At 33.8% G+C, this 272,097-nt stretch overlaps 10 protein-coding genes and 1 long non-coding RNA gene across 13 annotated transcripts; 7 read left to right on the top strand and 4 right to left on the bottom strand.

The window, feature by feature from the left end:
• The first annotated feature begins 3,120 nt into the window (after positions 1–3,120).
• Positions 3,121–4,740, top strand: LOC132696699 (sex-determining region Y protein-like). Its single transcript, XM_060661682.1, has 2 exons — positions 3,121–3,951; positions 4,364–4,740. The coding sequence occupies exons 1-2, from the start codon at positions 3,146–3,148 to the stop codon at positions 4,650–4,652; spliced, it is 1,095 nt and encodes a 364-aa protein (XP_060517665.1). The 5' UTR covers positions 3,121–3,145; the 3' UTR covers positions 4,653–4,740.
• Positions 4,741–4,937: 197 nt separating this feature from the next.
• Positions 4,938–27,264, top strand: LOC132697250 (odorant receptor 30a-like). The gene is made up of 6 exons (XM_060662590.1): positions 4,938–4,964; positions 18,566–19,379; positions 23,338–23,437; positions 23,490–23,588; positions 26,803–26,958; positions 27,014–27,264. The coding sequence occupies exons 2-6, from the start codon at positions 18,568–18,570 to the stop codon at positions 27,059–27,061; spliced, it is 1,215 nt and encodes a 404-aa protein (XP_060518573.1). The 5' UTR covers positions 4,938–4,964; positions 18,566–18,567; the 3' UTR covers positions 27,062–27,264.
• LOC132697223 (uncharacterized) lies at positions 23,644–25,821 on the bottom strand. 2 transcript variants are annotated; one of them, XR_009618126.1, is made up of 4 exons: positions 25,727–25,799; positions 25,576–25,674; positions 24,509–24,664; positions 23,644–24,453 (listed from the first exon to the last, which is right to left on the bottom strand). It is a non-coding gene; the product is annotated as an uncharacterized LOC132697223 (long non-coding RNA). The 2 variants fall into 2 exon arrangements; XR_009618125.1 differs by having other exon boundaries at positions 25,576–25,821.
• A 3,267-nt stretch (positions 27,265–30,531) lies between the features above and the next one.
• On the top strand, positions 30,532–35,634 carry LOC132697115 (odorant receptor 63a-like). The gene is made up of 5 exons (XM_060662407.1): positions 30,532–30,670; positions 32,634–33,454; positions 34,575–34,800; positions 34,917–35,072; positions 35,130–35,634. The coding sequence occupies exons 2-5, from the start codon at positions 32,664–32,666 to the stop codon at positions 35,181–35,183; spliced, it is 1,227 nt and encodes a 408-aa protein (XP_060518390.1). The 5' UTR covers positions 30,532–30,670; positions 32,634–32,663; the 3' UTR covers positions 35,184–35,634.
• Positions 35,635–35,776: 142 nt separating this feature from the next.
• LOC132696286 (odorant receptor 30a-like) lies at positions 35,777–41,923 on the bottom strand. 2 transcript variants are annotated; one of them, XM_060661028.1, is made up of 6 exons: positions 41,788–41,923; positions 40,074–40,881; positions 38,494–38,593; positions 38,340–38,435; positions 36,574–36,729; positions 35,777–36,517 (listed from the first exon to the last, which is right to left on the bottom strand). In XM_060661028.1, exons 2-6 carry the CDS (start codon positions 40,868–40,870, stop codon positions 36,470–36,472), a joined length of 1,197 nt encoding a protein of 398 aa, XP_060517011.1. In that variant the 5' UTR covers positions 40,871–40,881; positions 41,788–41,923; the 3' UTR covers positions 35,777–36,469. The 2 variants fall into 2 exon arrangements, with proteins under 2 accessions (XP_060517011.1, XP_060517010.1); XM_060661027.1 differs by having other exon boundaries at positions 35,777–36,729.
• Positions 41,924–45,176: 3,253 nt separating this feature from the next.
• Positions 45,177–50,152, top strand: LOC132696284 (cilia- and flagella-associated protein 70-like). Its single transcript, XM_060661025.1, has one exon. The coding sequence runs from the start codon at positions 46,422–46,424 to the stop codon at positions 49,545–49,547; it is 3,126 nt and encodes a 1,041-aa protein (XP_060517008.1). The 5' UTR covers positions 45,177–46,421; the 3' UTR covers positions 49,548–50,152.
• A 2,122-nt stretch (positions 50,153–52,274) lies between these two features.
• Positions 52,275–70,013, top strand: LOC132696285 (transforming growth factor-beta-induced protein ig-h3). Its single transcript, XM_060661026.1, has 7 exons — positions 52,275–53,906; positions 60,222–60,480; positions 64,273–64,550; positions 64,611–64,820; positions 66,634–66,853; positions 67,551–67,816; positions 69,269–70,013. Exons 1-7 carry the CDS (start codon positions 53,711–53,713, stop codon positions 69,523–69,525), a joined length of 1,686 nt encoding a protein of 561 aa, XP_060517009.1. The 5' UTR covers positions 52,275–53,710; the 3' UTR covers positions 69,526–70,013.
• Positions 70,014–70,896: 883 nt separating this feature from the next.
• On the bottom strand, positions 70,897–78,607 carry LOC132697060 (SPRY domain-containing SOCS box protein 3). The gene is made up of 5 exons (XM_060662319.1): positions 78,466–78,607; positions 76,697–76,853; positions 76,437–76,599; positions 75,844–76,023; positions 70,897–72,644 (listed from the first exon to the last, which is right to left on the bottom strand). Exons 2-5 carry the CDS (start codon positions 76,835–76,837, stop codon positions 72,325–72,327), a joined length of 804 nt encoding a protein of 267 aa, XP_060518302.1. The 5' UTR covers positions 76,838–76,853; positions 78,466–78,607; the 3' UTR covers positions 70,897–72,324.
• A 1,637-nt stretch (positions 78,608–80,244) lies between these two features.
• LOC132696803 (PITH domain-containing protein GA19395) lies at positions 80,245–81,259 on the top strand. The gene is made up of 4 exons (XM_060661842.1): positions 80,245–80,490; positions 80,556–80,677; positions 80,733–80,837; positions 80,895–81,259. The coding sequence occupies exons 1-4, from the start codon at positions 80,308–80,310 to the stop codon at positions 81,103–81,105; spliced, it is 621 nt and encodes a 206-aa protein (XP_060517825.1). The 5' UTR covers positions 80,245–80,307; the 3' UTR covers positions 81,106–81,259.
• Positions 81,260–100,703: 19,444 nt separating this feature from the next.
• Positions 100,704–251,783, top strand: LOC132697114 (carboxypeptidase N subunit 2-like). Its single transcript, XM_060662406.1, has 4 exons — positions 100,704–100,785; positions 163,859–164,123; positions 240,751–241,119; positions 250,626–251,783. The coding sequence occupies exons 2-4, from the start codon at positions 163,860–163,862 to the stop codon at positions 251,781–251,783; spliced, it is 1,791 nt and encodes a 596-aa protein (XP_060518389.1). The 5' UTR covers positions 100,704–100,785; position 163,859.
• A 4,541-nt stretch (positions 251,784–256,324) lies between these two features.
• On the bottom strand, positions 256,325–258,625 carry LOC132697009 (uncharacterized). Its single transcript, XM_060662236.1, has 2 exons — positions 257,735–258,625; positions 256,325–256,668 (listed from the first exon to the last, which is right to left on the bottom strand). Exons 1-2 carry the CDS (start codon positions 258,548–258,550, stop codon positions 256,393–256,395), a joined length of 1,092 nt encoding a protein of 363 aa, XP_060518219.1. The 5' UTR covers positions 258,551–258,625; the 3' UTR covers positions 256,325–256,392.
• Between the last annotated feature and the right edge of the window lie 13,472 nt (positions 258,626–272,097).

Raw genomic sequence — 272,097 nt, 5'->3', positions numbered from 1 at the left:
TGCGTGTGTGTGTGTGTGGGTGTGTGTGTGTTAACGCCCAAGATTATCCGTTAAAACCCGCTTGCACAGCAGTTGTTATCTTAGACGGTTTAGCGACCTTTTTAAGTCATCACGGCCTACCTCAACAAATGACGTGTGATAATGGTACGGAATTTAAAACGTCTTTGCATTTGGATTTCTGTAAAATGCATAAAATTGCAATTAATTTTACAACTGCTGGCAATTCTAATAGTAATAGTCAAATAGAGAGGTTTCACTTTACTCTTGTTAAACTATATAGGGTACTAAGATTAAGAGAACCTAAAGAAGCCCCTAAAAATTTAATAAAGTACGCAATTATAGGTTACAAGTCATCAATGTATAGCGTAACGAAACAAACACCTTTTCATGTCATAAATAAAAGTAAACGGTTTAGATCCCTTTGATTTAACGGATGAAATCATTGTAATTATATTGCAGATAGATGCGAATGATTAAAAACTATCTCTCAACAAATTTACGAAACATCGTTAGAAACAAAAATACGTTTAAATGAAAAACAAAACGAAAAACTAGAAAACCTACCTGAAATGAAACAAACCTGACAAAACGGCAACGTAGTAACGATAAACCCCGAAGAAAAGCTCTTATTATAGATCAAGATATTTGGAATAAAATTCTCACAAAAAATAAAAAAATAATTCGCAAATCTCAGATCCAAAAACCTAAAGCTTTTTCTTTTTCGCATGTTAATGAATCGGACAATGCGGTTCCTTCGTGCATCTACGCTGTTATTAGTAATAGCGAATAACGACATTGAAGTTATCCCTATTACTAACTAACCAAAACACCACTTCTATCGTTCCACTTAGGAAATGCTCGAATTATTCAACATCAATATACATTTTTGCATTTTGTAGAAACATCTCCACTATTTAATCAATTAAAATCATTAAACTATGAAAATAAACATAATTAGCAAACTTACAAGTCAAATTTGCAAAAGATAAAATAATTTTTGCCGTCCCTATTCCGATTTTTCTTAAACAAATTTTCTAAATATTCCACCTATTCCCAGTACACGTAAATCACTCCTTAATTTACCTATCGCCCATCGGTGATTGTGTGACAACCCTCATTAAATATGCCGACAACAAAAATTGCCACGTAGTCAATGTAAATGTTTCAACGCATATAATTCGACCAATCACCAGTAGATTTGTTTTGATAATACCATCGGAACAGAAACTTAAATTACAAATGAATTGTCGAAATAAAGAAATAGCTACCAGTATCAGTACTCCAACTACAATCGGTTGATCTCAATACGATCAAAAAATTACGAGAAGCTGCGAAATCATCGATCACTAGGGTGCTATTTGAAAAAACTAGGTTATCCTAGATCCTAGTTTCACAAGATCAGGTGACCCGGAAAATACTATCTATGATGGTCACAGCCTCCTAGACACAATTTTAAAAAATTAAATAAAAATTAAAAACCGTCCTATCCTACATAGAATGAATGATTGAATCCAAAAATGCAAAAAAATATAGGGTGCGTCATTTAAAATTCGAAAGTTACTGTCGGTTCCGCTCAAACTGAAAGTGCAACCAGTGACTACATATTGCTAAAAATTTGAACATTTAGCCTATATTAACGCTATCAAATTTCAAATCGCTATCTGAAGCCGTTAAAAAGTTATATAGTATTCCCACTTTCTTGTGTCACCCGGTATAGATAGTCCAAGTCGAAAAATATTGTGCACAAAAGATTTTGTTGGCGAATTGTTTTTGCAGTTATTTTGCTTAGCAACCGGCAATCTAAAAATATTTTTATTATTTCCCTTTGGGTTCGTCAAATTCAGATAACCATGTAAAACGGACAGAAATTATCTTGGTTATTGTCTTCGAACTCACTGCTACAAAGTATGATCTAAATTACATCCACAATGCGTAACGCGGGAATTAGCGCTGTATAAAAAAATATGACCGTAGTAGAGAATTTAAACCACACAGCCGGTTTTAGCTACTTAATTTTATTTTACTACATAAACTTTGTGTTTCCATTGTTGATAAACTTGAAAAATAAAGTCAGTAACAATTTGCCACTGGGAAAAACATTATGATAAAAATACATACATCATTAGTAGATTAGATAGATTGAAGAAGGTAAGATTTTATGTACATAGAATAACAACAAAATATTTGTTATGAACTTTCCAATTTAGACATTTTACTTACCGAAGTCTCGTTGGACTGATTTAAACAGAAATGGAATCGAAATAATAAAATTAAATAAAATTTTAAAAATCAGCTTCAACTACTGATTCTGTGATCTACAGAGTGGTGTACGGAAATGTCAACAGCTGCAGTTTCCTTAATTTGATATTGAATACAATTTGAGAAGCAACAAGTTAATTTTCATATTGTGAAATCGTATATTTTCCGTTTTTTCTCGAAATACACTTTTTTTACTCAATATTTGCAAGGAAAGCAGTTTCAGAAAGTGAGAATCCTGTATTATGAGTGTGTTTAAGTCGTTACAATGGCCAATCATTTCAATAATTTCAATAAAATGGGTTGTTGTTATAAAAATATTAATTATTATTAATAATATTATTTATAAATATCTCGCGTTCTTAGCTCACTTTTCAAATTTCATAGGCGTTTGGTGTACACTTTTGCAAAACAGTGAACTGACGAACGTCAAAATACACGCATGATTTCTGCATAATTGCGCATTTTAGAGTAGTGGGTATAAAAAAATATATTAACAAAGTTAGTAGGAAAATTTGATGCTAATTGATTTTTACGTATAACCTTTAATGAAACAAATATTTTTGCTATGTTAATAAAACATTAGCCTTACCCAACCCAAGATACAGAAAGTAGGTAACAAACATGTGCTTTTCTCTGCTGTAAGTACATGGCTATGAAGGAGGTACTGCTTTTCAATAAAATAAATTAATGTCAATTTCAATTGGTAACGAATGCAAAACAAGATTAAAACGTCTCTTTGGTGATAAACCCTGCAAAATATATTTTTACAAAAATAATTTACGATAACATTCAATGCACCGGTATTTTGCAACAAATCGCCGATATGTGTTTTGTATATAAAGACCAACAGTGAGAAACAGCTGGCAAGTTTAATTGTCATTTCAAGATGAATTGCGGGGTTTTCCTACTTCTGTTGGCGCTCGTATCTGCCACACCTTTGCATAACAATCCGAAGGATATTCGCATAGATGATGAAGGTACCATAACTGTAAGCACTGAGAACGGACGTGTTTTGTTTTCTCAAGCTCATGAGAACCACGAGCACTTGGTGATCATAGCAAAAATCGCCCATGAGCCTAGTAGGAAGATCGAAATTAATAACGAGAACCAGGTGGTTAAGAATGTAACGCACTGGACAGACAACCAAACACACCACGCGAACAAAGACGAGCATTCGGGGACTACAAATTCCCAGTTGGCAGTACTGAAAAACATTTTCCGGCAACATCAGGGTGTTGTAGATGATGCCACTTTCGCGCAGGTAATGGCGGAAGTAAAACAAGCAGCCGAAAGAGGTCAAGTTCATATGGCCGTATATAACGTATTAAAACAATTAGCTCCACACCACTCATATATAAATGTCCCCTCATGGGAGAAGCAGAAAACTTTCCCCTTGGTATCTAAGGACACGTTTTCGCATCATCCTTACGAGCATCGGCATTATTCTCATTATGGATCAGAAAACGACTACACTTACGGAACTCATCATTACAGTTACCCTCAATCTTATTCCGACAATCAATATCATCATGGCCTCGAAACGGCAGTTGATCCATATCCTGCGTTGAATGCATTTTTCGGTGGATATGGATTCCTTGGAGATTCAAACGCGCAATTCTCTGCGAAGTTTCCGAAGTATGCAGGACACCAGCATCACAAATGGACAGCTGACCAAATTCACGAACTTGTCAGGTGAGAATTGATTTTTTATGCCTCTCAACAATTCTTCAACGACTTAATATTAGGAATGAGTTCTTTATTAGCATACAAAGAATTATATGGCAACACTGTTCTATGAAAACATATTTAATATAATATATAATATACATATAATATCAAGGCATATTTTTTAGAGTAATACCCCTTAATTACTTTTTTGGTTGGCTAATTTTCTCAATGTTTTATTTAAAAGTTATATTAAAAGCTAAGATTTCTATAACCAAAATCAAAATATTATATTCAAACATTTAATTTCGACGTAAAATGATACTTTGGAATTAATTGAGTTTATTCGTTTTTTCTTTTCGATATTCAACTACTTGGTTTTGTATTACGTACAATTTTTGTTTTTTTTTTAAACATTTTTGTTCGGTATTAATTTTAGTCAACTTCACCATGAAGAGCAAGAAGTCAGCCATTTCCTTCGTCGAGAACATCACATAAACCAACAACTGCAATATTTGCTGGCTCTGCAATCATCTAGTCACTATCACAGCATGTCACACGGACAGCAGGAAGGAATTCTGCATGAACAGAAATCGCTAGTCAGTGAACAGGAAGTGATGCTGCAGCAGCATCTTGTACATCAACAGCAGATTCAGCGCTTGCACAAAGAGATAGAAGCTCAATTAGATTACTTAAATCACAAAGATGTCGAATCTAATTATTATTAAAATGTTTGAGATATAGTAAACTACAAACCTGCTTTGTCAAATAAATAATCGCATTCATTTTAAACACAAATAAATTTTATTCCAAATAAAACGTTTATTTCAATAAGTTTCCTGTCGAATGCGTGGTGTCGCAAAACCTTTAATCAAATTGATTGCAACCCCTTCTGTTTTGTAATAATAGGGCAGCATATATGAGAAAGAATACACGTGCTTTAAACATATAATTTCAACATTTATATAAATTAGTCCAGGAATGAAGGAAAACGCACTTTTAAGTGAATTTGTGGGAGAGTAAGGTCGGTGTCAAATCGAGTGAGTGTGATGTTGTCAATATTTTTTTGTGAGAGGACGTTATTGATTCGTATTCTAAGTGAAGAACGATTTGGAAACTTACTTAAATGGAATGATGTTCTAATTGTTCTACTTTTTTTTTAAATTCCAATTCTTCGAGAAGTAGAGGTATTAAAGGTCTTCTGAATAACTTTTTGTCGTAAAATGAATAATAAACATTTTTTTTCTGTACTTCAACTGTTAGATTCAGTACAAAAATTCGGTGCGAGTCTCTAACGGAATCAATGCAGTAAACTAAAGAAAACCTTTTTTTTTTTTGAAATTATGCTTTTTGATGAATTATTATTTTAAAAGGTTAAGTAGAATTAATTCTTCGAATTAGATGTTTGTTAAATATCTTTTAAAAGATAAAGAATAAAAAATTGAACATATACGAATAGTGATTTTTGTAAATGAAAAAAAAAATTTTTATAAATTCGCCGGTTCTTCAAATGTTTATAATTTAGTTGTCAAATAACAGTACAACCCAGCATATTGTGCGTAATAAGAGAAAATCACAATAGGAAAAAAAAAGTAAACTGATATTAAAATAACATAAAAAAAAGGCCTTTTAAAGGACCATCTACAATGGATAAAGAACAGAAAACCTAGAAGAAAAATGATTTTTTTTTGGACAATGATCAAGTACCAAAATCATTATTCTCAATTTTTTCGACATTAAATTAAAAAAGAAATAACTGATATTTCCATTTTTTTATGAAATCCATAAAAAAATATATATGTATCATTCGGTTTTCATGTGGTATGTTTGGATAGATTCTTTTATTTTCTCGGTTGTCAACTGAAGATTACAATTTCAACTTGTCTTTACTTATATTCAATTGACACTATGTAAATCATCACTAATTTTAATTCTCTCTGAAAGTTGATCAGATTAACACCAAAATTATTTTATATTTTAAGTACATAGATAAATAAAGAGAATATATATATATATATATATATATATATATATATATATATATATATATATATATATATATATATATATATATATATATATATATATATATATATATATATATATATATATATATATATATATATATATATATATATATATATATATATATATATATATATATATATATATATATATATATATATATATATATATATATATATATATATATATATATATATATATATATATATATATATATATATATATATATATATATATATATATATATATATATATATATATATATATATATATATATATATATATATATATATATATGATGACACTATATTCCGGGATATCATCCGTTCGCTCGTTGAACTCCGACTGGAATCCTGCATCCGACTGGAATCCTGCAAATCTTGCATCCGACTGGAATCCTGCAGACGTTTCGCCAAAATCTCACTTGGCATCTTCAATGCTCGCGCTCCGAAAACACTTCGAACACTGGGAGGTTATCGGCGGTGCGTGCGGTATTTATACTCTGCGCCGGAGATGGTAACGGTGCTGCTTGTGCGTGGGGGGAGGTGGCTCCGCCCCCTGAATTGTCGCGTTGTTAATTTCGCCCGATCGTAGTTGCGATGTCCCCGTTGGCTGCTGCGCATCGCTCTGCTGTTTGATTATCGTTCTCCACGTGTTGGATAAATGCAGAGCGTCGTCTCTCGTATTGAGGTGTCCGGACTTTTCTATTTCGATGGCCTCTCGTATAATCCTAGTCCTAAAATCAGGAATATTAGCTATTTGTTTGCAAGTGCCGAAATCAATTTTATGGCCTGTCTGATGTTGGTGCTGAAACAAAGCAGATGTTGTTTGTTTGTTTCTTATGGCTAAACGATGTTCCTCGAGCCTGGCTGAAATCCTTCTGTTGGTCTGTCCCACATACGTCAGGCTGCACGATCCGCATGCTACACTGTATACTCCTTGGTTTTCCAGAGTAATTTTTTGTTTTGGGTTTCTTAGTATTGCTCCGATGGTATGATCAGGTTTGTATGCCGTTGATATGTCGTGTGTCCGTAATATTCGGCCGATTTTGTCAGTAACCCCCTTGATGTATGGCAGGACAGCGATCGATCTTCGTTGGGTCTCGTCCTGCACTCTCTGCTGCGGCTGTTGTTGTTTACTGATTGCCTTGCTGATGGTGCGCCTTTGGTATCCGTTTTGTTGAAGACAGGTACTAATTTTCTTCAGTTCTTTATCTCTGTTCCTCTCGTTTGTGAGCCTGAAGGACCGAGCAATTAATGTATTTGCCACTGCCTGTATCTGTGATGGATGGTGATGAGATTTAGCGTTCAGATATCTATTAGTGTGTGTTGGTTTTCTATAGACAGTGTGTTCCAAGTGTCCGTCTTCGGTCCTTGTGATGTGCACATCTAAAAAGGGCAGACTGTTATCCTCTTCAAGTTCTATTGTAAATTGAATCCTTGGGTGAATGGAATTCAGATGATCTAGGAATTTCAAAAGCTCCTCCTTGCCAAAAGGCCATACAACAAATACGTCATCAACGTATCTTGTCCATAGTTTTGGCTTCAGATTTGCCTTCTCTATTGCTTTCTTTTCGAAGTAAATCATGAAGAGGTTGGCAATCACAGGTGAGAGAGATGATCCCATTGCTGCTCCATCTATTTGTCTGTAAATTTTCCCGTTGTGCATAAAGTAAGCGTTTTTCAGGCAATGCCTTGACAGATCCATTATGTATGGCGGAAGATCTTCGTTTTCTTCTATAAGCAAGAGTGCCTCTTCTACTGGAATACTCGGGTAGAGGGATTTGACATCGAAACTTGCCATAATGTCGTCCTTGTCCATCCTGAGAGAATGAGTGAAATGTTCTGAGTTTTTAACGTAGGAATCTGCCTTTTCCACTATAGGCTGAAGTGCACTGGCCAGATGTTTTTCCAGCTTGCATAATGGTGAGTTAAAGGCGCTTACGATTGGACGCAGGGGAACCCCGTCCTTATGGATCTTTGGCAGCCCGTAGAATTTTGGGCAACGACTCGATTTTTCCCTCGGAATAAGTTTCTTCTTTGTATCCTCGTTTATTGATGAATCGAGAATTTTGGACTTAGTTGTTTTTTCCAAATATGTCGTGGGATCTCTGGTGACTAGTTTGTATATTGGGTCGTTCAAAATATCCTCCAATTTTGCATTATAATCCGACGTATTCATGACGACAGTGGCATTTCCTTTGTCTGCTGGCATTATTAGAATGTTTTCGTTTTTGTTTAGATTCCTTAAGGCTTGCATTTCTTCTCTGCTTAAGTTTGGTTGCGGTGGTTTTGACTGTCTTAAGACTCTGGCGACATCTTGCCTAATTAACTCCGCATCTTGTTCGTCTATGGTGGAAAGACTTGCTTCGACGTTGGAAACGATCTCTTCGACGGGTACTCTTTTTGGAGCTATTGCGTAGTTAAATCCTTTATTCAGTACGCTGACTTCTGTATCGGAAAGATGGTATGCTGAAATATTATGAACTGTACTGCTTCGGTTTGTATTTGGCACTTGTCCTGATTTTTTGGAATTTGACTGAAGGATTTCTAATTTCTTCCACAGTTTTTTTGACGTGATGTCCTTGTCTTTCTCAGTGCGCCATGATGTTAATAATTCTATGCGGTCCCACAGCAACTGATGGATCTTGTTGCTCAGTTTCAGGTGGAGTCTGAAAAGTTGTAGCTCAGTCTCACTAATTTCGTACCGGGTCCGCCTGATCTGGTCTTGGAGTAGGGCCTTGCTAGCTTTGTCCAGGATAGCTTGTGTCTTTCTGGTGCGTGTGTGATAAGACAACCTTGTAAATGTTGGCAGCAAGTTCTGGTTGCGGCAGCTTTTAAGAAAATTCAAGTTGCACAGCGAAATAACCCTCCTTTGTCTTAGTTTTTCATAACACTTGGTGGCTGTAAAGGTCTCCTTCCCGTAAAGGTGTATGATATTCTCACGTATTGATTCACGGATGGAAAAATGTGATGACACTATATTCCGGGATATCATCCGTTCGCTCGTTGAACTCCGACTGGAATCCTGCATCCGACTGGAATCCTGCAAATCTTGCATCCGACTGGAATCCTGCAGACGTTTCGCCAAAATCTCACTTGGCATCTTCAATGCTCGCGCTCCGAAAACACTTCGAACACTGGGAGGTTATCGGCGGTGCGTGCGGTATTTATACTCTGCGCCGGAGATGGTAACGGTGCTGCTTGTGCGTGGGGGGAGGTGGCTCCGCCCCATGAATTGTCGCGTTGTTAATTTCGCCCGATCGTAGTTGCGATGTCCCCGTTGGCTGCTGCGCATCGCTCTGCTGTTTGATTATCGTTCTCCACGTGTTGGATAAATGCAGAGCGTCGTCTCTCGTATTGAGGTGTCCGGACTTTTCTATTTCGATGGCCTCTCGTATAATCCTAGTCCTAAAATCAGGAATATTAGCTATTTGTTTGCAAGTGCCGAAATCAATTTTATGGCCTGTCTGATGTTGGTGCTGAAACAAAGCAGATGTTGTTTGTTTGTTTCTTATGGCTAAACGATGTTCCTCGAGCCTGGCTGAAATCCTTCTGTTGGTCTGTCCCACATACGTCAGGCTGCACGATCCGCATGCTACACTGTATACTCCTTGGTTTTCCAGAGTAATTTTTTGTTTTGGGTTTCTTAGTATTGCTCCGATGGTATGATCAGGTTTGTATGCCGTTGATATGTCGTGTGTCCGTAATATTCGGCCGATTTTGTCAGTAACCCCCTTGATGTATGGCAGGACAGCGATCGATCTTCGTTGGGTCTCGTCCTGCACTCTCTGCTGCGGCTGTTGTTGTTTACTGATTGCCTTGCTGATGGTGCGCCTTTGGTATCCGTTTTGTTGAAGACAGGTACTAATTTTCTTCAGTTCTTTATCTCTGTTCCTCTCGTTTGTGAGCCTGAAGGACCGAGCAATTAATGTATTTGCCACTGCCTGTATCTGTGATGGATGGTGATGAGATTTAGCGTTCAGATATCTATTAGTGTGTGTTGGTTTTCTATAGACAGTGTGTTCCAAGTGTCCGTCTTCGGTCCTTGTGATGTGCACATCTAAAAAGGGCAGACTGTTATCCTCTTCAAGTTCTATTGTAAATTGAATCCTTGGGTGAATGGAATTCAGATGATCTAGGAATTTCAAAAGCTCCTCCTTGCCAAAAGGCCATACAACAAATACGTCATCAACGTATCTTGTCCATAGTTTTGGCTTCAGATTTGCCTTCTCTATTGCTTTCTTTTCGAAGTAAATCATGAAGAGGTTGGCAATCACAGGTGAGAGAGATGATCCCATTGCTGCTCCATCTATTTGTCTGTAAATTTTCCCGTTGTGCATAAAGTAAGCGTTTTTCAGGCAATGCCTTGACAGATCCATTATGTATGGCGGAAGATCTTCGTTTTCTTCTATAAGCAAGAGTGCCTCTTCTACTGGAATACTCGGGTAGAGGGATTTGACATCGAAACTTGCCATAATGTCGTCCTTGTCCATCCTGAGAGAACCTAAAATCTGAGTGAAATGTTCTGAGTTTTTAACATAGGAATCTGCCTTTTCCACTATAGAATTATTAACATCATGGCGCACTGAGAAAGACAAGGACATCACGTCAAAAAAACTGTGGAAGAAATTAGAAATCCTTCAGTCAAATTCCAAAAAATCAGGACAAGTGCCAAATACAAACCGAAGCAGTACAGTTCATAATATTTCAGCATACCATCTTTCCGATACAGAAATCAGCGTACTGAATAAAGGATTTAACTACGCAATAGCTCCAAAAAGAGTACCCGTCGAAGAGATCGTTTCCAACGTCGAAGCAAGTCTTTCCACCATAGACGAACAAGATGCGGAGTTAATTAGGCAAGATGTCGCCAGAGTCTTAAGACAGTCAAAACCACCGCAACCAAACTTAAGCAGAGAAGAAATGCAAGCCTTAAGGAATCTAAACAAAAACGAAAACATTCTAATAATGCCAGCAGACAAAGGAAATGCCACTGTCGTCATGAATACGTCGGATTATAATGCAAAATTGGAGGATATTTTGAACGACCCAATATACAAACTAGTCACCAGAGATCCCACGACATATTTTGAAAAAACAACTAAGTCCAAAATTCTCGATTCATCAATAAACGAGGATACAAAGAAGAAACTTATTCCGAGGGAAAAATCGAGTCGTTGCCCAAAATTCTACGGGCTGCCAAAGATCCATAAGGACGGGGTTCCCCTGCGTCCAATCGTAAGCGCCTTTAACTCACCATTATGCAAGCTGGAAAAACATCTGGCCAGTGCACTTCAGCCTATAGTGGAAAAGGCAGATTCCTATGTTAAAAACTCAGAACATTTCACTCAGATTTTAGGTTCTCTCAGGATGGACAAGGACGACATTATGGCAAGTTTCGATGTCAAATCCCTCTACCCGAGTATTCCAGTAGAAGAGGCACTCTTGCTTATAGAAGAAAACGAAGATCTTCCGCCATACATAATGGATCTGTCAAGGCATTGCCTGAAAAACGCTTACTTTATGCACAACGGGAAAATTTACAGACAAATAGATGGAGCAGCAATGGGATCATCTCTCTCACCTGTGATTGCCAACCTCTTCATGATTTACTTCGAAAAGAAAGCAATAGAGAAGGCAAATCTGAAGCCAAAACTATGGACAAGATACGTTGATGACGTATTTGTTGTATGGCCTTTTGGCAAGGAGGAGCTTTTGAAATTCCTAGATCATCTGAATTCCATTCACCCAAGGATTCAATTTACAATAGAACTTGAAGAGGATAACAGTCTGCCCTTTTTAGATGTGCACATCACAAGGACCGAAGACGGACACTTGGAACACACTGTCTATAGAAAACCAACACACACTAATAGATATCTGAACGCTAAATCTCATCACCATCCATCACAGATACAGGCAGTGGCAAATACATTAATTGCTCGGTCCTTCAGGCTCACAAACGAGAGGAACAGAGATAAAGAACTGAAGAAAATTAGTACCTGTCTTCAACAAAACGGATACCAAAGGCGCACCATCAGCAAGGCAATCAGTAAACAACAACAGCCGCAGCAGAGAGTGCAGGACGAGACCCAACGAAGATCGATCGCTGTCCTGCCATACATCAAGGGGGTTACTGACAAAATCGGCCGAATATTACGGACACACGACATATCAACGGCATACAAACCTGATCATACCATCGGAGCAATACTAAGAAACCCAAAACAAAAAATTACTCTGGAAAACCAAGGAGTATACAGTGTAGCATGCGGATCGTGCAGCCTGACGTATGTGGGACAGACCAACAGAAGGATTTCAGCCAGGCTCGAGGAACATCGTTTAGCCATAAGAAACAAACAAACAACATCTGCTTTGTTTCAGCACCAACATCAGACAGGCCATAAAATTGATTTCGGCACTTGCAAACAAATAGCTAATATTCCTGATTTTAGGACTAGGATTATACGAGAGGCCATCGAAATAGAAAAGTCCGGACACCTCAATACGAGAGACGACGCTCTGCATTTATCCAACACGTGGAGAACGATAATCAAACAGCAGAGCGATGCGCAGCAGCCAACGGGGACATCGCAACTACGATCGGGCGAAATTAACAACGCGACAATTCAGGGGGCGGAGCCACCTCCCCCCACGCACAAGCAGCACCGTTACCATCTCCGGCGCAGAGTATAAATACCGCACGCACCGCCGATAACCTCCCAGTGTTCGAAGTGTTTTCGGAGCGCGAGCATTGAAGATGCCAAGTGAGATTTTGGCGAAACGTCTGCAGGATTCCAGTCGGATGCAAGATTTGCAGGATTCCAGTCGGATGCAGGATTCCAGTCGGAGTTCAACGAGCGAACGGATGATATCCCGGAATATAGTGTCATCACATTTTTCCATCCGTGAATCAATACGTGAGAATATCATACACCTTTACGGGAAGGAGACCTTTACAGCCACCAAGTGTTATGAAAAACTAAGACAAAGGAGGGTTATTTCGCTGTGCAACTTGAATTTTCTTAAAAGCTGCCGCAACCAGAACTTGCTGCCAACATTTACAAGGTTGTCTTATCACACACGCACCAGAAAGACACAAGCTATCCTGGACAAAGCTAGCAAGGCCCTACTCCAAGACCAGATCAGGCGGACCCGGTACGAAATTAGTGAGACTGAGCTACAACTTTTCAGACTCCACCTGAAACTGAGCAACAAGATCCATCAGTTGCTGTGGGACCGCATAGAATTATTAACATCATGGCGCACTGAGAAAGACAAGGACATCACGTCAAAAAAACTGTGGAAGAAATTAGAAATCCTTCAGTCAAATTCCAAAAAATCAGGACAAGTGCCAAATACAAACCGAAGCAGTACAGTTCATAATATTTCAGCATACCATCTTTCCGATACAGAAATCAGCGTACTGAATAAAGGATTTAACTACGCAATAGCTCCAAAAAGAGTACCCGTCGAAGAGATCGTTTCCAACGTCGAAGCAAGTCTTTCCACCATAGACGAACAAGATGCGGAGTTAATTAGGCAAGATGTCGCCAGAGTCTTAAGACAGTCAAAACCACCGCAACCAAACTTAAGCAGAGAAGAAATGCAAGCCTTAAGGAATCTAAACAAAAACGAAAACATTCTAATAATGCCAGCAGACAAAGGAAATGCCACTGTCGTCATGAATACGTCGGATTATAATGCAAAATTGGAGGATATTTTGAACGACCCAATATACAAACTAGTCACCAGAGATCCCACGACATATTTGGAAAAAACAACTAAGTCCAAAATTCTCGATTCATCAATAAACGAGGATACAAAGAAGAAACTTATTCCGAGGGAAAAATCGAGTCGTTGCCCAAAATTCTACGGGCTGCCAAAGATCCATAAGGACGGGGTTCCCCTGCGTCCAATCGTAAGCGCCTTTAACTCACCATTATGCAAGCTGGAAAAACATCTGGCCAGTGCACTTCAGCCTATAGTGGAAAAGGCAGATTCCTATGTTAAAAACTCAGAACATTTCACTCAGATTTTAGGTTCTCTCAGGATGGACAAGGACGACATTATGGCAAGTTTCGATGTCAAATCCCTCTACCCGAGTATTCCAGTAGAAGAGGCACTCTTGCTTATAGAAGAAAACGAAGATCTTCCGCCATACATAATGGATCTGTCAAGGCATTGCCTGAAAAACGCTTACTTTATGCACAACGGGAAAATTTACAGACAAATAGATGGAGCAGCAATGGGATCATCTCTCTCACCTGTGATTGCCAACCTCTTCATGATTTACTTCGAAAAGAAAGCAATAGAGAAGGCAAATCTGAAGCCAAAACTATGGACAAGATACGTTGATGACGTATTTGTTGTATGGCCTTTTGGCAAGGAGGAGCTTTTGAAATTCCTAGATCATCTGAATTCCATTCACCCAAGGATTCAATTTACAATAGAACTTGAAGAGGATAACAGTCTGCCCTTTTTAGATGTGCACATCACAAGGACCGAAGACGGACACTTGGAACACACTGTCTATAGAAAACCAACACACACTAATAGATATCTGAACGCTAAATCTCATCACCATCCATCACAGATACAGGCAGTGGCAAATACATTAATTGCTCGGTCCTTCAGGCTCACAAACGAGAGGAACAGAGATAAAGAACTGAAGAAAATTAGTACCTGTCTTCAACAAAACGGATACCAAAGGCGCACCATCAGCAAGGCAATCAGTAAACAACAACAGCCGCAGCAGAGAGTGCAGGACGAGACCCAACGAAGATCGATCGCTGTCCTGCCATACATCAAGGGGGTTACTGACAAAATCGGCCGAATATTACGGACACACGACATATCAACGGCATACAAACCTGATCATACCATCGGAGCAATACTAAGAAACCCAAAACAAAAAATTACTCTGGAAAACCAAGGAGTATACAGTGTAGCATGCGGATCGTGCAGCCTGACGTATGTGGGACAGACCAACAGAAGGATTTCAGCCAGGCTCGAGGAACATCGTTTAGCCATAAGAAACAAACAAACAACATCTGCTTTGTTTCAGCACCAACATCAGACAGGCCATAAAATTGATTTCGGCACTTGCAAACAAATAGCTAATATTCCTGATTTTAGGACTAGGATTATACGAGAGGCCATCGAAATAGAAAAGTCCGGACACCTCAATACGAGAGACGACGCTCTGCATTTATCCAACACGTGGAGAACGATAATCAAACAGCAGAGCGATGCGCAGCAGCCAACGGGGACATCGCAACTACGATCGGGCGAAATTAACAACGCGACAATTCAGGGGGCGGAGCCACCTCCCCCCACGCACAAGCAGCACCGTTACCATCTCCGGCGCAGAGTATAAATACCGCACGCACCGCCGATAACCTCCCAGTGTTCGAAGTGTTTTCGGAGCGCGAGCATTGAAGATGCCAAGTGAGATTTTGGCGAAACGTCTGCAGGATTCCAGTCGGATGCAAGATTTGCAGGATTCCAGTCGGATGCAGGATTCCAGTCGGAGTTCAACGAGCGAACGGATGATATCCCGGAATATAGTGTCATCACATTTTTCCATCCGTGAATCAATACGTGAGAATATCATACACCTTTACGGGAAGGAGACCTTTACAGCCACCAAGTGTTATGAAAAACTAAGACAAAGGAGGGTTATTTCGCTGTGCAACTTGAATTTTCTTAAAAGCTGCCGCAACCAGAACTTGCTGCCAACATTTACAAGGTTGTCTTATCACACACGCACCAGAAAGACACAAGCTATCCTGGACAAAGCTAGCAAGGCCCTACTCCAAGACCAGATCAGGCGGACCCGGTACGAAATTAGTGAGACTGAGCTACAACTTTTCAGACTCCACCTGAAACTGAGCAACAAGATCCATCAGTTGCTGTGGGACCGCATAGAATTATTAACATCATGGCGCACTGAGAAAGACAAGGACATCACGTCAAAAAAACTGTGGAAGAAATTAGAAATCCTTCAGTCAAATTCCAAAAAATCAGGACAAGTGCCAAATACAAACCGAAGCAGTACAGTTCATAATATTTCAGCATACCATCTTTCCGATACAGAAATCAGCGTACTGAATAAAGGATTTAACTACGCAATAGCTCCAAAAAGAGTACCCGTCGAAGATATCGTTTCCAACGTCGAAGCAAGTCTTTCCACCATAGACGAACAAGATGCGGAGTTAATTAGGCAAGATGTCGCCAGAGTCTTAAGACAGTCAAAACCACCGCAACCAAACTTAAGCAGAGAAGAAATGCAAGCCTTAAGGAATCTAAACAAAAACGAAAACATTCTAATAATGCCAGCAGACAAAGGAAATGCCACTGTCGTCATGAATACGTCGGATTATAATGCAAAATTGGAGGATATTTTGAACGACCCAATATACAAACTAGTCACCAGAGATCCCACGACATATTTGGAAAAAACAACTAAGTCCAAAATTCTCGATTCATCAATAAACGAGGATACAAAGAAGAAACTTATTCCGAGGGAAAAATCGAGTCGTTGCCCAAAATTCTACGGGCTGCCAAAGATCCATAAGGACGGGGTTCCCCTGCGTCCAATCGTAAGCGCCTTTAACTCACCATTATGCAAGCTGGAAAAACATCTGGCCAGTGCACTTCAGCCTATAGTGGAAAAGGCAGATTCCTATGTTAAAAACTCAGAACATTTCACTCAGATTTTAGGTTCTCTCAGGATGGACAAGGACGACATTATGGCAAGTTTCGATGTCAAATCCCTCTACCCGAGTATTCCAGTAGAAGAGGCACTCTTGCTTATAGAAGAAAACGAAGATCTTCCGCCATACATAATGGATCTGTCAAGGCATTGCCTGAAAAACGCTTACTTTATGCACAACGGGAAAATTTACAGACAAATAGATGGAGCAGCAATGGGATCATCTCTCTCACCTGTGATTGCCAACCTCTTCATGATTTACTTCGAAAAGAAAGCAATAGAGAAGGCAAATCTGAAGCCAAAACTATGGACAAGATACGTTGATGACGTATTTGTTGTATGGCCTTTTGGCAAGGAGGAGCTTTTGAAATTCCTAGATCATCTGAATTCCATTCACCCAAGGATTCAATTTACAATAGAACTTGAAGAGGATAACAGTCTGCCCTTTTTAGATGTGCACATCACAAGGACCGAAGACGGACACTTGGAACACACTGTCTATAGAAAACCAACACACACTAATAGATATCTGAACGCTAAATCTCATCACCATCCATCACAGATACAGGCAGTGGCAAATACATTAATTGCTCGGTCCTTCAGGCTCACAAACGAGAGGAACAGAGATAAAGAACTGAAGAAAATTAGTACCTGTCTTCAACAAAACGGATACCAAAGGCGCACCATCAGCAAGGCAATCAGTAAACAACAACAGCCGCAGCAGAGAGTGCAGGACGAGACCCAACGAAGATCGATCGCTGTCCTGCCATACATCAAGGGGGTTACTGACAAAATCGGCCGAATATTACGGACACACGACATATCAACGGCATACAAACCTGATCATACCATCGGAGCAATACTAAGAAACCCAAAACAAAAAATTACTCTGGAAAACCAAGGAGTATACAGTGTAGCATGCGGATCGTGCAGCCTGACGTATGTGGGACAGACCAACAGAAGGATTTCAGCCAGGCTCGAGGAACATCGTTTAGCCATAAGAAACAAACAAACAACATCTGCTTTGTTTCAGCACCAACATCAGACAGGCCATAAAATTGATTTCGGCACTTGCAAACAAATAGCTAATATTCCTGATTTTAGGACTAGGATTATACGAGAGGCCATCGAAATAGAAAAGTCCGGACACCTCAATACGAGAGACGACGCTCTGCATTTATCCAACACGTGGAGAACGATAATCAAACAGCAGAGCGATGCGCAGCAGCCAACGGGGACATCGCAACTACGATCGGGCGAAATTAACAACGCGACAATTCAGGGGGCGGAGCCACCTCCCCCCACGCACAAGCAGCACCGTTACCATCTCCGGCGCAGAGTATAAATACCGCACGCACCGCCGATAACCTCCCAGTGTTCGAAGTGTTTTCGGAGCGCGAGCATTGAAGATGCCAAGTGAGATTTTGGCGAAACGTCTGCAGGATTCCAGTCGGATGCAAGATTTGCAGGATTCCAGTCGGATGCAGGATTCCAGTCGGAGTTCAACGAGCGAACGGATGATATCCCGGAATATAGTGTCATCACATTTTTCCATCCGTGAATCAATACGTGAGAATATATATATATATATATATATATATATATATATATATATATATATATATATATATATATATATATATATATATATATATATATATATATATATATATATATATATATATATATATATATATATATATATATATATATATATATATATATATATATATATATATATATATATATATATATATATATATATATATATATATATATATATATATATATATATATATATATAAATACAAATTTTATAAATAGGTGTTTTTGTTTATTAGTTTCGAGTGCCCATATTTTCTTTTATTTTTGTTAATCTTAAATTACTTATTTTTAGTTATGAGCCGAAATAGAATTAGCAAAACAATGGATAATGATACGACTCACCGGTCAATATTGGACTTTTCCAAATACTGCATGATACTGTCGGGAATATGGCGATTACCTCTACCTACCAATAACAGAGCCCTTAAAAAACTTTACATGTTTTATTCATTAATCGTCCATATTTATCTCCCGATATTTCTAGTTTCTCTTTGCATCCAAGTCGCAAAATCTAGCACTTCTATTAACGATCAAAAAAGTTCGGTCAAAGTGTTTGAACAATTATCGTACATGATCGGTTTGGTGATGATAACTGCCACTGCGGTTCTCTATCAAACAAAAGCTGTTAAGGAAATAATATACTACATCATCAATGAAGATATAGCCTTATCTCAATCAAAAGACAACGAAGTGTTACAAAGTCATTCTACGCAAGTCAGGTTTTGTAAACAGTCCAACTTCGGCGTAGCCATTTTAATGACTTGGATGGGAATATCAATGATTTTTGTTAACTACTGGAGCCGCCTTCAAGCCGAAAAATACAATAGAGAACACAACGCGAGTATAGCGAAGCCGCTACCGTACGATTTGTATTATTACAAACTTGACAAAGCCGAACACGCGTCGATGTTGTTAGCCCTGAACGACATCACAGTGATTGTACTTGGTCTTCTGGCCGCATCGACGAAAATGTTTTTCTTCTCTTGCATAATTTTTCCGGCGTCCATTTTGAAACGATTGCAGATTCGACTCAGGAAAGTAACAATGTCGGAAGACGTTTTTTTCAGATTGAAGGAGTGTGTTTTGGAACACCAACGTGTCATGGGGTATATATTACCAAAAACAATCTACAAGAGTGGTCCAATATTACCAAAAATAATCAAGTACAATTCTGTAATTAAGAAAACTGTGATACCAGAAACACAATTGTTTTCATCTGTATCAGGCAAAAATTGCTTCACAGTTTTTTGTCGGTTCTCTTCCTGTGATGCCAATGCCATATCTAAAAGTTAAAACTGTTGTGCAAATGTTAAAAAACAAATACATATTTTAGAACTTGGTTTCTGTGTATTCAAACTATATAGCTATAAGACCCTACTAAAAATTGATTTTAATCCAGGTGGCACTGATATTTTCCGTTCATGCCTCTACATTTCACCCACTAACTTTGTGCCATTTTCTTACTAAACAACAATTTCCACACATTTAACTCTTTTTACCAGAACATTTAACAAAATTTAGGCACATTTTGAGAAAATTCTGACGTAAAAATGCTGCATCCCAACTTACTGACGATCTGTCAGCAGCCCTGTTGGTTGTTGAATGCTGGAAGATCATTGGTTAAAAACGAGATTTTTAAATCTCTCGCATGGGCATATTGAAAGGACCTTCTCAAATTTTGTTTTCGTAGTTGTTTCATAAGTTCTTGTATTTTCGGCGTATATCTCTAATGGTAATATATATATATATATATATATATATATATATATATATATATATATATATATATATATATATATATATATATATATATATATATATATATATATATATATATATATATATATATATATATATATATATATATATATATATATATATATATATATATATATATATATATATATATATATATATATATATATATATATATATATATATATATATATATATGATGACACTATACTCCGGGATATCATCCGTTCGCCCGCTGAACTCCGACTGGAATCCTGCATCCGACTGGAATCCTGCAAATCCTGCATCCGACTGGAATCCTGCAGACGTTTCGCCAAAATCTCACTTGGCATCTTCAATGCTCGCGCTCCGAAAACACTTCGAACACTGGGAGGTTATCGGCGGTGCGTGCGGTATTTATACTCTGCGCCGGAGATGGTAACGGTGCTGCTTGTGCGTGGGAGGAGGTGGCTCCGCCCCCTGAATTGTCGCGTTGTTAATTTCGCCCGATCGTAGTTGCGATGTCCCCGTTGGCTGCTGCGCATCGCTCTGCTGTTTGATTATCGTTCTCCACGTGTTGGATAAATGCAGAGCGTCGTCTCTCGTATTGAGGTGTCCGGACTTTTCTATTTCGATGGCCTCTCGTATAATCCTAGTCCTAAAATCAGGAATATTAGCTATTTGTTTGCAAGTGCCGAAATCAATTTTATGGCCTGTCTGATGTTGGTGCTGAAACAAAGCAGATGTTGTTTGTTTGTTTCTTATGGCTAAACGATGTTCCTCGAGCCTGGCTGAAATCCTTCTGTTGGTCTGTCCCACATACGTCAGGCTGCACGATCCGCATGCTACACTGTATACTCCTTGGTTTTCCAGAGTAATTTTTTGTTTTGGGTTTCTTAGTATTGCTCCGATGGTATGGTCAGGTTTGTATGCCGTTGATATGTCGTGTTTCCGTAATATTCGGCCGATTTTGTCAGTAACCCCCTTGATGTATGGCAGGACAGCGATCGATCTTCGTTGGGTCTCGTCCTGCACTCTCTGCTGCGGCTGTTGTTGTTTACTGATTGCCTTGCTGATGGTGCGCCTTTGGTATCCGTTTTGTCGAAGACAGGTACTAATTTTCTTCAGTTCTTTATCTCTGTTCCTCTCGTTTGTGAGCCTGAAGGACCGGGCAATTAATGTATTTGCCACTGCCTGTATCTGTGATGGGTGGTGATGAGATTTAGCGTTCAGATATCTATCAGTGTGGGTTGGTTTTCTATAGACAGTGTGTTCCAAGTGTCCATCTTCGGTCCTTGTGATGTGCACATCTAAAAAGGGCAGACTGTTATCCTCTTCAAGTTCTATTGTAAATTGAATCCTTGGGTGAATGGAATTCAGATGGTCTAGGAATTTCAAAAGCTCCTCCTTGCCAAAAGGCCATACAACAAATACGTCATCAACGTATCTTGTCCATAGTTTTGGCTTCAGATTTGCCTTCTCTATTGCTTTCTTTTCGAAGTAAATCATGAAGAGGTTGGCAATCACAGGTGAGAGAGATGATCCCATTGCTGCTCCATCTATTTGTCGGTAAATTTTCCCGTTGTGCATAAAGTAAGCGTTTTTCAGGCAATGTCTTGACAGATCCATTATGTATGGCGGAAGATCTTCGTTTTCTTCTATAAGCAAGAGTGCCTCTTCTACTGGAATACTCGGGTAGAGGGATTTGACATCGAAACTTGCCATAATGTCGTCCTTGTCCATCCTGAGAGAACCTAAAATCTGAGTGAAATGTTCTGAGTTTTCTTCATGATTTACTTCGAAAAGAAAGCAATAGAGAAGGCAAATCTGAAGCCAAAACTATGGACAAGATACGTTGATGACGTATTTGTTGTATGGCCTTTTGGCAAGGAGGAGCTTTTGAAATTCCTAGACCATCTGAATTCCATTCACCCAAGGATTCAATTTACAATAGAACTTGAAGAGGATAACAGTCTGCCCTTTTTAGATGTGCACATCACAAGGACCGAAGATGGACACTTGGAACACACTGTCTATAGAAAACCAACCCACACTGATAGATATCTGAACGCTAAATCTCATCACCACCCATCACAGATACAGGCAGTGGCAAATACATTAATTGCCCGGTCCTTCAGGCTCACAAACGAGAGGAACAGAGATAAAGAACTGAAGAAAATTAGTACCTGTCTTCGACAAAACGGATACCAAAGGCGCACCATCAGCAAGGCAATCAGTAAACAACAACAGCCGCAGCAGAGAGTGCAGGACGAGACCCAACGAAGATCGATCGCTGTCCTGCCATACATCAAGGGGGTTACTGACAAAATCGGCCGAATATTACGGAAACACGACATATCAACGGCATACAAACCTGACCATACCATCGGAGCAATACTAAGAAACCCAAAACAAAAAATTACTCTGGAAAACCAAGGAGTATACAGTGTAGCATGCGGATCGTGCAGCCTGACGTATGTGGGACAGACCAACAGAAGGATTTCAGCCAGGCTCGAGGAACATCGTTTAGCCATAAGAAACAAACAAACAACATCTGCTTTGTTTCAGCACCAACATCAGACAGGCCATAAAATTGATTTCGGCACTTGCAAACAAATAGCTAATATTCCTGATTTTAGGACTAGGATTATACGAGAGGCCATCGAAATAGAAAAGTCCGGACACCTCAATACGAGAGACGACGCTCTGCATTTATCCAACACGTGGAGAACGATAATCAAACAGCAGAGCGATGCGCAGCAGCCAACGGGGACATCGCAACTACGATCGGGCGAAATTAACAACGCGACAATTCAGGGGGCGGAGCCACCTCCTCCCACGCACAAGCAGCACCGTTACCATCTCCGGCGCAGAGTATAAATACCGCACGCACCGCCGATAACCTCCCAGTGTTCGAAGTGTTTTCGGAGCGCGAGCATTGAAGATGCCAAGTGAGATTTTGGCGAAACGTCTGCAGGATTCCAGTCGGATGCAGGATTTGCAGGATTCCAGTCGGATGCAGGATTCCAGTCGGAGTTCAGCGGGCGAACGGATGATATCCCGGAGTATAGTGTCATCATATTTTTCCATCCGTGAATCAATACGTGAGAATATATATATATATATATATATATATATATATATATATATATATATATATATATATATATATATATATATATATATATATATATATATATATATATATATATATATATATATATAGGTACTCGAGTTCAAAGTTCTTAAATATGTTAATTAGCTTAGAGCCGCGCTTCGGAATATTTTGAAGCATTTAAAACTATTATATGTTACTAATTATCCTTTCAGATTTATTGGCAAATTGAATGACTCCGTGAAGTATGTGATATTTTTGGAATATGTTGTAAATGCATTGACGATAGCCACAGTCTCAGTTCAACTAATAGCGGTACAGGTTAGTTCATGGAATGGATGAAAGTTTCAGTTTTTCAGATTTGTAGTTCGACCCAAAACAAATGACCTATTCGATTCCCTTCTTCGGAATTGTCTTCTCTCAAAGTTTCGTCGTTGGATGGAGCGCAAATGAGATAAAGATTCAAGTGAGTCTATTCAATGAAATGCTTTTTTCAAATTGCAGTCGTTATTTTCATTTGACATCCATAAATGCTTCCCACCAGAAGAGATTATCGTATATTTTTCAGAATGATGTCATGTTTGGAAAGACGTTTGTCATTTCTGAAGGTCACGTCACACATGACTCACTAAATACATATATTAGTGCTGTTTTGCAAAAATGCACCCGAAAACCAATAGTCGTAGAAAAATTAAGCAACACTTGATAAATGTATTCAATCACTCATATATTAACACTAGGGACTTTTGCCAAATCAAACTCGTGACTAAATAACGTTTATTAAACTTGTTATATAAAATATTGTTATATAAATAAATATAAAATAAAAAATAATAAAAAAAATAAAATATGTGAGTCTGCAAGACCTTGAGAGAAAAAGGTTTTTATACTTCGTCTCTCCCCCACTCTTCGACGAAATGTTTAGTCAAAAATACTTAAGAATTTATTAATTATTTAATATTTAAATTATTGAATTTGTATTAACTATTTTGCTCGAATCTTCGGTATTCGAAAAGATATTTTTTGTAGTTTTAATAATGAAATTTTCATATTACAAAAGAAAACCAAACTTTTCCTGCACCGAGAGTTTAATTTTGACATTTGCAAATTATTTACATTTCTCAGTATGCTGTAAGATCTATAAGCAAGTGCAATGTGCAACGAAGTGCCTTTTCGCACTTGAATGACTCTACTTGGTACCAAAACTAACTAACCAAAATTTAATAAAATCCAAAACACCTTTTTTCCTTAAACGATCCGGTTTGGCATGGAACACCACATATCTAATTTTTCATCATAACGGTGATGTATGAGTATGATCCTTTCACTATCTGAAACACCAGACAATCAATCAACGGAAAAATTAGCTACAATATTTTTTTATACAGCTACAGCAGACTGAGTAGTCATTGGGCCAAACGGGCCAATGGTCAGCACCAAAGGTCTATGAGCTTTCATCATCATAGTAAGTAACATCTTTTGAACCAGGACATTTTGTTCATACCACCCACTTTTATAGATTGCGTCCGCTAACGCTGAACTCTGCAATATAAATGAAAACTAGCTCAATCTACAGAGTGTGCGTGCCAATCGAATCCTAAATCTTCTTACAAAAATGATTACACGAGACGTTTTTTGTAATAGTTCAGATCACAATCTTAAGTATAGGGCTCTTCCCTTTAAAAAAGAATGAAAGCGTAATGAAACTTTTTTTTGACGGAATACTTATTTATGTTTGATAGCATATCATGGATTACCAAAAAAATGTTACAAAAGCAAACATCAATAGACAAAACAAAAACAATAAGAAAAAAGAAAGCTACGAAAAAATGCAGATTGCTGTTGCATTGTATGCTATCATTGTATCCAATGTATAACCTTTGGTATAATTGTGCCTCTGAATTATCGTAAGAATTCATTAGGGTCTAGTCTAGTGTAGCCAGAAGCTGAATAGTCATAGCATTTTCTATAACTTTGTTTTATTTTATTTAGTATTCGGAGGTTTGCTTTGCTAGTTAGTGTTATTAATTGTAAAATTATATAGAAGAAAAAATTGAACTGAGGTGACTTTTACTTGATGAAAATCCATTTATTAAAATAAATAAGAACTAAAAGTTCAGATTTTCACGAAATTATAAATTCTGAGATGACAATTGTTTCGACAACACAGTGTCCTTATCAAAATCAAAAACATTTCATAAAAACACGGTGTTGTCGAAACAATTGTCATGTTAAAATATATAATTTCATGAAAATCTGAACTGTTAGTTATTATTTATTTTGATTTTTTTAGAAGAAAAAATAATTAATCGCCAAAAACATAATTTGGTCTTTCCAAACATGACATCATTCTGAAAAATATACGATAATCTCTTCTGGTGGGAAGCATTTTTGGATGTCAAATGAAAATAACGACTGCAATTTGAAAAAAGCATTTCATTGAATAGACTCACTTGAATCTTTATCTCATTTGCGCTCCATCCAACGACGAAACTTTGAGAGAAGACAATTCCGAAGAAGGGAATCGAATAGGTCATTTGTTTTGGGTCGAACTACAAATCTGAAAAACTGAAACTTTCATCCATTCCATGAACTAACCTGTACCGCTATTAGTTGAACTGAGACTGTGGCTATCGTCAATGCATTTACAACATATTCCAAAAATATCACATACTTCAAGGAGTCATTCAATTTGCCAATAAATCTGAAAGGATAATTAGTAACATATAATAGTTTTAAATGCTTCAAAATATTCCGAAGCGCGGCTCTAAGCTAATTAACATATTTAAGAACTTTGAACTCGAGTACCTATATATATATATATATATATATATATATATATATATATATATATATATATATATATATATGAATGATGTCATGTTTGGAAAGACCAAATTATGTTTTTGGCGATTAATTATTTTTTCTTCTAAAAAAATCAAAATAAATAATAACTAACAGTTCAGATTTTCATGAAATTATATATTTTAACATGACAATTGTTTCGACAACACCGTGTTTTTATGAAATGTTTTTGATTTTGATAAGGACACTGTGTTGTCGAAACAATTGTCATCTCAGAATTTATAATTTCGTGAAAATCTGAACTTTTAGTTCTTATTTATTTTAATAAATGGATTTTCATCAAGTAAAAGTCACCTCAGTTCAATTTTTTCTTCTATATAATTTTACAATTAATAACACTAACTAGCAAAGCAAACCTCCGAATACTAAATAAAATAAAACAAAGTTATAGAATATGCTATGACTATTCAGCTTCTGGCTACACTAGACTAGACCCTAATGAATTCTTACGATAATTCAGAGGCACAATTATACCAAAGGTTATACATTGGATACAATGATAGCATACAATGCAACAGCAGTCTGCATTTTTTCGTAGCTTTCTTTTTTCTTATTGTTTTTGTTTTGTCTATTGATGTTTGCTTTTGTAACATTTTTTTGGTAATCCATGATATGCTATCAAACATAAATAAGTATTCCGTCAAAAAAAAGTTTCATTACGCTTTCATTCTTTTTTAAAGGGAAGAGCCCTATACTTAAGATTGTGATCTGAACTATTACAAAAAACGTCTCGTGTAATCATTTTTGTAAGAAGATTTAGGATTCGATTGGCACGCACACTCTGTAGATTGAGCTAGTTTTCATTTATATTGCAGAGTTCAGCGTTAGCGGACGCAATCTATAAAAGTGGGTGGTATGAACAAAATGTCCTGGTTCAAAAGATGTTACTTACTATGATGATGAAAGCTCATAGACCTTTGGTGCTGACCATTGGCCCGTTTGGCCCAATGACTACTCAGTCTGCTGTAGCTGTATAAAAAAATATTGTAGCTAATTTTTCCGTTGATTGATTGTCTGGTGTTTCAGATAGTGAAAGGATCATACTCATACATCACCGTTATGATGAAAAATTAGATATGTGGTGTTCCATGCCAAACCGGATCGTTTAAGGAAAAAAGGTGTTTTGGATTTTATTAAATTTTGGTTAGTTAGTTTTGGTACCAAGTAGAGTCATTCAAGTGCGAAAAGGCACTTCGTTGCACATTGCACTTGCTTATAGATCTTACAGCATACTGAGAAATGTAAATAATTTGCAAATGTCAAAATTAAACTCTCGGTGCAGGAAAAGTTTGGTTTTCTTTTGTAATATGAAAATTTCGTTATTAAAACTACAAAAAATATCTTTTCGAATACCGAAGATTCGAGCAAAATAGTTAATACAAATTCAATAATTTAAATATTAAATAATTAATAAATTCTTAAGTATTTTTGACTAAACATTTCGTCGAAGAGTGGGGGAGAGACGAAGTATAAAAACCTTTTTCTCTCAAGGTCTTGCAGACTCACATATTTTATTTTTTTTATTATTTTTTATTTTATATTTATTTATATAACAATATTTTATATAACAAGTTTAATAAACGTTATTTAGTCACGAGTTTGATTTGGCAAAAGTCCCTAGTGTTAATATATGAGTGATTGAATACATTTATCAAGTGTTGCTTAATTTTTCTACGACTATTGGTTTTCGGGTGCATTTTTGCAAAACAGCACTAATATATGTATTTAGTGAGTCATGTGTGACGTGACCTTCAGAAATGACAAACGTCAAAATAGCCAGACTAAAATCTACCGGAAACTGGAAACACACGATGTGACTCGCGACAGCCAATAATGAAGCCGACGTGTTAAAGTGACACTTTACACACGCTTGATCGATTGGGTATTTCAAAGTAGGGAGTTGAAAACCATGTTCAAAGATTATATTTCTCAAAGGCAACAATAATTCTAGCTTACTGAAACCAGCATTATGACAACCAGTGGGGCGTTTAAACGACTTTTCCTATCCTATAATAGAATTTCCCCAAAAAACACACTATGCCGTAAAGCTACGCTTTTGTTTATGAAAAATGTCTCTTGCTGAAATGTTTGCATTTTTCTCGATTATTGTTGTCCTGCTAAAAATATTTATCCAGAGGATTATTAGTCCTTGCTAACACTATTTCGCTAAGACTATTACGTATCATCATGTCATAGCCAGCATATTTTTAGAAGACTTTCTGGCTTTGGATTACATATGAGGCGGGCAATAAGGTTTCCACTGTTAAAATTGCAACACATACGTAGATGAATAGCTTAGAGAGCATCAGTACTCACTATTACATCAATGCGAATGCTTTCTTTTTAAAGATGACAATTTGATTAATGAGTGGCTAATATTGGCGGGGATTTTGGAGAGAACACTGAAGACAACATCGGGTTAATACAACTCTTGAAATAGTTCAATATTGTCGCATCCTACTGGTCAAGACCGGCTGCGTAGTTTCCAAAAGTAGAGTTCCCAAAGAGTACTAGCTTTAAAAACAAACACTAACTTTATTAGCTACCGGATGTCCACGGCACAAGCTGGCTCGGATCTTCTGGATTGCGGGAGGAAGAGTTTACACAGCCGGGAGTTCTAGGACAAGCCGTCAGCAAGAAGAATACGAGCGTACACGCTTCTTGAGATCGTTACCAAGGGAAAGTAGTGGAACCAATAGCTGCTTGCCTTTTTGATGCTGCGCCTTGAAACGCATAATCTATGTAATTAGTTAATTATAATTTATTGAATATTATATTATTATTATAATTGTTTGAATATATGTAGCCAATTGCACTTTTCGTTAATAATCCTTCTAAACAAAAAACTAAAATCGAACTTTACTGTTGGCTTGGTATTCACTGTTCAGGCCAATAAAGTAAAAAGTAATTAATAGTGACATTTTAAACTCTCAGAGTATAAAGTAAGATATTTTAACCATGTTTGGCATTGACAATATAGCATTAGCTTTAGCTGCACTGATATCAACTGTAACCGATACTTGTCGAGTAAGATATTGCCAACACCCAAATCGCTGCCGATTGTACAGTGACAAACCTTGATGCGCCATCCTATTGCTGTAAAGAACCTTTCCCAAAACTTTACAGTTCCGGTACGAGTGCGAATGAAAGCGTTTCCTCCTTTTTTCAATCAGCAAAATTACGTACTGGAGCTTGTTCCAATGGTGTTTGCAATCGAGCACAACTTAATTAAAAGATACACTGATACACTCAACTTTATTTACTTATTGCTTACCTTGTCTCGTTCAGATCAACCCACAATGAAAACATCCACATGGCTCAGATAGCCAGATAGCTCTTCAATATTCAAGCACTGATACCGGCTTTGAGACTGATTATTGCTTTGAATTTAGTCTGTTATAAAAAATTTAAATATTATATATAAATAATTAACATAGTTGCACTAATCGTCATGAAAACTTTGGTAACTACGAATAAGGAAGAGGAACTTTTTTGTATTTTGCATCACTGTAGTTCTCAATATTTCATTTTTTAATTATAAAAGGAAATAGATACAACTAAACTTTTTAATTTTAAAACACGTTGAGATGAAAATGTTAAAAATACTAACTTTTGCCCAAATGCATTTTATTTCTTCAAGGATTCAGAAAAAAAGGGCACGGTATGATGCGGAAATTTAATATTTGCAACATAATTTATGAATAACTCGTGCAGTTATTGAAGGCCGATCCGTACGTACGTACCATTTAACCCATATATACATTTGATTTTAATAAGTCTAAAAATCAAAAGTAACGTAAATTAAAACTCTTCATGATCCAAACGCAACGCTTTGAGTGGGAAATTAATAAGTTCCTGGTATAAGCACTGCTGGAAGTTCAAACGATACGAATTGGATAAAAATGTACCCCGTCGGTTCCGTAATTATAGACCGGCATGCACGTGAAGACAAAAAATGGCTGGAAAAACCTATAGGACAAAAATTTAAACGACTTTACTTTATAATAATGAAAAAATACCGTTTTACTGTATAAAACTGCAAATAGGTAAGATAAGCAGTTGCTTGGGTGGTGTATGACGATTCAAAAGTCCTGTCGTAGGAATTTTTGGGAATTCCAGAATAATAATAATCAAGAATCTTTAAAGTAGTGCGTGTTATTAATCCTTATATCAGTACTCGTTTCTGTTATTTATAAATGCTAACAGAAAAACGGGCACTGCATGGTATGGAACTTTAACACTCTCAACATAATTCATCCAGTCATCCAGTTAGTGAAGTGATGCGTAATTAAAGATACCGTAATACGTACCATTTAATACCTATAGGTATAAACAATTCTTGAATTAAAAGTCTTCATGCTTCAAACCCAACGCACTATGTGGGAAACTAAAAAATTCCTGGCACAACTGCTGCTGTAAGTTCTAATGATAGGGACTGGAAAAAGAAACACCCCGTGTCGTTTCCGTAATTATAGACCGGTATGCACGCGAAGATAAATAAAGGCTGGAAAAAGCCATAGGACAGTAATTCAAACGGGTTTACTTTTTAATAATGAAACGATTCCGCCTTTTTTGCTTGGGTAGGATAAGCAGTTGCTTAGATAATGTTTGATGGTTCAGAAATCGTTTCATAGGTATTTTTGGGAATTGCCAGAATAATAATAATTAACAAGGAACATTCAAGTAAGAGATTACCATAAGATTAATTCGGGAACTGATTCCACTGATGAATTACATCCGAATACAACACGACAGAGCAATTGAATCCTGATTATCGAAAATGACAAAATTTGTACAGACCCTGCTTAGTTAAGTTTAAGTTCTAAAACACCAAATGTCAAACTTGTTAAAAACAGAAAGGCATTTGTTTTTTGCTTTTGGTGTGTTAAGTGATTGTGTTAGAATATCTGCATACTATAAAAGGACACTTTTTTCAAATTTTTAAAATCTACCCGGTACGTATATAAAGGTGCGATCTAGAAATTGCAGCACTGAGTAAATATAAATATATTTTGTTAACATTTTGTCAAGTAGTTGGAATAAATAGGAATAAACATCGAAGTTAGTGTCAAACAAACTTTTGAAGAGAATTTAAAAAAATTCAATGTTGCATTATCTATGGTAGCTTCTCTCATAATAATACTGCATGACTTAAGACGTTGAACATTTAGTATAAGATGCGGGGCATTTTTTTCTGAATTCTTGAATAAATAAAATACAAAGTTGTCATTTTAAGTATTTTGTTTAATGGTAAGAGGGGTCATGTGATATATTTTTTAAGGGTCTTTTCACGTTCTACTCGCATTCCAATTTGATTCGTCAGTTTTTGGAAGACAATGCTTGCCAATGTTTTTTTATTTTTCTATGACTTAACTAAAGCTTAACTAAGCTTAAACTAAAAAAGTAAATAGTTTCATTTTGCCAATTATTTTATTAATTATTCGAAATTGGCACCTTGTGCACTTTTTACAATAAAGTTTTGTCTATTAGATTTTCAACTGAATTTGGTTTTGCAACAGGCAAGCGTTTATTAGACTCTCTTGCAAAAACCGACCAATCATATGTTTTCAAATTTGCCATGCGAATAGAACGTGAAAAGACTTTTAAAAAAGGTATCACATGACCCCTCTTATCATTTAAAAATTACATTAAACGGGGCCCTGCTGTTATTTTGACATTCTGAGATATGGTTCCTATGTCAAAAATTAGTCATTTTAATTATATACGTGCATGCCAAATTTCGCCGTGCACTATTCACGGGTACAAAAAATAAAAGGGGGTCCCATCATTTACACTGACAATGTACGATATTTGAATTCTGGTGGAAGAAGGATTATATTAGTTTGTCGGATGTTTCTAGTAACTACAACTAATGATGTCGGATATTGGGTTGCAGTTGTTGATGGTAGGTTGTAACATATTCTTAAGGTTCATGTTTCTGTAAAAAAAAACTAGATGTGACCTGCTTTCACTATGACACTCTAAACCACACAACAAATACAAAATTGTCTTTTTCGACCACTCCCGTGGACTCTTGTACAACCATCCTCCACAGACGCTGAAATACTGAAAATGACCCAACTGCAATCCAGATTGCAGTTAGCTCTGTGGCTAATGGTAAATAGGCCATAAGGTCTAATTTCTGAGGGTAGAAGCCGTTCTTAAAACCTCACGTCACAACGATGGATCACCAACATCGTATCACTGTTGCGATGGTCAGACATCCCAGTCTACTATCCTACTATGTTTAAATAAAATTGGAGTAAATTCTTAAAAATTTTATCATTTTCGATGGTTTGTATAACAAATTTAGAAAAGTTCCTATTAATTCTCAAAAACTTTCAACATGAATAAATAACCTTTTATCATCTGCAGTCTAGCAGGTATAAAACAACCACAACAAAAGTACCGAAGACCCTTACATGCATATTGTTCCACGGTGCTAGTTTGTTATTTTTATTTAATGAATAAATCGAGCTGATTTTTTTATCGAAAATCGTATGAAAAGGTGCAATAGATTTTAAATGTGGCAATATTGCTTGGATATAGTGTAATTGACAAATGTAATGACATACGACTGTGTGGCGTGTATAACAGAGTTAACAACGTTTATGTGCTTAGTAATTACATTTTTAACTATTTTCAGTAACAGCGTATTGATATTTGGGCAACTATAATGTCCAGCAACGGGAGTCAACCACTTCCAATATTGGATTTTGCTAAATATTGCATGATGCTCGCAGGAATATGGCGATTATCTCTACCCACAGAAAACCCCCTACTCCGAAGGCTCTACAGATTTTATTCGGCATTTATTCAAGTCTATTTTCCGATGTTTTTAATTTCTCTTTCCCTGCAATTAACAATATCGATCACCGACAATAATGCACAGCAAACTTTATCTAAGACGTTTGAGCAGTTATCCTACGTTATCGGTCTGTTGACGGTAGGCGTCGCAGCAGTGCTGTATCAAACCAACAGTGTTAAAGAAATCATAACCTACATCATCGCCGAGGATGCAGATATAGCACGATCTGCAGACAAGGAAGAGTTGCGAAGTCATTCCGAGCAGGTTCAGTTTTGTAGACGATCCAGTTTTGGGATAGCTATTTTGTCAGTTTGGATGGGTATATCAATGTGTTCAGTCAACTATTGGACTCGATTTCAAATCGATAAGTACAAGGGAGAACACAACGGGAGCGTTGAAATGCCGTTTGCCTATGATTTGTATTACTATAAACTAAACAAGGTTGAGCATGCTTCGATTCTGTTACTGATTAACGATGCTTCTGTCGTTGTTTGTGGTCTTCTAGCAGCGTCTACGAAAATATTCTTTTTTTCTTGTATTATCTTTCCATCGTCGATTTTAAAGCGTCTGCAGATTCGATTTAGGAGAATGGCTGTGTCTGAAGAAAGAGCATTGGTTGTAATGAAGGAATTTGTATTGCAACATCAGCGTGTTATCCGGTATGTATGAGATTGAGAAGAATTCTCTCCTTATACTCCTAAGAGTTATAGTTAAATTTATATAGCTACTGGATAATATAGGGACTGTAAATATTGTAAAATTTATGCATCTCAGTGTTACATTAGTGTTTTCGTTATAGTTGTTAGTTTTTGCTACAAATTTAGTTAGATCTGTATATATTTTGACAAACTACTGCCGAAAAAATGTCTCATCTTACCCCGGTCGAATTGACAACGGCCATGTTTATTGTTGAATGTTGTCAGGTCTTATTGGTTTGAATTTTGAATTTTGACTTTTCAATATTATTTCTCGTAGGCTATATATCTAGCATATATTCAGCAGACATATGGTTATATCACCAAAGTATATTGTTGCTTTGTTTTGAAAGAAGGATAAGTAGTTTCATTATATATTGTCCGTTTTATTCGCAATTCATGCCATAGTATTTCCTGTCAGACGTTGCGTAGTTCTGGCAGCATAGGTTTCAAATTTAAAGTTGTGCCTTTTTTACTATAGAATAGATTTTATTTGTATTTTAATTAAATAGAAAAAGAAAGTTGTCCTTTTTGAAAATGAGGTGCTGATGTGTCCAGAAGTGAATATGCTATAATACAGATCGCTCAATATAAAAGTATTATTTTTTTTTTTTATGGGTTATCCAAGTAATTTTCAAATAAACAGAACTCTTATTAGTTGGAAATAGTCATTTTAAAAGGAGTTAAAACTGCTTTGGTATTTAATTTATTCATTCTTGAAAAAATTACCTATTTGAACATTAACGGGGGTTTTCCTTAAACTACTGTTTTTAATTGACAGTTAAACTTATGGCTAAGACGCATGGTTACATTGCATATTGGCCCTATCCATGGATATCATTTTTTGTTATCGGTTTAAATACATAAATTCTGCCCAAACAATCAATCAAGTATGGACACGATAATAAATTCTGTCTTATAATTTACAAGCTGTTTTGAGATATTTTTCAAGTGTAATTAACAAATGGAAAAAAGTTATACTTGCTCAGGCTTATTCGAATAGATATATTTAAGCCAAATAATACGACAAATTACATAACTAAAATTATTTTAATACTAAACGATGTGGTTGGTTCTGTTTTAGTTTTATTGGGAAATTAAACGCATCAATGAAATACGTGATATTTCTCGAGTTCCTGTTAAATTCGCTGAATATAGCCACGGTCTCATTTCAGTTCATATCGGTAAGAACCAGCCTACTCTCAATTCGATTATCAATTTTACATTATTTTAAAATTATTTTGTTCTTTGCTTTTCTATTCACTCAGACATTTGTCCTCGGATGGAGCGCCAATGAGATAAAGATTCAAGTAAGCCATTTCCCAGAACACTTGTTGCTGGTTATTGAAAGTCTTAAAATTGTAACAAAGCTGTTAAATTATTCACGAATACGATCATTATTTGAAATGTATTTATTATATTGCAGAGTTTAGCTTTGGCAAACGCCGTATATAGTAGCCCATGGTATCAACAATGCAAGACGATCAAAGGAATGTTGCTCATTATGATGGTCAGAGCTCAGAGACCATTGGTGCTGACTATAGGTCCATTTGATGCCATGACTACCCAATCGGCTTTAGCGGTAGTATTTTAAATTTTTGACTCTAGTGTCCAATGAACTGTTACTGTTACGTTTCAGATAATGAAAGCATCCTATTCGTATATTAGTGTTATGATGAATAACTATAACTAAGGACCACAACTTTGAAGTAAATGTAATGAAGCATCCTGTCAAATATTTTGTGCACATTATCTTCGTAATTTGCGAGAAGAAATCGGCGCTTTCGAATTGGCAGTGTTTTAAAGAGCAAAATCTATCTTTGCTTTTCAGTAGAATCCGGCACGAATGCATAGTTAGCTACAATAGTGATATTTATATTCAATTCAGTTATTCAGAGTGTTATACCTATAACGACGGTATAGGCGACTCCTCAAATGTAGTAAAGATCCGACGTGATTTTTAAATCAAGGAAAAAGGCAATTAATGTAAATTGTTGTCAAATTGTCAAACGTCATGCGCAATGGGGTTAACCGCGTTCGCACAGATATTTTCTATTGGTTTTAAACCAAAAGGTACGCGGTTCATTCAGGATTTCTGAGTTTCCATTTGGTAGTCAGACCTATTCTGGAATCTATTTCAAGCGTACGGAGCATGCGCAATCATTCCCATTTACGAATCGACGTAATAAAACATAATGTTCGTTCGTTTTTGAAACTTTTGATTTTGAATCGGCGCAACACAATTGAAGTTCTTGACTCGGAAACGAATAGAAAATCAAAGATAAATAAATTATAAATAGTGCCTTTATTATCCTGAATAATATATTGTGAAGTAGCGATGTTGAACATAGTTTATCTCCTATCTCACCATTTCATTTATTAACAAAATTTAATAACATTTACATTTTAATAACAAAACCTAATTTGATCAGTATTAGATATTTTAAATAGATAGTTAAATAGTTTTGCACTTCAGTAAGGTATCAGACCGTTCTGTGCTTTGGTGTGACGTAATTGTGTGCACTGTGCCCCCGAGGACCCCATGGCTTCAAAAGCATTGGAAAATAATATGGTCTGAAGTTTTTTGAAATAATATAAATGTCTTTTAGGTAGTGAATACTACAAACACTTAAAAGGAGCCTATGGTAAATAAATATCATTTCTTGTGCAAAAACTAACGAAAACTACCTTTTGCTTCGGAATAATAATTATCATAGCTATATTTGATTTTAATTTTAAAAAAATTGCAAAGAAAATTATAATGCCAAACAACAATTTCTCAAATTTCGTTTAATATAAGAGTTATAAATAAAAGTGTATTTTCTATATCATTCTAGAAACCTTTGATTAAATACAAAGAAGTTTTTGTTTAAAAGTTTTATCTGTTCCGATATGGTTTGAAAAATGCGAATATAAACGCACCCCACGGTGGTTATTTCTGGAGGACGAATATTTCTCTGCTTGAAAGGAACTCTCTCGTCAATTTGTCTTCATTAAAGTTATGTACGAATAGGAGGCTTTGATGATCTGCATTGAAAACCATACATAGTTAACCACGAATATTTTGCATTTTTGAAACTTACCTTCAATGCTGACTCCATGGTCATGGCATCGAAGGGACCAATGGTCAGAAATAGGGGCCTCTGAGTTCGAGCTATCATTGTCAGCAACGCTTTCTTAGCCGTGTCATTTTGTTCATACCATGTGCTGTCATATAAAGCATCTGCCAGCGCCAAACTCTACAAACAAGTAAACTGTTAATTGAGACAATCTAAAACAAGATTGCTTTCGAAAAATCGTCACTGGGCGGGGCAAGTTCATAGTGCGTAGCGCGAAGCAGGAAAGATATAATTTAATTGTGCATGCATCCTGTATAAAATGTCCTTCACATCTCGTCGAACTTCAAAGTTACAGCAAACATCGGTAAATATTAAAATTTGCACAAATAATAGCGTTGTCGAATGACATTTTTTCAATTATCTCGGGCCCCGTATAATTGACGAAACCTGAAACTCTCTCATGACACGCTTTACGATACTGTTCAAATAAAATTATCCCATCTTTAACGGTTTTTCATTTATCGCCAATATTTGACCCACAAAAACGGAAATTTTTAGGATATTTTAGATTTTTTGTTCATAAACGACACACCCTGTATATGATACAATCATTGTTCGAAGTAGAGGTTATAGCCCTGGATTTTCCACGCGTCGTGGTTCAAGAATTTGTTGAAAATATTAAACGGTTTTCGAGAAAATAATTTTTTTCTGAAACCATGCAGTGCGCCGTAATAACCAGCGACGTTATCGCGTCTTGACAACCCCCGAAATAACGATTCCAATATGGTTTTTTTCAAATATTCCGAGCAGCGTATGTGATAGATGAAAACTGCAAATACAAAAATTGTAGGTCTTGATGTGGCCTATGACACCGTTTGAACCAATTAGCCATATTTTTTACGATTTTTGATTTGCGGGTAATAATTTACTCTGTAAAAAAACAATTTTCTAGGTACCTTTTAGATTTTTGCCTATAATTTGAAAAACTTGTATAATCGAAGAAATGCCCGAAATAAATGTTATTGCACTGGATCTTCTGCGTCTACCTGTTAAAGAATTTTGGCAATCGGATGAACGATTATGGAGGAAAACCTATTTTCTGGAAGCCAAAATTACCAAAAAAAAATTTCAAACATTTTTCAAACATACTTGGTAAAATTCGATTGCACCCAATTTCGACCGTTTAAATGTGGACACGGACTTTTACATCTGTGCTAAATTTGAAGTTGATATCTGCAAATTTAGGACACCTAACATATTTTTCATTTAGCATGAAAAATCTGTAACACCCTGTGCATATAGAGCCGTATCTTTTGCGTCTTCTGGTTCAAGAATTTTTTTGGTCTCGTAAACAGGTTTTGAAAAATGATGTTTTTTGTAGATCCTTGCACACGCGTTTTTTTATTTTTTTAGACTGCTTCCCGACCCCTCAGCCACCCCATTTTCAATAGGTTCCGTCACAAGGCAAAGCTGCATATATGTGCCAAATATCGTGCCTCATAGCAAAGTTCAAAAAACAGTCGAAAATCACTAAAAAAAGATGGAAACCGGCGTCGGATCAAAAGGAGGTATATTTCAATTTTGTAGCTCCAACGGTTCGAAAGTTATTCAGGAAAAACCAAAAGACGAGAACGAAGAACGGACAGACAAAAAAAACTTTTTTTGACGGTGATCATTTCTGTACCAACGGCTTAGGACTTACCGTTACCGAGACATAAAATTTTTATACGAGCGCAGATACTTTCGAAAAATTCGATTTCATCGATTCTCGAAGTAACAAGATTACCTACTTGAACTTTGATTTCATTTGCGCCCCATCCTAAGACGAATATCTGGATGAACAAGAAACTCAGGAAGAAAAGCGGAGATATTAATTTGGCTTCAAACTAAAAATGAAACCAAGCTTTTAATGTATCCAGCACGAGGTTACTAATATTTACTTACCGACATTAGCCGAATTGAGACGGTGGCTACATTCAGCGAGTTTAGAAAATAGTCTAATAGGATGACGTACTTCATGAGATCATTCAGATTTTTTACAAACCTTAAAGAAAAGCTGAATTTTTATATATGCAACAACAAAACACATGCACACTTTTTACAAGACAAAATGTGAAGAAAAAAGTAGAGAATACCAAAATATCACTATATCTTTCAATAATATTCACAATATACATTATCATGTCATATAAATGATAAAATCAAATGAACAAATTTCGTTATTTCGTTATTATATTTATTTATATAACCTTATTCATATATTTTCTTTACAAAATCCTAACTAAAAAATTAATTTTCTGTTTGCAGGAAATAATATAAAACAATCTCTAATTACACTTATCTGCCATTGGTATGACAAAGAAAAGAATACATATTTCTACTCGTCGCCCTCTAATTAAAATTTGCCTCATAAAATCTTTCCTGCCAGCTATTTATTCATGTCAACTGCATGGTGTCGCCAAGAGTTCTGATATGCAAGGTGACCACATTTTGAATGGTAATGTATAGGTAAATTTTAAACCATTAAAAAAAGGGGTCGATTAAATGGAATATAAAAGTTTTCAGCCTTGACGCTAAAAGAAATAAAATTGTTCGAGTTGGATAAACAAATATTTTCGATTTTAGTATTTCCTTCCTAGCACATTTATTTCCAATTTTGCAAAAAAAGTTTTAGGGTGCAAAATGAGATTCTATGTAATTCACTGGTTTTGCACACAGGACGTCCCAACTTTTGTACATTTTTAGATTCTCTATAAAAAATTGTCCGATTTTATAAATAATGCTTCATGTCTATTGTTACTCGTTTTTCGAACAATTGAAAATCGGATGTTGATTCGTATTGCATAATTTGCTTAGTACGCCAACTAGACCTGAATTACAAATAACAAAATTATCTGAGCTTTTATAAACAATCTAAAAACGCACAAATATACAGGGCCTTCCATTTAAAATTGTATTCGTTCACCTTCATTTTTGAATGAATTTTAAGATGCATTTTGCGATATGTATCGACCCTTTGTTTTTGGGAAGCAATTCCACCTAAACAATTATTTTCGAATATCCGAACGACGGGCAAAATTGCCTGAGTTATTTATGTTTTCAAAAAATATAATCCGAGAGTAATTATAAACACCTAATCATCGACGTAGTTATTTTTTAATTATGTTTAAAATTTGTTGTAATTCTGGTTTTAACCTGATAATTAATGTGGCTTCGAAAATTTGTAGGACATGCTTGAACCACTGTGAAGCCAGCGAAGCACTATATAGTCATTATAGCAACTAATTTTTATTTTCCTATTATGCAGTGGGTTAGGTGATATTTTTTATACCGTGTATATTCTGTGACTCCCATATTCAAACAATGAGCAAGCAACCCTTTAAGTGGTAGTAAAAGTAGAAAAAAAATGATAGTGAAGTTGAAATGAATTTGTAATATTTTGCTCAAACTCGTTAAGGTATGTAAAGCAATACAGACATAATAATTTATCAGAGAGCAAATAATAATCGTGTATGCTAACTCACCGTATTAGATCCTGATGTTCTAAAACCAGAAGGTGCAAAGTTGACGACGCATCATTTCCGTGGTTCGAGATCTTTCTAAATATAATTTGTAATCTTTTAATAGCGGACGAAACAAAAATTACACAGGAAAAACATATTAGCTTGGTGGAAGTGACCAACATGGCGCTTAGTGCACTCGATACGTGATTTATAACTAGCAAAGCAGTGGCATGTTTCTCTTTATCCAATTTGTAGTAGTAAAGTTCCATCGCGAATGGTTTCTCCACAGATGCGTTTTTTTCAGCGTTGTACCTCCTTATGTCTGCTCTGCGCCAGTAGTTTTCCAGCGTTATAGACGCTCCGATACCGGCAGCAAATATAATCAATACCAAATTCGATAGCTTACAAAACTGCACGTGATCGTAATGGCATTGCAAAATGGCAGGGTCGTTCGATTCCAGTATCGTTTTTTCTTGCTTAATTACATATGCGATCAACTTTCTTCCTTTGGATTGCTGCCAAAGAATTGAAGCAATTTCCGAGATTAATATTGCAATTACGAACGAAAAATTTTGAGATAACTCTTCCGAACTTTTGGTCGAATTGTCATTGGATGCCATTATGCCGCACTGAATACATATCGATATCCAAAATATGGGAAAATAGACCTGCAGCACCGCTGAGTAGACGACGTACAATCGTTTGAGGAACACGCATTTCGTGGGCAACTCTAGGCGCCACATTCCAGCGAAAATCATGCAGAATTTTGCGTAGTACAAAATACGTTGAGCAGGTCGATGGGAAATCATTTTTTTCATTATATCTCAATCTAAAAAAGCAATAATTTAAAACGCGATGCCAGATTATAATAGTTCATATTCCTCTTGCATCTCTACCATTCTTTTTACATTTGTGACTGTTTTGGTCCAGAATGTGTTAATAATAATAACAAGGTCTGGTACTATTTATTGGTAAAAGAAACCTTTTTATGTAGTGGAGTGACGAGTGCACCGCATCTAAGAGTCAGAATCATGTAAAAACCTTTTGTTTTATTCATTAGAATTATTTTAGAAAGAAGTGCGTTCGAAAATATTCCTCCAGGAACATTACTTTGCCTTTTTAAGTTGATCCAAAATGTTGTAAACTCAAGGTCGCGGTATAAATGAGAATCTGTTAAATTCTTAAAATTAAAATCCTAAATGGTCAGTGATATTACCATTAACCAATAGACATAGACACTTTCTTGACAAGTCAAGTTTTTGCTCATTCCTAAAAAAACCCATTACCCAACTTTCAGCAAATAAAAGCTCACTTTTTTTAAGCAAGACGACGATAGTGAGTAATAGACATAATAGACAGTTAATAGAATCTTCCTCCGACAAGCAAACCCTCAGCCCGTGGTAAGTAAGGTCTCCAGATTTAGATGGACATATAAACTGATGAATAACGTCCACGTCGCGTCATGAGTTAAGATTATACATGCATAACCTACCGCAGGCAGTTCATCTGATTTACAGCATTCTATGAAAATCTATAGAATGGTAAAATTTACGCGGAAGCGCAATACGGTACAACACAAATGGAAAATTGAAGTAAACTTTCTCTTTTCTGCGGCTTGCTGCTTATAAATGAATTGACTATAACAATTAACATTAATAATTAAAGTGTCAATACAATAAAATGGTGGATAATTAAAAATAACAACATATTTAATATACTTCTTTTTATATTTTACCTGGAATCGACACACTTCAAACAACTGGAGATTTTTACTCGTTCTGTACCTGGACACCCTTTTATGATATTAAAACCAGAAAAAGTTAAAACAACTTAGTCGTAACTTATCCAAAGCAAAATAGCAATTATATTACCCTGACAGTGTTCGGTATAAAGAAAATCTAATAAAATATTTGATTTTATGAAAGGAGGGTTACGCCCAGTGCACATGTAGATTATAGGTGGAAATTGTGGAAAACTAATGTTTATCCTTTGAAGTGGCATCCGTTCCCTCTTTGTAATTATTGAAACCTCAGGTTCCGCCCATTTCTTTCTGGTTTTAAGGTAAAACTAAACTTATTTTCTTAGACCGTGAATGTTATTCTAATATTTCTCCACTTTTAACAGATATTTGGAGTATATTAGTACTATTTCGTCATATAAAACGAAAGAGTAAGTAGAATTGTTTGAACACTATTTACAAATTGATAATGGGTAAGCAATGCAAAATCGTATTTTAGTTCATGGCGTTTGGATGTAAAATTTATATTTTATATACATACAGCTTTCTTTAATATTTCGGATTTTTGGTACTACGAAGGCAGCTTGTAATAATATTGTTAAGAAATTAATAATAGTAGTTAAAACTCCGAAAATATAATATACATTACACAAGCAAAGTTAATGTTACGATGCTCCACAAAAGATACAATTCAAAAAGTTTTTATATCTATATTTTAAAACAAACTGAGATAAAAATAAAATTCGAAAAACGAAAATGGCAGTTTTTCTGCTATATTTAACGACATGTCACTGCTTAAATTATTTAATGAAATATTATAGGACTATTGTATTGTTTTATTGTTTCGCAGATCTCGATATTAAGAGTTGAATTTGAATCTCCTGCTATAGGTATGGGGTGGTAGTTTAATATTTTGGTGTAGCATAGTGTGGTTTACTTTTATTTTAGGAATTAATGATCATACGATATGATTTAAATTTAGTTAGTCTTTATTATTGTTTTTTTTGTCATTTTTTTGTTTTCATTATTTTAAGTTTTACAACAATTTAATAATAAAATCTTTAAAAAATTGGTTTATTTCCTTTAGTTAACACTAAAGCAATTGAGTAAGATCACGTCAAGTGGACCCCCCCATTTGCCACTTGATCATAAAAATTTAAACTATATATATTTTTTATAAGTACTTATGATGGAAAATTGATCCCCCTAACGATTTTTTAAAATTTTGAATTTAACAAAATTTTTTTTATAATGAAAATTTGAAGCGCTTTTAATTAAAAAAATAAGTTAGAGATAAATTTATGAAATTTTCAGCATCCATGGTCAAATGTCTATACTTTTAGAATAAATTAACGACTTAACATTATTTGTTTATTTTCATATTATTAACTAACATTTAAGTTAACAAATGAAAATTTAACTGATTTCTTGGTTAAAAAAATCATGTTTTTTTTTTATCGGACACATGCTTTATCCATTTAATTTTAAGATTTTAACATAATAATACAAAATATTATTATAAAACAAATTTTATTATTATTTATGTTATTTTATTATAATCATTAATAAAATTTTATTTTTTTAACAATGTTATAAAGAATACATAATTTTTTTTTATTTTAGAATTTTGAAAAAAATAATCAACTTTAAGTTTTTACAGCTGTTATGGTCTATATTTCTTTTTTCTAGGAAATTTAGTAAATTATTATTTTTAAATTTACTAGTCAACACTCCATCTTTAGTTAACAAAAGACAAACCGCTCCGTTACGATTTTCATTTGTTTTTCGCGTATCCTAGTAAATAAGAAAATCATTTTAGAAGTCATTCCTGTTTATTCGTGACATAAGTTTATATGCAATAATTATTAAAAATAAAAGCTGAAGTGTTGTTGAGTTGTGCTTTTTTAGTTAATATTTTAGTTTTGTAATTTTTAATTGTAATAATAAGATTTTCTGTGATTTAAAATGGACCGAGTGAATCATGAAATTATGTGATTAAAAAATTAGTTTTAATTATTATTTAAATATAATTTTGCCAATTTAGTTAATCATAAAAATGATTTTGGTGTTGATGCTGATTGGACTTTTTTCTCGTGGCAAAGGAGCGTGTGATGGTTTAGCAAGGAGTATAAAAAGACAAGTTTATCGTACTAGTCTCGAACGTGATAAAAACAACCACATAACAACCCCCCTTTCCGCTTTTCAGTTGGCCCAAAGTTCTTTTAAAAAAAATACCAACCACGATTCGAACGCTTAACTACAATTAAAAATACTCATGAATTTCATTATTATAAACCATTGGAAAATTTTTCGCTAGAATGCAGGCTCGTTTCAGAAGATGAAAAAGTATTCATTCAAAAAAAAAAAGTTAAAAAAATAAATAACTGACGATAAATTTACAACTATATTTATTTAAGCTTGTTTGTTCTATTCGGTATGTTATGATTGTTAATTGTTAAAAAAAAATAAAATTTTATTAGTAATAATTATTATAAAATAATATAAATAATAATAAAATTTGTTTTATAATAATATTTTCTATTACTATTTTAAATTATCACTGATAAACAGTTAGACAGATAGACAGTTCGAGACGCTCGACAGCGCGGCGCTTCCACAGCGCTCGGCGCCCGGTGCGCTGTAATAAATAAATTCATTTTGTGGAGGAGTGAAATTTTCTTCCGGAATCTTAAACTTAAATGGATAAAACATGTGGCCGATAAAAAAAATATGATTTTTTTACCAAGAAATCAGTTAAATTTTCAATTGTTTATTTAAAAGTTAGTTAAAAATACTAAAATAAACACATAATTTTAAGTCGGTGATATATTCTTAAAGTAAAGACATTTGACCATGAATGCTGAAAATTTCATAAATTTATCTCCTACGGTTGATTTTTAATCCATGTTTTAATGAAAAGTGCTTAAAATTTTCATTATAAAAAAATTTTTGGTAAAATCAGAATTTTAAAAAATCGTTTGGATTATCCATTTTCCATCATAAGTACTTATACAAAATATGTATAGATTAAATTTTTATGATCAAGTGGTAAATGGGGGGTCCACTTGGCATGATCTTACTCAGTTTGGTATAGCATAGTGTAGTTTAGTTTTATTTTGGGAATTAATGATCATATGATATGATTTAAATTTAGTTAGTCTTTATTATTGTTGCTTTTTTTTGTTTCCATTATTTCAAGTTTTACAACAATTTAAAATCTTTGATAAATTGGTTTGTTGCCTTTAGTTAGTTAAAAATATTGACAATATTGCTATATCTATGTTCACTTTTATGAGTTCACCATTAAACTATTTTGAATTTGGTACATCTGTCGTTCGAACTATAATTAGAATTTATTTTAAAATTGAATATTAAAATTTGGATTTTTTATTCTGTTTACTTTCCCTCTTTCTTTGCCTAAAGACAAGATAAAAGTTTCCATAAACAATAGTCCCTAGACGCTGGTGACAAATTTTGTTTCTGTAATTTTTTTCTTAACAATTTCAAATTGCGAGGGTGAGGAAAGTATTTACGCATGAAATGAGTATTTAAGCATGAAACGAAAATGAAAATATTTGTAATTTCGGTGCTTTCACACACTTCGCTTGTTCCAGAATGTTAAAATTGAAGCAACTATTAAATTTAAAAAAAACTTATTTGTTAAATATAACAACATATAAAAAATGCCGCCACACCTTGATATTCTATTGCCAATCGACAAAAGATTCAAACTTTTGTCATTCTAATGCAATTTGAAATTTTATTGAAGACAGGTAATTTGTTTCAAAGAATAAAATAATTGACAAATATCAAAAACTTTATTTTGGTGGATTCGGCGGGATAAATGATTTTTATTTTAGCGTGGACCGGAAAATATCTAATGGAGAATAGAAAAAAAGGCACATACTTCAAATGAAATAAGTAATTTTATAAATTAGTGAATTAAAAAATATGCAGCGTGTGTCAATTTATCGTACCAACACTTAAAGCCGCCTATAACAACCTGAAAAGCACTGCGTTACGTTCATTAGATGTGGTTCAAATGTTTTCTTTGCGGAAAATTGATTTATGCACTATGTACGGGAGTATAAGAATGTAAAGTGATCTTTTTCGGAAACTGTTTGTCCTAACGACTCAAAGAAGTAAGCAATCTTGCTACTAAACTGCTCAAAAGAAAACCCTGGTTATCAAACCTTCAAGATGTTCGCTAATTGGTGTAACCACCATCTTAACCTTTTGGAGTTGATTTTTCCCTAAAGTTCACCTAGTAAAGGTATTAAATTTATTATATGAAACTAAGTTAAATTTGAGTGTTGAATTAGTTGATCACCAATACTCGACTTCCCTTAATATTTAACACGAATATGTATCAAGCGGGTTTGCTATCACATGCCGCATTCATTTTACTTTAATTTTGGCGCTATTCTTTATTATTTTTTTAAATTTTTTTCATTTCAATTTAATTTAATGTTGTCACTTAAAATTATTTTTAAGACAGATTGGATATAGGTATTTTGGTAACGTAGCAATATCGTAATGTTAAATTATATATCTGCTGTTACCATCGCTTCAAATGTCAATGTCAAATTAACTCATTGACAAAACTCATTTATAGTGACGCGATAGCCACAATGGAAAATCAAGGCGATCCTGGCAATAAATCCGGAGAAAACACGAAAGCAATCTTAATTAAACTAGAAACGTATAAATGTATAACTCCTTTATATCCAGTTACCAATGTAAAAACGACTCTAAAGTATTTAGATACCGTAATAGGTGAGACTCGCCCCGTTCTACTTACTGATGATGAAAACTGTTTGGTAGATGAAACATTTGAAATAGAATTCGACTCAAATTCAGTAAGAGAGCTAGATCTTCTAGCTTCTAATCCCATAATGTTAACGGTCATGCAGTCTATTGGGACCATGGAAGCCAGCGTGTTAGAACAACTTAAGGAAATGCCGGTTCGTGAAAAGCCAACCGACAGCTTGTTCAGCTTGTATGAGATGTTTACGGGGGTCAGAATAGATGCTGAAAACTGTTCGGATGAATCCATAGTATCTAAAAAATCAGGTAATAATGGAGAAAAAATGACATTAGGCAAGAACTCAAAGAAATCACCAAAACCGAAATTGTTGAATAATGATGTGAATAGTAACAAATCCACAAGTGTGAAGATAAGTGAATCCGAATTATATGGTGTGTGTGCTGTGGATTTAATACCCATCTTATATGGAGAAGTTAGTTTTACAGAAACTATTGCAATAAAGCCGATTAAGGATTGTTTTAGTATGATGAATACTTACATGAAGTATCCTCAGATAGCTGTCACTGTCTCTACAAAAGATAAGAAAAAAATAATCGAAATAGACAACTTACTTAGCTTCACGATTGAATCAATCTTCAACCCACCCTCTTCGATGTCAACTATGGACTGTGCAATATGCATATTGCTACCACTAGGTGATGACGGTTATCACCCATCGCTTTTTAAGAATTCAAAAGTGGCGAGAGAAAACATTTCTTCAGAAACTGAAAAACGATGGTTTTGGTCCTACGACGAGCCATTTGAAGATTCTGTAAAAATGAAATATTTTATCAATTATTCGGATATAGTGGAAATTAAGAGCAAGGAAGTTTTAGATTTAAACAAAGCAATTCATGGTAACCGGATAAGGTTGGAATTCAATGTTATGAAGAGAAACATTCTTTTTTCAAATGCGATACACGATTTTGCAATGCGTCTCAAAGCATACCGTAAGATATTGCTGGAAATAATGTTGACCTCGCAGGATGATAGATCAAAACGTCCACATCTGCACCTAATGGCAGTCGTTGATGTATCGTCGCTCTTATTACCGGGATCTTGCAGAGTTCGTTTGGCGACGCCCTTGACGACATTTAATTTAGAGCAAGCTTCTAAAATTGTTGGACTCGAAGATTCCTATTTTTTGCCCACATTAAAACCCCAGAGTTCCATGTCCAAGTTAAACTTAGAGACACTCAAAAAACGAAAGGGCGAAAAAATTTCGAAATCTTCCAAGAAAGGCAGGGATCTTATCCATCAATTACCAAATCTACCAGATAGTGAATATGAAAGAAACAGTTTAATAGTGCACGGAGATGACGAGAATCCTTGTTTCGTTGTGGTAGAAGTTGAACTTCTTTCACCCATCAATCCTAGAAGGAATATAGACGAGTTAGTAAGCGATTTGCAAGGGTTGCTCACTCGAGTGGCCTGCTCGTCGAAAAAATTTGTTAGCGTGGACGCAGCGAGTGAATTCTACAAGCAAACAATAACAGCTATTATCGAGGATTTAAACAAAAAGTATAGGGAGTTTTCCGAGAAATGCTTGTGGTCCCCTACGATTCGATATCAGGATTTCGTAAAATATCTTGAGAAGACTGGATCGTATTACTCCTACGTAACGTCCATTTCAACCGCTGTCGAACTTTTAGTGACAAATAAATATCACTACGACCAGGAAGATTTAAGCAATAGCGTAGCATATCAGAATTTAATATGTGAAGCCTTCAGCAGTCTTGTATCAGATGCGCACAAGGTATTGAACAGCTTCCTTTGCAGTAACGCGATATCTACTACTCAGCAGCACAAAGTAAAATCAGATGAGAGCCTTTTTTTCGCCAAAGAGGCAGCCGAAATAGGACGGCATGATCTATCTGATCGTTATTTTCTACAACGAATTCTCAGCGCCCCACAGCAAAGCGCTGAGGTGTGGTTTCAATACGCGATCTACAATTTGGAAATTAACAATCGCGACAAGGCGTTTGAATGCGTTAAGGAGGCCGTCGCTAGGCAGAGTTCTCATAGACACTCCTTGCTCCTATTTGGCATCCTTCTGGCAGACAAAGGGGACACGAGCGATGCTGAAACTTGTTTGTTAAACGTCACTATTCGGGAATCTAAATGGATTGAAGCGTGGGGTGTGTTATACGTCTTTTACCAAATCAATGGTAAGGAAGACGATATGGATGTGGCACACGATATGGCAGTAAAGTATATGGAAGAACCCAAGGAAGTGAATGATTTTAACATATTCGAAGATCTGGCTTGGTGCACTGTTAATATACCAGATACGCTGTTTTTTAAGACAGCCATTTTGCTGATAAAGATGAGAATTTATTCTTGGGCGGAATCTGCTTTGGCTCACGAAGTAGCAATTGATAAACATTATGGCAATGTTAATTATCTGCTGGCCGTAATAAGTTATTATCGAGGAAATTTCAGTCACGCGCTAGAATACTTAGAAGAGGCAAAAGAGGTTTTAGGTAGTGACTTTGCCATTTTAAGCCTTTTTGGTCATTGTTTATTGGCGTTAAAAAACTACGAACGGGCACAAGAAGAATATCACCATGTCATCGAATCTTATAATCGACCTGAGGTTATTCATTTAGTTTATGTGAATTGCTCAGTTGCCTTGAAACAACTTGGTGATCTTGAAAGGGCCCGTAAGCTGATACTAATCGCCTGCAAATACCACCAGACTCCTTATGTTTGGATGACTGCTGGAAAATTGTATTACGAACTAAACGATTTGGTTAGCGCGGAGGAATGCTTTTCTGAAGCAAATATTAAGGACAATATGCTACCAGAGGTTTGGGGCTTTCTAACACTAATCAATATTAAATTAGGAAGGATTATGGAAGCGAAACAGTGTTATCAACAGGCCGTGAAGTGTAGACTTGACGATGAAGCATTGCTGGCGGAAATTCAAAACGAATTTCGAAAATGTTAGACTTTTGGTTTACCAGTATTGTTAATAGATTTTAATAATAAACGGCGGTAGATTGGGGATTGGTGGCTGACGAGTTAATTGTTGCATAATCAAAGAAACAGCTTTCCTTTAAGGGACTAATACGTTGATGTGTTCTTTAGTCTAGTGCCTTGCTGTTGTATGCAGTAGAGAAAGTGAATACGTGAGAGATGGATCCTCTTATTCCTCGTCCAACTAGACGGGGTTTGCCGAACAATCACCCAGTAGGGTAGTGAAAGATGTCGCAATCAAACGATCAGCAATCATTGGCAAAATTTTCCTCAAGTTAACAACCTACGTTGGTGCGTACGCTATGGGTCAGATCTAGGATTCTCGTCTTTGAAAGCTGACTTTTCTTTGGGCTCCGAGTTCCAATCCTAAATGTTCGATTTACCTTAATTTTGTACAGAAGCGAATTTTAAAATTTTATTTTTAACGCAATATGCTTAATTCTCAACGAAATAAGCTGATTTAGTAAAAAATATCGTTTCAAAATCAAATTGTTTTAGAAATCTTGTCACTAAAGTGCTCTTTACTAATAACTTTTTTTTTAAATTTCCCTATATTTTATTTATTTATACTTATATGCACAATAGAACAGATTGCTTTAAGCAGAATCACAAATCCTCAAAAATTGTTGCTCTTGATTTAAGTCGATAAGTGTTATCCTTTAGTCGATAAGTGTTATCGATTTTTTATTGTCGGCTCGAAATTTACCTGTAATTGATCGTACCTAAGCGGACTTAAATCTGAAACAACACCAGGAATATTCAAAAACTGAATATCGTGATATGCATGTTTGCTACGGAAGAGCAAATGGAAATTCAGATCATGCACGACGGCTTTAAATCGAGGCTTATCCCAGTAGAAACGTTCCATCTGCTAAGACATTCATCAACATATACAAAAGACTTGGTGAAAGAGGATCCTTCAAATCTCATAATGTGAATATGAACCGCTGGAAGAGAAGAACGAATATTTCAAAATGTGGCGGCTGACCCGTCATCGAGTACGAGAAAACTTGCTGCTCAGGAAAGAATTGCTTACTCTATAGTTTGGAAATTTTGCATGAAAATGATCTTCAGCCCTTTCACGTTCAAAGGTTCACGCAGTATATGAGTGTGATGAGTAATTGAGAGTAATTTTATGCAATCCGATCTTAGTAAAAATTCAAAGTTATATGCAATTCTTAAATGTCATTTTGTTCACTGACGAGGCTGCATTCAGTCGTGATGGCATTGTAAATTTTCGAAATATGCGTCAGTGGAACATTGAAAACCTACATGAAAAAATTAAAGAAAAACATCAGCGCCGCTTTTCTTTAAATGTATGGGCTGGGATTATAGGAAATAATCTTATAGGACCTAATTTCTTTGGCGGATCGCTTAATGGAAAAATGTATTTGCAACTTCTCCAACTTCTACATTAGAAAAAATGCATAAGGCGATATTCAGTATTTGAATATCCCTGATGGGCCATCAGAGTAGAAGGTGACAATGAGTATTTCAAATTTCTTTAAGTCCTGTTAGGTACAATCAGAATTACAGGTAAAATTCGAGCCGAGAATAAAAAATCGATTTGTGGCTAAACGATAACACTTATTGACTTAAAACAAGTGTAACAGTTTTTGAGGACTTGTGATTCTGTTTAAGGCAATCTGTTCAACTTTGCAATATCAGTTTAAATAAATAAAATACAGGGAAAATTGTGACAGACTTCTGAAACACTTTTATTTTGTAACGATAACTTTTACTAAATCTGGGCTGTGTGTTAAATATCAGCTTATTTCAATGAGAATTAGGCCCACGGCCTTAAAAATAAAATTTAAAAAATTAATTTTGACAAGCTATAACTCGGAAAATATTGCGATTTCGGATTTTTATTACATGATTTACTACCAATATTTTACCACGTTGAATCTTTCCTCCAAGTTTCCGAACTCAATTTCCGACACACCCTGTATATCTGGTAGCAATATGGCAAGGGAAGTAAAAAAAGGAAAATTTCTGTTGTCCTATAGATCTGGACTTCCTACTCATAACTTATCTTGCTGCCCTATCCCCTCTTCTCGACAAGGAAATGAATGACAGTAAATTTTCTATTTAATGTTGAAAATTGTGATTACATCGTGAACCTGTTATACATTTACATTCCTTAAGTTGCTGATAAACTTATTATTAAGTTGAAAGTAATTTTGATCCATACATAAATAGGAATTTAATGCGAATGAGATATTATTTAATTTTTCAGAGAAGTTTCCAAAGGCTACTTAGTTACTTAGTACTTAATACTATTTACAAATTCTTTTTTTTAGATTCCTCAGCTTCAGTTTCAGCTTTGAACAAGTCAACAGGATGATTGGCGAAATGTAGCAAGTTCGATGCCTCAATAATCAAAACAAAAAGAATGCAGAACATTTGTAAACAGAGATATTTTTTAATATTGTTTTGGTTAACTCTATTGGTTACAAGTACTTCCTGCCGGTGAACTCAAATTTGAGGATATTCACACATTTCACTATTATCACTAGCAAGAATATGCTTTAGAGATTTCTGATTTTAGCTGTTATTTTGATCTGCGGAATTTTTGAAATTGTTATAATGTTAATATTTGCCGATGGACTATTGAGATTGTTATTCGATATTTTTTCCTTATGTCTCCAACTCTTGGTGAATTCGAGAGCCAATTCAAGAAAACTACTGAGGTAAAAAGATTTTTTACAGTGTTTACGACTTTTGCCCTGTTTTTCGCTGAACTCATTTTGTTCAACGTTTCTACATATAATGCAGTACAAACATTTTTCTTTGAAACTCTAACCATTATTCAATTTCTAAAGCTTCTTACACTACCCCTATGATTCTATTTTGGGCATACTTTGCTGTACTTATTGCTATGTCAAATTGAGTTAAGTATGAAGCGCTAGAGGAGGCAGCAGGAAAGTGGTTTTCGTTGAACAGCATTAAAAATACTTGGCAAAACTTACTAATGTGATACCCACTATTTATCACCCCTTAAAATGATATACTTGATACGTATGTACGCTCTTTAGTATTTCATCCTGTATCTTCTTCTTAAGGTACCAACTCCATTCAATGAAGATCGGCAACTATCTTGGCAAATTCGTTTCGATCTTGCGCACTCCTCAGCAATGTATGGGAGTCCAGTCCTGTCCAATCCCTCACGTTCTTTAACCATGAGCCTTGTCTCCGCCCCGGCCCTCGTCTACCCTCAATTTTGCCTTCTATTATAAATTTTAGAAATGCATACTTATTGCCTCTCATGATGTGTCCGAGGTAGGCCGTTTTCCTTTTCTTAATGATGTTTATGAGGTCCCGTTCTTTGTTCATTCTTAGTAATACCTCTTCGTTATTTACATGGTCAGTCCAGGGTATTCTCAGCATATGTCGATAAACCCACATTTCTAACTCCTCTAATTTGTTTAGCGTACTAGTCTTTAGCGTCCACGACTCGACCCCATACAATAGCACAGAAAACACATAGCATTTAACGAAATTATTCCGGATTTGGGTATTAAGGCTTTTGTCACTTAGCAAGTTTCGCACTTTCAAAAATGCTGCTCTGGCCATTTCTATTTTTGTTCTTATTTCCACATCAGGATTTAGATCTTCTCCAATCCAGCAACCCAGCAACCCAAATATCTATCTGTATGATGAAGACAGAAAAAAAAAGTTTTGAATAGCTTGAAACTTTAACTGATACCACGGTATTCCGCATATAAAGTCTAATATCGATTAACCAGTTTTAAGCAGCATGTATAAATAAAATATAAAATTCAAATCACATTGGACATTAAACACGAGCAGAATATGTGGAACCTTAAAAAATATAAAATAGAAATTTCGCAAAGAAGGGCATACTAAGTAATGTGGATAGATCGTTGAGTTGATTTTCGAAAAATAGCGAATAAACCCCGCGCGAAATTTCTGCCACGGTATGGAAGCGAGCAACGATCTCCTGCTGCCCTCTCTTCGATCGATTGTTTCACGTTTGTCTGCTAACGTCGAATCGGTCGGGCGCAACATTGTCTGCCGGCTGCACAGCAGGATTTATGAATTCCATTGATATGTTGACTGGCCGGCCAAGTCAGTTGCCTTCGCGCATTTGTAACACGTGCATAAATAGCAATGGACTCCGGTCATCGTTTGACCGGCTTGTTCCAGGGCCTTGTCGTTTTCCTCGTGTGTTTTATTAGGCTGCAAGCGTTAGCTCTCCAGTTACCCGATACGTCGGGAATTGACGGTCAGCTAACTGCCAACCACAATATCGACCATTTCTTCTCGCTGTGGCTGATTTTTAATAACGACGATGTCCAAATATCAGGTTAGTTTGATATAAACGAAAACAGATGAACTGTGTCGTTCGTTTATTGGTGGTTAAATTGTTAAGATTGATTAGCACTAACACTTAATATCAAATAATGTTGGCAAAATCACATTAAATGCATGATTTTATGTTACTTGTATTTAAATAATGCATATTTCTATATTAACTAATCGCAATTGCAATTGCTAAATATAGCCGATAATTATAAGTGTGTTATAAAATTCAGGGTGTTACAAGTATAAACATAACAAAATATTTCAGAGGATTCCAGACGACTTAAATTTCTAGCCGCTAGTGGTTCACATTGGTCTAGATCCCCAAAATCTTTTACAATAAAAAATTAAAAGATCTTAACTATAACACATATTTAGTTTGTTCATCAGTATAAGAAAGGGTATTACAAAAGTGTCCACCAAGAATGACATAAAAATTGCTTAGTTCAGTAAGATTTTGCTACATAGGACGAAATTTAAACTATGTTCACGATTCCCTTCGGACGTCACTTCCTACTTTCGCTATCGTAATTAAATTAAATTAAATTTTTAATTATTTATGAATTAAATTGAATTAAATTAATTTAAAAAAAAATGTTTTCAAAATAGATCTTCCATTAATAATTCGACATTATTTTGTTATTCTTGTTTGGGAAAATTTGGAGTAGATTTAGTTAAATGTTTTATTTAAATATTATAATTCAAGCTTATTGAATAGTGAAACCGATCACTAAAAAAGAAATACCGTAGGAGCTTTCTGCACTCTTATAATTCGGCACCAAAAAAAAAATTACGACGTCCCGGATAGCGGGCTGCATACAATGCACGGGTCTGTAGAGCGTTTTTTTTTACATTCCCCGTATATCAGAAACTCTTTCTCCATTTGTAAATTGATTATTGTTTTCCATGATAATCCAAATCGATAACACGACAAAATCGATAATCAGATAAAAAATGTACAAAAAATGTATTTATTTACGCATCTTTTTTTTCCTTCCTGTGAGCTTATTTCTTAACGGATTTTGAAAATTTTGGTGTTGCAAAAAAGTACCGGCTTTAAAGAGTTTCTGTTGCTACTTGAAAAAACTAGGTTATCTTAAAAAAATTATAGTTGATTACATTAAATGCTATTTGCCATTAGACATGTAAGGAAAAGTTTCATTTACAATTTTTCCAATGATCAGGTGACCCGGTAAATAGTATTCAGGTTCCTAGACACAATTTTGAAAAATTATATAAAATTTATTTATTTATTACTTATTTTATTTATTCTCGTTTCCGCTCAAACCGGAATTGACTACATATTGTCAAAAATATGGACCCTTTTAAATTTCAAATCACTATCTCAAGCCGTTTAAAAGTTATAATAGTGTTCCCACTTTATTTTGTCACTTGGTATACTTACTTAATGAAGTATTAGAGTTTGGTGTTTATGCGGATGCAAAATTATACCAGAAAAACGATTACCTTAAAATTTCTGAAAAATGGAATCAAAACATATCTAGTTAGCCACGAATTTGCAATGAATCGATAAATGACATTTTTCTACTCCCGTCTGTAAAATATTGGGTTTTTCGGAAAGTCATTTCGTTTTTTTTTTTGGGAACATGAAAGACAGTTTTCGTATAATGAATAAATATTTTATTAAATTATATATTGGCCATTCTGGTCTAACACCTTTTGCTATCTTTCTGGCAGTAACATAATTCCCCTCTCATAAAAGTTTTGGTCCTTGCTGGCAAAAAACTGGTTCAGGTGGTTTTTGACATCTTCATTTGAGGTAAAGGTTTTGCCATCCAAAAAATTTTGCAGGGACCGGAACAAATAGTAGTCGGAATGCGCCAGATCTGGAGAATATGGTGGATGTTGCAGTACGTCCCATTCAAGCTGTAAAAGTTTTTGGCGAGTGACCAAACTTGTGTGAGGTCTCGCATTATCCTGGTGGAACACTACACCCTTCCTGTTGATTAATTCGGGCCTCTTCTCTTTAAGTGAATCATTCAATTTGTCCAGTTGACTAGTAGACTTCTGAATTAATCGTTGTATTGTCCGACAAAAGCTAAAAAAAAAACGATTCCTTTGACATCCCACCAAACGGAGAGCATCACCTTTTTTTGGTGAATGTTGGCTTTTGACACGCTTTGAGCCGGTTCATCTTTTCTGCTCCATGACCTCTTGCGTTTAACATTGTTGTATATAACCTATTTTTCATCCCCAGTAATAGTCCGCTTCAAAAATGGATCATTGTATTGACGTTTGAGGAGCGAATCACACACGTCAACGCGACGACACAAATTTCGCTCTGTAAGGACATGGGGCACCCACACATCGAGCTTCGAGGTTAAGCCCATGCCTTTCAAATGGCCATAAACAGTCGAATTCGACAAATTTAATCTCTCACCGATCTCTCGTGTGGTTATTCGCCGATTTGCATCAACTAATGCCTTTATCGCATCTTTGTCAGCTTCGACCGGCCTTCCAGACCGTGGTGCATCTTCGACATCAAAATTGCCGGATCGAAATTTTGCAAACCAGTTCTGGCACTGGCGTACTGTTAACACGCCTTCTCCATACACATCCGTCAATTTTTTTCTCGCTTGGACAGCATTTTTACCTTTTCTGAAGTAAAAAAGTAAAATATGACGAAATTGCTGCTTATTGCTCTCCATATTTAAAAGGGCACCAACCAAAAACTACTGCGTAGAATTAATAGAACTTTTTCACACACAAGCCTTACAATATCAGCTCTCAAGACATATAATGGTTATGCGGCTTAAGTGTGAAGTTGGTTTCGAAAAAACGCAATTAAGTCCTCTGACGGGAAAAAACGAAATGACTTTCCGAACAACCTTATACCTAATTACTCACCTATGCGGGAAGCGTCACTTTACCACGTCAGTTTCGTTTCCCACGAGCATACATTTCCCGGATTTTACCGCACGGATTTAGAAGCAATCAGATGTTTTCGGAGATATTTCCCACGCTTTGAATTTTGACGTTTGTCAATTCTGACGGTCATGTCAGTGAATGTATTAGTGTTCTTTTGAGAAAATGTAACCAAAAAAATAACGGAACGTATTCAACACGTTCGGTAAACTCACTCTTTTATTAAAAATTCGCTCTGCTCGTGTCAAATAAACTCGTGAGTCAAATGGCGTTTACCGCACTTGTTGCATAATATACTATTTACTTTTTCTTATGATCAATTCAACAAATTATTTAGCTCAGAATAGAAAGAATGTCTAGGTGACGAAATTGATCACGCTGTATACCCCGTTCTCAGCACAAATCGATTCCTGGCCTTTATACTGACCTGGAGAAGCTTAAACGATAATGGAATGAAATCTCGTTCGTGGATTAAGACTCGGCAACCAATGACCGTCTATTTGAATACACATTTAATTAAAACGTGAAGTTTCATGTCGATTTCCCTTCAACGCCACATGGGGAAGAAATTTCTAGCAAAATAAGTTGTGCATTTGGCCTTTGAGGTTGCTGTTATAGTAGATTTAAAATTTAAAATCTAACGAAATCATGTGGCGTCATTTGATGTTATTCACATAAAAGTTTTACTGCATTTAGACTGTAGGTTTCGTCTGCTTTCGCCTGTTTATTTAATAGTGCGTAATTTTAGGATATTAGATACCGTTGTCATTGGTAGTTCGTGAAGTAATTTTGGATAGTAACCCGTCTTTAATTAACTTTAGTGCACATCCCTTCTATTAATCACTTTCTCCCTCCTCACCCTCCCCACATCATCCACCTAGAACTCCCGGGACCACACATGACAGGTAAGTTCACTGCTTTATTCTGTTATTCTATTACGCGCTTAGTTTCGGGAATACAAATGTTCAAAAATTTGACTATTTTGTAACAAGTTGTATTTTTAAAAATTCTTAATTTTTCTTGTGGTTACTGACAGAGCATTAATTTTTCTTTATAAATAAGCTTAGAAAAACTTGACGAAAGTGGTGTTAACATTCGTTACAAAATGAGAACAGAAAAAAAATGGGGGCAAATAGCTAAAATGTTTTTAGTGAGGAACAATATAAGAATAACAGGAAAAAATTGCTTAATGTAGTGAATGAGCTTTTGCTTTCCGAACTGTGCCGAGTCAATAAAATACTCTGTTGAAAACCCTTTCCTAAAAAAAAGATCTTGCATAAGATATCTTGTAATGACACTAATTGACTTTATTTTTGCTAGTTTAATTTTAGTTTTAGCAAGGTTAAACAAAACTTGTTTAACATTCGATCTGATTATCGGCCACGTGAGAGGGCAGCGTTCTAAAACGGGTTTGTAGAAGAAATTTTAAAGGTTAAGAAAATTCAGCGATACTGCTTGGTGCATAAAAAGGGAATTAGAGAACATGATAAATATGAAATTAGACAGTTCTCATCCGAGTTGGTAGCCAATGTCAACAAAATTTGTTCTTTTATTACTTTTGGAAGGAGTGTCTAGAGCCAAACAAACATGTTTCTTGTATCGTCTTGTATGTATTACATCGAAATCAAATTTGAGTATCGTATCACATTTAAACTGTATAGTTTTTGCAAAAAAATAGAGCGGAAAACAAACATAAACAAACTGCATTTAATATTTAGGAAATTCAAGAATTTTAGTAAAAAACTAAATAAATTCATGTCAATTTTATTTAAACATTTCAATAAATCACCTAAATATATTTGGTGTTATCTGTGTGATAATATTATTGTAAAATTGTAATTGTAATTGTAAATAAATAATTAAATAAAAATATGTAAATGTGTTTGATCGGATTTGCTTTTGCCCGTTTAATGGTATGAATGGTAAGGCAAAATAATACGAACTAAATAAGTTTTTTAATAACGGTCTTTTAAATTTGCTATTTGTATTCAGATCACTGTCTCGGTACTGGCCGCAGTATGTTATTTTATATTGGGTTTACCACAGGATGTACCATAGGATGTACAGAAATCACATTGTAAGCAATTTTACGTTGAGCATAACAAAGTCGTAAATTTTTAAAAAGCTGAACTAACGATTATATCTGTGAGTTGCAGTATAAATTTGGGCATTGGAAAGCAGGACAAAGCAGAAACCATTGTATTATTTTTGTTTACATTAGCTATCAATTTCTAGCAATTACGCAAGCATTTGTAATTTCCTGGTCACTCGTGAAAGTGAAAGCAGATACTTTTCTTTTGTACTTGGTTTAACATTTTGCAGATTTTTTAAGCCTCATCTTTCAATATCAAAGCTGGAAAATATGCTATAGGACTTTAAAAAGGAAACACAATTTGAAATAAAATTGACTCCCTGTTCATCGGAAACGAAAGGCCCTAAACTATTATAGAAGAAAAATGTTTTTTCCTTTTTCATATGGAATCAAATCTATATATTAAAATCTAGTCGTAGGATTACTGTAGACATATGAGAACTTTTATATAGTGAAAACTAAAGTCAAAAACTACAACATACTAAATTGACAAGAACCCATTCTGTGCGGGTTACTTATTGATATTGACAATTCGATATTTATAAAACTCGATAATCGTAATACCGATTATAAATCAATATTACTATCCAAACAGTCAACCAGTTGACTAGAAACAGCGTCGTCAGTACTTTCATTGAAGTAATAATAATAGATTCTCTTTACACTTATCACAAACACAATTTTCATATTTTCTTACCAAGAAAATATGAAAAAGAAAAGACCTTTGTTCAGATTTACTTTTTCTGGGATTAACATTAATTTCCTGTAAATAATTCTTAATACAATTAGGAGTTTGGCTAGAAACCCGGTCACTAGATTTTGAATAAAAGTTATATGTTGTTTTGTAGTGAAATTCACCAAACCTTTGCGAGTTATATTTAATAGCACCCTGTGAATATATATTTTCCAATTCAGTTAAAGAAATTACCCCAGTTTCCTGCTGCATGTTGGTAAGTTCCTTTTATAAATTGTTACTGTCTTGGCAATAATGAAAAATTGTCTGAAGAGAATGGGATAGATTGGTTGTTAATGATAAGTTTCGTTTTCATATTTCAGTATTATATCAATTTTGCACTTTGCACTGTTCACTACCACTTCCGGAAAACTAGGTCATTGAAACAGCAAGTTTAATGTCAAACCAGAATTGCCACTAGAGTTGCCTTGCCTGAGTTTGCCTTTCTAGTTGAAGAAATCCTTTTTAAATCGCTATTAATCAATTATTTGTTGATTAGTTTCTTATTCCAAAATTTTTACTCTTTTTAAACCTAGTTGACGTCCGTAATCTCGGTACTTATATTTTATTGCATCGCAGAGCATTAATTCGTTGGTCTTTTGTTTCAGACAAGCCATTTACGATATTCGCCCCCCAAAATTCACCCACCGTACAAGAAAAGCAACTCCTTCGACAACCGGAACTTGTTAAACGTCTTCTACTTGATCACGTAGTGCCTGACACTCGATTCGATATCGCTAACGTTACCGCCAACAGTTCGATCACGACACTAAGTGGAAAAACCGTTCAAATCTGGTTGGATAAAAACGGAAAACTTAAAGCTAATAACGCTTCCATTGTGGAAAACAAAATTGAGGTACCGAACGGGTGGGTATGATTCGTTTTGGCACTAATAAAAATGTACGATTAGAATTGATAATTAGATTGAAATTCTTGAATATTATATTCTATATATTATTAAGAAAATATTTCTAATAGGTTGTCGCGGGACATCCGCTTATTCATGTAATTTAATTCGATTTAACTAACCACAAATTGTTGGGAATTTTTTCTTGTTAACTCAGCGTGGCAAAATAATTTACTTTAATTGTGTCGAAAATATTATTTCGAGTGTGAAGGTAATTATAACTTGCCAATAGCGTACTACAACATATTTTGAATTTCTGGGCTCTCTAAAACTGTCAGAGACTCAGTTAAGTTGAACTTAGGTGACTTTTACTTGATGAAAATCCATTTATCAAAATAAATAAGTACTAAAAGTTCAGATTTTCACGAAATTATATATTTTTACATGACAATTATTTCGACAATGTAATCAGATGTAATATTTAGAAACTACGTGCTACTATATATACCGAAAAATGAGAATAAAAATTTTATTAATGTTGTTGAGAGAATTTAAGTTCAATAAATCTAATTGATCGTTAAGCAATACATTTGAATGTCTCATTTTGTTCATCTCCATGGCTTCCAATAAATTTAATTTTCTACTTTTTGTGGCTGTATGCAAAATATCAAATTTGTCGTCAAAAATGTGTTTTTCTATGTTTAAGTGTGTGGCATAATTAGAAACTAGACTATTGTTTTTAAACGCTCTTTTATGTTCGTTAATGCGTTTTTTGAAGGATCTACTTATGTGTCCAATATAAATTTTAGAACAAGATCCGCATTTCAATCTGTAGACATCTGATATTTGAAATTTTGAACATTTCGTTTTATTGTTTTTTAAAAATTTTCCTATTGTGTTGTTAGTTCTGAAAGCTATTTTTAAACCACATTTTGACAAATGTTTTGAAACTTTTTCACTTGAAAATGATACTGATTTGATATTTTACATACAGCCACAAAAAGTAGAAAATTAAATTTATTGGAAACCATGGAGATTAACAAAATGAGACATTCAAATGCTTAACGATCAATTAGATTTAAATACCTCTCCTTTATTGAACTTAAATTCTAACAACATTAATTAAGGTTTTATTTTCATTTTTCTGTATATATAGTTGCAGGTAGTTTACAAATATTACATTTGATTACATTGTCGAGAGAATTGTTATGTAAATATATATAACTTTTGAAAATCTGAACTTTTAGTTTTCATTTATTTTGGCTCAGTTAGGTCATTGAATGACAATGACTATTGCCATCCCCATATTTTATTTACAGTTAATTAGATCAAGTTTTGCCGAATAAACCCCTAGTCAGTCTATATCAAGAGCCAATGGCCAATGGCTGCTTCTGATTCACAACGTCAGAAGTCACCCATTCTGATCTTGGTATTCTTGTTTCGTAACAGTTGGATTGTCTTCACAGTTAATTCTGTAAAATGGAATTCATGAATTAAATGAATGTTTTGAAAAGTATTGGTGTCTGACCATTTTTTATCGATCTCGGTAACGGTTCGTTCTATAGAATCGACATGGGTGGCAGCAATGCTGGTAAGGTCCTGAGTGCCATTTTGGAAAACTATTAATTAAAAAACTCTCCTTTTACATGCGTTCTTTGCCAAGTAACACTAGACAATCATATGGTAAAGATTTTTTTTTCAGTTCAAGTCATTTTTTTAACTAACCATAACTAAACTCGTGACTAAAGTAACGTCCGAAATGTCTCGCAACCATGGCATAATAAATACATAATTTTAAAGTAGCGGGTATAAAAATAGGTTTTAGCGAATAATAATATTTTAAATATCAGTGTCGCCATTATAAAAAACAGTGTTACCCATACTTAAAAATAGATTGTTATTTTGTTGCCGTATTTTAGTTGCTATATTTGGGCATTTTATTATCATCATTTCTTCTTCATATTGCCCACTATAGTTTTCTGCCGCCGAAATGAATTTTTCCTGGTTTTCTAAGAATTATTTTTTGTTTAAATTTAGTTGTCAGCTAATTTGACTTGCCTGTTTATGCTGTAAATTTTATGCAAATGACTACATGTTCATTAATTAGCGTCTTCGATGACCTAACTCACGCTAAATTATTTAGTGATTCATCTTTCGTTTTGCGACCTTCACTTTTATAATAATTAATATTGTGTTTTGAGCGTGTGGTAATAAAATACCAACCAAAAGGAAAATGACCACGAAGGATGCCGGCGTTATCGAGATGTATACTCCGTAGCAGTGCATCTAGGATGTAATAAATAAAATGTCTACTGAGTAGTTACTTAATAATTGGATATCTGTGGTCGGAAAATTTGCAGTATTTTTCTGAATTAAAATGGATTTTACGGAAACACTGTAACTTAAAAACAGATTATCTTTGTCACCTATCCTATACATACTTGAACTTTTCTGTGGATGCTGTGTGACAAAAAATATCGGAATATCTCGGAGTCAGGTAGCTAGCGAAAAGTAAAAGAATCTATTTAATGTAAGTAGTAGGAAACCAAGTTACGAACACATCGAAAAAGCTAGGAATGGTCATCGCTCATCGGCATCAACCTGAAACTTAACTATCGTATTAGTAGCATTTAAGCCAGAACCATAGTTGGTGCTATTTTATTTGAATTATTTCCTATAATCTAATCTCTGCTAGAATATTAGCAATTATGCAATTAATAGCATAGTATTATTAAATAGTACTATAGCCGGAGAGCAATATTTTAAATACAAAATTAATAAATATGGTAACATGTATTTAAAAGTAATATTTCCTCTCCCTACACAGAAATCAATATAATTCTTCAGTTCACTCTCCTGTAATAGATTTGGTCCAATATACATTGTCATATCCCCTTTTTGAAATAAAAAATTTGTAAATTCGAGGGGACTATTTGATTATAAATAAGACAGAAAAAATATGTATATGTGCTACAGACACCTTTTTTAATCACGAGTTACTGAAGATGTCTTGAGTACATATTTACAAAACATTAAAAATACATTGCCTGAGTCACGTGAATCGTGACCTTGCAAACTGAAAAACGTCAAAATACGATAACTAAATTCTACCCAAAACTCCCGAGTCGCTCCTAAACCTGTGACCAAAGTACCGTAAACATCCGAAGTGAGTAGCGACCGTGAGTAACACAGCTGACGTCTTAAAGTGACCATTTCCTCACGCTTGATGTGGATTTTTAATTATTTTGTATTGCGTATTTTAGTATTTGAGTTAATTGTATTGTAATTATTAATTTATTTAATTAAATTCTTCAAAAAAACTTCCACAGGCTACTGTAATACTTTTACAAAATTTCTGCATTCCTCTTGCGTCGGTTTTTGCAGAGTGGAACTTACTGACGTTTCGTCAATCATTCTGTTGGCTTCTTCTTCATTTAATACCTTCGTAATGATAACGAAAAAGGGCATTTAATAAGATATATCTCAAAATTTAGAAAGTTATAATGCTATTTCAAGAAATTATTATATGGAGATTTAACAAAAAAAAAACGGGGCCCCAAAAAATAAGATGATTATCAATTATTGTAGAATAAAATTAAAATAAATATGATAAAGGTAATAATCAAGGAGTGCAAATTCTTATTTAATCTATCTATCTAACCCTTTTATGTCATATCGTATACAAAAATTTATTTGTTGCATCATTTAGGCTTACTTCGTCTTAGCAACTCATTCATTCGAAAATTATTATCCCTGTTCTCAAGTTGAACGTAACACATTTCGTTTTCACGCCAAGGCGTTATTAATTTCAGGAATCTGGTCATAATCGACAGCTATTTATTTCCGATCACGAACAGATTGGATTATAACGAGTCCGCCATATCTGCAGCAGGAGCGGAAACTAATATGAGATCAGCAGATGATGCAGTCACGTTTCCCATCGCGATGGAGATCACGAAGCGTGACAAACATGAACCGAACACCAAATTCGTAGAGAACGTGCTGGAAGTTTTGTCGTTTTTAAAGAGTCGGGTCAGAGTTTTTCAGCACTTTTTGTCCAGATCTAATGTTTCGCAGTCGCTCAACGAAGGTAAAAATGGGCTCGTGACCTTAATTATTTTTATCACTGGCATATATCGTTTAATTTCAGGTGAGGAATATACGGTGTTCGTTCCGACAGATCATGCTTTCCAGAGGTGGCATCCCATCGATTGGGGCTTTTATCCATTTAGTGTTCCCGAATTTACCGAAAGTATTATTATTAACCACTTCATTAAAGGTAGATTAAAGCAGAATTCGATACAGGATGGACAAGCAGTTAGAACACTGGGCGGAAGAGAGATCGTATTTAAGAAAATTCGTAAGTATTCCTCGCCACCAGAAAGATTGACCAGAACTAAATTTTTTAATGGCTTACGTCTCCTATAAGAAAGCTTTAAAATTTTATAGTTAGGTACCGTACGAATGCTTTATATTTGTTTCATTGCAATTGGCATGGGAGTTTTATTTTTCGGAAAAAGGTACTTCACTTAAGTATATAAAAAGGTTTAATAAGTTTTTAAGTAATTTAGTTGCTTAAAATTAGATTTGAAGAAAGTGGTGGTTTTATATTAGCACGGTGAGAAGCAACGAAACTTTAAAAACAGCTAGTGCTCATATCTATAAGGATCATGTGGATCTAAGTAGTTATCGCTATTTCAAAAATTTTATTGGAAAAATGATAGGAATCATCGACTTTAAAATCTTTAAATGAAAGGCCTGGCTATGAGGTCATACAGTTCCAAGATTCCACTGCTGTTTTTGTCTACTTAAATATGCAGTTGAAGTACCAGTTAACAGCGGTGTCTAACGTGGGATTTTTTTGAAATACAAAATCTTCGAGAAAAGTTAGTGCATGTTTGATACTTCGAAACATTTCAGGTTCAAAAAATAACGCACGGAGTCCTCAAAAGCGTGAAAAAAATTCTGAAAAAAATTCAAGTTTTTTCGTATCAATTCTAATTAATATTTCTTAATGTTATTAATGTTATTGATTAATATATATATATATATATATATATATATATATATATATATATATATATATATATATATATATATATATATATATATATATATATATATATATATATATATATATATATATATATATATTATTACTCTAAAATATATGTAACATATTTTGCTCCACCCTTGTGTTGAAACGTATCTAAGAGCAGGCAAAGTAGTTGCAGCATCAACATTTGGTAGCATTAATTTAATTTATTGGAAATATTACACAGTGTATAGTTCCGACCAATAGACCAATAGGTTGATAAAAAACTTTTAAAAGGGAAGTCAACAAAACAGCACGTCAAAAACAACCGATATATTTTATTTTATCATATTCGAGAAGAAATATATTTTTTATAAAAAGTAAAACTACTCATTTGAAATTAAAACCAAGTTTGAATTAACATATTCTAGAGATACTGCTCCCATTTATCGTTTTCTTTATTACCAAAAAACTTTTAAACTAAAAGTATAAACGTTTTTCAAAATAAATAAGAACTAAAAGTTTAGATTTTCACGAAATTATATATTTTGACATGACAATTGTTTCGACAACACACATTTGATAAAGACACGGTGTTGTCGAAACAATTGTCATGTCAAAATATATAATTTCGTTAAAATCTGAACTTTTAGTTCTTATTTATTTTGATAAACGGATTTTTATCATGTAAAAGCCTCCTCAGTTCAATAAACGTTTTTGGTCCTATGGGTGGTTAGATGAGCAGCTATCCTCTGAAATATTAATTAAAATATTTTCAATTGAATTGAACTGAATTAAAATTTCAATGCAAGTATATACTAATTTCAAAATTGCGCCAAGTAATTTTTTTTTGTTGCGATATATCAAAAGTTAAAGTGAAGAAATTAATTTAAGTTTATTGTTTTTTTGATTTGTTAATGAACCGCATTGGCATATTAAAGAGCAAGAATATGCTCAGGCTCGGAATATATTACAATACGTATAAAAAAGAGCAAATTAAAAAAGAAATAATTGTAAATAAATGGCGCAGTTTTTGTGCATATGATAAGCGTTTATTTTTTTTGTTTTGGCGAAACAATCATTTAATTTGTAAAGATTAGAATAGTCAACAATTAAGCAAACAAAAATTTGATTGCAGCGAATTTAATGGTTAATGGAGCTTCGATAGTGAAAGGAGATACCCCAGTAAAAAATGGAAACATCATGTTTATAGGCGAAGTGTTGTTTATAAATGAGTCGGTTGTATCGAAGTTGCATCAACAGAACCGAGATAAGGAAACTCCCCCGCTACTAGCATTCCCATGGTTCGGAGCTCAATTTTTGTCTCACGCATTTTTAGCCCTCGAACGAGACAAACGGTAAGGACAACTGGCCAATTTTTAACCGATTCGTTTAAATTTAACCTACGAAGTCTAAAAGAAAGTTGTAGCTCTAATTTAGGGGCAACAAAGTTATTGGCGGCGTGGTATCCATCAGCATTATTAATTAATCCATGAATACCTTTATACTTTGTTAAGAAAAATGGAAAACAAATAAAAGTGACTTGGTTGAAAATATTTAGAAAATAATAATTGATTTACACCTATAATTAATATTTTTGCCTGTGTTCACTGTTTACTAAAAAGTAATTTCTAAACAGACATATAAAATATTAAAATTTTTAGTAATCAAGTGAAACTAATTTGAATCCTATAGGCGAACAAAAAAATGTTCCATTGTAGTTGAAAATACATAATATTAATTTTTAATAAACTTAAAACTCGCGTATTTTTATCTCAGTTGCCACACAAATACTTATTTACACCTTAATCATTAAAACTAGTTATTTTCATCTACTTGTTTGTCTGTTTTTTTAATTTCTTAAAAAATGTTTTCTGGAAAGTTGTTTTTACGACTTCTTTAACTGTTAACAAACAAAACTTTATTTGAGGTTAATTTAATGAAGGCAAAAATAATCAGCAAAATGAGCTACACAAAATCGAAAAGAAAGTTGCCAGCACGAGGAACCGACAAACCGGAAAAAAAATTCTATGCATATCAGATTATACTTTGCAGATTTAAACATATTACAAGATTTTTAAATCTTGCGGATTTGGCTCCTCACGTGTCCGGAACCGGATATACTTTTTTCGTACCGGTAGATACCGCCTTTGAAGATCTCGGATTAAATAAGATGCCCGACAACTACCTGTCAAACGGCGAAGGTCTGCAAATACTGCTCAATCACTTTGTTAAAGGACGTTTATACGATCATGATCTGAAGAACAATACGAACCTGGTCACTTTAGGAAATCAAACTATAGCTGTGAATAGGACATTGGGTAAGTATTTTTGTATTTATAAGCCATCCGAATGTTTGTTTTGTCATATTTTTCACTAACGTTAGTATTAGATCCATAAAACACTCGAGCGCCATAGTTTAAAATGAAATGTATGACACATACTTAATCGTTTTAAATCTGGTTAACCTTTTAATAAATGCACATTTTTATAATGATCTTTAAGTAGGCATTAGCCATTAGGTTTTGAATTACGAGAAAATATACTGCCGGTGAGCTTCTAAATCGCTTTTTTTGATGAAATTAGAACGCTCCTAGCCCACTCAGAATTGTTTGTATTGTAAATGTATCTATTCCCTCTACGACTTGATCTTTTGCGGCACACTCCAAAGTATTCACTCCCCAGCCCAGTACTCGATTTAACTACGAGAAAATGTGCTGAAGCTTTTCTCCAACTATCCAAAATTAAAATTTTCTGGTAAAAGTTCAAAAAATCTTGGAATTGTGTAATAAAATTTAAGTAACTCCCTCCGCTTGTGTCAAATAAACTCGTGAGTCAAATGCCGTATACCGCACTTGTTGCATAATATACTATTTTGCTAACTACATAGGAGACAAGTGTATTAGTTTTATAATTTGATTTGGTAATAATGGAAATTTAATTTGTACTTTCATTTGATAATTCTAATGGTTCAGCAGAAGTTCTGCAAAATATAGTATTTACCACGTTTATAAATTATTTAAGATCCTCATTTCGCTTTGTTTCGCCTAAAAACTTGCAACTTCCACTATTTGAAAAGAAACAGGTTTACCAAACTAAATATTTTTGAAGGAAAATTTTCTCGGTTCTGTTGACAGATTTCAATTTTTGCTTGTTATGTGAGACCTAACTCTAAACATTCGGGATGAAATTTTCGGGGTTAGTAGAGGGGGCGGCTGCAACTTTCGTGTCAAAAGCAGAACTGTCCCCGAAAGATTTTTTTTTTGAAAATGGGGAACCTAATACCGGATATGAGTAAAGTAGGGTGGAAAGCAATCTCCTATCGGGCAAAAATTCGTTCGGTTTTTCGAAAAAATGAGCCGTTTTCGAGATATGGCGATTTCAAAATCGAAAAAATTTTTTGAAAAAACGACCATATCTCGAAAACGGTGCGTCGTAGGCGAAAAATAAACGAATTTTCGTACTGACTTTGGCGTGATTCATGTGCGGATCGGTGCACTTGGGTAGGGAATCAAAAAATTGTCCTCCCCAATTTAGGCATTTAAGGTGATTTTTCACTTTCTTTCGATACTTCGGTTTTGAGGTGATTAAGGAGATCAAGTAACCCATATTTTAAGTAAACCTTTCAAGTCTCATAAATTTATTTTGTACTGTAAGTACTGCAATTAAGAAGAAACTATGAATATAATATTGAAAAATAACTTTAATTTAGAGTTAACATTTTTTTTCTGTTTGACACCAGTACTAAATATACCATCAATATTTTCTTGCAGATCATGTATACGTTAACGATGCTAATATATTGGAAAGCGAAGTGTTCGTGTACAATCTAGGCACCATGTTCTATGTTGACAAAGTGCTATTTGCAAACGTTACTACTTTGCCATCTTACAACGCAGACGTACCACCGGGTACTGATAATCCGACAGAAGAAACCCTCGAAGATTTCACTCAGAAAAGCTTCGACAATGACGAAACCGAAATTATATCGAGCACTCGATCAGAAACAACAACCAATAGTTTTCCATAGAGGCGGAGTAAAATAATTGTAAAATGTTTCACAAACTATCTGTAAATAGAATCAGTTCGTTTGGGGGTGAATAATACAGGGTGGCTTAAAGTTGAAACGTTTGCGTTTAAGCGGGACTCATTGGAATCGCATGCTTGATTTCGACGTTTATTTTTAACTAGCCAATAAGGATAATGTGTGATAACTTAAAGATATCGATGACTGTCTATGTTCGTAGAAATTTCATAGTTACACAAAAAGGAAAAAAAATGTCGCGTCATTAATTGTTATATATATTTGTTTGTGTGTTTTAGATAGGGGACACATAAGTTATATTTTTAACAAGATAAAGTTTACTTATGGCAGAAAGCCAAGCTTTTGATATAAGTTATTTAGTTGGCAATTTTTTACTATTTAAAAATTTTAGATTTTAAAGTTATTCAATAATTTGTAGGAATTATTTGTCTAAGTTTTAGTGATAGTGATATCCAATAAATATCCTAAATATATCTACTGTCTAATTTCAAATACCGTACACTAAAAATGTAAGAAGACGATTTCAAGGACTTTTTTTTCAATTTTATTATACTGTCGGTAAAAAATAAATTAATAACAGCAAAATAATTTAATTATAGTCTTACAGCCGTTCTAAACGGACTGAATGCCTAAGAAAGTCGTCCATTATCCGAAGATAATAACGGATAAGTTACAAGGAACAATTTTTTTAAAAGTTTGCAAGTTTAAGGCACAATTTATATTCAGTAATTGTTGACTATAGATTTCTATGCATTTTATATCATATCCCAACTTAACTTACAGACGGCTTGCAAATCAGGAAAAAAAATCGGTTATAAATTCAATTGACTAAAATCTGTAACATAAATTTCTATTTTGATCTTACTGACCATGCAGTTGCTTCAACGATGGCAGAAGAATACATTTTTATGTAACATGGTTTTTATGCTTAAAGGTAGGGTCCATTTTTCCAAGCACTATAAACCCAAGGCGCTTGTTGTGCTTAGGATAACGGTAATTTTAGAAGATAAAACTCAAATTATTCTTTGGGATAATAAAAATTGCACATCAATATGAAAACTGTGCCTACAATATTAAATTTGGAGTAAAGGGAAATGAAGATTAAGTCTTTTTCTCAGGATGCAATAGAGTAAGACAAAGTATGAAAAGAAAACCAAGAAATGAATAAATTAACATTTCAAATCTTATAGGGCACTAAATCCTATTTCTCGTTAAAAAAACGGGTACCTGAAATATATGCGTTTTTTTAAAACAATATTTCACTTAGGACACTTTAAATTTTTAAATTTGGCAATTGCGTTCGCTTGTTGTTTTTCCGTTTATTTCAATTCATGGAAAAAATTAAACATTGTTGGAAGTAATGTTATATTACATAAATTTACACAAAGTAACAAAAACTGTACACTTTATATACAAATTGCACTAAATGTTCATAAATAAATAACTTAGTAAGTGTTTTTGGTGAGAACGTTCAATTTGACTAGAATAGTTAATTCATAGCTATAATAGGAAAACCTAATAGCTTGAAGTAAATATGGCACGAACAGGTAAAGCACGGGTTCTCGAAAATAATATGTTTGATTAAAAGTTGTATTATACAGGGTCCGCCGAAAAGGTGTTGCCAAACTAAGGAATCTCCTTACATGTTCATTGCAGTGAAAAGCGTTTTATTTATAGAGTAACTAACACCATATCAAATGGGTATTTTTAAGTTGAAATAACCAGATTACGATCTTTAATTATTTTCGATTCAAAATGGCCATCCGCAAGGTAGGTAACTTAAATTCATCGAAATCAAAATATTCATGATCAAGAAAACATTTCTGGATATTAATTTATATATCAGCTAAAAAATTAATTTTCCGAAAAGAAATTATTTTTGGAATACGATCCACACTAATATCTTATACAGCAGATGTATTATCTTTGACTAGCTTGGATTCTGCTTGCAGTAAGTCATTTTAGAAACCGTGTTGACATGTAATTCTTTATTGTCAGTACATATCTGCTATCTGGTTTAAGTTAACTAACTATTCCGTACAATAAACGTTGAAGTTACTTTTCCACACGCTTTATCATATTAATAAATTTCTTATCTAAATCTCTTGTCGGTTGAATTTTTGCCAAATAAGCAATATTGTGATTATTTTCTATAACAAATTTCATTTTCATTTTCATAGTATCTTTGTTGCAGTGGAATGCTTGTCCGAATGTCGCACGGTGATAAAAACTTATGTGACTTTAGTTATCAAAACGCAAGTTTCTGATTGACCAAAATAGCGCGTGTGGAAGTTTCGCTTCAATATTATTTTGGCAACACCTGGAATAGCACAGACTGGCAAGACAATCAAGAAAAAATAAAACTTTTTAGGATAATCATTTAAATTATGAGTGATAACATTCAAAAAGGCTAAAAACTTGACTTTGTCCTAATTAATTATTGTTTCGGACGAAAATATATTGTTAAGTTCTTTAAAGCCAAATTTTTGGTGTATTATTTAGTTCGTAGGAAAATATTTCTAAGATTAAATAGAAAACAAATTGCACTGAATCACTAATCTGAGTTAAAAAAAAAACGATTTAACTTAAAATCTCAACCGCTTGCGGTTCCCTCCCACGAAAACCCAAATTCTTTTCCGTTTGCGATTCTGATTTCTGCAAAAAAAATGTCCATTACGCTACTTGTGGACTTCTAAACATCGTAACCAACACATTACTCATCAATCATAATTTCCGAGATGCAACAATGATTAATTTACACACATCGAAAGGGAAACCATCGTATCAATCGCAAGTCAGGTAATTGATATTTTGGTCGAGTTGTCTGAATGGTTCCACTGCCTCTTCAATGTCCTCCGCTAGGTACCACTGTATTTTAATAGGCAACTGCAACTCGCTCAGGTCGTCTTTACACCTGATCCTCTTTACAATTACCGCCCTACACCTATCCTGAAGATTTACAAAGTCTCGTTTCATACGATCCAATACAATTTCAGTTTTTGCTGCGGTCGAACTTATGATCGGATACAGCGGCTCCTTAACGTCGTTTAGACCCCTGAACGCTACACCAAGACATTTTCCGTCTTTGTAATACGTTAAGGTTCCTGAAAAATAATCAACTTATTAGAAAAAAAATGATGTACTAGCAGTATCACCGACTATTAAGTGGTATAGATGGCGAACCAAAAAGATCGCTAGCAGTATCGCAATAGCAAAGTCATCGATAATATACGGTATACAGCATGGCCCAATAGTATGTGGATGGTGTTACTGATGTTACTTAACAATATCTCTATCAATTCATATAAACATGTGTCTCCTACAATGCTAAATTTAATTAAAACTCATACTGAAGATGGCAAACAAAATTGATACAGCTAAATGGAATGAACAAGAAAAACAAAAACATATTGTGGAACAGGTTTCTTGTGTCTTTGCTAAATCAGGTATAATTATGAGATTAGAGTTATTAATGATGGCTATCAAACAAGCAAGAACAAATACAGGCATAGCAAATGTAAACAAGTATTAAAATATTAAATGATTCTAAGATACTTAATCAATAACCTAAAGGCAAAATTTGTTAAAAACTGAAACAATCTTCAATCAATATATAAATTACAAAAAACGAAAGATCACCAAAAAAAGTAAAAAATAGAGTATGCCAACTCATATCAGAACTCACTTTTTGGCGATTAATATAATAATAATAATTATAACAATAATAATAATAATAATAAAGTTCTTTATTTGAATTAAATACAGTATAACAATAACAAGATAACATTTTGGCAAAAAGGCGAGATTCAGTCTACTAACGATCAGTATACTGTTCTATCTAACCCGATAAAATAGAGAAAAAAAAGGACGTAAATTTCCATTTTATAAGCTGTAAAAAAAAATTGTTCCCGCGAAAATCAAACACAAAGTAAAAATAATTAAAGCAATATTTCATTACATATAGCGCACACCTAGAACTTTCCTTAATTTGCTCATCCAGTAGTCTCTGAAAAAGGTTATTTTTGAAGAGTTTTAGGTTGCTTCAATTTTTTATTTTATTTGGCAAATTATTTAAACATGGAACAATTCTATATGAAAAGGAGCGTTTAAAAATTTCAGTTGCATGCATTGGCGGACTAAGCGTTCCCTTAAATCGTATATTAAGATTATGTACGTCACAGCAATAGCTTATTTTATTGAAAAGGTATGGAGGAGACTTTCTACTTAGTATGTTCGAATATAGAACGGCAGAATGAAGAAATATATTTTGACTAATTTTGACTAATTCTGTCAAACTTTGGGATCCCAAAAATCAAACTGAGACATGAGTTTTGAAGCTTTTGAATTCGGCGTTTATCAAAATAGTTTAAACAAGGTCCACACATTGCATCCCCGTAACTTAGTTGAGACACAACCAGAGACTCACACAGTATTGCTCCATGTTTTCTGCTTAAAAATTCACGATTTTGATATATAAATTTTAACATTGCCTTTTGCAAACATTTAGAAATATGCTCCGAAAATCTTAAATCCTTGTCCATTATCATTCCTAAGTTTCTCACCGAATCACAAAACTTATTTTTTTTATTATTAATCTCCACAGCATGACAACCCAATAAAAATCTCTCCCTGTCACCCTTTCGGCCAAAAATGATTACTGCGGATTTGCTAGCATTTAATAGTAAACAATGCTTAGTGGACAACTCATAAACTATGTTCAAGTCATAGTTTAGGGCTGCAACGGCTTGCTTAGATTCACCGGGAAAAAAAGAAAGGTAAATTTGTGTATCGGCTGCATAATAATGATGACAACTTGACAACAGAAGTTTTTTAAAACGAGAGCCATATACAATAAAGAAAGGCGTTCCTAAAATAGATCCCTGAGGTGTACTTTTATTAACATTTATTAATGAAGAGGTTACACCATTATATGTTACCACTTGAGATTGGTGTTGTAGGTATGAAGCTAAAAGATTAATTGCGTTTTCTGACAAACCAATGAAATTTAACATTGAAATAAAAATTTGATGATTAAGGGTATCAAACGCTTTCGAATAGTCTAAAAGGGTTAGTAGTGTCAGCTTGCCTTCATCTGTAGCCCTAAATATATCATCGGTTATATGTAGTAGCTGTAGTACAACTATCTCCAGCTTTATATCCTGATTGAGTAATGGGGATAATCTTGTTATTACCTAAGTGAAACTGCATCTGCTCACATATAACCTTTTCCAAGATAGGGCGAATATTATCTAGGGTTGTTGGATTTTGCAATTTTTGCTAACGGTATGACGAGTGCCTTTTTTCACTGATCCGGGAAAATTGAATATTTTAAGCAATAGTTTATAACATGCGTGATATGAGGCAAAATATGGGGAATACATAAATTGTTTGTGGAAATATTAATACCATCGCAACCTACTGCTTTAGTCTTAATTAACCGCAATACATCAGTTTCAGTTACAGGGGTAAAAGAAAAAGTACGTGGGATTGAACTATTTGCTCTATTTGTATAATATAAATCCTTATCAGAGGGTAAATCGGGAACAGACTTTATAAAGTGACTGTTTATATAATCAACATTACATACATTTGCAAGTAAGTCACTATTTTCCCCCTTTAATAGTCCCATAGTCCTCGTGCCTGCCCATACAATCTTTTGATTGGCATTATTATAGAAAAAACGATTTTAATACACTTTCTTTTTTTTATCGCCGCAGTTACATTATTTCTCAGAGTTCTATAGATCTGCCAGTCACTCTGTTGTTCCTAATAGCAATCATGTTAATAATAGTGTCCGTACGCCATGGTGCGTATTTTTTTGATATCTTATAGGTTTCAAGTGGGGCCTGAATATCTAACAGAACGTTTATATTGCTACTAATAAATTCTACCTTGCCCTCTGCGTTGTTTATGTCATAAATGTTATTCCAGGGAATGGACATTAAGTCTGATTTAAATTGATTATAAACTAAATTTTCAAAATCTCTTGATGTTTTCAAAATAGGACCAGATTTTTTATATTTTAAATTAATTGAACAAAAAACGAGGTCGTGGTCACGTATATGAGGAACTGGCAAAACACCAGAGTCACTAAGTATATCCGAATCTGAAGTAAGAATATAATCCAGTAAGGTTGCAACGAGCTTAGTAGTTCTGGTTCATTCGTTTATAATTTGCGTTTCAAATTTGTGTTTCAAACTAAATATAAATCAATATATGAAGAATCTAGCAAATTACTGCCAAGAGGAATCAAACTGAGTTGGAGTTACTAATATCGAGTCCAAAATAAAAAAAAATGCAAACCTGCAATTCCATCGAATAATATTCCAATTTTTGTGGCTACGTTTTCTCGAAAAGGCTTGGTATAATATGTCCAACGGCCGGAGTGCCAGATTAATCCTTTGTGAGACAATCCCCAACTATTTTCATCTATTCCCAAGAGGTTAACAAAGGAGTCCTCGTGAAGCCGTGCCTTTTTTGTACCTGGAAAGTGGTGGAAAATGATGGTAAATATTTTAAATTCCAAGCATTTATTCTACCAAAAACGACATTCATAATTCAAATAGAAGAGTCTGAAATATAAGCAACTTAATGTGCAACAAGTTTTACAATAATAACAGAATATTTGATTTTCGGAGTTTTAAACTGAATTAAAAATAGACGGGAATAAGATATTAGAATACAGTTAGATATCAAAACAACCTTCGTTTTTCCCTTACTGTGGAGAATCCGTACTCAAAACTAATACATATATGTAGTCGTCGTCAACTATGTCTGAAATTTCAGGTTTCTCCGAATACGAACTTGGCAGTAAGGCACATTTACTTGGAGCCATGCTTTCAACACAAAATTAAGAAACTAATTAATCTATATGCAACAAACCCATAGGCGCTTACCAATTCCAAACATCATACTGGTTCCAAAAATTCTTCTGGTTAAATGCAATTCCCAATAGTACCTGCCATTGTTCAGTACTCGTGTTCCTCTTACCGCAGCCGTTCCGCTGCTCCAGTTTGGATGAAAAAGGGCTTTGCGCAGATGCGTTCCACTCAATATTACCTACGATTAAAAGATTCCCCAAAAACTTTGTTTGATTCAGTTTATCGTTTTTTTTTTATTTGGTTGATTAGTTTTTTCTCTAGTATGTTAGACTTACTTCGCGGCTATGATAATTTCTATCCCACGTCCAGATGTCATCACAGGGCAGACTGTGTCCGTTTCGAATCGACTCAGTTTCGTTCACTTTGGCATTCATCTTTTCTTCCGTTTCCAGCAAATTATAGAAAGCATAGGTCATGTTTGTCAGCGGGTATCTAAAAAGGACAAAATCACATCTTGTTTGTCCTAGGACATCTGTGCGCGTTACACGAAATCTTGTGAACGAATTAATATAAAATATTTTTTCATTGAGTTTAGAGTTAATGCTCAGAAAGTTCAATGGACACCTGTTTGGGCTGTTTCATGTAGCCATACTTTAAATTATTTAATATGTGCGTCCATTTCAATTTTTGCTTTGGAGTAAAAATGTTCGTATTCCAGCTCAATGCTGAATTGTACTTCTTAAACACGAGCTACTTAATATTAGTATTAATTATTGTAATAAGTGTTTTTACAATTTTTGCTAAGGTACTTCACAAAATACTGCAAAATCAGCGTAGAAAAGAAACAATATGCAGCTTTTTTCTTCAGATCAACTTGAAGGGAAGTCAATGTTTAGGTTTCATTCCGTGATATATAATATTTTTTTATCACTAATTTGAAAAAGTATGAAAAATTTATAACTTGTGTTCAATAGCTCAACTAGAGATCAGGGACCTTTTTTACAATCACTTTGAGTGGCTGAATTGCGACCATTTAATGCCAATCTAGTGGTTCGTTTTCAAAAATGACAACAAAATTGCTTCTTATTCGAGAAAAAAAATATGTTCAACTTTCATATAACTAAGCACTTAGGGCGAAGCACTTGATTGTGAAAATCTGGGGTGGGTTTCGTGAGTCACTGTCCCTTTCAGAATAAAGGGTCCGTAATTAACAAAATACGAAGCGGGGCCGTCTCAGATTAGCATTAGTAATTTAAAAAATGGCAAAACTTTCAGTGTGATTCCCAAAACTTTGAAGTTCAAATGTAATAAGTATTGTTTGTTTTGCAATCTTCTCTTTTTACGTGCCTTGTTGTAAATTGTAGATAAATATGACATCAAATAAAATATAAGCCTATTTTTTTTTGTAGTATTATTATTATTTTATCAACTACGTTTATGTATGTTAAATTGTATTTTGTGATAATCGTGTTTTAATTTGTTTCTCATGTAACTTAATGAAATAGATTTAAATAAGTCATCTACAAAATTTATGTCGTAATAACATTTTTCTTGACGTAGTTTTTGGTAGGGTGGTGAAATTGAAAAAAACTAGTTTTGAACATTTGGACGGAGAAAAATCCATGCAGTGCCTCGAAAAAAATAATATACTGAAAATTGGCAAAATTCGTGCCAGATTAATTTTGAATAGTTACTGCAATAGAAAAAAATATTTTGAGATTGCTGCAGAAATGCACATTTTACAGGAGTGCTTGCAATTAAAAGCTGGCTTCTAGATTAAATGCTAGACTTCCTCGTTTATATTACATGTTAAATTAGGTGGAATGGAATTTTCCTTACGGGACTTAAAGCAAGTAAGTACCTAATTGGTATTCGCAAAAAACCAACATAAATCGGGAACCTTACATTGGCATGATGGATTCCGATACCATTATTGGCTAAAATATTCACTGAAAATAAACATCCAAACAATGACAAGTGCCTAGGCAACGAAAGTTATTGATTTTAGATACATCGGGCGATAATAATACAAAACCAAACTCGCAAAACCACTTAATTTTTTCGATATTGCTTAGGCGAATTTCGTAAATATATTCTTACTTACCTTATTTATGTAAAATTTAACAACGATTCATTTTCGTAGGAGCACTCACCACTTTGTCATGTTTTTTCTCATTTTCAAGCGACGGACCTCTATTCGTCGCGTCGTGGCGCATGCACGGGTCGAAATCGACGCAATCGTCCTGATTCATCTTTTATCCCCTTCTTTGCTTCGATCCGCTCGTTATTAGAGGGTCGCATAATTTGTCTGGTCGATAAAGTGCAATCTAGTTCCGATGCATATGTAATTAGAAAAATACGTGTCGCTACATTCTGTTTCGTCCAAAATTATTCTCAAGTTTGGCTCAATTAAATGGAATGGAATGGAATTTGAATAATTCCAACCTATTGGTTGTTTTTATATTTTAAGATTCTGATTTAAAGCTAACAAAAAAACATAAGCTTCTCTATACTTCGATGACCCTTGATTTGACAAGGGATTCTGGCGGTTCAGAACAATGACTAAAACACCATGTACTCTATGCCTATAGGATTTAGAATAGTATACAACGAGAACAACTTTTCTTGTAGCTTCTTTTTTAGGTAATTCTTTTAATTCGAACTTTCGCATTTTTTCATTTTATTTTTTAAATAAATAAAGAATTTATTTTCAGGTTATGTATATGTAAAATTACAAAGCTTTAAAGCTTTTTGTTTTGTAATTGTTTGAGAAATCTTACATCAAATTGATCAGTAATTTTTGGAATAAATATGGGCATATTTTTTAATGAAAAATCCAATCCAATTTGTATCTTTAAATTTCAAAGAAACAGGATCATAATTTCTTATATTATGTATAAACACATGTTAGCTTTCTAAAATTTTTGTAGTATATTATGCAACAAGTGCGGTAAACGGTATTTGAGTCACGAGTTTATTTGGCACGAGCGGAACGCAGCGGAGCGAGTGTTTAATTAACGCGTGACCTAAAAATTTAATTAACGTGTTGCATACTATACTTTTTCTACGACCGTTAGTTTTCGGGTACATTTTTGCAAAACAACAAGAATACGTTTTCTGACGCGACCGTCAGAATTGACAAACGTCAAAATACATGCCGTGCGGTAATATCTCCGAAAACTTCCGATTGTTCCCTGAAATGTCCGAAGTCGCTCTGATCCATGGGAAACGAAAATGACGCATTAAAATGACAGTATTTTACAGAGCAGAAAAAGTCGTTTACGAATTATCACGTCGAATTCTTTTAAATTAAGTCTGATTTTTAATTAAATTAAATTAAATAATTAATTAATTTAAATTTTGGATACTAACGATTTCATTAATTAATTAGGCAAACAGTTAGGAAGTTTTGACTAAAGTTAATTTTGAGTTTTACTCAAAAATAGTAATAGAAAAAGTGTAATATGCAAGTTGTCGATAAACTTCTTCATTCACTCGTTTATTAACTACTCGCTCTGTTGTGCTCTAAACACAGTCGTGACTAAAATGGAGTTTTTCAAACTTCTTGTGTAATATACTGTTAGCCCGAATCTTTTATTATAATAACTCCAATAATTATATGAGTGCTTTGTTAATAACTAATTATTTGGCCACTGTCTTATTAGGCAATTCAGGGAGCTTTAATTTTATAAGCATTTAAATACTGGCCATAGACCCATATCATTTTTGTGTGACGCCAAAGCACTCGATTGGACATCCGGCAATTTGCAGCCAAGGCACTCTTTTTCTTCTTCTTTACATTTATTGATGAAGCGACCAGGATCATTTGGCGAGCTTAATTCACGGCATTATTGTATGCTTTATATCGCATCGAAGAGGAAGATGCACTTTCTAACCAATAAATTTGAAACGTTATTTTTACGTTCTTAATATTGTATTTTTAAAAATGGCTGCCCTTGGTCATTGTGGTGAAGATTGCGCCCATAAGCATGAAGATCCGGAAAAAGGTGTTCTGTATAGTTTATATACGAAAATAATTATTGACAATTTGGAATGTCTTAACGAATCTGTCGAAGGTGCTGGAAAAACAGTGTTCAAACCGTGGATTGAACGTTTAGATACGGAGCGAGTAGGTGTTAGCTCAGTGACAAGAAATTTAATGTGGTTTATGCTAATGATTATTCTATATATTAGTTTGTAGAGTCTGATGTAGACGAGGAACTGCTCTTCAACATACCTTTTTCGGGGCATATAAAATTGAAAGGAATTATTGTGATAGGTGATGACTCAGAAAGTCATCCTTCGAAAATGAGGCTGTAGGTACCCTTTTTAAGTTAAATGACTTCTCATATAATAAAAGTATTTTTCAAGTTTTAAGAATCGTGATGCTCTGACATTTGATGATGTTGCTATAGAAGCTGATCAAGAGTTTGACCTTCAGAAAGATATTCACGGAAATGTGGAGTATTTCACAAAGTACGACATTGAAATTTTATATTTTCAGGCAGTCGAAATAATACGCAACTTTTTTAGAATTGCAAAATTTCAAAATGTGCATCATTTGGGCATTCATTTTCCTAGTAACTTTGGTGATGAGAAGACTCGTATTTATTACATAGGATTGAAAGGGGAGTTTGCCGTAGCACCAAAGCAAGAAGTTGTCATATGCAACTATGAACTAAGACCGAATATAAGTGATCATAAAAATCCCTTATCAGATGATAATAATCACCCTTTAATGTAGGTTTAAACTAATAATCATTTAGCTATATTTACTACATTTTTTACTTTTACTAAATTTGTTCAATATGGATGATTAATTTTGTAACCCATGTGTTTTGTTACCTTTATTTACTATAATTTTGTAAGGATCATTTCGGTTCAGTGAATATAAGTTTTGTGCAAATAATTTCTTTATTTTTTTGTAAAAAAACCTTAGCATTTTTTTAGCATCTAACATAAACATGTTTATCAATTAATCAAAATTGACTGTCACAAGTTTGATCAAATTTAAGCATTTAACTAACCAACATTGAATTTTGACCTTTTTTCTAATTTAAATTTGAAATAATTTTAATTCAAAATCATTATTTTAAAGTTTATTTCAAAGAGCCATTGAAAAAAATCCATACAATAAGAATACTTTAATGCTGAATCTACGCTTTTAGCTAATGCTTTTATAAAAAAATTAGTTATATAATTACTCATCCCAAAAATTCCATTAATATGCTAGCAAGTAAATAATTCAAGTGACTTTTATGCAGGTAACCAAAAAATATGTGGAGGCCAAAAGCGGCCCTCAAATTGATTCTAATTTTTTATTTATAAAAAATATATAGAGAGTAGCATGATTGAAATAAGCAAGCAGACGAATGAACACAATTTGAGAAAATACTCTCAAGAAATAGTAATTCTGGCTAACTTGATGATCCACCTCGCTATTCAATAAGTTAGGGGGTTGTACCAATCAAATATTAATGGAAGTACAACACGGGTCAAATGGAATTCATTACGTGCAAAAAATAATTGATAAAATTAGAAAAAAAACAAGAATTTCTGCATAAAGTATAATTGTTTCTCATACTAAAAACTATAAAATAAAAGAAAAAATGCTTCCTTTTATTCTTTTAAATCCTGTGAGAGACTGCTACTTTGCAGATCTAGAAGTGTGCTCAAAGTCATGTTATAGTTGTCACTGCGGCTGTTTTGTCGTCTATCCAAATAAAAAATGTCTGTCTCTATAGATAGATCGAATGTCATTCACATAAGAAATGTATCAAGTAATTTCTTTGGAAAGCTGGCTCATTTTGTTAATAGCTTATTTCGGTGTGGTAATTTTTATTTTAGGTGGAATTTGCGTAAAAGGTGAGCTTCGTTTTTTACTCGTCACGATATTTCTATATAATCATTTTTTTTTTGTTAGACTTCTTTTCCTTGATGTATGAGGTCTTCAAAGATGGAGATACACTTCCAGCGGAAGAAGGAAGATGTCATGAAAAGTTACAGAAAAAAAAAAGAAAACAGAAACAAAAATAGTTTTCATAAATTAAAATTGTGTTGTTTGCATTCATGCAAGTACGAAAATAATAAAATTATGGGTGTTTGTTATTCCCATTTTATTTTAGTGTAAAAGGAAACTATAAAAAACCTATTTTACACATCCCTTCGGTATCAAACCAGAAGTTTTATAATATATCTAATAACTTCACACTTGCGATGTATTTCACTAATTTTTTATGTGGTATTTTTCCTCACTATATCGATACTTTTCAATTCAAATTTTAATTTTATGTATATAGGTTGTCTAAACATCAGGTAGTGATTCTTAGTTTATCAAGTTTTTGATTCGTGTTTTTGTCGCAGCCTATATACGTAATTTTATATTATTTTTCAATATAATCCCCCTTAACTGCAATACACTTAATACATCTCTTTATTAACAACTCAATCCCTTTAAAAATATATTCTTTTTGTTTGTCTGCAAAATGAGCTAAAACAGTCTCTTTTAACTCAACTTCGTCGTTAAACCGCCTTCCACATAAGTCCTTTTTCAAATATCCAAACAAATAATAGTCGCTGGGGGCCATATCTGGACTATAGGGAGGATGATCTATCGGTTGGAACCCACACTCTAAAATGGCAGCTTGTGCAACACCAGCAGTATGGACAGGTGCATTATCGTTCAAAAGAAGCCTCTGGTCAGTTTTCCTCGACGTTTTACACGTATGCAGTCTCGCAATTTATGTAATAATGTTGCGTAATATTTACCATTGACGGTGGTATTAGTTTCTTTGAAATGTATCAAAAGAATTCCTTCACAATCCCAAAAGATCATGGTCATCACCTTTTTTGTTGACTGGCGGACTCTGATTTTTTTTACGACGCCACTCCATTCATTCTTTTTTCGATCGAGGGTAATAATAGAGAACCATAGTTTCATCCCCCATCACAATAGTTTTGCTTCCGACCCACAGAGTTCCAAAAAAGACCGCGCATACTCGACACGGCGTTGATTTTGAATAGCCGAACGGTTTTTAGGAACCCATCTTGCACTAACCTTATGCATACCTAAATGATCACGCAGGATTCGACGAACACTTGTAACAGAAAGCTTAGTAATTTCTGAGATTTCCTTGACCTTTAAACGTCGATCACTCAATACCACCTTTTCCACAATCGCAATATCTTCCGTTATGACCTCCATTGGTCGACCAGTTCTTGAATCATCTTCAAGGTACTCCTGCCCCATTCGAAAACGTTTTGCCCATTCTTTCACTACAGAATACGAAGGAGAACTTTGGTCGTACACACCATCCAGCCTTTCTTTAATAATTTTAGGTGCTAACCCTTTTTTTGTCAAAAACTTTAGGACTGCTCTATACTCAATTTACGTTATTTGCGACAAGACAAAGTTTTATCGTGATACTGGACCTGCATCTATGTCAGGCCGGGAAATTTGAGCTCTAACCTCCTATATATATATATATATATATATATATATATATATATATATATATATATATATATATATATATATATATATATATATATATATATATATATATATATATATATATATATATATATATATATATATATATATATATATGATGACACTATATTCCGGGATATCATCCGTTCGCTCGTTGAACTCCGACTGGAATCCTGCAAATCTTGCATCCGACTGGAATCCTGCAGACGTTTCGCCAAAATCTCACTTGGCATCTTCAATGCTCGCGTTCCGAAAACACTTCGAACAGTGTTCGAAGTGTTTTCGGAACGCGAGCATTGAAGATGCCAAGTGAGATTTTGGCGAAACGTCTGCAGGATTCCAGTCGGATGCAAGATTTGCAGGATTCCAGTCGGATGCAGGATTCCAGTCGGAGTTCAACGAGCGAACGGATGATATCCCGGAATATAGTGTCATCACATTTTTCCATCCGTGAATCAATACGTGAGAATATATATATATATATATATATATATATATATATATATATATATATATATATATATATATATATATATATATATATATATATATATATACATATATATAAGATATTTTGAACCAGTTTTTCATTAATAGCTATTGATGGACGATTTAGTCTCAAATTAATTATATCTATTGGTTTGAGAGTCAATTATTTTCAATTTTAATGTACATTCTGCAGGCAAAATTAAAGATGCTTTATATATTATTACGACACTCTGTAGATTTGGGCATACAAAGTACATATTTTCTTGGGAATTAGGAGTGATTACAAGGTTTTTCATAAACATATGTCCTCGATTTTGTAGCAATTTTCTTTTAGGTTAATCTATCGACCTCAATGGACAGGAATTATTTATAGATCTTTTTTATTAATCGGTATAGGGCATATGCGGTAGAGATCATATGGCTTATTAGAAATAAGGGGTATTGTTACGTAAAATATAATAAGGTCATTTCTAATTGTAACGTCAGCGTACGCCACTTCGTAGTATTTAATTATAATTCCAAAGGGAAATCGTGTTTTAGGGTCAAGTTTAGAGATAAGGTTCTTAAGTTTTTTATATTTAATAATGCTCGTATGCGTCTGTTCGTTCGAATCTCATTAGTAACGCGAAAAATTTTCACCAGGTTGTGGAGTAGGATAATAAAGTAAGAGATTGTTGTTATAGTGTGTTTCATTTTCGTTAGGTTGTTAATCTGGTTCAGTATATCTTGCCGATTACTTTTTATATAATTCAACTGAGCATCTATATCCTTTGTTAACCGTTTTACGATCGTCTGGGTCGACGATACGTCTGGGTGTAGGATTTCTTGATTATCTGAGTCGAATTTTCTAAATAAATATTTTTGTACTTTTCCAAAAAAATCTTTAATGTGGAGTTGTATAATGAGTAATAAAGGATCTAATAGATTCAGGTCTAAAGTTCAGGGTAACTAATAAATGACTTAAGAATTTATTTAAATTTTTTAAAGTAGCATTAATTCGCAAAAGCTCTGATTTTATTAATTTTAAACAATCCTTTAAGTTAGTCAAATTAATGTGATTGTGATAAAATTGTGCTATATCTGAATTGAGTCAATTTGTATGTTGGTCGTAATTTTTATGTTAACTTCCTAGGTGTGTTTATTAGTTGATTAGTACGTTAGTATTTCGACGTTACTTTCGATTGATTTTTTTAAAATTTAACTGATAGTTCAGATTTCCTTTTAGAATTTGGAAAGGAGTGTACTCGTGCGATTTCCATTAGTTCTTGTTCAATTTTAAGAGCAACGAGACTTGTAGTGTAGAATGGAATGTTTTGACGGATGAGTTCGAATTTCGGAATTTCGTTTATTTTTTGTATTAATTCGATATATTTTATACAAGTCTTGTACTAGGTTACTTTTAAAACTTTGGACGTTATCTGCAGTAATTTTTTACTCCCTGCTTTAGCTACCTACATGCTGCGAAAAGAATTTAGTTACGTTTTGACATATTTCGATGGAAGTTTCATTAACTGGTTACGCTGCTGCAAATTTAGAAAAGTTTTCTATTGAAAGATATTTTGTTCCTGATATTAAGTATATGTCCACATAAATGTTCTAAGGGTTTAGTTCCGATCGGCTTGTTAACGACTTTATAATCATCATATATTTCGTTTTTTGGCATATTTCCCATGTGTTAACGGAATTTATCCACACACTATTTTTTTATGTTTTCTGTTATTCCTCGATCTGATGTCTTTGTTATGTTTCTATTATTTCCTGTTGTTCATTTTGATCCGTTATATCATCGAGTGAGGTGTTAGAGATGACGAGTTTATTTTTAAACGTTTCTTGGACGGTGATTATAATTACTGGTTCTAGATACTTCTTGGGAAAATGTAGACAATAGGTCTCGAGTTAAATTATCTCGTAAAAGCTTTTTTAACATATGGAGCTCCTATAATTGCATTTTCTATACTGTGTCCGTTTCAGAGTTATCTTCTTTTTCTCGGGCTTCTTTACTTGTGAATAGTTTGTGCTCTTTTCTGGTTGTAGTGTAATTTGGGGGTCTTATTTGTATATCTGAAATTATCTTAATTTTGGTTTGGCCAGTGATACGAATATTTCAATATTTTGATTTTGGAATAGGTATTTAATCATTGATTTTACTTTTAGCCAGTCTAATTGGTCCAGTCCACATCCTAATTTGGGAATCGCTGTTTGTGTTACATGATTCTTTCTTGCACGATTTTTCATTTTAATTAAGGCTTTCCAAAGCAGGTTTTTGGCTAGATTTTTCCTTAGTGATTAGATAATAAGTAAAACGGTTATTCTTGTTGTCAGTTTTAGCGTCTTGGTCTATGAGATATTGTAGGTTATTAAGTTGTCGCTGAGTCTACAGCAATGCTTTGTTCCATTTTTAAATCGGCAGCAACACAGCGCGCTGAAGAATAATCTTGTTGATCGAATAGATTTCCTTGAATTTCTGTAATTGTTTCACGAGTGTTCGATTGGTCTCCAATTTTGTTCCGATTCATCTTTTTCATCGTCTGCTTCACATACAACTGACATATGTGTTGGCGGTGGCTTTACCAGGTCTAGATGGTGTCTTTGGTGTCGTGAGAAAGCGTCAGTATTGATATTCTGTTTACTTTTTTTATATTGAATATTGCATTCATATTCCTGTAGCTTAAGTTTCCACCTAACTAATTTTGAATTAGGTTCTTTAATGGAGGAGAGCCATTGTATAGGTTTGTGATCCGTTATTATGGTGAATTTTCTGCCAATAGATATGTACTTTGCAACCCACACGATTATTTTAACGCTTTTCTTTATGCAATGCGTGAATGAATGAGCAAATTTTTTTATGAATGAATGATTTAATTTTCTTTTTTTTTTAATTTTTGGTGGCTTCGATTTTTCTAGGGTTTGGTTTAACCCCGTCGGGGATTATCACGTCTCTCAGGAATTCCACTGTTTTCTTTAGGAATTCATATTTATCCAATTGTATTCTCATGTCGGAAGATAAGAGTCCTTCAAATACTAGTGGAGTATATAATGATGTCAATATACACATGACATATATTTCCCTGTAATCCTCACACTGCGCTGTTCATTGCGCGTTGAAGTGTAGACTGTGCCTTTTGAAGGAATAATTTCGAAATCCATTTCAATTTTATGGAATCTACTATCGAAGTCCAACGTTGTGAAACATTGGCATCGTCGTAGTTTATCCAGTATATCAGCGATATTAGTTATTGAGTATTTATCGTCTGTAGTCTTCTCGTTCAATTTTCTATAGTCTCTAACGAGTTGAGGATTAAATTATTATTATTATTATTGCAACATTTCTTCTTCTTCTATTTGCCTATTTGTTTCTTGATTATTTACATACGGATACCTATATGATTTCACGTTTACAGGAATGTCATCGCTAGTTTTAATAGTATACTTTACTTGATTTGTAAGAGTTAAGGTATCTCCGGGTTTTTGTAAAACATTTTCAAAGTTGAAAAAGGTGTTCTTTTTTTTCCGGATTCAGGTGGTCACGCCGTATTAAATTTGTAACATCAATTTTTCCAAATATTTGTTGTAATATTATCGAACTATCAAGAATTGGTGTTTCTACATTAAATATTTCGAAGTTGATAAGGAATTATTTGCAATCGTTACTTTTGTATATTGAGGGGGAATTTGTGTATATTGGTTTTTTTAATTTTGCATTTTTTAAATCCATATTAAAATTTAGTTAGTCAAATTATTCATTAAAGGAGTATAAAATTTGTTTCATTGATACGAAAACATGTTAATAATGGGATAGTTGGGTTACATATAGGTTGGAAATGTGGTCTTATTTGAGAATTGATTATGAGGTTTAAAGAATTTATTTTGTGTGTTAAGAAATTGATTTTGATGTGGCGTTTGATTAGGGGGTTTAAGAGGTTAATTCGATTATCTGAAGCATTGAATTGATGGGTTGTTGAATACTGTTTGGGTGTTTTACAAAATATGTACATTACTTTTACATTGTCTTTGACTTGTTAAAATTTCGCAATTTGTAATAATATCAATAGCATTATCTAAATTTTGAGGATTTCAAACTATAAGCAGCGTCCTCAATTCAATGGAAATATTCGCAAGAAGATTTTGTGTTGCCGTTAATTTCAGAACATATTTTCGTATTAATTTTGGTGACTAAAGCTTTGAGTCTTTGGATATAGCGTTGAGTAGATTCATACTCTTAGATAAAAATACTGTTGCTGAAGATTTGCGCTAGGGATTCGATCACTGAATTCTTGTGTTACAGCTAATCTTATCTCGGGCCAACTTGTAAGGTCTGTAAAATATTCGGCTGCTCCTATTATTTTTGATTTAATTTCCAAATAAAATCTTCTTGTTGAGCTACATCCTTAGTGAAGTCTGTAGAGTGAAAAGTGTCGATTTGTTTTATAAAAGAATCTAAACGGGATGGGGTACCATCAAAAGTTTTTAACAATGTTGATCTCACAGCCTCGGCCTTTGCACGAATAGTTTCACAAAGCGCTGTTTCTAAACAAGTCTTCGTAGGAATAAAATTATTCTTGTCTATACAATATAGCAGAGAAATATTAATATTTAAGTTCGTCTATTTTGCGGTTGATTATTTATTAAATTATTTGCTAGAGGTTAAGTGATATCCGCCAATCTACTTTTAAATTATTTTAACAATTGCACTACTTGTGACTGAGAGTTGACTTTGAGGTAGAAATAACTAGGCTATCTAAAGAAAATGTCGGTCGCGATAAAAATCGCAGGCGAACGCCACTGACAACAAATTAAAAAAAAGTTTTGAAAATGTCTATTGATGAATTTTGTTTGAAAATATGCAACTCGTATTTTTAAAAACAGTTTTTACTTAAATTAGCAGAATGCACGATAATTAATCTCGCAATGTATATGTATATATAGTCATCATGAGTGGCATACAACGCATTTACCCAATTTCTCAAACATCTGGTGTACTTTCTTAGAGAATATAAAAAAGAACTTTTTCCTGAGATATTTATTACCATATATCACAAAAGTTTAGGACGTACGTTCAAGTTTCTTTTTCAAAATGATATCAAGAATAATTGGTTTCAGTACAACACTCTGTATTCTATTATACTTATAAGAAATGTTGTACAAGCCACAATAACTTTTAGAGATATATTGTGTCTATTATGTTGAAATCGAAAACGTATTTAGCCATAGAACTTGGATTGTTAGTACGTAATATGTTGGAGCAGTCGATATTGTCATCTTACCGTTTTCACTCCGCATGACACAAAAGATTCAATTATCTGCGTGTTCCATCTAAAGAAAATTTTTGCTTGTCTGAACTGATTGTCCCTAATTTGCGGCTTTATCTGATGCTGAATTGTATGAAACAAAATGTTTACAGTGTCTACGTATTTCTTGCAGACAAGCATTTGTTTTTTTAAGAATAAGTTGCCAGTAATTTACCTTTCACGATATCGAGTAGATGGACACAAATTAAAAATATTTAAAAAATAAATAAATTAGTTGCGACGTATTATGAGAACAATCTAGAAATTGTTAGAAACTGAATAAATAAATTTATCCGTCTTTAGCAAAAAATTCTTGGAAGATTGAACATTTTCTATTTTTTATAAACACGCTTACGAAATTTACTTCTCTGTACATTGATCAGATTAAAGAGCTCCGACAGCGATTAATCATCGAAATTGGCAAGCATAATCAATGTTTCTCAGAGTATCGCTTCTGCCTTAATATTATCGAGAGCAACGTCACAGTTTTCGTGCAATTTTGAGATTTTCGTATCCATAAAACTCAATTCCTCGTTAAACACGCGCGAAGGGAAAATGTCCTTATACCGAATCAGAATTCACGCTATACGACCCTGAATATATGGAACCTATTATAGTTGGCTTTTAATATTCCTTTCACGTTATTCAGGCCCCCCAAAAAGAACTAAAATTATCAATATTAAAATTTTAAAAATCGTTATGTACGTTTTAAATATCAAAAAATGATTTTTGTGCAATTTACAATGAAATAAATGCATATACAATTCCATATTTTATATCCTAGTTTTGTTAAGGTTCCTCTCTTTTACAAGATGTAAAAAAATGTAAATTTAATTTAATACGAAATGTTTCTACTTTCTAAAATTAGTATATTATGCAACAAGTGCGGTAAACGGCATTTGACTCACGAGTTTATTTGACACGAGCGGAGTGCAGCGGAGCGAGTTTTTAATAAACCAGTTGACCGCACTTGTTGCATAATATACTATTAAGTGATTATAATTTTCATTAATAAAATGAAATGCTAATTTTTTTGCTTGCCAGAGATTGTACTAATTAATTTTTTATTTGCATTTAGTATTTAGTAATTAGAAATGTGAGAGTTATTTTATTGGTCACTTAATTTCACAATCTATCAAGACTTGTGATTTAAATTCTACTATTATCTGTTACAATATGTTCCGTATATTCGCGCTTAATTAGTGAGAAAATATGAAATTATTCAATCTGAGAACTTTTTGTATAAAGTATTATTTAAATATTTCTCTATGTTGGTACCACGTATTATACACAATGCTGCTATAAGTACTGTTTGCTATTTTCTTTTAATTCGGTTCGTTAATATATAGCAGCTGTCCATATAGTTTAACTTGGTGGTCTGTTACAAGTTTACGGGCAAAGAAAAACATTTCAAGTAAAGCGAGTTGAACCCACCTATCAAATTAATGGAAAACTTTCGAGCTAGTGAAAATAAATACAAAAATAAGCCACGTTATTTCTGAGTCGTAAGTTTAAACTTTAGCTGCATCTGATCGTTAACGATGAGAGTAATTACAGCGAAACTTTTCAAGGGTTGCCCCGAAGTCGCTCCGTGTCAGAATTTTATAGTCGATTGCGCGCTGCATATTAAACGCGCTTATTAATCTTAATAATTCAAATATGTAGATGAAATTAGTTTTGTGCATATAAGTCATACGAATGGGTGTTCAATGTATCGATTTTTCCAGACGTTTATTTTCTTATTTTTTTCTGTTTAAATTATTAAGTTTTTAGATAATCATACATGTGAAGAGAACACATTCACTTGTGATTATTGAAATTACAAACGTATATATTCTATGCAGACAAATAAGTTTTTAATCTCATGCAAAGTGTGCGGGGAAGACAGAAATTTTGATTTTACTGCTTTAAAAAAATTGCAGTCTTTGCTCAACAATTGTATTCATATATTTATTAGTATATCTTCTAAGTATAATGTAAAGCAAGACGCTAGATCAAAGCGCAAAGAATGAAGCTATCATTTCATTTAAAATCGAAATCACATTGAATTATCACTTTTTTTTTAATATAATCAAAAGGCATATAATTACACAGTAGCTGACTGATAATTACTTGTCATTATCGAAATAGTTACTGGTTTTTAAATATTTGGTGTTATTACTATTTTTTCTTATTATGGTAGCAAAATATTCATGTTTCATGTCGTTATTTAATGTTTATCATGGTTGCACTGTTTAAATAGCATTAAACATGTTTAAAAATGTAACAAGACGACTTTATCGTAATCCAGATTTCTGCACAAAAACGGATTTGAATATCAAAGCTGCCACTAGCCACTCCGGTACTGCACTTTAGTCACGAGTGATTTAATTAATATTATTTTTCGATCTGTTTTGCAAAAATGTTCGTAGATAAAGTATAGTATTCAACACTTTTATCAAACTATACTATACTCTAGATATGATTAACATTGATTAAGAAACAAGTTTTACAAAAGACACTTTAGTCATCAGTTTTTTTTTATTCACGAGCGGAGCGAAACGAAAACTAATTTTAGTGTGGCGTGACCATCGTGGGAATCGTCAAAAAATTCCATTAGTGTGCCGAAAAATCGGATGGCTTCCCACCCGTAACTGAAGTAACGAAAAACTCGAAGTTTTTCGCAAGAGTGTTTAATGAAGTGTATAATTTAGCATTTCAGAGCATTGAATAAGTTGGTTAAGGAGTTTATACAAAAGTGATTAGAATAATATACAAATATACAAAAATATTTTTCTCCATAAATCGTAGGAGACAAATATTTTTTTGAAAAGGCTGCGACTTCATTTGTTCAGAACTTTAAATGAATAGGTTAATATATACGTAACTTATAAATAGCGCAAAATGGATCAATCAATTAATTTTTCATATTTTAAAATCAACTAAACTATGTTAAGTGACACAAATTCTCATTTCAATACAAATAGTTATGAATTGTATTTGAAAATGTTCATTTGAAACTATTAGCGATTTACCCGGGTGTGAAGTGCTTTCACAGAAATAATTAAAAATAACAATATTTCAGGAATTCGATTCTGGTCGGTTCTATTGAGAGGAATGTGGTCGGAAGTTATGAAGGCTTTTGGACCTTGCTCGTTTTCGTACTATATTTTCAATTTGCCGGAATATTTAATATCGGAATATTGAACGTCAGTGCACCTGCTGCATACAATATTTCACGTGCGGATAACGGTACAATTAAGTTTGTCGAAATGAAAATTTTAACACGCTTTTAATTTTATCCGCATCGACCAACCATTAAGGCGCAACCACCATTTTATCGCGAAACTATAGTGGCACAGCCTCGAAACCGTTACACAAAAATTGTGCGCTTTTTACAAATGTACATATTTACAATTATTATTAATCATTAGGATTTAAATCAATACAATTCATTTTTTAGAAAATTCCTTTTTTCTCGATAACGAATCTCCAGCTGTTAGTGGGTTGATGGTTTCTGAAACACCCTTTGCTTTTTTGAAATATGTGAATTTCATTACCGTGGATTACAAAATTATCTCAAACTTTCAATTCTTTGGTTGTTGTTTCTTAGTTTTATGCAATTAACACTTCTCCGCATTATATTTTCTTATACTTCCGTAGTGTGGTCTTGTTATTGTTTGAATCATATTTACATCTCCACAAAAGCGCTCAGAGCAACTTTCCTAATATCTGTGTGTTTGGAAAAATTTTGCAAAGTCTCATCGCTGGTAGAATTAAATTCAATATAAAATTTCTGTTCTCTAGAGGATCACACAGATTTCGTTTTTTTCTGTTAATGATACTGCTTTATTAATTCAATTATCACCACTTCTAATTGAATATCAAATTACTATTAGTAATTTTAATAATTTTAATTTACTATAAATCCTAATGTAAATACACAAATTTAACACCGGGTCATAATGAGCAGGACGGTTTGAATGGATTTTTTATTTTATATATTTAATTTTAATTTTTTAATTTTAAATTAACTTAATTAAATTTTAAACGACTAGATAAATAATTGAGATCGTAACAAAACTAGTAAACAGTGGCCTCCATCAGGGAAAAATACTCATGACCGGAAATAACTCTAAAGTAATATTATTACACAACAAGAGCGATGTACAAAAATTAGAAAACTACAGACCAATAAACCTGCTATCATACCTTTATAAGATACTTACGAAAATCATTACTAATAGGCTAACAAACAAAACTAGATAAATACCAACCATACGAACAAGCTAGCTTCAGAAAGGGCTATTCAATGTACATACTGATAGAAAAATACGAGTACAAATTTCCACTCTATTTGGCATTCGCAGATTATGAAAAAGTATTCGACACAGTGGAAGATAGCGAGGTATTGCTTGAAGGTGGTAGACACTGATTCAGTAGAAATACTAAAAGGATGTCGAACTTCCATTGTCTTTATTTTTTACTTACACAACTAGTGATCGGTCTGAGTGGTATATTATCTTTATGGATTTTTGGGAGTCCATAAAGATATGGTGGTTTGGTGTGATGTCTGTATTTATGGAGAGATCGGTAGATTTTTCCTTGAATCGTCTTAGTAGGTTCCGGAAAACACTGTGCAAAAGAGCAATCACAATATGTAGCGATCAAGCATCTCTCGATGCCGAATTGAATAATATTAAAAGGATTTGCTTCAGAACGGTTACTCCGAAAAATCTATAAACAAAATAATAACAAACTGTAAGGGGGAGACAACACCGGAACCATGTGAGGTAGATACTCTTTCTCTCTTGACGATGCCATACATGAAAGGAATATCAGAAAAGATTAGGTGAATAGCTAAACAATATCAAGTTAAAACTCTATTTAAATCTGGATCAACATTAAGAAATATACTCACAAAAACAAAGCCTGAAACGTCGACTCAAGAAAAAGAGTGTATCTACCAGATACCCTGTGAATGCGGAGAATCATATATTGGCGAAACCAAACGATTTCTAAAAATAAGAGTTGAAGAATATAAGAAACATACAATGAAGGGTGAAACGGTATCGCAGAACATGTGTGGACCAAACAACACAACATCTAATGGTCCAGAGCGCGGGTTGTTCACAGATAGCAGCATTGGAGAAAGCGCAAATTTAAAGAAGGAGTTTTCATTAGAAACAATGCACCAATGCTGGCGTTCTAGTTGAACAACTTCACGCTTCACTACACCCAACTCCGTCATGGATGAGCGCCAACGTCTAGTATATAAACCTTGTAGCCTTAGAATTAAGTTTAGTTTACACTTGATAACGGGTAGTGATACAACTGTCCGAAACGTTGTGTAAGTTAAAAATAAGGACAATAGAAGTTCGACATCCTTTTAGTATTTCTATCGAGGTATTGATAGCTCTGCGGAATTGCAGGATTGACAGTAGACCTAATACAAAGCGTACCCTTATAAAAGTACCATGAATCAGTCTGTAGCTACATATTATCCTAACCAGAACGAACACACAAAACTAGTAAATATAGAAAGAGGTGTTAAACAAGGCGATACTCTGTGATTTAAACTCTTTACCTTGCTCCTAGAAGATATATTCAAAAAATTGAACCGGTCGCACAAAAGCGTAAATATCAATGGCAAACGCCTCAATCACCTACGGTTTGCCGAAACGTAAGGGAATTGTAAGAAATCCGACAAGGTTGGTGTGCAGCTGAAGGTTTAAAAAAAACAAAGGCAATGTACACTGAAGAAAATGTCACAAAGATAGACAACAAGGAAATAGAAAGAGTCACCGAATATATATAATCAGATACAAACAGCCTATAGCAGAAGAAAATGGAAAGGATAAATTTGAAGAGGTGTAGGTTCCAAACTGAACTTAGAAAACGCTAAAAAAGAAGAAGAAGTAGATGGTATATAAAAAACAGAATGATCTAAGTCGATGGGTTTAGGTTTAGGTTTAGGCCACAGAATTATTCTTAATAAAATAAATAATGACTAGAATCATTAGTAGTAAGTTTTGGTTAGTTTACGTAATTTAATTAATGTTTCCAATAAAAAAATTAAGCGCACTCAGTCATGCGTTCATTTATTTTCTCATCCCGTTGTCGCTATACACCCAGATGACTTCTCTTAAACTTCTAGTAGGAACGTCTTCACAGAACTAAAGCAATTAAAGAAACGGTCACTGCCGTTTTCTTGTCGATTACATTGTATTCCTAATGGGTTCATCTCTTTTAATTGGATATGTAAGTTGCGAATAGAAATTAACGTATTAAGCGCCAAGTCGCGTATTTTGTGTATCGATTTTCGTGTTTGAATTAATTTAACAGCCTGTTCTTTCTCACCCTGTTTGTAACCCTAAAATGGCCAATTAATTTATTCAACTACATTGCGTACGGAATTCTGTTTGGTTGTTTAGTCTTTCAATTCCTGTACAGGGTGTCCAGGAACACTTCGGAATGCAAAATATAATGCAGAAAGCAAATAAATTATTGAATTGGGGTGGCTTTTACTTGATGAAAATCCATTTAACACAATTGAATTAAAACAAACAAGGCTCGGATCTTCACAGTTATTTATTGGTTTATGACAGCTGTTTTGGCAACACCGTGGCTGTATCAAATACAAAATATGACAATATTCCGATATCTATGTACGAGTATATAATCAGGTAGTAATAGATTTCTTAACCCATTTTGTCCCAGTGGCACGTTAACGCACCACCTATTCTATGATTTTTTTTGTCACATCCAGGAAATATTTTTGCACATCCATTTAGAAATTTTATTATTATCACTACTAAAGGACATAAAACCGCAGAAATCGCTAATGAATATATGACTTCAAAAGTTTGTATCACATTTTCAAGTAAATCAAAAATAGCAAAAAAAAAAAATATTTTGGATATGTATTGCCATTTTTGTTAAGTCTATGGCATCGCAGAAAACGTACATGCGAAATACTATACTGATTATGCTTTATTTTTTGAAAATATTTACTGGTGCGTGAATGCTCTACTGGTTTTATGTGCGAAACGAAACTTTGTTATTGCAAGTATAGACAAGCCAGCGCATGTGAATAAACATCCAACAATTAGCGTGTTCTTTAGTATTAGTTTGTGCCTTGTGCAGTGAACGTTACAGTTCGTAAAATATGGTATTTCCGAGGAATTTGACTTAAAAGGAATTAGAGCGGCTATGGAGGAGGACTATAACAATAAAAGTCGTAAGTATTATTTAGATTTACGTATTCTTATGTATTGCAGCATTCCATTACTTGTAAATTAATGCTAGAAATAACGTAAAAAGATATTTACAGAACATATTGATGCGGTCTATATTCCACCCGACGTGGATAACTTGACTGACGAAGAAGATATGAACGATAACTACACGAGTTTGGGGAACCAACCGATATAGTTGGAACTTTCGAGTTACATACACCGAATAATACAACTGTCCTTCAACAGTCCTATAATTCTTCAACTCCTGAACCTGAATGGGACTCATCAGATGACGAAACCCTGGAATTGAAAAGAAGACGTATGCTTTCTGCAAACGACAGGCTTGCTTCTAGTGTCAAATGAAAGAAAGGTCAGATTGAGTACACTCACACACCTATATCCGATGAATTTACATCATATGAGGAACTAAAAAATAGGCTTTCTGGGAAAAGTACGCTTGAAATATTTTTTGTTTTGTGATTGATTTGATTTTAGATCTTACATTGCTTTGCGACTTTTAAAAACTGATGAAACAATTACTCAAAGAAATCTTGCATCAAATTCAAAATAGCATATAATGCAACAAGTGTGATAAACGACACTTTAGTCATTAATTTGTCAGTCAGCGGTTATTGGTCTATAAATTGACCATCTCCGATCTGTCGCGGCAGATTTCCCCGTAAAATCGGTCCACGATGACTATCTCTCATTTCGTCCTGGTATTGTAGTCATGCCCAAATGTGCCCCCAGGAGTCTTAGCCCTATTCTCATTTATGTGTGAGTCGATAAACAATGGAAATTGTGTCACCACAGGAGTGAAGACTTAGAAGGCGTTCCTAACGAATCAATAAATCAGTCGAGAAGATTTCCTGAGCGCTGTAAATAATATTCTCTCGTACTTCCTAGATATTTTTTATCTAGCTTGTTTAGTAGGTGAATATTGCATTAAGGCGATGTCTGCAATCAGTATAAGTTGTTCATAAGTAATTACCAGTTTCCTTTAGACGTTGAGACGTGTAAGGGTAGATGTGCTATGATGAGGTGACGCAGGTTGTGGATGTGATTAGGCGCAAATCCGGTAGAATCTTAGTGCATTTCCATTAGCGAGACCAGATTTTAATTACTCCTGCATCTATTTTGGCAGGATTCCAGGTAGATAGTTAAATAGGATCCAAATTAAATTAACATATTTTTGACTCCTTCGAGATTGGAAATATATAAGGTGTTTTAAAAAGTTACGAGATTTCAATCAAAACCGGAATTAATAAAGGGCAGTTTTATAAATATATGCATAGAAATTTCATTGCTAATTTGTAATTTTGAAAGTAATTTTCTACGAACCCTTAATAAATGTGTTTCTACTCCCTACTCTAAAATATTATTTAAATTATTATATAATTATGCCCTGATCAGGCCCACGCATAGTGTTACTTTCAGAAGTCAGATTTTTTAACTTAAACTTAACTTTAACTTAAATTTTAAACACTGATGGTATTTTGTCGTTTGTTCATTCTGAAGGTTACAACACATGTCACTTAGTGCATGTATTCGTGCTGTTTAGAAAATATGCATGCAAAACCTAAAGATAGTACAAAACTACCCTCTCGTGCCAAAACAAACTCGTGACTAAAGTGTCGTTTATCACACTTGTTGCATTATATTCTATTTTGAATTTGTTTTGAACACCATGTGATTATGACAATGCATTTGCAGCTGTAAATATTTGATTGGCTAATTCATTTTTTTATAAATTATGCTAATCTGAAGAACTCTATTTTTTCGAATTATAGCGCACCTGTAGTAAAAATTTGTAACAGATTAGCATTAGTTTGAATACAATTTATATATATTTTTTAATTTTTATCTTTTATATAATTGTATAAGTATTTTATTTTCCAACTTGCATATGTTTTCCAAGAATGTATTTGCATATGTATTCGTAATTACGCAACTACGCTTTCTCATTGCTCATATTTACTTGCCAATTGATAGACGTCATTTATACCCGCCATTTTAACTCGGGATCCTGTATCAAAAATCATGCAAAGGTTATCGATGATTATAACGATAAATATTTATTATGCAGAGACATTTGTGAGTTTTAAAATTTCATCAGTGTGATTATCTAATTAAATAACGGCAAATTCCAAAGACTATGTATAGACCTTTAATGTTCGTTCATGAGAAAATTGTACTGTATGCTCTTTTTATTACTCAAAGTAATAAAAAACTCGAACAAAATTTATTAAGAGAACTTGCAGTAAAATGATAATTTAAACTATAGTTGCATCGTACTGCTACGCATAATAAACCAATAGTTTCCACAAAACCCATATCAATATGGGTTACGGGAGAGATTTAGATTTAATAATCTAGAATAATCCTGATCATAAACAATGGGTTTAGTTTTGACTGAGGATTGGCGTCATTTGTGATACATATATTATTTGGATTATATAAGAATCTGATAACGATATTTATATGCTAGCTAATTGTTAATTAGAAACAATTAACAAAATAGTTTTCGTTTGGTTACGTTAAATTTGTACAAAATTTTGGAACAAACGAAATTATTTATTTATTGTAAACAAATGTTAATAATAGAAAATAGTGATTATTAAAAATAAATATTTTTTTCTCAAATGGATGACTTGTTCGACGTTATCTGTGAGGCGCTTCGTGCGCAACAATTTTTTGTGATTTCAGTTCAATATTTTCGAGGAACTTTTTTTCATGTGTACTGTGAGAGTGAGTTGTGCAATTGGCAAGATGAATATTTTCCGAAGATATGTGCTACTTCCGGTAAACATAAGCAAATACACGTTTGAGGGGTTTGTAAAAAAAAACTTTAAACCTAAAGACAGTCGAAAAAATTATTAGTATGAGAAAATATTATATACAACAGATCCGACATGGCCTTAATATTTCGGTGCCGATATACCCATTATATTCTAAACGCCCAGATTACCAGTTGCTTAATTACATACTTACATACATGTAGATATTTTGTGGTTTTTGACATTTCACATTTTGAACACTAACCAAAACTAACCAAGATTGATTGTTTTCTTTTGGTTGCATTAACAATACTAATTAAACAGTTATTTAAAATGGTTTTTATGTAATAACCAGTTACGCTTATCCTCACCTCAGTTTTCATAGGTAAACTGGATTTATCGTGATGTCGCACAACATAAAATGGAAGTTTTGATAATTCCAAGCAGACAACCTGATTGGTTGAACAAAATCATGGAAAATCTGTTCTATCGGCATAACCATAAAAACCAAACCATTTTATGTAGGTTGCCACTTCACGCGTTTCCTTTGGACTTGGGTGTATGCGAAGAGAAGAAGTTAACAAAAAAATGACCACGACCGTTCCATTATAATATTAATTAACATAAACATGGATCTGACACTGTGGTGTCAATTTTCCTCGTTAATGCTCTGCCGGTGAAAACGATATGTAAATTTCAGTTCAATTCTCTGGTCGAAAATTTTTTGTGGCCTTCTAGGCCGGTTTGAGATAATCCATTTTTATCCTATATGTATATAGTACATAGTACAGATTGAAGAGAAAAACTTTGCTTATAAATCACGCATGTGCACGATGCGCCGAGTTTTGGCAGTTTGTTCCACCGAGGTCCTATTTTCCACCCCGGAATCCAGTTGCGACACGGCGATATTTACGAAAGCATCTTCCGGATCTCGGACGTCCCGATGATTCGTTGAGTTCGTGCTTAACACGCGACACGGACGACGAAAGTTGGAGGTCTTGCAATGCGGGCCCATTTGCAGATGAGATGAGGTTTTCTCTTATTTACGTGGTATTTAATTTTCGAGTGAATATGTTTAGGTGTAATAAACTATCCTCTTTGTGTTTAAAGTTGGGCAACGGGATATTCTTCTTTTTCTTCTTATCGTAGTAACTTGTCGAGGTAAGTAAATTGGAAACCAAAGTTTAATTGAAAGTACAACATTGTTTGATTTAAACTGGTGAAAATAAGAAGTAAAATTGGTAAATATTGCAAAATTCTAGTGCCAACTTGATTGTGTGAATAGAGATTTTGCACTAATAATACACATTGCTGTTTGTAAATTTGGGTGGACGTTATTCAATTTAGTATGTTATTAAAATATTTAACTGGACAATACTGTACTGTAATTTTCATTATATGCAGTAAAAATTTGTAACAGATTAGCATTAGTTTGAATACAATTTATATATATATTTTAATTTTTATATATCTGTATAAGTATTTTATTTTCCAACTTGCATATGTTTTCCAAGAATGTATTTGCATATATATTCGTAATTACGCAACTGCTCTTTCTCATTGCTCATATTTACTTGCCAATTTATAGGTGTCATTTATACCCGCCATTTTATCTCGGGACCCTGTATCAAAAATCATGCGAAAGTTATCGATAATTATAACGATAACTGTTTATTATATTTATATATTTCATATTCAATTCATATTTATATGTTTCAAAATGAGTTTTCATTTATTTATGCGCTTCTTCAATATATAGCCTCTAGTCGTGTTAATAAGTATTTTTGTAAGTGATATAATGATTGAATAAAATTTTCTGTGGGCGAGTATCTATGAAAACGTTACTACTTGAAGCTATATCTGCGTTATAGCCGCATCAGGGATCCAAGGCTAATTGGGGCAACCATTATATGAAGTGGGACATCAAGAATTACTAGAACTGATTCATTTGGAGGAAAATGAAAATGGACTCTTACTTATTACAAAACTAAATTATACCTAATTGCTGCACTTAAGAAATTGTAATGCAAACAAGTTCATTAAACGCCACATTAGTAACAAGTTTGATTCGGTACATTTTTCAAGACCGCCCAAATACTTTCAAAAACATCCGATCGCTCCCAAACCCATGACGAAAGTACCAGGAACCTGGCTCGCGACATTGGTTGACGAAGCTTTAAAGTGACACTTTGCGTAAGCTTGATCTGTGATGTTTTAGAATAGAGAAGAGAAAAAAAATATTAAGAGCCACATTTATTTTTGTATGTAATTTCTGATTTTGGTAAATACTGTGTATGGGTCTAGGTATATTTAAATGCAATTAATTAAACAAATTTTAAACAATTCGTTTAGTGTCGTGTAATTGGAAGTTTTGAATTGTTAAAATATCGTCAAAAATTGTTATGAAAATTTTAAAATTAAAATTGCAAGTGTTAAAAATCAAACTTAACACTCCAAAAATATCAATATTTTTTAAATTTTAAATCATGTATAACCCCCCCTTTGTGAAATACATGTTTGACGTGCACTGGTAACATGTGCAATTGAATCAAAGATCTCACAAACGGCTTTAGATATATTGACTAAAATTACGCCTTTTAAGTAGAAAGAATTACGATTTTCTCGAAAGTATCTTGGTTCAAGGTTCATACTAATGCCGAATTAGTGCTGAAAACGTTGGTACACTAATTTTAAGTTGCACCTTATATGACGCCATCACCAAAAGTTTACATTATCTCTTCACTTCACTAAGATTCCACATTCTTTTCAATTTTTATCTGTATTTCACAATAACATATTCACAAAGAACCCGAAATAGTTTTATCACGTTGGCACAGGTATATAAAATTTTACCAAAAGTAACAAGTCTATCGCAGTTTAATAATAAATTACTGTCGATTATTAGTGAGCAATAAAGCAATATTCAGGCAAATTTAAAACGCTTTTTGAATACTCAATTATAGGCATATCGTTCAATAAGTAGAATGAAAAATGGAAGTACGCATGTTGTTGCAAGTACTTGATGAATAGCGGTTGAAATATGGGGCATTTTAACTTTTCTGTTTTGCTTTATTCTAGTGTACAGAAATTGACCATTGAACAAACGTTCTTTGGGTGTAAGTAATTGTCGTTCGTATTAATTAGCTAATAATTACATTATATTAATACATGTATTAAGCAACTACAATAATACGGCATATCCTCGGACGCCGTTTTTACCTGATTATTATACCTATTGGGTCTAGTTGTATTATAGTTACTGAAAGGTGCATGTTATTCCAGCATTATTGTTTTTGCTTTACGCTTAGTCCATCTTTCCAAGCAATTTACGGTGCACATGTGTGTTTCGATTTTCTTCGAACACCATCTTAATTTTGTCGTAACTTTAGCTGAATCAAGTTTCAGCCAGGGATAACACTCGAAGTTTGTGCAGCTCCGAGATAACATTGTTACGTACGTTTCCTAAGAATTTAGGACGCCATAAACTTGTTATTCGATCTTTATTGTTAGTTTTTAAAACCGTTCAAAGGATGTAAAGGAACTGTTAGGATGAAAGAATGGTTTTCAAAGGTACAGGAACTTGTTTAATGATTTTTTGTTCGATTTAATTATTATTAATTATTAGTAATAATCGTCCTGATATAGTTACTGCAGCAAAAAACAACGGAAATATAAACAATTAATAAGTATCAGCAGAGCAACTAAGTTTACAATAAAATAAAGAATACAAATAACAACCACAAAATGCAAACTCATCACGCATAGTTTAAACATTTTTAAATTTGATGAGCAATACCTGTGGTATTTAAAAAATTATAATTATAACAAAAATTAATTTAATTAATATCGAAAGTGTGCCACTTAAAATTCACTTTTAGGTAATTTTATATAACCCGATTTTCTTTGGCAAACGAAATTAAAGTTTTGTAGTTCTATTTTGTAATTTTTCTTTTTTGTTCATTTTTCTGAGATTCTTTAGAAGAAATAATTATTTTTTGCATGAAATGGAAGTTTCACAATTTACAACATTATTTTAGAACACGTTAAATGGGAAGAAATTTTGCCCAAACTTTTACTTTTTCATTCATTATACTGTGATTATTAATATATTAATTCGAATTCGAATACAACGTATTTAGATGCACCCGAATCGCATAAAATTTGTTCATCATATCAGTTTACTAATACACTATACATAATTCGCCCTAAGGCTTTATTAACTTTTCCTTGAATGAAGAAGTGAGATCTGATTGAACGTTTATCTTTACGAATGCAATTACGCCTCTTCAATGGTTTAATACGTTTCTTAAGGGCACTGGTATGGGTTTTCAATAGAAATCATCGAGTATTTAACATTGCGGCTATCTGTACGTGTTACTTAATAATAAACTAACGAACGAAGTACTAAAAATAGTAAATATGAAGAAAACAACAAAAGCCATGAAAGTTCTTATATTTGGGCAAAAAAATTACGTAAAAATAATGTAACACATATGCATAATTAAACATTCGGAAAGAAACTGAAAAAACTTCACACACACCATATAAAGTGGGAAAAAGCAACAGTTCGCGCATCCGAAGGCTAGACTAAGTTCTGTTCTCGTTCTTGTTTCGGTTTTATTCCCCAGTTTTAATGGCGTAATATAAATGACCATTCCAAATGGGTACACGTATACTTTATAGTTTATTTCGACGAAATGGATCGTTATAGTATGCCCAGGAAATAATTTCAAATTAAGCAATAATTTACAAGTTGGCTTAACGTTTAGAACCCCAACAGAGGAAAATAATGTGTTTTTAAAAATAAACTTGTCTATTTATGTCAGTGTATCTTTTATTATTACTTTTACAAGTTTATATGTAATTGCTTATTAGTTTTTAGTATTTAATCTAATCTAATACAATCCGATTCTCGCTGAAATAATTTTTTAAATAAAATACATGGATGGCTACAATATTATTATAGCTATAACTTACCGTTTAATTTTAATCTTTATGTATTCCAAAGATCAAAGATAAATTTACCTAAAATTATATTTATTAGAAAATTTTAAAGTGGTAAAATAGGAAATTGTAAAATAACTCAAATGTATCTTTCGTTCATCGAGGCAAGAACAATTATTTCAATTTAAATCTTTAATGCTACAAAATAAGTTAAATATCTGAAAAAAAGTTCTCATCAGGACATGACGAAAAATAGTTAATGTACCGGAATAATGGAAACATCTTTTAGCGCGTTGAAATCAGATGAAGAAATATGATTTTTGTTTCTATTGGACCCAGATGATAGGATCCCAAATTTGTCAGTTAAGAAGGGTTCATCTCGTTATCAGATCAGACCTTCTTGAAACAAGATTAAGTCGAATATAAAAACTCGGTCCCGTTTAGGTGAGAATAATAGAAAGACGGAAAACAACGTAGTTCTGATGGAACGTATAAAGTGTTCATTTTTTGCGGTTTTTTGGTGAAACAAGTTTCTGCAATATTTATTTTGCTTGTTTACTATTGTAACACTTAAAAAGGGACCTTAAAAAATAATTTTAAGATTATTTAAAAAGAGTTTATTTTAATAAATTTACAAAAATTTATTAAACGTACATAACATAACCAAAAAACTTTAACTTTGTTTTGTAGAACACGAAAAAAAAAACTACTTAAACCCTTAAATATCTCTAACCAAAACTCTTAAATCTGGAATAATGGAATTTTTGCTTGTTTTTAAACATGTAGAATATAAAAATGCTAAGAGCAATGTTGTTAGGTTAGATTAACTGCTATTAAGTTCCACGTCTTAATTTTTTTTAAATGGAATGCCAGGTTGATTTTTATTGCAATTAAGGTTTCATAATATGAAAATTTTGTTTCAACTAATTACTGAGCTACGGCAACCCCGCTTTTTTCGCAAAGAGTACCGGAACCATTAAATATCTGCAAAACTGCCAAAGCTAGAACAAAAAAATATTTAGGACCAAAAAAGTTTCAGAGAAAACTTAACGGATTTTAATAAGCTTGTTGTTTAAAAAAAGGGCTTTCCTTTTCTGGCGCAATCGCAGGAAAAATATGAAGAAAAGAAATATATATGCAACGACTTCGATTTATATCGCTAATCAATTTAAAACCAACCATACCCTTATGATCATGTAAAATAAGTTAAGATTTGTGAATTAATTTAAAAGTGTCGAATTAGAATGTATGCTCATTTCAAAAATTAAATAAACAACTAAAATATCACGTCAAATGAAATAAAAATTATTATAAAACGACCATTTACAAAACTTCTGGATTCCTCCTGAAACAGCTCTGAGGAAGCCAGTAGAATGGTTTGCGAAGCGTTAACGAGTTTGACTCAACAGCAACCGATACAGGATCAATCCAGAAGCTTTGTAAATAGTATTACAGTAGCCTGTGAATGTTTCTTTGAGAAATTATTGTAAAACGACATTTTTGAAATTAATCACAATGTTGCGTGAGTAATCTAGGGGAGCTTTCTGTTAGCCAATTTAGAGCGACTTTTGTGATTGATGCCGGGCCATGATCTACAACTATTGATTGGTATAAATTTGAGAATAGCAATTTTTTAGTTGAGCCACTGTCTGGTAGAAACTCACTCACAAATTATTTTTCAGGACTATGTGTCGAATTATTTGCTAGCATGAAAAATTTCAATACACGTGGCCAATATTAATCAGCACAACCCGGAATATTATAAATCAGATTTATAATTTATCGTTCGCTGTTAAAGTTGAACCATAAATTTAACAAAATAGATACGATATTGTGATGTCCTGTATCGTTTTACAATTTTTCTTGCTTTGGAACCAGGTGTTCAATGTTCACGTTCTTAAAAACAATTTTCTAAAAGTTTTTTGAAATGAAGTACAATATGGAAACAGTTGAAAAAATCTTAAGCGAGAGGCAGTCGAAAACAAAAATTATTGGAACTCCATGATATCGTCTGGTTCATATGTACGTTAACACTGCAATTAATATTATATTGTTGATTGATGAACGCCGCATCGGTTGAAAGTGAAATTTGAAATTACTATCTCATTGGAGAGAAAGCGATTTTTAAAAAGATTGGCGAATACGTATATTGAATGTCCTTTCTTAGCATATGTTTATTGCCTCTACATAGCCAATATCTTATAGCTATATAGGTAGTGTTGTTTGGTGTCTATATTGCGCAAATTTTATTGTAATGATAAAGATAGTACAAAGAAAGTTTATACGATTATGTTTAATAAAACAACTTTTATTATAAACTCAAAAGACAAAGGAAATTATTAACAACGCAAAAGACAGAGGAAGTTATTAAAAACGCAAAAGACAAAGGAGTTTAAAGATACTAAACCCATTTATTTATTAGGCTAGCAGGGTACAGACCCTGAGAAAATTCTTATAAGGAACTACCAACTTAAATGTTCTATGATGTCACTGGCACCTTATTGCAATTGTATTGTAAGATTTTGAAAAGCTCAAAATACATATTAGCCAAGTCTATAGTATTTAACGTAGAGGAAAATTTTAGATTTAGTTTTAGCCACTTTCGCAACTTAATTTCTAAACCCACAATGTTGGCCAAAGATTAATAAATATTTTATAATATATAGTAATATATTATAGTTTCTTTAAAATATACCTACAAAAATCAAGAAGTGAATTTGTTTTAAGCTTTTCAAATTGTGTAAATTGTTTTATATTTTTTGGACGAATTTAAAAAATAACCTTTTACGTCTCTTATGATATAACATACCTACATACTGGAGCAGGACAGTAAGCCTACGAATGGGTGGCGTTTGTACGTTTAAAAAAACATCAAATATATAACACACTGAAATTTGGCAATATTTTTTAATCGGTAAGAGTTGCAGACTATCGGGTGACACTGGTGACGAGGTGTAGGCCGTAATATTTTGTATTTCTACTTCTCTACTACTTGGATGAGTAACAATCTGGCAAAAAATAAATAAGAGCACCCATATTGTGTGCAAGCCTAAACGTTTGTTCGTTGTGGCGACAGATAATTCCTTTAGTTTGGATATTTCTTTTCTTATCGTTATCGCTCTCGTTTACAGAGTTCAACCCCCCCTTTGATTAATTTTAACATCTGTTAGACTTCGCATTGGTTAAATTTGGTTTGCTTATTTTGAAGAATGTTGGAAAAAGTTTTTTAATTACATTTTCACGAAATGTCATTTTCGACTTAAATAAGGAAGAAAATTGTATTTCCCCGTACCTTAGCCTAAAATATTCGACTACTACATATTTTTGATTTAATGTTTTGACTCCCTCCACCACAACATTTTTTATTTGGATACATTTTGGTAGGTGATAGCTTGGTATTAAATTTCATTTAGTTCAATTAAAAAACTTAATTTATCAGAAATTTAAAAAAAAACAAGAAAACAAAATATACAGACAGTGGTTTGACAAACGATTCTGTGCCAAAAACATCTGTTCGATCCAAAAACGCGTGTTTTAAAGTGACACTGCATATTGCAGAGTAGGGAGTAAAAACAATTTAGACATAGGTACCTCTGGTGTAAAATATATTTCGTCACCGTGCATTAAGTTAAATTCGTCGCTTCAAAGTGTAATATTTTCAACGGATGGAAAATTAAAACTTCGTTTCCTTACATCATTTAATAAAAAAAACTATTTTCTGCGAAAAATTATATTTTACCACAGAATTGTGGAAAAACATAAGACAAATGTCCAGTTCTCACTTTTGACATGATTGCAATAGGTGAGTTTATGGACGCTTGATAACGAGACAGTTTGTTCACTTGTCTTAAGAATAGCTATTTCACTTACCAAGAGCTACGGCATTTACATTATCCAAATGGCTTTTGCGAAAATCCCACAAGCTCGTAGGAAAATTTGTCCAAATTGCGTTTTGAGATTTGAACAAGTCATGGGACACCGGAAAGGGAAGGATGTTACAATGCATTTTCTTTAATAATTACTTGCAAATCGTGCATTTTGACCCGGGCTAACCAATCGAAATCACGATCACGACAGTCGTCGAGAATGACTTGATAATGCGTTGGTTCCATATATTCACTAGAGAGACTTATGAAGCAACTTATGAGATTTAAGATCTCGTTTTTTACTAATAATCTTGAGGCAGTCAACGACCAACATGGCCGCTGACAGACCATCGATAAATCTGGATCTATCATTGTTGAGGCAGTATTTTCTTAAAAATTGCCTTCTCTACGAGTAGTCGGGCCACTATTTTGTCTAAAATCTATGTGGTTAGTTGTAATCCCACCGAGTGCCTTGATTGTTTACGTCAAAAAAAAAATTGTCTAAATAATTCCTAAGTCTAGTTAGTAGTCTGAGCGAGGTGCGAATACATGGTAACACACACACAAGATTACTTAAAAGATTACTTAAAAAATTAAATAAGCTAGAAACATGAACAAGGTAAATAAAGAAATGAAAATTCTCTATTGAAGGTTGATATATTGCTTGTTTAGGTAACATAACATTTGTTTTTCTCTTGTGTTTTGTTTATTTGTCCTCTCGTCTTTGTTAGATTTTAATCCATTGGAAAGCATCCTCAATCGCATATATATTTACGAAAAATATAAGAGATCGATTTCAAACGGTTTGAACCGGATTGGTTGGATTGACTTAAATTTACTTGATATAAAAATCACCTCAGATTCGCATTTGCTGGAAATAAAAGGGCGGCTTTTAATATGTACTAAAAAGGACAGTAAGAAAGCTGCAGAAATCCATCATACCCTACAAAAATACTTGATAAAATCGAAACACGTTAAAGCAGTTTTAAATCAGCAAGAATGATAAAAATTTGCGCAAAAATATTTATTGCAAGCAAGAATATTTTTTTAAAATTCAAGGTCCACGAAGGGCCAAATTAGGAACATTCAAAAGGAAATTTCAATTTCTAAAGGAGATAGAGCAAAAATTATGTGCTTGTATGTCTGGAGTTCAATTTTCATAAAAACAACACTAGTAACCGCACTCTTACTGTTACCGTGTTTCAATTATGGGGCAAATTTTTCCCACGCCTCTCCTGTGTAACCCACCCCTGAAGACAATCCAATACTAAGTTTAATAAATACGTAATAATATAAAATAATAAAATAATAATATAAAATATAAATGAAAAGTTTAATAACTGTATCAAATTTTATATAAAAATATTTACGTGTTTCGAAGATATTTACAAAAAATCGCCATCACCTCTTCAACTTTAACACCCTGAACGTTAAAAACTAACACGTTTTGGACCCTAGTTTTTATGAACCTTTATCGTTATTTTGGGTCACAGAATACGCGGTTAAAATACTGACGCCTAATTTCGGAACACCCTGTACACAAGCCAACATACCAAATACAAACCAAAATACAAATATGGCATATACGTATAGTACTTGTTTATAATGAAAAGGAGCTCTTAATGTTGGGATCAGTGTAAAAAAATGGAAAGCTGTTATGTCGAAATTTCTTTATTTCTCTCCAATATTTGAAACATATAGCGCTTAAATCATAATTGAAAAAGTAACTCGCGCACACTATTTTTCGAATGATTTTGCAAATACTTAAAAAACTATTAGGCATTTTTTATACAAAATGTGTTTTGATTTAATGGCAGCAATTAAATATGTAGAGTTATATAGAAATATATTTATAGAACATTCTGTAACTACCTATTTTAATTACATTTACATTAAATATTAATAATTATATCTGAAATGCCCTAAATTTCTATTTTAAACAACATTTTATCACAATCATTTTACAATGTCCCTAGATTTTTTTACTATTTTTAAGATGCTGAGAAGGAAGAGAGGATACGGATAAATGAAAAAATTACTACTCATTAACCAAGATTAAATCATCCTTTCCTACTTAATTATACGCTACAAAGAAAATAATTCACTTGAATTTATAATTGGGGCTTTTATCAGCCTGAGAAGATTTTAATTCTAATGACTCAAGCAATAGTAGTGCACTTTCATGTTACAAAAGAGTTGAAAGAGCACTCTAGTCCGTTGAAAGTGATTTTGGATTAACCGTAAATCCAAAAAGGGGACCGTTTTTCAAAAACCGACGCGAAATAAAACGCAACTAAGATGTGCCGGTTGGCCCTAATGGAAAATGATAGATGACCACCGACTTTTACGTTAGGTGCGAGACATAAATCTGGACACGAACAAATTCACGAACAGGCAATTTGCGAAAACAATAGATCATTTTTGGACCCCAAAAACCTTCGCAGATGTTGTAATCCGTCGACCGGCAGACATTTTATTGTGTGTTCCGAACAAACGTCACGATTTTTCTTATTATCTTTTCATGTTTAGGTCGTCTTTATTCCAAATCCCGGGATCGCAACTTTTCGTAATGGCTTATTTGTTTACCTGAACGGTCCAGCTCAAGCAAACACATACGTTAACTCCTCTTAATGGAATATCGTCATGCACTTGTTTTGTCGGTAAACACATCAATTGCTCGTTCATCGGCAGACACTTTCCGCATATTCTTTAATTTTTTATTTAAAAATAATTGGAAGGGATTGAATTAGACTACCCCTATCATTTTTCTTAATTAAATTTAAAGAAAAATTTACGCAACGACCATATATATATATATATATATATATATATATATATATATATATATATATATATATATATATATATATATATATATATATATATATATATATATATGTGATGACACTATATTCCGGGATATCATCCGTTCGCTTGTTGAACTCCGACTGGAATCCTGCATCCGACTGGAATCCTGCAAATCTTGCATCCGACTGGAATCCTGCAGACGTTTCGCAGGATTCCAGTCGGATGCAGGATTCCAGTCGGAGTTCAACAAGCGAACGGATGATATCCCGGAATATAGTGTCATCATATATGTATATATATATATATATATATATATATATATATATATATATATATATATATATATATATATATATATATATATATATATATATATATATATATATATATATATATATATATATATATATATATATATATATATATATATATATATATATATATATATATATATATATATATATATATATATATATATATATATATATATATCTTCCACGTCATTCTGTCATTCCATTGGCCCTCTATCAAATCTCTGGCACTCATCGCTTTGGTTATCCCCTCTTTCCAGGTCTTTTTGCGTCTACCACGTTTTCTGCGGTTCCATTACTTTCTTCGGAAGTCTGCTATTATCCATTTTTTGAACGTCACTGTACCATTTTAGTTGTTTTCTTTCAGTATCTATACTTAGAGAGCCATCTATTCCTATTTGTTGTTTAATTTCTTCATTGCGGATCCTCTCTCTTCTAGAAATTCTTACTGTTCTTCTAGAGGCGTCCATTTCTACCGCTTTAAGTCCCATTCGATTGGCCTCAGTAATCCTCCACGTTTCTGCGCCGTATAGTAGACTGCTTTTTACCAGTGTCTTATATATATTGATTTTCCGTTTCTTTCCCATCTCCGTACTCCAAAATATTCCATTGATACAGCCAACTGTTCGTCAAGCTTGAGTTATTCATTTTTTGATATCCCCGTTCTCTTTGCCAGTTGCATCAAATATCACTCCTAGGTAAGTATATTCACTGCAGTGCTGTATCTCATTATTTTCTAGTTGTACGGTAGATAATTCTGCGCCAATAGGTAGGTACCCCACTGTTTATACTCTTCTTGCTATTTTCAGGTCATGTACTTTAGATCTTCTTTATCATTGGCCATGATTACCTGATCATCCGCAAATTGTAGGTATACGAACATCTACCTCCAAGGTCGACGCTCATACCGTTGCATTTCTCTTCCAGTGTCCACGTAGATTTTAAATAATGTCGGTGATATGCAGCAGCTTTGCCGTAAGCCCTTATTCACCAGGAATTTTTCAGGCAATGTATTACCTATCTTTATCCGAGATGTGGATTCTTCATACATGTTTTTTAGAGCTTTAATTAGGGTAAAGTTGATGTTGGTTTCTTGTAATACTGTTGACGCCGACAGTATCATATGCTTTGTGGATGTCAATAAACATGAGGTGTGTTCCCTGATTGGTTGCATTTGTTTCAGACAGATAACATTATCGGTGCAGGTTCTCCCAGCGCGAAATCCGGACTGTTCCTCTTCTTCCAGTTCTCGATATTCGTTCTTTATTAGATTTCGAAGGATTCGTCCATATAACCGGCTTAAGGTACTGGTTATCGATATACCTCTATAGTTATTAGAGTCTCGTTTTTTCCTTTTTTTGTGAATTGACGATATATGAGCTACTTTCTCCATTCTCTTAGTATTGGGGCACCGTTTAAGTTTAAGTATTTGTTCACGCACCATGTTAATGTGTTAAAGAGCCTTTTCGTGGGGTGTTGTCACTTGTTACGTTACGTTACGTTACGTTACGTTAATTTTGAATTGCTAAGAAAATGATTTATATTTTGGTACAAAACACAACTGTTTCGCAGCATCCAACTAAATTAAATTTCTAAAATATTTTTGCCATGAATTTCAGTTCATTTTTGAATTTGGATACTGTAAGTTTTATTAAAACAATGGAGGGAGATAAAAAAATTTCTATCATAATTTATTTTTTCCCACGTCATGGCGTAAATTTTTCCTTAAATTAAGTTAAGAAGAATGATAGCAGTAGTCTAATTAAATCCTCGCCATTCATTTTAAAACAAGAGAAAGATATTCAGAAAATGTGTATTTATAATAGTAGTATTTCCGTATTTATTGCAGTCTCTATTTTTGTTTTTAAGGTAATATAAGAAAAAACCCCCTTAAATTTTCTTAAATTTCTTAGATTTCTTTTGAAGCATATAAAAAAGTTGTATTTATTTATGGAAAAGGAAAAAAAAAATGGGAAAAAACTGAGTTCGTAAAAATGTGGCCCAATAACTTTTTATTACAAATCAGAACTTTTTCAGATATAAAATAGTGATTGGATGGTATCAAAGATATCGCCATTTACTTTTTAACATTAAATATTTTTCAAAAATCGGTCCCGCGATATTCGCCTTATAGTCACTTCCAAATAGTTTGTGTTGAACTTTTTTAATTATAAAAATTCCAATTTCTCAGAAACTTCGATTTACTTCGACGTTTTGTGTATTTTTTAGCGAAACATCATGTTGGTTAAAATGACGTGATAGATTAGAATGTGGGTAAATGAAATATTTTTTTTGGCACATCTCCCAAAGTTAAAATTTGATTCAACAAATTTAACTTTGACCTAAACCATTAGTAGTAAACCAGAAAAAACTTGCCCTAGTTAGTTTGTTTTAATGCGGAACGCAATTCGACAAGTTACGTAGTTCGCCTCCAACGTGAATGGGTAAATCAGTTGCACATGTTCTGGTTAGTGGTGGCAATGCGAAAGTTCATCTGCAGAACGCCATAAATGAAACTGAATATCAGCAGAAAGCTTTGATGGTGCTAATTGCTGTTAACTTAATGTACATAATCAATTGACATGAAACAAACTTCTTAATATATTTTTTTACCAAAAAAGTACAAAGTGGTAAATTTAGGCGTACGAATTGTTAATGAACGGAGGGGAAAAAAAAGGGGCCGGACATAAGTTCACTTCATTTTTCATTAGGTGGTGCGGTAACAGTTATCGCATCCACTTTCTGCGCTCCGTTTTTGGCTTTCGTTTACACCAAGAATTATTGGATAATCTCTAGGGCAGAAATAATAGATCAGCATCGGAGAGACTTTATCTTGTGATTAATGAGAAAATTGATCGGTCTTTACTTTTTATTCGGGAAATTTATCGGAGTAACCTAGACGAAGATTTTGACAGGCGCGACTTGTTCGTTGTTAAAACTTCGTGAAAAGGGTTGTCGAGGTATTAAATGGAACATCAAACAATTCAAATTGAGAGAATGAGTAATGGCGATTTTTCGAACAACGAGATGACAGAATATGGTCCATTTAATATTTTTTAAGCGACATTAAGTTCGAAGTCGGTGAAGTCACTATAAAAATTATGTATTGAAAATTAGTCAAGGTGAAATTATGCTAATTTGATTAGATAGACATAGATATATTAAATTCGATGCAGTATGGCTCTCTCAGAATTCGAGGTTGGTGGAACATTAGATACGTCGGAAAATTTTCTGGTACATAGAACAGGTCAATTGCTAAATTATCAAAAATAGATCATCCATCGGTGCAATTTTTTGATGCAATTCCGTTTAATTTCTGGCTGAATTCGTTGGATTACTCAAGCACAATTGACAGAAAAGAATACAGTTTTGTATATCCTGTATATCCTCTGAACCTTGCACCAAAACAATCGTGCATCGTACGATGTTTTTACAGTAACGTCGACGCGAGCAAACCTCGCGTATCGATATTTTTTAAACCCTTATATGTATTTTAATTGTTTCGTTAACTTTGTGGATATTATGTGTGTGAGTGCCGTATACAAATCATTTTTTGTTGGACTTTTATCTTTTATCAGGGGTATGACTTTTTTATTCTCATAGTTGGAAAAAAACCAAAACATTAATAATATTTCTAGGCACTATGACAAAACCAAACGCTTTTAAAATATAAAACTTCCATAAGTTGCTACCCTCCAATTTTAAGATTTGTGTTTGTCTCTTTTTGGTAAGGTTCTTTGTAATTCCGTTTATATATATATATATATATATATATATATATATATATATATATATATATATATATATATATATATATATATATATATATATATATATATATATATATATATATATATATATATATATATATATATATATATATATATATATATATATATATATATATATATATATATATATATATGACACTATATTCCGGGATATCATCCGTTCGCTCGTTGAACTCCGACTGGAATCCTGCATCCGACTGGAATCCTGCAAATCTTGCATCCGACTGGAATCCTGCAGACGTTTCGCCAAAATCTCACTTGGCATCTTCAATGCTCGCGTTCCGAAAACACTTCGAACACTGGGAGGTTATCGGCGGTGCGTGCGGTATTTATACTCTGCGCCGGAGATGGTAACGGTGCTGCTTATGCGTGGGGGGAGGTGGCTCCGCCCCCTGAATTGTCGCGTTGTTAATTTCGCCCGATCGTAGTTGCGATGTTCCCGTTGGCTGCTGCGCATCGCTCTGCTGTTTGATTATCGTTCTCCACGTGTTGGATAAATGCAGAGCGTCGTCTCTCGTATTGAGGTGTCCGGACTTTTCTATTTCGATGGCCTCTCGTATAATCCTAGTCCTAAAATCTGGAATATTAGCTATTTGTTTGCAAGTGCCGAAATCAATTTTATGGCCTGTCTGATGTTGGTGCTGAAACAAAGCAGATGTTGTTTGTTTGTTTCTTATGGCTAAACGATGTTCCTCGAGCCTGGCTGAAATCCTTCTGTTGGTCTGTCCCACATACGTCAGGCTGCACGATCCGCATGCTACACTGTATACTCCTTGGTTTTCCAGAGTAATTTTTTGTTTTGGGTTTCTTAGTATTGCTCCGATGGTATGGTCAGGTTTGTATGCCGTTGAGATGTCGTTTTTCCGTAATATTCGGCCGATTTTGTCAGTAACCCCCTTGATGTATGGCAGGACAGCGATCGATCTTCGTTGGGTCTCGTCCTGCACTCTCTGCTGCGGCTGTTGTTGTTTACTGATTGCCTTGCTGATGGTGCGCCTTTGGTATCCGTTTTGTCGAAGACAGGTACTAATTTTCTTCAGTTCTTTATCTCTGTTCCTCTCGTTTGTGAGCCTGAAGGACCGAGCAATTAATGTATTTGCCACTGCCTGTATCTGTGATGGGTGGTGATGAGATTTAGCGTTCAGATATCTATTAGTGTGTGTTGGTTTTCTATAGACAGTGTGTTCCAAGTGTCCATCTTCGGTCCTTGTGATGAGCACATCTAAAAAGGGCAGACTGTTATCCTCTTCAAGTTCTATTGTAAATTGAATCCTTGGGTGAATGGAATTCAGATGATCTAGGAATTTCAAAAGCTCCTCCTTGCCAAAAGGCCATACAACAAATACGTCATCAACGTATCTTGTCCATAGTTTTGGCTTCAGATTTGCCTTCTCTATTGCTTTCTTTTCGAAGTAAATCATGAAGAGGTTGGCAATCACAGGTGAGAGAGATGATCCCATTGCTGCTCCATCTATTTGTCGGTAAATTTTCCCGTTGTGCATAAAGTAAGCGTTTTTCAGGCAATGTCTTGACAGATCCATTATGTATGGCGGAAGATCTTCGTTTTCTTCTATAAGCAAGAGTGCCTCTTCTACTGGAATACTCGGGTAGAGGGATTTGACATCGAAACTTGCCATAATGTCGTCCTTGTCCATCCTGAGAGAACCTAAAATCTGAGTGAAATGTTCTGAGTTTTTAACATAGGAATCTGCCTTTTCCACTATAGGCTGAAGTGCACTGGCCAGATGTTTTTCCAGCTTGCATAATGGTGAGTTAAAGGCGCTTACGATTGGACGCAGGGGAACCCCGTCCTTATGGATCTTTGGGAGCCCGTAGAATTTTGGGCAACGACTCGATTTTTCCCTCGGAATAAGTTTCTTCTTTGTATCCTCGTTTATTGATGAATCGAGAATTTTGGACTTAGTTGTTTTTTCCAAATATGTCGTGGGATCTCTGGTGACTAGTTTGTATATTGGGTCGTTCAAAATATCCTCCAATTTTGCATTATAATCCGACGTATTCATGACGACAGTGGCATTTCCTTTGTCTGCTGGCATTATTAGAATGTTTTCGTTTTTGTTTAGATTCCTTAAGGCTTGCATTTCTTCTCTGCTTAAGTTTGGTTGCGGTGGTTTTGACTGTCTTAAGACTCTGGCGACATCTTGCCTAATTAACTCCGCATCTTGTTCGTCTATGGTGGAAAGACTTGCTTCGACGTTGGAAACGATCTCTTCGACGGGTACTCTTTTTGGAGCTATTGCGTAGTTAAATCCTTTATTCAGTACGCTGACTTCTGTATCGGAAAGATGGTATGCTGAAATATTATGAACTGTACTGCTTCGGTTTGTATTTGGCACTTGTCCTGATTTTTTGGAATTTGACTGAAGGATTTCTAATTTCTTCCACAGTTTTTTTGACGTGATGTCCTTGTCTTTCTCAGTGCGCCATGATGTTAATAATTCTATGCGGTCCCACAGCAACTGATGGATCTTGTTGCTCAGTTTCAGGTGGAGTCTGAAAAGTTGTAGCTCAGTCTCACTAATTTCGTACCGGGTCCGCCTGATCTGGTCTTGGAGTAGGGCCTTGCTAGCTTTGTCCAGGATAGCTTGTGTCTTTCTGGTGCGTGTGTGATAAGACAACCTTGTAAATGTTGGCAGCAAGTTCTGGTTGCGGCAGCTTTTAAGAAAATTCAAGTTGCACAGCGAAATAACCCTCCTTTGTCTTAGTTTTTCATAACACTTGGTGGCTGTAAAGATCTCCTTCCCGTAAAGGTGTATGATATTCTCACGTATTGATTCACGGATGGAAAAATGTGATGACACTATATTCCGGGATATCATCCGTTCGCTCGTTGAACTCCGACTGGAATCCTGCATCCGACTGGAATCCTGCAAATCTTGCATCCGACTGGAATCCTGCAGACGTTTCGCCAAAATCTCACTTGGCATCTTCAATGCTCGCGTTCCGAAAACACTTCGAACACTGGGAGGTTATCGGCGGTGCGTGCGGTATTTATACTCTGCGCCGGAGATGGTAACGGTGCTGCATATGCGTGGGGGGAGGTGGCTCCGCCCCCTGAATTGTCGCGTTGTTAATTTCGCCCGATCGTAGTTGCGATGTTCCCGTTGGCTGCTGCGCATCGCTCTGCTGTTTGATTATCGTTCTCCACGTGTTGGATAAATGCAGAGCGTCGTCTCTCGTATTGAGGTGTCCGGACTTTTCTATTTCGATGGCCTCTCGTATAATCCTAGTCCTAAAATCTGGAATATTAGCTATTTGTTTGCAAGTGCCGAAATCAATTTTATGGACTGTCTGATGTTGGTGCTGAAACAAAGCAGATGTTGTTTGTTTGTTTCTTATGGCTAAACGATGTTCCTCGAGCCTGGCTGAAATCCTTCTGTTGGTCTGTCCCACATACGTCAGGCTGCACGATCCGCATGCTACACTGTATACTCCTTGGTTTTCCAGAGTAATTTTTTGTTTTGGGTTTCTTAGTATTGCTCCGATGGTATGGTCAGGTTTGTATGCCGTTGAGATGTCTTTTTTCCGTAATATTCGGCCGATTTTGTCAGTAACCCCCTTGATGTATGGCAGGACAGCGATCGATCTTCGTTGGGTCTCGTCCTGCACTCTCTGCTGCGGCTGTTGTTGTTTACTGATTGCCTTGCTGATGGTGCGCCTTTGGTATCCGTTTTGTCGAAGACAGGTACTAATTTTCTTCAGTTCTTTATCTCTGTTCCTCTCGTTTGTGAGCCTGAAGGACCGAGCAATTAATGTATTTGCCACTGCCTGTATCTGTGATGGGTGGTGATGAGATTTAGCGTTCAGATATCTATTAGTGTGTGTTGGTTTTCTATAGACAGTGTGTTCCAAGTGTCCATCTTCGGTCCTTGTGATGAGCACATCTAAAAAGGGCAGACTGTTATCCTCTTCAAGTTCTATTGTAAATTGAATCCTTGGGTGAATGGAATTCAGATGATCTAGGAATTTCAAAAGCTCCTCCTTGCCAAAAGGCCATACAACAAATACGTCATCAACGTATCTTGTCCATAGTTTTGGCTTCAGATTTGCCTTCTCTATTGCTTTCTTTTCGAAGTAAATCATGAAGAGGTTGGCAATCACAGGTGAGAGAGATGATCCCATTGCTGCTCCATCTATTTGTCGGTAAATTTTCCCGTTGTGCATAAAGTAAGCGTTTTTCAGGCAATGTCTTGACAGATCCATTATGTATGGCGGAAGATCTTCGTTTTCTTCTATAAGCAAGAGTGCCTCTTCTACTGGAATACTCGGGTAGAGGGATTTGACATCGAAACTTGCCATAATGTCGTCCTTGTCCATCCTGAGAGAACCTAAAATCTGAGTGAAATGTTCTGAGTTTTTAACATAGGAATCTGCCTTTTCCACTATAGGCTGAAGTGCACTGGCCAGATGTTTTTCCAGCTTGCATAATGGTGAGTTAAAGGCGCTTACGATTGGACGCAGGGGAACCCCGTCCTTATGGATCTTTGGGAGCCCGTAGAATTTTGGGCAACGACTCGATTTTTCCCTCGGAATAAGTTTCTTCTTTGTATCCTCGTTTATTGATGAATCGAGAATTTTGGACTTAGTTGTTTTTTCCAAATATGTCGTGGGATCTCTGGTGACTAGTTTGTATATTGGGTCGTTCAAAATATCCTCCAATTTTGCATTATAATCCGACGTATTCATGACGACAGTGGCATTTCCTTTGTCTGCTGGCATTATTAGAATGTTTTCGTTTTTGTTTAGATTCCTTAAGGCTTGCATTTCTTCTCTGCTTAAGTTTGGTTGCGGTGGTTTTGACTGTCTTAAGACTCTGGCGACATCTTGCCTAATTAACTCCGCATCTTGTTCGTCTATGGTGGAAAGACTTGCTTCGACGTTGGAAACGATCTCTTCGACGGGTACTCTTTTTGGAGCTATTGCGTAGTTAAATCCTTTATTCAGTACGCTGACTTCTGTATCGGAAAGATGGTATGCTGAAATATTATGAACTGTACTGCTTCGGTTTGTATTTGGCACTTGTCCTGATTTTTTGGAATTTGACTGAAGGATTTCTAATTTCTTCCACAGTTTTTTTGACGTGATGTCCTTGTCTTTCTCAGTGCGCCATGATGTTAATAATTCTATGCGGTCCCACAGCAACTGATGGATCTTGTTGCTCAGTTTCAGGTGGAGTCTGAAAAGTTGTAGCTCAGTCTCACTAATTTCGTACCGGGTCCGCCTGATCTGGTCTTGGAGTAGGGCCTTGCTAGCTTTGTCCAGGATAGCTTGTGTCTTTCTGGTGCGTGTGTGATAAGACAACCTTGTAAATGTTGGCAGCAAGTTCTGGTTGCGGCAGCTTTTAAGAAAATTTAAGTTGCACAGCGAAATAACCCTCCTTTGTCTTAGTTTTTCATAACACTTGGTGGCTGTAAAGATCTCCTTCCCGTAAAGGTGTATGATATTCTCACGTATTGATTCACGGATGGAAAAATGTGATGACACTATATTCCGGGATATCATCCGTTCGCTCGTTGAACTCCGACTGGAATCCTGCATCCGACTGGAATCCTGCAAATCTTGCATCCGACTGGAATCCTGCAGACGTTTCGCCAAAATCTCACTTGGCATCTTCAATGCTCGCGTTCCGAAAACACTTCGAACACTGGGAGGTTATCGGCGGTGCGTGCGGTATTTATACTCTGCGCCGGAGATGGTAACGGTGCTGCTTATGCGTGGGGGGAGCTGGCTCCGCCCCCTGAATTGTCGCGTTGTTAATTTCGCCCGATCGTAGTTGCGATGTTCCCGTTGGCTGCTGCGCATCGCTCTGCTGTTTGATTATCGTTCTCCACGTGTTGGATAAATGCAGAGCGTCGTCTCTCGTATTGAGGTGTCCGGACTTTTCTATTTCGATGGCCTCTCGTATAATCCTAGTCCTAAAATCTGGAATATTAGCTATTTGTTTGCAAGTGCCGAAATCAATTTTATGGCCTGTCTGATGTTGGTGCTGAAACAAAGCAGATGTTGTTTGTTTGTTTCTTATGGCTAAACGATGTTCCTCGAGCCTGGCTGAAATCCTTCTGTTGGTCTGTCCCACATACGTCAGGCTGCACGATCCGCATGCTACACTGTATACTCCTTGGTTTTCCAGAGTAATTTTTTGTTTTGGGTTTCTTAGTATTGCTCCGATGGTATGGTCAGGTTTGTATGCCGTTGAGATGTCGTTTTTCCGTAATATTCGGCCGATTTTGTCAGTAACCCCCTTGATGTATGGCAGGACAGCGATCGATCTTCGTTGGGTCTCGTCCTGCACTCTCTGCTGCGGCTGTTGTTGTTTACTGATTGCCTTGCTGATGGTGCGCCTTTGGTATCCGTTTTGTCGAAGACAGGTACTAATTAACAACGCGACAATTCAGGGGGCGGAGCCACCTCCCCCCACGCATAAGCAGCACCGTTACCATCTCCGGCGCAGAGTATAAATACCGCACGCACCGCCGATAACCTCCCAGTGTTCGAAGTGTTTTCGGAACGCGAGCATTGAAGATGCCAAGTGAGATTTTGGCGAAACGTCTGCAGGATTCCAGTCGGATGCAAGATTTGCAGGATTCCAGTCGGATGCAGGATTCCAGTCGGAGTTCAACGAGCGAACGGATGATATCCCGGAATATAGTGTCATCACATTTTTCCATCCGTGATTCAATACGTGAGGATATATATATATATATATATATATATATATATATATATATATATATATATATATATATATATATATATATATATATATATATATATATATATATATATATATATATATATATATATATATATATATATATATATATATATATATATATATATATATATATATATATACAGGGTTTTTCACTTAAAACTCCGCACGCCAATAACTCCAAAACGAAAAGAAATATTTAATTTATGTAAAAAGTAGTCAAAGTGTGGGGTCAAGTAGATATTTTCTAAAGTTTAAAAAATTCGACGCCTGCAAAGAGCTGGGCGTCGCGACGCGTCGAAAAATTATTCGATTGCAGAGACTTCGGAAATACGCGCATACAAAAGTACATATTATTTAAAAACTTTTTTGTTATTTACTCAAACTTATTTACTTTACCCGTTTCTAAGTTATGCCGATCTAAAGTAAACATTTCTTGATTAATAAAAAATGTGATTAACGCTTATTTTTACAAGTATGCCATGAATGTTAGTTATTATGGCAACCATTGTTATCGCAGTTGTTTTAAGTGCAATTACAAACAATAGATTTCAACTATTTTAGTATGATTTTATTTATTACTTTTTATCGATTTAGTTCTGATAACATGATAAATAAATGAAAAAACAGTAAAATACCTACAAGTTAATAACCAAAATTATTATTGCAATTAACTACATAATAAGACATTTAAAAAATTTTGTTCAAAATTATGTCCATCTGCTCGAACACAACTATCAAAAACTTTTAACAGATGAGCTTGGGTCACTTGTAGGAGAGTCCTTCTTGTGATAGCGGCACACGCTGCACTAATTTTGTTAATGAGATCAGCCATATCTTCGATAGGTTTATATATATTATTATATATTTATACATAACGTTTTTTATGTAGCCCCAAAGAAAATAATCTGGTGGGGTAATGTCCGGGGACCTCGCCGGCCACCTTACCGGTCCATTAGTACCAAACCATCTATTGGGATATTCTCGGTTCAAATACCTCGTTACTATTTGGGCATTATGTGCAGGCGCTCCATCCTGCTGTAGCCACATATTCATTCTAGTGTCAACAGGCACTTTTTCTAATAGTTCCGGAAGTGTAGTTTGAAGAAATCTTAAATAGCGATCTGCATTTAAAGTTCCTTCGTAAAAGTAAGGTCCAATAAGGAATCCATTTAATATGCCGCACCAAACATTGATACTAAAAATTCGTTGGTTACCTGTTTCTGTAATCCAACGAGGATGGTTTTCGGACCAAAAACGACAGTTGTGTCTATTAACGATTCCATTATTTTGAAATCGACTTTCGTCGCTCCATAAAATTTTCGAGAGAAAATTTGCATCTTGGCTATACAAATCGGACAATGTCGCTAAGAAATGCATTCTTCTAGCATAATCGCCTGGTTCTAGTTTATGAACTAGTTTACTTTTGTACGGGTGAAAAGAGTTTCTATGTAGAATTCTCCACGAAGAACTTATGGTAACACCGGTATTTTCTTTTATCTCTGATAGGAATATCTTGGGGTTATTATCAACCTGCTGAATTACAGCAGCAGTATTTTCATCATTTGTAGCCGTCCTGTTCCTATCTCTTTTAGGTTTTATAAAGCTGCCATATTCTCTTAAGTTTTTACATAAACTTGAAAAGGTTTTTGCATCGGGGACTCTTCTATGCGGATAACGCCGTGCGTAAACTCTTTTTGCTTCTCTACAATTGCATCTGCATTCTCCAAACACCAGTAACATGTCTACTTTTTCCTCATTGCTAAATTGCACCATTTTCACATAATAATTCTTAGTTTTTTTTAAACCGAACAAATTTGGATATTTCTTGTGACAAAATGTGACAATTTTTTGATACAGCAATAACAACTTACGTTTGTAATTGCACTTAAACAACTGCGATAACAATGGTTGCCATAGTAACTAACATTCATGGCATACTTGTAAAAATAAGCGTTAATCACATTTTTTATTAATCAAGAAATGTTTACTTTAAATCGGTATAACTTAGAAACGGGTAAAGTAAATAAGTTTGAGTAAATAACAAAAAAGTTTTTAAATAATATGTACTTTTGTATGCGCGTATTTCCAAAGTCTCTGCAATCGAATAATTTTTCGACGCGTCGCGACGCCCAGCTCTTTGCAGGCGTCGAATTTTTTAAACTTTAGGAAATATCTACTTGACCCCACACTTTGACTACTTTTTACATAAATTAAATATTTCTTTTCGTTTTGGACTTATTGGCGTGCGGAGTTTTAAGTGAAAAACCCTGTATATATATATATATAAAAGATCTGTACTATAACATAATTTTAGACTGTATCCCTTTCTGAAGAAGGTCATAGAAGACCGAAACGTCATTATATGGACAAAAGTTTTAATCGCTTTTAGTCCAAAGACCTATAACACAAGAACCAAAAGCTAAACATATATATATAGAGAAGGTCTAAGAAAAAATAAAATATAAACTATATATATATATATATATATATATATATATATATATATATATATATATATATATATATATATATATATATATATATATATATATATATATATATATATATATATATATATATATATATATATATATATATATATATATATAACAGTCATCAAAATTTGTAATGACATTTCTATTTCAAATTTGAAAATCGGTTTAATTTTATTTAGTTATTGCTGGAAAATCCGACATTTCTATAAATTAGAATGAACAAGTTAGAAGCCAACTTTGTTGTAGATCCCGTATGTTCTAAAACTCGTATTATTTCGGTCCACGTTTCGATGGGCCTTCTTAGCTAAACAATTTTACATAAGATGTATTTTCTAAGATTAGAATTTATTATAAGGTGAACGTCTTAATCTCGCTGTGCTTAACAAGCTATTCAGTGGGTCCAATATTAAGCGGAAGGTAATTTTGCAACGGGTATAGGTATAGGTTAGGTAATCGTCCTCTAGAGAGCTACTGCCACCCTGCCGTGCAAAGATTCAGGTGGGGGAAAATGCGTTTGGATTTTGTTGTTGTTTGCGTTGAACCGGTCGAGCTTATGTTTCCCGCCACTATACTACAGGGAATTATGCCAATGGACACATTGCGGCTTGTGGAGTATTCACCTGTTTCATAAGAAAATGTTTCCACAATATCGAATGTACTGGACGACCTACATATGTATAGTTATTAATTTACTACTAACTACTTTTACTTACGTATTTTCAAGATTGCTTTTTGGGTGAAGTGACATTTTCAGACAACGAAATTCCTTTTTGTGATATTGTGGTGAAGTGATTGATATTTGTTCTTCTCAATTTCAATTAATATATTAGACTCCGTTAAGATTTTACCTTTTCTCCTTTCCAAGAAGTATATAATTTTTATCACATCGTAGTTTTCTTTTTGGTAACATAATAACTGACCTTATTTATGTATTTATTTTATGTTCTCAGTATTTTGATGTTATTCAAAACATTAAATAGATTTTTGGGCAAATTGGGAAAAAATGGCCTTCGAAAAATTACCTTTAGTGTTTGCAGTTTTCAATTTTGCAACAAATACATTCTCACTGCAAATTATTAAGCTTAATTTCTTCTTGTGTTCAGAAATTCGTTATAAAATGCCGTTTTTTCCGCTACTACCTTCAATTTTATAACTGTAATTTCATTTTTGCAGTTTATTCTATCTGTCTCTCTGTCTCTGTCTTTTTGCAGACGAATGAAATTCATTTCTCAGATCCTTTAAAAAATTTTCAATGATTGCTCATGCGGCGGAGAAGCCAATAGAAAATGGCCGCCATCCGCAAGCGGAGTCCATGTTTCACTGGCGATTTTCAGCTGCATTTAGAAAATCGTTATGAATCAAAGTAAGCTATAGAAAACTGGGAGGGATTGGGAATTGTGAATTCTTTTTTAGTTTTTCTTGAGATTAAAAAAAATTCGTTGGACAGAAGATGTAAGAGATCTGGAGCAATAAAACTTAATCTGAATACTTGTTGCACAAATATACAGGGTTTTTTGAACGAAAATTGTTTTTGTTTATTGCACACAATGCGTTCAAAAAATAGGTACATATCGTCATGTGGTGCGAAATTTTAGAAATAACACGTTTCCAAATAAATGTATAAGTCGGGGACAGTGTGGTCCATTCGCTAATAAGATCATTTGTATAACTTTTTGTCGGGTTTTAATTTATTAATTCCCAACTGAAACGGTTTATCCGTTTCCATGGTAATATAAATGTACTAAATATATAATATAAATATAAAATAAATAAATATAAATATACTAAAGAATGAATTATTAGTCAAACAAAATGTATAGTAACGAACACTTTAATACACTTCTTCAGTTAGTCGTTTATTAAACTCTCGCTCCACTCATGTCAAATTAAACTCGTTACGTATCATTTATCAAAACTTGTTGCTTAATATAGTATTTTAGTTCATATTTTTGAAGTCCGTTCATCTGGAAGTCCGGAATTGTTCATTAAAACTAAAAGTACAAATTAAGACAGTATCCTGTATAAAACATGGTTAAGATCACCAAAATTAATTAAAACTAGGTACTCAAACCACCGTTTGTGCGACATCTTTGTTGACGCTAACAATAGCATTTCATTATTTGAATGGCCTGTTGGCAATTGAAACCGTAACGTAAACGTTTTCACTTGATGTCTCAATTATTGGTCGTCCGTAAACATAGTGAGTACAAACAATGAGTTCAAAGGCGCGTATTATTGGTCGAAATAGACCACGACAAATTTAATGCGTTAACTAGGTGTAATTAGTTTAAACAGAATCGAATAATTTGATACCAGGTTGGATGCAAACAGGTTACGTTTAACGAGAAATAGTCCCCTATTGTTTGTAACGGCGCTTTGAATATTGTAACATAATTCGGGTAAAACGGTATTCAATGGAATATTTCTAGTAAGGTTCAAGACGAAAATGGCACCTATATGGATGGGTTCACCTTCACACACGCACATAGTCATACATTACTGCTCAAATCATTCTTATACACACAAAATGGCTCCATTTCACTCTTTTATGAACAGACTTCTTAATACACTCTCAACAGAAAATTACAACAAAGAACTTAATATCAGTGCAACAAATTGCACTGAACAACGGCTACAATCCGTCCATTATAGATAAAATTATAAATAAAAAACAAATACAGAAAACAGTAAACTCTATTTATCCGAAACCTAATACAGAACACGAATAATTTAAAACAATTACACACATAGGAGAACAAAGTGAAAAAGTTTCAAAACATTTGTCAAAATGTGGTTTAACAATAGTTTTCAGATCTAACAGCACAATAGGAAAATTTTTAAAAAACAATAAAACGAAATGTCCAAAATCTCAACTATCAAGTGTCTACAGGTTGAAATGCAGATCTTGCCCTAAAATTTATATGGGACAAACAGGTAGATCCTTCAAGAAACGCATTAACGAACATAAAACAGCGTTTAAAAACAATAGTCTAGATTCTAATTATGCTACACACTTAAACACAGAAAAACACATTTTTGACGACAATTTTGATATTTTACATACAGGCACAAAAAGTAGAAAATTAAATTTATTGGAAGCCATGGAGATTAACAAAATGAGACATTTAAATGTATACCTCTCCTTTATTGAAATTAAATTCTGACAGCAACATTAATTAAGTATATAAATATTACATTTGATAAAGACACGGTGTTGTCGAAACAATTGTCATTTAAACATATTTAATTTCGTGAAAATCTGAACTTTTAGTTCTTATTTATTTTCATATAGAAGCTTATATAAAATTGCCTTAATTCGTAATGCTGATTATGACAAGATCATAGAAATAGGTTTTGGTAGTTTTTTTTATTTCTTTTATAATCTTACTTTTCGCGTACGCTGTATTAATATGTATGCAAATTTCTCATAAAATACGTCACTCGAGTCCTTTGTCTACAACAAAACTTACTCAAATGAAACTATAAATGCTTCTGAATGAAGAAATTGGCAAACATTTTTCGTCTTGCAACTGTCAGAAAGTTGATGCTCACCTAAGAAAAATCAAACACCCTGTATATGCAATATTAAAATAAATTAAAGGTTTGTAATACCTTAATTAAATTTTGTATTTAATTGTTGGCTCCATCCCCTATAGTTTCTGAGATAAGGTAGTGTCCCAAGATAAATGGGCCACCCTATACAAATCTACATTATGCGAAAAGGGGGGTTGCGTGCAATGCAAAAATATAAATAGTTATTTCCAAAAATATCAATTATTTTTACCGTCCGTTCAAAAGACAATAAATGAAGGTCCAAATTTATGGCTGACAATGATTCAATAGTTTTCATTTTATATGTAGTAAGCAAATAAAAGGCGATTTTTCTCAGTAAAAAAAATGCTTCCAGGTTCATATTTTCTTAATCTTCTAGGATCAATTAACCTCTCATGTAAGAATGGCATGGCAGAATTTATTGCAACACAGGAAAAGATTTTATTATACTTAGAATAATTTCTTGAATCCACACGAGGAACTTGTCAAAATTGCAAACTAAATAATTTTTCAAAGAAACTCACAGAACTTGTAGGTACACGTTTTGCAGATTTCTTCTGTGTGGTATGGACTGGATTTCGTTGACGTTTCTCCGATAAACTGAGTTTGAATTAAACTAATTGTATGGTATTATTTGCATGCCGCGTGTTTTAAATTCGACTCTCACCATCGGAACGTCGGAGACAGTAAGACGAGGGTGGCCAAATGCGAGTGTCTGCTATTCTTATAACAATCCGCTTAGAGCGAAGATGTGACTGAAAATCTTAAGATGAATCTTTTCGGTTTACTTTTCTTGGTTTCTTTCGTCGATTCAAATCTTTAATGGCGTTTGGTGTTTCTTTAACCATGGCCAATTTTACTTTTAGTTAATCTAGTGTGCTGCAGTATTAAAGACAACTACATTTTAAAACAATTGTTTGTTTGTTTGCGGAATCAAAACATTCAAACAAAGCTCGACCATTTCAGGATCAAAAACACGGAATTACCATATTTTTCCGTATTACTATTGAAGCAATTGCTCTTACGCACGTCAATTTTGTTCGTAAGCCAAAATTACAATTTTTTATTAAATTGATTATTTTTACAATTAGCTTAACGATACGGTTATATTTTCAAGTCACTAAGATCCCCTTGTGCTTAAGACAGTTGGAATAAAATTAAATTTATTTTAAAATAATTAAATCACAAGCTGACATAACTAGTCGTTCTAAATTACAAAATGACAAAGCGGAACGTATAGCATTAAATACTACGGTGCCTGTTGATTGCGCAACATTAAGTTCACATCTACCGTAGCGTGTAGGGTAATGTGCAGCATGCACTTGATACTGTTGTTATCCGTGGCACAATATTAACGTTATTGTTATGGGATAATCGCGACGATATATGATACAGATTTTTGGTTAAAAGGCCACTTTTAGTACTCTCTATTTTAGTTTAATTCTTAGCTTAAGAACCGGAATGCAGAACAATCAGAAAAAAATGTTTGGACATTTAGCACTTTATTTCAACAATTTAATTTTGGTTCTTGTGTTCTGTGTTGTGACCACCCTGTCACTGTGCTTCATTTTTCGAAGGTCAGTTTGCTCAGCCCCAAGCAGTTTCTTAAATTATACGAATTAAAAAAAAAAAAGAAAATATTACAATTGACAGCGTGTTGTATTAGATCTCTCTTTATAATTCATAGATTTTAATAGTGAAAGGAATGTTTCCCCTTACAACAATCGGATAGTAGTTAAATAAGAACAAACGTTGTTCAGATTTTCACATAAATATATTTAAATGACAGCTGTTTGGGCAACACCGTGCCTTTATCACATGCATTTGATCTAGACTAGGAGCTCACCGCCCAGTATCATATAGTAAGGCATAGCAGCTTAATAGTAGTTACTAGCTGTTTCTTAGTTGTTTCTCTAACTGTTAGTTGATTTTAACCTAACCACTGCTGATATCTACATATATACCACACCATCAGATAAATGCTTTCAGGGGAATACGTCCAAATGTGTTGCCATCATGGAGCTTGAGTAAAGTAAAGTAAAAAGACAATAATTTATAAATACAATGAAGCTTAAGAATAGGTCCTTGTGGACCGCTTAGATATTTTACCATACCACTTAACACTTTGAGTGTGATTTTCCAGATACACTTCAAATAAATTTCTTAATAATGCTTAAACATAATCAATAAGATGCTCGACCATACATTGCAGAAGCTACAAATTTGTCTAAGCAATATCTACACAGTTTTTTAAAAAGGCATTTTTAATTCAATTTATGTTCGTAAGTTTATTTTTCTGAATAACTTCTTAAATTTGAATGATGAAGCGTACTACAACCACGTATTCTCGCAAGCGTACCTTTTGGCATGGCAATTTGACATAAATTTAACCACACGCCATTAAACTTTTTGCATTAACAAAGACTATACTCAATTAATCTAAATTTTGAGATTAACCGATAAAATATCCTCAACAACACTGCGACTTAACTTTTAAGTTCAAGAATTACATGAAGCAAGGCAGTTAACTTATTTTTTACCACTAATGAAAACGTTAACTGGCGAAACTTTAACAAAACAATTTAAAACACCTGACACGGAGTCCCGGTTCAAAGTTTACAACGCTGGCAAGAGTTTCAGATCTAATTACCTTCTTACGCTATCGGCTCGCGCTGTATGTTCTATGAAAGCATGAGGATTATCTCAGCATTTCTTTTTCTTACGCGGTGGAAATTCAAATGGGTTGCATTATACAGTGCGAAACACGAATATCAATGATCGGACTAATATAGAACATTTGTATAACAAATCAGTCTTCGTAAATTCCCCCAATATTTTATTTACAACGGCTGCAAAAATAAACAGTTTTCCGCAATAACTCATAATTGTGAACGAACTACGCGAGTGTATGGATATTGCGTGCCCTAATTAGAAGTTGTTTGGGATATTTTTTTCATTTCATCCTTTTACCATTCGAAAATACTTTTTATGGAAATATCGAAAATACGCCAGTCGTCTGAACCAGTGGTGCGCAACCTATCTTCATTTGCGACCCCCATTTTTTTGAAACAATTTGTCGCAACCCCTGAGTAGGCAGTAGAGGTTTTTTTAGTCGTCAACGTTGTTAAAATGAAACTATTTCTGAAATTTACTTTTATTAGAGGTTTTTACACAACCCATAATGTCCCTCTGGGTCAGTACTGCACTGTGCTTCAGGCGGAAATTTTCGCTTTATTGATGGCGGCTAGAGAGGTGCTTCGGATCAACCACGGAAGCAGGAGGGTCTTCTTCTGCTCGGATAGTAGGGCTGCACTTATGGCGCTGAAGTCAGTGCATACGCGCTCCTTGTTGATAAAGGAGTGCAAAGGGGTACTGAGGAGAGTGGCTGAGGAGAGGTCACGTTGGTCTGGGTCCCGGGTCACACAGGTATCCGGGGCAATGTTGGGGATCGCAACGTGTGTGAGGCGGGGAGCTCTCGAAGCCCAGGCGAGAGACCGGGCCGCGGTGGGCTGGAGAGTTGCTCCGGGAATGAGGCAGGCGAGGCTCATGATGGATGGGCCCGCCCTCCCTCGGACCAGGGAGCTGCTTAGACTGACCAGAAGGGAGTGTAGAGCACTAACAGGGGCCTACACAGGACATTGCAGGCTTAGGAGGCATCTTTGCTTGCTAGGCATTTGAGACGACCCGGAGTGCAGGTGGTGCATGGAAGGGGAGGAGACCCCGTATCATCTGCTCACCGAGTGCTTGGGAGAGATTGGGAGTCTTCGGAACGGCACTGATCGATCCGGACTCAGTGCACGGTATTGGGCTTAAGGAGTTGCTGACCTTCTATAGGAGGGGCGGCATTCTGGGCGCCTGTGCCTAGTGGCACAATGGGCCCATCTGGTGGTCTAAGTGCTTGGACGCCCGCGAGGCCGCCCCCTTTAATACAAATACCAATGCAACCCATAATTTTGTGAAACAATGGTTTTATTTTTGCATATGAGAACAAATATTTTGTTTTAATGGCAACTAATTCTGAAAAGCCGGATTCACATGAATAGATCGATGCGAATTGAATCAAAATATTGATTGCCCTTTTTTTCAAATCGGCATATTTGTTTTCAGCTGATAACAATTGAATTGAATTGAATACGCAGAGTTTTGTCACTTGAAATATCAATTAACTCTCCTTTTACATTTAAAGGGATCCAATCTAATTCTTTATCTGGAAAGTTTTCGAACCTTTTCGTAAAGTTTTCTCCCAATTTTATCAAATGATGGGGGACGATGTTCTTAAATATCATGAAATCTATATTATTTTCATTAGTAAATTCTGAAAAGCACATGTCCATGACATGGAAACATGTCTGTGTTGTTTTTGTCTAATTCTTCTTGCCAAAGTATCAGCTTATTCTTAAAAGCTTCGATTTTACTGCTCATTGTTAAAATGTTTGTACTCAACCATGTAACTGAGTTTTCCGAGCCAATCTTCATTAATGAATGAATGTGCCAATATATGTTTCTTTTCCACCAAAACATTGTAAACTTCGTTTCTCAAATCAAAAATACGTCGCAATATTTTGCCGCGAGATAGCCATCTGACTTCAGCATGTAGTAATAACGTCTCATGCAGAGTATTGAAAGGAGGTGAATACTATATGAGGAGCAATTTTTATTATTAACCCTTTAAGTCCTTTCTTACTACCTGTAAATGCTGCAGCACCATCTATACAAACGGCGACGCAGTGGGCCCAGACAAAATCATTTTCCTCAAAATATCTGTTAATAGCTTCAAATATTTTCTCTTCAGTTGTTCTTCCTTCTAACCTTTTACAACATAAAAAATCTCCTGATATGTCTTCTTCAAAAACGTATCTCAAACAAACAATTAATTAAGACATTTTAGTAATGTATGTAGTTTCTTCAAGTTGTAGAGCAAACACAGGAGAGTTTTGTATTCGATTTAACTGTAACTGTAACTGTATTCGAACTAACTGATATGGCTGAAATTCGCCGAGAAACGGTATCTCTTGATATTGGTATTGTTTTTAAATCGTTACCATATTTTTCTCCGTGCATAATTGATGCCACTTTAATTGCTGTATGTGGTTTTAATTTTTTTCCTACTAAATATGAAACTTCTAAGCCTTTTCAGAAACTGTTGTATATGTTTTCAAAAATACAGTTTGATTTTTCATACTTTCAGCTCGTCTTTTAAAAAAATATCAGATTTATTTGCAAATTCTTCATGTTTCGTTTCCAAATGTCTTTTTAATTTAGCAGATTTCAAACTTTCATTTATTTATCCGAGCAATTAACATACAACGGACGTTCTTCCCCATTAACAACGCGAAATGTAAATCCGTATTTAATAAACTCTTCTTGATATTTTCTTAATTTTTTATTAGATAACATAGTTTGTCCAATATGTTTTGAAGTAGCAACAGTGCCGCTGGATCCATTTTTAGGCCGTGAGAAAACACTACAATATTTTTTATGTTTTATAATTTTACGACAACCTGCTGGGCAACAGAACGTAAGTGCTAGTAAAAAACAAATCAATGTGCTTGCTTTTAAAAATCCTTCTCGTTGAGAATTATATGCATATGCTTATTTTTAATAACTCTGATAATGGTCACTAGTTCTTAATTTAGTTTCAAGAATTATTTAGTTTGAGCTTCCGGTTTTGGTTAGACATTTTAATATCGTTTTTCTTTTTCGAGTTATATCCCAATGTCATAATTAATAAAAAAAAATGTTAGTCATTTAATAAATTTTCGCCAGGGACTTGAAAACAAGAACCAACATAATCAACTTTTAGTTAACTTTTAAAAACTCGAACATTAACTTGAAAATATGTACCCGCGTTAGCGTCCATTCTGTATTTTCTATCCCTGAAAGAGAAGATTTATGCAAGAAAAAGATGTTTTAGGGGCATTCGAAAATCAATAGCATATTTGTTGCGTCATACCTATTTAAAGCGGGGATATAATTTATGTTTAAGGCATCGTCGTTTATTTTTGCATTTTTGAAATACGGGCCCCAATTTGTGCCCCTCTTTATATAAAATACGACTTTAATAGTAAGGATTTAGTGCCGCGTTATTTCCAACAATTGAACGGGAGCATCGACATGGTTCCAAAATTAGAATAGAATTTCAAATGATATATAAAAGGCCTTAAAAATAATCATAATTTTATTATACGGAAACTACAAAACTTTAGTTCGAACATACTCTATCAAAACATGTAATTTTCTTGCACTCCAAGCGAGTTAATTGGCCTTAAACAAACTGTTCATAAACAGCTGCCGCTACGTCATTAATAACGCTCGTAACGTTGGAGATAATTTTGACGTAAAACCTCCTCCATACGATTGATAAAATGTTTATATATACTAATAACTCTTGAGAAATTTAAATCCATATTACTGACGTCAATAAGGGATTTGGCTGCTATTTCGGTTAAACTAAGCGAATATTAAGAACTCATCCCATATTCAACCCGCTATTTATCTAGGGTTTATTTGAGTGTTTGTGTTCTGAACGTTTTGTGTTTATTACAAACTTATTACGTATAAGAGACCCTTATCACATTTTCGGTATAAGTAAACTTGAATTGAGTTTAAATACTAGGTAATAGTTACCAAAATAACCAGAAAAATTCTATAATAGTTTATAAGGAATAAATTGAATCAATATTAATCGGGGGAAGCTGCGACAAAATGACGACGAGCAAAAGAAGCGAGCAAAACTAGAAATAAATAAAATCTGGGCCCTAGTCCTAAGCAAAATATCTAAGTAATGAGCTAGCTTGTATATCGCTTTTGTAATAGTATCGTCATTGTTTATAGTGAATAAGTAGACAATAAATGGGGAATAATATACTATTGCGGTAACCGGTCTTATTGAGCTTGGTAACTGATTAAATGAATATCGTGCGACTTGACCACCAGAAATCACAAACAGCAAAATACCACCCGTGGCCAAAAACAACCGAACGCTCTCACACTCGTAACTAAAGTTCTGGGAAACTCTGAAGTGACACGCGGCCGTAGGTAACGACGCTGATGCTTTAAAGCGATATTTTAGAGTAGGGAGTTGAAAATCTTATTTCGTACACAATAACAATTAAACAGCTGAAATTATTTACACACTACTATTGACAATTTCTGCACGCTTGATTGGTGCATAATTGGGTATTTTTGGGTAGAGGAATAGAACAATTCATTTTTTCTACTCCGGTCTGTAAAATGCAGAATTTCCCACCAATCTAGCTTGCTTGAAGCGTCACTTTACCACGGCAGTTTCCTTTCCCACGAATCCGAGCTACTTCGGACATTTCCGGGATTTTACCGCACGGATTTGGGAGCAATCGGATGTTTTCGGAGATATTTCCCACGTTTTGATTTTTATCGTTTGTCATTTCTGACGGTCATGTCAGTGAATGTATTCGTGTTGTACCCAAAAACTAAAGGTCGTAGAAAATGTATATTATGCGACACGTTCGGTAAACTTTTTAACTCACTCGTTTATTAAAAACTCGCTCCGCTCGTGTCAAATAAATTCGTGAGTCAAATGCCGTGTGCACTTGTTGCGTAATATGCTATTTTTGTTTGTTTACGTACATGTCTTATTCTAAAGCTTTGTTAGAGTTATTTTACTTATCTTTAAGCGTTTTGATTTATATATTTTGCTTTTTGCTAACACTTTAACGTACTATTTGCAAGATGAGCATGTAAATTCCTTGAAAGATTCCATTCTACCCATTATTTTAAAGGTTATTTGCTGTTTACGACAACTAAAACAATTAAAAAAAAAGTGTAAAGACGGAAAAAAATACCGGGTGAGCTATTTACAATCCAAAATTTACCGGAAGAATTGGAAATTCAACCTAAATTTTCAAATCTCTATCTCGAACTATTTAAGAGCGTTATTTTATATATAGCTATAGTTAAGTTATAAGTTTTTCTCACTTTCTTGTGATATATGTATAAACAGCAAAGCATTCTGTAGAGTATAATTCAATGATGCCCACAGATTTCTTCAGAGCCGACTGTTACTCATAGAATTTCTTGACATAGACATTTCAGTTCAAGTTCAACCTTCAACCTTGACTTGGTTATGTGCTTCTGATGAATGTCAATAAGCTAGTAATGCATTTGACACTACCATCGAGAACTCTAGACCCACCGTTGTCCCTATTAATTTTAATAATGCATTAATACTGAAATTACAATTTCATTTTAAGAAATAAATTAGGCAACTAGAATGGAAATAATTTGTTATTGTACCCGGGCGAGGATGATGGTGAATCGAGTCATTCAAAAGTCATTCGTCTACAATTGACTTTAATTAAATCGATACGGCGCGGACAAAAATTGTTTTCAAATTTCTCCGAAGGATAAATACCGCCGCTTTTATTGAATTCCACGTCTCATCTTACTCCGGTATGTTATTCAACTGCTTTGGATGCCATTTATTGGAATTATATTGTGCTCTTCAAAGCTGGAACTCTGGTAGTTTTTAATTATTGACCATGTAGGCTCACCCATACGATTGACATGTTTTACATACTTTCTCGAATAGCTCTCAACATTGTATTAAATTCAATTTTGCTGGATTTCATGTTCTATTAAAACGAATTTTCTTCTTTGCCGTATGTATTTTATTTCTTAATACAAAATTGTAGTTCAGTGTCCGCGACAGATCGCATTAAAATAGAAAATATGATATGATAAGACGAATGTTGAAAATAATACGGTATAGATAATGACGGAATTGGTTGAACTGGGGTGGCTTTTACTTGATGAAAATTCAGTTCATTGTTTTCAGTTTTAAAAGCAATCTTAACACGAAATTTAGATAGATATTTCGATATTTTCTTGCTAGGTTTTCCTATGCATTTTATTGCTTTATAAATTTTGGGTTCGGTATTTAATATAGGATAGATAGAGTTCCGAGTTATTTGAAGCGGGTTTTTCGTAATAATCGTATCTATCCATTTGTTTTATAATATTTTATTCTTTTTCAAAATTTTCTTTTGAAAGTTGTCTGTGGATCAAAGAATAAAAGGCAGCCAGGTGTGTGTGAGGGTGATTTGAGTTATTATGGATTACTCTGTCCGTATGTAAGGGTTTGTGGTAAATAGAAAAATCTATGTTATATATATGATGATATGGTCTACTATTTAAAAACATTTTCGCAAATCTAGGGTTAATCGAGACTGGCGCACATAAAATTCTAACTTTTAACATTCAGAACTGAGGTGGCTTTTACTTGATGAAAATCAATTTAACAAAATAAATAAGAACTAAAAGTTCATATTTTCAGGAAATTATATTTTTTCAATATATCAAATGTCTTTTGATAAAGACACGGTGTTGTCGAAAAAATTGTCATGTGAAAATATATAATTTCGTGAAAATCTGAACTTTTAGTTCTTATTTATTTTGTTCCATTTTGAAAAAAACGTATTTTTTAATAAAATTAAAACGTAATCGTTAAGATCTGTATGTGAAATTTCTATAGGTTGTAATGGCGATATACTATACTAAAAATTTGAAAAGTACTCATTCGAATGGAAGCAATATGTACTCTTTTATTCAATTTAGATAAAAGGATTAGATTTGTTGGTGTTTATTCGTTTCGTTCAAGGAATTGGTTGGTCAGCTATCTCGATACCTTCTGCTCTGCTTTGATTTGAAACGGTTCTCTTCGCTACGAGCAAAGGAATCTTAGTCAACGTATAAAGTTTTCCTACCTACAACAGTTACACAGCTCTCTCACCAATACATATTGGCATAATTAAAGGTACTTATGGCCGTATCTTTAAACACCTTTAATGCAGTTTCGGTTGATGTTTTAATTTTGCGCAGGATCCGAATATTTTTTAAGTTTCCATTGTTAGACTGTTAGATTGTTAGAAGTTGATCTATTTGGGGCGATTCATCCCATATAGGTATAAAAACTGTCCAGTGATGGAAGAACCTAATATTTGCATGTTATTTAAGACCGCTACTGTTTATTTATTTAGAATAACTAAGTATTATCCAAAATGAAATAAATTCATATTTCCGGTCCGATAAGGATCAGATCGAAAACTAAAGACATTAGAGACATTAAGTTGAGAGTTTACTGGGGTTTCCAAACAGTATAGCAAAACCCATCTCGGATATTACAGGCGTTATTGTGTAGTTAGCGAGTCTATCGATATTTATATACCATTTAATTCGAGCGAGTGGTAATCGTGCTAAAATAATTGTACGTGGTCAATGAAACTCAAATTTATTGTGTCCTATTTCGCATTAAAGCGAAAACTTTTGCAGATATTAGAAGTTTGCTAAAAACGTAATTAACCAGAGGATTTACTTAAATTGAAAACACAATTTTAGATACTTCGTAGGTGCATTGGTAAACCGGAGGGTGATCCTAAGATGGAAGGTAATATTCCAAAATATGCGTAATAATAAAAAAAATTCCGCAGTTTTTTCTTAGAATAATGGGTTAGTCTCTTTATAACCAAATATCATTAGTTGTGTTCTCGTGATGTTTGCCACACATCACTTACAGACGTACGAATAAAAAAATTCCAACATGTAGCGAGCATTCTATAAAATTTGTTGGAGGCTCAAAATTATTAAATACAAAGTTATTATCGACTATTTTCGGAGATACGTAATCTATATGTATCTGCAAAATATAATAGTATACATAGTATTACATGTTTGATAGGCGCCATTTTACTAATAGGCTTTATTTGGCGCGAGTCAAAAAGTATATCTAAAACATCCAATTGCTCCCAAACCCATGACTAAAATATCCCATGATAAGAATTTCGGAAATATTTTTTTCATAAATGGAAATTGAATATTAAATTTTATAGTGAGGCGACATACTCATTCTAAAAATGCAAATAATTCAAAATACAGATATCCTCATTATTCCCACTTGAAGAATTTGTAAAAATCAAAAATCAATCAAAATTATCATTACAAACGACAAATAATTTTTAGAATTCATTAAAAAGAGTTACTATGAACAAAATATTGGAATGTGTGAAATTAATATCCACTTATGGCATAAATTTTTGAAAAAAGATAACTACTAAATGACCGAATTTGTTACTTTTAATATGTAGAATTTAGCAATGTTAGTAAAAAAATCTTTTTTCAACCCCCTACTATTAAGCACCAATTAAATGTGTTCTAAATGTCACTTTATGACGTCAACTTTTGTTGTTTCTTATAGACTTTAGCCATAGATGGAATTTTCACGTTTTTCCGTTTGACACGTCACTTAGTCAATGTATTTGCATTGTCTGCAATAACTTGACAAACTTATTTAGTCAATAGTGTATTAAGAGCTCGCTTGTGCCAAATTAACCTCGAGACTAAAATGGTGTTGTTAGATAATATACTATTGTAAAACATCTACCTGAGAGCAGATAAAATATGGGTAAAATGAAATCCCTGACTAAATATCTTTTTAGTATTGCTAGATCGGGACCTCTAAATACAGTCGACAATTTTTGTTTATCGGTTTCGATCGGGGTAGTTCATATAAAAATTGCTTCAATAAATTTTGTTTCACAATTTTTTTGCAATAAAAAATAAAGTATAACCAAAAATAAACACGCATATTTAATTTTCTGCAATTGGTCGAAGCGCTTATAATGAAATGACAATATAGCATTAAAATTTAATCCGTAAAATAAACGACATAGTAAACTCAAACTGAACATTCTAATGAAATTGAGTAATGTATAAACATTTACCTTATTTTAATATTTAGAAGTCAGCCAAATATTGAGAGATACGGATACGAATAAGAGATTTATTAAAAATTTGCCTAATGTATACCGAATAAAATATGGTTGAATGATGAGTAGTAAATCAATTGGATCAAAACAACTACCCAAAAAACAGAGCAAACGAAATTAAAAATAAAATTGAATTATTGAATTGAATTGAATTGAATATTAGCAATTTTTGTCAACCTTGTAACCTTACTATTTACAAAACTTCTGGATTCCTCCTGCGGCAGTTGTCGTTTAGTCGAACTTGCTAACGTTTCGCCATTCATCCTGTTGGCTTCTTCCGAGGTTAACTGAAACTGGCTCGATTTTACTCTGTACCTGCTTGTATATATTGTTTGAGGGGGCGGAGCTAAATAAGGGGCATAAACATTGTCTCAGATGACTGATTCCCATATTCCCTTGTAGAAGATTTGGTTACATGAAAGAATTTTAGTTTTATCTACCAGTCATCGCGAATATATTTATGGAAGCCTTTGAAAATAATGCTCTCAACATCTTCAAAATAAATAAAAACTAGAAGTTCAGATTTTCACGTAATTATATGTTTTTACATGACAATTGTTTCAACAACACCGTGTCTTTATCACATTTGTCACATTTCATAAATACACGGTGTTGTCGAAACAATTGTCATGTAAAAATATATAATTTCGTGAAAATCTGAACTTTTAGTTCTTATTTATTTTGATAAATGGATTTTCATCAAGTAAAAGTCACCTCAGTTCAATCTCTCAACACCTTCCATCTAAACCCAAAATTATGGAAACGCTACGATGATGTTTTTGTTATTTGGTCAAGAATCCCTAGTAGATTTTCATCCGGCCCAAAAATCATCGGTTATCGACTCTTTTGTTGTAAAACTATCTCAGCTCGAGTCACTGAACCCCGAATTAAAACACCTTACTGCTGCTCTTCTCTCTAATAATTTTCACATTAAAGATATTAAGCGTTCCATAACAAAATACACTTTACCACAACCTTCCCATAGCAATGAGTCCGAAAGCAATCCCACACTTGCCACTGTTTTCGTTCCTTGCATCCAAAACATCACTGACCACATATCAAGAGTTCTTAAGAAATTGAACGTCAAAACCAGATTTACGACTTGGCCAAAAATCTCTCATCATCTACGATCGAGCAAAGACAAAATTCCATTTGAGATGGCGGGAGTTTAGAGCGTGCAAAATATCAACTAGGCTCAAAGAACATGAAAGAGCATTAAGAGTAGGACAAATAAACTCGACAGCAGTTGCCGAACACAATCCACGACACCGGACAGAAAATTTTATTCGATAAAACCAAAATTCCGGGGATCCGGGAATCTATAGCAACCTAATAATCTTAACAGCTACTGAGGTCCTTACATGTCGCCAATATTGAAATCATTCATCCGAGGTGATGTTTATGCCCCGCAAACAATATGTAAGCAAGTACAGAGTAAAATACGAGCCAGTTCCATTTAAGCACTGAAGAAATCATTAAGATGATTGGCGAAACGTTAGCAAGTTCAACTCAACAACAACCGATGCAGCTACTCACTTCGGGCATTTCCGGTACTTTAGTCACGGATTTGGGAGCAATCGGATGCTTTCGGTAGATATAAATAAATATTACTTCCATTTCTGCAACCATTTAGAAGACTTTTATATTAAGAAAGAACAGTGAGAATAGTCACATAATGGCTTTTTCAACGATATCCATCTCTAGATTATGAGTAACAATTTTTAGTTTCTAGGTCGTGTATTAGTTTTAGTTGATCCCTCCTAAAATGGTATACCAATAATAAGAGTTTACATTTTAGTATTATATAGTATATAATTGGTTCCGAGGACTTTTATAGATATATAAGGATATTATGGGTGCTATGTTAATCATAATATTACTATTACTATTACTGGCTAAAATCCATCGAAAACATCCTATCGCTGTTAATTCTGTGACTAAAGTAGCGAAAACGTCCGATGTCGCTCGAGACCGAGGGTAGCAAGCTTAAGGTCTTTAATTTACACTTTCCTTACACTTGTACACATTTGGATGTTTTAGAGTAATGAGTAGAAAAAAATGTGTATCTCGGAAAGTAATTACCGTAAAAACGTATGACTAAAGCGACTAAGAGGAAATTCAGAAAAATATTTTTAAGTAAATAAATAAATGTCAGTAACTTCAGAATGACTGAATGCATTTTGTCAAATTGGAATATGATTACGCACTCTGGTCGCCATTCTAGAAGCCGAGAAATAGTTTCCAGCATTTTCTCTTGGTCGCGCTAGTCTTTACGACAATTATTTTTCAAGATAGGGCCGAGTGTCTTTCTTAATTTTTCACCCAGTATTATCTAAATTTCAGAAAAAAGTAACACAGTAATAAGCAATAGCTAATTATTGAGATATGATTTAAGTAATTTAACAAAATAATGAGTTTTTGTGGGATGTTAAATTCTTGATCCCTAAACAAAACTTATGTAATGAATTACATCCATAGGGAATTTTATAGCCTCCACGGTTGACTCAAATTTTAGTTTGGTTAATAAAGGTCTTGCGTGGTTTCCCTTAGAAATGAAAATGAATTACCCAATTGAATAATGCAATAATTTCGCCAATTTTATGTCTCGAAAACGAATTTCTTTATTTCGAACGTTAAACGTTAAGTAACGCCGAACCTCGTAAACCCACATTCGAAACGCTTATACGAGCTTTTATTTGCGAGCGAAAATCGATACGGGAAAAGGATAAAAAAAAGTTCCGCTTATCATGCCCTTAACATGCTTTTAAAACATCATTTTCCCTTGGAATATGTTGCGATGTTAATCAGATTCGTAAGTCATAAATCATCCATTCCGAAAGTAATTATAATGAATGTCTTCTATCGAATTTACGATAAATAAGTTATTCAGTTGCGCGGTTCATATTCTGAAGCAAGCGATGCCGCCGAAATGAATTTCGCAGATGCAATAAAAATGATTAATATTTTCTTTCTTACCTTAGTCGAAGGGTATTGAACTATCGCAACCCATTTTCCTTAACTTACGCAAAGTGGCGGTTCGACATTGATATTCAGAAGTATTCCTGAAGTGTTGGGAAGAACTTTTCCCCAATGCACTTGTTTATTAGGCTGCTAAACATCCTGCAAAATGACATGAAGATCTTACTGAATCACTCGGAACATTCTATTTGGTTTCATTTTTTTTTTGCAAAATGACGTTTAGAAACAAAGAGCTTAAGTTTACTGTTTGCTCGGAAGAGTTTATTTACAGAGGGATTTTTTTATTTTGCCTACACGAATCGGTATTGAACGCTTCAACAATATCTCGTTGTGTTAGAGCAAATGCTATTATTTGTTATTCTATGAAATATGTTTGCATTTTCTGTTTTTTATTGCTTCCAGCAATATTATCTACCATTCAGTCCAAAGTCTTTGCGTTGTATTTGCGCTTTAAATTTGTCAGGTTATATATAGGTGTATTTTTGAATATTTTTGTATCGTGTATATTTTGATTTGAAAATTTCATTCCACTTTATGTTCCCTGCCAGAATTAACTTCTGTTACAGCCTTTACTGTGCCAGTAATAATATTGACACTTCCATAGATATTGTTGGTATAAGGGATTTTTCGGATCACGTAAAAGGTCCCATTCGAGAAGTGTGCACCTTTGTAAAATCTTCGTTTATGGTTCGATATTGATAACTTTTTTTTTTTGGTTGAATAGTTAACAAAAGAGAGAGAAGAAGAAGTAAAAAATAAATCGGCAACGAATTCTTATTCAGGACTACTTAGAACTCAACTATACCAATTTCTATAGCGTTTCGATGCATGGCATTTGTTCTAAAATCTTTGAGTACGTACGCACTAAAACCTGTTTCTTATTACATCAACCTGAAGTCATGGCCAACAGGGACTAATTTTTTATGTCAACTATGGAAAAGGGCTGTTAGAGATTTCTATAAAAATAAAGTGTCAACCAAGTCTTATTTAGGACTACATAAAACCTAACTATACTAATTTCCATGAAGTTCGAATACAGGTTGCTCAAAAATCGCTTAATCATTACTCCTCTTCTTTTTTGGATAGATCTTACTAAAAGGCAGTGAAACTTTTTTTTTCATATAACATCGACTAAAATCATTACTAACTGACACAGTTATTTGAAATCGAGAAGTACTTTTAGAGATTTTTTCAAATTGAAAATGGCCAAAGTTTTTGATGTTATAAAAAATAAATATTGTAAACCTTGTAAATGACGATTATTTTGTATGTAATTTTAAGAGCTTACCAATTTTAATTATACAAATTTCAAAAATTATGATAAAAAACACTTCAAATATTTTTTAAGAGACATTAATTTTTTAGTATCATCTTAAAACAACAGCATCAATAAATCAATAGCATTCGAAAGGTATATTGTAGGTAACGACTAAGCAATGAATGATGAAATTCGTTTAATTGGAGTTTTTGATGCAAACCGATAAAATTTCTTAGTTGGAAATTTAAGCTAATATTAAAAAAAAAACCAAGGACCATATTTAATAATATGTAGTTGCCTACTGAAAGGACGAAATGTCGATTGCAGGTCTTTTTAGCATATCTATTTCTTCAATTAAATTAAGGAAAAAGTGGTTTATGCGATCGTTTCAATATGGCAGAGCATGAACAGGATAGTATAACAGAGTCACAATAACAAATGCAATTTTGGGAAACACGAAAATTTTTTGTATGCATTTTTCAATGCGTCTTTTCCTAGCTCTTGTCTAGGGATGCTAGATCAACTTTCTCTAATTCGAATGCAAATCTAGTGGCGTGATATCTGGGGGTGGCCAATATTCCGAGATGGAACCGCGCCATTTGTATTAAATGTTGCTTCATCAGTGTACAAAATATTGTTCAGGAATCTGGGATTTTCTAGGTACACACCCTGCAACCATAGACAAAACTCCATTCTTCCTACGCTGTCACCATATTCAAGAGTATGACGGAATTTGGTTTTAAAGGCCTTTATTTCATTTTTTTAAAATTATTTCCAGGTGCACTTTTTGGAAATATTTAAGTTTACACTTACGCTCCTAATACTGGATAGCGGATTTTCTTTTAAATCAAGAATAATTTTAGTTTTGGTTAGTTTTCTAAACTAAGATTCTAAACCTCTCCATGTCAAATTTGGTTTTACAAAGGAAACAGTATGCCGACGTAAATAAAATTTGATATTTCTGTTATTTTCATTATTAGATGAGGATTTAAAATCCTTTTTAATAAAAAAAAATGGAGCTTTGAATAGTGTGTTTGATTCATATATAGTCCTCTCTAATCATATCCAATTTTAAGAAAATCGTGAGTGTTTTTCAGTGAAACCTATCCAACAAAAAGGAATTATCAAAACTGAGCAATCAACAAATATTCCACAGGAATAGTGCGCGATATTTCGAGCACCCTGTATTCGAACTTCATGGAAATTAGTACAGTTAGGTTTTATGTAGTCCTGAATAAGAGTACGTTGACACTTTCTTTTTAACGAAATCCCTAATAGCGCTTCTCGATATTTAACATAAAAAATTAGTACCAGTTCAGGTCGATGTAATAAGAAACATAAGGTTTTACATATTGATAAATGGGACACACTCCATTGCTCACTTAATTAGCCAGTCTGTGTATAGTATCTAACATTGAAGAATAGCAGACGGTTCATTCGACACATGCACCTGAATAGTCAGTTTTGGATGAACATATAATTAATACCCATAAATTAAATTAAATTTATATTTGATTCATGGCATACTATTTTAATTTACCTAAATGGTATGATTTTCGCCGACACCAAGAAAATCGAAATACTGATATTAACCGCCGTATAGAAATAGTCAGTTTCGTTGAATTGGCGCGAGACATAAACCGTTTGGAGCAAAATTTAATTAGAAAAGTTTTGTGTAAAAGTTTTCCAATTAGTTCAACATTTTTGTCAGTCACGCCTGTCAAATTTGCAAGGTCGTCTTCTATACTTCTCTTGTATTTTGATTTATGAGCTTATACAGCTTTAGCGACCGGAGAATCCAAATTGATTCGCTTTAAACGTTGCATGCCATTTTATTTCGCAATTTGACTAGACAATTTTTAATCTTTAGAGTGTAATGTTCAACATTGCATCAGATTTGCTGGTGATAAGAAAACAATTTTTTTTATTAGGTTTTTTAGGCTAGGTTAGGTTATTTAGAGTTTTTGATTTGAACACCATGTAGTTAAGGACCACTAGTTTCCTGCTAAAGCGTGTGTGTTGTTAATTATAGTATTTCGTTTATAGTTGGATTCGTATTTGTGGAGCTCTCTTTGTGATTGGAAAAGCAAGTCATCTGGGAGAACTTCGATACGTTCTAAAAGTTACAGACTACCCAATAGAGCCCACATGATAGAATTAGGCCAACTCGGTGCGCAATGTCGCTTTGATCCTAAATTTGATAAGACTTTCGGTCCCGACTATTCGGTACTTATTTGGCAGATAAATTAGGCAATAATCGTGGGACCCAATGTTTTTGAAAGCTGGACAACCGTGTTGTGATGCACACTGTATCGTTATGATAAGGATACCTCAGACATTTTTTCTCTTTTGCGAATTGTTATCATTTTGATTCGTAGGCGTTCCTGTGTGTTGGTTACTTAACCCATTTTTACCCAAGCATAAAAAAAATAAAAAATACTTTTGCTCTACAATTATTTATTTTGTTGCACTTAAGAATACATTACATGTGTCGACAGAAAACAACTAAAATTAGATTGTTTTCCAAATAGAACCTGATTTGATACAAAAAAACGCATAATATTTTATGGTGCGTGAGCACACTATTGGTAACACCCGGTTTCATTTTGGATGATATTTTACGAAGCATGAAGTATGTAAATGCACATTACACTTATTACAAACGTAAATTGTGTGACTGTGGTAGATTCTACATTTCCTTCGGGCTTTATTAGCATGAACAATCATTGATTATCATAACGCACTTCATCTATGGCAGGTGGAAAATTTCTTTCAGTGATTGTTTTATCAGTTTTTAAAAGTCGCAAAGCAATGTGAGATTTAAAATCAAATCAATCACTTCGTCATCAAAAAACATAAAAAACATTTCAAGCGGAGTTTTTCCAGAAAGCCTATTTTTTAGTTCCGCACATGATCTAAATTCATCGGATATAGGTGTGTGAGTGTACTCAATCTGACCTTTCTTTCATTTGACACTAGAAGCAAGCCTGTCGTTTGCAGAAAGCATACGTCTTCTTTTGGATTCCAAGGTTTCATCATCTGATGAGTCTCATTCAGGTTCAGCAGTTGATGAATTACAGGACTGTTGAAGGACAGCTGTATCATTCGGTGTATGTAACTCGAAAATTCCAACTATATTAGTTGCTTCCCCAAACTCTTGTAGCTTTGAATAGTTTGTTTGATTCATATCTGGTCCTCTCTAATAATATCCAATTTTAAGAAAATCGTTAGTGTTTTTCCAACAACTCGAAAATTCCAACTATATCAGCTGGTTCCCCAAACTCTTGTAGATTTATGTTATCGCTCATATCTTCTTCGCCAGTATCCACGTCGGGTGGAATATAGACCGCGTCAATATGTTCTGTAAATATTTTTTCAAGTTATTTTAGCATAAATTTACAAGGAATAATATTTACGATTTTCATTGTTATTGTCCTCATCCATCACGATCTCCTGCACAGCCGCCTCTAATTTCTTTTGAGTCAAATGCTTCGGAAATGCTATATTTTATGAACTGTAACGTTCACTGCACAAGGCACAAACTAATACTAAAAAACAGGCTAATTGTTGTATTTTTATTCTATATGCGCTGATTTGTCTAGACTTGCAATAGCAAAGTTTTGTTTCACACATAAAACCAGTGGTGCATTCACGCACCAATAAATATTTTCAAAAAATAAAGCATAATCAATATAGTATTTCAAATGTACGTTTCCTGCGATATAATCTACATGCTATAGACTTAGCAAAAATGGCAATACAAATCCAAAATTTTTTTTTTCTATTTTGGATTTACTTGAAAATGTGATACAAATGTATGTACCGCTTTTGTTAACTTTTGAAGTCATATATAAGATCTTTCCTTTGCAGTAATTAGCGATTTCTACGGTTTTACGTCAGTGATAATAATAAAAGTTCTAAATGGATGTGCAAAAATATTTCTTGGACGTGAGAAAAAAAAATTATAGAATAGGTGGTGCATTAACTTTAACATTAACTTGGACTTGAACAAAATGGATTAATTCAGTTGAACTATTCTTAGATTAAATAAACCCAACTCGTATTTTAGAAAGGTCACCACCTCAGGTCTTTACTCAAAAAAGTTCTACAAGATTTTGTTTCCGTTAATAGTCGCATTTTGCATTATATTGTTTTTTTCAAAAGTAAATTAAGATACGTAGTTCTGTATAACCTAAGGGTTGGAGTGTGGTACTCCTCTGAATATATATCATCTCTCATCGTTTGTATGATACAATAAAGCTAGTTAAAGAATCTACTACTAAATTAGCGACAACCGCAGATCAAGAAACTCAATTCAGAAGTGTGCAATATAATTGTTAATAATATAATTGTTGTCTGTTTTAAATCACCCACAATTTGTCATACAGGCTCATACATCCCAAACCAATTTTGATCACAAATATTTCTTGACCCAAATACGTAGACACAGTAGGTTAGTCAATTTGTCTTAAATTACCCATAATCAATTGACTAAATGATGGCTAGCCCCGTGAATAGGGCAAGAGATGCCCATAAATGTAACGCATAATCAGTTTTGATTAATGTGACCCGACATCGGTGTCGAACATGCATTTGCTTCGAAATAGGCACCTTCATTCCAGGTAATGCCAGGGATCGTGTTAGTTCAGCGCAAATAGGATTTGCACTCAAGTTTAGTTTAATTACGCTATTTCAAGATGATCTGTTTGTTTGTTGTTGTTAATGTTATGTTGTATATTTAAATTATAAATTAAATAAAATCAAATTGATATCCCCTATAGCATGATGAATTCTTTCAAGGTTAGTATAGCTTCTCTATTAATTAATATTATTATGGTTGTTTAATAAAATGGCAATTTATAGGAAACAGATAACATGGATGGTGCGGGCAATTGCAAGCATTGGGTTTACAAGTAACAACTAAAAGAATTGGTAAAATGTTTTGAAGAGAAATAAGCGGAAGACCTAGAGAAGGATAGGACAACACAGTCGACATAACAATGGCACAAAACATAAAGAAATCAAGATTATTTACAGAAAATACTATAATTTTACAAACCTTTACACCTATAGATATATTCAATATTTAAGGCCAAAAATTCCTTTTACATAAAAAATCTGTTTACAGTAAAGGACCTATAGGAGGCAAATAATGCCCGAACATAGGTTAGCCCTAATATAACTTACTACTACTACTATTGGTTGTAACTTACACCTCGCCGATTATATGCAATATATTTCTTTTTTATATATAATTTTGCCAATGGAAAAAAAGTTATAGATGTTTTGAATTTGATTTTTACATTTTATTTACTCGATTGTAACCTTTCTAATTTATTCTTTAACTTTTTCTAAGCACTTTCTTGTCGACATTGAGATTTTTCAGATCATTAGGAAATTCATTAAAATATTTTACTATTTTACTGCATAATACACATAGCTTATATGTCCAATAGTTGGTGTCGCGGTAAAATTATACTTTTATTATAATATTTATATATATATATATATATATATATATATATATATATATATATATATATATATATATATATATATATATATATATATATATCACTATATCGATACACTATTGTTGATACTCAGTGTTTCATACTCAGTGGCCCATCTTAATTCTTTACTCCAATAATTGATGAACTTTGATGAACTGTAGGGACCTCCCCAGCCTATGACTGCATACACAGCAACATATGGAAAAGAGCAAAATAAATTTGTAATAACTACTTTCTTGTTAGTATTTCCTTGACTCTATAAAACACATATAAGTGTCTGTTTTTTTTACTGTTTTTGTCACGTGAACATTCATTTTCATATTTTAGCCATAAGTTATTCCTAGATATTTACTGCTGGTAACTCTTTTCTTCTTCTATTTCAAAATTAAAAGATATATACAGACTTTAATTAGAAAAAATCAACGGTTATATATTAAGATATGTACTGTTAACTGTGTCATTCTATTTCAGGCCATTTTGTTTTCTTTCTTTATCACATGGGCACATAGCACTACATACAAACATATGAAGGGTCTGTTGGCGATTTTATTTTTCAGGTCGGCTATGAGCAAACTGTAAATAAAATAAATAAAATTGACAACAAATATATTACTTGTTATAATCATTATCTATATCTAGTTACCAGTGGCTGGCATTTGGAGCTACTGGAATATTGTTGTTCTCCAATACCTCCTTGTTTATTTTAATTCCTGGCCACTGGGTCATTTAAGTTTAAAATTAAACCTTTGTAACTTTGTAGAAACTTTATCAAAAGAGATTGTTAAAGTCAAGGAATTTTATTTATATATTTATTTTATTTATTTTTATCTATACAACACACATTTATACTCCATTTTTGTCTTGGAAATCATTTGTTGAAATAATATTTGTGCCTAAAAATAAAATCTCTTTCTGAAGACTAAGTTAATGAAGAAGGTGTATTTAAATGTTACTATCCTAACTAGAAGATACGAGGGCACTCCAAAATTTGCCGGCATGAATATGAAAGAAACAAAGTAGAGTAAAAATTTTTTTATTATTTTTCAATATAATCCCTCTTATTTTCAATGCACCTATTACATCCTTTTATTAACAACTCAGTCCCTTTAAAAAATATTCCTTTGGTTTGTCTGCAAAATGAGCTAAAACAACCTCTTTTAACTCAACTTCGTCGTTAAACCGCGGTCCACGTAAGTCCTTTTTCAAATATCCAAACAAATAATAGTCGCTGGGGGCCATATCTGGACTATAGGGAGGATAATCTATCTGATGGAACCCACACTCTAAAATGGCAGCTTGTGCAACACCAGCAGTATGGACAGGTGCATTATCGTGCAAAAGACACACGCCTCTGGTCAGTTTTTCTCGAAGTTTTACACGTATGCTGTCTCGCAATTTATATATTAATATTGCATAATATTTCCCATTGACAGTGGTATTAGTTTCTTTAAAATATATTTCCTTTACAATCCCAATAGATCGTGGCCATTAACTTTTTTTGTTGACTGGCAGATTCTGAATTTTCTTGGAGGTGCTTCACCCTTACGACGCCACTCCATTGATTCTTTTTTCGATAGAGGGTCATAATAGAGAACCATAGTTTCATCTTCCCTCACCATAGTTTCTATCACAAACTTAGGTTCCGACCCACAGAGTTCCAAAAAAGACCGCGCACACTCGAAACGGCGTTGTTTTTGAATAGCCGAAAGGTTTTTAGGAACCCATCTTGCACTAACCTTGTGCATACCTAAATGATCATGCAGGATTTGACGAACACTTGTATCAGAAAGCTTAGTAATTTCTGAGATTTCCTTGACCTTTAAACGTCGATCACTCAATACCACCTCTTCCACAATATCTTCCGTTATGACCTCCATTGGTCGACCAGTTCTTGAATCATCTTTAAGGGGCTCCTCCACCATTCGAAAACGTTTTGCCCATTCTTTCACTACAGAATACGAAGGAGCACTTCGGCCGTGCACACCATCCAGCCGCTCTTTAATAATTTTAGGTGCTAACCCTTCTTTTGTCAAAAACTTTATGACTGCTTTATACTCAATTTGCGTTATTTGCGACATTTTTTCGGACACGTCTTGTTTAAAATGCTCTCAATAAAAAACTATTTGACGCAAGACTTCAATTTTTTTTCGCAACCTACTAAGATATATATATTTAAAAGAAGACAAAGTTTTATCGTGATACTGGAGCTGCATCTATGTCAGGCGAGGAAATTTTGGCGCTAATCTCGTATTTACCGCATTGTTTAATTTTAATTCAAATATGTTCTAAGAACACTACATAGAACCTGTATTCGTTTTTTAATTTAAAAATATCCACCTACAGCCACAAAAATCTTATGCTTAGTACTCCTATGGTTTGAGTTTGAATTGTTTCAAAAATTTAAAAAAACTCTATGGTTTTGCAATTTCGAGATACGCCTTTTTGCCTGCAAGGCGAAAACATGTATCATTTCCAACCACCCACCAGAGAACTTGACAGTCTTAATGGCGGAACCCTAGCTCCGTGCACAAATTTATGTACCTAATAATAATGTTAATTTATTGAAGATTATTAAGTTGTGCATCACGCATAAATGTCTCTGGACAAGACCTAAAACTTGATTTGGAAACACATTTATGGCTGTGTTTCGACCGTAAGAGTATTTTCTTTTTCGCATTCAGAATCTCGCTTTCATGGCGAAAACACATCACGTCGTCGCCATGGCTCTACCTACCAGATTGAAAAATAATAATAAAATAAAATCCTGCATTTCTGCAACCGGGGTTCCGTTCCGGAATTCGTTTCCAACTAAAACTGACACGTCGGGCGTTATGCTCGAACTAAATTTGTATTACGGGCTTCTGTGTGAAATTGATTTGAGAATGTTACTCATGACGTCTGGCACAAACGTTTATTAAAACGGAAGTCAAAGCTACGAAATAGTTCACAGTATGTTTTAACCTAGATTCAATAGTTTGTGGTTGTGTTAAACGAAGTTCGGTAAAGGAAATTTGTTGTTTGCTAATATGAATATTTTTTCCACGAAATAAATGCCACAGCACACATTTAGCATTCATTCTAGTATAGAAACTAATCAAAATGCTTAGAAAATTTTGCAGTATGACACGGCCATACTGAATTTGAAAACCACTGCTATAAAAAAATGTCAATTTGGAGAATATCGTTGAAAAAAGAATTCCGAGCAGAATAGCAGAATAATAAGGACCGAAAAAAATTATTACAAGGTGTAGTTTGAAATGGAGTTGCCATATAAGAAAGTGATTTTAAACGTTTGTATATGATAAAAAACGACAACTATAGGGTTTCAATGTTAATGTTTTCTATCATAAAAAGTTGCCGTTTATTTTTGTAATTTAATTTATTTATTTATTCACTGCTCAAGTCTATTTATAAATTACAATGGAGTAATTAAGAATTACAACAAAATATCAGCAGCTAAACGTGCAGAATCCATTTAGTTAAGGAAAAAAGGGACTATTATTTAACCTAACCTACAATTTTCACTGTCTATCTGTGTTATTAGCGTGTACTTTGTGACGGTTCTAAAAAGCGTCAACATTGCCTTGGTAGAATATATAAAATATCGAATTGAAATGCTGAGCAGCCGTAAGCGAGTAACTTTCCACGAGATGTAATGGAAAATGCGTAGACAAACAGATCAATATGATCGCCTGACAAGAACGTGTTTTGTTTCCAATAAGCGTATTCTTTATTACGACGAAGAGGAAAGAAAGAAGATTTCACGAAAGCTAAGGAAAATATTTGTTATTCGCTGATTATTTTTGTTTAATACCTTCCTATTCTTATCTAGAGCGGTTTCAAAATATTAATGATTTTTTTTACAACATGATGTATTGGTTGCCGTTCCTGAATATCTTACATTTTAGATTTGCTTAGATAAATTTGTTCCTAGGTTCCCAAATTTTACCACTACACGATATACAACACTAAATTGGATAACATTTTTTGCCTCAAACTTTTTAAAAAATATCAACTCGAAATGTTTAATTTATTTATTAATAATAAAGCAATTGAGGAAGCAAGTGACATATGTCAGGTGTACATTTTTGGGTATATCAGAATCTTAAAATCTGGGTCGACTTATTTTTTGGTTAGGTAGTTAAGTAGTAGTTATTGTGTGGGGTTCGCTTTTTAGAAAGACAATGGAGCAAAATGCAGGTTAAAATAGCACAATAAAGATCAATGCAATGCAATTTCTTGTTGAGTGATCTATTCAAAGTTCACGAAAATAAAAAAGATGAGTATTTTACGAGGTTTAAGATCGGAATCTGTTATAAAACAACTCTAAATTTAGCCTAGTTCCTATTTTTAGTTTTCCGAGAGTTCGGAAAATCTGCTTAAATAACGGAAATGTGCCTGTCAGATATTTTTGCCGAAATATGAACAATATGTGGGTGAAATAGTCCCTTAAGTTACAGTTAAAAGGATGGGCGTCATATTCGTCAAAATTTGGCAATCATCCAGAAGCATTTTGTCCAGAATTTCAGATCAACTCTAGCAACGCCTTAGTCATACATCTTTCATAATATCTTTGAAAAAGCAACGAGAAAGCAGAACATCGCGCTGCTGCACTTCATAAAAGGTTTGTATTCACCGGGCTCGGGCTTTAACAACTCTGCAATATCTTTAAGAGAAAATCAGATAATAAAATCTCAGTTCGTTGGGTTGCACCGATTATTTGCAATAGAAAAGCCTGCGAGGTAAACTTTAGCTTTTAGACAGCGAAACGGTTTTATGAGATACCCATAAAAAACGTTTCATTTGCATGTAACACAATACCTCCTCTCTAGTTATAAACTCGCAACTATAGAGGAAACTCGGTCTGTTTGTTTAACCATTAGCAACGAAAAGATATTACACAAAGACTTTATTAACTTTATTTCCTTGTAATGAAACAAACGAAAGAGAGAAGGCAGGCGCTTAAATATGGCTAATCAACCTTTATCGCGTACTTTTGACGTGGAAAGTTGATTTTAGAAAACTGTTTTTTTTTTTTTCTCAATCAAGTTCTAACCATATATTCGATTGCATACCGTGTTTTCACTGGCCAGAAATGTAGAAGCCTCCCTTTTTGATGAACTTCTCCATTCTGGACAAAATAATGTTTTTCGCACCTAAGCAAAAAATCATACTTTGCTCGCTTTCACCATTTTCTCAATCTTTTTGCAAAATGGATTTAAAGTTATTTCCATTTTATTAGAGCATCCAAATAATAACCTCAAAAAGGAAAACTGTTTTCTATACCAAAATATAATTTGATTTTTGAGAAAAATTATCCTAAGCAATGCTATTTTCATACTTGTCGTATTGTAAACTAATATGTAACAAATATTCTAGTCTAAGGATAGCTGATTTGAATCGTATAGAATACACAAAGAACGTGGCTATTTATGACCGATTTAATTAAAATATAAACTAAATTTGAAGTAGCTTAAAATCATTGCGAATACTGGTGTGCTTCGGGGTGCTCCGATAATAATATTTTTGTTGTTCTGGTAAGTTATTATTGAAACTGCTTTTTGATAGTGGGAAAATGAAAAGTAACCACACAATTACCTAAAGCTAACTAAAACCGAGCTTTTAGAATGTACCATTATTATTCATGATTAACAATAACATTTTCCAAGGAGCTCGAAAGAGTATATTATGCAACAAGTGCGGTAAATGGCATTTGATCCACGATTTTATTTGGCACGAGCGTAGCGAGTGCTTAATAAAAAAGTGAGATAAACAGTTTTTCTACTCCCGTCTGTAAAATACCTAATTACACACCGATCTAGCATGCGGGAAGCGTCACTTTACCACGTCAGTTTCGTTTCTCACCGATTCTAGCCACTTTAGACATTTCCGCGATTTTACCGCACGGGTTTGGGAGCAATCGGATGTTTTCCTAGATATTTCCTACGCCTTAAATTTTGACGTTTGGCAATTCTGACGGTCATGTCAGTGAATGTATTCGTGTTGTTTTGCGAAACGAAATTGAAGGGATAAAGTGGCGCTTACCGCCCGCTAGATCGGTGTGTACTTCCCACATTAGTTTATTTTCGAATTTTAAATTTTTTGCCATTTTTTGGAAATTGTAAATACAAAAAATCTCGAAAACAGTTGCTCTGAGCAACATTTAGAAGATATAAATTTTTTATCATGTCAAAAAAGTTAAGTAGGAAAATCGAAAATGAACTTTCACTCGGGCATTTTTTGAATAAACTAATTGATTATTCTTGATTCTTGATATTCTTGATAATTGATTTGCGGGTAAGCCTTAAAGCGCTATCCAAAAACTTCAATTAATGGTCAACACAATAAAACTTTAATGAACGGTCAAACACACGTCCGTGACTTGATTTAAAATATCAGTCACTTATTTAATATTTTTTCCGTTAAAAAGGTTGCCACACAAACTGTCATGCCGACATTTTTAACCGCTGGCGTGCGGAATCAAATATTTACATAAAACGGAAAAGGCCAAATTTACGCCGAAAATCGGGGAGCTCGTGGCCTATTGAAATGCTCTCCAATGCCATTTCAATTACCTTTAATAGTGAAGTACGGAACGAGAGCGTTTTGGAAAAGTTTATTAGCCTTCATACATACTTTTATGACGCTAACCGGATCGAACGAAATGTAATTTAATCGGTTTTGCGAATATAAAGGAGATACCGAGCATTTACGGTTCTGTCGTAAAAATACACTTTTATTTGTGATGATATTTGAATATGGAATTTATATTTTTGTGTCTCTGTGACAAACTATTTGTTTTATTAAAGGTGACACGAGCGGAGCGAGTGTTTAAAAAGCGAGTGACTTAAAAAGTTTACCGAACTTGCTGTATACTATACTTTTTCTACGATCATCACGAAAAAATCACAATTTAACCAATTAAAAATAATAACAGATTACCGGATTACCAAATTTGACTAGTTGCCATTAAACCTAATCGTTTATCGTTTCGATCGGTTCTGCTATTGTTGTCTCTTTTTAACTGTTTACGTTGGACAGAGAGAGATGTATTATTGGATATGTCATATAAACAATGGAATAAACACAATTTTAAAACGTAGTGTTGTTTATTTAACTTTTACAATTCATCATTAAGTAGTTTATTTAAAGAAAAAGACTATAACACATATAACATTTTTCTGTATATTAGTTATTGGGTACACTTTTGCAAAACAACACGAATATAATCACTGACATGACCGTCAGAATTGACAAATGTCAAAATTCAAACCGCGCGGTAAAATTTCCGAAAACATCCGATTGCTTCCAAACGCGTCCAGTCAGTCTGTCTGAAGTAGCTCGGATCAGCGGGACAAGAAACTTACATGATAAAGTGACGCTTTCTGCACGCAAGATCGGTGTATAATTAGGTATTTTACAGAAGAGAGTAGAAAATAGTAATATTATGCAACAAGTGCGGTAAACGGCATTTGACTCACAAGTTTATTTGACACGAGCGGAGCCCAGCGGAGCAAGTGTTTTATAAAAAAATTACCGAACGTGTTGCATACTATACTTTTCCTACGACCGTTAGTTTTTGGGTACACTTTCCCAAAACAACACGAATACATTCACAGACATGAATGACATGAACGTCAAAATTAAAGGCGTAAGAAATATCTCCGAAAACATCCGATTGCTCTCAACCTCGTGCGGTAAAATCCCGGAAATGGCCGAAGCGGCTCGGATCCGTGGGAAACGAAACTGACGTGGTAAAGTGACGCTTGCCATAGGATTCCTTTACGTCTATGTGGATGAATTTCCATGGAGCTTAGGTTAAACTTTTTTTTTTGCTTCTTCCAAATTTCTGATATTTTGTAAATTACAAGATGATTTCTAAAAATCTTGGACATTTGCTTTGTTAGGTACCTAGAAATCGGTTGAGTTTAGAACAAAAAATAGCATTGGAGGTTTTATAGCCAGGTCGTATTAAAAAAAAAAAGATTGTAGAAACATCGCACTTTAAATATAATATTGTCATCTTGTAGAGAACACTTTTTGTAGTAATATGCAGTTAGTTTTAAGACATATTTCTAAATAAATTCGGAATAGAAAAAGAAGCTTTAACCATTGGCAATAGCTATCGTTGCTATAGTTGGCACATGGTGACAGAAAGTGGCTTCACGATGTAGAACTAAGCGCCTGCCGCTTAGTGATGTGTGACGTGTCCTTCAGAAATCACAAACGCCAAAATACCAAGAGCTTGCGATCATAGGTATGGTCTGTTCATAGATATAAGAAAGTGACCAATTGCTTTTGAATGGGATTATCCAAGGGTGGTCATTAACATACAATCCAACAACATTATTGCCTAAATTTTCGGAATTTAAATTCAGGCAAAATTGTGGTCCGTAATAGAAAATAATTTTATACCTGCCTGTGTTTAATATTCTTTGGTTTGGTATACTACTTAGTTTAAGTTTAATAGTAATCATTCTTATTTCGTGTTTAATACAGCGTGTGTTGAATAGTGTGCGAATTATGCAAAATATGTGCGAGTCTAGCGCATTTCAGGAGATGCTCCCGCCCAAATGCAGAAAACACTATTCTATTGAGACTAAAGAAGTTATAAACAATGTCTGTTTGACTCTCATTAAACGTGGTTGCCAGCAAGCAAGCATCTTTATAAGAAACGACCACATTGACGAAAATTCCATCATCAACTGTATGGAAAATTGTGAATAATTCCATTTCAGCGAGGAAAAAAAGAAGCGATGCTGACATTTTCTCGAGTGTAGATGAAATCTTTTAGAATTCCGAAATGGCTACTGGAATTTTCAGAAAAAAATACGATTTACAGAGAACAACAAAGGCCAATTATTTACCTGGATAAAACCTGGTTCGACACTTATGATACCCCGGAAAAGGGTTGGGTTGACTCAACTGATAAGTGTAAAACAAACGCGCTATCAAAAAGAGGTAAAAAATAACTGTTTTGCGTGCTGGCTCTAAAGATGGTTTTATTCCAAATGGACTTTCTCTGTCTGCAAAAAATATAAAAGATTATTCTTTGGATTACCATGAAGACACCACCGCTGGTTTATTTGAAAGTTGGTTTAAAAACAAACTAGTTCTAAACATTCCTCCTAATAGCGTCATTGTAATGGACAATGCAAGTTATCGCAGTAGACAGTTGACTGAATCCCCTTCCTGATGTGACACAAAAGCAACAATCCAAAACTACATGTATAATAACGACATTTATTTTCAGGAAGATTATACCAAAAAGCAATTAATTGAGGTTCTACAAAGCTTTAACCTACAAAAGGAATACGTCTGTAATAATTATGCAAAAAATCTAGGGCATACACTTTTAAGACTTGCACCTTACCACTGTATATTTAATCCCATTGAACCTGTTTGGCACCAACTGAAATCTGCGATTCGTCGTGACAATGTTTTTCCCCGTGTTAACTCCAATGTCTTCAAACTTATAGAAACTGAAGTTTTTAGCATCCCTCCACAAAGTTGGGCAAATTCTGTTAACGTATAGAAAAAGCAGAACATTCGTATATCCATATTGCATATAATATAGAACAAATAATAATTAGAACAGGCGATGATAGCGACAGTGATACTGATATATTATGTGAATAATTTTAAGTAATTTAAGTAGGTAATAAAAATAATTTGTAATTTAATTTTGTTGTAATAAATATTGTTTAGTATCTTTCCTAACAAAACTCCAAATAATTAAATTCTAAGCAAAGTACGGACCTATTCGGCCAAGTTTCATTCTTGCAGCTTGCCCGGGTCTTTCCTTAATTCGTATCAGTTAGTCATTTTCTTATATCTATGAACAGATTTTATACAATGCCCTTGTATAATTGGGTTTCTAAAAGTGTGTATAAATATGGAGAGACCCGCGTGAGTCGAGCCACAGTCGTGCTTTTTGATAAATGAGCGGCCATGTTGATTGTTTCGTAATAACTTGCGCATGCATATTGAATGTCTCTTTTGAGTATTATCGGCATATGGTTTTTTAATTAATTTGCTGACTTGCTTGATAAATTGAAACAAAAGGGAAAAGTTATTTTTTTTTAAATAATTTATTATTTCGAATTAAAGGAAATGAAATTGGAAATGCTTGGTGTACCCGATTTGGAAAACGGCTTACGGTCACGATTGAACCCAATTAACCCTTAATGATATTTTATGCATCTTTCGGGAATACAATTGAGAGTCCGAATTTAGTACACCGACGGTTTTTCGGAAAATTTAGGACCTAATTTAATCCAATTAGGAAGTTTTAATCGATAAAAACCGAAATTCGAATTTTTGACGTGCGATATTTATGAGGTGGCGTGGGAGTAAATCACATGTTTCGTACGAATCGAATTTTGCAGGAACCCCTGAAAAGTTTCCGCGCAAATACGCCGGTTCGTATAACATTTTTGCGCTTTTGTTTAAACTGCGCCCAGTTAATTCAGGTTTATTTGAATTAGTTTCGGTTTTCGCATCCGGTTATTTGATTTGCTAATGAAAGTTAAATTCCAATTGGAAGAAGGTTTTACTTCGATGAAGTTAGTTTTATTAAAAGCCGCTACCCGTCAAGGGAGAAAGAAATCTTTTCCTTCTACGAGCATCCTTTCTGGGACAGCTTCGGTAGAAGTTAATAAATATCGTCCGGCCGCTTGGCAGTTCTAAAGCTTTATGGTGTTGGCTTGTTAATAGAAAGGACGAGAGCAAATTGTTTGTAACCGTCATTCCAATTTATTTAAGGCAATTTGTAATATGTATTTGTTATAAAATCCGACATTGCATAGAATTACTAGTTGCTGAGTCGAATTTGCTGACGTTTCGCCAATCATCCTGTTGGCTTCTTCAGAGATTGACTGAAACTGGTTCTTATTTATTTATTTATAGAGCCGAGTCACTGAACCCAGAATTTAAACACCTTACCCTCTTCTCTCTAATAATTTCCACATTAAAGATATTAAGCGTTCCATCAAAAAATACACTTCACCACAACCTTCCAATAGCAATGAGGCCGCAATCCTACACTTGCCACTGTGGTCCTTCCTTACATTCAAAACATCACTGACCACATATCAAAAGTTCTAAAGAAGTATAACGTCAAAACCAGGTTTACCACTTGTCCAAAAATCTCTCAACATCTTCGGTCTGTCAAAGACAAAATGCCATTTGAGATACCAGGAGTTTACAGCATTCTATGCATATGCGGCAAAGAATGCATGGGAGAGACCGGACGAAAAATATCAACTAGACTCAAAGAACACTAGGACGAATTAACTCATCAGCTGTTGCCAAACACACTCACGAAACCGGACATAAAACTTTGTTCGATAAAACTAAAATTCTTGCATGTAATCAGTTCTTCTACGAACGAAAAATCCTAGAGTCTATAGAAATCTATAAACAACCTAACAATATTAACCGCGACTCAGGTCTCTACCTGTCACCAATATGGGAATCAGTCATCCGAGACGGTGTTTATGCCCCTCAGTTAGCTCCGCCCCCCTCAAACAATATATAAGCAGGTACAGAGTAAAATAAGAGGCAGTTTCAGTCAAGCTTTGAAGCAGCCAACAGGGTGATTGGCTAAACGTTAGCAATTTCGACTCAAAAACCGACGCAGGAGGAATTCAGAAGTTTTGTTAAAAGTATCACAGTAGCCTGTGGAAGTTTCTTTGAAGAATTGCTAGTTATTATCAAAGTTTACAGAATAATACATGCTTGACTCGAGATCAAGCGAGCGTCCCTCTGCTGCTACAGCTGGGAAGTGCATTCCGTGTAGATAAATAATTTGACCTTAGGACAGAAAGTAAGTTACTGTTATGTCAAATATTGATTTTAGAATCATTGTTATGGGGCAATGTTCCCACTACTAAAAAATATGCATTTATCTCTCGATGCTAAGCAATTTGTAAAAACTGTTTAGAATTCGATACTTAATAGAGGACTTAACCTAGTCATGCTACAAATGAACTATGCGATTTAGCCGAGACTGAGATTTATGGACAACGTGTCAAATCCTATAAAAATAGTGGTATACATTTACGGAGTTATGTTGTGATTCTACTAGCCAAAGTAGCGGAAACGTGTTATTCCGAACTTCCTACCACGGGCCTACAGGCATCGGGGCCCCACTTCGGGGGCGGAGCACACCCTACAAGCATCGTGGCCCTGTGAGGGCGATTTTAAACTTTGAGGTTAGGTTCGTCCTAAATTGCTCGCCACAGTGGTTAACAAAGCTGACCAGTGTATAATTGAGTATTTTGCATTTTCTATTTGTATTCTATTGTAATTTTATAAACATTTTAAATAATACAAAGGTTTCATGGAAGTGTGCCAAAGGCAAAATATATATTTTTAAGTCTGACGTCCTATATATTTTTTTTCCTATATTAGGATTATTCCAATAATTGTTTCTTAATTTCAGTTCATCGTTTCCAACTAATAAACAATGACAAATATTTCACAAAACAGACTTTCCTATGAACTGCTCTATATCTTTAAATCTGCAACGTTTATGATATAAAAAAAACCTTGAGGAAGTCAGATGTATTACTAGACCTTAGTAAAGCGATTAAGTAATTACTCCATATAAGTTTTGCTGCCTTATTACCAGAACAGCATTTAAATTTGAATAAATAGATGAACCAGTAACAGTCGTTCTGTTCTAAATACTAATACTATTATTTCACTTAAAACTTTCAATAAAATTGCTTTCAAAATATTTGCTAGCAATAGTTTATTTATTTATACTCAGAAGCTTACCTCATGGGAATCATATAGAGAGTACCATACGTATATATAGTGTTGTGGAATTGCCCGGTCAAATTTTTTGGTTTCAATTGATTGGTCAATTGATCAGTCAATTGACCGAAATAATATTAAAAATGCAATTAAATTTATATTTATTAATTTACTTTTATTTATATTGTGCGTTACGTCGCCATTGCGCAGTTTTGCGAATTAAATGGAGTGGATATTTTTATCGTTATTCTCCGAATTGCTAGGTATCCTATTCGGGTATGCTTTGACATGTCAATTTGACCAGTCCCAACAATACGTATAGGTTGAAGCTGTATGTAAAATTGTTGCGTATGCATTCTGACTTGGGTTTAAGCATTTTTTTATCTGTTAGCTATATATTGAGTATTATAAGTATAATATTATTATTTTATAGGTAAAGACATGAACAGTACTTCCCTTATCGAAGCTCCTACTTTTTTTCATTAATATGACAATTTAGTAGCGGCAATATGACCACAAACTACAAATTCCTTGCTGTAGGCTTACGGACTCTGAAAATTTGATATGATTTGGCATTTAGGATTAATTTTTTTCTGTTTATTATGTATTCTTCCTCCATAGACTTCCAGATCCTAATATTGCATACATTCTGAAATATTTTTTAACGTTAAAACTGAGAAAACATTACTCTGATTTGCTGTGTTAATACTGGGTGTGTCCTATTACACAGGATGAAATTGTAATAATGGAAATTTCAAGACAACGATCCAAATGATCCTTGAAAAATTTAAATAAACCAAATGATTGTAATGATCTTTATCATGGACAGTATATGCCATTTTTGATAAGCGATATACGCAGATGGTCTCGACGAATTTCAAATCTAAATTCTTTAGTTCGGTATAAAGCAGTCCAGAATGGATAACCGCAATATCCTCTTAGCAAGTTTTTAGTGGGACACCATTGAGCAAAATGTTAAGCGAATTAATTTTTTTGTTAAATTAGTCTGTTTCGTGTTAAATGCTTTGACAAATTACCTTGTAGGCCAGCTGACAAAGGTTGCCACGAAAGTCCGTTGCAGTTAGATGATCTAATTAAAGCACTTTTTATTCCGAATGTTTCACAAAGGATAGCACCAATTAATTAAACGGGAACAAAATACAATGAACAAGAATAAATTCAATTAGAGAATACAATGCGCTGAGACTTCAATTTATGTTTCTATTTTATTCGCAATAGGAACAGTTGTTTTTATTTCACTTTCAAACTGGAAGATTAAACAAGAGTAAAGAAGAGAGCCAGCTTGATCGATGCCTAATTAGATATTTTAGAGTAGAGAGTAGAAAAATATGTTTGATTAATCGTTGATAACTTCAACTGTTAATAGCAATCAAATAATCCAATTTACTCGTTTACAGAATGGCATACTGTCGCCGATTTCATCTACCAACCATAATGGTTCTGTGGTTGGCTTGCAATGGCGTTGCTGACGGAACTAACACCATGTGCCCGGTTTCGTGTGCCTCTCGAACCTCCGATAGAGGAAAACGCCGAATTTCGTGTTTTGCCGGTTGCGCCACTGACCAAATACCAATCGAGAAAATCGACTCGAAAGTAGAAGTGCTGGAAATACTGATTTCGGGCGAGAAAAGGCACTGGTTAACTGTGGCGCCGGTTTTTCAGGTAAATTAGAATAACTTTGTTCTTGTTTCATATTTACTTTGTGACGCCATTCATATCACTTATGCCTTGGAGAAATTAGGAGGCAGATAATGGCTTTATCAAACTTGCTATACATTGTCTGTGGAAACACGTCTTAGTTAAACGAAGTACTTGCAAGTAAATTTTAATTATAATTTCCCGCTGCGCCAGTGAGCGGGTATGATGAAGTAAATCAATTCCATAAAAGGAAAGGACTGATTACGGGGTTCCAATTCTGGAAACTAAGGATTCATGTTTTCCTCTATGCAAATCTTGATCATTATTATTATTTTTTACAATGTGACAGATATGGAGTAATCGTTGCAAAGGCAGTTCCATAGGTTCAAGAATTAGAGCCCAGCCGCGTCTGGACATTGAAATTATACTGACACTTTTACATAAATTGGGAACATTCTAATGAAATAGCCATTTAAAACTGAAATCTAATTGATTACATTCTAGCTCCTTGTTTTATGATATCGATATTAGTAAATTAGTCAAAAATGTGTAATTCGAAATATGTAGGGATTTATTTAGCGAACTTCAGATCACTTTCATCATTATATATTTATTCTGTTTTGATTTACGTCAAAAGTAACATGCTAAGATGGAAAAGGAGATGTGACCTGCACGAACATGACACACGGCAAAGAGATTACTTGGTGGTTCCATTCCTACTGCATATCGGGTATTTTGAAGAAACTGATATTTTATCTGTGTTTAAGAAAAGAATTTAGTCTTTTTAACTCTACTCAGTAGATGATTTTTAACACTGTATTTTAATATGATGTGACGTGCTTCATATACCCATATACGTGTTACATGTAGTATCTAAAAGCGAAATAAATATCTACCGATCTGTTTCTTAAAGTGTCTCTCTTGGGACCAACGCTGTTTGTGATCTACATTAATGACCTTCGCAATTTTATTATACGCTGAAAATATTTTGGGCGTTGTCCACCTTAATCTAGAGAAAACGAAAGTATCTTTATAACTAGTAACTGACTACTCCCTCCAATGGTCGCAGCATGTGGATACTGTGAGGTCGAAGCCGTCTAGTTGTTTGTCATGCAACAATTGTTGCTGTTTAAACGCGGATTATTTGTGAATGGCATACTTTTCTATTTTATATATATCTCGTACGGGGAGAGTTTCAGCGATGGCATTTTTATCTTTCGCCTTCAAAAACGAGCCAACAGTTTGTTCGCTCTTTTAATGCCCCTTCGTACTCTCTTTATTTACCACAGTTTGCTGGAAATTCATAGGAGGAGGGATTTGTTAACCTTACATTCTGATATACATGATCTCCAGATAAGATCTGGTAACTTAGTGAGAATTCCACGTAGCTATATCTGACAAAAATATAATAAAAACACATTTATTAAAATAACGCGTTTATTCTATAGATTAATATTTTACACCATTTTAAAAAAATAATAATAACAAATAAAATACACATGATTAAATGTAGTCGAAATGTTTTAATATTTTGTGTGAACTTCTACAAACCTTTTTATATGTAATATTATTATTATTAGTTATTAATAAAATTGAAGAAATGGAACCACATGGTTTGTCCGACAATATTTCAAGTTTTGTACATAGAGGATTGAAAACAAATTTTTATATCGTACGTAATTTCGGAAAACTGTAGTTTTCTCCTAAAACAATAGGTTATACGCCATTTTATTGGAGCACGTGTACCTAGCTCGGGTATAACGAAAAATTTCGCCGACCTTCTGTATAAGTTATGGGCCTTTTCAACTCTACCGAATAAATTTGCGATATACATTGTCCCACTTGCATTCTTTCCATCGCTTTGCCGCGCTGCATACAACTAAATGTTTTATTTTTGGTTATTAGCTTTCGGGAAAACGGAAAGAAAATTTTTAAAATTTCGCATGCATTGGGGTTTTAAAAATGGGTGCCATTCTTTAATTTGCCGACATCGAAGTAAGCGACTTGTATAACAGTAAGACACCCGGTGGTAGGTGTAACTATTTATCGCATTTGGTTAGTTTTGGTTAATTTAAGTGAGCAAATCGCATTAAGTGGATATTAGCAGTAATAAATATAGAAAGACGAGTTCGCATTCTAACATTTTATTTATTTATTTTAATTATTTTTAACTATTTAATTATTATTATTGTTATTTATTTATTTTAATTATTCTAAGAAATTAGAAAGAGGTGGGAATAATATGGTTTTTAGTTGTCAGATATCTGTATAGTCCCTGAAGTCCAAAGAAATAATAACGAGCAGTACAGTGTTTTCTAGCATGTTATCAGCTTCCCACATTCTCTCTTCTATTTCAGCCACACGTTCGACGCACTCGCTCCATTTTTGAAAATCCACTGTCTTTATTCCCTCGTGCAAAACGGTTTTAATTTTAAAGTATTAAAGGTTGGGTTGAGTTTAACCTATGTTATCCGAAGCATAAAAAAATACTTTTTTGCTCCGAAATTATTTATTTTGTTGCACTTAAGAATACATTACATGTGCCAAAAAAAAAAAATAAAAACATACAAAAAATACTGGTGCGCAAACGAACCACTGGGAAAAAACATTAAATAATGTTTTGGGGTACATAACATGTAATATATAATTTATACATAAGTATACAAAAGAAGGATCAAATTCGACAGAAAACAACTAAAAGTAAATTGTTTTCGAAATAGAACCTGATTTGATACAAAAAAACGCATAATATTTTATAGTGCGTGAGTGCACCACTGGTAACACCCGCTTTCATTTTTGGTGATATTTTACAAAGCGTGAAGTATGTAAATGCACATTACACTTATTACAAACGTAAATTGTGTGGTTGTGGCAGATCCTACATCTCCTTCGGGCTTTATTAGCATGAACAAATGAGATGACCTTGATTATCAAAACGCACTTCATCTATGGCAGGTGAAAGATTTCTTTGAGTAATTGTTTTATCAGTTTTTAAAAGTCGCAAAGCAATGTAAGATTTAAAATCAAAGCAATCACTTCGTCATGAAAAAACGTAAAACATATTTCAAGAAAGCCTATTTTTTAGTTCCTCACATGATCTAAATTCATGGGATATAGGTGTATAATATTTTATGGTGCGTGAGCGCACCACTGGTAACACCCGGTTTCATTTTTGGTAATATTTTACAAAGAATGAAGTATGTAAATGCACATTACACTTATTACAAACGTAAATTGTGTGGCTGTGGTAGATTCTACATTTCCTTCAGGCTTTATTAGCATAAACAATCATGAGGTGACCTTGATAATCAAAACGCACTTCATCTATGGCAGGTGTAAAATTTCTTTGAGCAATTGTTTTATCAGTTTTTAAAAGTCGCAAAGCAATGTAAGATTTAAAATCAAATCAATCACTTCGTCATCAAAAAACACAAAAAATATTTCAAGCGGAGTTTTTCCAGAAAGCCTATTTTTTAATCCCTCATATAGGTATGTGAGCGTACTCAATCTGACTTTTCTTCCATTTGACAGTAGAAGCAAGCTTGTCTGCAGAAAGCATACATTTTCTTTTGAATTCCATGGTTTCATCATCTGATGAGTCCCATTCAGTTTCAGTAGTTGATGAATTACAGGACTATTGAAGGACAGCTGTATCATTCGGTGTATGTAAATCCAAAGTTCCAACTATATTAGTTGTTTCCCCAAACTCGTGTAGATTTATATTATATATTATTATATTATATATTATTATATCTTCTTCGTCAGTCAAGGTAACCACGTCGGGTGGAATATAGACCGCGTCAATATGTTCTGTAAATATTTTTTCAAGTTATTTTAGCATAAATTTACAAGGAATAATATTTACGATTTTCGTTGTTATTGTCCTCATCCATCACGATCTCCTGCATAGCCCCCCTCTAATTTCTTTTGAGTCAGATACCTCTCAAATGCTATATTTTATGAACTGTAACGTTCACTGCACAAGGCACAAACTAATACTAAAGAACAGGCTAATTGCTGGATTTTTATTCTATATGCGCTGACTTGTCTAGACTTGCAATAACAAAGTTTTGTTTCACACATAAAACCAGTGGTGCATTCACGCACCAGTAAATATTTTCAAAAAATAAAGCATAATCAATATAGTATTTCCAATGTGGATTTACTTGAAAATGTGATACAAATTTATGTACCGCTTTTGTTAACTTTTGAAGTCATATATAAGATCTTTCCTTTACACATAAATTAGCGATTTCTACGGTCTATGTCTATGTCCTTTCTAAATGGATGTGCAAAAATATTTCCTGGATGTGACAAAAAAAAATCATAGAATAGGTGGTGCATTAACAAAACGGGTTAATTCACAGTAAAATGATGGTTTTCGGTCCGTTTGCAGCACATTTTTCTAAAATTGCTTCTTATTTACAGTCTTTGGGATAAGAACTAGTGTTTGCTGAACAGTTATTAGTCTTTTAACTTTTCACGATTTTGGATTAAATTCCAGTGTTTTGTCCATATTTCTTCTTATACATGGGTGGAATGAAATCAACCTTTTTTTATTTCACACATTATTTTTTTGCTAACGAGGCAGCCTTTATCGTCGTGTACAAGTCCAGTCATATTCGAACACATTTTTAGCAATAAAATAAGAAATACTAGCCATTTTCAAGAACGAACTTTTCCAATAGCTGCCGGAAAGTAATTATTATCCTAAACACTAAGCCACATGTAGGTTAACCACCTTACGGACCCTTGATAATAGAATACCTCGTCTTTGGAATCGCCTGTATGCCTTTGCTTCATCCGTAAAACATCATCAAGCCCTTGTTTCCAAACTTGACTTCATCATAATTTACAATTGAATTGTAATACTTCAAATACATTTCGGCAAGCTGTGCAACACAACATCTTCTGGATTTTTTCTACTTCCGGACTGGTTATCGCAGACATTTTGTCAAACGTGTTGGTGAGTTTCTCGCTGACTGAAATTGAGAAGCGAGCGCTCTGTGTAGCTCTTGAATACTAAATTGGAGAAAGATAGAAACCTGTGCCGCGATTTATATTAATAGGAATTTTACTGATTTTAAATCTATAAAAAATAGACTAAATCCGATAATCTGTTTCATGGTGATGTTCATAATATGTTGATCTCAAAGTCTGACTGGTGTTCATTTTTGGATTCCTGAGAAATTTTCATGCACATAACTTCAGTTGATAGAACATATGAAATAACGATTTAACAAAAAAGCAAAATAAAAAGGTTGGGTAGTGCAAAATTCTTATTAAATAACCTGTTTAATAATAACCATTTTTATTGCTTAGAACAATTTCACACAAACGAGTTTTATATTTTAAATTTTTCGATAATATAAACTCTTACAGAGATATAACAGAATTCTGCATTAGTGAGCGACCCTTGTATAGTATCTCCCAGTTTCGTGTGTGCTTAATGTTATTGTGGCAATAACAAAATAAAAAAATAACGCTCTTTCTGAATTTGCAACCCGTTTAAAATATTTCATTTTATTCTGGCACACATTACGTTATGGCAAGCGGTAAAAACAATTATTAACGATTCGGTATGTTCAGTCGGTACTTTTCACCTCCATTTACAATTTTAAACGTAGATTATATGCAACAGTCCATGACACGATGAGCAAATTAATGAATGTTAAACGCACGGGAAATTTTGGATAATCTATTTAGGGATGATCCCAATTTAATGGTAATTATTTTGTTTTTTTTATATTCCATTTTAAAAGCCTTTTTGTATATAGTGATTCATCGTGCGTGCGTCTTATTAAAAATTATAGAATATATAATAGAATGATATAATCCTTTCAAACTAACAATAAAAGTGTTAAATAGTATATAATATAATGTTGTTTAGGCACGAGCGTCGTTGCGTGTTGATTTGTTACATCAAGAATAAAAATTGTTTACTTTTCTGGCACGTTTTTTTTTAATACGAGTTTTTCAATGGAGGTAGAAATAGAATCACGCGATATTTAGGTTTTGTGTTGCTAATGTCGCGCGGGTGGTAAATCAGCATAATTAAGCCAATGCATTCTACTTGGTTGCGACGACTATTGAACATATTTTCCACAATTTCCAGGAAATTATAGTGTTTTTACAGCAACCATGTAGTCATCTCAAAAACTTCGGTTTCTATAAGTTTGAGGACATTGGAGTTAACACAGGGAAAAACATTGTTACGACGAATGGCAGATTTCAGTTGGTGGCAAACATGTTCAATGGGATTAAATATACAGCGATAAGGTGGAAGCCTTAAAACTATATGCCCTATATTTTTTGCATAATTATCACGGACGTATTCCTTGTGTAGGTTCAAGCTTTGTAGAACCTCAATTAATTGCTTTTTGGTATAATTTTCGTGAAAATAAATGTCGTTATTATACATGTAGTTTTAGTCAACTGTCTACTGTGATAACTTGCATTGTCCATTGCAATTATGCTATTAGGAGGAATGTTTGGAATTAGTTTATTTTTAAACCAACTTTCAAATAAATCAGCGGTGGTATCTTTATGGTAATCCAGAGAAGAATCTTTAATATTTTTCGCAGACAGAGAAAGTCCATTTGGAATCCCACCATCTTTAGAGGTAGCATGCAAAATAGTTATTATTTTACCTCTTTTGGATGGCGCGTTTAATACCGGTTTCATCTTTTTCAAGGCTCCTAATTAAGATATCTAATGTAGGCACGCTTTGTTCCTCTTATAACTGGTAAATTTAACGCCGTCTGGCACCAGGTTCAACGAGAGTCAAATAAACATTGTTTATAACTTCCTTAGTCTCAATAGAATAGTGTTTTCTACATTTGGGCGGGAGCATCTCCTGAGATACACTGGACTCGCATATATTTTGCATAATTCGCACTATTCAACACGCCCTGTACTACACGCGAAATAAGAATAATTACTAATAAACTTAAACTAAGTAGTATACCAAACCAAAGAATATTAAACACAGGTAGGTATAAAATTATTTTCTATTACGGACTACAATTTTACCTGAATTTAAATTCCGAAACTTTAGGTAATAATCTTGTTGCATTGTATGTTAATGACCATCCTTGGATAATCCTATTCAAAAGCAATATATCTATGAACAGACCATACCTACAATCGAGACCAATCTAATATGAACCGATAAGTTGATATATTAAGGTTGTTTTGCTATAATCACTTTGTGGTATTTGGTGGACTGTGGTCGAAGGTTGAAGCGTGGAAGGTTTGAAGTGTATAACCGGATAGATAATCAGTCAAAAAATCTACAGCGCGTGTCTTAAAACAAAAGCCGGGCTAATCAAATTCGGAATTAGCATGTAACAATGAGGGGACCGCATTAAAAAATCCACCCCTAACGATCGCTTAGCTACGAATAGCGTTTTACGACCCGAAGCGGTCAACCTGAACCAAGAAGATTTATTGGTCCATTCTCGGACGTAATCAATAGGAGCCAAATTCAATGCGAGATGCTGGAGAGTGTTTATCTCCGGCTATTTTTCACGGGCCAGACAAGACGATATTGTCGACGAAACAATTCGTTTGAATTTTTCGTGCCTGCTACTAAACGTACGTAGGTGGTAAATGGGACGGTGGGGCCCCAAAAAAAAGTGACGTCATATTTAACCGTACGAAGTTTGGGGAAATATGAAAAATCGCGCTGAAAAGAAACAGTAATCGTAACGGGCGGTTGCTCCGAAATATATCGCGTCCGCAAAACGCGAATAAAAATTTATATTTGGCCGGGTCGGTTTTGTTAAGAAAATAATAATATAGTACTCTGGCTGTTTTAAATATTGCTTATGCGTCTGCTTATATATCACATTATACACGTTTTTATTATAACATTATGAATGTAGAATGAATATGAATATGAACAGAATGTATTATAAGAATTTTCTAAGTAATAGTTTATAAAAACTACAACGTGGGAGAAGCATTTGTGCTCCATCGGAATGAAGTTTTGATAATATGGTGGAAGTCACCTCTGCTAACGAGTCACAAACATCTACTTTTTTATAACATTCTTCAAAAACAACCATGTGCTGCCATGTACTTTTGAATTTCGAACTTCATATTATTTGACTCGGGAATCTTATATAGCTGACGACCGTGACAACTCGCATTGTCCATTACTATACCGGTACTCTGAGGAAGCTTCGGTAGAACACAATCCTTGACTATCGTTGACACATGACATAACCCTTCCTTAACTAGACTGAGCTGTTGTTCCACAGCTTCCGAAAGAATCGGATCATCCTATGGATGGAGTGTCACAAGTGCCAAATCATCATCAAATCGGTTGTTCTTTAACCAAACACTGTCACTTTTTCAGTGGGATTAGATTGCTAACTTTTAAAGTCGTTCGCCAGACGAAACCTAGCGATGTTTATAAAGTTGATATGAGATATAACAACAATGCACTAATTTGAGGGATAAAGACTAAATATTTTAAAATAAAAATCCCCAATATAAAGACACATTTCTACCTACTTTATAAATAATAAATAATTATTTTGGCGTATCCTATCCCATTGCTAATGTAAATTTAGCACTGCAGGTAATACCACTTTTTAATAGCAGTAATTGTATCAAAGTCATTTATTTGTTAAAGCGCTATACAGTTAGCTAAGTGGATCACTTACTTTGATGGTAAAATTGTCTTTTACTAATAATATTTCCAGTATCTTTGCAATTCGTCCATCTGAGATCTGTATATCGGATTATTAACAACAACTTAAGAACTTTTTGTATAAAATACGGTTTACCGGATCACAAAGTTGAGAATGTTAGATGGAAATTTTCAGTCAGTACAGCTCAAGAATTATACTGAACGAGCAAATTTATGATTATCTATTTTTATTTACAAAATTTAATAAATTCAGTTTTTAGGCCACATTTATTAAGAAAAAAAGTTAATAATTGAATCCTTTCTAATGTTGCAGCATAAAGTTACTTAATAGTGAGCTGCAATGCGTTTATGGACTTCAAACGAAAATCTTGCATAGGACGCATGAACTGGTCCGTGTTCAGTCGGATGATATCCACCGCTAACAAGCCTCATTCCTGACTTCAACTTTTCTTATTTCAACGCACATCTTCTGCACTACTCGCTTCATTTGTGTTCATTAACTTGTCCTATAACTAAACTGAAATTAGTACTTGTACCAAAATTTTTACTTCAAGCTAATGCAATATTGAAAATCAGTTCCTGATGCCGAACTTGAATCTAGTATTGAGATATAAATTTGCGATTTACTTTGATTTATTCAGTATCTTAAATCCTCATTTTTCTCTTTGCCCAGTAATGTATAGAATTTTTGTCAAATTATTAAGTGAACTTAAGTGGCATTAGTATTTCTTTACCCTAAAAAACAACTTGGAATGACCACGTCGAACCCTCTGGAAAGTTTCATACATCTGCATTTTAGACATAGGTGATATATCCGTATCAAACGGATATTTGAACAATGACGGGATATTCAATTGGGTTAATTGATTTCGTCTCATTCATCACCTTATATAAACCAAGCGACTTTGGAAGTACCGCAACAAAAGAGGCGATTTTAAGTTTGCCCGTTTGACAAAATTTTGAGATTAGCGACAGCTTACCCATTATTTCCCGGAGAATTAATTGGGAAAGTAACGAAGCCGAACCGCGTTTTGTTTTTCCGGATTAACACGGAAGCGCTATTTCTATCTCGGCTGGAGTTTCCCGAAGGAAAATAAAGCAGCGAAACGTTTCAATTATTGGATTGATTGATGGTGGAGGGAAATAATTGTACATAGCTAGCTAATTTAACTAAAGTAATGTTTCGGAACGACCTAGTTAACGATAGTTTTGGTTAGCTCTTTTAATAATAATAATAATAAATAAATAAACCTGAGAAGTTCTGAAGTAGCGACGTACGAATTTTTTAGCACATTAGTTAACAATTCTAACAAACGATTGTGCTCCAGTCACCATCTGCCGATGCTAATAGCAGTTCTGCTTTCAACAGTCTGGTCTGATCGAATCCAAAAATGATCATTCTTAAAGCGTTCGCTCACCAACTCAAAAACCCACATAGATACACATTGAAATGAATCTTGCATAAGAAATTGTAGATAAGGATAAAAACGTTACTTGAATATAATGTAAGGTCCCCATTTTCATTACAATTCGGTGCGAAAAAGCATAATCCATATTGAACTGTTTAGCGCCTAATTATTTTCATTAAAAACTTCTTGAAGAATTAAGCTCTCTAAGCTTATTTGCTTGCTTAAAAAGTTTGATGTTATATTAAAAACTTTCGAGCTTCCCAACTGGCGCCGTAATTAAAACATTTTTGAATTAATTCCGTGACATATTTTGCCTGTACATAAACTCTAGAATAGACCTATTAGGTTAAATGCAATCACGGACAGAAATGCTGGTGAGCTGAAGAAAACAATATAAAATGAGTTTAAATTAGATCGCATCTTGGTTTTATGTGGTATTAGTGTTATTATGGATGGACCTGTATTGTGCAAGTCTGCTATTACTGTTTTTCGAATTTAATTAGTTTCACATAAAATGCGCTAAAATAATGGAAATGGATAGTAAGGTCTGAAAGCACATTCTACAGAAAAATCTGCAACATCGATTAAGGTTTTAGTGGTAGTAAAAGTGGAAGTGGAACTTGGCACAGTATAAGCAGTCGAGTATCTAAAAATACCAGATTTAGAATTTTTATTTAATTAACTCATAGTGGATCATCTATTTATATTACAGAGTATTTATGATTTTGCTTCATATAATTTAATGAGTAAGTCTTAGAGCCTCTGGTTTGTTTCCAGGCTCCTAGCGCTAACCGTGTTTAGTCATGCCAGTAGGGTCTGTCATAAGGTCTGCATGTCTTTTGCAGCTATCGAGAGTTCTTCCCCTGAAAAGCTAGCCCCAATCATTGCTAGTATGCCATAACAATGAACCAATTCAATAGAGCCCCATAAAATTTCCGTTTTAACCTTTTGTTTGTAGGGATAATAATAGCTAAAATTACAATTAGCCTCACGCACACTCTGGTAACCATTTGCGAAGACAAATAGGTTAAGATCTTCTCGCCTCAAGTTTAATTTACGAGCTTTAATCAATTACTTTCAGGAAACGAGAAATATAATGTAGGACAAAATAATTACGCCGTTAAGTGTGACTTTATTATCTTTGAAGCAAAATGAGATGCGGATGTAAATAAGTGGCATGCAAAAGAATATAAAGGGTCGTACGGACGCTGAAGTGGGGAGGGGGTTATTTCCTTGTTTTAATTATAAACGGCCTCTCGCTTTTAGTTTGCATGAAGCTGCGAAAGCCACTCGAAAACAACAATCGACGTGAACAGCTATCTAAATTGTCGACACTTATTATTAGGCGTATGCTTCGAATGTACTAAATGGAATTGAAAGTACTTTATGGCGTGTTGCTAAATTATTGACCTTTGAATAAGGAAAACTATCGGAAAGTGTTCTTTTGAACCATTCGCAAAACTAATCTTTTCCACGGTTAGAGTTTAGTACCTATTTTAAAAATTTGATGTAAAATATTTGCTAACTAACACGGAAAGACAAAAAGTAACAGCTAAGATTATAGAAAGGTTGGTAATAATCCCGCGTTACCAAATTTAGCCATCACAGGTTAATGAAAGATGAAAATGACAATTTCAATAAATACTTTCTAAAATTTAAAGAGTGCTTCTTAATCTATCAGGATGACACGTTCTTTGCCTGACGCGAGTTTTATTCCATGGCGGCTAATTATTTAGCCTTATTTAGTCAGTACTTTGTCAACCTATTTTAAATTTTAACAAAAAGTAATCAAAATCTCATCGTTATTTAACCTGCCTACACTTGGCTAAGCGTTTGACTGAAAATGCTCATCCTTTAGGTAAGCTTATTTTCGTCACATTTCAAATATTATCGTGGGCTATACACGAAGCAACACATCCGCAGATATAGTTGGCAACTTTCACATTTCACAAATACCGTCTGCATCAATTTGTTTGAAGAAACCTTTCGTAAAGGCGTATCGCAAAGCGCTTTCAGACCATTCAAAAAATGATGCAACCACACCGAATTTTAATTAAAATCGAAATTAACCTTTTCGACTCTAATCACTTTATTAAAAAGTTCCGGAACGAAGGCTTGGGGTGATTAAATTGCAACAAAGGGTTCCAATAAAATTTATTCTAGAGTATTTTCGCGAAGGCTTTCGTTCGGTCTCTGCAAGAATTAAATATCTTAGTTTTTGGAGTTACATTTTCCAGTTAAAATTTAAGGGACCCACAGACATTCAGTTTTTTACACAAGCTGCCTGGTTTGTGAATGCCTGACCTGAGTAAAATCAAGTCCTGCTTGAAATTTAAATCAAGGGGCCGGAGGGTGTGTGTTATATTTGTTATAAAAAACCAAATTGAAGTGAACTTCAAGGACAATGTGTGCAAAAAAACACCTTCAATGCCAAACTAATAAAAAATAATCTTATCAATTCTGTTTCAAACCAGTGTAATTTTCAAAACCATTTTCTTTTTCCTGGCGATATCAATCGAATGTACCAGAACACATTTTCGAAATAAAGTAAAAGTCAACCCACCTGTACCTCTCAAAAGCTACGAATCTGCTTCAGATATTAATAAAAAAACATTTTCAAGTCCATTCCTTTTAGGTCATGGGGCTCCTTTAATTTGCGGTTGTCTCTATCTATCTATATTTTCTTCACCATATGGGTATTTTCTTCGTGCAAGGCAAACATATTTTACTTCTCTATTTTGCTGGGCCTTCGGAGCTCTTCCAAATTGGTAAAATACAAAGTAAATTCTTAAGTATGATAATTATTTAAATGTTTAACTAACTTTTTATTAAGCGGAAAAGAAGTCTTGTTTATAAATGGCAGATATGTCCAGTTATTTTAGTCTCTTCAGTTGGCAGAACTATATCTTTGTGTGACTGTTCTGTTTTGTAACAATTAAATAAAGAAAAATTTTAGTTTTAAAAGGACCCAGAGGGATACTTTCTGATTGGTATCCGCACCTAATATCGGTTTACTCAGAAAATCCAACATCTAGATATGCGACAATACTTGTCGGTACTTTGGATATTCAGGGAGCTAGTTTTCATGACCTTGAGTTGACGCGTATCCACATTCTTCAACTGAGAGAAATAATTTCGGATTACGGTTCGATACACTGGGAAAATATTCTGAAAAATTAATAAAATAAAGGAATCCTATTATGGACACAAAAATGCATCAGGATTGACAGATAGCCACAATAATGAACCTGAGACAAATAATTACCCTTAATTAGTTCTATACTTTGAAAAAAAAAAAAACTTCCTCTCTTTCAACAACCATTAGTTTTTGGGTAGAGAAAATATATTTTTATACTTATATTGCGTGTATTTGCAGGAAGTTCAACAATGCACAATAAATTGCCTATTATTTTAGAAATTCCAGATATATATTATGAAAATGATATAAGTATTATCATTTTACAATAATTAAATTAATTTAAAGATAAAATAAAAAATTAAACCGACCTGACAAGATGTTTTTCTGTTTCTTTCTGTTAAATACCTAATTCCCCATAAACTTAGCACAAAACATAAAAATTTATTTACAAGCAACGAATAGCCTTAATATATGCACATTAAGATCGCACATACTCATAAAAATCGGTCACCGGTTTGTCGCTTGAGTTCGGCTAATAAAAACAGTGCTGGATCTTCAAGTTAATGGAATGCAAAATTTATACTCGAACGCCCTGGAATTTGGAAATAGAACATCAAAAATAATACCAAACAGCTGTTTTGATTTGTTATTGTTTTTGTACTTCTCGAATAGAACTAGTTTTTTGTGTAGCTTATCAACGGGCCGCGAAAGCCTTAACCAATTTATTATGGAAATGTCCAAAGAGGCTCGGATCCGTCACTTGGTAAATTGTTTTTTGAGTCCCGAGGTACTATACTTTTTCCACGACCTTTAGTTTTTGCGTATATTTTTGCAAGACAATACGAATAGATGCACTGGCATGACAGTCAGAATTGACCAGCATCAATATCACCGAAATCATCCGACTGCTCCCAAACCCGTGCGGTAGAGCACAACACCACAAATTGTCGGGGAAACCACAAATGCTATAATGTGCATTTGTCCAAATCACCGGAAGCACCGGCGACGAACACCCGAAAGCGTCTGAAACATTTATCCAAATAAAGAGAGAGGTTTAGATGAAGACATACAGGTACAAGCGTTTTAATGCAATTTCAACTCTTTCGTACTTTTTACTATGATAACTACTTAGGTAACTTTAACTTTTTGATTCTTGGGTATGCTGGTAGCTGGTTAATTTTTTGCATAATCCAAAATGTTTTAATTGATAACCATATCCTCAAGATAGTTGTAGCTGTAGTATTGGATACAGATATTGATAAATCATATTGCTTATTGAATACATTTAAAAAGCATCAATAATTTTACGTAACTGTGAGAACAATTGGGACACATTTTTATTAACCTTTCATGATTCGTGATAATCGCCGTATGCAATACCGAAATCAGACACCCTTTAAAGGGACACGTTGCGACCGCTTAATCAGTACATAATTCGATATTTTAGAATAGAGAGTAGAAAAAAGTCTTCTTTTTATTTTCAAGATCATTATCCGCGTAACCCATGTGCTTATACGAGAAGAAAAACTTCAAGTAGTATCATTTAATCAGTCCATTCCCTTTATATTATGACGTCGTTCATTCCAGAGCCGCAAAAGATCTAATCACGGCGTGGACTTTTATGGGCTCTTTAGTTTCATCAAGTTTGCCCCCAAATAGATTGATGGACGACGCTCTAAAGCAATCCCGGGCCTGCGTGACCAAATATTCCTTACCCTTTTATCCTTTCATCCTCGAAATAAGCTTTTTTGTCCCCCGCTTCGGTTAATCTGTTGAAATTACCGGCGCAGCAAAACTTTCTGGGCATTTCGGAACACTAAGTGAAACACTAGAATGTAAATGTTTAGATCGCAACTAATGTTTAATGCTGTTGTTCGAACAAAATCTTGCGATACGTGCGATTCTGTATATACCATACACTTGATATATAAGGGCTATTTTCTGAACTATAATATGTTTAAACTAGTGGCTGATGATAGACTCGATCGCATTTGACCAAATCTTTGAATTTATAATACGTCACTGGTTTAATTTTCTCCTGCAGTCATTACGATTTTTGTAATAATAACTAACCGACATTTTATTGCTAATATTTCGAAATGTAAGTTTTTTTCAAATAAGCAAAGCCTAAACAAAGTCAACATTTTTTATTTAATGCCTAAATAAAATTTTAGACGTTTTTTTCATTTAAATTTTTAATGAAATGATGTAGTTTTTCAACATTTTCAAATCTAAAGGAATCCCGGGGCTATACATATATATATATATATATATATATATATATATATATATATATATATATATATATATATATATATATATATATATATATATATATATATATATATATATATATATAGGCGGGGGTCATACAGCCTTGGCGGCTTCCCACAGTTCAATCTCTGTTATGACAATCCTCTTCATTCATTTCTCTTTTTCTCATGGCCTCTTGAATTTCTTCTGTTCAAGATATGCGGGGTCTTTTTCTCCTATTTTGAACGACGATGATATTCTATTTCCTACCTTTATTATGCCAAGAGAGTTTTGGTATATGTTTTGCAATGCTTTTACATATGCCTTGTTTATTTCAGAGTCAACGATGCTTATTGGCATGCTATCATATGTTTTTTCTAAGTCCATGAATATTAAATGGGTTGTCATGTTTCTTGCAATTCTTTTTTCCACGAGCTGTTGAATTACGAAAGTATTATCCAAGCAGTTTATTTTTTAACCAGCTCAATGGGAATACCCCCGGGCCCTGCTTCCTTCCCATTTTTCATATCTTTTAAAGCCTTTGGAACTTCTTCCATTGTTATAGGTTCTACAGCTCGATAATCTGCCATGCTCAATTCTTCTGGTTGATTTATGAATTATGGCCTTTCTTCTGTAAATGAACTTTGATAATATTTTTCCCACTCATTCATTCCTATTGTTATATTTGTCCTGATTTTCACTTCATTTCTTATATTTTTCAAAGTTTTCCATGCCTCTGATAGTCTGGTTCTTCCTAAATACCTATTCAACTCTTCACATTCATTCTCCCACATTTCATTCATTTGATAAGCTCTCTTTTTTGTGTTAATCAAAAATTCCAATTCTGCTGACCACCAATCTGGACGTTTCTTTTCTTGATTTCTTTGTTCCCCCAAGGATTCTTTTGCTGCACTATGAATAGCTTGTTTCAATTACTTATTAATTACTTCCGCCTTTCCCGCTTCCTACATGTGTAATTTTGGGGCTAATCTCCATTTATGAAGAAATTTTACCAATTCCTATTTGAGGCTACAATTGTAGGTATACTTGAACATCGTTTATAAGTTGAGATTTTTGGCCCTGAATTACATAGTCTTTTTAACTTTCCTTGTGTTTGGTGATAAGTGAATTTGTGAATTGACATATGTGGGAAAAACCCTTAATTATCTTCAGGGAAAAGCTGGTACACAACTCAATTAGTCTTTGTTCATTATCATTCTTTACGTCTTCTCCATATTTACCTACTACATTATTATTTTCGTCTTTTTCTGTCCTTGGGGTTAAGGCCAATAGAATTTATTTTTGCTAGAACTTGTGTCTCGTAAAATTCATCCTTAATTATTTTGTTTTCATCATTATTCGGTGCATATACGCCTATTGTAACAGTTTCTCTATTATTTTTCTTAAGATCTAGCAGCGTCTTTAGCTGATAGTGTCCAGATCCCGCCTTCACTCCGTTCCGTTAGCTACGTAACGTACATCCCTTGTACGCTACACATTACCCAGAGATCGCGACGTGAACTTGGAAGTAGGATTTGTTGGTGTTCTTTAATAAGCTGCGTGTGGGGCTGCGTGACCAAATATTCCCTGCCCTTATCGTTTCTTCACCGAAAAAAGCTTGTCCTCCGCTTCGGTTAATCTGTTGAAAATAGCGGCACAGTAAAACCTCCTGGGCGTTTCGGAACATTACGTGAGAAATTGGAATCTAAATGTTTAGATAACGCTAGACATTCGCATACAACGCGTATAGATTGACATAACGAGGACTGTTCAAATCTGACATATCTGACCGTTAATTTTAACCGGTTGTTGCTAATTATCTGTATCTGAGTTGGTTCTTGTAATAAGCAGTGGTTATTTCCACATTGGTGTGCGCTCATTTCAATTTACCTGCAATAAACAGTGGAACGGAAATAACTAAAGAAGAGGTCATCCATGCTATAAAAATCACAAAAGATGGAAAAGCTGCAGGGCCTGATGAGTTACCCTCTGAAATACTCAAATTGATAGAAGAGGAAAACATACACAATCTAACAGATCTGTTCAACACCATATACAAAACAGGTATTATACCCAGGGAATGGTTGCTATCAGCGTTCGTCACTATCTCAAAAAAACATAATGCAAGACAATGCACAGACTTTCGAACAATCAGTCTAATGAGTCATACGCCAAATATATTTCTGAAAGTGATACATCACAGGATATACAAAACATTAGAACAAGATATCAGCGAGACTCAATTTGGTTTCCGAGGTGGCTTAGGCACAAGAGAAGCAATATTTACCTTGAACGTTCTCGCCCAACGATGTATGGATATGAATCAGGATCTTTATATATGTTTCATTGATTACAACAAAGCCTTCGATAGGGTCCGACACGAACAACTTATCCAGCTTCTGAAAGAGAAGAACTTAGACACCAGAGATATAAAAATTATTACGAATCTTTATTTTAATCAAAAAGGAGTGGTAAAAATAGAAGGGAATAACACCGAAGAAATAGAAATCCGTCGAGGCGTTAGGCAGGGGTGCGTGCTATCACCGATGTTATTTAACCTTTACTCAGAGGAAATAATGAAACGAGCATTGGACGATGAAACGAAAGGACTAAAAGTTAACGGAGTGCCTATCAACAATATAAGATATGCGGATGATACGATCCTGATAGCTACCAACCTAAACGAATTACAGATTGCAGTAGATAAAGTTAATACATCGAGTGAAGAGTTCGGACTGTCACTAAACGTAAAAAGGACAAAATTTATGATAATATCAAAAACAGCACAAAACAATTCACAAATTCATATAAATAACCACTCCATAGAAAAAGTTGACAGTTATATATATTTAGGAACAATTGTAAATAAAAATAACGACTGCTCTGAAGAAATCAAAACTATAATAGGACAGGCGAGAACAACATTTGTGAAAATGAAAAGAGTGCTCTGTGGCAGCTATCTCAGCTTGGATTTAAAAATCAGAATGGTGCGATGCTATGTTTTGTCGATACTGTACTATGGTGTAGAGGCTTGGACTCTGAAGAAACTGGACATAAGGAAACTGGAGGCGTTCGAAATGTGATTGTACCGTAGAATACTTAAGGTAAAATGAACCGATAAAATGACCAACATTGAAATCCTGAAAAGAATAAAAAAGGAAAAAGAAATTATCATTACGGTAAAAAAGCGTAAACTTCAGTACCTTGGACACGTCATGAGAGGAGAAAAGTACCAACTACTCCAACTGATATTACAAGGAAAAATTCAAGGAAAGAGAAGTGTAGGAAGAAGGCGTCACTCATGGATGAGAAACTTACGCGATTGGTTCGGGTGCACCACAAACCAACTACTTCGGTCGGCTGTGTCACGAATACGAATAGCACTGATGATTGCCAACCTTCGCAACGAAGACGGCACTTAAAGAAGAAGAAATTACCTTTGCGTGTATGTATTTTGTCTTTAACAAATCGATTATAAAAGTTCAATTGACAAATTTTGCATATATGGATTCAATCATATTTGATAACGCAAACAAAATCTTAGCGAAAAATGGCATCAGTTGAGAATTTGAATTCAAGATTAAATTTTAATATTAGTGTGACTTATTTGTTTATGCTTTAGGCCATTCTGGCAAGCACGCCAAAATTATAATCCGTTATAGGCCATCTACAATAAAATCGGGACGTGGAGTGAAGGGGAACTTTGATGGAGAACACATAATACCCTGATCCGATGGGTCGAAAGCGATAAAGGGAGGGCCGGTAGCGTTAATATCAGATCAGATAACCGTGTTAATTGTCGGAAATTTATGCGGCAATTGTTGGTCGGTGTTAACTCCCTGATGCGCACATTATTTCTGACTTTTATTATTGCAGCAAATAATTAGTTGACGATGTTTATCTGATATGAAAGACCCAGTTGCTTGTCATCGCTTGGATTTATTCCAAATAATATGTTTTCAATAAAAGATGTTAGCCCTTAAGGAATGCTCAGGGTCATTTCGGTAATCAATATTATAATAACATACAGGAGAATATAATACAATCATCGTTATGTGCCATTTTTCTACTTCGAAGGTTCCTGTAATTTAGTCACATTATTATGTTTATTATTATTTATCATTAACATAATATTTTTTTATATTATTTTCATTAAATTTGTTTTCTCTGATATTGAATGTGTGCTCCTGTTTCTAAATATTTATTGTGTTAAACATGTTTGCTGGAGTAAGTAAATACAAAATTTGTTATTATGATTGAAACCGATTTTTTACAAATAACAACAGCTAGCTTTTACGGACACTGTATCTATATCGTGCTAAAGTTGAACCTAGTTGAAACCAAAAAAGTGTTAAATTAATATTTACTAAATTTCAAATTTTTGAAAAAAAAAATATCTTTTAAACTGGTGGTATTAAAAATAGCAGGACTGTTGTTGTATTTGTTAAATTGTTTACAGTGTCTCAAAATTTGAAATAAGATTTCAGTTTTTAAAATATGTTCATTAATTTGGTTTTTCCTTTATAACTCTTGCAGTTTTTGAGGTATTTAGATGAAAATTAGCTTACGTCACTTTTTAGAGGTCATGGTAATTGTCTTGTGGTGTGCGCAATTAGATTCAAAAATACAAAATGATTTTTTGGTTACGTTTAGAAATTCCTTTTTAGAAATTCCTTTAATTAAAATTTTTAATGTATGAATTTGAACGAAAAAAAAATGCAGTGGGCTTAAATTGCTATTTTGATTTTGACTTTTTGTTTCATTTCCAATAGTTGTTAGAACATTTCGTATCATTTTTACGAGTTGCAAATGTGCAATGATTCGTTAAATTATTTTGTTCCAATGCATTTAGCATTAAAACGAAATTGTACCCTAAACCTTAAAACACTAGTCCCTGTTTAACGTGGAAAATATGCCTCTAAAATGTCTATGTCGAATTTTGAAACATCCTGTATAGCTTTATTTTGTTTATTTGTTTGGGAAGACTATATTATTGACCTTTAACGTTTTTAAAACATCCAAAAATGGGTTAGATTCTTAACAAATTGACTAACACTAAAATAGAAATAAAATGTTGAAGAAAAAAATATTTATATTTTATTTTTTCCAACATAATTGTCAATTACATTAAAAGTTAGGGAAATGCATATTTAAGTTACAGGTTTGGCTGCTCAAATAACAAAAGTATAAGCTGGAAGGCATAACATCGAAAATTGGAACTTATGTTTACTAGTAAATTCGATAAATTAAATAATAATAGTAATAGAATACAAGTTTAAAGAATTGATTCCTTGTTGATGTGAGTGCAATCTGTTGTTTTTTAACTTAAGCTGTCAGGGGGATGAGAAGCTGTATATCGATCAGACGTTGACAGATTTGATTGGAACCTCATACGTTATAAGTAATATTACACGTTTTGGTGGACCACATGGAAAAAGTATTCTTCTTAGTTGTCAAAGAAAGACGCACGTGATAAATGTCATCAAAAACAGAAGAAATTTCATGACGATCTAACTTCGGCGCCGTTGAAAACCTTTATTGCAGTTAAAGCTGAGCTGGTACGATATAAGGCTGGCGAGGAGGTTGATTTGGTTATATAATACTCAAGAGGAGGTTCCTTATTTGAGAAAACATACTAGTGATCTATATAAGAAATATATAAAATAACAACAAGGTCAAAAATTAATTTTAATAAAAGATTTTCTCAGCCTTGTAAACCCCTGCGATGAAGGGGTACATCGCGATATTTAACTTCTTTTCCCGTGCTGTGGCAATTGGCGCATATAAATTCCCAATACAAAATAACACTCGGGGTAAAATGTCAAGCACATCGCCGATTCGAGGATGTTCGGATCTCTTTGATCCCAAGTTATTTGCGGACCGAGGTTGGCGAATTTGTCAATCGGGGTTTCGCAAATTGAAAAAGGCCGCAAACGCGGTTCGAGGAAATTTGTTTCGGCCGAAACGTCTTCGACTCTATTAGAGAAACAAAGTTTTGCTAGAATTCGATTCGTGGACAACGGGGATTGTATGTGCTATAAAACAGACTGACATGTTGACAAGCAAGGCTGGAGAGGTAGTTCTTGGTGTGTGCATGGGTGACGTTTTATTTCTGTGTTCAAAAAATTAGATTAAGATTTCTACGAGGATTATACGTAAATGAATATGCAAATTACAGAAATAATGCCCTTTAATGGCTAACTGGTTTATATAAACCTGCAGAAATAACAAAGGGACTTTTTTCCTATTTAGAGATTTTAACCGCACCTTTTGCAGAATGTTCAATAACATGTCATGTGAACTAGTATGCAAAAATAATTTCTATTTTAAATTACGAAGAATTCTACGGAAACTATTTCATCTTCTCTCAAATATACTACTACAGCATTTGAGGCAGAGGTCTAAGTATAAGTATTTCGGGATTTGTCAGTTAGTGTAATGAAAACATTCGGCCAAGATTTTTTAGAATTTATGATAATTGAGGAGTAAATGTGTATTATGTATATATTACAAGAACAAATAACAACAGGCGAAGTTGCAGTTATACTTCCTCACTTAATCTACAATGGCCGTAAATGACAGAGCAATACAAAAGAAGAGAAGAAAAATAAAAAAAAACCTTCATCTTATTATTATATTATGTAAAAGAATGATGTTTTATTTTTTTCAAATAGATATTTAAAACATCTTTTACTGATTATTTTTATTAAATAGTACTATACTATGATAATATCACCTTTTCTCCATGTTGAATTTCCCTCATTTTAGCTCCAACACCCGTCATATAGTCTGAAACCCTAATCAAATGTACACAAAAATTATGTGTAAGCTGGATACATCTTGTATCCCGTTCCAGAAGGCAAGGATCGTGCAGTGTCACACATAGCGATAAGACAAAACTATCATATAATGATTTTTTAAACAATTACAATTTAATTGACATTTTTGACTGAAAATAAGTTTCAGATTGGCAAATGCCTTTTCCACGCAGATGTTGACATGTTCCAAAAATCTCAAACCAACATCAACAAGAGTTCCAGATTCTTAGAAACAGTAGAACACTCAAGAAATTCGTTATTATTACTTTTCTTGTATGTTTTGTTGAGAATTTAAAATTGTCAGGCAGATTTTTATTTAATTTTAAAGATATTTATTTTGAAATATTAAATATTTTTCCTCGATTTTTGTGTATACCATATACAATCTAGAATTTTTATTTAAATTGGAACAATTTAAAGAAACAATTTGCTGCGCATAGTCCTGAGTACTGTAAAAAGCATTTGGCTTAATTTTAAGTTTGAAGATGGTGAGGGTAGGTTTCTAAAACTTTCAAAAAATTTGGTGAAGAAGAACAGACTAAACTAATAGAAAATATGTGCCTTGGCAATATTTTTAGATATTTTAGTTTAATTTAGATATAAACTAAAAGAAGTTTGGACCCATCTAATTTTATTACTGTCATTATGGGAGATCGATCAACTAGCACTTCAGTTTTTATTAGTTTGCTTTTTATCATATAATTTCATTGTTTTCGAAAGTTATTGTAAAGTGGAATATCATATTCATCAAATTGTCGTTAACATTGAAAAGACGTTATACGACTGGCATATAGGCATATGCAGCAATAGTTACTGATTCGTGACGACCTATGACCCTAGCGTTTTGATAATAAATTCACATTAGACAATGTCGAGAATAGCAATTTTTATGTTTCAAATTGGGCTGCATATAGTTAATTTATACAGGATGTTCCAGATAAAATCTAGTATTATATTAACAATCTTCAATTTGCTTTGCCAAAATAGTATATGTATGCAATATATTTTTCAGCAAACATTAAATTTAAATCGATTATCCAAATTTAAAATGTAAGTCTACTACTTAATTCTATATTCACGACTCACGTATCTTATGAAGAGACAATATAAACAATATAATCGATAGGTATAAGCAGATCTTAACTAAATTAAATAATGAGGGGCAACACTTGAAATCTGTGGAGTCGTTATATACACAATGGTCGTTTTAAACAACAAATTAATTTAAAGTGAAGTTGGTAACGCTATATAGAAGATCCTCGTGCGAGATAATTACTTTGGCACTTTGTTAAACCATACTTATGTTTGATAATATGATGATAATATTGAAAGATGTAGGAGATTATAGGAAAATATGTTTTTCCAATAAGTTAGCAATTAAAATTTAAACAACTACTGGTGTTCTATGAAAACAAACTTTTTTGTATAACATGAATAAAACAATGTTTGAAAATTGTGATAAATCAGAAGATGTAGGTAGCACTTTCTTCTTTAATCGCTCTCACTTGGTCTTTATTTACAATTTTACGCTGAATCGAAGAACACATTCAAATAGAGGACCATCTATTGAAAAAATATACTTTTTTTTCAATGCTGGGTATACACAGGAAAAAGGTTTTTAATTATAATAATATACAGTGTGTCCTAGATAAGGATGCCTATCATGGGTATATTGGAAACCATAACAGATACGAAGATATTTAAATTATAAAAAAGTTGCAAAATATAAAGATCAATAATGTGCTTTTAAGAGAACCAAAAAATTTACATTACGACGAAATCATCAAAAAAACTACACCATATATTTTTATTACATTTTCAATATTCTGGTGTAGTAGGCGCTAACATCATAAATAACAAAAATGAAATGATAGCTGAATAGATAGATCACGTCACATGTTAATTTATTAAACAAATAACTTAAAAAGACCTAAATATAATTTTTGCAAAATCACCATATAAAAAAATCGAGTGGAGTGATATTCGCGCACGATTAGGGTGTTGTGCGCGGGTGCTGTTGAAACCAACAGTTTCTAACTTTTGCCAGCGGTAAGTTGTGCTTCGGGTTGTGGCGGTAACGCTCAGAGTTAAGAGAACAATTATAAAAAAAACGATGTTGATATTTGATATTTGTCACCATACTTTCGTCGGATCAAATAATCTTATACGCAAATTTTTCATCTTTCTGACACTTCTTCGCCTTTCTTCATCACCAGGTCTACCAGGCCCTTCTGGATTTTCCGTTAGCTCTAACAATACATCATTTACTTTGTCATTATTGCAGGGTTTAATTTTGGATAAAACTAGTCTCATAAACGCATCATACTGCTTAAGATCATTGTTAGAAAAATGTTTGTACTCGGTTTTCTCCTCTCTGGGTAGTAATTTAAATACATACGCCCAGCTTCACCAACGTTACTAAAGCACTAGATATAATTGAACTTAGATAAAAAGGGCACGTTCCATTTTGTATGGCAAAAAAAAACAACAGCAAAAAGACCCGTTCGTGTATTAAACACTCGATCCGCTCGTGCCAAATAAACTCGTGAGTCAAATGCCGTTACCACACTTCTTGCATCATTATACTAGTTCGTGATTTAAACAATATGGAATCATATTTTGTTGTACATCATTGTAGTCTTACTGAAAAATGCTATTTAATACATGGTATAGTTTTATCACGGGTCATCTAGAAAAATAAAGTTGATGATTTCGCCGAAACGAAAAGTCTTAAAATCTCTTAACGCTATCTTGTAGAGCTCAAAAAATGGCAACGAGAATCTGACCTATATTTTTTATATCGAATAAAACAATACTAGAAAAAAATAGCAAAATCGGCAAATTTCAGTTTTTTTGGATTATATTCGGGAATGATTTAGTTTTCTCAACAGCACCTTACTAAACTTTGAATTATCCAACTTTTTTCTAATTTTACAATATTCGTATCTTTTATTCTTTCCAAATATCTCGATGATAGAAGGATATCTTGGACACACTGTATTGCTTGATTTAAAAAAAAATAAAATTAAAATTTCATATGTTCCCAATAAAAACCTTTAGATTCTTTTAATTGGTTATCTACAGTAAAGTATAATAAAAAAAAACACCATAGCAAAACTCCGTATACAGAAATTTATTCACAAAGTTTCCGGCGCACCTCAATTCAATTATTAACCATTTAAAAGTCGTAAATTTAAAAGCAAAGCCAAGCCAAACAAATCGCCCTAAGACAATTACGTGTAGCATGCCCATAATTAAATTTTTACTTGGCTATATGTTTGCTAATTCCCAGTTCGGAATTGCCGCGTATACGAAATTTATTGCTCACTCTAGCGTGCCCTATACACAGCCTGTGATATAAAGACTTCATTTTGTGTGGAAATGAAATTACAAAGACTACGGTGAGACAATTTGTTTTTTCTTTGTTGGAGTGACATGAAATGACTTGGAAATAACATGATTCTCCAGCAAAATGGTTTAACTTTATGTTGATTAAAAATTTGACAAATTTACTTACTTACTTACTTACTTATAATACGTACACGTTAAATGTATTTCTTCTCAGCTAAAGTTGATGGTTTTTAAACTATTTTGAAATTAATTTGAAGAAGCATCTTCACCCGTACTACTGCAAAGTTAGAAGGTATTCAAGGTTTCAGGTTCATATTTGGCGCCCCTTTTATTGTTGTAGCGACTACTAATCGAAAAAATAATTCAGACATTCCAACCAAATTGATGTTGAAATGCTGCTTTATTTTAGATAACACTTACTCAAATTAGTAATACTGAACAAATGGGTCGAGACTGTCCGTACTAAATCTAAAAATCAACTTTTTTTACTTGCGCGATACATGACATCTGTTTGCTTTTTGTCACAAAATGACAATAGGGCAAGGCCCCAAATGACATGCAACTTGAGGTAAGGTACGATAGCAGTTTTCACTTGGCACTTAGCGCAGGTATTATTAGTTATTAGTCCAAGCCAATTTGACATAGCTAACAATTATTATAATAGGTACTTATTATATAAGCTCTTAATTTAAATCAGAAGACGAGTGCGAATTCGAAATGGTATCCTGTTTATCCTAGGTGAGAAGTTCATCAATTGTTTTCGTCTAAACCGTAATCAATTTGAAGAAGTATATGAACGAATGCTAGAAGACCCACCGGAACTAAAGAGAAATTTACTTGTATTTTTAAATTGTTTAATTAATTTACATTAGTGAACTTAAAAAATTAAAAAATATTATTAATTTGAAAGTAGTAAAGTAGTTCATTAGATTTATTGAATTTGAGGAGCCTTTTTGTTCTTAAACGGCATCAGAGAAGCGTAAGAGCGCATTGTTCAAATTGGGATGGACTAAGGTTGAACTGCTGCTTGATAAAAGTTTACTAGAGTGCTGATAGTGCTGTAAGGCATGGCCGGGCTGGAACTGAGTATGGCTGCGTTGAATAAACGAATGCTAACAATGTGCTTATATGATGGTGGCCTTTTTCTACTGCTTTCATAAATTGACATAAAAAAGTGAAATAGGGGAATATTTTGTGTAGGCTTTAATTGTTGTTCTACATTTTTTCTTTCTTCGATTCTTGATTTAGATCTTTCCTTACATTTGTCCACATTAAGTTTCAACAGGGCAGTGATATTCTCTTTTTTAATTTTTTTTAGGGGATATTGATGTCGTATTTGATGTATGTGTTTCAGTTGTCCCCGAATGCAACGTTTTTCAAGGTACACGTCACACATCTCTAATATTTCTTTGGTAGCTTTGGGAACTTAAACATTTTTTTGTTGCCTGCAGATATGGGTGATCTAAAAGTGTGCCTGAAATATCGCAAGCAATTTGGAAAATGATATTTTTTCCAGAACAATCAGAAGAACAATGAAAATCAATTGTAGTTGATTTTGAAAGAGGGTGGTAATTCCCACACTACATTTGAGCCATTGATGGCAAACACGGTGTGATAAAAAGATCTTGAAAAACATACAACACAATGTTTGAATAAACATACCAATTTTCATACCGACTTCTTCGGCGATTTCCCACTTTATGTAGCAATCTTTAGTTTTGTCCTTATGTAGTCGGTATGGTCTGTATCATACAACATGCGCACAGCTTCAATTAACTTGTCCTCCATGTTTTTTTATAAAAATCATCAACACATTGATCGTTTTCCAATAATCTATTTAGCTAACAAAGATATTATCTGACATTTTAAACGGCAACATTAGTATTTTTTTGTCATAAGAGTTTTCGAGTTATTAAGGCATTTGAGCACGTGTGTGTGAGAGATATACCTATGAACGAAGCGTCACAATTTTAATTTCAATCAATAAGGGCCCTAGGAGAATTTCTAATGAAAAAAGCAAATGTCTCGCATGTAATTTACCAAATGTTGGTGAGGTGATTTTTTCTTGTGCCTAGTAGTAAAATAGTAATGATAATAGCAAAAGTATTAGCAATTATTCACCATAAAATTTAATGTTTTTAAACTTTTACAAGAGACATTAGAAAATCAGTTGTTAGAAAAAACATACGTTGATTTTTCTGAGGAATAACTGTAGTGTAGACGCAGGAGATCGCCCAATATGAGCTTAAATTCTTGATTTGAAGTCTATTGAATAGACTTCAAATCAAGAATAGACTCTATTCAATTGAAAAGTAACATCAGACTATGGTTAACTCCAATTTATGCTTAACTGACAACTTCGAAAACTTTTAATGAAGGGTTTTCGTGAAAATTTCTGTATAATAACTTCGGAATTCAATAAGTAGGATGGTGTGTTGTCGGATTGTCTATAAGCTCATACATATAACATAAAAGTCCTATAATCAGAAAACGAAAATGCGAATAACAATGGAAGCCCCCGGGTGACCTTACTTATTTAGATGCGAGATTCCTGATTTATCGATTCAGAAAAGTACAAGCGAGAAAAGGCGTGTAGGGGTCCAAGCCCGCCGGCGTCGACACTTCCCTAGACTTTTTGCATTTACGGCATGAAAACCGATTGATAAGCACTTCAGCTGCGATTTTTACCTCTGCTTATTCCCGTTTTGGTTTTATGTGTTTGCCTCTTACTTGCACTTGGGTATTATTTGAGTGTTGCGGGTTTCGCACTATAACTTTTGGGATTCATGAGAGTTTTTTTATTAATATTTTTCTAAAAGTTGTCTTAAGGTTAGACAGAGAGTGGCTCACACGTAACGTGCAAAATTTTAATAACCATTTACGAAACACGAGATAAACATTTAATTGTTTAGAAATTAGCTCAGGAAATTTCGTTACATTTGCAGAAAGGATATGTATACGAGCACCGGTTGCATTTGCTTCTTAAGGAATTCTCATTGAAATTTAAGTAAATTGGTTTTTCTAGTCCCGTCTCTAAAATGGCTAATTACACACCGATCTAGCACGAAGGCAGCATCACTTTACCGCGTCAGTTTCGGCAATCTTTTTAAGTCACTTAAATTAATTTAACAAATGCCGTTTACCACACTTGTTGCATAATATACTAGTAATTACTTTTTATCTACGTATTTTATCTACGTGTGGTGTATCTGTCTCTGCAAGTGAAGGATGGTGCCACACACACACACACACACACACACACACACACACACACACACACACACACACACACACACACACACACACACACACACACACACACACACACACACACACACACACACACACACACACACACACACACACACACACACACACACACACACACACACACACACACACACACACACACACACACACACACACACACACACACACACACACACACACACACACACACACACACACACACACACACACACACACACACACACACACACACACACACACACACACACACACACACACACACACACACACACACACACACACACACACACACACACACACACACACACACACACACACACACACACACACACACACACACACACACACACACACACACACACACACACACACACACACACACACACACACACACACACACACACACACACACACACACACACACACACACACACACACACACACACACACACACACACACACACACACACACACACACACACACACACACACACACACGCACACACACACACACGCACACACACACCCACGCACACACACACACACACACACCCACACACACACACACACACACGGTACTTGGAGCAGGCTCATAGATGTCGCCTTTGCATAAAAAATATCATGTCATGCTTCAATTTCTTAGTATTCGAACAATGATTAAATTTGAATCTAAACTAGCCTCAGAGGCTGCGACAATAATTCTTCTGACGATTTTGCTGTAGTTACCTTCGCATCCATTTAACATCTGTGGGTGTCCAAACTTGGAAAATTAATTAACGAAGTTGTCCGAATGCAGTTGCAACGTAATCACTTTCGGTATTTATCGCGAAAATGTAATAAACTAATTGTATTGTAGTAAAAAGTCTGTTACTTGTTCAGCAGTTAAATAAAAATTATCGCATGACTGTTTATTAATTATTCGAGGAGGATTTGAAAAATCGAAACAAAATTGTACAATATTTAACTGGAACCTGCAATATCCGCAGTACTTCAATTATTTCCGATTTTTTTTTTTTGGAGTATGCGATTTTTCAAAAATTATCCCAGATGCTAAAAAAGATTCTGTACCAAAATTTCACTTCAAAACAGGTTGTAAATAAAAACGCCAATACTTTTATTATAGGTGCCAAGCCAAGAAATTTTGCATTTATTATCTTTCAGGTAGATTCTTATGGGTGGGGAGATTTCTCATAAACTACATGCGCTGCCATCGCAATCTATCAATAAAATGAAATTTGCTTGGCTAAAAATTACTACTGTAAAATTTGCATATATATTATTTTAGAATGAAGTTTTCATCAATCTCAAATTTTGGGATTGAAATAGGTGCCGTTTTCATTAAGGCCGGATTTTCGAAATAGCAAAATATCTATGGTGGAAAAGATCTTGCTTAGGAGATTATTAATTAGTACATTAAATTATCAATGTTTTTTTTTCATTTTGCAGAACCCATTCTAAAGCTGGGTTTTTGACAGAATAAATAAATTATTTTGTGAAAATGTTTTTTCTAGTCCCTAGTCTAAAATATGCACTGATCAAGCGCATTTTCAGTCACTTCAGACATCTTCGGTATTTTGGTCAAAGTTTTGTTTATTAATATTACATCCATTGTATTTTGACGTTTCTCAGTTCCAACGGTCACGTCAGACTACAATCAGTAAATGTATTAGTGCTGTTTTGGAAATATGTATCCAAGATTCAGTAACAAGAGTATAGTGTGCAACACGTTGATAAACTTCTTCAATCTTTTGTTTATTAACGAGTCGCTCCGCGCGTGCGAAATGATACTCTGATTTAGCCAGCAGGAACAAGTTAGTAAACCAATCAATATTCCTACACCAATCAATATTCCTACTGCTTTCCTTTTGTAGCAGGTCTGCTGTAAATTTGATCGATGGGGGAATCTTTTAGCCTATATTTGTCTTTTCTCTCTTTTTGTGGGCTGATCTCTGCTTGGAACATTGTTGCTAGCTTGCCCACTCTAATGTTCAGTTTTGAATTCTGTAATGTTTGATAAAGCACCACTTGGGCTTCTTCTGTTCTTATTTTCAATTATAATTTGTTGCGTTTATTACACTTGTTGCATAATATACTATTTTGTTTGTGACTTTCTGCTGGTTAACTACTTGGAAGATTTGTATTTGTACAGTAAGATCTATATCGACATAAGTGTTAGAACTACAATTAAATAGCTGGGATTTGGGAAATTAAAATTAATTGACTCTAAAAATTATATTTATTTTGTTGAAGAAGGTTTGTATTGTCGACCGTCGTACCATCGACCCCCAAGCGATTGGCTTTTATCAATTCAAAGCAAAATCGGCAGGCAAAGTTTACGATAGCTAATTACGATTAGATTCGAACCACAAGGGTATAATGACTTGCACAATCGATAGCGAATTCAGGCGCACAGATAACAAACCGCTAAAACGCATCGATTTAATACAATTCAAAGCGCGAGTGGGCATCTATTTAGAATTTTCCGAGACGCTTTCGATGCGAAACAATTTACATTTTAAATGAAGTTTGTTCGACTAGAACCGTGCCAGTTTTGTTTGCTTATTCAAATCCGAGCCATTTCTTTTGATCTGCTGTTTAATCACAGCAGGTGATGGATGCCCCTATCAGCGATACGTCAAAACTCTGCGGGGCGGCGGTGGCGGCGGCGGCTTCAATTCTGTGTTCCGAGAAAATGTCCAAATTGCATACATGCAGGGTGTTATGGATCTAACCAAACCGTGACGTCGAAACTATATTTTGTCCGATCGAGTTAAAATGAAATGGGGACTTTTCTGGAATTATTAAAATTGTATTTGAACAGAAAAGAAAAGAAAGAAAAACCCGGATTGGAATTGATTTCCTCATCGTTCTGTAGTTGAATATTTTTCATATCCAGTAGTCTTGAATAAAGTTACACTTAATGGATTTCTTTATAAAAATATTTATACTAAATACATATTTACACTTTCAATACGCATCCTTAATGTCAATTCAAGTTTGTATTCGATTTCATTATTAATATACAAAAACACGTTAAATTATCGCTTGCAGTGAGTTGTGAATATAAAATAAAATGACAGATTTCCCATTTAAATTGCATAATCTTGTATAAATTAATGTCTGCCGTATAAAATCTTCCGAATAAACTACAGCAAGCTTCGAAATAAATAAAAAAACATAATAATAAGGCATTACGAATGAATCGTTCATTTATAGAGTAATTAAAAAACTGAAATTACTACTTTTTACAAAACTTCTGGATTCCTCCTGCGTCAGTTTGTGCTGAGTCGAAATTGCTGACGTTTCACCAATCATTCTGTTGGCTTCTTCTGAGTTTTCAGTTTCAGTCAAGCTCTGTGAAACTTTCTTTGAAAAATTAACAGAAGTTACTGTTAGTTGATCAACTTTCCATAGACTGTAATAAGTTTTTCTAATAGAGTACTTTTTTCCCAAAGTAAACTTTCTGAAAGTATAAAAATCTAACACATACCACCTTCTATGTTAAAATTAGGACACTCTTTATTGCAAATAGTTTATAATAATGCAATAAAATGTGTAATGTGTTGTACGAGGGCAACGCCAAAAATTTTCCGGCCTGAATATGAAAGAAACAAAGTAGAGTAACATTTTTTTAATATTTTTCAATATAATCCCCCTTTACTTCAATACACTTATTACATCTCTTTATTAACAACTCAATCACTTTAAAAAAATATTCTTTTGGTTTGTCTGCAAAATGAGCTAAAACAACCTCTTTTAACTCAACTTCGTCGTTAAACCGTGTCCACGTCCTTTTTCAAATATCCAAACAAATTATAGTCGCTGGGGGCCATATCTGGACTATGGGGAGGATGATCTATCTGCTGGAACCCACACTCTAAAATGTATGGACAGGTGCATTATCGTGCAAAAGACGCACGCCTCAATAATGTTGGGTAATATCTACCATTGACAGTGGTATTGGTTTCTTTAAAATCTATCAAAAGAATTCCTTCACAATCCCTTCTTTCTTGACTGGCAGACTGAATTTTCTTGGAGGTGCTTCACCGTTACGACGCCACTCTATTGATTCTTTTTTCGATAGAGGGTCGTAATAGAGAAGCATAGTTTCATTTCCCGTCACAACACAGGCTTCTTGCACTAACCTTATGCATACCTAAATGATCATGCACGATTCGACGAACACTTGTATCAGAAAGCTTAGTAATTTCTGAGATTTCGTTGACCTTTAAACGTCGATCACTCAATACCACCTCTTCCACAATCGCAACAATATCTTCCGTTATGACTTCCACTGGTCGACCAGTTCTTGAATCATCTTCAAGGGACTCCTGCCCCATTCGAAAAAGTTTTGCCAATTCTTTCACTACAGAATAAGAAGGAGAACTTTAGCCGTACACACCATCCACCACTTCTTCTTTTGTCAAAAACTTTATGACTGCTCTATACTCAATTTGCGTTATTTGCGACATTTTTTCGGACACGTCTTGTTTAAAATGCCTTCAATGAAAAACTATTTGACGCAAGACTTCAATTTTTTTTTCGTGATACTGGAGATGCATCTATGTCAGGCCGGGAAATTTTGGCGCTAACCTCGTATATATGTATATAGGTATGAGGGTCAAAATTGTACTAATTTCACACTTTGGACTATGCTATGCTAAGGATAACAAAGGACCCATAGTACAGAGCCGCAAAACAACTTCGAGCGGCGTAAAATATAAATTCTTATAAAGTCTTAACAGCATCGACAGTTTCACGGATCGAGAGAACTGTAACGTTCGGTAAAATAAAGAAAGGTCGGGATCAGCTTGTAACCCTCAAAATTGAATTATCGCCATCCCGAGTCAAAGATAAATCACTGGACTATGTACTATTTCTGGATTCGGAGTTCATTCGGGTAGACCATTCACTTGCCAGGAAAATCGTTAGTAGTCTTCCCTCACCTCAACGATGATTTTATGTCAAAAAAGGTTCCAAACGGTTTTGTCTCGCTGCAATTTTCGGTCCATGATACTTTTTTATCGAACATCGACTCGACCCTCTGAGATTACGTATTATTTATTTGTCATTTTATGGAATGGATCCTCTCCTCGACAGTTAAGTTTCCGTTTTAAAATAAAATATTTATTTTTATTACAGGAATTTCCTTGAAATGACAAGTTTTATTAGTACTTACTATACTGTTAGAAAAAATAGAAAACTGAAGAGAAATTAACATCGCACACTATACCTCTTGCCTTTAACGCATTGAGAAATTAACATCGCACACTATACCTCTTGCCTTTAACGCATTGATCATATTAAAGGCCTGTCTTTATTCTACTGTTTTGGTATGTAGCTTACCCAACGCAGCTTTTTGAAATGTAAACTTAGTGCAAAAGGCCGACAAACTGATGAAAATAATCGCAATTAATAATAAATAATCGTTTTAAGTTTAATTGCAACTAACTGTTTATGTATATATAATTAACTTGATAGATTCAATAAACCGTTACTTTATAGCTTAACTGTGTGAATATTCTACTATGATGTTTTTTCAAAAGTGGATTTAGATTTTAAATTTTTAATACTATTAAATACTAACTAAATTAAAAAATTTAGATAAATGTTTAGGTTACATACATGGGACATAATAGGCGATAGAGAAGTAATTGCAGTAGTGCGTTTCCGATTTATTGATCTCGACTTGCAAGATTTAGATTGCGGGAGTTGGCATTTAGCATCTGCGTCAACATGACCCTAAGAATCTATTGTGACTCCATTCATAATTTTGTCTAGGTTCGCCTTTCTAATCAGTCGCCGCAGCTTCGGTGTTTTCTTTTACTTTCAATACTCTTAGATGCTTCTTTAGCCGACAGGGATCCGTTAGTAAACCAATCAACATTCCTACTATTTTTTACAAAACTTCTGGATTCCTTCTGCGTCGGTTTTCAATGAGTCGAACTTGCTGACGTTCCAGTCAAGCTCTGAAGAAGCCAACAGGATGATTGGCGAGACGTCAGCAATTTCGACTCAGCAAAAACCGACCCAGGAGGAATCCAGAAGTTTTGTAAAAAGTTTACAGCAGCCTGTGGAAGTTTCTTTGAAAAAAAAACATTCCTACTGCTTTCCTTTTGTAGCAGGTCTGCTGTAAATTTGATCGATATGGGATCTTGTGGGATTATCTCTGCTTGGAACACTGATGCTAGTTAGCAGCACTTGGGCTTTTCTGTTCTTATTTTCCTTTAGAATTTGTCGTGTTTGTTGCCATCTCCACCAGTGAGTGGCCTATATGCGATGGATTAGCTTGCTTGGGCGAAGAAGGACATACAGCAGAAGTCAGTCAGTGTTATACTCATGCAAGGTGTTTGTTTAGAAAATTTGCACTACTTTCGCCTTCTGTTCAAATAGAATATAATAATAAAATCAATTAAACCAATTATGACAATAATCTATATTGTAGTTTTTTAACCCGACCCAAGGAAAATAAAAATAATTCCAACGAATTGATGAACGAACTATTTTTAATGAAAGCAAGCGTGTCGTTTTACAAAATGGCATTTTATTTGGCTTACTGGATTACAAACGCTAATGTTGAAATTAAATGAAATAATTTCCACGGTCGTCAGACAGAAAAGAACGAAGTGTTGAGTGTTAAAAGGCTCTTTAAAATGGAAAAACAAGTAGGGTTTAATGCAGTGATTTATAAGCACCGAGGGCAAAATAATTAAATTTTTGTAGCAGGCTCAGTGTTCAACAAAAAAGCTTCATTTTGGAAACAATTGGATCAAGTACGTTGGAAAACGAACATTGGTTTTCATCGTGAAAAAATATTTGCGGCGAGAATTGGACTTTTCGAGAATATCCCTTTCTGATATTTCCATAACATTGTATTGTGCGAAATATTCGACGATCTCAAAACCAGAATGCGAATCAGTATTTCCTTTATTCGTTGAAAACTATCTAAAGGTATTTCTCCCGTAAATAACTCAAAGAAAACGTAATAAGTCGAGTATCACTAATTTTTTTTTGTCAAGACGTCTTTCTGCCTTTGCACCCCGCAAAAATTTTCGTCAATAGAAAGTAAGCAAAAATCCATAACATTGTGTCATTTGTCTCTCAGAAAATCCACATTGTTTTATTTTCTAGTACTTTACCTGCACTTTTTAAAAGAAACTTTTGTTAATTTAACTTGTCATAATTGTAATTGCAAAGTATTTTCCATAATATTTTCTTTCATACATGTACAGGGTGATGTACAAATGCTGATCAAAACGAAGCCTTTGTTAAAATTTGGAATTAATAAGGAAAAGCTCTATTGCCAGAATGAAACAATTCTCATAGCAAGCCAGTCATTCAAATTTTAAGAAAAAGTACGATTTTTCAAAAAATATACAAAAGAAGTAAATTTCTGGAAAATTATATGACGAATTCGTATCCGACGAATAATGTTATTACTGATACAATAACCCAGAGGAGCTATTTTGAAATATACTTCCAATACGATATACCTCCTCCAATGGCGCATTTAAATTTTAGGAAAAGGATTCAGGTTATATCAATGAACAACATTTCTGTAAAATTTATCATTTAACATTTTTTTCTCATTCATTTTTAAACTATAACGATGAAATAATAAAAACAGTTTTACTCATATTTTGAACGAAGAGTCCTGTATAAAAACTCCACCCCCTTAATTTCATCACTACAACACTACAAGGCTTTGGTTGCCATTTATGAATCACCCTTTTATGCATTGTTTGACTATTGCATATGCAGATTTAGGTTAAAAACAAATCAAATCATAATATTAACATAAATATTTACGAATTTATGTAGGTAGTGATTTTATGAAAAAAAAAGATGTTAAAATAATAGTTTCTCAAAAAAGAAGAAAATTTCTTTTGTGAATCTGTCCAATAATATTTATAAACCTGGAGCGTCTAACAAATGAAACTACATTGAACTATAATTTTTGTCAACGTAGGGCAAACAACTGGTAGTTATAGAAATATTTTTAATAACTTGAATAATTTTTTTAACAAATTTTCACAGGCTACTATAGGGTAATAAATACTATTTTTCTACTCCTGTCTGTAAAATACCTAATTATGCACCGATCTAGCGTGTGGGAAGCGTCGCTTTACTACATCAGCTTCGTTTCCCACGAATCCGAGCCACGTCGGATATTTCCGGGAATTTAAGGCACGGGTTTGGAAGCAATCGGATGTTTTCGGAGATATTTCCCACGCTTTGAATTTTGACGTTTGTCAATTCTGACAGTCATGTCAGGAAGTGTATTCGTATTTTACAAAAATGTACCCAAAAACCTAACGGCCGTAGTCGCTCGTGTCAAATAAACTTGTGAGTCAAATGCCGTTTACCGCACTTGTTGCAGAATATTCTATTACTAATCTTCTATTTACAAATCTTCTGAATTCCTTTTGCGCGTTGATGAAGCCAAAAGGATGATTGGAGAAATGTCAGCTAGTTTAATTTATAAATAATCCACGCTGGAAGAATGCAGACGATAGTAAATTTAGTTTTGAGCTATTATCTTGATTCGGGTTTAAAGGCCGTCGTCGGTTGGAATTACTTCCTAGGAAGTAATTCCAACCGACGACGGCCTTTAAACCCGAATCAAGATAATAGTTCATCAACGAGCCGCGAAAGCCTTAACCAATTTATCAAATTTAGTTTTATTCACTTGTACAATTGTAGAAATTTGAATTCACGTTAGAAGCGTAATAACCATAAGTACCAGAATTTTTTCTAGTGAATGATCTCCTTTGTAGCAAAGTTTTAATAGTGAATTACACACGTTCCGAAAGCTGTCACTGACTCGTGACAAGTCTACTTGGAAACATATTTCTACACTACTGCCTATTTCGTATTTTAAATGATTCTATACATTCGTTTAAAAATTAATTGGTTACTCTTTCTCCTTTAAATTTTGCTGCTACCCATAACAAGCTATTCGCCTTAAAGCTGCAGCTTATGAGGTAATTCGGATTTTAATCCAAAAGTTTTACAACGTACCTTGTAATTGGTTATCAGGTTTACGTCTTTTTTTATTGAGCACACAAAGGATTCCTACCTGAAAAAATTGGTACAGGAAGGGTTTAATATAGAAGCACTTGAGAACATGGGTATTTTGTATTAAGTAGTCAGCAAGAAAAGTCTTTCCGATAAAAAATTATTATTAATAAAAACGACATTTTACAATTTACATTTTACATTTTACAATTACAACTTTAATAATATTTACTTTAACTTTATTATTTTGGTAAAAGATAAAATGCTTATAAATAGCGCACTAATTTTTGTGTTTCCCTTAGAAGTAAAAAAAATAGTTATTGTTCTTGATATATATCAAACGTTTCGTTCTCCAGTATTTTCTACTATCCAATGCCGCAAATAAAATTCCGATCCAAGAGAAAACCTTCCAATTGAAGTTACTTGCTGACAAATTTCTATGCAGGTTGTCGACTCTTCATAATACCACAGTTTAGGGGAACAGGCATGTTGCTCCAGAATTATACGAGAGTAATAAAAACGGATCAGAGAGTCCAAGCCGAGTTCAGACGAGAAGCAGAACGACCCGACTTGAAAATGGCCAGTGAGATCTTGCCGAAACGTTGTCAGCAGAGGACTACCTTCACTTGGAGCCAGCTAGACCAGACGCGGAGTAAAACCCGGAAGAATTTACAACACACACATTATTAATTAAATAACGAGATTTGGGTTCTGGTCTGAAGAAACGACAACAAGCTATGACTGTGTTTTAGAAAATGTTGTAATTTCTTGTCGAGCGACATTGCAATGGCAGTTAATGCGTAAACACAAAAATAGATACAAACTATACCCAAGAAACATTATTTCTTTTTTATTATTGATTTAGATATCAAACACAACTGCACAACTACTACAAGATGTTATTGATCTTCCATTACAAGTTCAAGTTTTCGATATTACAACAATATATTAGTATATATATTAGTATATTTGAATTTGTTAATTTTGTTGTGTTATTAGAAAGTTCCAGAAAGTCACTCGCACAAATATACTAGCAATTGCGCCACTAATTAAACCAGCCCTTAAGAAAAAATTGTTAAGAAATGCAATAGAAAGTCATGAATATTCCTATCTCCATAGAGGACATAAAGTACGTTGGCAATAGCTGGATGGGAAACGTTGCATAGTAGAGGACACTAAAATGTATCCGGAAATCCTTAAAGAAAGAACTGCGCAATCTTGGCCCATTTGCGGACTCAACCTCCTTCTTGTGTTCTGCGGGTGGACACTTCAACAGTTGAGAAATAATTTTCGCAAAACAAGTGTGTTGTCTAAAAGTATGAACTTGAGTTTGATTACCTGGCTCAAGCTCGCATGTATTTTGTAAACTGGGTATTCACTATTTTTTGTTATATATATACGAACATTAGTTTTTTTGTACTACAGTCGTCAAAATACCACGAGTACTTAAACATTTAGCGAAAACATCCGAGTGCTCCAAATGAATACTCTATTACTACTTGATATTTTGAGTTTTGTCAGTTCACTGGTTGAATTGGTGCTGTTTTGCAAAAACGGATTCAAAAACTAATGGTCCTGACAAAGTATAATATGTAAGAAGTTTAAGTTGCCAAACTTCTTACTTATTCAGTAAATAGTTTATCAAACACTCGCATCGCTGCACTCCGCCCGTGCCAGAACAAACTCGTGACTAAAGTGAAGTTTATCAAACTTGTTGCAGAATATGGTAATAATTTTTCAATTCTCTGTCCTGAGTTAAAGTTGCTATTTAACGATTGTCCGGTAGCATCTAGGCTTCCTCGTCCAGCAAGCGTAAATTTATTGATCTCTGTCCAAAGGGCAGGCACACGACAATGAGGATGAAACAAGCTAAATAGCGGCCTCTGCTACGCTGACATCCGATTGTTGGTTTGATTAAGTTCGGAGACATGTTTTCGCACAGTTTCAGGTCCGTTTTATGAATTTTGGCCCGAATATTGTCTTTTAGCTGTCGGATTGTTGCCATAAACTTTGTGCTGCAAATGTCGGACAATGCTCTGGAAATGTTTCACGCAATAACAGAATTCTGTTTGCGCTCCGAATAACTTCCTGCATTCCTATATCCAATTAACAAACATCCTACGGTCTAAAACGTTCCTTTAGCATTGCGACAATAATGACCAAAAATTAAAGGGCAAAGTTGATGATGGGGGGATCACCTAAATGATTATAAAGCTGAAACTGATTATAAAGGTTCTCGAGGAATATGAAGCTGCTAGAAGAAGCCACTCGAATTTTATTAAAAATGATCTGCCAAAGCAAATACATTTAGACAATTTCATTATTTTAAAATGTTGCTATAATATAATGCGAGACATTGTTTCTCCATCAGATTCACCACTCGTATAAATACCTTTATTTTATGCATTGGCGATGTTGATTTGTATTGTTGAATCCTTGATACTCTTGACTTTAAGCGCTCGTTCATAGCGTCTCTACCTAATCACTCGAAGCCATATGAATATATATTATATAAATATTTGTCATGGCTTACTACAATAACATTTAGTTTGGAAAAACCATCAAAAATTGCGATAATCTAACTGTCTCATCATTTTCTACTTTCTAACCTCAACATAGCGTCTTCTATAACTACTATGCTTGCCCCTGTCTCAACCAGCCACACAGTTTAACCTATTATTCGTGCAACTTATTACTTGTTTGTATGTAGTTATCTATTCGTTCTACATTTTGATAATTAACTTCTAACTTATTACAAGATCCACAGTAGACGATATGTCTCGAAACATTTTAAGAATTTCAATCACACACGTCCAAAATGTGTTAACGGATTCTCACAAGCGGGCCCAGTTCGTGTTTTGCTTTTGTCCTGGGGGGTTTTATTTAAAATCATTTGCATCCTGGAGCATACGCAAATCGACAAATTTTGCTTGACTTTTGCGGTAAATACGAAACTTCGAAGAGGACAATTCGTGGTATAGTTATCGCCCTAAATGGAATTTGTGATAGTTGCAACTTTCCAAGAGCAATTTTTATCTAAAAACAACCGCGTTTAAGATAAATCACCAGATCCGAGGACCCGGTTGCAAAAACTATGCCAAAGTTGAAGAAATGTTCCAATGATTTGGCTTTGGATAATGTACCTGTTGTTACTTGATAATGTAGAGTGTTGCATACGGATCTGAGTTGTAAAATATTTCATCTTTGCTCACAAAGATTTTTAGTGTTTTTCAAGCTACAGTTATTTAAGATAGGAATGATGGAAACAAGTGGAGCTAGGAGATTCCCATTGATATTTGATTGATACACAAGTAAATCGATTCCTTTTTGCATATTGCATATGTTGGAATATTCGAATTCGAACAATGAACGAAAAAAAAAATACCCCAAACTAGTTTAGAGCAAAAAATATTTGCCAAAATCGAAATATTAATTTTATAAGGTTATTGAGCTGTACAAAATAAAAAGAATTAGTTTTTCCATCTTGATATGTAGTACAATACCAGTTTCGAATATATACTTGTACTTTGTTCATTTAACCAGAATCGGAATAATATAAACATATAGTGACAAGGTTTGAAAAATTTTTATATTTGAACAAGAGCTAAAATGATGAAACAAGCAAAATTCAGTTCTCGTTCTTCACATTATTAAAAAATTATTAAACTCCTGGCATCTCAAATTGAATTTTGTGTTAGACGAACCGAAGATGTTGAGAAAGAGCCTTACGACTAAGACAAATAAACTCATCAGCTGTTGCCGAATACACTCATGAAACCGGACATAAAATTTTATTCGATAAAACTAAAATTCTTGCATGTAATCAGTTCTACCAACGAAAAATCCGAGAGAACATAGAAATCCATAAACAACCTAACAATCTTAACCGCGACTCAGGTCTCCACCTGTCACCAATATGGGAATCATCCGAGACGGTGTTTATGCCCCTCATTTAGCTCCGCCCCCCCTCAAACAATATATAAGCAGGTACAGAGTAAAATAAGAGCCAGTTTTAGTCAAACTCTGAAGAAGCCAACAGGATGATTGACGAAACGTCAGAAAGTTCGACTCACCTAAAACCGACGCAGGAGGAATCCAGAAGTTTTGTAAAAAGTATAACAGTAGCCTGTGGAAGTTTCTTTGAAAAATTCTTTATTTTTTTTACTGTTTGGCGGATATTGATTTTGATGCTGCTTTGAACAAATTAACTATTTAGCTTTATTAAGCGTAGTGAGGTAATAATCGTTGGCCGTGTCTAAATCATCTAGTAACCGCACTAATTTAGAGTCGAATTTCAACTTGCAAGCAGGACTACTGCTGGTCATTTAGAAATCTAGAGAACTAGTTCCGTTTATTTTGTGATGCTCAGTAACCAAATAAAGTTAAAAGTCCGGGTTAGGCAAATAATCGCTGCTTAAAACTAGTTTTGCGTATATGCTTTTACGCATTGTCCAAATTCAATTTTAATTTATTCTCTTATATCGAATTATAAAAGTAGTGGAAATTTCAGGACACCAGTTTGTCTCAAAGTCAACAAAACCGAAAAATGTTATTATTTATGATACTTATGCAGTGTCAAAGTTTTCCATACGCAATTTTTGCAAATTTTGATAAGCCAGTTCAGTGTTTAAAAAGATTAAAAAATAGTTTTACTTTTCCTATTTCAGTCCTTCACGCATGCATTAAGCTGTTGCCAAATTTAACAGATTCAATCAGCGAAACAACAAAGCGAAATAATAATACTGCTTTTAAAATTTATAGAAACGTATTTATTTATATAGAAATGTAGGTACACCGATTGCGCAATAACCTTTGTGGACCGAACAAGCACAAACGAAGAGAGAGAAACAATGCGACAGGATAAAACCTTTCTTCCATCACACATACGTCTTTGTAGATGTCAACCCACAAATTTATCCTCTGTCAACAACAGTGACAAAGTTTAATGTGTTTTCCTCTGTCATATAACTTTTCAATAGTCCCAGTTATGTCGTGATTTCTACTTTGATTAAAGGCGTTGCCATTTTTACGTGCTCTGCCATTACGTGCACCTTTTGTCACTGTGCTTTCTTTTGTACTAAAGAGAATTCGCCAATTAGGCGTTGTTGTTTTCCTCTCTGTTTTCCCTCGCTTATTGTTTAAAAGTTGCAGAATAACGGCTCCATTGTATCCCTATGTCAATTTGCGAAAAACTACTCGTTTTGTTTTTAATTTTTCATAATGTCGGGTAGCTGAAAAGGTTGTTTGTTTGAGGTCGCTGTTAAGTATGGGTCAGTGTTAATTAAATGTTTAGTATAACAAATAAACTTTTCTTGCAGTTAAGATCACTGACATTTTAATGCATTTCACAAAACCTAGCATTTACTTTTTACAAAACTTCTATATTCCTCCTGAGTCGGTTTTTGCTGAGTCGAATTGCTGACGTTTCGCCAATCATCCTGTTGGCTTCTTCAGAGTTTGACTGAAACTGGTTCGCATTTTACTCTGTACGGAGCTAACACCGTCTCGGATGACTGATTCCCATATTGGTGACATATAAAGACCTGAGTCGCGGTTAAGATTGTTAGGTTGTTTATAGATTTCCATAGACTCTCGGATTTTTCGTTGGTAGAAGAATTGATTACATGCAAGAATTTTAGTTTTATCGAATAAAATTTTATGTTCGGTTTCGTGATTGTGTTCGGCAACAGCTGATGACTTTATTTGTCTTAGCCGTAAGGATGTTTCGTGTTCTTTCAGCCTAGTTGATATTTTTCGTCCGATTTCTCCAGTGTCTTCTTTGCCGTATATACATGGAATGCTGTAAACTCCTGGCTTCTCAAATGGAATTTCGTTTTGGAAATGTTGAGAGATTTTTGGACGAGTGGTAAATCTGATTTTGATGTTATGCTTCTTTAGAACTTGTGATATGTGGTCAGTGATATTTTGAATGTAAGGAAGGACCACAGTGACAAGTGCTTTCGGCCTCATCGCTAATGGAAGGTTGTGGTGAAGTGTATTTTTTGATCGAACGCTTAATATCTTTAATGTGGAAATTAAAACCCATTACCTCTGCTCTTCTTTCTAATAAGCCGACGCAGGAGGAATCCAGAAATTTTGTAAAAAGTATTACAGTAGCCTGTGGAAGTTTCTTTGAAAAATTAACCTAGCATTTGACAAATCACCTTGTCAAGCCTTGCTAGGTTTTTTATTTTAGTTTCGTGTTTATTATTATTGAATTATTGTAAATATTGCAAGTATATTTCAGATTTTGCGATAATATATTTGTATACTAAATCCAAAACAAAAAATCCAAGTGCTACAGAAGTTAAAAGAAATATTTAAATATCAGATGCCCTTTTCTGCTAGCAAAAAAGATGAAGGTAAAGAAGTCAATTACCTAATTATATGTCATTTGATTTCATGTTGATAAACTCTGTCAAATTTAGCTGCGATTAAGCGTCGGCTTCGTTGTTTAAATATCTATTTTATTTAGGGTTTGAAGACGTTTAACTCGTTTTTAAAATTCAACAAAAGTTAGGCTTATAATTATTATAGAGATAAGTACTATTGTGGAGTATGTCAATGGGTTTAGGTGAAAAACTCATAAACTCATAATTGATGTTTTATCAGTTTTTAGAACAATCTGTATAATTTATATGCAATTTTAACTAATCAACCAGATAGCAACATGGTTACAATAATATTTTTATTCTGATTTAGAAAAATAATAAATACGTATGGTCAAAACAATACTTTTACTACTTAAAATTATTCCTTTTTTTTTTAATAAGTTTTATAGGCATTCTTGTCGCCTAAGCCAACATTTTGATATATGTATATGTTATTCCTATCCACGGTTCTAAATTAAATCCAGAACACAGCTGCCAATCATAAAATAGAGAGGCAAAACGTTGGCTCAAATTCGCAATGATTGTCGTCTGCTTGTATTGGATTTCGCGTCCACAAATATTGGAAAATCACCTCGCAACCTCAAAAGGGTTTGATTACCTTTTACATTTACAATTACCATAGCAGGTACAATTTGCACAAACTTATATTAAAATATTAGCCACAAATGCTTCTCATGGTTTAGGCAAATGTGGTTTCAAAGGTTTAAAACATATTGCCATTTTCGAAGATATGGAAGTTTCTTTGAGAAAATAGTATCATTGTTCATTCCATAAATCTTACTGAACTACCTTTTTTCATAATATAGCACCGCCAAATATAAATTGTTTCAACTCTCCTAGAGAAATGCAAACTTGCTTTTTTTAAACATATTCACCTACCACTATCCTAACCAGAAATACTCACATTCTAAGAATTTTAAAGTTTAGAATTTCTAATACTTCCGTTTCGTCTTTTTGTACCAATTTGATGTGTTTTTGGACGAGATTCGCACATACTTTTAGATGAAATATAAATATTTTATAAACTTGTGTTAACATAAATGCATCTCTCTGTTTTTCCTTGAAATATATATTTGATTAGCGCCTTTCTGAAGTTCAGAAATTTGATGTGTTCAGAAGCTCTTCCGAATTTCGACGGACATTTGCCTATTGGGTGTTTTCGAGGATGTATACATCTGCCAGTTGACTGAACCGTACCTCAAATTTACTTTTAGATAAAGTATAATTTATTTGTATATCAATTGCTCCCTCAGCCTGCGTATTGTTTGTGTTGTATAAATCGACATAGTGAAAAAGAAAAAAGTTGGGGAAAAACTCGTGCGAGAAAGCACACACACATTTTAGAGATTAACATGTCAACTAATAAGTTTTGCTACCAGCAGGATCCTTCCTCCTTATATCCTTCTGACACAGCACCAACCAGTTATAATATTTTTAATATTGTTTTCGATTTGCATCAATAAAATAAAACAAATTAACTATTTCTAAATTAAAAAGGTTATTCAATACGTGATAGTCAATGACTCCGAAACGGTTACCCCAGGCGTATTATTATATGTCGTTGAAATTAGTTTTAAAGCTCAATTAAATTATTTCATTATCAGATAATATGTAGGGGATTTCCTTTTAAAAAATAGAACAAAATACTGCAACATCTTGAATGAATGAATATCTAGTAACAGAGTAAAATGTAAAATATAGTACGATATAACATATCGTATAAAATATAATTTGCCAAGAGTAAATATTCAAATAGATCACATTTAGTTTGTATGTACAATGAACATCTTCATCATCGGGTCAAAATTGGAACTGTTACTATCAGAAAATGATCCTTCGTGGTACTATTATTATTCTTTTATTATTTTTTTCTGTATGTGTTAAAAAACTGATACAATTCTCTTTGGTAACTGTCTGAATAGTTGCCTTCCAAACACATTTTTATTAAAAAATATTTTGCACTGAGTCCACACCAATTCTATGGCATTATATTTAAAATGGTAAGGTGGCAATCTCAAAGCTTGATATACCCATTTCAGTAATTATTTCGTCTATAGCGTACAGTAAGTTTGTTTTATAATTTTTAACAATTATTACCATCTCACAATTTAGACAAATATCCTAAATTAAAATAAAGATTTATTATATTATGATTTTATTAATTATGTCTATGATTGTCTATGATGATTTGGTTAACTTGTTGTTGCATTAAACCGAAGCACACAACAACAAACTAACCCAAACTAACCAAAAGTATTGGGTAGACCTGTAGCATTGAAAACCTAATTATACATCGACCCAACCTATAATAACATTTCACAGAGTACAAATGAGGTACCTGAAAGTAACGACTCAGTTAATTAAATTTCTTTGCCAAGGCGCAGACTACAGCGGTGGGCGAACGAAAGTAAATCTTGAAATTCCGTTTTGTCACGATTCTTCCTCGTTATAAATTTTATTACAACTATAAATTTCGTCGTTCCTTATTGCGGATATTACTGTAACTGATATAATACGATTCGGATTCTTTGCACGTTTGCGGGTGTGCTGCGCTTGATTACGAGATGGAGCATCTCGTCGAGGACACGAAGTTTGCAAATTTGTGCGGCATTATTCTGAGCTTGAAAAAATAGGCGAAATATTTTCGTCGTTAGAAGTTCGCGCTAAGAATGCTTTCGCGTAGGAAGTTAGGAAATGCCGAAGGTAAAACCCTTGTCAACGACTTGAGATGACAACGTCGCCAGTGTTTTTATGGTCGTTTATTGTGTGTTTTACGAGGAAGGTAGGGTTTTAACGAAAACGTGCTTCTATTTTAAAAACGATGCCCCAAATTCATCAACGTATCGACCCACCGGTAATTAGTAATATATACAAATCGACGGGCAAACGGTCTAAAACTTAAACAAAAACTGAAACCTTAATTAATAAAATTAATTAAATAAACGGCAAAACGGCCGGCCTGAATAATGTTCAGTGAAAATGCTGGCCAACGCTAATAGATATACGTGATCAGCAAATACGATAATATAATGATAGAGCTGGAAAATAGGGCCGAATACAATTAAATATCGATTTGCACTGGTCACCTTCTAAAAAATAAAGTGAAACGACTAATTGGAAAAAAGCGCAGTGCTTTCCGTCACTACGGGTAGTTATATTCATTACAACAAATTTGACGACATAATCTCAATAAAATTACACATAAGTGTCTCAAGGGAGATAATAAATTAAATTTGGTAGCACAAATTATAAAACTAAAAGAGAGCTTTGGGTAATCCCGATAAAGTCCATACATCATTACAGTTGGAAACGGTTAAAAGATTGTAATTCTTAAAATATATTTACAATAAAAATCGTTTATAAAATCACCGCTATGAAAACTATTAATATTTTAATTGTTATATGGCGATACTATTTGTTTAAATCTTATTTTATGAAGAACAAGGAGTTATCAATTTTATAAAATAAAGCATGTAATTAATAGTTTTAATTGAATCTATTTATTGCTTTTCCGCTTTTTGCGTTGGACCATGGCTGCGCAACAGAAAAAATTAGAAATACTAAGAGATTATCGGACATCCATTGTCTTTATTTATTTTAAATTGCACCACATTTCGGTTAGTTTTGGTTGGTTTGCTTTCGAGCATTTGTATCACTAACCATTATCAAGGCTTGTTAGTTTTTTGCAAAGAAACTACAGGCTTCTGTAATACTATTTACAAATCTTCTGTTCGCCAGTTCGATTTATCGTAACCATTGTAGACAAAGTTTCAATTCTCTCTACTAGGTTGCGACGTTCACCCGTGACGGAGTTGGGTGCGGTCAACCGTGAGGTTGCTCCTCTAGAATGCCAGCCATTGATGCGTTTTATTAACGGTTGCCAAATTCTAGATATTTCTACACTTGAATTGCTGAAATCGTTTTGGTTGTTTCCAATGTGGTTCTTTTTGAATAATTTAAGATCCGGACCAAAAAATGTTGTGTTGTTTGGTAGCTTCGGACCAATTAATATTATGTTGTTTGGTCAGTACATGGTACTCGGTTCCAGGTTGTTGGGTTTCACCACTAATTGTGTTTTCTATGTTCTTCTACTCTTATATTTAAACTCCGCTTAGCTTCTCCAATATACGACTCTCCACATTCACAAGCTATTCGGTAGATAGCGTCTTTTTCTTGAGTCGACATTTCTGGCCTTTTTTTGTGTTCACGCTCCTTAATGTAAACCCGGACTTAAATTCAGTCTTAACGTCATAATGTTATGCCATTGGAATATTCTTTTCTGAAATTCCTGTTTACAATTATTACGTAGTATTTTGTCAATAGATTTTTGGGTGTAACTATTCCGAAGAAAATCTGTTTTAATGTTGTTTAGTTCAGCATCGGGTGATGGTTACTCTGTTGCAAAGTGTTCTATTTACTCTTAGTTGCTCCAGGATGGTCGGACTCAAAATGTAGATCCTGTCAATTGTGTGTAGATTTTGTATATATAGATGTATTGATAGAACCGTTATTTCCACGTCTAAAAACGGTAGACAGCCGTTCTTGTCCTTGTCAACGGTAAATTTAATAGATGGACGACTTTAATTAAGCCGATTAAGAAAGCAGTCAGCTGTTTAACGGTTTAAGAATTGCCGCATTGATTACAGTTTTTACCATTCCCTGTATACCGGGAGTTTTCTAATTTCCATTTTAAAAACAAAACTTCATATCAGATACAGGGTAGTAGGCTTTTTATAAATAAAATATGTTTTTTCAATATCACTTTTGATATTTTCATGTAATTTTTACACATGTACCATGTGTCAAGAGGCATTATTTAGTGTACCACTTTTTTTTAATATACGGCCGGCGTACAGAATTTCAACTGTCTATTTTGGCAGATTTCTCTCTCCAATCATTTCTAAAGAAATTGAATTTATTTATTTAATTCAATCGGATAAAATAAAAACCTCTTCAACAATATCCTTAATATGCATGCAGATAATTATTATCACTATTATTTTATTCCTAAGTAATTGAAACCCTTTTATTAAAATAATTCAAAAAATCAAAGTACGAATTTGAAGTACGTAAACTCTAAGGTGTATTTTTGAAATCTTTATAATTATTTCTTATCATTGTAGTAGGCTGTATCTGTAAGAATTATTAATTCTGATGTCAACGCGGTTGTTTAACATCAGTCTTTAAATTCAGTTGGAGTGTCATTAATTTGGTGTTTAAAATATCCGAGCATTGCTATTTTAAAAAAGATTGGTCAAGTTTACTAATGAGGAATTGGCAGATATGCATTGTATGTATGGTTTGCCTGATGGCAGTGTGCCGGAAGCTAGGCTAGCCTAGGCTAGGCGATCATTTAAAAGAAGAAGTCCACAAATTGCATTTAAAAGAAGAAGTTTTAAATTCTATTTATGTGCGTAAAACTTATCTTTCGATTTGTCGAACCTGTGTAGAAGAAGCATATTTCAAAAAGTTTTTTTCGGACTGTTATTTATCTTCATTCAAGTAAAAGTTAGATCTTTGTTGTCTGTAAGTTGAGGGATCGTTGATCATTGCAAAATTGTTACAGAAGTGGCTTTCCTCAGAAACAACTGTCTCTTCTTATTCAGACTAACTTCTGTTATCAGATACTCTTAAGGGATCAATAAATATGGAACATTCGTCAGGCATATGTTTCATTGCATTATATATTTCGAGGTATTCAAGTCTACTCAATCTTTACTTTAATACTTTATAGTACTTAGCAGCTTTTGTAGGACAAATTAGTATAGTTTACGAATGAGAAGGAAATCATAATTTGTCTCGTTTACTGAGACTACACCAAGTTTCTGGGCGTAAAATGGTTAAAGTAATACGCGCTGAACACCCAGTGGGGCTTTTCGACATTGTGAAAATAATTAAGTTACATCATATATTCAAATCCCATAGGTTTTTCATCCCCCTTCACACACCGAGGTTAGTACCCCCCGAAAGTCATCTCCTACGCTTTCATATAGTAACGGCGGCGCTCCCTACAGTTATTTCCATTCTAATTATTTCCGTTTTTCTTCAGAGCAAGCCAACTGATTTTTTGTTTTGTTATTCGGAGGGATGGGTTGACAGTGTGTTATGCCGGGGAGCTTCGGTCTAAGTGATTCGCTATCTCGGCTTCTTCAAATCATTTGAATATGCCCCTGGGAAATTTGGATATGCGCATCTGGCTTTGCGTGTTCATTATATGTAGTACTCCTAACTGTTATGCATTTACAAGAATATAATTTTGTAATTATTTTAACAAATTTATTCCGACGATCACCATGCCGATCTTAGCTGTTGGCGTAAAAGGATCGGTTCGGTATATGTTATTTCAAGATATTTTAATAGGAGAATTAGAGAGGCTGAACAATAAACAATCCATTACATGCACACTTGCTATTCTAGTCAAATAATTGCAACATGTTCTTTTGCCGCTCTCATTAATATCTGTAATATTAGCAACAGCAACACTTAAAAAGATAGAGAAATATTTTCTGACCTAAAAATTGCTTTTAATTAATTGATTGACTCTCTTTAGTAAAATATATCTTAATTGAAAAACTTGTTTCAGTCGATACAACACTCGCGTTAAATTCCGTGTAAAAAAACTACATAGGTATACAAAGTGTCCGTGTTAACTTAAACCATTGTCTTTTTGTCAAAAACGGGACGAGCCACAAGGTCCGTTAAGTTAGAAATAATGTAACAATTTAATATTTACTTACAGGTTGTCGAATAGCTTAAGGATATATCGTTCCCTTATTTACAAGAAAAAATAGTTTTAAGCGATACATTTTAATATATGAATTAGAGATATAAAATCTTTATACTTTTTTCAATATTTTGAATAACTGCTCGGAAAATATAATAGTCCGCAATTTCCTAAAATACAGAAAAATATGGTAATTACTCCAAAATTAGCGCACCAATTCTAAGCAGTATTGTATATGATCGTTTCATATTACGTCGAAAATCGATATGCTCTTAGATGCAGAAGTTTGCTGCGCTCTAATCTTACCCGACATTTATTTGGTTTACGGGTTACCGTTTTAGCAATTAATGAAATTAGGTTTCGTTGGCAGACTAAATTTATGTTCTTACACACTCCAATCAGAAAAGCAACAAATATAAACACCCAATCCTTAACACAATTTTATGCGGATTTTTTAAATTCCCAAATTAAAAATAAATCATATAAAACAAAAACTATTTCTAACCAAACCGTAAATCTTAATCCTAGTTTTTACCCCATTGTACGAGTGGTGGTACGGCCTTAGTATTCAAGCCTTTAGCGAGACATTCTGATTTCCAGTAGAACGAATGTAGTTGATTCTGAGGTAGTAGAAAAAGGAACGGTCTATTAGTCTAGGGTACAACGGGCCCATTTGATGACCTAAGTGCTTGGACGCCCGCGAGGGCGCCCCCTTTAATATCAATAGTCTAGTCTACTCTAGATTAGTTTCTTGAAGATGCAGGTTTTGAAAAATCCTGAATAATTTACAGTTTAATTAGTTAACACTAAATGAAGAAATAACATAAAATATTTATATAACATATCAATGCAAAATTGCCTTAAATGATATTTATTATAACATATGTATTCTAAAAATACATATAAAAGTGTATGTGTGAAGTTCATAATTACTGTAGGTATATGTTTTTAACCTAGTAAATCTGTTCTCCTTTTTCTTCTTCGATACTAACAATTTGAGAATCATTAAAATTTTAATAATCTAAATTTTTACGTCATTTTGGTTTCATTATGCCCGGGAGGAAAACAAAGTGCAAACGAAACTGACGTGATCGGTGGATAATTAGGTATTTTACAGGCGTTAGTAGAAAAATTCGTTTAACGTCATTTAACGACAAAATCAACGTCCTTCGTTTTAATCGATTGTTCACACTTACCCAATGTCGACGTAGTAATTACAAACGTTTCCCAACTGCAAAGTCTGTACAAAACGGATTCCATATAGCAATAAAACAAAACTGTCACTTCTGGGGCATTCGGTCCCCGAGGACGACCTTTCCGGTGGAGTAATCAATGTGGAATTCCATTTCTGCATTACATAAGAACTGGTGCTGGTTTTGATGTATGGCTAGCAATAATTTCGTCCTGTGTTTTTAGACCGGTTACGTTTAATATGTTTCTTACGAGTGAATCGTCGAAAATTGGATCGTAAATTTCTCTCTAAAATCAGTGATTTACAACTCGTGTCGTATTTAGAGAACGCTTATGGACATTCTAAAACAAGAATTGATGATAAATTTACAAGAAAAGTTTATTTTGTTTATTCCTTTTTAGAATAGAGGGTAGCTATCTACATGGAGAAATGGATAATGAAATCTTTCAAATTAAATTGAATATTTATTCAAATGTTTAAAAACAATAGGGATCCAATACTTTAAGCTAAATACTCGCTCAAGTAGGAGGACTTTCCCTTAAATTTTAATAGAATATTATGCAACAAGTTCGATAAACATCATTTTAGTCACGAGTTTGATTTGGCACAACCAGAGCGCAGCACGCAGAATTTTCTCAACGGCATCGATACATTCACGTAGTGACGTGTGACGGGGTCCGTACAACTGATAAACTGATAAACTGATAAAATACCGTCAGTGTTATAATTTTACCGAAAATATAAAATCCTTGCCAAACTCGCGACTAAAATACTGGAAATGCGAAAATGACTCGCGACGGTATTTAACGAAGCTGACACGTGATACACTGATCAGAAATAGTATATTATGCAAGTGCGGTAAGCAGCTTTTTAACTCCCGTCTGTAAAATGTAAAATGTTTGATTACGTACCGATCTAGCTTACTTAGTCATTTTACCACTTCAGTTTCGTTTCACTTTTTGAATTGCGGACATGTCAGTAAATATATTCGAGTTGTTTTGCGAAAACGTACTCAAAAACTAACGGTTGTAGAAATCGTATAATATGCAACACGTTCGGTAAACTTTTTAAACCACTCGTTTATTAAACACCCGCTCCGCTCGTGTCAAATAAACTCCTACGTCAAATGCCGTTTACCGCGCTTGTTGCATATTATACTAATTTCTACTCCAGTCTGTAAAATGCCTAATTACACACCGATATAGCATGCGTGAAGTGTCACTTTACCAAGTCAGTTTCGTTTCCCACAGATCCGAGCCACTTCGGACATTACAAGTCTTTTTTCCGTGTGGTGAAAGCAGCATGAGTATGAGCATGATTCGAAAATTCTTTTTTCTACTCTCGTCTGTAAAATGCCTAATTACACACCGATGTAGCGTGCGGGAAGCGTCACTTTACCAAGACAGTTTCGTTTCCCACAGATCCGAACCACTTTCCCAGATTTTACCGCACGGTTTGACGTTTGTCAATTCTGAATCTATTGTCGATGTTATTGAAAATTTGGCCGTGTCACAACTATTTGTCCAAAAAAAAGATATACCCCGCTGATTTTCGTTAAATGTCGATAAAATTTAAGATTAGGCAACTGAAAATAAAACTTGATCTCTTGATCTTCCTGTGTCTACCGTTTTGGAGAAAAAATAACCAAAACTATCGTTAGTCATTTCTAACAATGGAATTGTTATGTAAGTATTTTTCTAAAATAAAAAGCAACTTGACCCTTTGGCATTTTTCTAGAAACAATAATTGTATGTTTTTATGTATATAGATAGAAATAAATTGTAAGTGGGCAAGGGAAGGTGATTTATGCCAGGCATTCACCGTCCGTTTGCAATGCGGTTTTGGCAAAGGTGCTGACCAAAGAGTATTTGTTAATTTTTGTTCTAAAAATATTTCCCATAAATAGCAAAAATTTGAAATATATCAACACAGGCAATGCGGCTAAAATATGTGAAAAATTACTGTACTTTTCTACTCTTTGGAAAATTTTAGACTTATGTTATGTTTATATAATATCCTATAGTTCAGTTACAGTTCTTATTTTGTTTCCGATCTACTTCGGTGTACCCTAGCTATAGTACACAGGCGAAATACATTAAATATGCATGTTTTTCTCTTAACAGATCAACGAAGTTCAATGTGGAGACCGTGTATATTTTCCGTGCTTTATTCCTATAGTAACTTAAGCTGAGAGGGATGCGTTTTTCCTTGGCATTAATCCATTCATTTCTCAATGTAAATTTTAAGTGTGCAACTAAAATATATATCATATTTAAAACGCAAGTTTCAAATTTTTTTTTATTATTGAATCATCATAACAAAGCACATTTTGGTTAACTTGCAATATCTCGGTGGTCTGCAAGCTAGCGGTAGGAATTGCTATAACGAATAATATAAGTAAACCAAACTGAATGTAGCTGCCCACCACTATTTCAATATGAAAGCCACTTTGGAAATACGTCGCAATATGTTGTCAAGAGGGTCAACATCTGTTCCCATATTCGGTTGACATGGATGTAATTTATTTCGTATAAAATACGCGCATAAAATTGTTGTACCCACTTTTCTATATCATCTGCGATATTTCTGGAAAACTAGAATTCAATTTCTTGTTTTAGGTATTGATTTGTTTTCTTACAAGATTATGCCTTTGCGTTTAACCTTATGCATTATGCAACCATGTATTAGGTAAAGAAATTATAATTAAACTTAACCATTTGCAACAATAAAGGTACTCCCAGAAAGTTAGGAAGTAAAATTGTGTAGTTACACATATTGTTTCCCAACAATATTAAGAAAAGGTGGTTTAGGTTAGTTTGGAGTAAGTGCTTTCGCCATTAGTTAAATTTAATTTTGTATTTATTGTCTATAATTTTTGTCGTGTTTTTTTTTAAATACATACCCTGTCGGTATGTGTTGAAAAAAAAAATGTCTATTTTTTAAGTATGTTTAACCACAAACACCACAAACATTTTTAGATTAAGGCTATGAACTCTTCGGGTTTTAAAAATTTTATAAATAATAAAAAATATGAGAAATGAGAAGAATAGTAAAAACATTTTGTAGCTTTTAATTTTACTATTTACATTACCTAAATCCAAAATGTGAAGTATTAAGATCAAAATTTTATAAGTATTTTATAATTCTAATATAAAATATTAGCATTTCTACAAAATGCGATCTTAATAGATCTCTAGAACTCTATTTCGTAGGTATTCATAACCAAGGAGTGAACTGTAATTGACGCCAACGACTGGTTATTATAGCCGGGGTCAAAGTAACCCGATTTACTGTATTTAATATTTTAATTGGACTTTTTACGCTTACAGTGACGGTACACAGACGGCAGCATTTTCTAGACGTTAACTGTTCCCTAAGGGTGTACTTAATTTAACATCCTTAATGACCAAGCACTTTTTAACGACTCAAACAACTGGGGAAATAAGTTTTCACCATTTACTGCAAAAACGGCCTGACCCGTTTTCGCCCGAGAGATGCCAGTTATTGAATAAGTTTTCAAGTGTTCGGCAACGAGTCGTGTCAAAAGTTCTGGGAACACGGCCAGACACTTTCACAATGTTCGCGTCCAATAAGAATTCGAAACAATGTAACTGTCGATGTTACACAAGAGAAGTTAGTTTTTGTTCGGTAGATACAGATCAACATGATGCCCTGTCTCCGGGCTTTGACAGATGTTTGTTAAATTCGATCATCCACTTCACATCACTTCAAATATACCTATAGGGTATTTAGTTTGGCATGGTTAAAACTACTTCATGTGAAAAAGTCGCAAATCATACTCGGTGTGTGCAGAATTTTTTGGATTTTATGTGTGGAAATCTGTCGAAGTAGATATAAACTTGCAATTCCATGTATGCTCGCTAAGACGAAAATTTTTGTTGAATTTGTCAATTTTAACTGTTCTAACTTCAATACACTTATTACATCTCTTTATTAACAACTCAATCCCTTAAAAAATATGTTCTTTTGGTTTATCTGCAGAATGAGCTAAAACAGCCTCTTTTAACTCAACTTCGTCATAAAACCGCCGTCCATGTAAGTCTTTTTTCAAATAATAGCCACTGGAAGCCATATCTGTACTATAGGGAGGATGATCTATCTGTTGGAACCCACACTATAAAATGGCAGTTTGTGCAACACCAGCAGCATGGACAGGTGCATTATCGTGCAAAATACGCACGCGTCTGATCAATTTTCCTCGATGTTTTACACATATGCAGTCTCGCAATTTATGTAATAATGTTGCATAATATTTACCATTGACAGTGGTATTAGTTCCTTTAAAATCTATAAAAAGAATTCCTTCCCAAAAGATCGTGGCCATCACCTTTTTTGTTGACTGGCAGGCTCTGAATTTTCTTTGAGGTGCTTCACCCTTACGACGCCACTCCATTGATTCTTTTTTCTATAAAGGGTCATAATAGAGAACCATAGTTTCATCTCCCGTCACAATAGTTTCTATCACAGGTTTCGGTTCCGACCCACTAAGTTCCAAAAAAGACCGCGCATACTCGACACGGCGCGCCTTGTTTTTGAATAGCCTAAAGGTTTTTAGGAACCCATCTTGCACTAACCTTATGCATACCTAAATGATCATGCAGGACTCGACGAATACTTGTATCAGAAAGCTTAGTAATTTCTGAGATTTTCTTGACCTTTAAACGTCGATCACTTAATACCACCTCTTCCACAATCGCAACAATATCTTCCGTTATGACCTCCACTGGTTGACCAGTTCTTGAATCGTCTTCAAGGGACTCCTGCCCCATTCGAAAAAGTTTTGCCCATTCTTTCACTACAGAATACGAAGGAGAACTTTGGCCGTACACACCATCCACCCCTTCTTTAATAATTTTAGGTGCTAACCCTTCATTTGTCAAAAACTTTATACTGCTCTATAATTAATTTGCGTTATTTGCGACATTTTTTCGGACACGTCTTGTTTAAAATGCTGTCAATAAAAAGCTATTTGACGCAAGACTTCAATTTTTTTTTGGCAGCCTACTAAGATATATATTTAAAAGAAGACAAAGTTTTATTGTGATACGGGAGCTGCATCTATGTCAGGCCGGGAAGTTTTGGCGCTAACCTCGTAAGTATTAATAATCCCCGAGTAGAATACTACTAAGAAAAAAATTTCTATCCACCAAAGCGAAGACTGTTGAAAAGATTCCAGGTTATGGTCGCCTTGACAAACAGTGGTTGAAAGAATTGGTTTATTAATTATTTATGTGCAATAGTTGTATCCAGCTTTTCCTTTCCTTTTCCTTTTGGCTGTGTGGTTGTGGTATCCAGTACAGCTTTGGATACTTTATACATCCAAAGAAAACTAAACCGCTTGGAAAATGCGCATACGGGTTGCCTCCACTTTGAACTTATTGTACAGGGTGGCCCATTTAAAGGCTGCCTATACCTTATACTTTTTTATATACAGGGTGGTAAAACAAAGTTACATTTTTGTAAAGAGGACATACACAGTATGGGTCTGTGATGAACCGTTTCGAACTTATTAGCGATCATTCTCAGAATTCGGGTTATGTTTAAAGCATCATTGTTGGGTTGCTCTTATTAATTTTTTTCAATTTTTTTCCATATCTTGTTTTCACGAAAATAATTATTTTCTGTAGGCAATGATCAAATTGAAAATATTTTCTTAAAATATGCGGTGTTGCCACGTTTCTCAAAATGACATTTTCTCAATTTTCTTAAATGAGACGCCCTGTATATTATTGGATTTTGGAATAGCCACTGTAATAGTAATTTAAATTATATAACATAATACGGGTGTCTGACTTACCGTTTTGGCTTAATTGGCAGATAAAATTAAAAAGTGGGTATAAGATTTAAATTATTACGATATGGGAACTAGCTCCTTATCACACCGTTTTAGAGCATTGTTAAGAAGTCATCTTAAAAACAGAATATTAAGCTTTGCACAATGTTGTTCAATTTTTAGTTTTTCAATATGTCCGCCGTTTTGAAGAATACAAGTAGTATACGCTATTTCTAAATGGTATATGGCATTTGAGACGTAATTCGTTTCATTTATCGTTTCGTTTATCTTTGTAAACCATATCTTTCAATGCGCCCTACAAAAAAATCCCTCGGGGTCAAATCTGGACTCCTCGCTGGCCAGGAGATGGTTCCGTTTTGTCCAAACCACTCTTTGAAAAAACGAATGATTGCAGCACTTCAATGGTAAGGAGCGCAATCTTGCTGCCAAATTAAATTTGGACGCTCACTTTGGAGGATGAATATTATTATGTATAAGTGGCCGAATTTCAATCCTTAATAAGTTTAAATGTAATGTAATGTAATGTAAAATATTGTTGGTAACATATGGGTCTTAAAATTCTAGTACCAAATTGCGCACCATACTTTCACGGATCTTCGCCCCTGTTTGTTTACTTGAAAAACACATTTTTCTGAACTCCAATAAGTCATATTTTTTCTATTAAACAATATCGCAGACCTTGTAAATATTGATTCATAGGTCCAAATTGTATTTTGAAATATGTTATCCAAAAAATGCCAATTCATCATTATATTGCAAAATTCGAGTCTTAAGTTAAAATCTGCTTCTTGTAGTTCTTGTACTGGTGTGAGTTTGAATGGCTTATAACTGTTAACATGTTTGAAGTGTGGTTCGTCGTACGTCTACATCTGAAGCGGCAAGGCGGGTAGAGGTCTCTAGAGTATTTTCAAAATGCAGAAGAATATCTAGCTTCATATTTTCATCCAAGACCGTTCAGCTCCTACTCTTTTTTCATTCTAATTGGTCAACTTTTTCCTCCTTCGTATACATTATACAAAATAGACTCAATAAAAATACAGCTTAATAAAATAAATAGAAAATAGTGGAAGACCGAAAAAATACGCTTAAAATAACACACTGATACCTGTCAAAAAGTCAGTAATATTACCATGAATTACATGATTATGTCAACAAGGGCAAAATTAATAATATCAATTTTGTGTTTGCGTCTTTCAACAGCCACGTTTCTGTATAATTTTTAATGAATCATGTGGTCCATATTATTAAGAATATGAATATTAAGTTTTAAAACGGTAAGTCAGAGACCCGTACTATATTATATAATTGAAATTGCTTTTAAAGTGGCTATTCGAAATTCCAAAAATATACAGATGTCTCATTTAAGAAATTTGAAAAAAGGGAAAGGTGGCAACACCGAGTATCAAAATAAATAAGAACTAAAAGATTTTCACGAAATTATATATTATGACTTGACAATTGTTTCGACAACACCGTGTCTTTATCAAACATTTGATAAAGACACGGTGTTGTCGAAACAATTGTCATGTCATAATATATAAATTTCGTGAAAATCTGAACTTTTAGTTCTTATTTATTTTGATAAATGCATTTTCATCAAGTAAAAGCCACCTCAGTTCAACACCGAATATGTTAAGAAAAAAAAAGCATTATTTTCGTAAAAATAATAGATGAAAAAGTTTTGAAAAAGTTAATAAGCAACACAACAATGATAGTTTAAACCTAACCCGATTTCTGAAGATGATCGCTAATAATATCGTTGAATTTGTCTTTGAAAGGACTATCCAAAAGTGGAATTAAATGTAGGATGTTCTATTTACAAAAATTTTACCTTTGTTTTATCACCCTGTATATAAAAAGCGACGATTAGGAAAAAAAATAAAGCTCATTTTAATAGAAACAACTTTTGTATTTAGATTTAGGTTTCGAGATGACGTATAGGCTTCTCTTAAATGGGCCACCCCGTACACTGTATGTTTAATAATAATACAATTTCTTGAATACCAGGTGACTAGGTTAGATAAAATTGTATAAATCCATGAAAATGAATTATCATTACCTAAAATGGAAGATATATTTTAATTCTATTACCATATTCGAATTTGCGCCTAATTTCGTTTATTTAAATAATTATTCCAATAATTAATATATAATATCCTAACGGAGAAAGCAAATATGGGTAACAACTTATGTATGATATTAATATTGAAAAAATGAAACGCTTTATATTATGTTTTTCAATTTCTTATTTGAAATCTACAAAGGCTATTTTTTTACTTGTTTCCTACGACCTCTGAAGAAGTTTTTTCAACAACAGCGCTTGATGCATTTGACTTGAATAGCAGAATACTCAAGCAGACCGCGGATATTTCGGTGGAACCTTTGACTAGTCTGATAAATTGTTGTTTTACTGAAGGAATGTTCTCAAGTATTTTTAAAATTTCTAAAGTAACGCCAATATTTAAAAACCGAGACCCTCAGATGGTCGATAATTATCGTCCTATCTCTGTCATTGTTGTTTTCTCTAAAGTTTTTGAAATCCTGTTGAACGAGAGGCTATATAAATTTGTTGAAGGAAATCAATTACTCGACTCTTCCCAAATTGTTTTCAGAAGCAAGTGCTCCACAACTAGAGCTTTGATGAGGATGGTGGAGGACATAGTCCGGGGCGAACACTTAATGATTTCACAGTGCGAGCAGTGTTTCTCATCAGATTCTCTTGAGCAAGCTTGAATTTTATGGAGTGCGTGGTGATCCACTCAAACTTTTTAAGTCGTATTTAACAGATAAATAACAGTTTGTGAGCGTAAAGAACAATAAGTCTGATTTGGCTTGCGTTGAGTTTGGAGTACCCCAGGGCTCCGTTCTGAGACTCCTCCTTTTTATTATATACATAAACGATATTTGTACATGATGCCTGATACTGAGATTGTGCTGTTTGCTGACGACACAACGTTTATTAATTCAAAGAGGATTCACTACACTGAGTAATATTAAAACATATACTTTATCTAAGGCCAAAGCATGGTTTTCAGCAAATAATCTACAACTTAATGAAGCTAAAACGAAGAAGCAGTACGTTGAGGAATGCAAGATCCTGAGCGTGACCTTGGATAACACTCTGAATTGGTCAGAACACATTGGCGAGCTAAGTAAAAATATTTCAAATATTCATTTTCTTTTGCGTCAACTTTGGTTTATTTCACTCGCGTATAAGCTATGCCACCATACTGTGGGGTAACTCCTCTTATGCCATTAAAATATTTAGGATGCAAAAAAAGGCACTACGGATAATTACAAATTCAAATTTTAACGAACACTGTAAGCCATTGTTTATTAAAAAAAATAATAATGGTTCCATTTCAAAGTGTTCTTGAGATACACTTCAAGAACGATAGTTTGCCGAGGGGTTCCGATTCTCATATGACACCCGGAGTGCAGAAATCAAAACAAAACTCTCCTAATATAAAACTTTATAACGCATTGCCACAATTTTTTAAACTTTTAAACGAAAAACATTTTAAACATAAAATTGAAAGTTTTCTTTTAAGCAAGGGCTATTATAGCGTTGGTGAATTTTTTGAAGAGAACATCGGCAATGACGTGTTGCGGGGCGTTGTGCATTGATTGTAATTTTTTTTTCCTTTGTATGACTTGCTACAAACAATGATATTGTAAAGTAGTTAATAAACCATCTATCTATCTATCTATCTATTAATTGTGGGATAATTGATGTAAAATCAGTATCGCAACAAACAACAAGATGTTATGATTTATTTTTTGCGTTTATGATTTGTGCGACACTGTGATATCAAATAAATCTCTCGCCATTTAAACAAAAATATCACGCGATTATTTAGTTGTGGTCTTCTAAACAGCGAGGGAAAGTAAGACGACAATCTTTCGTTTGGAGATTAACATATCAAGTGAAATATTTTAGCGCCGGAAACGATTTCAATTTACTTAAACAACAAAACGCCATAATAAATGCCAAATGACGGCAGAACCTTTCTTATTCATTTGTTTCCTGGCGAGATGTGCCGCCATTAGCAAAAATAAATGGCGTCATTGTATTTCACGGTCCGATAAAAATTTGTCGAGTTTTATCCCATTCTACGATTCATTTTGTTAATGGTTTCGTTTTAAGTTATATAAAATAAACGCCAATTTTCAAAGCGAACCATGGTATTGGAGCATCACAAACGTATCCTTTTTTTTATGCAATGTCAAATAATATTCTACTCTATGCGATACTCAGTATTTGTTTCTATTTAATTATCACATTACTTCCGCACGGGATGTGCACACCCAGCAAATGTGCCGCCAGGGGGCAACACAATGAATATTAATGGAAACTCAAAATATATAAACGTTCCTTTATCCTTTAAAGCAAATACCAAATAAATAAACGGGATTTATATTAGTTTAAAATTTCACACAAGCAGCATTGAAGCATTAGAACTGACTCTGCATTTCTCGTTTTACGTTTCTTGGAATATGCTTGTCTCTCACAACTCGTATTATGGCCAAAATATGACATTTTCTTGACGAGTTCCAAGCACACGACACGTGTATATATATTATTGTAAAGTCTGTTCATAGATATAAGAAAGTGACTAACTCATGCGAATTAAGGAAAGGCCCGGGCAAGCTGTAAGAATGAAATATGGCCCAACAGGTCTGTACTTTGCTTAGAATTTAATTATTTTCGGGGTTTTGTTAGGAAAGATACTAAACAATATTTATTTATGTATAAATCTAAAATAAAATTACAAATTATTTTTATTACCTACTTAAATTACTTAAAATTATTCACATAATATATCAATATCATTATCGCTATCATCGCCTGTTCTAATTATTATTTGTTCTATATTATTTGCAATATGGATATACGATTGTTCTGCTTTTTCTATATGTTTAACAGAGTTTGGCCAACTTTGCGGAGGGATGTTAAAAACTTCGGTTTCTATAAGTTTGAGGACATTGGAGTTAACACGGGGAAAAACATTGTTACGACGAATGGCAGATTTCAGTTGGTGCCAAACATGTTCAATGGGATTAAATATAAAGTGGTTGGGTGGACTGTATGCCCTACATTTTTTGCATTATTATCACAGACGTATTCCTTTTGTAGGTTCAAGCTTTGTAGAACCTCAATTAATTGCTTTTTGGTTTACTCTTCGTGAAAATAAATGTAGTTTTGGATTGTTGCTCTTGTGTCATATGAGGAAGGGGTTTTAGTCAACTGTCTACTGTGATAATTTGCATTGTATTATATCTTGATCACTTTCTTCTACACTCCAGAAAATGTCAGCATCGATTCTGTTTTTCCTCGCTGAATTGGGATTATTCACAATTTTCCATACAGTTGATGTTGGAATTTTCGTCAATGTGGACGTTTCTTCTAAAGATGCTTGCTTGCTGGCACCACGTTCAATTAGAGTCAAATAAACATTATTTATAGCTTCCTTAGTGTCAACCGAATAGTGTTTTCTACATCTGGGAGGGAGCATCTCCTGAAATACACTAGACTCGCACATATTTTGCATAATTCGCACAGGATGCAACAGACGCCATCTTACACACGAAATAGAAATGATTACTAATAAACTTAAACTAAGTAGTATACTGTTGGGGTCTTCACATACTGTTCTGCGGTTACGTGAAAACACATAATAAAATCTCGTGGAATTCTGGAGTAATAAACAGCGTATATTTGCAAAAACCAAGGATACACTTGAGAGGAGCAGTATTGGGAACCCAATACCGTCCCACGACAAAAAATGAAAACAAAATAGCACTCTTTGAGGCGGCCTGCCGGGTCCGCATATATAAACGATGAACCGGGCTCCTAGCCTCGTAACCCCATACTACCCGTCCGTTTCCAGCGCTACCGCTTTAACCCCCCCACTCGCACAGTTCCAGGAACTTCCATCGGCTATCGCGGGCGCACTACAATACAAAACCAAAGAATATTAAACACAGGTATAAAATTATTTTCTATTACGGATCACAATTTTACCTGAATTTAAATTCCGAAACTTTCGGTAATAATCTTGTTGCATTGTATGTTAATGATCACCCTTGGATAATCCCATTCAAAAGCAATTGGTCACATTCTTATATCTATGAACAGACCATATCTGTTTAACAAATTACTTATAATTGGAAGAAAAAAAGGTATTTTCAAAAACATCATTAATATCATTGTGAATAAAAAGTGAAAAAAATCCCCAAAATATTTATTGCATCCTAAGCTACCCACTATAAAAACTGCAATCTTGTAATACACGGAATCAAAGTCAAGCATTCAAAATTAAATATAATATTCCATTTATTTCCATTTCTATTTATTCCAAATACTCAAAATCCCAGGAAACAATTTATCGCACTCTAATACTAAGAATATTAGCATACTCATTCAGTTTCTCTGAAATATAGAGCTTTAGAGCATATGCTTATCTATAGATAAATATATGTAATAGTATAGTATCGTTTGATAAAGGCTAGTTTAGTCATGAATTTTATTTGACACTAGCCGAGCGCAGCTTAACAGATTCAAAGTGTGAAAATCTTGGGGAGAATATTTCACCGCTGAAAAAATTAAGTTTTTTGTACTAGTTGCATGATTTTGCTCCACCAACACGCTAGATTCTTGGTTCTTCCCCTCTAGAAGAAATAGTACAACATATTTTAGTTTGATTATTTTAGAGTTATCGTGAAAAGTGATCTAATGTATATTTAATTTTAATAATTGTGAATCGTGGAATAACGCAGCCAAAATTAAAATGGCTCCAATACTTTTAATCCGTCAGCCTGAATAATTCATAAATAAAAAATAAATTTTCATTGAGCCGATTACAGTATTAAAAAGTTGTAAAACAAACTTCTCGCAGCTGTTGCGAAATGGATTTTCATAACTGACCGATCGTAGCGGAATCAAAATGTCAGACGGGGACAAATGAATTATTTACGATCGCTTGAAATTATTTAACCGGAATGAAACTTTGGGCACTGTGTATTTGGATAAATTCGATATTGACGATCAAGCGGCAAATCCCTTTTTGAGAGTTGCTTTTAAGTTAATATTTTGAAATAATGCCGTGCCTAATTAAAATTTGTTTCCAGTGAAAATTAAAATGAATAAAGTTTTAATAAAACGTTAATATTTTTAAAAAGTTTGCTGAGCTATGGTGAATGCTATAAATCTGTCTTACTAATTAGTTTCACAAAGGATACCAAATTTAGAAATTATGAAATTGCATCATCTCTGAAAAGACAAATAAAAATCAACTTTTCGAAAAAACTTCCACATGTTGCTTTAATACAATTTACAAATCTTCTGGATTCCTCCAGCGTCGCTAGTTGTTGAATCGAACTTGCTGGCGTTTCTGACAGCTTTCGACAACTGTCAAAGATATTGGGGTTGGCACAACCATTTGATGTTTGATCTCTTAGTTTTTACGTGACATATTGTCTTCCGTTGTTCTTGCCGACTAAAGTAGAAAGTTGCCAGTATGACTCAGAATTCTCATTGTTAGGAAATCTTTCGCTAACGATATTGAGAACTGTTATTACGAAATTATCAGCAAAGCATAATCATATACATTTTTTTTAATCCAAAATTGGACGTCATTCTATTAGTAAATGATCAAATTTTTCAGAACGAACGTATCCATTTCAATAAACTTCTAACCCACCATCCACCGTTGAGTCATTTGTATAGTTTGTGATCGCAGTCTTGCCTTAATAGAAATACGGAATAATACGGTGCTTCAAACATTTTCGCTTTGATCTCCTTGTGTACCAACTTTCCCATTGAGCGATATTATTCAAAATAGATAGATAGATAGATGGTTTATTGACTACTTTACAATATCATTGTTTGTAGCAAGTCATACAAAGGAAAAAAAAATTGAATATATGTAAGTATATGCTAACATAAAATTGTATATAACGTCATATTATACTAAATCTAGATATACAATGTATATAACTTCACAATAAAACCTAACAGGACACCAAATAAAAAATAAATTTATATGTATATAGAACAGAACAATCATTAAAATACAATTAATGCACAACGCCTTGCAACACGTCATTACCAATGTTTTCTTCAAAAATTCAATAAACCCTATAATAGCCCTTACTTAGAAGAAAACTTTTAATTTTATATTTAAAAAGTTTTTCGTTTAAAAGTTTAAAAGATTGTGGCAATGCGTTATAAAGTTTTATATTAGGAGAGTTTTGTTTTGATTTCTGCAACCTGTATCTCGGAAGCACAAGATTATCTGCACTCCGGGTGTCATATGAGAATCGGAACCCCTCGGCAAACTATCGTTCTTGAAGTGTATCTCAAGAACACTTTGAAATGGAACCATCATTATTTTTTTTAATAAACAATGGCTTACAGTGTTCGTTAAAATTTGAATTTGTAATTATCCGTAGTGCCTTTTTTTGCATCCTAAATATTTTAATGGCATAAGAGGAGTTACCCCACAGTATGGTGGCATAGCTTATACGCGAGTGAAATAAACCAAAGTTGACGCAAAAGAAAATGAATATTTGAAATATTTTTACTTAGCTCGCCAATGTGTTCTGACCAATTCAGAGTGTTATCCAAGGTCACGCTCAGGATCTTGCATCCCCTGCCACATATCAACCTACTGCTACTAGACACGAACAAATTCTTCGTTTTAGATTCATTAAGTTGTAAGAAATATTACTCAGGGTAGTGATGTTCCTGTTTGAATTAATAAACGTTGTGTCATCAGCAAGCAGCACAATCACAGTGTCAGGCATCATGTACTGGCAAATATCATTTATGTATATAATCAAAAAGAGGGGTCCCAGAACGGAGCCCTGGGGTACGCAAAATTAAGACTTATTGTTCTTTACGCTCACAAACTGTTGTCTATCTGTTAAATAGGATTTAAAAAGTTTAAGTGGAACGCCACGCACTGATGAGAAACACCGTCGAATGCCTTTGAGAGGTCGCACTGTGAAATCATTAAGTGTTCTCTATCTTTCTAGGCCCCCGACTATGTCCTCCACCACCCCCATCAAAGCTATAGTTGAGAACTTGCTTCTGAAGCCAAACTGGGCAGAGTCAAGTAATTGATTTACTTCAACAAATTTATATAGCCTCTCTTTTATCAGGATTTCAACAACTTAGAGAAAATTATCGATCATCTGAGGGTCTCCGTTTTGAAATATTGGCGTTACTTTAGAAATTTTAAAAATACTTGGGAATATTCCTTCAGTAGAACAACAATTTATCAAACTAGTCAAAGGTTCCACGAAAATATCCGCGATCTCCTTGAGTATTTTGCTATTCATGTCAAATGCATCAAGCGCCGATGAATTCTTTAAGTTCATTATTGTTGAAAAAACTTCTTCAGAGGTCTTAGGAAACAAGTAAAAAGAACAATCTGGTCCCCTCAAACTCTTTAAAAATCAAGGGCTACCCAATGTTGAATTTGGAAGATTTTGTATGATATTATTTGCAATTTCACTAAAATACTTATTAAAGTGATCTGGTAATAAAGTTGCCCCAACACAGTGCCTGTCTCGATTATTTCTGTTTAGTTCGAAATTAACTAATCGCCAGCTATCCTTAACGCTGTTTTTTGAATTTAATAGAAAACTATCATACCTCTTTTGGAGAATTCCAAGGATTTTTTATAATTGTTTTTTAACTTTCTAATATGAGAGTGAATACTAGTATACTAGTAGTAATGAAAGAGAGTGAATACTAGTTCCAATTGTGTTCCATTCCACGGGACCATCAAATTTACCATGGAAAAAGACAAAAATAAATGATCTTTTCTTAGATGTTTTACTTCACAAAGGTAGCCTGGGTATTCTGGAAATCCTCTTATACTGGGTGTTAAATCAAAAAACATCGACGGGGAAACTGATCAACTGAGAACGTAATAATATGAGCTGGGCAGCAATCCAATCGTTCACAGGGAAACACTGGTTAGTAGTGATAATCTTAACTGCTTTAGTAAATGTTCCTCAGATATTAAAAACATATGGGGGCTGTAAGCAAACAGGCAGGGCAGCACATTACATTAACTTGTTGACGTAAAGTTTATTCATTGTTCATCTGACGATACTAAAGATACTTATTTGTTCATCCCAGTTTTTGTTAGTTTTAGTTAGTTTTGCTTAATTTCGGCTTACCTTGATTTCTTATGTACAACTAATACAACAAACCATCATTGCGGAAAACTATTTAGATATTTAGTTTGCTTGATGTCATCTAACTTGAGTTGTAACATAATTAAATGAAATTAATATAATAAGCACGATCTTTCAAATACCAGACAATTCTGAGACATAACCAAGAATTTTTTGCAGAGCAGTGCAGGAGAATTTTGTAAGGGTTTCTGAGTTGAGCTATGGCGACAGTTGCAGATGACTAGGGTTTTTTTTTCAATCCAGGGCAACATAACATTAGGTTTCTCTCTAAATGGATGGATAATATGATAGGTGCTTCCAATTTACTTACCCTCTTACTGAGCCAGAATACAAAGAACTTTCATCTGAGTTCACACAAGCTCTGATGTGATGCAGCAATAGATGTTTTCAGCGAAGTCAACTTTATTTCTCTTATATTATTTATTATTCTTATATATTTTTATTCCTTGGTACATACCCAAGTTTGAAGGTAGTAGTTTATTTTTCGTGGCATTGCTCCATTGTCATATTGTTTTTCATTTTGCTTCCCATCGTATCTTTTTTAATATCACATAAGTTAATCAGAATGAACCTGAATGAAGTCAAAATGAATGAATAGTTCTTTCCATTGCAATGACAAAGTTTGAAAATATGAACATTTGCAGATATTTTGGTAGAGAAAGAATAACGTATCGAAATTAAATTAAAAAATATCCTATAGTCGTAACTTAACAAGGTTTTTTAATATTGGATTCGAAAGTATGGTACAAATTGATTGGCCTTCATTTTCTCTCCAACAAATGTTAATTCAGAAATGTTCTTTTTCCTATTGAATATACCAATTTGGTTAGTTAGCGAAATGCATATAAGTCGCATACATTCTCTAGTTCTGTAAATTTGTATTGTAATAATTTTATAAAAAATCATACATTTTTAATTTTGAACATTTGAACACGGACGGTCTTGTTTGTAGCATTGTTAATTTTTGTATTCCATCTTTCAAAGGTTTTAAACGACTAAATAAGTTCATAATCTATCTTTCAAAATATTTGTATAATTCGAGATGTTTCGGATCTACGGGAACCACCACATAAATTCGGATTGTTTCGCTATAGCTTTTTGAAAAAGAACAATATTTCATACACGCACTTATTATTGTGCATTCTATCCAATATATAACCATACTATCCTGTTCCTATCTAGATTTCTATTCTATCTGCTGGGTGAAGTGACAGGTGGCTTCTTAGAAGGCAGTATTCTGTCAGGAATTATACCAACGTTCGACTGAGACTAAGGTTCCAGTTTTCGTCGTGAACAAATCTAAAACAATCATGAATCACCAAACCCGGATTTTGGGGTCTTTTGGGTTTGTCCTGATTGGTATTTGTTTTCAACATGTGGCTCAATGGGCTAAGATTATTTAATTTTATTCGCTATAGCTTTCCACTACAAGCCCCTCACCCAAAAGAAATATTGTTCAATTTTGAAAATCTTTTTCGGAGCTTTTAACACCAACTTGAATTCAGTCTGATTGTAACATTCTATTTGCAATATGTAAGGCACCTTAAAATTATTCAAATATTCAAACGCTACAAAATTCCTATTGGACCAGACGTGTGTTAAATCCAAATATTTTCGTAAAATTCTCGATCGACTTCGCGATGAAAGCCATATTTACAATGCACTTTAAAATTTATGTATCGTTGAGCTTATTCGGTTTCAGCATAAAATGGAATATTTCCACATATTAAGAAGTTGTCGCGTTCTTTTTCTATTGAACATAACAAAACGTAACGCGGGAATTGGTTACGGAATATTCAAAGAGCCGAATTTCGGCACCAACAGGCCCCTTCATGATGTCACAGGGTTATCAATCACATTACGTGCAGAAGTATTTTATAAAAGTTCTGTTGGTTTAAGCTCTTCAAATACGCCATTAAACGGGGGAATGTAATGTTATTTTGGGGTGTGGAGGCAGTAAATCTTTTCGTCTGCCGAACCGCGTTATAACACAAAATTTTAATTCGCATGCCCATGTTTCCTAAAGAAGTGGTCGAGTCTGTTTTTAGGTAATTCCGATTAACTTCGTATTGACTATAAATGTGTCGTATTTTAAACTTCATCAGCTGAGGTTATGAAGTCCACTTATTAAGCAGAGAAAAGGAAGCGGTGATTTTCTGAGATTTTTGTTAAAAATTTGTGCACATTTAAATTAAATTATTCTGTAGGTTTACAGGTATATTCAATTTCAAAGCATACCCAAACCTTGATTAAATCATAATTAGTTAAGTTTATGTCAATAAAAAATCCAAAGCTTTAAAAAAAGTTGCACTCAAATTGATGGAAATGTGGGATAATTATTGATAATTTGCAGCGGCATCTGCCCATTTTATAAGTATGTCCTAGTTTTGGTTAGTATTGCTGCTAATTGAAGAGGGTTCGTTCAAAGTAAGGCCCGTCATTATAAATTCATTTAAAGGACCAAATTTTCAAAATAACCCAACTTTTTTTTTCGATTACAGTCTAATCTTTCATTCAATTAAAATATAAATTCAGTTATGTAATGTTTTGTAACTTTCGCAATATCTATTGCTACTATTTGTTATTGCTATATGTCAGCAAATGTTCCAAATTAATTTAAAAAAACCTGAACATTCTGAACATAGAACGGGCAGATACTTGCGATTTCCTAACTTAACCTAATTAATTTCAGAAAACCCGGTTTAAAAAAACAGGAAGGAATGGAATGGAAAAGGAATGATATTTGCCCTATTGACTGGAAAGAAAAAATAAGCAAGATTATCTATTTGTGTTAAAATGCGTATTATCAAACAAAAAAGCAGATATTTTCATGTGGCTGATGTTAGATTTGGATTTGGATTCCCATTTCGAAATATTACCGTGGACCAGCTCGTCACTTATGTTAATTTAAAAAAAAAAAAACATATTCCTGTTTATATGCTGGATAAGTAAGTACGAAAATATTGCAAAGGAACTCCTAAAAACCATATCCAATGTTGCTATACAGAAAATAACCCCTTGTACCTCGCATCACCCAAAAAATAAATTGATATAATTATTATTTCCCAATATTTAAAAAATCTGACGTTCCAGAGATTGAAGTAGTTTTTATTTTTCCGGCGCTTTTAAGGTGGTTGAGTGAAACATCATTTTGAAGCTCTCCTAAGTTGGTCTTCAATGGTCTGGTTAAACGTCTGAACATTAATTAAATTAATTTATTTTTTGGGGTGATGCCAGGGAAAATGGGTTATTTCCCTTACAATATTTCCGTGCTTGCTTTACCCTTAGCATATGTTTTGTTAATTAAGATAAGTAACCAATTGGTTCACTGTAATATTTACAAATATAAATCCAAATCTAACTTCAACAACATAATATTTTCCTAAAACATAAATATAAACCAACCTTTCAAAAATAAACAAAATATTAGGTACTTAATCCGAGGAAAAACTAAAAGAAATACTATACACAAACCAAACACGGTAATAGAACCAAGATATCCACATAATAATAATATGAAATCAACGCAATGAAAAAGAATCACAGGTTCCAGAATGATTCTGTCTAAACCTGAAGACTTGATTGCTCAAACTCCGGACAAATCTGAAGCAGTTCTGCTACGAAGCAGATCAAACCTGTTGTGACACGCCATCGTCAGGATAAATATCATACATTCGTATTTGTATATCTGGTTTGCTTGGTTTCGCTTTATGCATGAAAGATTTAGCGATCTGTTCGTGCGATCAACTGAACCGAAGATGCGAAGTTTTATAGCAGACACAAATACGCTGGAAAGAAAGAATAATTTCTCTTGAGAACATAATAGATAAATGAAACGTTCAGCAAAGATTCATTATAAATACATCTCATAGATGTACCAAAATAATAGAACCTAAAATCACGGTATATTCACCGCGGCTTATTGCATGACCTAAATCTTATTTAATACCCGGTCGGCAGCCAGTCGGATTTATATCTCTACTTTTTGAACGAAACACATTTATAACTTTTAATATCTGTGGCAGATGCAGATCTGTTTGTGCGGACTTTTATTTTTGTCGAATACAAATTTTTCGAATTTCACGTACCTATCTCGCGGATCACCAATTTCAAGACTTTCTTAGAATAATATTTCCAGTTAAACTTTTGACTAATGTCTAACAACTGTACACTATAGTAAAGTTCAATCAAGAATTGACGTAACCAACATTTTCTAGAGATTAATAAATAAGTTTGACATTTTATTTACTCTACTTTCTAGAAATGATACTATACCTATATTTTTTCTATTGTTTGCTCTAAAATTTCCACCAATCAAACGTGCGCAAAGTGTAATTATAAGACATCAGCATTGTTAGAGACTGTCGCAAGCCACTTTAGCCGTTCCCAATGGTTGTAGTACAGTTACACTAGGCAAACACGTTGATATACTTCTTGTTACACTATAACTTGTTATGAAGATTGTTCCAAGGCGACAAGAAACCACGCAAGAACCGGTAATTTTCAGTTATTCAAGTGTCTTTCATAAAACTTATTGTATAATTTCTAATAAGTGTTTTTCCATATAAACTTTAAATATATTCAAGAAATTGTTTATACAGTGAGAGTCTCTAGCTTAGAATACATTCTATAAAATTTTTGATAGAACTCGTACAACAGCAACATAATAGTAGAAGTAGTCGATATCGAGCACTTCTTATTTGTGATTATAAACTAGATAAAGCAGTACTTCTTGCAATTTTACTTTTAAGCAATCATCTCTCTGTATTTACAATAATATTTGAAACATGTGGTAGGTTGAGACTTTTGTATGCCATCAGTATCATCTGGCAAAATCCACTGACTTATTACTCCACTATTATTAATTACCATATTATTTCTGAACCATACATGGAAAAATAAAGATTACACAGGTCTACAAAATTAAACTTTTTGAGAGACGTTTTTATTTTGAAAACTGATTTTATATAATTTTTTGCAAATATTAAAAAAAAACATGATATTTCTAAAATAATCAATTTTTTTTATTCAGTAAATGATGAAAAAAAAAATGAAAAAAACTTTACTCAGATTTTTTTGAGTGAAATCCTTGTCTTTTTAACAGTAATGTGTATGTGTGTATTTTTCAGGGCATATTCCGTTTTAACATCAGCAGTGGTCCGCCACTATCATTACGCTCCATCGGCCTTGGTATCACCGCTCCTTAATGAAACCTGTGACTGTTCTTCGCTAACTGCTCTAATATTTTTAGGAAAATAGTTCAACTGTGAAAACAGGAAATGCACTTCTAACTCATATTACAACCTAGACGATGAAAGTGTTCTAACATATTTTGAACAATACCGTTGTGGTTTTCGTCCTTAGGGTGCCCAAGAAACTTAACAATTACTTCTTTAATAAAACCCTGGCGTTTTTCTCGATATTGGTCATTGTGTTTTGAAAATCCTTGTCTTTGCAAAATGTTCTTATCTGCTTTATCCGGGCATCGGATATGGCTCGAAATTTCTCGCACAAATATTTGAAACACTGTCCATTTTTGTCTAGAGCTTTAACAAACTGCTTTATCAAGCCAAGTCTGATTTGAAGAGGGTGCAGTAAAACTGTTTTGGGGTCAACTAAACTATCTCTTAATACGTTTTTGCTACCAGGTGTTAGACTTGTTCTAGAGAGCCATTCTATTTGAGTCCAATGTCTATCTCTTGCCCGACTATCCCACTCATAAATAAAGCACAGAAACCACTGATGTTCTTGGTAGTTTACTTTCTTCAAAAGAAATCCTAAATTTTCATACGTTTCTTTTAAATGTAACCAATGTGCAACGGAAACCGAGGCCGTGCAATAAGACGCCCTTTAAACTATACCAAAATAAGCGAGGTATACATTTTTCACAATTATTATTGCCTTTGCTTTACTATCACAGATATAACATAAGTTATTTGGATTGTTCACACAATGTCTTCTTTCCAAATGTATGTGTTCTAGACCAGTAGAAAATCGCAACAATGATGACAACAGCCGCGAACACAGTAGCACGACGACCAAATCAACAAAACTGCGCATAAATAGGTTACAACTCTGTATTCACGCTTCCGCGGAAACTCTGTTGCTTTGCAGAGAAATCTAACATTATCCAGTGTTGCCAAATCACATTTAATTTCGTAAAAACCAATCAATCAACAAACATATTTATATCATATATTATTGAAAAAACATTTTTAAGATATAGAGCGCTATAAAAAAAAAGACTTGATAGGGCAAAAATATGGTGTTTTTTGGAAAAAGGGCCCTCAAAAATATACAAATAAGCAAATAGCTTTCAAACATCAAAATCACTGTAGACCTGTGATTTCACTTGTTTTTTTTTGGATTTGCATTAACTTAAATTAAATAAATGTATGTACAGAAATCGTACACGAATAGAGACCAACATGTCAAAATTATAAAAAATGAACGATTTCACTATTCACAGTTACAGTCTATATGACAGCGCAATGGGTCATATAAACCCGATATAAAAATATTTATGACAAACATGTTCCGGTAATATTATATTATTTAATAAGTTTAATAAACGCCACTTTAGTCACGAGTTTGATCTGGCACGAGCGGAGTGCAGCCCAGCAACATTGTTTTGCTGCGGCCTGTTTGGTTTTTGGGTACATTTTGGCAAAACCCCACGCATATATTTACGTGACGTGACCTTTTGCTTAAATGTACTGACGACTTCCGTTAAACTGGACATAAGTATCGAAAGCAGTGCGCACGCTTGGTCGGTGCATAACTGGGTATTTTAAGGTAGAGTCTGTTTACTCGGCTAGTTTAGAAACATCCTGAACAAAAATTGCTGGTTAGTAGAGTTGTACCACAAATCAATTCCGTATGTTAGCTGTTGTATTTTAAGAGTAAGAAAGTAAGTAAGAAAAAGAAAAGTAAGAATGGATTTTTTACTTCATGGACTAATAATAATCGAGGAATCTCACCGAAGAAACTATACACAAATCCGTCAGCTTTCAGCGTTTCTATTCAGGAAGTACCAAAGTACGGTTCTGCAGGTCACAAAAATTTACCAAAGTTAAAAACCGAATTATGTCGTGAAAACGGTATATCTTTCGGAGAACTCTAACTCAAACTGAAACACTTCTACTTCTACTATTACCTCTTGCCTTAATAATTTTTTAATGAGATAATTTAGATAATAATAAAATAAGCACACGTAAAATTTCATGCTCAGCAACCAAATTTTATGGTACATGCAAACTGGAACATTTTTTACCCTCAACTTCCAATGACAAAAAGGTCATTTTTGTAAACCAGGCAACTACCGATTCAATAAATATGGGGGTTTAAAATTACGCACATAGTTCATGCAAATTTTTCGCCGCTTTGTACCGTTTTCCTAAATCAACAATAAAACTTTTGCAAAACCAACCCGCACGATGATTTAAGAGCTGCACTTTTTTAGTCCGTTGGCTTTCAGTACGCAACAACAAGCCTGACATGGATACCCAAAATTTATTACGTACAGGTTGCCAGAGCAATGCCGCAAGGCAGCAGAACATTCCAGTCGATTCTCACAAACTCATATAATTCTTGGGGAGATTTGTTAAACTGCCAGGAAAATGCATCGAGACCATCGCGTGATGCATAACGATGTTTGCAAACTGCCAATTTTGGTTTCGACTTGAAATTTATGTCGAAATCTATTGTTCTGGAACGTTTATTGCCGTGTTCCTATGCAGGTCGGAATGATATATGACGACTAAATTACCGAGTGCTTCTTAAGAACACAATACAACCACCTCCATCTATGAGAGAATTAAAATATTGCGTTCAGTTATGAAATTAAATGAAAAACAAACTAATGCTTAAGAAATAATCAGCTGCTCAAACAATTTGTATACATTTCTGTGCTGTCGTCTTCTTGGCAACTGTGTAGATCTTAGGTTAACCGTTAACACGGAAGTATTAAGGCACAATTCTTTAAAATAAACGTTACTTTCTGTGTTCTATGTATTAAAATTATGTCTTGAAAACAACTATTTATTCCGTGTAGAATTTTGACTAATTTAAATAGAATGCCATTGAGTTGACAATTTACCTATGACAATTAATTAAGCCACAATAATATATTACGCAACAAGTGTGGCAAACGACATTTGAGCGGGGAGTTTAATAAATGAAAGTTTACCAAAAGTAGCATAGTATACTTTTTCTACGCCCATTAGTTCTTGGGTAAATGTACAATGTACCCAAAAACTAACGGTCGTAGAATAAGATGCAGCACGTTTGGTAAACTTTTTAAGTCACTGGTTACCGTTTACCACACTTGTTGCATAATATACTATTATTCATAATTATCTTCGTAGTCATTTACTTATAGGTTTTTCTTTTGCTTTCAGCACTTCAAGTTCCTGGAAGAGTTATACATTCGGAACTCGAGCATCAGTCAAATCAGTATGCACGCGTTCTGGGGAGTGCCAAGCCTTAAAGTGTTGAACTTGAGTTTAAACAATATAAGCAATGTGTTAGATCACAACTTCCGCGGCCTTCTTAATCTTGTCGAACTAAACTTGGACGATAATCGGATAGTGTCGCTGCAAAGCGGAGTGTTCAAACATCTTACGGAATTAAGGATATTGAGTTTGCAAAGGAATTTACTGAAGGAATTAGTGCCTAAAACATTCCTCAAGTTGACCAAATTACATGTGCTCAAAATTAGCGGAAATAAGTTCGAGGACCTTAATCCAGAAGCTTTTAAGGAGATTCCGGTAAGCAATTTATGCGATTTTATTTACTTAATTATTGTTGCGTTTGCTAGAGTACTTGCATGGCGTAGCGTACATAACTTAAAAATGCATCGAATTTGACTATATTGATTCATTTTTAGTAGAATGTTTGATTAAATAAAAATATGTTTTTTACATTATTTATGACTGTTTTTGACTAGCTAGCTTACAACTGCAACACTGAATGTATATTAATTTTCTTAAGTTAGAAATGTAGGAACTACATGTAAAGTTCAGTAGGTATCGAAAACTGACAGAAGGCGTAATTGTCACTTTGATTTTTGAAACTCGTTTTCTCCTTTTTTTTTATTAACTATGGAAAAATAGTTAAGTTAATTGCCTTTTCTAGGCTATTCGTGAGCCGATTGCGATTGGTTATTTTGCCATGAGATTTATGACATAAAGATGACATAATTGAAAAAAAATCTTTCAGAAAGTTATTTCCTGACATACCTACATACCTTTTTGCGATTATATCAGAAAATACAATTTATAGCCTAGGAAATGCCCTCTTTAAGGACTCAAAGTGTGTGAAAATGCTTTAAGCATTTCTACAGGTGTCGACATTTATTTCTTAAAATATTCGGGCATCTCCTATCACTTTTCTTCCAAAGATAGAGCAAAATACATTAAACAAGCAGATTTAAATTTATCTCAATTTTTAAACAAAAAACACGCTGGTCATTTCCGAAATTATTTTCTAATTTCTTGAACCATCAGTTTCACCTCTATAGTAAATGACAATAATGCGCGGTTGTCATATTTGTTAAAGACTTTCGTGTTACGATATAATAATGCAAGCGTCTGTGTTTAGGAGCCGTAGCAAATTTTCTATTTCCAATTTTATGGTCAAGAAACTAATATACAAATATAAATAATTCTTAGGTACTATAACAGAGCAGCCTGGGTTACAGTGGTATTAGTTTATCTGTTCTTTGATACATAATAAGCCAAAATGCGATAAACCGTTGTCAATTCAAGTGTCATATATAAGCGATACGTCGTATTACGGTTGGGAAATTTGCATCGTGGTATAAATAACCTGCAATTCCATGCCGCATAGTTGCGGCCTCGGGATACTGAGTTTGCCAAAGCTTCTGCTTAATTTAGCCAAGCTAGAAATTTATACAGTTGCAGAAATCCTTGCTTATATGTACGTCAGCTCGGGTTATGAATGATAAAAGAGGATCGTTAAAATAGTAAAGTACGCTTAATAGGGATAAATGTTTCCAAATTCCACAGTGAATATTCAAATTTCTTTGACGTATGTAACTTCGCTTGACTAATATAATTTGTAAGGTTTTCCCACTACGAGAATAATAAGGTATAAAACTATTCGGTGGAGTGATGTTGTGTGCAATATTTTGGCATAAATAAGTTATTAATTGATTAATTTCAGTTTTACCAAATATCACTGAAAATATACGTTAGAGACAAATAATGATGGAGGGGTAACTTGTTAGACATAACAAATTGATCTTTATCTCTATTGCTTCGTTGATAGAGAAGTAGTTTTCACTTCACGATAGCTAGGGTAAGTAGATCTGACATGCAACTTATAGGCAGAATAATGGTAAAAGGGTTTTCATTCATTCATTCATTACTTCTCGCGCAAAACTTATATTTCTCTTAGACGTTTATTGTTCGTAAGTTTGTGAGTTATATGGGGTTAGTTTATAAACGTCAAACTCGAACTAAATTAATTGACCGATCTAAGAGAGATGCGCAGTATTTTTGCCTAGTATTTTATTCTGCATCCGACTATGCTATGCTAGGTCTTCCTACATTTGACCATATAATAAGTTGCTAGGGATGTCAAGTGTTGAAAATTATTAAATTTTCCTTTCAATTTCTGGATATTTTTGTATAATGCTGTTGTACTCCGCTAGTGCCAAATGACGGTGATGTTTATGAAATTGTTGAATAATATGCTATTATTAACTTGAAACTTAGCATAACTTAAACGAAGGCTGCCAAGAAAGCCCCTCACATGTAAAATCGATTTCCACGGGATTTCGGCCGTGGCAAAGTGAGTGTGGAAGATAAGAAAACGGTATAAATTGCAAAACAAATCAAAGCGAAGCGAATTCACGGATTGAGATTGAAATATCAAATAGAAATATACCGCAATATAACCTGCCCTCGACAATTGGCTGGAAGGAGGATCTTTCGGATCAAGTGATGCCATATTGGTAAATTAGATTTAGATTTAGATTTTTCATGAAAGAGTGTTTAAATTAAAATACAATTTAATCTCTAGTGTTCGCCGAGACTGTTTGAAATGCCTGATATTATTTATGACCGAATAGTGTAAAATGAATGAGTTGTTTAAAAAATGAGAATATGAGTTACCAAAATTAACCAAAGATTTAAAAATTTTGTTAGCGAACCTTTATAGTAACTTTGATAAATAAATTTTTAACCGATTTGTCAAAAAGGCTGATAATATTAAACGAATCATAGTTGAAGGAGAATTTTGCAAGTTGATTTACGAAGTTAGTTCTCAATTTTAAGCAAATTTTGTGGATCGCTTTTTGTCCTATCTTTCATCGAAGGCCTGCTTAATTTTTAAAATATACGTTAGAAATTGGTCTTAAACCAACCATGGCTAATCCTCAAAAATCCTCTAGCTGTTACAATAGTCTTCACCTACCCTCTGGACTGTAGACATATCTTGCATGTTAATATTAAGAAGTTTATTTTATTCTTTGTTAATGTCCAATAACTGCCAAAACTTAATATAAAGCTCACCAAGCCTGTTCGTTGAAGGGATTTCCTTTTTCCTATGATCTCTAAAAATACGGAAATAATTTATAATTTTTTCGGTTTAAACGCTGGTAGTTGACTGTACACGTAAAAAAAATTTCGGTTAAAAAAGCATAGTTGTGTTTTTTTTTTCAATAGCGATAGGAGCTACTTACAATTTGATATATGTATTTGTAAAATGTAATAAAGTATATGATGTTTTATTTAAAATTACAATTTAATTATTTTCACATACATCCAGAAACGCCATGTTTCTTATCTCAGATCCTTTATTAATTTTATAATTATAATTTATTACTGTTGAAATGACCATCAGTCTCGAATTTTTTAAGTTGTAAAAATTAATGCTGTGTTTAGTAGGAAAAGGTTTTAAAATCCCTTCCATTTATCTATACCATAGGTGCGTATGCAGATTTATATGGTATATCGATATCCAGAATAAATATTCTATGATTTGATATGATACATTTCTTCCATATTTATTTGTAATAATCTAATCTAATCTATTATATTGTAAGTACAATATTGTGTATCAAATTAAAAAAAATGAACTTCAGTGGTATATTTGAATTTTTTATAATTTATATATTAAGCGTAATCTACACTAAACTAAAATATTTAAATCAAAACACAACATAGTCAAAAATATTAATTCATTTCACCTCACCTGTGGAAGTTACTCCGAGAAAGAGAAATAGTTTTGGTTAGTTGTTGCTGTTATACATAAACAGCAACAACTAACCAAAACTATTTTGTAACTGTGACATTCGAATGAACCTCCATTTGATCCTACTTCAAAGTTTTAGTCAAAATATAACTTCCAATTTGGTTACATTTACAAAAACGATAGCACCACAGCAGTGGCGTACATCATACACCACTTTGCACGTTAAATTTCGTACAAAGCTTTTAACTGAGTGTGAAATAAGCTGCACAATTCATATCGCGTAGCGGAAAACGTAGGTTCTTGCCAAAATTCGTCGAAGCGTGAAGTTGTAAATTGTTGTTTGCTTTGAGGAAATTACATACAGGGTCTTAAGAAACGACCGTAAATATCGCTGGATATATTTTTGTGGCATGAACAATTTATTTTTTCTATCATAAATGTTGGAATTATACTTCGCTGGAATTCGAGCAGCTTATTGTGTTATTTTTGTTACGATGGCTTTTGATAAATATACATTGTGAGTCTTATACGTCTTATAAATTTGGACAGCGATAATTTGGTTAATTTATTTTTTTTTATGTAGATTAGAGCCCATAGGTACACCATATTGAAATGTTTATCCTTTCAGTCCAAGATTTACAAAGCACCTTACCCTTTTTTTTCGTTGAAAAAACGGACAAGTTTATTAGGAATCATTATTAATAGAAATGCTCAAAAAATCCATGCAAAAATTTGGACAGCGATAATTTTGTGAATTTTTTTTTATGTAGATTAGAGCCAATAGGCACAATGGAAACAATATCAAGCGATACCTATATGGAATTTATGTTGGGAGATTCATACAATACTAGTTGTCAGGAACAACTACAATACAACTTACACGATATGAGCTTATATCATATGCTGATGATCTTGACTAGCATCCAGAGCATCTAGAATATGGTTTTCGTGTAGTTGTGGCTGTAAACTAATATTTCTTCAAGATTTAATGTTTAATATTGGTGATTTAATTGCAAGTCGTGGATCCATTTTATCACTGTAGTCAAGTCAAGTCAAATTAAAATAGAAGCCGGATAAAATTAAAATTACACATGTGGTTAAAAATGGAATAAAGGAGTACGATTTTTCTGTAGCCGATGACAAGGCTGCTACACTGAAACAGTTTCAGTCAAGCTCTGAAGAAGCCAACAGGATGATTGGCGAGATGTCAGCAATTTCGACTAAGCAAAAACCGACGCAGGAAGAATCCAGAAGTTTTGTAAAAAGCATTACAGTAGCCTGTGGAAGTTTCTTTGAATAATTATTTATTATTTTCAGATATGTTCCTTTCGCTAACGATCATCAGAAAACGTTCTCATGCAGTTAAATTCTCTCGAAAAATAATTTCCAAATGAAAACTGAAATGAAAATCCGGATTCTTCAGTTTGTGTTTTATTTGATACGAATTTTAATTTCGTTGTTTAAGAATTGGGCACGCGGATGAAATCCCCAATGTTTTAAATTCATTTTGACTGAAAAGAAAGATAACTTTCCCACGGGATAATTAAATAGATGTTATTTTTGCAATAAAATAGACTCAATTTTTTTGCGCCGCCGTCCAGGAAATAGGAGCCGAAATAGTCAAAATGAAACAAAATCGACGCGAGCAGGATTGAATGTTTTATTTTACTTCACGGAAAACTTGGGTAATATTTTATGTCGCGGAAGAAATTTCCGCATTAAAGTTTTAACAACGTTCCACGTTGCTTCGGCATGTTTGCAGATTAAAAGTTAGCAATAAATTTGCTTCCCACACTGAAATCGGCTCTTGAGATTCGTTCAATTATCCTATTTTCCGAAAGTTCTTCGCGAATGTATCGATATTTAGTAGACGTTTTTAGCTCATTAGCAAAACCAGTTCCGGAAGTTTCGGATATTCCTGATTTCTAAGTATCTTAACTATGTTAAATAATGACGCCATTTAATTTGTGCAACCTTCTCGACAAAATTGGGTTAACTCCTGAACTGTCACGTTATTTAGCGAATCTAACGCCACTTGTACATCACAGGTCATACTCGATTGCTTAGTATAAAAAACTTTCTCTCTTTTCTTTGCAAAACTTCAATACAATACATCATAAAATTATAAAATCTCTTACCTATTTTGAACGGTTTTGTAATTAAAATCAAAAAGCCAGACTAATACAATTTAAGGAAATACAACGGTTATGTGTTTAACATAAATGTGTTTGACATAAAGTAAGTAGTAGCTATTAATACTACACATGGTCGTCTGGCTAGTAAAGTTAAATGTAAATTGCAATTTTAAAGGATGTCAATATCAATAAAGATGAGGTAGGGGTGACCTTAAATAAATGATAGCCCCAGAATCACATAAGAAATTTCTTTACTGAGGGTATCAAGGTTTACTTAATTTGCATTGTTCTATTTTTTATACTTTTAAATTCAAAATTATTTAAAATGTATCATAAACGAATGGTTTTTTTATTGTCGCAATAAAAAACTTTGGCCTCAAAAGTTCCTGTATTACCAGAATAGGCAAGATTGGGTGTTTCTAGAAACCTGATGATTTCTGCGACAAACAGAATATTAAAAAATAAGGTTACTTTGGTTAATAAACATGTTTCCGAAAATGCCTCCGTCAGACGTTAAAACATGTCAAAAATGTCAAAAAATGGTTTAAGATAGATCACAATTTTAATTTGCTCGAAAATGTTTCTGCTGACAAAATTTTAATATTCTTATTATCTTCCCCCAGAACTTTTATGGCGTTGCTTTTAATTTTGTTCTGTAAAAGTGACTTTTTTGGTACTCTTCTTTAAACGCAAAGAAACACCAGTTTTAAAGTCTAAAAAAAATACTTTAACTTAAACTGTTTTAGAAATAATTTTTTAAAAATCGGGTTCTCTCTTAAAAAGTAATCGCATTTTCGAAATTAATTGAGTATATTTAAAAAATGACTAATGATAGGTTATTAGATACATTTTGTCATTCAAATTTTAACAACGAGGCTTAGTTGGCATCATTCAAAATTCTTGGGATTTGCTAACTTAAAAACTTACTTACCATAATTACTCTACTACGCTTAGCTAGAAGTAGATGCCTAGTTTAGAGAGTTTGCAGGTTTGCAGTCCTTCTGATTAAACTCCACATCATCGATAGTGGCTTGATTATGCGCTCTTGATTGCCCTTTAGACTCACTTTAATCAATATCGTTTTTAATGTCTTATGACAATCCAAAATTAACATGAATATTATTTTATTAGATTGCATGGTGAGATTTTATTTACTACTTACTTAGTTAGCTTTTGATTAGTTAAAAAACGTGTCAAGAAGAGTTTAATTTACTTTCGACCACAAATTTCATTCTTGGCAGCTTGTATTAATTTTAATTTGTGAATCAAAAGCGCCAGTTTATTACACGGATTTTCATCAATGGCTGTTATATATTTCAATTATTTGGGATGAGCCAAAATAAACTTCTATGAAAAATGATCATCGCTTTCGGGTAAAATAAAAATTTTTCGAGGCATTTAAAACCCTGCTTTGGGGCAGAGTAACTAACGGATCTTTCTCATAATTCGCGCATTTAGTTTTTGAGGTAAAGAGAGATAAATCCGAATTTTCATAGAGTCAGGTTTTCATATTGCACTCGACGCCGCAGCGTCGTAAATTTGAGAGGAAAATTAACTCATTTTCATTTTACTGCATCTCCTCCGTCGTGCTCCTTTATTTCGTAAAAGTTTCGCTATAAAAGCATGCCACGAATCCTCCAGTCCTTTAAAAATGCAGCGATGTGAAGTTTGTTAAAGGCATTAAGGTGAGCTCTTTTATCGACAATGTTTAAAAGCGATGTTAACGGTTAATAAATAAATTTCAAAGGCTAACGATAACAGCCGATATCCCTGTCAAAACGATGCAGGCATTTGCTAAGTACAACAGTACAAAAAGAAACAGCCGAATGTTGGTGCAGTTCGAATTAGAGTAAAACAAAGTACCCTTTTAATTATCTATCTATTCTGAAGGCCACAGTGAAAATAATACCGTTCGACAGACAACTTAACAATTGTTTCTGAGATAAGAATTATTATAATTCGCTTATAATTCGCTTTGGGAAATAAGATATAAAAATAAATAAGAACTAAAAGTTCATATTTTCACGAAATTATATATTATGACATGACAATTGTTTAGTTCTTATTTATTTTGATAAATGGATTTTCAGCAAGTAAAAGCCACCTCAGTTCAAATAAGATATACATTTTCTTGAGTGTTTAAAACATTTAAATTAGGTTAGATTTGAATGAAATTAAAATTATGTTATACAAAAGTTCTTAGTACATTAAGGAACAAGTTTTATTCACGGCACTGTGTCACTGGTAAATTGTGGCACAGACGGAGCCAGCGTTTAACAAACGGAGGTCTGAAAAAACTTTTCGATAATATAATTTCTCTGCGACCGTTGTGCATAATTGTGAATTTTAGATTAGAGAGTAAAAAAAATACTTCGGCATTGAAATGCAAAAATGGTTTAGAATAATAATAATAACTAATGACTAGTTTTCAAAATTTTCTTCTTTATATTATATATTTAAATAAATCAAATTTATTGGTCTCTTCAATATTTAATATATTTAGAGCTAGTCTAGTATTTACTTACTTATTTTTTTTTACACAATCTTCTTTATTATTTATTATTATATCTTATCTTACATTCTATTTTAATACTAAATAAGAAAAAATATAAACTTTCAGGGTCTCTACTGGAAAAATTTCATTTTAGAAAGTTTTCTCGATTTTATTTGTTATACCATTTTCTGAACACTACTGCCTACAAAATTGTCAAAAACTATTTAAGTAGAACCTCTGAAACGAATTAAATAATCAAGGCTTTCTGTGTTCATCACTGAGTTTCACTAGTATAAAATAGTGTCTTGCAATTAGAATTATAATTCTTTATTCGAAAATTTAAGTATGGTCTGTTCATAGATATAAGAAAGTGACCAATTGCTTTTGAATGGGATTATCCAAGGGTGGTCATTAACATACAATGCAACAAAATTATTACCTAAAGTTTCGGAATTTAAATTCAGCTAAAATTGTGATCCGTAATAGAAAATAATTTTATACCTACCTGTATTTAATATTCTTTGGTTTGATATACTGCTTAGATTAAGTTTATTAGTAATCATTCTTATTTCGTGTGTAATACAGCTTGTGTTGAATCGTGTGCGAATTATGCAAAATATGTGCTGGTCTAGTATATCTCAGGAGATAGTCCCTCCCAAATGTAGAAAACACTATTCTATTGAGACTAAGGAAGTTATAAACAATGTTTATTTGACTCCCATTGAACGTGGTGAAAGTTGGTTTAAAAACAAACTAGTTCCAAACATTCCTCCTAATAGCGTCATTGTAATGGACAATGCAAGTTATCACAGTAGACAGTTGACAAAAGCCCCTTCCTCATGTGACACAAAATGAACCTACAAAAGGATAATTATGCAAAAAATCTAGAGCATACAGTTTCAAGGCTTCCACCTCACCATTGTATATTTAATCCCATTGAAAATTTTTGGCACCAACTGAAATCTGCCATTTGTCATAACAATATTTTCCCCGTATTAACTCCAATGTCTTCAAACTTATAGAAACCCAAGCATCCCTCCACAAAGTTGGGCAAATTCTGTTAAACATATAGAAAAAGCAAGACAATCGTATATCCATATTGCAAATAATATAGAACATATAATAATTAGAACAGGCAATGATAGCGATAGTGATACTGATATATTATGTGAATAATTTTAATAATTTAATACATACATAAATAAATAAATATTGTTTAGTATCTTTCCTAACAAAACCCCAAATAATTAAATTCTAAGCAAAGCAAGGACCTGTTCGGCCATATTTCATTCTTACAGCTTGCCCGGGTCTTTCCTTAATTCGTATTAGTTAGTCACTTTCTTATATCTATGAACAGACTTTATATAAACTGAGCAGAATTTAAATCTATTTAATTGAAAGCTATAACGAGACTTTTTCATTTCAGGAACTACGAATGTTCGAGTGTCGCAACTGTAGCCTTCGAAGGATCAACACTCAGATATATCATCTACTGCCATATCTAACGCTTCTCGACCTAGGAGACAACGGGATCCAGTTCTTATCCAACGACGAGTTCCAAGACCTTCGGCGACTACATAGCCTCAAGCTAGACGGGAACCTCCTGTCTGTCGTTTTAGAAAATATTTTTATAAATCAGCAGCAACTAAAGTTTCTGACGCTGGCCAGAAACCGGATAGTTAAAATAACTGACTACGCCTTAAAAAACCTCACCAGTCTAGAGGATTTGGACATAAGCTACAACAAACTGAACAAACTAGAAGCCATTGTTTTTACACATATCACGAAAACTTTAAAAAGGATTGTCCTGAGCGGCAACAACTTAAACTTAGACTTAATCTATATGGTGATCGAAATTTTGCATAGTTTAACGGACATTGAACTGGCCCAGATGAAACTTGAGGTGATCCCGGAGCACTTTTTTCCAGCACGAATACGAAAACTCGATATTTCAAGGAACAACTTCAGCGAGATAACTCGCAGCGTTATTCCCAAACAATTGGTCTATCTAAATATCAGCAAAAATAGGATTAAAGGTTTCAACGAGGCGACGTTGGCAACACTGGAAGGTATTAAGACGGTGGACGTTACTGGGAATCCCTGGAATTGCAATTTGTGCGACATAAGTGCCGTTGTGTTGCGTGCAAACAAATCGGTTTTGTTCAAGCAAAGTGTTTGCTCTTCACCTAGTATAATGAGGGGCAAAAAATTAATCTCTCTTAACATCCACCACCTTCCAGGATGTAGTACGTCGGGCGAGAGTGACAATGGCGGAAGCGGATGGCTCTCAATTGTTTATATGACCGCGGTAGCTTTCTCCGTACCCTTAATAGCCGTCGTGGTGTACGCGTGTATTAAAAGACGCAACCAACAACCCCTGGCAGTGGACGATACTACGAAAAGAACTACCGAACTTGAAGGTTACGGCATGGAGCTCGCGACTGCTGTTTTCATTAAGGAGCAGATTTCGTTTCAGTTTCCGTTAAATCTAATGGAAAGCAAAATGTCTGTGTCGACGATTGACGATGTTAAAAAGCAGAACGGGAAAGATTTGCTGAGCAACGGAAGAGCCGCGGGACTTTAACTTTTCTACTTTCATTTTGTAAATCTTGTATATCAAAATGGTGATTAAAGTTATTTTTTTTGTACAATTTCGATTTTATTCAATAACGGCGATGAATGATAGAAGTTACTGAGCAGTGATGAAATGAAGGCTCAATTTCAATAGCAGACCGCTACGCAGACGAATGCAAGTAGCATGCGTTGCACACGATTTTTTTGTGAGTGCAGAAGATTTGGCAAAATAGTATATTATGCAAAAAGTACGGTAAACGGCATTTGAGTGACGAGTTTATTTGCCACGAGCGGACCGAGTGTTTAATAAACGAGTGACTTAAAACGTTTACCGAACGTGGTGCATACTATACTTTTCTGCGACCGTTAGTTTTTGGGTAAATTTTTACAAAACAACACGAATATGTTCACTGACATGAACATCAGAATTGACAAACGTCAAAATTCAAGCCGTGCAGTAATATCTCCGAAAACATCCGATTGGTCCCAAACCCGTGCGGTAATATCCCGGAAATGTCCGAAGTGGCTCAGATCCGTAGAAAAAGAAACTCACTTGGTAAAGTGACGCTTTCCGCACGTCAGATTGGTTTATAATTAATTATTTTACAGAAGGAAGCAGAAAAAATCGGTTTTGATAGTTAAGTATTCAATATAGTTAATATTTTATAAAGCGAGTTTTTAGCTAGAGCTTTAACTACGGGATGACCAATGACAATAAAAAAAAACATTTATTTAAATAGAAATTGTTCACGCACAACCAGTCTTTGATAGAGCTTCAAACGTGATAGGATTCAAATTTTACTGATAAATATTGTTCTTTAATCGTTGTTAACATTTCATTTATATTAGTGAAGAAGAATACATGTCATCAGATTTAATTTTAATTTATTTTATATTATTAAATTTTTATTTAAAACATCAATGATTCAAATCATACACTTATAAGTTCTCTATACCATAGTTTCATAGTCATAGTTTCTACTTCACAAAACAATTACTCTTCAATAAATTATGGTATATCATGCAACAGTGTTGCATACTAAACCTTCTCCATGACCGTTGCTTTTGGATACATTTTTGCAAAACCATACGAATACATTCACATGAACGTCAGAATTGACGTCAAAATTCAAGCCGTGGGAAATATTTCCGAAAACATCCGATTGTTCCCAAACCCGTGGGGCAATATCTCGGAAATGTCCGAAGTGGCTCGCAGCAGTAGGAAATGAATCTGGTGTGGTAAAATGATACTCCGCGCACTAGATCGGTGTATAATTGGGTATTTTACAGAATGGAGTAGAAAATAAATATTTCATTCGCAGCGACTATTATGTATATGACGTTAAACACTTCATTAGAGCGCAAATTTGGCTAGAGTGTTTCGAATTGCAACCCATTCCACGTACCATCTTATATTTGTCAACAGCAGCACAATAATTTATTTGGTCCCCGAAAGTCGGCTCTACAGTTCATCTGCAGATGACGCTCCTTGTATTAACGTCAATTATGAGACAATGGATTTACAACTTTTAACATAGCCGACATAAATATTACAAATTGAAAATAAACTGTTTTCATTAAAAGTCAACTCAAACAGTGAGAAACGTGGTCTTTTTGTATGGTATTTTACACCGTTGCCACATTGTGATAAGATAAAAAGTTAAAAATGAAAACGAATCTTAATAATTAGCAAAGATTTCGAAAAAACATTATCATGTGTTACCTGAGTCATTGTGTGTTTTTATTACATCAGAAGCTTCTTTGTTATAATTGTATTATATTATTGTGACACCACTTGATTCACCAACACCTAAATTATTATGCCAACAATTCAAAAAATTTACAAGCTAATTTAGTTTAGTTAAAATCTCTGTGAAAATTGAAATTTCAAGCTAAAAAAATGTGTAATCGATGTCTTTATTTTTATACTGGATATCATATCAAAGAAGATTTTTAAGGTTGGTTTGTTCATAGAATAAAAATACTGCATTGTTTAAAAAAAAAATTCATCTCGTAACTCTAAGGTCATCAAACACGCTTTAAAAAGCCAAAGTCTTAATATAATTCGATTGACGACTAATGTGCTGCTTGACGATGGCAAAAAAATAATGGTTATTCTATTTAATAAAGATGCCTAATTTAGAATTAAATTTTAGAGCTATCAAAGCAAAATTGTCCATACTTATTATTTACAGTTACATTAACTTAAGTCTTATGTGACAAACTTGCAAATATAAACCTAAAATCTTGAATAATTCTCGATTTCGGAGCAGTAAAAATTATAAATCTGGAAGTATATTATTTTTGTATTGGAAATTAAAGTTAAAATACTGAATTCGAAACTGGTAAAAAGCAACACATTTTCAGATTCAAATTCTAAATCAAATGTCACTTAAAAATACTTAATATCCTAAACGTCTTTGCATTTGATGTATTAGAATTTAAAATTTCCAAGGAAAAACTATTTTTTTATATTATCGAACATCCTTTGCAAAATTTAGTATATGCATTCTTTGCATGAAAAGACATTTTTAGATCCAGAACAATTCGAAACCTAAATTATTGGCATTGCTTCATATGTAACTCAAAGTCGGGATTTAGCTTACTATTCTGAAGATATCACCAACAGAACTTCATATGATGTGGAATAATCGCTCAAACTAATGCTAATACTCAAAATATACTGTAAGTTAAGATGGTTTTAAAGACTAAGCAAAGAGTGACTTGACGATGACGTTTTTAAACTATAATTTACTCCAAGCTCTGATTCTTCAAAGATTATTAGTCAATGTATCTGATAAAGGAAACGCAAGAGGTGAGACAATTAAATTAGAATGTTCAGATTTTCACATTTATTTATTGCTTTATGACAGCTATTTTATAATTACCCTGGTAGTGCTATAAATTTAAGGTTAATAACGAAGATCCATTTAAGTAATAAATTCGAATATTTGATTTTGTTAATCTCCATAGCTCCCAACAAATTTAGTTTTTTGATTTTTGATTCATTATGTAAAATATCAAAATTTTCGTCAAACTTGTGCATTTCTCTATATAAATGAATGGCATAGTTCGAATAAAAACTTTTATTTTTATACGCTCGTTTATGTGCGGTAATGCGTTTCATAAATGCCTGTTTGTCCGATATGCCAATCACTTCAATTCAGAAATGCACAAGTTTGACCATAATTTTGATATTTTACATAACGGAGCAAAAAGCAAAAAACTAAATATGTTGGAACCTATGGATATTAACAAAAGGAGTTATTCGAATTGCATTTAAACCAGTCTCCATTGTTAAATTTAAATTTAGAATCTTACAAAGGTAATTAAGAATCTATTACTAAATGTTTAGAATTCAGAAATGTACACATTTAAGTTTAATAACGAAGATCCATTTAAGTAATAAATTCGAATATTTGATTTTGTTAATATCCATAGCTCCCAACAAATTTAGTTTTTTGTGTATTTCTGAATTTAAATGAATGTCATAGTTAGAACAAAAACATATATTTTTATACGCTCGTTTATGTTCGGTAATGCGTTTCATAAATGCCTGTTTGTCCGATATGCCAATCATTTAAACTCAGAAATGTACAAATTTGACCATAATTTTGATATTTAACATAATGAAGCAAAAAGCAAAAAATAAATTTGTTGGAACCTATAGATTATTAACAAATTGAGTTATTCGAATTGAATTTACACTGGTCTCCATGGTTCAATTTACATTTATAATCCTACAACGGTAATTAACAGTGTATTACTACCTGTTTATATATAGACTTTGGAATATACCAGTAAATAACTGTAAAAATCTAAACAATTTTTGTTTTAATTTAAATGCGTTAAATGTATTTTTCTACTCCCGTCTGTAAAATAAATAATTACACACCGATCTAGCGTGTGGAAAGTCACTTTACCACGAATCCGACCCATTTCGGGCATTTACGGGATTTTACCGCACGGATTTGGGAGCAATCGGATGTTTTCGGAGATATTTCCCACGCTTTGAATTATGTTTGTCAATTCTGACAGTCATGTCGGTATTCGTGTTGTTTTTCGAAAATGTACCCAAAAACTAACGGTCGTAGAAAAAGTATAGATAATATGCAACACGTTCGTCAAATGCCGATGCACTTGTTGCATAATATATTATTACATAAAGTAAAAACCACATCAGTTCAATCCAAGAGGTGACTTTTACTCACAAATTACTAGATTACCCAATGAAAATATTCACTTGTAAATATGCAAATAAAAAAGTAGTAAAAAAGAAGAAAAGATTTCTTCCTGAAAAATTTGTCATCCTGTATCTCAACAATTAAGAAGTTTAAGACATACACTTACACAATCGTGAAATGCACTGTATACTAATAAAGGTAAACTTAATGTTGTTGTAATTAGCTGCTGTGGGAATGGGAGATATGAAACAACCCACAGAGGCGTTCGAGAACGCATTAGTGTAGATTGCTTGTGCTGGATATGTATAATCTTAAAATGAATGCTCCTCGTGTGTTCGCAGGATAATTTTAAATAAGTAATCCAGGGTTAAACAGTGCCTTTATTGTAAATCGAAAATGACAGTGCTTTGTGTTGTTGCCATACTATTGAAGCGTTTATTTATTTGGCTTCTCGATGAACTGGATTGATGTAATAAAATACGTCAGCGTTGTCCCCAGCATCGAGAACATAGCGGAACGATTGATTTTGAAAAAGTTAGCGGCTGAGAATGAGATTTTCCGTTTTGTAAGGGTGTCGGCGAAACTTTGCAATTCTCGATATTCGGCAGAATCCAGAGGAAAACGTCGCTGCAGATCTATGCACGTTACCAACAATTTCTCCGATTCTCTGACGACGAAGTCACAACACAACATCACCGTAAACTGCATGCCCTAAAACATTCAAAAATTGAATAAACAATAGATCTATTACTATTACTTTGATTTCATTTGAATTAGGGTTACTTTTGGTTTGTGCAGTAAAAAGTTCAAATTTAAGAAACACCTTTGGATTTACTGTTAGATAACTATTTTTGAATTCATCTTCAAAAAAGTCCAAAATTTTAAAAAAGTTTTCCGGACGTTGAAATTACATAAAATATATTTATAAAATTTGCTATCAAATAATAGAAGCACCTTTTATATAAAAAAAATAATTTTACCAAAAATGTTTACATAAAATTTAGATTCGCGTTAAATACTCTCTTAACCAAAAGATATTAAATATATATTGGGCCCGCTACTCCGCACTGAAATTATGATGGTCAATATAATGTTTAATTATCTGGAAGAATGAGGCCAGTACATACATTAAAACCCCAAACAAGCTTCTAGTTCTGATATATTAATATGTTGTTAAGACAAGACCCAAGGTTGCGGCTTTCAATTAATTCCAAAATCCTCGAAATTTTCGCATTTTTTAAATATATCTTCTGGACTATGATTTTTTTTTTAAATAAAATATGTCATTTAGAATTTAGAACCCAATTAAATTTGCTAAATTTGCTGTTTTTTTGAAAAACTGCTGTATGCGCACCTAGATAAACCCCTGTAGCACTCCCAGATTTAGTCAAACTTTGATTTCAAAATTGTGACTAGTCGCAGAAATAGATGTAGCAAATGTTGTAAGCTTTAAGTTGTCATGACGAAACAGTTTGAGTGATATTTGAAAGCGCACGTGCCTTCCATTCGCCTAAAGCGACTAAAAATAAATGATTTACTTTTTAAACAAGTTTATTTGTAGTATATATTTTACTAACTCTACTATTAAAAAAACCTACCAATGAGTAGGGCACCCTATGCTGGGAGTTGCTAAAATATTAGAAAATTTGAACTAGTGAAGATACGGATTCCAATATTCTACAGATTTTTGACAGATTGCCGTCCACGGAAATCGTTATTGACTTTTAAAACTAAATTTTAAATCTCACTTTAGTACATATTAGGAACTGACACTTACCAGTGTTATCACTATGAAAGCAAAACTGGAAATACGTGCCAATGTCATGATTTCTAGATGTGTCCTTGATAAATAGGGCATACCGTCTCTGTAGCAATACAGGTACAAGGCAGTTATCAATATACTGCCGAAGTCGTACAACGATCTGATGAGGATTTGTCTTCCAAAAAGGCTGTTAAAATTTTCCACGATTTCGAGCAATTTGAAAAATAAATCGTGGCAATGTATGATGGAGCGAACCGCAAAGTTGGAGGTCATGTTAAATAATCCATTGAGTTCTTTCAATTTTAATTTCATCGTTGTTAATAAACTGATGCCTAAGAAAAAAGCCAAAGAAGTGAGGTAAAAATACACGTACTGAGGCGCAGACATCCAGGAGTCTCCGTTTGCAAATGCACTTGTGAAAATTGCAAAAAGGGTACACAAATTTAGTAAAGAAAATTGGAACAACGGGTTTTTATAAAATACATTTGGGGCATTAACCTTGGGCGTCAACACATTTTCTATGTGATGGACTTGCTGAAAAATGTGTTCCCACTGTTGCGCCATTGTCGAACATTCTAGAATCATGCAACATATGCCAATCATGCTTAATATGTTCAATATAATTCCAGTTGTGGTGAACAGATAAGGTCGCTTCAGTAACTCACGTGCAGAAAAGATGGTTGCTAAGCAACATATCACCATTAAGGACCATTGTGGAATGACGCGATATCTCGGAGTATGATGCAAAATGTTCTTCTCAAAATCATAGCTTGGGACAATTCCCCAACATTTTAAGTAATTGGCGATCGATTTAAGGTATATTGACGACATATTGGTGTGCACATTTCACGAGCGACACGTTTACTAACTTGGTAATTTACTGTATTAATATATGTTATATCGATTGGAAACATTTACTGACCACTCTACTTAATTAAACGAGCATGAAGATTATTTTCTTGTGGGTTTTATAGGCTAGTAGACTGTCACCCAGTACGCTTGTACGTTAAAATTTTGCAATGTGAAATAATTATATAAAATATTGGAGCATTACACAGCTTATACTGTAAAACTGCAGATAATCTCTAAACAATAATATATCGGTGGCAATGCTTGGCGCATTTTAAAGACCAATCACTAGAACTTTATCCAAGGCCAATAGAATATTGTAAAATAACATCTCAGTTGTTGACTTAACCGACTTCAAGGTTGCCAGATTGAACTTTATTCACCACACAAATACGATCACCAAGTGACATCGCACGTGACCATCAGAACTGACAAACGTCAATATACAAAACATTTGAACGATCGCATACCCTTGGCTCGCAACGGTGTTTAACGAAACTGCCAATCTCTGACCAGTCTATTTTAGGATAGGCACAAAGAACCAGAATTTTCTTTATGATATGGGGAATTTGAGATAACAACAGGCGTACTTTAAAGAAATTAATGTTTATTTACGTTATAACATTATCTATAGAACTCAAGCTGTTAATAGCAACATTTTAAACCCCAAGTTTCTTGTTTCTTTTTTAACATTTGTGGTTAAAAGAGGATAGAAAGTAATATTGGATCCTTTAACTGAACTTCCATTCAAATAACTTATGCAACGAAACACACATTAATTAATATTTGGCATTTTTAAATATTCCTTCAGTTTAGTTGGAATTAATAAATAGCAAGAAGTAAGAAAATTAAAGATAAATGGAATGTGTACTATAGCCAATGAGAAAATAAAATAAGTGCGCAAAATGTAAATTTATCTTTTTTATATTATGCAGACAACCTAAATGACTATATAAAATGGAGTACCAAGGAGTTAAAAGCAGTAACTGGTTTCAAGTAGCTCGCTTTACAGGCCCCTTGCCCTTTGTAATTTTTTACATCTATTTTAATTATTGCATTAGTATTCCAACTCATATAATTATTTCGCGTGAAACGCCCAGGATAATTTATTAAACTTTAAGCGGAGCGGATTTGGGGCCTTTCGCCGCAATATCTTCTGCATTTCTGCCTGTCATTCTTTTAAAAGAAAAATAATTTTACCAGAATAAAACACGGGCTATAACAGCCCGTTTAATTTCATACGAAAAGCGCCGCTGGCAATCCGATTATACCCAGATTTAATTAAATATCAAGAATAATATTAAAATGTTTTTGTTTCAAATTTTGGTTAGTTGAATTTTTTTTTTTTTTGAAAATGAAATGTTCTGTTTTGATTAAATGAATTTTATTCAACCAAAATACTTGTCTTTAATTAAAGGAACTTCAAGCCCGGTCGTTTTTAAAGCTGTAATATTTCGTGTGAACAATTTTAGGTCATTTCTTAACTAAAACTTGAATTACTTTCTTGTAACAGACTGGGAGAGAAAGCAAGTTCGAAGTTTCCAATAAATTTCCACTATGATATTAGCACATGTTAACAAAAACTCCAATTTTTCTGAATCTAGTAAGTTTTTGTTACTTCCTCTAGTTTTTTTCAATATAATCCACAAGTTTTAGATTTTGAATAAAAAACAGCAGGCTTCGTTTAACTTGAAAAAACCATTTTCAAGAAAAAAATATTTGGAAATTTTAGGTTAGGAATAAATGACTCTGCATTTATTTAGATGAGGAGGAAATTCCAATTCATTTTCTAACCTGCTGCGCGCTACTAGTGAGCAGCCGATTAACATTATTTGACTCCCAATTTAATCAACAGATTCATGAAAAAGATGCTGTACTTCCTTGAGAGTAACTCTTCGGAGATGAGCGAAGATGTGCAGGTGTAATGATCCCGATCGAAATTGAAAAAAATCCTAGAAGGTAAAATCTCAAACAAGGTCATCTATTTTGGTAGTTTCATGAAATTTTCTCATAGTATATGAATTTTCAGTCAAGTGAAATGCTTAATAATCCCCGAACAAACAGCTTGATTTACTGCTAAGACTGGATGACAGAAGGCAAGCAGATGTAGTAGACACAGACTATTCGAGTGGACTACGCTGTACAGCTCTCTAAACTCACACGAAGAAAGTTTCTAACATTTTTGCAGTTTTGTGTTTTCTCTCCGGCTCAGGGACTGTCACAGAGCAAAGATCTATTATAGAAAAGTATAAGGTTCTCTCACTGTTAAATTGTATGACATACTTTTCATTTCAGTCTACGTGGCTCATTCGAGAACAATATTTTGATCAAAGGTCTTAGCTGTCAGTTGAGTTATTTAATCACTGTACCAGTGTAATATATAGAAAATGTAATGTACTAGGCGTTTTATTTTTTTAATTTATTGATTAATGAATTATAAAAGTTAATATAGGGCTTGCAATCTGAACAAATTGCAAACTGTGTGCAAAATGTTAAATTGTAGGCCTTAGATAGAACTTGAGAGAACATATTCCAAATTTTAATAATTTTATCTACTTATGTTTGCTCAGCTTTTCTGCGTTTCGTTTTAAACAACCAAGGGGACGTAAATAATAAATAATCGTTTTAGTGTTTCCTTAAAAGGCCTTAATCTTTAAGCAGCGGCACTTAATAGCGGGGAAGCGAATCCTTATATACGAAGTTTGTGATTTATTTTAATCCGGCTGAATTCTCTCTAACATAATACTCTATAAAAATGCTTATGGCAATGGATCTCTTTAAATTTAAAACGCAGCAGCTTACATGGAAACCTTAAGATTTTGGCCATAAAAAATGTCCGACATTATTGATCATGCCAAAAATATTACATAAAATTTTGAATTGGTTATAACAAAATTTTTCTATATATTACCCTTAAAATAAAATTTTGCATCAATTTTTATTCCCACGACTGGAATATGTGGTGTAATACTGCAACAACTATACAACATTCTGGACATGCCTTCGCTAACCAAGTTAGCATCACAGGAGAACTTATAAAATATAAATTACAAATTAATAATAAAATAGAAATTACAAATTCCATCCATTTATTTTCTTGTTAATGATCGTGTGTTCAATGGTGTATTAATTCAACAAAAAGAGCGACCCAAGCATAATCTGTGCATAACCACCAATTAACTATGCTTCTATTGGCCAAACGGCAAATTATCCTTTTACGCTACCCAATCAGATGTGGTGAAAAAAATTTTAAAAGTTAGTTGTAGGATTGTCCCAGTCAGTTTTGCTTTAATAATAATAATAATGACTAATTTTTCCAACTCCATGCAACAACGGAGTTTAAGAGCAGTACGAGTAAACCTTAAAATGAGTCATTACTTTTATGTATTGTATTAAATAAATAAATACAATTCAAAATTAGATTAAACAGCATAAAACAAAAGAGAACAAAATTGAATTAATGAGATATTATTTTCACACAGGAAACAAGAACAGAAATGTTACCCAGGAGTTTCATGTTGGGGGGATTTTGTTTTAACACTTCACGACAATGCAGTCTCTTATATTGTTGGGGGATCGAGAAAAACTACGATATCGGACGAAATGTCTAAGGCTGGTACCAGATTTAATTGGTTAATAATAATTAAATACCAATCAACTTTATTTTTTGTGAGATTATATAAAAAAGCTTATAGTCGTATTATACCTTTGATTTAAATTTACTCTGCCAGAATCCTTCAGACCATCTGATACGTCATCAAACTCGAGCAGGACGTAGCTTTTGAAGGCTCCCTATAACCCTATAAATTATATTTGGCTAGTATATTATTTTACAATAAGCGATTTGGGAGCGTATAAGACTGTTACAATGCTTGAATTTTACATCTCTATTTAAAATTTGTTTAGTGATTTAAGTTTATAATATGATTTTTGCGAAATGTTATTAACATGGATATTAAACCGCAAACTAGAATTAATAAGAATACCCAAATGGCCAATATTTTTTCTCAATTTCAAAATATGTTAAAGTTATCATCAAGTATTCAGTTTTAAGTATCGGCGGCATCAGATGGGCATCGGAAACAGTTTGAATACCAATCACATCGAATATTTAGTTTATTATCGACAACGATAAATATATCATCCGATACTTTTAGTACCGCCGAAGTGGTATTCTGAAAATCGCTAAAACCGGATTAAGTTACTGGAATTAATATAAAATTTTGACAGTTTTTTTTGTTACTGAAAAATATTTTTTCCCCAACCTTTTACAGCGTTAGAAGAATACTAATAATTGCGGGATACCTTTTAATTAGATATATTATATTAGCACTCTTCCATGCATTAGGGAATGATCCAGTGGTTAAAGAATTGTTAAATATGTGGGTGATGTGCTTTAATGATTCAGGGACAAGCAGTTTCAAAATTTTTATGTCAATATCGTCCGTCTCTTCTGCACTTGTTTTGATTGATTTGATTTTTTTACTCCCTTCTGTGAAATGCCTAATGATACACGGATCTGACATTCGCAAAACGTTACTTACGTTACGTGAGATTCTTGTCCCACGGATCTGAGCCAATTCGGATATTTCCGGGATTTTCCCGCACAGGTTTGGGAGCAATCGGATGTTCTCGGAGAATTTACCCCACGGTTTGAATTTTGACGTTTGTTAATTCTAACGGTTATGTCAGTGAATGTATTCGTGTTTTTTGGCGAAAATTTACCCAAAAACTATGCGACACGTTTGGTAAACTTTTTAAGTCAAATGCCGTTTACCCCACTTGTTGTATAAAATACTAATATCTACTCCATTCTCTAAAATACATAATTGTAAATTGATGTGCGGAGAGCGTTATTTTACCACATCAGTTTCGTTTCCTGCGGATCCGAGCCATTTTGGATATTCCCGGGATGTTACCGAACGGATTTACGAACAATCGGATGTTTTCGGAGATATTAACGCACGACTTGAATTTTAACCTTTGTCAATTCTGACAGTCAAGTATGGAAAACTTTAAGTCACTGGTTTATTAAAAACTCGCTCCGCTCTTGCCAAATAAACTCCTGACTCAAATGCCATTTACCACACTTGTTGCATAATATTATAGAACCAAATATCATTGGTAAAAATTTTAAAAATAGCTAAAATTAAATAGTCTAAATTTTGAGAGAAAAATTAGATAAGATACCCAAAAATTTTAAAATCTAAAACCGGTTAGTTTTAGTTTAGTTTCATTTTCGATATATCCAATGTATATAAAAAACAAAAGAATTTTTGCTTTTCTGTGCAAAGAACGCCCTTTCACAGGTCATGCATTATGTGGTCCACCACTTCGTTGCTTTGTTGACCAGAGTTTAAATTATTATTATTAAATCATCAACGTAAAACATGATATCGAAACTTACATGCCATCAACAGGTCTCCAAATTGTTCTGTTATGCTATTAAGTACTAGTCATCTTGGTAACCCTTTAACTTATTATGCTTGAAAAGTTCTTTTAGATGGTTTATTTTCACTTAGAGTTAGTTTTCTAAAACCCGACTCGTTGATCAGTCCATGCCAGTCAGCGAGGTTTTAATATACATGGCCATCCATGGTCAGATCTTTATGTTATAATATTATAGACTGATTAGCGACCTTTAATTAGATTAAGGTTCGTAAAGGATACATACTGGTTTTTTATGTATATATATATATATTTATCAGCGTCAAAACGTTAACTATTGAAATGCAAATAAGCCCTTAAGCTCCAGTTTTCTCTAGCACTGCCGTGACATGTAAAAGGTTTCCCGTCTCGTATGCAAATAAATTCAAATTAATTCTTTTTAAGGTCTATGACAAAGCGATATAAAAATACAAAGTTAGCCGTAAAATTTGAAAAGACATTTATAAACGCGCCATGAGCTCATGAATTTCGAGAGTTTAAGCAAACACTTTTTGCTTCGTTGGGCAGATTAAAGTTTAGAGTCAACATTTGGCAATCCCATTCCATCTGAAAGAGAAAAGTTTACTTCAAGAACTATGGCGGTAACAAAAATTTAGTTTTCATTCCATTATAATACTGAGAAGTTGAAGAACTCGATTTGTATAATCGCTGTTTAAAAACATAATGGAAACATTTGACATCTTTGCTGAGCAGCTGAGCTTAATCACACAACCTGTTATTTGTGGTCATTATTATTACTAAAACCAGCCCCAACCTACTGTATATGTATGAATATCGATATATCCTATGTAAGATTATACAAATATACGAAATAAAGTTGTGAATAGCATTAGTTTATAATACTCTTCTCTTCTATTTTGTAATATAAACACAAATTATCCGTCACAGAGAAACAGAAAAAATGAGAGGAAAGATAACAAAGCAAAGCCGTTCAACAAAATATCATCATTACATACTACAGAATTATTAAACAAATAATCCTTCAATCAGTTTGACATAGCCCACTAGGTCTGTTCAAGCTTTAAATTAACACCAAATTCTGATTGCTCACATTACAACAAATCTTATTTAAGCGACCAACATAGAAGCAACAAATTTTTGATAATATACTATATATATAGAAGACTATATATATATATAGAAGAAATCTTTAAGTTCTTTAAAATGTCGCGTGAGCAATTCATTTTACAAGTTTGTCATTAATAGATTAGAAATATCGTTTAGCTCATTGTATCAATCCAAAATTTCTAGTTCAAGATTCCTTCAATTCCTTTCAATGACTTTGTTTGAAAAGGTCATCGATTAAATTCACAGTTATGCTAACTACTTCAAAAAAGTATTGTTAATATATATTTACATCTAATAAGTAATCTAGTTTCTATCTCACACAATATATGTCAACAAACCACCGATCAGCGAATGCGGCAGCTTGTAGGTATTAATGCGTGTGATGATTCGGTTAATACAGTTTTTTTACGAGCAAGTATATGGTCTGTTTATAGATGTAAGAATGTGACCAATTGCTTTTGAATGGGATTATTACCTAAAGTTTCGGAATATAAATTGAGGTAAAATTGTGGTCCGCAATAGAAAATTAAAAATGTGTGAGTCAAGTGTATTTCAGGAGATGCTCCCGTCCAAATGTAGAAAACACTATTCTACTGAGACTAAGGAAGTTATAAACAATACTTATTTGACTCTCATTAAACATGGTGCCAGCAATCAAGCATCTTTAAAAGAAACAGCCACATTGACGAAAATTCCAACATCAACTGTATGGAAAATTGTGAATAATCCCATTTCAGCCAGGAAAAAAAAGCGATGCTGACATTTTTTCGAGTGTAGATGAAAGTGATGAAGATATAATACGGAGTAAAATTTACCAGTTATACGAGGAACAAAGCGTGACTACATTAGATATCTTAATTAGGCTTGAAAAAGTTGAAATCGGTGTTAAATATGGCAGAACTACTTTATGGAAGTATATTATGATACCCCGGAAAAGGGTTGCGTTGACTCAACTGAAAAGTGTAAAACAAACGCACGATCAAAAAGAGGTAAAAGAATAACTATTTTGCATGCTGGCTCTAAAGATGGTTGGATTCCAAATGGACTTTCTCTGTCTACGAAAAGTATTAAAGATTCTTCTCTGGATTACCCTGAAGACACCACCGCTGGTTTATTTCATAGTTGGTTTAAAAACAAACTAGTTTCAAACATTCCTCCCAATAGCGTAATTGTAATGGACAATGCAAGTTGTCACAGTAGACAGTTGACTAAAATCCCTTCCTCATGTGACACAAAAGCAACAATCCAAAACTACATGTATAATAACGACATTTATTTTCACGAGGATTATACCAAAAAGCAATTAATTGTGGTTCTACAAAGCTTGAACCTACAAAAGGAATACGTCCGTGATAATTTTGCAAAAAATCTAGGGCATATAGTTTTAAGGCTTCCACCTTATCGCTGTATATTTAATCCCATTGAACATGTTTGGCACCAACTGAATTCTGCCATTCGTCGTAACAATGTTTTTCCCTGTGTTAACTCCAATGTCCTCAAACTTATAGAAACCGAAGTTTTTAACATCCCTCCACAGAGTTGTGCAAATTCTGTTAAACATAAAGAAAAAGCAGAACAATTTTATATCAATATTGCAAATAATATAGAACAAATAATAATTACTGATACTGATATATTATGTGAATAATTTTAAGTAATTTGAGTAGGTAATACAGATAATTTGTAATTTTATTTTAGCTTTAAACCTAAATACATACATGAGTAAATAAATATTGTTTAGTATCTTTCCTAACAAAACCCAAATAATTAAATTTCCTTAAGTCGTATCAGTTAGTCACCTTCTTATATCTATGAACACACTTTACCACCAAAATCCACGGCTCAGCCGATCAGGAAGTGGCAAGATAAAATACAACATAACGAATTTAAGACAATATTTGTTATTATAAATAAAAATCAATTTGATTCATAGAGTTATATACGACTACTTCCACATAGTACTACTACACTAACAGATCGCCAAATATACATAGCACCAGTCTCATTTTAGTTCAAGCTGCAAAATAGACTCAAAAACCTCTTTTAAATTTGCGTAGGCAGACGTAGCACGGCTTTAAAGTTCACAATCCCGATTTCGAGCAATATTTAGACGAAATTTCTAGACCTATTCGTATTATTGATCTTAGATTTGCCGTAAATCAAGAAACTTGGGTTTAACTTGGTGGAAAACGCATTTACGTTTTCAACTTTCGCTCGATAAAGTTTATCTGGCTATACCGTCTTAAGATTGTAAACACTCCTTGGAAATTCCGACTTTAACCTCAAGACACTGTAATTAAAATTGCGCTACATCTATTTCCATTTCGCCAATCTGGACGGATCATTTTTACTCAGTTGCAGATAAGACAATTAAACGTTTCATTAAATATTTGTTGTGTTACATCCAAATATGCAGGCTCCTAAAGAATATATCAAAACGGGCGAGGGGATAAAATTATATTTTTCCTTCTCTACTTCTCCATACTTTCAAGAACATTTGTCTTTGCCGATATCCTCAGAACGTGTACAGGTTGTCGCCTCTCATGCAAATCGGTACCTCACCCAGCAAAGGGGTGTATTATGTTAATGTATGCTTCATAATACTTATATAGTATATACGTTGTCTTGGAGGATTTTAAACTAAATCCTACGCGGAAATGCTGTTAAAGGAGATATATCACTGGATATAGGTTGACTCGGAACGCCTCTTTCCAGATAAACGGAGAGAAAACGTAAAATGCCGGAGCTAGAAAGTGATTTAGTTTCTTTTTTTTTCAGCAGAAGCGTTCATGGAGATACGATGACAACGAGCGCAGACGTTATTTTTTTTCACAACGTTGTGCTATGGTATAGAAAGTGGGCAATAGTATACTAAAAACAATTAAAAGTATTAAAAACCTTTTTTTGATGGTATAAAGCTTTAAGTGATTTATGTACACCGTGTGCCAAATAAAACGATCCACGATACGATTTGGTTAGTTTTGGTTGAAAATTTAAAATATTATAATTTTCTTAATACAGGGTGTCCCAAAAGTGTCCCCCCCATCCCAGACATCAACTTTGTTATTTTAAATGGAACAGCCTATATATTTTGGTTAAAATAAAGGTCATCAAGTACAAACACACGTAGGGTAATATCCCGGAAATGTCCATAGGGGCTCGAAACCGTGCGACTAGAAACTCAAGTGGTAAAGTGACGCTTCTCGCACGCTACATCGGTGTATAATTGATATTTTACAGAAGAGAGTAGAAAATAGTAAATTATAGAACAATTGTGGTAAACGGCTTAAAAAGTTTACCAAACTTAGTATAGTATAGAACATTCCAGAATAAATGTGTTCCGAGGGCTTCCATCTAAACCCAATAAAAAATGAATGCTGTGTATAATGAAAAACATTTTCATTTCGCCTTGCATATTATCTGAGATAAGGTTTCAGTTATGCACCTAATATGGGCTTTGTGAATCAAATTTGAGTGAGTGAGTCAGACAATGGGTATTGTTTTCTTTATCATATCGTCAATACTAATGGTTTTATTTAAAGATTACTGGTATTTATTGGGAATTTTTCTACCTGTTGAGTATTTTGAGGGTTTATTAAAAAGTAGCTAGAAAGTCATTTTAATCGGTTTCCTTCTTACTTACCCTGAATAAAAGTAATTTCTTGCTGGTGTACTTCGTCTGATTTGTATAATATAAACAGAAAACGATGACATGATAATCTATATTGTTGAGTACTAATTCGAAATAAAAAATTAATCAGTATTTTGATATTCTTTACTTAGATTTCACCAGAATTTAAAAAATTAAAGTTTTGAAAAATAAAAAATATTGTTCATACCAACATGCTGCTTTTTTTACTAATAATATGTTTATAATGTTAGAAATGTTAGAATGTATTTTGAGCAAGTAGTCTATTATACATTTGCAGTGAACTAAGATTCAAAATTCTAATTTATTTTTGAGATGAAATAAAAAATGGAAAAAAATATTATAACATATACTCGTGTGCAAAGCGGCTATAAAAAGAGTGTCCTTATTTATTTTCAGAATAATCTGCTATCCGCTTTGCATTGAGAAAAAAATGTGGTTCAATCAAAACTGCAATTTTTCGTACAATATCTACGGCGTAATAAGACTTTCCGGAACTATCTTTAAATGAATATAAAAAGCCGGAACCTGAAAGAAAGCTCTTTAATATACCGGAAATGCATAAAACTTATTATCTAAGGCACTCATAAAGGCGGGCTCTCGAAGAGAAGAAATGGAGCGAGCCAACCAATGGTAAAAGTAATGATATTAGAGAGATACAATTTTGTTCAGCGTACTTTATAGTGGCGCTCAAATGCCGTAAACAACCTTAAATTTTTAATGACAATCTGGCAGTGCGCGCCTAGCATTTGGAATTCCTTTAAGGGATTTGAACAGGTGGGCTACTTCACAATAAAATTGCAGGGGTCGTAAGAAGTGAGTTTTGTGTCTATTTCAATATTCCAGTAGACAGACCAATAGAACAGCGAAAACTGCTAAAACTAAATAGACGTAGTTTCCCATTCTTAGTTACTACAATGTTTCATTCAATGAAGTGAGAATTTAATTAATTTAATTTTAATTATTTAATAAAATTTAAAATTTATTAATTATTTAAGTAGTGAATATTAAGGAAAACGTTCTTTTGATTGTTAGTTAGTTAGTTAGTTATTCTCCATGTCTTTATAATAAAAAGGTAATGAAAACTAAATATTAATATACTTTTTTACAAAAAAGCAACCTTTTGCAGTGTCGAGACAAAAAGCAGTAGTAGTGGAGTCACTCTCAATATTCGATTTTATCAAACTTATGCTAGCTAAATCTGTAAGTATTTGACTGAAAATCTAGTTTTGTACTTAACCTGAGAGAAATCATGACACCCTCTGTAGCTTTCGCAATTTCGTCAGGCATGTAGAATAAAATTATGCACTAATCACCATGTACACCTTGACACAATGACTAACCAAGACTTTTTAAATGACGAAGTTAATTGAATTGCCAGTGGGATGAAAATTGTATAAACCAAATCCATTCGCAATTGTTGGCAGTTTGATTCTATTGGACATCCCGAACATCCATCCCATCGATTTACTTCCATTTTGTTGTTCCTTTTACAGTTTGAAAAGCATGTGCCTGTACCCTGAAGGGCGTCCTACACTTTGATTAGCCTTTCACTGATTAAAACGCAATCCTTTGATTTAAATTATTCGATACTGGATTGTCAAAGTTTATCCGTTTCCCAGTCGAGTTGAAATATCGTTCTGAGAGAGCGTCTCATATAGTTTCATATAGGCCAGTCGTATTTTGCGATAGATATTTGGCAGTATATATTAAATTCGAAAAGGGATTGAAATATGAAGAAACCTTTAAATTTTGAGTGGTTTACGTTTAATTTGGTTCGAATTATAGTTGTAGCATTGTAGTAGAAGTATTGTGCGATAACTATCGCAGTGCGTTTGATCAGCATGTAGGATCCCTTCGTCACTTCTGAAACTGACAAATGTGGATAATAACGGTCAATTACCTCAAGAGCTGGAGGAGCTGCAGATCTTCTTAAGATATGGTTTTAGTAGTTTCGAAAATTCGAAAATTGCTCACTTGTACCGATTTCTCCATCAAGTTGATTTCAGGGGTTCGGGATTTTATTCCTAGTTCAACAGATGTCTTGTTCCAATTGCGTTTTTACGTCATTTATTTCTGTCGGCGCGAGGTATATTCATTCCTTCTTAGTCTTCATGCAGACTTACATGCACCTCGTCTCCTGCGATTTGCTTCAGGAGTTCTGTGTTATATATTATAATCAACGAGAATAGATGTGTGGTTAGTCTTAATCAGAGTATGGGTTACCATGAAAGTTTACGTTCTATATTTTATATTTTACATTAACTACCCTATACAGAAAAAAATATATAAATTTTTTATGCTTATGTTTGACATATCTTACAAAATAGGAAATTGATTGAACCAGTGTACATCTCTGCCCTGCTAAGTCATAGCTCCAGTTAATTAGATTGTACAACACGCCTCAAATTAATTATAGCACAGTGTTTATATGGGATGTGTACGAAGCCCGAATGGGAAGAGAACGCGACAAACCAGAATGTTAATCTACGTGAGAAAGTTAACACCTCTTCGCTAAGTGGATTGTTGGTATAATTACAAGTTAAATTTGAATGGAGTAGGTTATCATATTTGCAAATTCATTGTTTTGATGCTTGCTTAATATTTCACTGCGACAATATATGACAGTTCGCTTAAAAGTTTTTCACAAATGCATTTTTATTAACAAAATTAACTTATTATCTAGGGTACGACCACTTGCCTTTAGCTTGTTCATATTCGTTTTATCTAAAATACTGTTAACAATTTACCGACGCATAGAATTCTTAGTTAAAATTATGGCAGCAAATAAAGTGTGTGGCAACTGTTTGATTTAATACTGCAATTCATATACAAAATTATTACTTAATTGTAGATTTTAAGGAAACTTTGTTAGAAAACTTTTGCTTTGTTTTAAAAAATAATAAAATTATTCATTTATTTATTTATATTTTCATTTATTATGAGTGTCACTCACAGAAACCATTTTTAATAAAAACCGAAAACAAAAGCAAAAATGTTAGTAGGCATCATATCCAAAATTAAAGTTAATGTTCACAAATTAAATATAAAAAAAATAACTGTAATAATAATACAAGAAAATTAAAAAAAAACACATTTCCAACTGAATACCTATCGGATCATTAAACTGAGGTGGATTTTACTTGATGAAAATCCATTTATCAAAATAAATAAGAACTTCCCGAAATTATATATTTTTACGTGACAATTTTTTCGACAACACCGTGTATTTATCAAATCTAATATTTACAAACTACCTGTTACTATATATACCGAAAAATGACCATAAAACGTTAATTAAGGTTGTTGTGGGAATTTGGGATTTTAATTTCAATAAAGGAGAGGTATTTAAATCCAATTGATT

The sequence above is a fragment of the Cylas formicarius genome, unplaced genomic scaffold (genome assembly GCF_029955315.1).
Source record: "Cylas formicarius isolate icCylForm1 unplaced genomic scaffold, icCylForm1.1 PGA_scaffold_1__22_contigs__length_36826433, whole genome shotgun sequence".
Classification (NCBI taxonomy): domain Eukaryota; kingdom Metazoa; phylum Arthropoda; class Insecta; order Coleoptera; family Brentidae; genus Cylas; species Cylas formicarius.
This window is presented reverse-complemented; position numbering and strand designations above follow the sequence as displayed.

Bases quoted from the DNA above. Each gene is read 5' to 3' on its own strand.
- LOC132696284 (XM_060661025.1), top strand. From the start codon at position 46,422: ATGGAAAATCAAGGCGATCCTGGCAATAAATCCGGAGAAAACACGAAA.
- LOC132697250 (XM_060662590.1), top strand. From the start codon at position 18,568: ATGAGCCGAAATAGAATTAGCAAAACAATGGATAATGATACGACTCAC. The intron at 23,589-26,802 runs GTGAGTCTATTC...TTTATATTGCAG, and splicing joins CAAATGAGATAAAGATTCAA to AGTTCAGCGTTAGCGGACGC. The intron at 26,959-27,013 runs GTATAAAAAAAT...CTGGTGTTTCAG, and splicing joins CTACTCAGTCTGCTGTAGCT to ATAGTGAAAGGATCATACTC.
- LOC132696285 (XM_060661026.1), top strand. From the start codon at position 53,711: ATGGACTCCGGTCATCGTTTGACCGGCTTGTTCCAGGGCCTTGTCGTT. The intron at 60,481-64,272 runs GTGGGTATGATT...TATTAATTTCAG, and splicing joins AAAATTGAGGTACCGAACGG to GAATCTGGTCATAATCGACA. The intron at 64,551-64,610 runs GTAAAAATGGGC...GTTTAATTTCAG, and splicing joins TTCGCAGTCGCTCAACGAAG to GTGAGGAATATACGGTGTTC.
- LOC132697115 (XM_060662407.1), top strand. From the start codon at position 32,664: ATGTCCAGCAACGGGAGTCAACCACTTCCAATATTGGATTTTGCTAAA. The intron at 34,801-34,916 runs GTAAGCCATTTC...ATTATATTGCAG, and splicing joins CCAATGAGATAAAGATTCAA to AGTTTAGCTTTGGCAAACGC. The intron at 35,073-35,129 runs GTAGTATTTTAA...GTTACGTTTCAG, and splicing joins CTACCCAATCGGCTTTAGCG to ATAATGAAAGCATCCTATTC.
- LOC132697114 (XM_060662406.1), top strand. From the start codon at position 163,860: ATGGCATACTGTCGCCGATTTCATCTACCAACCATAATGGTTCTGTGG. The intron at 164,124-240,750 runs GTAAATTAGAAT...TTTTGCTTTCAG, and splicing joins CTGTGGCGCCGGTTTTTCAG to CACTTCAAGTTCCTGGAAGA. The intron at 241,120-250,625 runs GTAAGCAATTTA...TTTTCATTTCAG, and splicing joins AAGCTTTTAAGGAGATTCCG to GAACTACGAATGTTCGAGTG.
- LOC132696803 (XM_060661842.1), top strand. From the start codon at position 80,308: ATGGCTGCCCTTGGTCATTGTGGTGAAGATTGCGCCCATAAGCATGAA. The intron at 80,678-80,732 runs GTAGGTACCCTT...GTATTTTTCAAG, and splicing joins CATCCTTCGAAAATGAGGCT to TTTTAAGAATCGTGATGCTC. The intron at 80,838-80,894 runs GTACGACATTGA...CAACTTTTTTAG, and splicing joins AATGTGGAGTATTTCACAAA to AATTGCAAAATTTCAAAATG.
- LOC132696699 (XM_060661682.1), top strand. From the start codon at position 3,146: ATGAATTGCGGGGTTTTCCTACTTCTGTTGGCGCTCGTATCTGCCACA. The intron at 3,952-4,363 runs GTGAGAATTGAT...TATTAATTTTAG, and splicing joins CAAATTCACGAACTTGTCAG to TCAACTTCACCATGAAGAGC.
- LOC132696286 (XM_060661027.1), bottom strand. From the start codon at position 40,870: ATGAAAAAAATGATTTCCCATCGACCTGCTCAACGTATTTTGTACTAC. The intron at 38,594-40,073 runs GTGAGTTAGCAT...CTTTTCTTTAAG, and splicing joins GAACATCAGGATCTAATACG to GTTTGTAAAAAATCTGAATG. The intron at 38,436-38,493 runs GTAAGTAAATAT...TTTCATTTTTAG, and splicing joins TCTCAATTCGGCTAATGTCG to TTTGAAGCCAAATTAATATC.
- LOC132697009 (XM_060662236.1), bottom strand. From the start codon at position 258,550: ATGTCGTCAATATACCTTAAATCGATCGCCAATTACTTAAAATGTTGG. The intron at 256,669-257,734 runs GTAAGTGTCAGT...TGAATGTTTTAG, and splicing joins CTTTCATAGTGATAACACTG to GGCATGCAGTTTACGGTGAT.
- LOC132697060 (XM_060662319.1), bottom strand. From the start codon at position 76,837: ATGACCTATGCTTTCTATAATTTGCTGGAAACGGAAGAAAAGATGAAT. The intron at 76,600-76,696 runs GTAAGTCTAACA...TTTTAATCGTAG, and splicing joins GAAATTATCATAGCCGCGAA to GTAATATTGAGTGGAACGCA. The intron at 72,645-75,843 runs GTTTGCATTTTT...ATTATTTTTCAG, and splicing joins ATTATTCGATGGAATTGCAG to GAACCTTAACGTATTACAAA.